General features: G+C 40.4%; 3 protein-coding genes across 8 annotated transcripts; all 3 read right to left on the reverse strand.

The window, feature by feature from the left end:
- Positions 1–20,030: 20,030 nt before the first annotated feature.
- Positions 20,031–28,068, reverse strand: LOC120799179 (neurturin). Of its 2 annotated transcripts, XM_040144129.1 has the most exons (4): positions 28,010–28,068; positions 27,402–27,844; positions 21,176–21,491; positions 20,031–20,655 (listed from the first exon to the last, which is right to left on the reverse strand). In XM_040144129.1, the coding sequence occupies exons 3-4, from the start codon at positions 21,462–21,464 to the stop codon at positions 20,210–20,212; spliced, it is 735 nt and encodes a 244-aa protein (XP_040000063.1). In that variant the 5' UTR covers positions 21,465–21,491; positions 27,402–27,844; positions 28,010–28,068; the 3' UTR covers positions 20,031–20,209. The 2 variants fall into 2 exon arrangements, with proteins under 2 accessions (XP_040000063.1, XP_040000064.1); XM_040144130.1 differs by lacking the exons at positions 27,402–27,844; positions 28,010–28,068 and adding an exon at positions 21,938–22,059.
- Positions 28,069–29,251: 1,183 nt separating this feature from the next.
- On the reverse strand, positions 29,252–32,107 carry larp6b (La ribonucleoprotein 6, translational regulator b). The gene is given in 5 exon segments (XM_040143774.1): positions 29,252–29,262; positions 30,648–30,678; positions 30,680–31,624; positions 31,765–31,951; positions 32,029–32,107. Coding segments are annotated over 5 exon segments (1,191 nt in total). The 5' UTR covers positions 32,046–32,107.
- Positions 32,108–35,004: 2,897 nt separating this feature from the next.
- LOC120798643 (receptor-type tyrosine-protein phosphatase F) lies at positions 35,005–200,173 on the reverse strand. 5 transcript variants are annotated; one of them, XM_040143073.1, is made up of 34 exons: positions 159,353–159,672; positions 144,105–144,279; positions 132,152–132,297; positions 131,043–131,184; positions 108,686–108,874; positions 104,463–104,573; positions 97,241–97,510; positions 95,743–96,324; positions 95,213–95,346; positions 94,457–94,601; positions 90,200–90,505; positions 89,453–89,646; positions 83,666–83,692; positions 80,424–80,541; positions 79,439–80,011; positions 78,553–78,653; positions 77,539–77,786; positions 75,608–75,686; positions 74,161–74,385; positions 65,064–65,218; positions 61,151–61,263; positions 58,344–58,376; positions 56,852–56,949; positions 53,025–53,148; positions 52,446–52,621; positions 47,558–47,677; positions 46,622–46,776; positions 46,176–46,461; positions 44,850–45,028; positions 41,664–41,790; positions 40,008–40,133; positions 38,680–38,834; positions 37,657–37,792; positions 35,005–36,849 (listed from the first exon to the last, which is right to left on the reverse strand). In XM_040143073.1, exons 2-34 carry the CDS (start codon positions 144,202–144,204, stop codon positions 36,781–36,783), a joined length of 5,742 nt encoding a protein of 1,913 aa, XP_039999007.1. In that variant the 5' UTR covers positions 144,205–144,279; positions 159,353–159,672; the 3' UTR covers positions 35,005–36,780. The 5 variants fall into 5 exon arrangements, with proteins under 5 accessions (XP_039999007.1, XP_039999006.1, XP_039999008.1 ...); XM_040143072.1 differs by lacking the exon at positions 159,353–159,672 and adding an exon at positions 199,859–200,173 and having other exon boundaries at positions 35,006–36,849; XM_040143074.1 differs by lacking the exons at positions 83,666–83,692; positions 159,353–159,672 and adding an exon at positions 199,859–200,173 and having other exon boundaries at positions 35,006–36,849.
- Positions 200,174–288,358: the final 88,185 nt, after the last annotated feature.

Consider the following 288,358-nt stretch of genomic DNA (forward strand, 5'->3'; position numbering starts at 1 on the left):
ATGCTAGGCGGCTAGGCTGGGAGTCTGGGACGGTTATAGATAACATCCATTAGCCAAGCACTAGCTAATGTTAAATGCACAATGTGTAATTTTCTGCCGCTAGGGGTTCTCTCAATCAAAACCATTAAAATAGACGGAGTTTGGAGACGTCGTGAAGTAGTGTGGGATCCAGTTGGGATTCCTTCAGTCCTTCGGGGTTTTTCACTGGCAGCCAAATTATACGCAGAGGTCGCCTCCTCTCTAAATCAAATTGACCAGGTGATTAAAACCAGTAAAAACACTGAAAAAAAGCAGTTTAACATAAAAAAAAAAAATCCCAGAGGGGCTGCAAGCCGAGCTGCCGCTAACATTTGCTCAGCTTGTTTCTCCGATAACTTGCGATCCAGGCTTTCAGGAGGTTTTTACTGGGAGCCGAATTATCCGCTGGGGTCTTCTACTCTCCAAAATAAACTGACCCGGTGATTAAATCAGGTAAAAACATGCAATAAAGTAGTTTCACATTAAAAGTCAGCGTTTCTCCAAAAAATGTACAGCGGACAAAGGACGTCTCGGAGGGGCTGTGAGCCGAGCTGCCACTAACGGTTGCTCAGCTTTTTTCTATGATAACTTACGATCCAGACTTCCAATGGCTAAAATCCCTTCATCCGATCAAGATTTATAGTTAAAAATGACCAAAGAACTGGAAAAAAAGTCACCATTGATAGGCGACCAAAATGGAGCGGACCGTTACTTTGATTAAAATTACAAAAATTTCTAGGTTTCAAAATTTGCTGGAAAATGTAAGTGCACAACTCAAATTTTCATTTTTAGACATTTTAATGAGGAAAAGTTACATATTACACCTTTAGAGCTCAAATTCACAACCATCGGGAAGTGCGCATGATAATGTTACTTGGTTTGGGCCTGTCGTTATTCGTCTGCTAAATTCGCTAACACTTGGGCCACACCGCCTTCCTCACCTGTGCTACCTTCGGCTACCTTGCTGAACTGCTGCGGCTTGCACGCCCGTGCGTGTCCACACCGCCAGCGTTGCTGCTGCTGCGGCGCCGCCGCTGCCCGCCCTATGTCTCTGCACTGAGTTTGCCTTTGACCATGGCCATCAACACTAATAATCATCCATTGTTGATGAGCGATCACCCTCGTTTAGAGCAAGAGAGAGAGAGCACACATATGATATCATGTAAATATGTAATTGATATATTTATATCAATCTTATTGTGTTTTGATGCTTTGGCAACACTGTTACAAAGCACCTCTGAATCAAAATTTGACAGAGAGAGAGAGACTAGAAAACTACTGCCCAGTCTCCGCATTCACCCAATGCTCTGTTAACTTTTTGACATAATATAAATATAGCCCACTTTGGATTTCTGCTATGACTATATAGTACACATCTAGCCCTCACTTTCTCCTTAAATAACATGCAATTGGTAAAATGTTTCATAGTAAATATTTATATTTTTTCATGTCTGTGACATGTTCAGATATAGCCTAGACATTGAAACTATGGTTAAAGGTGTCAGTTTATTGCTCTGTTGCTAGAATAATGTAAATATGACTATTGACAGATCTTTTCACTGTCTATTTTTGCCGAGAGCCACGTGCCTCACGGCCCGCGCATAGAAAGAGCGCTGCTTGCAGGTCCCTCACAGGTAATAACCAGATTTATTCCCCATCCCGTGCCTGGACGCTACAGTGACTGGCTATCGGAAAATTCAAGCAAGAAAAAACAAAAAAAAAAACGATATTCAACATATTTAATGTCCTTTACAATGTCTGTTCCATCTGCTTTCCAGAGAGAACCTTATAGAACCAAGTGGGAGAATGAGTTTGAAAATGGAACCTTTTTCTCTTTTCAAATTATCGGGCTGTTAATAGATTAAAATAAAAATAAACCCACAAAAAATGTTAATTACTTGTCAAAGAATAGGTTCATGTAAAAAAACTAATTTGACATAAAAAATGTCAGAGAAAACCTTATAATTCTAAGATCATGAATTGCAGTCTAGCCACTCTTGGTTTGCCTGCAGTCTGTTTATGTTTGATGGAATTTTTTGCTCTTTGCCAAGAGTATCATAATGAGATAATTTATTTATCCTGTGCCATAAGTTCACGTGGAATTTTGCCAAAGCATAATTCATCTTTATTACAAATCTTTTGATTATCTGTTAAGTGATCTCTTGCCAGTAGAGCTGCAATTAATAATTTCTTTTTTTGATTATCATTAAATCTGGAGATCATGTGTTCAAATAACCGTTTTGTCTATTAAATGTCAGATTTTTTTTTAAAGAATGCCCACTATAATTTCCCAGAATCGAAAATTAATTCGAGATGTCTTGTTATTTCTGACCAACTGTACAAAACCTCAAGATATTCAATTTACACTCATATAAAACAGAAAGAGGTAGAAAATACCAGTAAAGTTTTGGGATTTCTGCTTGAAAAGTCATTCAACTATTAAACTGTTTATGAAAATAGTTGCAGAAATTAAAGGTCAAGCCAAGATTTTTTTTTACCACACTGCCTCCAGTATTTGTTCTGTCCCTGGGATCTTAACTGTATACATTTCCACTTCAGCGTCACATTTGCATTCTTTTTATTATCTTAAAGGCTTCTAGATAAAACTCTGTCCTGAGGAGCAGCAAGTTAAGACTATATTTTGTATTGAAACCTGAGCAAATTGTGTTATAAGGTGTAGGTTAAAGTTTTTTTACCCAGTGTCTTTCCTCTGTTATACTGGGGTGAAACAGAGATTTTTCTCTGTTGCCTGTGGGAAAAAAAGTGAGAAAAAAAGGAGAGACTCCACTCCTCCTCTCTTTTGGTCTTTGTTGATTTTTGAGGCTTAGGGCCATTCTCTCTCTCAGAACGCTGTATGCAAGGAACTCAGCACCAAAATAAACAAACACAGGTCAACTGGAAGTAGAGTTGGCCTTACCTGTTCAGCAAAAGCGTGTTGCATAGTAACATAACTGTTTTTCTCAATCATGCCTTTCCTTTTGTTGAATGCTTTAGGCATCAGGGTCATATTGGGATAAATAATGATCATGGTAACAGTATATTCACCATGAGTTGTCAGAAATATTGAAGGATGAGCAGCGCTTTATGGTAAATCTTTATGATATATAATCTTTCTATATAAGGCTTTTCCTTCTTAAACCGCTTTTCACAAGATTTTTTCAAAAAACACAGAAAAATAAACATAATTTTGTGAAAAACAGATGTTTTTTGGACATACTAGTGGTGTGGCCCATGACTGGACGGATTATCATGACCACAGGCCCTGGACACAAACTCACAAAGATTGTTCTCACAACGGCACAGGGCCAAGAAACAGCATGTATTACTATGAAATTATGTTTGTTATTTTTAATATGTTACGTTAACGACATCTTAAGGTCTGTTCAGTGGCATAAATTATTCTTCATCTTTAAAACAAAACACTCACCTAAATAATGTTAATAAAACAACTTACAGCTAACCATGACAGAACACAGAAATGACAGTCAGATGAAGTGCGCAGCCACAGCTACCACCACACAACTAAACACAGGTCTAAAAGGCAGTGAAAAATATCCTACCTAAGTCAGCGGCTTTCTATAGGCCTACTCTGACCAGAGGTCATTGATCAACTCGCCAAAGTCAAACTTTCAGAGTTCAGATTCAAGGGCCACTAGTGATTGCATGTTCAGGTGTTTCTGTGTCACCCTCGTCCCTGGTGGGGACAAGGAGTGATGAAAAATATCTCACTGAACGGAGTTCCCCACAGCGCACGATCCGCTACCGATGTAACAACCAATATCATAACTGATCTCGGAACAGTGGAGGCTAAGTCCAGGACAGCTTGTCGAACAAACTTGTGGCTATAGCCAGTCACCCGTTAACCAGGATTAATCTCAATGCGCGTGCACACACTTTCAAAAAAATGCCTGACAAGCCCCAGCCTTATTCTGGTTTCGCCAGTTAAATGCTTTTAACGTGAGACTGTTGCAGTTGGAAACGGTCTGTTTGCATGAGAAGTAACTTAATACAATATTTTTTACAGGAATGTCACCACAGACGCCTCCGTTCGTAACACTGCAAATAGATAAATCTTGCAATACTTTCATCGGTGGGCCATAGGATCAATCACCATTGTGTTACCTCATTCGGCGGTAGAGATTGACTTAACCCACATTTATTTAAAAATGAAAATCTTCAAGATTGCCCCTTTAACAGAAAAATGTACTGTACTTAAAGTAACAAAAGTAAAAGTACTCATTATGCAGTACAGCCCCATTGATCACGTTATACTCTCCGAGCACTTTATTAGGGACACCTGTACACCTACTCATTCATGCAGTTATCATGCGACAGCAGTGCAGTGTATACAATCAGTTGTATTGTATTTTGGGAGGGGGTTGGGGTGGGGGTTAAAGGGAAAAGGGGGTTACCCCTCTCTTCTCCTTCTTTTCTCTCTCCTTTTCCCTCTTTTCTCTCTTCTTTGCTTCTTTCCTCTCTCTTTCTTCTCTTTTTCCTCTCTTTCCACTTTCTCCTTCTTCTCTCACTCCCTCTTCTCTTTCATTTCCTTCTTTAACCTTTTTTCCGTCTCCTTCTTGGCTTTCTTTTCCTCCTTTTTTTTAAATCTTTGCCTTGTCTTTATCAGATTTTAAGTTGAGTTCCTGAAAAGACAGAGACAGCATGTGTTTCAGTGTTTTTTCTTTCAAAAGCTAAATCTGAACAAAACTTACAATCCAACAAGTTATGATTCAAATCAAAATGATCATCTGATCAATGATCATCATTTCATTCTTGGAACTGGGGATCGCCCCATCCTTTTCCTGGACGATGTGCTTCACCCTCTCCTCGCAGTTCTCCTCCAGAGCTTTAAACTCAGTATATACCTCCTCCTGCCTGACAGTCCATCGGCTCTCCCACTCTGCATTGAACTCCCCGATAGTTATGTAGAAGGAAAGCTCCATCTCCTTGACCAGGCCGCACTGTTTTTTGACCCTCTCGATCTCAACCCGCTGTAAATGCAGACGTGCCATCAAGAAGTGGACATCCTCCTCCATTTTGCCATCTTTTTGTCCATCTCCTTGCCCTTGGTCTCAAACTGTCACCGTCTGGCTCTTGCGGACTCTAAAGCCTTCACCAGGCTGTCCAAGTCATGTCTGGCCATAGAGAGTGTTGACACCAGAGAGTCATTCTCATCGAACATCTTCTTTTTTTTCTTGCTCCCAGCTGACGTCCCTCCGGGCCGTTGGCTCCTTCAGAGCAGTGCTTTCTGCAGCCAGCTCCTTGTGTTCCCTCTTTGAGTCCAGCAGGGCTCGGCGGAGGGCATGCAACATTTTGCCAGGAGTATGTCCATGTTGTCGGGCAGCATCTTTAGGCTGCACTTGTCCAAAGTGACTGAAAGACACAAATATACACGAGAGGTAAAAATACAGTCCCATCCAAACTATGGATACACACAAAAAGACAGGAGGGCTTTCATCTGTTTACTTATTTGCACATCTGAATGAATTTTAGCCATTTGACGTGCATCTGCTTTTAAAGATCACTGTAAAACTACTTTTTCTTTGTATTCAGAAGCTTTAACAATTACAATTACATCATTTTCACGAAACCGGATGACTTTTCATCCATCAATACATTATCTCTCCCCATTAAAATTCTCAAAACGCTGAGTGTAATCATCACATGAAACAGTTCATCAGACCTGCAAAAGGCCATAGCTCACTCAAAAAAATTTAATGAATGTGTCAAAATGAAATGTTCATCCACCCGAGCATCACTATCAACAAAATGTAGTTTCCTCTCTATCACTGATTTAGTCAAAACAAGTACATTTAAACACTGTATTTCACTTAAATACAGCCCCCCATTTTAGTAAAGTGGAATATCCTCAACAGCCAGTTGCATAGTATTCAATATCCCACTGATTACAGGGATGCACTTATCCATTTGTCTATGTTTATTCTGTTTTTGTTTGCAAGCGTATGTACTGTGTGTGGATGTAGGCCTATACTTCGCTGTTTTATGCTGGTTTCTCTTGGTGTTTGTACGGCTGAATGTATGTTCCAGTGGCATGGAAAATTGAAAAACTAATTATGAAAACTAATTATCTTATTTGGGATCGATAATGTTTATATGAGTAATGCCTTATATTTTAACCTGAAAGGTTTTTATGTTTTTTTTTTAAATATATCCCACTGTGAAAAATCAGAGAAAGAAAAAAAATAAAATTCTGTTTCAGGGCACATTTTTCTGATGAAAACAGAAAAATGTGCCCTGAAATGTGGGTCTGTGTTGTTTGGACACTGGATATAAAAATTGGCTAACATTGATGTATAGAAAATATTTAAATATAAATGCACATTTCTTTGAATGTGTCCATTTCAAATGGAAATTATCACCTACACCATCTTCTCCTGTCCAATGTCTGTGAAATCAAGCTCGTCAACACAGATTTTAGTTTCCATTTACTAGCCCACACCCCAGATTAGCCCAAAGTTATTCATGAACTGCATCAGGAGAACCTTGCTGAGATTTTAAAACAGATTTTGATTCAGATTTGAACCCAGACAGTTACAGTATCTGGACAGCAGTGCATTCCTACTAATGATCTTATTGGAACTATATGAAGCCTTAAAAACATGAATGAATCTTCCATTTGCTCATTTTTCTTAATGCTGTCGTCATGTTATGGAGAGGGCTATGATACACAGTGAAGTCAGAATCAGAATCATCTTATTTGGTAGTAATACAGCAATTTGTTTTGGAGGTAGCCAAAATTATGTAATAACAATATTTCAAAATTGTGTCCTGAAATCTGATTATTTTCTTTTATTTTTAAGAAAAAATTAGAAAATACATAAATGAATAAAAACAACAAATTTTGCCTCCAGAACATCTTCCCGACCGAGGGATGAAAAGAGAATCAGAAATCAGCTTCACGAAGACAAACTTACATACAACTGTTGTGAATCACAAGTGAATCAAAAAAATCCGATAGAGCAGCTAAGTGAATTAAATGAGGCAAAAATAACAGAAACCTTTACACAATCTTCAAGTCTCCTTAATGATCCCCTCCAGACATGATTTATGACATATGAACACATCTTCGAAAAATAGTTTGTGTCTGATGTGTTTTTTTCACAGATGAAAATTCAAGAAACTACTTACCCACAAGGCTGGATTACCAACGTGGCAGAGCGGGAAACCACCTCTGAGCCCCCGAAAATAAAGCTTTACCTTCCCCTTTTCCAATCAACATAATTTGAATAATTTCATGTTTGTGAGATATTTGCAGCTCTGAAGTAGAAAATCAACTGTGACGGGTCTCCCAACCTCCATCTTGTGGCCTTGGTCTTGAGGAGGGGATCTGTTTCTAAATTACTTTTTAAGATTTCAGCGTTTTAGTCTATATTAAGCTCATTTTTTGTAAAGTTGTGTTTTATCAAATTGCTTTGTTTTTCAAGTAATTGACACACCAGAAAACCTCAGGCAAGGTAGTATTATTCAATGAAAGGAGAAGGTTGCAAACAACAATTTCTTTCATTATCTATAGGTATGAAAATTGTTTTAATATTCAGTTGATTGTTTAGTGTACATAATATCAGAAAATAATGAAATTTGTCTATCATTATTCCCTAAAGCCAATTTAACATATTCAAATTGCTTTGTTTTGTCTGACCAACGGTCAAAAACTCAAGTTCACTATCATAGAAAACAGGGAAACTGTGTCTTAATGACTTAAACTTACTCATATATCTAAATTGTTGCCATTAAATTTCTGTCAATCAACTCATCCTGTCAGCCATAGCATACTGGTTGGTTTCTGGGTGCCGGAGGAAATATTGAAACTGACATGTATAGTGGGGGTCAATAGCGGCCCAAAGACATAATTTTGGTGCCCCATAAGAGGTAAATCCTGCCATGCTGACTCAGTCTGAAAAGCACACCTTCTATTCTTCCTCAAAAATCCAGATTCTAGGAATATGCAAGTTATGTTTGCGACTGGACTACTTTCTTTAACTACTTTACCTGCATACATCCATGGTTTGTATGGGTAAAGCTCAAAGCAAAATGACACAGGAACAATATAACATGATATAATGTACATATCATATAAACTATATTTGTCCTACTATTGTTGCAGATGTAGGTATTACAGAAGAATATTGTAATATTCCTTTAATCAGATTCGTCAAAGCCACAGGAATAGCTTTGATAACTAAAGAATATTGTATATATGAGCAAACAAAATTGAATTTTATTTTTAAATCAGTGTGACTTAAATATCCATTAAATGTACTAAAGCCCAAACTAATTTCTCTATCCAATCTTTATAAAAAAAGATTTTATTTTATGTAACATGTACCTGTTATTCAAGATTGTAGCATTATGAGGAGTGAAATTATGCTTGTAGAGCATTTTCTAACATAGTAATAGTAGTAATAGTACTTGCATAATATAATCTGATAATTTAAAAGGCAATTTCAAGAAAAAAAAATCACACCTCAAAAGAAAATTTATCTGCTCAAATTAAATGTTCTGCTATGTCTCTGTGCAGAATTAATTTGTATCGTTTTGGATCAAATGAATATGAAATGAAATGTGTTTTTCTGTCCATTAAATGCAAATGACACGGCATGGAAATGCATTGGTTCAGACCAGGTGGAAGCTGTTGTAAAGTGATACCTCTCAGTTGCAGCGGCTCCTGAATTTCAGTAGACTTGGACAACTTTCAAGCCTATACATGTCATGATGTAAGAATGAGAAGCACCTAATATGCATTGTTAAATGTGTAAAAGCCCAGGAACTAATCTCTTATGTCATTACTCAAACAGCTTCTTTTAAGAGTTCCTTAGGCACAAAGAACAAATTACACCTGCTAACACTACACCCATTCCTCTTCATCACACGGTTGGCTCTTCTGTTATAACTCACCGAGAGTTAAAAGGGAGAGCAAAATTCAAACAACCACTTCAGATGCCACGTTTTTTAAGACTTGTTATCACCTGTGAGCTGAAGCATATTTACAAAAGGCCGATCCGCAAATGAGTCATGCAGTGTACACGACTTGGGAAGTTTTGGCAACGCTTTAAAGATAATCGTGTCAGAGTGGATTAAGTTCAGAGGGGGAAGTTCATAAAATATTTTGATGAAAATACTTAAAATGAGAATTTGTGGAATGCTTAGATGGGGAGAGGGGAGTGGATGGGGAGTATTGTTTTAATATCAGTGGAGAGAGGTAAATATATAGCAAAGTCATATTATATTCTTCCTTCTGAGCAGCTTTGGTAAACAGCAGGAGCCACTTAAAAAAAACCATCAAAACCGGAAAGACATGCATAGTATCTCTCATAAAGAACATCTGATGATTCTTTATTTGTGTCATTTATTTCCTTACAAGGAATCAAGGGATTCCTAAGAGGGCTGAGAAAATAATCACTGCGCATGATTTTGTCAACTATGAGGAATTTACGAGAAGCTTCCTCCTCCAGGATGGAAATGTTGTATAAACAAAGTAAGATTAGTAACCCAATTGAATGAGGAGCATGACGTGGATTTTAGTTAAAAGTCCAAACCTCACTTAATATATAAATAAATAAATGACTCAATAGACAGATGTGGTTCCACAGTATTATTTGAGTCTGTGGACTGTCCCGATGTTGACAGACATGCACCAGAAACAAAATATACGGCACAATAAAATACAGTATATATATATATATACACACACACACACACACGCACACACACACACATATATCTATATATATGTGTGTGTGTGTGTGTGTGTATATGTTTGTGAGTGTCTGTGTGTGTGTGTGTGTTTTTGTTTTATTTCACTCAGCAAAAGTTCCAGTCCTCCTCCCTCTACAGTTCCTCCTCTTTCTGCACACCTCCATCAGTACTCTGCCGTTCAACTACTGTTACTTTACTGCTTACCCATAACAGTACACTTTTCAATACATTTACCTTTGCACATTATGGTTAATTTGCTGTGAAATGACTTTTAATCTACTTTGCATTTTGCAACAAAGCAATTTCCGGGCAGGGAACAATAAAGTTTTTCTGATTCGGATTCGGATTCTAAAATTTATGGGAGCAACAGAGTGTCCGAAAACCCTGGATAGTCTTGAAATTTTTTTTGAAATCATGTTATGTATTGAGAAGATGACTCTTCTCATGACACAGTCCTAAGGTGTCCAGATGCCAAAAACATCAATTAATGGAGAAAGGAAGGTTCTGCAAACTTAGGTCAAGTGCAAGAATTTAATAATAAGGCAAAGCGTGCAAAGCCCCCTTTTCTTAATATCTGAAATGATGTTATCTGAAAATCAAGACTTAAGTGGTGTTAAATATAGTCAAATATTAGGATTTACTGTACATTTTAAATTCAGGTGTGCCAATTGCAAAAGGCTTCCTCTGAATTTTTTTTTCCATTTTTCATTTAACTTTCTGTTGTTACTTGCTTTAAAAATTCTAACATCTAAGTTGATGAAATGTGTGAGTATGCTGAATAATGCCATCCAAAATATCCAGTTAATGCTTTATTGTGGATTTGGCTTTGTCATCTGACCATAACTGACACACAAATAAACAGAAATACTTCTTAAATTATTCTTAAATAAACTGAGAAATGTGAGAGTTTCAGTTTTGTGTAAAACATTTTAAATAAAGAAATCAAGGTATTATATTTAACAAAATACATATTCAACATAATACAGTGTGTGTGTGTGTGTGTGTGGCGGAGAAAGGGGCAGGGGTTGCATGCTGAAGCGAGTGAGATGATCTGCAGGATCCACACTTTCTTCTGGCTTTCCATGCCCCACATCTCCCTCCCCTCCCTCTAACCACCAACTCCATCACAGACTGAAAGAAAGGTGTATCCTGAGGCAAAATAAATACATAAAAAAAACTACCAGGTTTTCCTACAAAGGTCTGGCATATGTGTGTAGCATTAATAACATTAATACTGATTGTTAAACAATGTACCCATCTGCCAAATTTCCAACAGATCTCCAGCAGCAGACTGTTTGCAGAGGCTCTAAAAGACACTGGATCTGACTAAATGACACCAAAACCAGAAAACAGTAGATCCTCTGTTCAACCACACTCATGCTAGCCTGCACACAGAATGGTCATCATTCTTTTCAATAGCAGAGATGATGCCATCCCAGATCTATTTAGAGACTACTCTGCTGAATTAAGCAGCTTTTGCACTTCTAGTTACACGGCTTCAAACTAAGACCAGCCAATCAGAGAGCTATGCTGCACCACCAGCAGCTCACCTGGACCCCGTCAGCTAAGAGACCTGATCGGCTTGCTTTGCTCCAGGCTATTAATTAACACTGTTTACATGTCGTAGATGACAGTCACCCATTATGAGTTGAATTGTCCATTGAATAGTTAAAGTCCTGGGTTGAAATTAGTGGCAACTTTGCATTTTAAGTACAAAAAAAGCTTTCATATGATCAAATAAAAAATACAGACATAAAATCTATGCTTACACAATTATTGGCAGGTTTTGATGAATTTAAATTAGTTTCTCAAACAAAATAAAAAACAAATAAGACTCACCTGTGCTTAATTTTCAGTGTTCACGTGACCTGGATTAACCAATGAGTGATGGTTTTAATGCATAAAAATGGGGCTGATTGTTTCCAGTTTCTTTTTCACAATGGCGAAGACAAGAGACCTGTCTGAGAGAACCAGAAATGGAATTAACAAAAACATAACAATTCCAAAGGCTACAAGGAAATCACCTTGAAATCCCTGTTTCGAAAGCTCGTAATGTTTTCAAGAAGTTTCACACTCATAAAAGTGTTAAGATGCTTCCTTGACATGGTGCTAAGAATAAACTCAATGAGAGAAGTCTGCGAAGGTTGGTGCGGATTGTGGAAAAAACACCACATGAGACATCTAAAGAGCTTCAGGCTGACTAAGAGGGGGCTGACTCAGAGCAATCTGGAGTGGTGGTTTCAGCCCGTACCATACGACAGATACTAAACCAAGTAGGGTCCAAGGAGGCCAAGGAGGACAACACTACTGAAAGAAAGGCTCAAAAAGTCAAGAGTAATGTTTGCAAAAACTTTCATAGTTAAGTCACAGTCCTTCTGGGATAATGTTCTATGGACAAAGGAAACCAAAGTAAAGCTCTTTGAGGATGCACTGCATCAGTTTGTTTATGGGCGACGAATGAAGCCCAAAAGGAAAAGAAGACCCTACCTACAGCAAAACATGGTGGAGGTTCTATCATGCTGTGGGGCTACTTTGCTGCCTGTGGTACTGGAGGCATTGAATGTATCAAAGGAATGATGAAATCAGAAGATTACCAAGGCATTTTAGAGCGAAATGTGTTACCCAGTGTCAGAAAATTAGGTGTGCGGTGAAGGTCTTGGGTCTTTCAGCAGGACAACGACCCAAGGCACACATCCAGCAGCACAAAAGAATGGTTGAAAAGGAAAAGATGAACTGTTTTAAACAGGCCTGCAATGAATACTGACCTAAATACCATTGAAAACCATTGGAGAGAACTGAAATTTGCCAGTGTAAAAAGGACTCCTGCAAACTTAAAGGAGCTTGAACGAATAGCAATGGAAGAGTGGCAGAAACTACCAGCAGACAGGTGCCAGAAGCTTTTAGATGGCTCCAAAAAATGTTTAGAGGCTGTGATTGCTGCCAAAGGTTCAGCAACCAAATATTAGTGAAGGCTGCCAATAATTGTGGCTGGCATACATTTTGTTTTTGTATTATTTCATTATTATGCAAGTTTTGTTTTTTTTAATTTTCTTTTGTTCATTAAACTTGGACATTTTATTAAAATATTCTGATTAAACAAAATTGGTTCATTTGCATTTATTTCTGAAGATATTCTAAATTCTGTACGTGAAATTCAGGGGTGCCAATAATTTCAACCAGGAACCTGCAAATAAATTCAGTCAATTATTATTCAATGATTATTTAGGTTTAAAGCTTTTAATTATTTATGGATGTGTACTGCAAAATGCACATGAATTATGAATGAGTATGAGAACAACAAGTCAACAAGTATATTTCTATGACTTCTATGACACATCTATCTCTCTTATTAAATGACGTATCTATGACCTATCATTTTCCCACCAAAACCAATCCTGTATAAATCTTATAATGTAATTAAAAATGTAACGCGTAATGTCTTAGGTAACCGTTTCATTATTTAAAAAAAACAAAACAAAAAAAAACCAGCCAAAATGGATTGTGTTAATTCATCTCTGGAGAGTTCAGAGTTGCTCAGGAAGAGGAGAAACACCTGTTCCCTGCAGTTGTTCAGGCTGTTTGGGTCCTCCAGAGTCACCGCTGCATCCTCCATCCCGCTATCTTCCTCTAAAGATATCTGAACTCACCAACATGCTGCAGCTGGACATGGGAGGGGGTTATAAAACTTTGGCATGTTTATTGTAGATCTTGTCAGCACTGTTACCAACAACAGATGTGTTGTATATACACTAACACTATTATCCTCTGACTGGCTAGAAAGTTAATATGGATATTGAGGGGGTTTCCTTTAATCTGAAAACACAAATAATCATACATTTTTGCTAAAAAGGTGCTTTTCTCAAACACCAACATGTAGGACGCTGACAGCTCAGGTTGCGAGCTAGAGGTAGTGGCAGATTATCCAAGAAACCTGCAGAAAAAAAACATAAAGGAGAGGATAATGGATGAGGTGAGTTAATTTGGTCTTGCTGAGCATCTTCTCTGTTCACTTTGAGCCCCTTGTCAGCAAAGAGTTTCACTTCTTTCAATTTGGACGTTGTTAACTCGCGCTGGTCATAGGTCTAACCTGCCACGAAAAATTCATCAGGGAAAACAAATAGCTGTAATGATTATTGCATTGAAAATGTCAAACCTCAGTCCAAAAGATTTACGAATACCTGTAAATTAATAATACTTTGTGATCAAATGGCTGCCATGTGTTATTACGCAGTCGGATTGTCTCACCAGTGCTGCTTTGATTAACTATGGTCTCTTCATTTCTGAAGGTCCTCCGGTTCTCCGCTGTGAGTTTGCAGACATTTTGGTTGAAGACCATTTCCTGCAGTGGCAAGTAGCGGAAATGTGTGTTTATATCAGAAGTAAAGTGGTTCCACTTTAATGTAGTTATAAACATTTTAAAGCAAATTTTGGGTGTTCTGAGAATGAAAAGAATATCAGGAAATGACGTAAAGAAAACGATATAAATACAACGTGCTGGGGGAATGCTATTCAAATTTTTCTCTTTCCTCTAATAAGTGGAGTGAAAGTTGTTATTTCAGGGAGAAATTCTTCCTTTGTTGGATTTTCATTGCATAAAATATAAAATTACTCAAAATACAAACTGTTGAAGTCATTTCTCCCCCCACAGCTGTAGTAAATACAGTAAGTCACAGTAAAATTGAAACATGTGTTCCATTTGGCCAAATAAAACCCAAAGGGAAAGGATTATTTTTTCACTCACAAATATACAACAGTTGCCCCAGACCATTAATCGGCCACATTTTTCTGTGTAACTTGCCTCCGATCGTCTCTAAACTCAGATAACTCAAGCTGACTTCTGTTTTACCTCCAAATGCCTGCAGTCATAGCATACACTCCAAGAGGTGGTGTTGCCTCATTGTGCAGGAAGTTGTGTAAGTTGTGTTGTCTGGTCTTTGCTGGGATTTGTGTCTCCCGGGGATAACAAGCACTACGTCTTCATGGATGTATAACTCAGGAGGAGGCTTTTCCTGCTCACTAAAAATGATACTCAGGAGGTGAAATATGGTGAGAACATATTAAATTCAAGATAATTTACATCCAAAGTGCAACCCCGTGTGCAGATTTTTAGCATGGGTGGGTCGAGGAGGGAGCAAACCCTTCATCAAACATTCAGCACGGTACAGTGGGCTTTCAGTTGATACTGTACATACTGTATTTGTCCGAGTCAGAACTGGCATCTGCAAGGGAGCATATACCTCAAACAAATAGTGTTCTTGAATTACCGCCACATGATTTATGTCCAAAACAATACGGTATATGCTGTATGTATCGCTGTTGTCACATGAAAACTCCGACTCTAGTCTGGTGTGTTTAATTTTCTGTTTAATTCAAAGGCAAATTCCTGCTCAGATGCTCGCACAGTGTTAAAATACTATCCAACTGTGATTTTCAGTGCATTCCTCGAGTAGTCATGGGTTGATTTTGTTAGCTTTTCTGATTAAACAACTTTCCTTAAGCCTGTCTCCTCTGCTTCCCCTTCAGTTAGTGATATACCAGAATGCATTACAGTAGTAACAGTCACAGCAACAGACATTTTTCACAGCAAACATTTGGACTTTTCCAGATGCAACTTATTAAATAAATGGTGGGTGTGTTCCATTTAGGTATCACGGTAAATCACGTCAGCCTAGCATGCACAATAACCTGGGCCCTGAACCTGACACACATGAATACAGGTATGCGGCTACAATTAATGATATCAATTACACTTGTGCTTTGCCTGCTATGATATGTTAAAACGTGTGCTGTGAAAAAGACCTATAGAGAGTTTTTCCATAGCAACAACCAAGAGTTATGCCACTTTTTCAAAATGCAAAAGATGTTTTGTGGATTTTGCATGTCGAACAATACATGTCTCTCTGTATAGGTTTAAATGTTAGCACTAAATGACAAATCCAAAGAGAAGTTTTCATTCTTTAGTGTCTGTTCCTCAGAATCAGTTGTAGCTGTTCTGAATATATCAATTTAAAAAAAAAAACATCTCACTTACCTCTAGTGTTATCTAGCCATGCAGGCTCAGAAATTCCTTCTTCTAATCCAATACAGCGGAGGTTAAATCGAATTTTGTTTGTGATGCTCACAGCAGCAAACACATTACATTCAAATAACTCAACAGCATAGTCTCTGCCCGGAATCGGTGTCCCTTTTACTCCGGATAACCCAAGCTAGAGGTGTTTAGTAAATGTACAAACAAATCTTGAACACAAAATCTTTAAATAGAACTGACCATACTGAAACACTGTTATCACATACAGAATCTTGCTAGCTAAGGTGTTAGCCTTATACACGGTTCCTGCATAGCCCTTGTTTTCCATTAAACTAAATGTAAAAGCTTAACCAGACAACAGACTGAATCTATCAGTGAAATGAAGAATCAGATCAATTACTGATCTATGTACAGAACTGATGGGAGCCGTGTCGCGATTGCTTATCTTAGGAAAAAAGTGAATGAACTACATCATGACAACAAATCTTTGGATGTAACTGAATGCAATGATTCGAATCAGCAAAGTGATTCGTAATTTCCACCTCTAACCCAAGTGTGGTTCCAGGCCTCTTATCTGCCGCCCACATACTTTTTTTTTTTCTTTTTTTTTTTTTCAGCTGTTCAAATTAATCTGCTTTTGTGCTCCCTGACGGTTGCTTCCGTGGTTGGAAAACCACAAATCTAATCAAAGCTTTGGAGGCAGGACAAAGAATAGGGACATCCAGCGTCTCCCGTGCCAAAGGCAGAACTGTGGCGACAGAAAAAAATACTGCAAAAATGGAGCCAAGTGTGAATGAGACTGTCAATGGTGCACAGGTTGTCGTAGGTCAATTTACAGAAAAAAAAAAAAAAAACAACAACTCTTAGATCTGTGCATTTTTTCAGTCATTGTCAAAAATGTTAAGTTATCAGATACTGTACTCGCGGGTGATTGGTTAAGGCAAGATAACAATCTCTGTCAAAGCAGAAAATAGCTAACACAGACAGTGAAAATAAAGTGAAAATAAAAACGATAGGGAATAATCCACTTTACTGTCACCAGTTTGACTGGACTGTCTTCTTGAGAAATAGTATGAAAACAGCTCACAAAATGTTTCCTGGATTAACCAGAGTAACCAGACAGCTGACAAATCACTGTTGCATTTTTCCAGTGTAATTTCTCTATACTGTGATGAGCACCAGCAAAATTCTCTTAACCTTCAGCGTTGTATTGGGATGGAAGAAAAAGTTCAAGTGGCAAACATCTAAACACCCGGCAAATCTAAACCAAAACTCTCTTCAAATCTACACCAGAGGAATTTAAGGCTCTTTTATGGGTTGAGAAAGTTCTTCAACTCATGAAGCTCTCATGAAACCTTTTTGCTGAACTCAAAACTGCACGGTGGTCAAGTTAAAATCAAGGGTATTTATATTCACCTTTGAAAAGTTTACTTATTCGAGGCACAACGTTCTGGTCTGGAATGTATTTTGTATTTTACAAAAAAACATTCCCTAAAAGTCTTCCTTTAATATCTTCACAGAGGGTTGACTCTGCAAGAATTTTGTAATTTCACTGAAAGGATGAAGTTGGTATTATTTGATCTTTTTCTTATTTTCAACAAATTCCATACCAAAATAAATTCTTAGTCTGTCATTTACTTTCTGCCTACCCTGTCTGCGGCACTCAGCCCCAAGCCCTTTGGTTCCTACTGAAGACTTAAATCCTTGAAAATGAGTCACATATTTATAGTATCATTCTTTAAAAAAAAGGCTCAGTAGTTTCTTTAAACAGCTGGGCACTGTAGTGTATAGCAAAAGTTTGTCAAAAGGAGTAAATAGGTCATTTGTTGGGGACTATTTTCAGCTGTGGATTAATGCACATCTGGGCTCTAGTGAGTATTTCTGTCAGCACTACAGTGTAGTGTTTGGGATTGACTCAAAATAAACTAAAGTTCCCATTTTCAATGCAATGGAGGAAAATGTCACTCAGTAGAATGGTGTGGCTGACTAATATCTTTTTAATAATTTTTGGACAAAAATAGAGTTCTGCAGTGCTGAGTAGTCAGATGCAACAGGCTTTGTCTAGCCAGGCACACTTGTTAGTTGGATCAGTTCATTGTTGATCTTGGTCTTTTCATGCGATTTATTGACAACCTTATCCGTTAATACTTAGAATAAGAATATGAAACTTACTTTGTTTAATTTCATTTCTGTTAATAATTTGTCACAGTCACGTCCCCCACTGGCGGCTCATTTTTCCCGCCTGTCGGCGGGATCTAACTGTCTGGACACAAGCCCTGCTGTATAAATTTATGTCACCACTGCTGTTTAGTACGGTTGCTGTTGAGCTGCTATGTACTAGATGATTTCAGAGAAAGAAGCCTCACTGAGTGAGCTAGCATCATCGAGAAATATTTATCTATTAGCATGACCAAGGGGCCGTGTTTGTAATCTACCATATGGTTCATTTAGTGTTATCAGATCGTTAGCATATCCTCCTGCTGCTGTAATCCTAAAATTTCCTCCGAGGGTTCGCCTTTTTAAACTTCTTTTTTTTTTTTCTATACACAGCATCTTGCATGACTACAGTTTTATTGTTATGTCTTTACTTATTTTAAATACAATCTGAGTACAGAATATCTGACACCCAAAGATTGATAGTTTGGGAGAAATTATGAACATCCATACCACTGAAATTATGTTTATTCAGCAGTCAATATAGAATGTTAGATAAAACATTTTTTGGCACACTTGCTTAATGATAATAAGCTGTCCCGTTTCTGTGTGGTAATCTAAATAAATATGCAAAACCATAATTTATTTCCCAAATAAATACAATATAAACTACAATGAAGATGCACCGCATCTGCGCCCTGCACTGCACCTCCTCAGAAAAAAAACATAATTTATTGTACTTCAGGCAAACAGTTGCAGTGGGTTCAGACCAAAAAAAGATGCTTCATAGTTCATTTCAACAGCTTATTTTTTCCCTAAAAGTCTACCAGGCAATACAACAAGGAGGCATTTGATGGGCCAATAGAAGACTACTATGGGCTTTGTATCATAGCAAGTTACAGGGTTTTTATAGATGGGTGCAAACGCATTTCCAGATCACGTCTCTACTTCATAGTTAGTCTTCTGTCAGCGGCAAAAAAAACATGCCACTGCTGATCATTAAAACCATTCTTCCCTTTCACACTTGAGCCTCAGATTAATTTAAAACTCTGTGTTCACAAATTACATCCAGAGACGATATTAAAGAGGTTATATCACCTGAAACTTGAGACGTGAGATGTTTATGAATCTAGGTTTGTGAATTTATCATGCGTGTTGAATTGAATTGGTGTGATTTGGCAATTCTTTGAGGCAAATCATTCCAGAGGATTATGGGTAATTGCAATACTGGGTTATTTGGGGAAATGTATTAAATAAAAGACTTAAAATCAGAATTTATTTGAGAGTGATGAGCTATTCTATGGCGAGCAAATGGGAGAAATTTTCATATTGCTCTATTGCTAAAGTGAGAGTGTATTAATGTGTTTTGAAGCAGGTCCTCATTGTCCTCATTAATCTACACAATATCATTATACAAAAAACACTTATTAAAGGTGGGTATCAAACCTGGAGCTATCGAAAAGGATTTTCTTTCTTTGTCAAGTTCTTGTCAATAACACTTGTTCTTTTACCTGTGTAATAACACTGCAATCAGTAACAGTAAAGCATACTAACAGGTCACATGCCCTGTGCTAACAACAATTCGACACATCTTTAAGTCCATGTACTCTCTGGAGACAGCTTTATCACAAGACTTTATGAAATAGGTCGATGGTCCAAACTGTCCTGCACAGGACTTAAAGTAAACATTGCTGTATTAAATGTATTTTTTGTTTGTTTCTTTTATTTATGGCTTCGGAATCGACTTTTCAGTACTCTTCTGCCTGAAAGGGGATTCACTGTCACCATTATAATCATGTAAACTACAAGATTCCGACCTATTTAACGCCCGTGGATATGAAGTGTAGTGACGGCAATAATCTATTCCACCGTGACTCGTCATCATCATGAATCTATCGCGTGTACTACCAGTCAAATGTAACGTCACAAACATAACGTTGCTAGATTGTTGTTACACCACAGTTTACAGTGTTACTACACAGATAGAAAAGATGATACAGTTTTTTTTGTTATGAACAGTCATTTTCTGTCTTTTTACACGGAATCCACACAGCACTTGCTGTCCATGTGATTCGGTCCGGAGCTGTGGTGACAGACTGAAAAGTCTGTCAAAAAAAAAAAAAAGCCAAAAATGGCCGCCATAGAGCAGCCATAAACAAATTCCCATCCTTTCCTCCTCTCCTTGAGTTTATATTCCATAGTTTTTCTTTGTTTGTCTTTTAACAGCATCCTCGTTCAACTCTTCAAACAGAGGCTGAGAGCAGCATGATGAAATAATAAGTCAGTTTTTCTGGGTCATACGCACCCGCAATTCTTTGCCGACACATTCTGTATTGTGTGATAGCGGCTCTTATTGTCCAGGAAGGAAAAGCCGCTTTCGAATGCGGTCGGCCGGCAGCAGGGCCCGTTGCTAACCTTGTCCTTGCGCCCCTTCTTCCTGAAGCCGGTCCGCAACATGTGCTCCATGGTGATGTCGTAGTTGTGCCGGTGAGCCGTGCATTTGCCACTGCAGTAGCGCAGCAGCACTGTCTCGTCGCTCTCGTAGCCCAGACCCAGTTCACTCACGGTGAGCTCCAGCTCCCTCAGAGAGCAGGGCTTTGGCCTCCGGGCTCTTTTAGTCCTTCGGGCCTGGTTCTCATCAAGGCGCTGGCTCTTCCTTCTCTTCCTCCTCTTCCTGTCGAGTAAGGTCCCAACCACATGCTGAAGCTCGCCCTCCGTAAAGCTCTGAAACATCATGGAAACTGACAGAGAGGAGATAAAACAACATTTATAGACAAGTGACAGAAGGATTACGTGATTTCTGTGTGATGTGGATAAGCTTCCCAATAACTAGATATGTAAAGAGCGCAGGTGGCTCACAGAGATAGCATACTGTTGTTGCAGGATGAAGAAAAGCCGAGAGCAATGAAAAGAAACAAGTTTATTTGACATCATGACAGCTACATAGTGGTGTTATCACCATCATCATCACAGAAAAAAAGCAAGAATCCCAGGCTGCCAGTTTTGTTGATGAACGCCGCTCAGTTGAGCCATGTGAAGCCAAAGGAAAGTGGATGTGTCTCCTGGAGGTTATAGTGGTTCTTTGGAGAGCCTCATGAACTATGAGGTGCTAACTGAATGCAGGTTATTGTGAAACATTAAAACCTGTTCTTTAAACAACCGAGTTAGGTACTAAGTGTTCTGTCTGAACCCCAGCAACCTTTTCACACGACACCTTATCTCAGACCAGACAAGGAAGTAAGAAAATAACATTTATCTTACACTCTGAGAGGAGAGAGTTCATGTCGTCTGCTGAGCGGATTTTCCGATGAGGACCACCCATCTGCTGGGACACCGCTGCTGATTCTGCTGAGGATGACGGTAATGATGAAGATGAGGTTCTGGATGTTGATTCTGATGATGAAGACGGACTTGATGATGATGTAGATGTGCATGGATATTTTGTCTTAGGTTTGAACTGTCCAATAGTGGCCATGTTTCTAATGAGGAGGATGGACAGGGCTGCAGCAAAGAGCATGAAGGCAAAAGTAGCACCTTTCCATAACTTCATCTTAGAACACGGAGGAGCATTGAAACTCTGTCGAGAGAGGCAAAACGCATAAACGTCAAACAGTGTTCCAACAGTACACATTCAGTCATGTAAACCATTTTCTAAACTTGTCACATTAAAGCAAGGAGAACAATGCCATAGTTGTCATCTTCTGTGCCATCGTGTGTCAGTGACCTTTGCATAAATCCACTTCTTTCAGCTGAGGTTTTCTCTAACAGGGCTTTCATTTTGCCGTTTCTGATTCTGCTGTCAGCTCATTTTCACTCTAAGTGGGTTCATGATCTGTGAGCTCGACATCACCTGCTGACACCTGAGTATGCAGTGTGTTTTTCAAGTTGTATCACAGTAGCCTGAGGGCCAAAAAAACATTGCTGCAAATTTTTTATTTAAACTGAAGGCACGCTGAATGAGTTGTGCAAGCCCCTTTCCCATGAAACCTCTTAAGTTTGCATATTATATCATATATTAAATACCTGATGTGAATGAGAATTTAAGCTTCTTTTCTTGATTTCTGACGAAAAAAACCCCTTTTCTGTAGAAGAAGTGTTCTTACAATATCCTTTTAAAGGGGGGAAAATCCATCGCTTCCTTTACAGGAATCTCTTAGCCACACCTGTTTCCAATGCTATGCATGATGAGGCCTCAGTGAACATGTGTGCTTGTACATCCCTTTATCTTCCCTTTATCAGCCCCTCCCTTTCAATCGAGACTGCAACACAGCAGTCACAAAACTTGAGTTGGAGGACTTATATCTTATGTTTCCTCTTTCCTTATTGTCATTCCACAGGTATTTGGGAAGTTTTACAAGATAATGTCTTTGCATTTTTCATATCATGTCACCAGTGAGCAAAACATTTCCCTAGAGTCGGAAATGGTAATACTGGCAGCGACTAACAGCAAATCCAGACCAGTGTTACAAAGCGTTTTGCCAGACTGGATTCTATAGCGTACACATACAGACTGCTTGGATTGTTTACAGTGGGACAAAATGTCACATATCTTTGTCCAGTTTATCATAGAAAAGGAAAATCTGAAATGGCTCATTTCTGGAAGTTTGCACTTTCAGCATGTGGGCTGCTCCTGGAGATCACATTAAACATATTAAACAGTTTGTGAGTCAAAAAAAAGTAACAAGTAGGAACATTTTGGTTTTCTTGTGGAATTTAACTTTTTGCAGTGAAGTAAGTAAAACAAAAAAGAAGAACTAAAGGCAAATTCAGACAATGCTCCGCTGCGTCTGAGTGTTTTTGGACACAGCAGAGGGAAAAATACAAAGAAGCTGCACACATCAGCTGCAGTGGTATAAACAGCGTATAAACAGGTATAACCAGTCCTATCAGTCAAAGCTTGACTCATCACTCATAATCCCATATGGGTTTGACATGGTAAGCAGCCTCTGCACAATGAAGGGGTAGAACGGTATTCATTTAAAAGTCAAACATTTCAGCTAACAAACTCATTTGACACAGTCTATGTAAATCAAACATGGAACCGCGGCTCCTAGAGACTGTTACTCAATGCCCGGCTATACGTCTAAAGTTTATTTCTCACTGTTTAATGGCAGGACATGATAGATAGAAGCCTTGATGGAAAGTTTCATTTAGTTTCTGCTGGTTCAACACCAACTCTTACCACCCAAATCTTACTGCTGCTGCTCTAACTGTGACTTCTCAATTTAAAAAGAGCCAGGTAGTTACGATGTATGGCAAAGGGTGAAATCATTGTTTTCTTGTGCTATTAATAGATCGGTTTGGGACAATTACTCATCCTTCTAGTTAGTTGTTTCACATGGCCGCGATACATCAATGTCCTCAGCCTGTTAGCTCTGTGGCTCATCTTGATAAAACAATTAGCTAAAAGAGATGAGTCCTCGGTGTCTCAGTCGCTGACACTGGACAAAGACTGGTCATTAAACACTGATCTCATGTCCCTGAAGACACTTTGATTGTCATAATTGCTCCACTCAGAAACACATTAGTTCCATCTGCAGTCGATTGGCACCAATAAAAATGCCAAGGAGTATTCTGCAGCTTGTTCAGATGGTCACGGATGATTAATCGGCACAGACATTTAATATCTACCACTGGGCCCTGCTGTCATGGACATAAATATACAGATATTGATAGGGGAAAGGAGCACTGGTGTTGTTTTTAGGAGAACGATGGAAAGACATGAATGACGAGTCTGCGTCCTGCAAGGACAAATGCTGCTGTTTTCCAGCAAACAGAGAAGAGCAACAACACAGATGATATAGTGGAACCCCAGAGGACTCTCCAGCAGAAGGAAAATCCATCCTCAGACAGAGACATAAAATTGCAGATGAGTCGCAAAGACAACTCAAACACCTCCCAGACAGCCGCAACATGTCTGGCCCTCACAAAGCATCGCCGCTGATGTGCCCATTCTTTCTCCTGTGCGCAGAGATAAGGCCGGTCAAACGTGTGAGGCCCAAAACAAACGGAGAAAGTCACCGATTCACGAGGAGAAAAGGCACTCAAGTTTCACGCATGGAAGTCCTCATTTGGGTGCTTTGTTTGTAGTGAGAGGGGGAGTGAATATGAGGTATGTAAGAAATAGCACACCTGATGTTTGCTGTATGCCATATGTCACCTGAAGCGCTAACAACAGAGTGAAAACAGTCTCAGAGGATCATTAGTGCGTGAGGCAAACCATGAAAGTGAACTGCTTAGCCAAGAATTCCGAAGTCTGACAAAGCCATTCTTGACACATTATGCATTCTCAAATGCATGGATCGTACAGTTGGAGCCCAATCCTCAACCCTCAACCGAGCTCTTGTCGTGACTCAAAGATCGCATTATTTCAAATGACACAATAAAATTGATGTTTTCCAAGGAATAATTGGGTCAGTGGCCATGGCACTGCTAAGCTGGTGCTAATGTAATTACAGTCGCATGGCACTCGTGTCCCCCCCTCCCTCCCATGCCAGAAGGAGACACTCAACAGAATGCCACAGCCTATGGAAGCTGAACTACAGATCTGTCAAAATGGGGATAAGGGGCGTCTGTGGTTAACCCTTTTGAATGAAGCCGACAGGCGGGGGGGGGGGGCTTCTTGCCAGCTAGCTTGGAACTCGACCAGTGTGACGTGATTACAGCGACACGATCACAGAAAGGCGTGAATGAAGAGCTTCTTTGTGCAGATACCAACTCTTATGTGCCACTACTAAAGTAGCATTTGTTCCTGTGCATTCCCTAAATACAGCCTGTTCTGTCTCACTCTCTCTTCCTCACTGTGACTCACACATACCATAAACACACACATGCAGCACTTGCGTGGCTTCACTTTTCCCAAAGGATATGATACGGGCTTGTGGAGAAATCGAGACAAAGTCCAGCCCTCCATTGTTGTCCAGACACCCACTTAACTTCCAGGGCGCATACACACACTCAGCAGCACCATCACATAACACTAGATAATCCATCTTACATAATACTGCTGCTTCTTGATATCTACAAATGTCCGTAGGTCTAACCATTGTTTATTTACCACTGCGCAACCTGAGGCCTCTACCTAAAGAACATGAATATCACACTGTGTGTTTCAGCTCAGCTCCACCCATGTGACCAGCCGTCTCTGTGCTACTCTGAACACACCCAATAAATACCTGCACTGAAAAGATAACAGGAGCATAACAAACAGTGGGAAAGGCACCTACTGCGTTGTTGCAAGGAAACAACATGCTTTAGGGAGTCCTAGAGAGGCCTTGTCTTGTCTTTTCCCTCTTAAGTGAGCACCAGGAGGCCTGGGGACAGCTAGAGAGTGCTTGGGTAGGTAATAGGGACATATTCCAAAGATCAGGGCGGGATTAGCACTAAAGCCTGCCGGCTTTATCTGCAGTCACGTGGGGTAACACCTGGCTGCAGTGTTGGTGGCAGAGCCCAGGCCTTGCCTTGCGCGGTGTGTGTGTGTGTGTGTGTGTGTGTGTGTGTGTGTGTGTGTGTGTGTGTGTGTATGTTTGTGTTAATCCATCAGACACCTCTAACTCAGGGGATAGCATGCAGGGACCACTGAGAGAACACCAGCAGGCACTTCTTTTTCTCCGTCTAAAACCTGTCCAGCGTTCAGTCAGAAGACTGAAGAAGACAAGTGACAAGCTCTGTGAGTAAGATCTGGTCTGTTGGCACCAGGGTGGGCCAAAAGGCTGTATAATAAAGTGGATGTTCTGAGCCAGGATTGGATGTTCTAAATCCAGCCTTGGTTCTAATGCAACTGAAAAAGGCTTAGGTTAGACTGTGCCGTAATTTTGCTGGGCAGCCACCTCAGTTGGCACTGGCTCTGTCAATCAGTAACCAGAGGACAATTAAAACAAGCCTGTTCCCTGTTTGCAAGAATGCTGCTGTTCATTATTGAGAGGAAAGAAGGGAAAAACATCTGCAATGCAATTCTGTAATGCCAGAAAAATAGCGATAATTTTTACAACCGTTCTACAAATTCCAAAATTCCTGCATTCTTTTACTGGACGTAGGTAAGTGGCTTAAGGAGCTTCAGTTTTATTTTGGAAGGCCTACTATCATTTCTCACAGATTGATACAGATTAATCCAGTGACCCAACAGCCTAGCAGGAAATCTTACAACTTCAACCTGTTGCTGTTAGGATGGCGTTAATGAGGTGCGAGGGGAAGATACGCTCATAGATGCACATTTGACACGTCTCCCAGTTTGTCTGCCCTTTGCTATTACGGGAGGAGTTGAGTTAAGACTTGACGGGGATACGTCACCTTCCCTCATCATTTTTGTGCAAGCTGGGAGTAAGATTGATGTTGTCTTGGCGGCTTTCTAAAGAAGAGTCTGTGAGCTGCTATTCTGGCTGCTAATCTGTCTATGCCGGATCCTCTTTTAACACAACAGCATCGGCTCTAAACCCATGTTAAACATGTCAATGTTGCTGTTACAAAAGGCTGACTTTGAATGACGCTGAATACCACTTTCAAGTATGACCCACGCGAGCAAGCACAAGCAAGTACTAACGTCTGAGATATGATGACATTTCACATCTTTAAAAGCACATGCTTTCTTCAGACTAAAAGAAATCTTCTTTTTTTTGTGTGCACCATGAATATTTGATCAAAAATCTAGCAGAAAAAAAACAAAAACAAAACTGCTGCTGAGACAAAGAGGAGTGGTACATTAGTTCAGATTCCCCTTCGGTTTCCTCCATTTATGACCAGCTTTGGCAGGTTATGAAAGTTGAACGGCTCACTTGACTCCAGGCTTAACCTCTATCCGGAGTCTCGGGGCTCCGCTAGATACAGTGTAATCTCTACATATGATATGGGCTTAGTGAGAAAGGGATCATCCCTTCAGTAGAATGCCCACGGTGAGTATCATCAAGTTTCTCTCAGAGTACCTCCATTATATTTTTAGATAACAAGTTTGGCTATTTTATCCCAATCTTGTTAATTATTTAAACTATTATAGGTGCAGCTCTGCGACAAAAAATAAATCGCTGAAATGATAAATAGGGAGAAATTGAATAGATAATTAGCGGAAATCACTATTTCTTATGATCTCTGAGTAGTGCTCTAACCGTTGGGGAAGGAAAGCCGGAGAGTAGTTGGAGAGCAATTACACATGTTAATGAGGCAAACCACCACATTGGATAAGTGACACGGAAGGAAAATAAATGTCTGTGTGGTGGAAGGTGAAAGGAAATTCTGCAAGAAAGTTATAATAATAATTTCCCAACATAGTAGCATGCCCCTTGTAATCAGTGGTAATCACTTTGCAGACATTTCGTGACAGGCTGCTGTGTGCTACTGACATGTGGTTCCTGCAAGGGCTGCTTGTTGATAGAGATAATCCAACGTGTGTTTTCTGCCACTCAAGCACTTGGTGAGGCATCCCTGTCAGTGGCACCCAACGCCGTCCCCATAAGCCGCTGGCTTAAACTAACAAAAGAAGATGTGGTGTCCTTACCGTTCGGCCGGCTAATCCAGACTTAGCTGCGTGGCGTCGTCTTCAGCTGACCTCCACGGGCAAGTGCTGGCTAGGTAAGTCCATCATCATCACAGGCGAGGCGCGAGGCAAGGAATTCTGCTTATTCCCCTGAAAAGCATCACAACCTCCTGTGCCTGCAAATAAGGGAGGTGTCCTGACTTGATTCAGGTCCAGGCTGTGTTATTTTTTTATCATATTTGCACGTCCATAGAACTCTTTTAGGTTGCATGGATCAATATCAACATTCCTCCGAATGTAAGCGTGGGCTTCATGGCTTCATGGCAGGTTGATCCATTCAAAAAAAGAGGAGCGATGGCTGTTTAGAGAAGCCCCTAACTTGGCAGCTGGTTCCCGTCAGAACACCCCTGTCATCATCCTTCTCCACACGGAGCTCTCGGTCCCCTTCTCGCACACACTTGAGCCTGAAACAGAGGAACAGGGCAAAACTGAGGTGCAGTGCCATGTCATGATCAGATCTTACAGATGGCTTAACTTTTATTCCATCTGTTATGTAACTCACTCTCCCTCAGAACATTTGATCTGCATACAAAAGCGGTGTCGGAAAGAGAATCCACATCTCTACTTACCCTGTTTGCAGCAGCGGGTTTCTCTTCAGCTCCAGAGAGGGGAACTCTGTGGGTCGAGAAGATGGGTTAGGGTGAGGAGGGAGAGCGTGGTTACCGTAAGTGGAGCAGAGAGCTTCTCTGATGCCTCTGCCTGCCTCCCCCCTCAACTTTTGCTCCTCCTCCTCCATAGTTGTGCTTGTGGGCCGAGTCGGATTACTCCTGACATGATAATCTCCCTGGCTCTCGCTCCAGGACCACTAAAGGATGCTTTGGCCTGAGCAACGGCTTACATTTACCTTCTGCCGCAACAGAGTCTGCCATCTTAAGCGGGAGATTGGTAATAGCCTCAATTGGGCAGATCGGTCTGCTAAAGTAAGTGTTTTCCAATCTTTTAGGGAGAATTAAGAAAGTTCACAATTGGTTTAAATGGTGCTAAAACAACATTAACCCCAGTTTAATAGAATTATCACAGCAGAGGTATTTCATGATGATTCAATCTACAGTTGGCTGGAGATAAAACCGCGGGTGTTGGTGTTTAGGATCCCACATTCACATCTCCTCCAATACAAACCAGTATTTTAGCCCTTGAGCCTCGAGCGCCAAATGAGGAGCAGATGGCTGTGCCTTTGGAAGGTATCAGGCACTCCAGACTGCAATCTAAACAAATACCCCATCCATGGAGGAAATGTGTCAGGTGTGTGGGGTCAGGCGGATATAAACAGAGGCCGACCAGTTTGGAGATCAGTGAAGTGATGCACGAGGGCGGAGAAATGAGGGAGCTACACGAAGCTGTACAGGTGCTGTTGTGGAAGCATAAACCAGTCAAATAAATTCACAGGTAATGCTGTTGATTCAAACAGAACTGATGGGTCAGAGGTGTGTCTGGAGCCAAACATGTTGAAATAAAGCAGCAATCTCTATGCTCGAGCAATGAAGTCCACGTTACAACCGGAAACAAATTATTTGCTAAAAAATATCTCATTCTAACACCATGAGTCATTCTGATATCCTTCTGCCAAATTATACACAAATCACGCTGTACAGAGCTTTAACAGTGAGGTGGGGCTGTGGCAAACTCTCTAGGAGTTAAAATTCCTTCAGTGTTGACTGAGAGAAAAAGGGAAAAAGCAACGGGATCTTTACCCAAGCTTGGTCTCGTACAAGCAATGTGTGGTGATGGATCTAAGAGAGTAAGTTATTATCTAAGTGACCTGAAGTGCAGATTTCACGTAAAGTCTGACGAAAAGCCGACACAAAATCGCCTCAGCGCTGACCTGAAGAAAAACACCGGGCCACAAATCAAGAGGAGACTTGTGCTCTTTTTTCAAGCTGAGAATATTTTGGTGACGGACAGCAGGTGCACAGTCATCTGGATCCCCTCCCTAAAAAACTGCTAAAAAGCAAAACAGAATTATTACAACTAACTTGTTTGACACAAACCTCAATTATTCACCAGAGGAGCCTGAGTAAATACATAATGACTTCCAGTTAGCAGGGGATATGGTGCTTTTCTAGCCTTGAAAAGGAACATTCCTACTCTATACATATTGTTCACAGATGTGTTTAGTTTTCATAGACCAACCTCTGCTGTGATAAAATCCCAACAGCTGTTAATTGCTAAATCAAAACAGAGACAATAGAGCGAAACATTTGATCCGTGTAGAATGCAAAGTCTCTCTCAACAGCTAAGATTACATTAGTCAGGCAGACAGTCTGACATTCAGCATATACAAGAGAAAAGAAAACAATAAAGTGTGTTTCCAGTTTGAATATGATAGCATCCCATACACATAGCATTGAATCTTTTCCAGTGGGCGTGGATGAGTGAAGAAACACATTTTGTTTAGTTTTGGGCAAGATTTTAAGGAAGCCCTCAATCAGTAACACTATAAACACTCCATTCCACTTGAGGTGTCATTAGAAAGGCTGGAAATAAGGCACAAATGCAGCTACTACGCTCGTCTTGCACAAGATGTGGTTTGATGATTGGACAAGTAGCCTTCAGCCAAATGTCATCTCAGCGAGTGGAAAACTGCTTTTTGGAGAACCAAAATCTAAACACGCATTTGTGAAAAAGATGCGGTGGGACAATGGGAGCTTTTCTCCGAGCGTTACATGTTGAAAGACAACACCTCTTTCTTTGAGAAAGTGGTAACAAGGTAAATCTATCCTGGCTGAAGAACAAATATACATTGCAATTTGCAGTTGTGAGCAGACGAGCTGAGGCCCCAGGGGGGGCAGAGGCCACTTGGGTTTCCAAAGACGCATATGTAGATTCAGAGAGACTTTTACTTCAGTCATTACAAGATGCAGCACCAACGCACAGTTTTTGTTACAATTTGTACCTTCAGCTAATATGTATTGTAGTCCATCAACATGCGTTGCAGCGCATTTACTTCCTACACGACTACGGCGTGACAAGTACAACAAACTGAGAGTGCAGAATATCACATTTGTGAACACAGCTAAATGCTGCCCCCATCTGCCAGTGGTTCACAACTACATGTCACCACAATAAACAACCTCTCACCGACAGAGACACCAAAACTTAAATAGCTTTTGTTATTTAATGCAATGAAAATTTTATTTTCTTCGTCAGGTTTTACTTTTTTGTAATATGTTGTTGCTCCATAAATCTGCCAATCAGCACAGGCTGTACTACTCCGCCCAGGTGAGAATTTGAACTCGTCTTTCTTCGATCCGCTGCAGCGACTTCCCTCCGCCCTGAAACCCTGTGGTGCCATCAGGGCCGAAGGGCTGACGCAGCACTCTTTGCATCAAGTAGAGCACATTCGGGTGTACAGGCGCTTCGGGGTTTAATGCAATAGCTTCAAATTTGCGCCTCATCACCCAGGGGCTCCGAGAACTCTCCTTATCAAAGTCTCCGGAGCACCAGGTCATTCTACTGTACCTCTCATTCAAACCAGAGAAGGACTGGCCCTTGCAGCTGGTGGAGATCTGCTCAAAGGTTTTTTGAACGGAGTTGTTCAAAGTATTTTGGGGCAGACGTGTGTCTGGAGTCTTGTCGGAGACCGTAGCTGGTGAAGAGGGTTCCTCCTGGACTGAATCTTCTGAGGTTTCACTCGGATTTTCCTGGGACAGCGCGTTCTCAGGTTGGTCCTTATTTTTTTCTTCTGAGGATTCGTCCTTGCCGACGCGATGCATTGACTGGAATCCCAAAGGCACCACACACATGCCCTTCCCATTGGACTTCTCCTCTTCTGCCTTCAGGACATTGTAGGCCTTACGAACTGCATCTAAACTATCGAACTTGACCACTGCACACAAATGTTGGCCAAGCGCTTTGTGACGTGTGGCGTAGCACCGCAGTTCCTTAGGCAGCTCTTTGCCAGGATGCAGGATCCAGACCGACGTGACAACACCGTGAGCGCTAAACCTTTGGAGGATTCTCTCTGAAAGTGAAGGTCGCTCCAGGCCTTGGGCTGCTCCGTCCTCTCTGGTTTGGTCCTCAGATATGTTCCAGGCAAGGAGGAGCTTGCTGGTGGGGGAACAGAGCAGCCACTTGGGAAGTGGTGCTATCCGCCTCACTTTCGTGCGCTCATCATTCACTTCCAGAAGGTCTGAGTACTCCGCTGCTGCTAGAGTCATGTACCAGTTTGTGGTCAGGGCCTTTATCTGTGAAAAACAGTGGCAAACTTAACTTTGTTTGCGTTTCACTGTATTGTTTTTATTCAAATGGTTGGAATGTAAACACCACAGAGAGCACTCACAATCTTGCAAAAACCAAATAATTTTTTTTTTTTTTTTTTTTTTACCTTTTTCAAACAAGTGAGGAGCTTGAGACTCACGTAGCCCTGCTTGTTCTTCTGCACGTGTTTCAGCAGGAAGCCGTCCTGTGCCAGCTGACGGTCGGAGAACAAATCTTCCAAATGGGCTTTAATGTTGAAGAAGAGCACCTCACGTTGACGCTCTTCCTCATCTTGGGCAGATTGTGAATCATCTCTACAAGAAGGCGTGACTCATCATCATGATATGCTGCAGTGTAGATTAGTCAACCATATGTTTTCTAATTTCCTTACCCAGTTGGATTGCTCATGGTGTCTCCTGAGGTTAGCAACAAGAGGTCACTAGCTGCAGTTTTGTTTGGGCTGTTTCTTAGTATAGTCAGGACAAGTATTAAGGAAAAAGAAGCAGGCTGGATACGAGCTGGCGGTAAACAATGCACCTGGACACAGTTCATACAACCACAGTGATGTCAGTTGGTTCTGTGGGATCCAAAACAAAATTGTAAGATGCTCCCACCAAAATTCCATAATACACAATGCTACGGCTACCACTAACAAAAACTTGCATTCAAAACAAAGTTACTCTTGTGTCATGTAAACAAACTATTACCTTCAATGAACAGAACACACTGCTAAAATTAAGGCCCACTCTGCACGACAGAAATAACCCCGGTGAGTCAGTATTATTATCATAACACAAAAGAACAACAATGTCATTATGGGTGTGAATTTCGGTGAACTGTAATATTGTTGGACTCCCAAATACACAAGTAATAGCAGCACTAAAGTATAAAACAGCACTAGTGGTTAAAGTTGGCTAAAATCATCTTTGGTTTTTCTACAGTCGTAGTCTAAGGCTCAAAAACTCAACAAATCTGCTTCATTTGATTTACAGTAGTGTCTCCATGGCAACATAAGCCAACAGCCCAACAACTGTCATAAAGGTTTTGTGCATGAAATCACCCCCTCGTTGACTCATTTCTATGAGTTTATGCTATAGTGAGCAGTAAATTGAGGATTCGGACGATTATGAATCATTACTATTTTGCGTCATCGCCGACAGATGCAGTGTTGCGAGACTGTCATTTTTTTTAATCCACAAAAGGAGATACATTGCATGGGTAGTTATTTTGGACACAGCTAATCTGTTCCATCAGGATTGTGTGGATGTGGCGTCTCCATGGCAACGCAAGGAGGCAACCCAACCGCAGTCGTCGGAGTCAGGTTCTGTCAGACTCATATTTCCACGATTGGTCCGTGGAAATATGTGACATCATCTTTCGCCAACAAAGCCCCGCCCACGTCAAACTGGACTTAAGCTCACGGACAGGAAAAAAAACAGCAGTGAGTTGTGATGACAACTATGCCATTGTCGTGACAGCTGTTGAAGACTGCGAGATGAGATGGTTGAAAGCCCCGGAAAAAGCATTTCCTGCAAATATAGTGTTCATGTCTGTCACTTACAGCATGCAGCTGGGCAACAGTGTCCCTATTAGCATTCATTAGCAGCACATAAATGTTTAATAAGTAATTTTAAACACACCATAAGGTAGTTGTAAGCAGACATAAGGACATTTTAAGTGCTTATTAATGTGCAGTATTTTTCAGCAATTATAACTCCTCAAATAAAGACTATTATTTATTATTCAATATTTAATATTGTTACAACGGTGCTTGACTCTGTTGTCATCCATCAAGTTTATACATTAGCCTCCACCCATTAGTACCCATAGGAGGATTTACAGTTGTTGACATATTAATAAACACTTACACTACCGGTCCAATTTTTTAGGACCCCCCCCATTTTTCCAGTTTTTATTGAAATTTCAGCAGCTCAAGTCCAGTGAAAAACCTTACACGGTGCAAAGGTAAGCAGTAAACTGTCCATGGTAAAAAACAAAACAAGAAAAAGTTTAGGTCATCAAAAACTGAAAAATCATGTAAATTTAATTGAAAACAAGAAAATGAAGACTTGAAAGTTAATGCAAACAATTCCTACAGGTGCCCCAACTTTTTACTGATGACTCACAAACCCTCTGTCTGTACAAAGGCCCTGCTGGAACAAACTCTGTTACTTCACCCTCTGATGCATTATTAGGACAATACTGCACAGCAGGAAGTAGTTCTGTATATTGCTATCAGAATGGTGAGAAAAAGACAAGTAACAAAGGAAAAAAGACTAGTCGGTCAGGGGTTCATCCTTCAGCAAGATAACGAACCAAAACTTTAGAAGAAAAGAACTAGACGGTGGCTTCACACGATGGAAGACCAGCACCGTCTCCAGACATAAACCCCACGGAGCAGGTTTGGGATGAACTGGACAGAAGTTGAAAGCAAAGCAACCTGCAAGTACATCACATATGTGGAAACCTCTGCAACTTTCTGAACAATTTCTCATTGTCCATTGCATAAGGAACGCCCCAAGTGTGTTCGGCTGCCAAATGAGTCAAAAGGGTTTAAGTTTCCATGAATCCTTAAAAAAACAAAACAAAACAAAACATTACATTACGTAAATCTCAGTGACGCTTTGAAAAATGGAGGTGTTCTAAAACTTCTGACTGGTTGTGTATATCTGCTTGCAACTACATTATAGTGCGTTAGAAACCATTTATTAAATGTTTATATACTGTGTACATGTTAAATTCGGGGAGTTAGAGTAAAGATTTACCCGAAGCAGATTACGAACACTGGTTTTGGGGACCTTTCATAAAATAGGAGGGGGTGGATATCTTTTAGAATTCGTAGCTACACCCCTGCAAACACACACATACTGAACCACACACACTTTCGAGTATCTGAACATTAGGTTGCATCGCTGGAACAAGAAGCTCTTAGAATGCCTTGAAACAAAGGAAAAATGATAAAGAACTAAGAGTATAGCGTTCATACATGAGGAAATATTTTTGGGCAGAATAACGGGCAACATTCCCGGTAATAGGAGATAAAGTGAGACAAAGTTTGCTGGTGTCCCCACGGGCGAAAGGCAAAAGAACAAACTTCAACTACAAAAGATGTATCAGTCAACAATTTAACTATTCGCATTTTGTAAAATACAGCGTCAAGAAAACTTCACAAGCCAGGATTTGTACAAAAACCCAATTATTTAACTTTATTAACATCAATGTTTTTTCTTTTTCATCAACAGTTTCTTTTTAAATTCCAGTTCTTTATCAACAAATAGAAAACAGACTGTGTGTACAACAGATCGAACCCCTACAGCACTAAGCATTCACAAGGTAAAAATGAACATTTTTGTTTTTCGCCAGCGTTTTCAAGTCCCCCCTCCCTCCCACCGCCGTCTCCACCACCACCACCACCACTACTATAACGTTTAGGCCTCTCGGATCAGACGCTCCGTCCTGCAGCTCATGTGGGAGAAGATGTGTGCTTGAGTAGTGTGAAGGCCTGTGCTGAGTGAGGAGTCATCTATTTTGATGGGTGGGGTGGGGGTTTGTGCTGTTTTTGCTCATTCAGATGGACAACCAGCTGTCGAAGTTACTATGGCATTACAGTAGATACAACGGTGTTTCCATTAATACACACTCTAGGACAGCAGGCTCTCTGCAGTGTCTCTAGGGTTGGTAGATCAGCAGAATTAATCCTTTTAACAATATACTTTTGAAGCTGTGTATATATCTATGTGTAATTGTACATATATATAATCAATCATAATTATATTTATATATCTATATATATATATATATATCTATATATAGATATATAGATATATATATCTATATATATGCTTATAGTTCTATTTCTGTATAAAATAATATCAGGTTTCAGTCCAAAGGGCTGAGTCTCTTTCCCTCTAGTAGGAAGGGTTGATTCTGTACAGGTGCCAGTGTTGATGGCTCTACTCCTCAGCCCATATGAACCACTTCTGCTCCTCTCAGTGTGTGTGGTTCAACTCCAGCAAACTGACCAGGCTAATGGGCAGCGAGGAGATGGGAGGGACTTGAAGAGCATTTATATTCAGAGATCAGGGAGTTTATTTTCTGTCAACTACCCTTTGGGTATAAAAGTCTGTTTTCCTCAGGTAATTTCTCCGCCGTGGAGTATGAAGGCCTCAATGCCATAGGCTTCTGATGAAAAACAAACAAACAAACAAAAACAACATAGAAATCATGTGCTTTCCATTTCTGTACACCTCTTATTTAGTCTCTTGTTAGCTAATTCACTTGTTTTTTAATTAGCTAACATGTTTACAGAAGGACAACTCTATCAAGTGTGTGTGCTCTGGAATCAATTTTCTCAAAGCTGAGTTGTTATTTGTTTTTGTTTTTTAAATCGGAAACTGCAAATGAAAAGGCAATTTTTTTGATGTATTGAACTGAAAAAGACCAAACACAATGTATATGACACATAAAATGAATAAAACAATAATGTCATGTGATAAAAGAAATCTGACAGCAGCTCAGAGAACAGTGGTCCTCCCGTATTAGTATCTAGGAACGTGTTAAAAATACATGTCCCTTGTGCTAAAGTACCCTAAGATAAAAATAAAAAAGTACCGATTATGAAAATAATGCATGCCCGAGGCTGGGCCGTTTAAGACAGAAGAAATGACTGATGTTAAAGTGATACTTAAAAACATCAAAAAAGTACCATATACTAAACAATAACATTTGACATAATGATTCATAATATTTGACGATTAAACTAACAAAAAAACAGAGAGAATGCTCTCTTAGTGCTACCAGTAGCCTTTGACAATCAGGGAGGTTTGGCTTCGACAGAGCAGAGAGGCGAGCTGCCAGTCTGCTCTGTCGCATCTGTACAAGAGTTGTCCTATTTTTCCATAGTCACTGTAATGTTTCCATTATTATTTTTAAAGCAAAAATATCATGTGGTTGGTAAAGTTGGCGTGGATCTCTGTGATTGGTTGAACCCGTCGCTGGGTCTGCAAGCACGTCCTACTCTCCTCCCCTCCGGTAGCTGCGAGGGGTTGGGTTTTAGGGGGTCAAGTGAGTGGATGGTGGCTGAGATGGGACACTTGGCACACTCCTGAGAGGTTTGACCGGGGAGGCTGCTCAGAGGGAGTGGTTACGTTGCATAGTGGTCAAAACTCCCCAAGTACTCCAATGCTGCCCTGTAGCACAACTGATACTGGTCCTGTAGAGAAGAAGGGGAAGAAAGTCTATATGCACGGTCTGGAACATTACATATCATACATGTGCTTATAGCTACATTTTTGATAGTAAACGCATTTTCATACTCTTGTTTCAAGCATTTCAGGTGACGCCGAGAGGTTTGCCCGATTTTGTTTTTCTATACTTTTGTCTCATCGGTGACACTTCGACTCCGTTAATCTCACTGCTGTTATTTATGTGAACTGATCACACAGGAGTAATGAGTTTACCAATCATTATCTTGATGTTCACAAATTAAGATGGAATACTTAACCGTTTGTTCATGTGAACCTAAGTAATAAAGTGACTCTTCTCTGTAACTTCAGCTGCAGTACTTTGCACTAGAGGCACTAATGAAAGGAGAGTTTTCTGTGTCACATTGATCTAAATTTGTGAAAATCTAACTTTTTTTTTTAATCTTCAAATGTTGAGGAACGCGTTTAAATTCACACCATGACTGCCTTCTTTAATGGGCTTTTTAAAAAGCTTTGCCTGCGTGTTATATAATGTATTTATCAATTCTTAATTCTTCAAATAAAAAAAACTGACACTGAACCTCTGTGACAGCACCAGATGAGTTTGCTATGGGGTTTCTGATGCAGCTCTAAAACCTCTATTAAAGAAGGATTTGTCAGTAAGTCTTGGTTTTAGTGGAGCACTCCACAAAAAGGACACTTTACATAACATCAAGTTTACACATTAAAAATATATAATATTGGCTTTGGAAAACCGCCCTGTCAGTGTGAGATTTTAAGACTAAAGAATATCCTTGTCACTACATCGCCCTTACCTCGGTCTGCACCATGGCAGGCCGCTGGGTGCGAAGCGTCTTCACTGTCTGGAAGAGGTCGACCACGCCCTCGTACCTCATCCTCTCGAGCACGATGCTGAGGGTGATGAAGACTCCAGTCCTGCCCACCCCGGCACTGAGGGGCACACACACAGGGATATTTATTACATCTCCTGTCTGAGGCTCCTAACTCTTTCTGACTTAAATGTTCAAAATCTAGGAATTATAGCTACTGACTATGAATTTAGTTTTATTAAAATAATTTGCTACGAGGAAAATCCACCTGAATTATAAGCATGTGACATACAGTATAATACTAATAATAATAACAATTTTTTTGGTTTGTTCTTCTAATGCACGGTATATGTACAGTACATCTTATTATACTGCATTCCTTTACGGCCAAACAGCATTTGCATATGAATACAAGTATTTTGTTAACCCTGATTATATCAGTGAGGGTAAACTAAATATTAGAAACACATCTCAGCATAAAACAATACAGTTCGACAGTACCACAGACTACAGCCAAAATGACCATCAAATTGATTCCACACATCTTTTAAACAACAGTTTAAACATTATAATCTTCATGACGGTAGGCTTTATTACAGGCCCAATACGTCAGACTTAATTAGTTTTAGCTAAGTAAACCTAATGAGCTGGCAAGTGAGTGTAATACTTAGAAATGGCTTTAAATTTTGAAATACCATTTAAATGGGATTTGCCACCCAGATCAGTCTTAAAGGTGTTTGAGGATCAAAGCGCAGACAGTCATAGCTTATCTGAAATTTGGTGTATATCTCCGTCATTATCTCACGATGCTCGTACTTTGTGCATGTTGACCACTTCAGATTATACTGTCTGCCATTCTGTCATTGTTAAGAACTCTGCCGCTACATAATGAAGATTCAAACCGTAACATTTGCGAGCATGTACAAAACTCTGAAGTAGCGAGCAACCATTATGTTTACAGATTTTGTTTTAATTTTATGATTACTCTGTGCCATCTTTCCTCCTTACCTGCAGTGTACAGTGATTGGTCCATCCTGTCCAAACTGTTCCTTGGTTTTGTGCACTTGTCCAATGAAATCAATGAAGCCTTCTCCAGTTTTTGGTACTCCCTGCTCAGGCCAGTCAGTGAACTGGAACTGGCGGATTGTTCTGGACTGGCCATCCTGCGGGGGCGGCAAATGAGGATTTTAAATACATTTAAGAGGCACTGAAAAGTGCAGAGAAAAATAGAAAAACTAGTATGATAGTATATTGTATGTTTAATTCAGCTGAGCTTCCATTATTATTTTAATTTTTCTATATGACCAAAAAACACTGCTGTATGTTGCAGCCTGCGCCTCACACACCTCTCTGCTGCCCTCCGCTCTTATGTGCACTCAACGAAAACAAATAAAACACCACAGCAGAGTCCCTCTGGTCGACGTCCACAAGCATCGTAACCCTGCTGGTTTTCATGGCAGCCATCTAATCATCTAATTTACACCTGGGATGTGATATGAAAAAGGTTGCCAACCTGGAAGCACAGAAATCCAGCAGGGCTGTGGCGTCCAAGGACCAGGACTGACAAACTCTGAACTGCAACACATTTGACAGCCCTGTGGTAGGAGCGTGTGGGACTTATATATATATTTTATAGATATATTTCTTTGTACTAATCAGGACTTTATTTCAAATTCTCTCTCCTTCAGTGCAAGTATACAGTATATACATATATGTGAAAGAACAAGTGGATGTGGGATTAGTGTGTTGCTATACTGTGACTCCTCTGATGACACTAAAGTGTATTTATAGCTCATTGAAACTACTGCATCACAGGGAGTTCCAGTGCTGGCCCTCAGGGATTGGAGGCTATGCTTTTCATGTATTTTCACAGTGATCTTGAAACACACACGCACATCCAAAAGCCCACAAACACACACGCATACACACACAGACACAATCCATAGAACAAGTATAGGCTACTGTTGATAAATCCCGGTAAACATGTTAGATGGCACATTCACTTGATTTCAACCTGTCAGGAGAAATAACACGGGATGCGTCTGATCATCTCTACCTTGAAATCGCAGTTGGTATAATTCTTAACACTTTATGCAACTGTCAGCTTTTGTATGAGAATCTAAATTTAAGATGAATTTGGGTTGGATGGTTGTTTTTGTGTGAAATGCCAATCAATTCTCATCCCCTCCCACCAAGAAAGACACACACACGCACGCACGCACGCACGCACGCACACACACACATACACACACACACACACACACACACACAGAGAGAGAGAGAGAGAAAAGGGCAAACCCACAGATATTCACACACAGAGAGTAAATCCAACATACTCTGGCATCTGTGACTTTAAACTCTCGGAGGATGTACTGGGGCATGTTGTACTCAGCCATTGGATCCACCACAAAGTACTGGTACCTGGCTGAACGCTCTGCTGGCCAGTACTGATGACACTTCTCCTATAAAAGAAAAGGGAGTAAAAAAAAAAATTCTGAGCCCTCATATTTGAAGAATCACACATTCAATCAACACATTCAGGCGAAAAAAAAAAGGCTTTTACCTAATGACTGCCTGGCAAACAATTGCAGGTTATTAACAGGTGACTGGATGTTATTAGTCATTTTGAGTCATGAGAAGGTCTCTGCTTATAAATGACAATTCAGATAGATTCATCTGTGGTTTCGAAATATTGTCTAATTCATCTTCGCTGGCAAAATATTTATATAATTTGTTTCTCTTTTAACTACAGTGATGATGTACATGCGCCCCCCCCCATAAATTCTTATTATGGATGAGAGGGTGATAAAAGCTATAAAATGCAGTTGAGTGCTTTCAGAATCAGAATCACAAAAAACACTCACTCTAAGATATTATGGATTTAATCAAAATGGCACCGGAATGAGTGCACTGATTTTTTTTTCCTTTAAAGGAAGATTTTGGAAGTTTTTGGAGATGCGTTTATATGCTTTCTTGCTGAGCGTTAGATGAGGTGATTGATACCACTCTCATGTCTGTCCCTTAAATATGAAGCTGGAACCAGCAGCTGTTCACTCATGAAACAGATGGACACAGCTATCCTGGCTCTGCCCAAAGGTAAAAACATCTGTTGACAAGCACCTCTTTTTTTGTTTTTGTTTTTTTGTTATCTTTGCCGTTATTGATAGTTGACAGTGTAGAGGCAGACAGGAAAGAACAGGAAAGCCAGAGAGAGGGGTATGACATCCAGCATAGGTCCCTGGCTGGAATCAAAGGCAAACTGGAAGAGAATCCATGGAGCCACTGCTGACATAGCCAGGCTAGCTGTTTCTCCCCGTTTCCAGTACTTGTGCTAAGGTGCGCTAACCGACGCCTGACTGTGGCTCAATATCTAACAGACAGATGTGCAATTTGTATTGATTTTCTGATCTTCCTCTCGGCAAGAAATGAATAAGTATATTCCCCAAAATGTCCAAACACTGTAGTTAAGATTCAATCCCTATTTTTGTTTTGTTGCCCAATTACACCCGCCTCCCTAAAATTTCTCCAAGGTCATTGTTGGTATTTTGAAACTCAAATTTAAACTTTGCCGAGTTCCCAAGTATCAAAAATAGTCTATCTACAGTATGAAAAGTCTGAGTGTATGTATTAAAAAAAAATTACACTTTAGCTTCATTGTTACCAAAACAGATCCGATTTTTTAATAAAGTGTAAAGCAGTCAAGCAATATGGCCATTATCAGTATGCTTGGAATGCAACCAATTATTGAGAAATCTGACGCAGTATGATGTTTCAACCCAGATGCATTCCTTTCACGGTGATAAGGAAGTTAACTTTCAACCAAAGTTACTGTTCAAGATTAGAATGAATTAATATTTGAGCAGTATGACGCAGTAGTTTAGCTGAACTGACCTCGCGTATAAAGATTGCTATCATCATTCACTAAAACGGTCAAGTGACCCTGCCAGTGCTGCATGCATTTATGAAAAGCACAACTTGTGCTTGTGTATTACCCGTCCCATCTCTCGTAGCTTGGTGAGCATGACGATGATGGTAGAATTGTGCTCCCACAGCATCCTCCAGAAGTCCTCGGTGGTCTCGGCCAGTGGGCCCTGTGTGGCCAAGTAGGCCTTCTGCTGTCTGTGGACAAAAATTCACACAGAAGAGGCAGAGATTAAACATTACACAAAATAAATCTAAACTTTATGGTGCTTTTTTTTAAACTGGTATTATAAAGCACACCACAAAGCAATAAGCAGAAAAGGATTTAATGATAAAGGAGTGCTGTTGTTGCAGACTGGATAGCAAAGGCTGTTATTCCAGCCCACACCCCAAAATTTAATAACAGACAGGATATAAGAAGTGCAGCGAAACTGATGTTTTATGAAGCAATCAAATACATTCAAGCACAAATCTATTCAAATAAAATTCAAAGGCTATGGAGCTTTCTGTGTTACTCCACTTTGTTCTGTGAAAGCAACACATAACATCTGGTAGACATTTACATATGAGGCACCTACAGCAGCTCGACTTGTGAGAAACTGATTTCTAAACCCATAAAGGCATGTTGTTTAAAAGCATTCAGCTGGAAACTGAAGATAATGTAAGGTTGTTCTTGTACCGTCTGTCAAAACGTCTTTGCAATAATGTCGATGACAAATTCCTGCACATCTAATTAACATAGCGAATAATCCTTGGCAGTTATCACCATCATTGAGCTATTTAAGCCTGTTTAGATCCTCTCCTTCTCCCCCTTCCTCTCTGTAACACAACACAGAATGAGAGAGAGCACTTGATATGCTCACAAAACTAGAGATGAGCTCATCCACTGAGGTGCCAGAGCTGTGCTTGTGTCCTACGTGACTTTGGTCCAGCTGAGCAGTTATATCGTCAAACAGCAGGTGGCAGCAGCATACTGATAAGCAGGGACAGAGCGACCTGAGTAATCAAAACACACCAACACACGCATGATCATGCATGCACACACTCACATGTTTGTAGCACATGTAAGCTTGCATCCAGGTGTATGCACTTATGCGTGCAGTAGTTTCAAATGTATATTCAGACACGCTACTACACACTCAGTCACACACTGAGCAACTAATGAAGGTGCTGCAGGGAAGGCACTAATGTAGAACGAGGAGATTAGAATATGCTCAGGGCCTCGCTCGCACAAATAAAGAAACAACAGATTGGTGGAGAGGAGAGGAGATGGCGTACGAAGAGAGGAAGGCAACAGAGTGAGGAATCAAATTAAAAAGATGAAAACGGGAGAAGGAGAAATGCAAAGCAAAAAGTGGAGATGTACAAAGCACACAGAGATGCAGGGAGGAAAATGTGAGGAGATGAAAAGAGTGAGCACTATCCTCTCCAGCTGGTCATCGGAGTGCAAAGTAGGACTGACTGCTGAGGAGGAGGAGAGGAGAAGGAAGGAGATGAGAATTTAGGAAAAGGGAATTTAAGAGCAGAGGAGGAAGGAAGGGAAGGGAATAAAAGCGAAGCTAAGCACGGGATGAAGCTAAATTTCAAATTGATAGGCTGGACCCCTCTAACCTCCCCATAAAACGGCCCCTAGCCAAAACAAAAACAATTCTAACCGTATCACACAATACTGACTTCTCTGCGCACAGTGTCCCAATGAGCGCGCTGCCACACAGCACAAAGCACTCACTGCATCATCCCACATGACTGCAGTGCTTGAGGACATAGCGTTTCATTTCAACCTCATTACAATGCTAAAACTCCAGCCTGCATCAGATCATATCCAGGGCTTGCGCCCCTGGTAGCATAGCTGGAATCAATGGTTCGCCTCTCATTAGCTTAGCATATTATTGGCTTTTCTTGAAGGCGCTGGGGTGAAGGGCACTAGAGGCCCCTGTTTAATTTTTATTTATGCCTGGGCTTTAAAAGCAGCTTAATTACACAGTGCCGCCGGTGCACACAACAGGTCCCCACCCGGATATGTCTGTCTCTGCCATGATGTTTGAATGGAAAATTAAGATGGTGGGGTGAGAGAAGTGGGTGGGAGGACAGAGAATGCGCAAAGCGGTGCGAAGGAGACGGATTAAGGAGGAGAATAGAGAGAGACAGAGATATAAAGGGGTTAAAATAAAGAAGGAAAGGGAAGGAAAGGGAAGGAAAAAGAAAAAATCAGAGAACATGGAGAGCAGAAGAAAAAGGGGAGGGAGGAGTTTGGAAAACACACTTCATTACAATCTCTCTTGCTTCAATTATGCTATTTACACAGCAACAATGGAGGGTCGGCCTCTGTGGACCACCTTCTCATTAACAACAGGACTGGAGAAGGGGGGGCTGAGGGGGCGAGTGGAGGTGTTGTCTCTGTCACGGCACAGTTCGAAGCACAAGCCCGTATGGACTGAATGGCATTTCACGCCTGCTAAATCCATCCCCTCGCTGTACACTTCAACCACAGAAGATTCAGCTCTGTCTGCCTCTGCCTGTACTTATATAGATATAAAACAGAGAGCTGCCTTTTCATCTTCCTCCCTCTAGAAAGCTATTTGGACTAACAGAGCACACAAGGACATGCAGTAGCTTCGATATGAAAGTGGTAGTGGCTAAGTGGATGAGAGCCACATCAACCGAGCAGGGAGTGATTCTTGCAACTGGATACTTCCCACTGCGGCCTCATCTTCAGTCCCCTCCCATACATTTTATCAAGTGCACTGTGAATACCTAGTGTATTTTTCACAACTGTAACAATCTCTTATATTTGAACAGTGATGGTTCAAATATAAGTGGCTCTGTACTCCAGGACATTAGATTTGAAATAAAATAATGTCCGAGGTTAAAGTGCTGAGTTTTGGGTTTAATTCAAGGATGTTTATATCAGCTTTAGAGGAACCACATATAAGCCCTCTATTTTACCAAAAATTTTCATTATATTTAATATTTGGTTGCTAGTCCTGCGCAGAAAATGTCTGCTTGAAGTCTATGACTCATTAACATCAGCAGACACTTGGTATTTCCCTGGTGATGCTCTGCCAGGCCTGTAAGGCAGCTCTCTTCATGTTTTGCTTAGTTTGGGGGCTTTTTGCCTTTAGTTTGGCCCAACCTAACCAGCTGGATTAACAGGTCTAGAATAACGCCACCCTTGTCCTTAAGTAGCCAAAGTCAGCACTTCAACTTCAGAGCCACTGTATTCAGCTCAAATCTTCAAGTTTAAGTCCTTTGCTGACCTGTAGCCATCGATGCTGCTGGCATTGATGTAGTCAGAGCCCTCAACACCACGTATGGGCTGCAGGCAGACGCGAGTGGACTCAAATGGCATGATGTTGACCAGGCGGTTCTTGAACTTGTTGCATGGTAAGTTGGCGCTGATGAAGCGTGATGTGTGGGCTTTGGAGTTGGCCAGTCTCTGTTTATTAAAAGGTGGGAAGAAACCAGACAGGAAGAGAGAAATGGAGAGAAAAAATTAGTGACCTGTGAACTGAAGTAAACAAACAAAGAAGCCTGAAAAGCTTCCCTGACAAGTATTTATTCCGACATGAGGTTTTCTGTCAACATAAAAAAAGAAATTCAACAGAAGAAAAGACATCATAGTAAACTAGAGAAGGCTGGCAGGTGCTTTAAATATCTACTGGTATAACTACTGTAAGTGAAGTGGACTTGTCTCCCATAGTGTTCCAGAGCTTCATTGGAGGACTGTAGGCGTGACAAACTCGGTGCTGGCAGTGGACTGAGCACAGATGGACAGAACAGGAGTGTGTGTGGACAATCATGGTACTTCGGGAGAATTTGTTCGTGTTTGTGGTGGCCAGACTGTATGGGCATGGGGTCTGTGGCCCCCACATACGCCGCCATCATTCTCTCACTCTTTCATTCTCTGTCGTTGGCCGAGGTGTAGATGCTATTATCACTTCAAACAAAATGGATCATGGTCATAAGAGGGCTAATGGCAGAGCCACGCTCAGAGGAAAGTGTGTAATAACATCACAGTTGATGGTTATTGACAGAAGGTGTGCATGTGATTGCGAGTCACCTTGGAAACCAGCTGAGCGTACGTGTGAGTGTCAGTCATTTTGTAATTCTCCACGTGTAGGTGTGTTGACGTGTTTGTGTTTCTGTGTTGATGTTAGTTTGTTCTGGTCTGTTTGTCCCTGAAACACGTGTTTCCGTTTGTACTGAGGCTACTGCACTAGCTGCAGTGACGTCCCAGCACCACTGTTACAAATGCAAATTTCTGTGCATTGGCTTAATTGGTAAATTAATTATTTCCAACAGGGGTGCTTAAACCTCTATGTGTTGATTTGGCACAATAGCGACACTCGGGACAGCTCAGCTTCTGCAGGCCATTGCACTTTGCCAACGCCCGACAATGAAAGAGTGAGTCCACCCTCATGCTTACAGATCAGGGGGGACTGAGAAACACATGTAGAATTGTAATATAATTTTTTTTAAATTTCTGTTAATTATTTAAAAAAACTTCCTGTAAAGTAATGAATAAATAAGTATTGTCCCCAAAATGTCAAAAGTAGTACTTGAGGTGTGTGTTTATCAGTCACCTTGAACTCCAGCTCCATGGCAGTAACCGTCTCACCGGGCGGGGGCTGGGTGAGTTTCTGGATGTGGGCGTACAGGTTGCGGGCTAGCACCTCGGTGTTGCCGCAGGTGGCAGCCTCCAGCAGGGCTTCGTGGATGAAGATGTACTGGTCCTCGGTCTGGACCATGTAGTTCCTCTGGGCACGCATGCATGTCACATGGCCATAGATGTCTACAGATTTCTCGTGCTTCATGCGCTCCAGCATGGCATCGATCACGATGAAGCAGCCAGTCCTGCCCACGCCCGCACTGATGAAGCGAGACAGAGAGAGAGAGACAGAGAGGAGGGGTAAATATGATGGACCATGTATAAAAATGGCTGTAAAAAACAAAACAAAACGTAACTTAAGCAATTACTGGTATACAATTTTTGTAAGAAAGAAAATGCACGCAAATTGTAGGCACCCACCTGCAGTGGACCACCATAGGCCCTGCATCTGGGGGATTGCAGGACTTTACCCGCCGTAGGAAGGCCAGGATGGGGGTGGGGTACTCTGGCACCCCATGATCTGGCCAGGCCATGAACTGGAACTGTCTCACTTCTCTCTTCTCACTGGACCCATTCTACAGGAGAGTGAGGAGTCAATAAAGAAGAAAGGTGTAAGCTTGAGCTAAGCGGGAGACTGCGACATAGTGAAAAGTAATTGGCTGCTTTTTAAAAAGAAATTTGTCCTGCTGAGAACAAATGTTTTGAACAGGTTAAGGTCACACTATTTGATGAAAGGGAGCCGAAATTTTTTCGGGTTAAAATTTGAAAAGAACAAGGGATTTAACTGTCAGAGATGCAGCTATTTTAAGCAAGGGTCTCAATTTGGTTCATAACTTTGATAGCAGCACATAATGAGCTCTACTTTCACGGCTGTGATCAATCTGCAAATGTAGGTGTAGATAACGTGTATCATTTCGGAACTGAACTTCAGCAGTTTCTCAGAGACAGTTTTTTTGGCATTGTCACCATTCCTGATTGACACCAGGTAACTGCTGCAGCTGGAGACTTGCGTTTAATTGGCAATCGTAATAAAGTTAGAAAATTATAAGTAAGTAATGGAAAAGGAGAAATAAAAGGGCAAAGCATCACTGACATCACCACAGCAATGAAGTATATGAATCGAAGTGAAAAATGGAAATCCTTCATTGCCTTTTAAAGAACAAGAGACAAATCTTGGATTTTAAAAACCAATTACAGCAGTGAAAAAATGATTCCAGTGGTAATAGTCTTTATCGGCCTCCAGAAAAATAAGAAATTACATTTTAAAATATGACCCCATTAATGATGAAATGAAATGACCTGCTGGGAACATGTCCTTCATGAGCATGCCTGCGGATGAAAAAGGCAGTACTGTACCTTGTAGAGGGCAAAGGTACGAACGCTGTAAGTGGCCAGCTCCACAGTGTCCAGCATGGTGACCTGGATCATCCCATAGGTCTCTGTTCCGCGCGACGGCCAGTACTGGTCACACTTCACCTGGCAGAGCAAGAGAGAGGGTACACTGTCAGGAGCGAACTGCCGCTTTTCATCCACCATGAGGCAGGTGAGAGGCTTATAGGATCAAACTGATTAACATGGAGGGAACATTAGAGAGGTCATATCAAAGGTTTTGTTCACTGTCTAATTAAAAACTGAAGACTCAGGGATAGTTCCTGTATCTAAAAAAAAAACAAAAAAAAAAACCAACAGAAAAACTGCACCCGTGTATCAGGTATATACATGTGCATCCATGTGTTTCTGCATTTGAAATGGGCTTCAAAAAGGGCATTAAAGGGCCTACTTTGTGTTTTTCCGGCCTGTGATCATTTTCAATTAGCTAATTGTCAGGTGGTTTCGCAACCCTTTGTCATGTATGCTTTTGGTGCATTTGTGATGACTGGGTGCTGCATTGTGGAGGTAGATGTATCTAAAAGCCTGTTCTGGCCTTCTGTGAAGGGACAGCAGTTTCAGCCACCTGGCACCATATGTGCAGAGAACAAACTTTACTGTGGATGAGGCTGAAGATCCTCCAAAACATTGGCACTGAGTCGCTTTGCTTCACTCTGATTATCTATGAAAATGACAGACTTGCCTTAGCCACAGTTTTCACTCTACTCCTTGTGGTATGCAAGGCTTAACTGGCATTAGATTGGAACAAAGAGGGACAGTCCTCTTCCTCACTCAGATATCTACATTAACCCTTTTTCACCAGATTGATGAACCACACTACTGGCTGTTATTGGTGTTTGGCTTTGGTTTTCAAACAGCAATAGTAAGGTGTCTGTTCTGGAAACATTGGGAAAAAATTTGTCCTAAACTACTTTTGAATAATTTAGAGTAAAAAATAGGCCATACAGTTACACAATTGTGCTTCATATGATTTTTACATCTAATTTAATTGTTGTTTACAAGGCCTGTAAGTCTGAGTCACATCATTATCTAAACACTCGGCATAGCAAGCTGAACTTTCTTGAAGATTCTGGGTTCAACAAATTCTCAGTGAATGTTTTCAAGACTAAAATGGAAACACCAGTGAAGCTTGTGACATGTAGTTTTGACTCTGTGAGGCAGGTTAAGTACCTAACAGCTGTCTCCCAAATACCATGTGTCTTCTTTCAGGCACTCTGAATAATAGCATAAGCCAAAAAATCCTAAACATTTTGAGTATGTGGATAAAATTAGTCATCTCACAGAAGCACAAAAACTATGCTATACTCTCATTAGAACAGTGCCTGCATTTGAAATTGAACAAATGCAGGCACTGTTCTAATTTCAGAATAACTGGGACTGGGACTTGCTGCTATTGCTTTGGATAACATGGGAGGAAAAGATGTGGTGCGGGTAAACTAATCATATTGGTACTGCAGCACTGAGCTGACATTTGGAAGCACCTTGGCTGTCTCAGCAAGCTGGTACAAATCGCCAGACAAAATGCGCTAAAATTCACCCCCTCGTATTTAACCCCCCTTGGTGACAGCTCCCATTCAGAGGCAGAGGTAGACCTTGCAGGAGAAACTCAATTGAGTGATAGGTAACCGCTTGCAGTACAAACATATGGATTAGCAGTCACCATTGTAATGAATATCTCTGTGCTGTCTGAGGTTGGGTGGCATATTCTCCCGCACAAACCCACACAAGGACTGCAGGTTTCACTATCATCTGCTTCTGCTTTGAACATTGCTTCTCACATGTTGTCATCTGGCCTTTTGCAGAGGACACAGACCCCTTATCTAGACACGCACGCACGCACACAGACACACACAGACACACAGAGACACACAGACACAGACAAACACACACACACACACACAGACACACACACACACACACACACACACACACACACACACACACACACACACACACACACACACACACACACACACACACACACACACACACACACAGGTGAGTAATACTTCTGGTCTCATTTCAAGTTCTGACCTTTTAGGGTTTTACTAACTGGTAATAATAGTTATAGAGGAAGCTGAAATTTGCCTGCTGCCCAGAACTCATCATATTTGTCAAGCTCCTGCTCTGTTTGGCATAAGACATCAGTCTGGCTGGGTGGTGGGAGGTTGACTCACGCACCATATGTGTATGGCTGTGTGTGTATGTGTGAGAGAAGGAGACAAATAGAGGATGTGTATTTATGTAAAGGGAGTGGACAAAATAAGAGAAATCCCTGAAAATGTATCAATACTATGTATCTCATCAGGAGTACAGCCGGCTATCTTTGATTTTTTGTAATTATCTTTTTAAATGTCTATTCATTATCAACTTTCAAACATTGTTTGTTTTGATGCAATTTGCAGTCTAGTAGGATTTTTCAGGACTGCTCCACTTAGGAAATAATGTAATTTTCGATGACAGAGGCAATTTAATCAATTCATTTCACTGTTTGCTGCCTCATATTGCATTTATACCACATACATAATGCTAATTGTCATTTAACTAAACATTTACTCTTCTGTATCAAGGAGGTAGTAATTGTGATTTATATTTGTGTTTAAAGGGTAATAAAATACACATATTGTATTAATACAAATACAAAAAACAGTTTTTTGTATCTGTTAACACATTCATTTACACTGCATGGAAAATTCTATCAATAGTATAAATGTCAGCAATGCAGCTAAAAACTGTTTGTGGGGATTATGACAGGAGTTAGTCACCCTCTCCTGGCTTGGAAATCAAGCTGCTACCCCAAAGCTCACTACACCCCGTTTAATGATGTCATACTGAAGGTTTCGAGGCAGTCTGATATAAGTGGGCAAAAATGTTTCCACCCCCAGCTGGTGTAGGGCGGGTAAGGTTCTTTGTGTCTCTCTCCAGTGTTGGCAAGCCAACTGATTTCCAAATGTGTGTAGGAGGTGCGGAGGGGCTGAGAGGCTGTTTCATTTCAAGTTCCTCATGGTGTGAGGTTTCATTATTTTGTCCGTGTGTATACATGTGCAGCTGTGACTCTGGGATTCCTTGCAGGAGAGCGTGGTCATCTGTCACAGAGCTGTGAACCTGCCACTAAGACAACCTAAATATACAGAAAGGTATTTGAAAGGATGCGTATATCCTCGCTGAGACTGAATGAATATGTAATAAAAGTCATCCTATCAAACATAAACACAGTGCAGGTATTCTCTGAGGTACAAATAAATTAGTTCTGCTCCAAAAAGACATAGTGTGCTCAAAATTTGCCTGAAGGATTGATAGCATTGATAGCTCAAAATTAAAACAGATCAGAGTGTTTGGAAGGATGGTAAGTGATTTAAGTCTTTACTTGACAAAAGGGTTACTTTTTTTACATACTCACTATAGACGAACTGAGCTTCAGGTAATGATTTTCTCCCTCCAGAAAAATCAATGTCTAGCATCTTGGAAATGAGCTCTTTCATTTACATTCCTTGTTACTTCCAATTCTTAGTCTGGAGACTCTTTTTCATTAAGGCACCGTATGCACACACTAATAATGCGCCACGTACTGGCAGGGCTCCATGCTGATTCATTTCCTCCAAGGAATTCATGAACATGATTTTGTGTTGGTAATTAAATAAACCCATCCCAATGTTGAATCTCAAGTTGCCCATGTGCTCCTTTTTTGCTTTTATTAGCTTGAATATATTTTTAGGAGCACACACTGTTGTTGGGTGACAAACCTCTTAACAACTTCAGAGTTTTCGTTATCTTGCTGTGGCTTTCGAGAGCCAAATTCACAAAGTGCATACACAAATGACACAATCTCTATAAAACCTTGCCATTAAAAATGCAGCAATCAAGTACCTGAGCGATTTCTAGCTAATGAATGAAAGAGAATTTGCATTATTACAAATCTCTAAATATAACTACACTGTACATATTCATAATTTAGCTGAAATATTTTCTTACTTTCAGTAGATGGTATGCACTTGTTGTCAAATATGCAAAGTTGCTGTGGTGACTCCACCACAAGTGGCAAACAAACAACAGGAGGAAAAATGGGAAATGGTAAAAAGCTATTGTGTAATTTTACTTCACAAACAGATTTAGAAGGAATTCAAGCAGAAGTTTTTGGAGATTGCTGAAGACTCAGGAGAAGAGAAGCATCATGAAGTGATACTGTCCACAGACAACCAAAATATCCTTTGAAGTCCTTGTGACTTTGATCACGCTGACAAATCCTGCTTTAAAGTAGGACTGGGGGTCTATATGCCTTCAGGCTTTGTTGGGTGTAATGTTACTTCCCTGCTGTCGAGCTACATAAATATACACATATACATGTCAGGGAACTCAATTTCTGGCAACATTTCAACTCTCCACATTTCAAATTTCAACAACATTGACTGTCTAATATGTCATAGTACTGTCGACTTCAATGGCCCTAAGTTTTGCAAGATAGGAATTCATTTTCCTCCTAGTAATGCAGCTCTCCCCATTCATATAGCAGCCTCCTGATAGTTGATTTAGTATCTAGGTAGTGGTAAAGGGTGTTTTTTTGTTTTGTTTTTTTTACCATAATCTGCTGCAAGCAAATGCATCCTGATGACATTTTACAACAGGGAAATGTATGTCTATTTTTTTTCTTTACTAGTTTATCACTAAAATATTATGAAGTGATAATTTTCCACTTATATGTTGTTTATTATTGATAAATTATGTAATTACATCTTTCAGTATGCACATGTCAATAAATCAATGTATCACAAGGAATTAACTGTTAAGGGATGAGGTCACTGACTGATTGCCTTGCTTGACTGTGTTTTATAGTAAATCACGCAGTGTCTCGCCTTACCCGTGACTTCTCCTCTAGTCTAGTCATCATGACGATGGTGTTGGATCTTTGCTCCCACACCATCCTCCAGAAATCGCTAAGGGTCTCTGGCAGAGGCCCCTGTGTTGCGATGTACGCATTCTGCTTCCTGTAGCCGTCGATGTAGTTGGCATTGATGTAGTCACTGCCTGGAACAGCTGTGACAAAGAGCGGGGAGCATATAACTCATATGTTACACAGCATGGTTATTTGATCTAATAATATTGCTCGGACAAAGAGATTTGATTAAGATCTGGATCATTTTAATCAGAATGAAAGATACATTTATGGATATATTTCTTGCTGCAATTGAGCACTTTGACACACATTGTAGAAAAACAATCTGCCTTGTCAATCATTTATGATGCATTGTACTTTCCAAAGAACATATTATCAACACTCTGTATTGAAAAAAAAGGGTATACGGGATAAAAACTGGAGATTTGTAAAGCAATAGCTGCAGGCGCACAAAATGTTCTTTGTACCCGTGAAGGAGGCCTCAATAAATGGCAGTTTCCGTCAACGGCTATCTGGAGGTTAAGTGGTTACATGAGCTCTTACCATCAACAGAGGTGAGCACCACTCTGGAGTGGTCATAGGCGATGACATTTGCATAGCGATTCTTTGGCTTGTTGACTTCCATGTTTGAGTTCTCCCAGGTAAACTGCTGGCCTGGATCAATGGACTGGGAGAGAGCGAACAAGGGAAAGATGGAGAGAAAACGATTATAAGAGAGTGGACAGAGAGACACATAGCGAAGAAAAGCAAAGATAGGAAAATAAAAGCACAAAGGGAGGCTCTTAAGTATAACATATATAACTGTCATCCATTCAACAGCAGTATCCTTCGGACAACAAGGCCTTTAAATGGAACATATGCCCACATAAAGTATCTTGAAAAGCCGGTGTAGAGTGCTACAGGTAAGTGGATTTATATTGTGTGGGACACTGTGCGGGTTGAGGCTATCAGTTAACAAAGCACCATATTGCTGGCTACACTGCAACTGCTGTTGGTGCATTAACAGGTGAATTATTTGCATGACATTTGATATCTTGAATGCTAATGAAGCAAAAATATAAGGGCATTTGTTTCACTCAAATCATCATCATGATCGACTGAGCCAAGATAACCAAATATTTCTCCAATTTCTAAAACCCAACATGATGGGAATGAATTGGTTTTAACTGGCAGTTGAATAAGTGTTTTGCTGTAACCATTGTCCCGATGATTCCTCTCATTCTCTGTCTTTCTTTCTTTTCTCATCTTCTGTTTCTGTTGACTTTTTTTGTTTCATCCTCTCCCTTTCAGCTTCTCTGTTTCTAACCCTTTTCATCTTACGTCATTTGTCTCTTGGGCTAAGACGACAGTAGACTGCATCCATATTGATCTGGGGAGATATGTGACAGCCTCCTATCCCTTGGCTCAATAATGTCACAGAGTCTCTTGTTATTCTGTATCGATCCCCCTCAGCTCACACCGGAACCACATCCACTAATTCCCCAGACCTTTTGCCTCGCAAATCCAGCAGGACTCAGAACAAGACCTTTCGAAATTCCTTCACTTACTTAATGTGGCTTTAGCACTAATTTAATAATTAGAGGTTATTTTATGTCAAAACTTGACAGTTCAAACATAATAATAATAATTATTGGATAAATGATAAAATAAAGGGTGCAAGGTGAAGCCTCGAGAGAATCTCAAAATAGTATAGTGTAATAGTGTTGTCCTGGCATTGTACTAAGCTACACATGAGGCCAGTGTGGTTTGCCCTACAATAACAATCAAAATATTGTCAGTTAATTTGTAAATCACAGGTTCAGCAAATTGGCTTTCAATACTCTCCTCATACAACAGTAACGTTTTAGCTCTCACTATATTGTCATACGGAGTGAAGTGACACCCACAGCCATATTTAATTAAAAATATGGCATAAAAGTTATAAACAAGCTATTTTAGATCAGACTATTTTGGTTTTCAGAGAACGCTATGTACATGCTATTTGACTTTGAACAAGATATTAAAAATGTGGAGTGCTCATATGCAAGAAACTTCTACTACAACTCCAAATTGTTCATTGTCAACAGTCCTGTGGGCATAGGCCTATTGCTGGTGATGAGCAGTTTCTCTGTCCATGCCTGCCAGTATGAAGAGAAAGATTTCATTTGCAGTCAAAACATGTCATATCCATTTGAGAGCTCGACTAACACCATGGGCACACTAGACTGATGACAACTAGCAAACAAGTAAGGTAGGGATGGTAGGAAGAGGTGAGGAGCAAGCGCCGAAGGTATTATCACCGACACACTGGAAATGCTTTCAAATGAACATAATGATAGTGCTATGACGACTGCAGCGTGATATTGCTTCCTGCGATAAAAAGACTGTCAGGGGGAGCTGCAGCATGTCTGATTGACAAATTCTGCTCATTACCCAGTGTGCTCATCGCTCACTGTGATGCGGATTGGCGTTGGTGGTAAAGAAAGTGTCAGGCGGCCTAAAACATCAGGGAGAGGAAGCGGTGAAGCCTCTACAAATCCTGTGCCTTGGGGTAAGGCACAACAGGAGCAGCCGGCGAACGTGACTGTGACAAACCGCCATCAGCTCTGCCACAGCGCCTCGGCTGGCACAAAGACGGGCGGCCATCTGCCGGGCATGGAGGGGGTCTTCCCTGGCTTGGAATGACTGGTGCATGGAGGGAATGGAGCCGGGCTGGTTGCCTACAGTCATACAAGCAACTTCTCTGGCTTGATTCGTTTACACTAACTCAACAGGCCGGGAGGGCAATGTGCTGGAGAGGCACTGAGCAACACAAGAAAGCACTTAATTGAGTGCATATTTTTACCAAGGCCTAATTATCTCCCCAGTTAGCTGTTAATTTCACAGTGAACCACATCAAAAATCTATTACAATTATATACTATATTGTAAAATGTGCAACTCTGCATACAAACATACAATGTATATTTTGTCATGCATTATAATGGCCCCTTCTTACGGATTTTATTAAAGACCATACTTTTTCTGTGTTTTATTCTATCCTCATTGTTATCGGTATAACACAATACAATCAAGAAACTACATCCTCCAAAATTACCATGAAGTTGAATAAAGATTTCAATAAAAAGTGAACAACATAACCTTCTTGAAGGTAGGATTTATGCATGGCTGTTGTATCAGAATGCATTAGATGGGAGTACTACAAATGGAATCTGAATGAATAAGGCCTCAATCATGTATGACAAAAATGCACAAACACAGTTTACTAAAAAATAAAGCACCATTTACAGTTCTAAATGTTTTTTTTTTTTCCTGTGGGCAACACTACAGGGTAGATGATAGAACAGTTATATAAGACTTTCAAATAGATGTTATTTTCACAGTAAACATTGGACAGGGCAGATAACAGAACAGTTATAAAATGTTGGCTAAAGTTTGGGCTTGTGGTGATGCTCGAGGAAAGGTCATGATGTCACCAAAATAAATTTGCTGTTTCTCTCGGGAGTGTGAAATTGCACTGCAAATTTCATGCTGTAGCAACATATGCTGGTCACAGACAGACAGAGGCAATCACATAACCTTTTCGGTTATGGTGAATGTAAAAAAGATCTACAATCACTCTGGGTTCTCAAGGTTTCTACCTGTTAAAGGGGAGTTTTTCCTTGCCACTGTCGCCAAGTGCTTGCTCATGGGGGAATGTTTGGTCTCTGTAATTAATATTATAAGGAGTACGGTCTAGATCTGCGCTATATGAGATAACTTCTGTTATGATTTGGTGCTATATAAATAAAATTGACTTGACTTGACGTAAAAAAGATCTGTAATCTCTCCAACCCCCTTGTTGGATCCATCAATGTGAGGAATAGAGCTGATTAGACAAGACAGACAGAACAATCAGAACAAATAAAAGACAGCTCTTGTTTTTCTGCATTCAAGGATACCTCTTCTCGTCATCTGGCCTTACTTAGTCCCCAAACCAACTATGTGCCACTTTAAATGCAAATTTGCTCCCTTTTTTGAGGAAGAACACTGACAAAAGATAATCTCTCATGGAGTTGCATTGGAGAGACCGCCTGCAAAATAACATTCTTCGGGGAACACATCAAGACACACACAGATTGCTTAAGCAACTCGCCACCTGCTAGTTTTGTGAAAAAGCATCTTGGAGCATTTAATGTAAGTGTTGGTGTCCTGGTGGGATTGGTAATAGAGCTGTAAAAATGACTGAAGAATGTCTTTGAGAGAAGTCTTCCATAATCCATTAGAATACATGCATATAAGATCAAAGAGACATAAACACAAAACTTCCTCCCAGACACGATAACAAAGAAACACATTTATATGCTTGAAAGACACAGAGACACCGATACACTATTAGTGCATGGCTCTTACCTCATACTCCTGGGAAAAGCGGAGGCCATCGTTGGCTTTCAGTCGTTCTATGTGGTCAGCCAGGTCAATGACAGGGATGGGCGGGTGCTCCCTCATTCCTGGGAGAGGAAGAGGAAGAAGAACAAGAGGGGCAAAGACAAAGAAAAGATTGAGACCTGGCTGTTCCTACATCAGACATGCACATTGACTTACAAAAACACTGGTTGGACCACAGGGTGAGTGAGGCTGCCAGTGGGACCATGAGGTGGCTGTGTGACAGTGAGGAGAGTGCACTTTGTTCAACAATGCATGAAGAGAGGAAGAATAGAGAGAATAGAGAGAGGAAGAGAGAGCGCACAAGTTGAAACAGGCTGGTGACATTTGGTGATATCGTCATGCTAAGTGAGGAGGACAGAGGTGGGGCTGGCTTGGCGATGCACATGAGTGACTGGGTGAGCATGCTCCTGGAAAGAAGCAGGAGGCAGACATCCCTCTGACTCCACAACACTCAATTGGTGGCAGAGGTGGGATCAGAGCAAGAACCCGCAAGTCTCTACAAATCAGTCACACTGTCACTTCCTAGAGAGAAAAAAAACTGACTGGTCACCAGGCAAAACTCATTTCTTTGAAAATCTCTTTCCCTACAATAGACTATCTTTCGGCCCAGCCTGGAGTGCTCGGGCTGGATTAATTTCAAACAACCCTCCTGCTACTCTCTAGATTTCTCATCGCTGGGTTATTGGATGATTTATTGCTAATCTACCGACACAAATTCCCCCTGTGCCTCTGAACTTGGCAAGGCTCTGTGCTTAAACGGATTGCTGGGAACTTGCCTTCTGTATTATAAAGTTAACTGTATGGCAAGCATGAAGATGGTCTAAAGTTACACTCGGAGCATCATTAACCTAACATATAGCCTTGAAGTCACAAAGAAATCAGAAAGACACTTCATAATGGTATTGAAATTCACATTAGTGCCTTTGGCTGAGTGCATTTGTAAGGTCGTGGGTCATGCTTTCAGATGAGCGACTGCTGCAAGCTCATTATTGCTGCAATGCTAATGGCTAATGCCTGGTAACTATGGCCACTGCACAAAATGAGACCTGACCAATTATACTAATTTAATACTATCAAACAGGGGCACCTATAACCACATTATCATCAGTGTCTATGTGTTTGTACATGTTCAGCCAGGTCTTTTATAGCCATGTTGTTGGTTAAATGGAGAGTGAAGTCATAGATAACAAGGCTAATGTTAAGCAAGCGCAACTTTCCGCACTGCTCAACTATCCATAAAACCATCTAGTCCTCCGCTTCCGCACCAAAAAGGTGTTGTGGGAAGTTCACGGCTTAGAGAGGACATTGCTGCATCCTTGGGGCGCCAGAGGCTTTAAGCTTGTGGGCTTGTGATGTCTGTCAGGATTGCAACAAGGGAATGGGATCAGGAGCGAGTGAGAGAGGGAGAGAGACTGCATGTGTGGGAAATACACAGTAGGTGAGAGAGCAGACTAACTTGGAGTGTTGGGGCAGCGATGAGAGCTGGGACCTGTGGAGAGAGGAGATTGAAGGAGGGAGGAAGAAGAACACTCAATCAATGCAGATGGCTCAGGATCAGACCAGGGCCAAACAGTATCTGCAAATAACCTTTCAAGCTAGTTGGAGTGTGCACCTGTTGGTGTTTGCCCTCTCAGGACAATTCAAGTAGTGTACTTTAGTCTGTTAAACAGAAGAGTATACAAAGCTTGACTTTAAAATACTCCTGTGACTGCTCAGTGTAAACTGCACTACTGCGTAAAGGGCACAAAATGCTTTTTCTTAAGTGTTAAAGGAAATTTTAATTTTATTGGGAGTTATATTAAGAGTTTTGGCCATCATTTTGATTACCGGTCATGATAACATTATAAAACCAAGGTTATTAATGAGATCTGGGAACATGAAATGTGAGTGGTCAAACGATCAGACAGGTCAACATTATTGCCAGATGATCTAAACCTCTTTTTTGGGAGGAAAAATAAAAGCGAGTCCACCTAAAACTTTGGTAATAGCCTCTTATTGCACACGAAAACCGTGCACATGCATAACAACAACAGTAATCATGGCTGGTCAATTGGAACTACATAGTCAGTCTATAAACTTTGATGGATGTTTATAACTGGCAGTTTGGGTGATAATTTTACTATTTGACTTTGTTTTCTTTTTCAAATAAATTTGACTAACCTGGGGGTTTGTTTAAAACCTGTACAACTGTCTCAATTCCTGTATTCTTAGCTCTATTGGACTTGTTGAGTACTCATTATCACCAAAAGAAATGATGCCCAAAACTACAACCCGGGATATATGAGACCAGAATATCCCTTTAAAATGCTCCCCTGTACTTCTTACTGCAAATTGCACTATGCTGTAAATGGCACTACATGTTTTGTCTGAATTGTTAAACAGCAACACAAGTGACCTCAGTTATGTATTTGCAAATAGTATCTGAACCAGGTCTGGCAAGGATAAACCAGGTCATTTACTCATAGAACCACACGCCTGCTGCTGGAGTCCCAATAGGTACAGTCGAGGTCTGTTTAACAAACCAACATGCTGGAGACATGAGCTACAATCTGCTGGACCACTTAACAACAATCAGAATCAGAGCAGGAATGTTTACCTGCTGTGGGTGAATCAAAGAGAGAAGGATCGAGAGACAGAGGAATGGGCTGTTCAGTATTCATTCAGCTCAGCCTTGGAGTCTCACACGTGATTTTTGATAATCACCACTCTTGAAGCAAAACAGTGAGGTGGAAAGGGAGAGAAAGAAAGAGATAGATGTTGACGTATGAAGGGGGGGGGTGAGAGAGAGAGAGAGAGATTACCCTTCAGGGGGAAATGGAAGACAAAAGAGGAAAGAGGTGGAGTGGGAGGATGGAAGAACATGGCTCTTTAGAGCAGCAGCACTGCCTAATTCCTCTGCAGGGGTTCAAAGGGGCTGTGTGTGTGTGTATGTGTGTACGGGCAAATGGGATCTTTAATAACACGTGAGAAAGGATACACACACACACACACACACACACACACACACGCACGCACGCACGCACGCACGCACGCACGCACGCACACACAGAATACACACAGAAATGCACAAACGCACGTGCACTGGGGTTGACATTTTTCCTCAGCTCCATTGTTTCCTCCGCCTGGCTCACCTTGACATCAGAGGCAGCAGGACTCATTACCAGCTGGGTGGAATGAAAGGAGCTCATGGAGGGAGGAGGAGTGAGGACCGGGGGAGGAGGGAGGAGATCAGGAGGAAAAAGGAAGAAGGCTGATGCTTAGGTGGTTACCCTGACATAGCCAGCCCCCCCCCCCCCCCACTTCACTATTGCGCGTGGATAGAATCTGAATTCACTTGGCCTTACTCCAACTGATACTGACCAGAGCTGGTTATGATGGCAAACATGATTTGTTTATTTTCACTTATCTACCTGTATTTCTTTTTTTGACAACTGGTCAGATTTTTAGCCTGAGGATAAACAACAAAATAAGCAGCACACATGAATTTCATACAGCAACATCTGTTACAAGGCACTAACACACAAGAGCTCCTTCCTCCCAAGAGGAAGACGGGTGTCCATTGTAGAAGTAGACTGATTCTGTAAAGGTTGTTTAGAGATTAAAAAAAAATAAAAATTCATTCCAAAATTCAATATCCACCATTTAAGAAAAAAAACGCTTGAAAATAAAATATATATTAAGGGACACTACTATAGGTATGAGTCACCTTTAGATATTTTCTCTCTGTGTTGAAGATGTGTTTTTAAATTGCGGACTGATGAATTTCATAGAGCATTTTCATTTTCAAATCCTAAGTCACAAAGGCAGAATATACTTTTTTCCCCCTTTTTTATGAAGGAAACATTGACTGAACCTGCACTCTTTTCCAGCAATGCTCTGATCAAAAAATTCAAAACCTTACTATAGACAGTCACAAAATTCAACAAACTTGGCCAATAGAACAAACCTTTCTGAAAACCAAACAAATATGGATCCCTAACATCAGCCAAAGTCTGTTGTTCAGTGTAGTTAAACTCAAATAATATGGATGTGGTGTTGCATTGTCAATGTAAAGTCAATCACATGACCAACTCCTTTATCATTCTACTTTCTTGATGACATGACCACAGTCATGAACACAGGAATCTCTCCCTTCTCCACCATCCATGCCATATGAAATGAACGCAGCATAAGTTCATTTCCCAGAGGCAGTTGCTGAGGGAAAGCAGAGCAAACTTTACCATATGTAGCTACATGTATGATCCTTAATGCGTTGTTTATTACCTGGGGTCTGGTAGTTGAGTCTTCTCATCTCCACAGGGTCGGACGAGTTGGCCAGCAGGGAGTCTTTCACCCCACCTGAGTGCTCATCTTTGGGTAGAGGAGATGCCCTTTTCCTGTGGTGTCAGAAACAGACAGTAAGGTGTTAATCACATCATGCTGAGACCACCTAATTGCTTAATACAAGAGCACTAACTTAGCCATTGATTCCTCAAGCTAACTCCAAGTGACAATGACAGTATGACTGAGAATTACATTAATGTTTCCTCTGTATGGTTAGAAAATAAGACATTAATCAGATGGATACATCTCCACTTTGTTGCACACTTGATGAGGTTAATGTCATCGTTAATGATTCTCAAAACTAGTCCTGAGGACCAGCAATTCAAGAGACAGTAGGTACCAGGGCAATACCCCCATTAGATTGCCAACTGGAGTTTAATGTGTTTGAAGAAATGTCATCATTTTCCTGGAGTGGGCTAAGTTGGGTTTGTTTGCTGCTGGATAGGTGACAGCTGCTGTGTGGGTATGTGTACATGAGTGTGTGTGTTTGTGTGTAGCAAAAATATAAATGTGTGATTTTCGCCGCTGTGTGTGTGTGCTAACAACACATTGTGTTTACTAGCTTTACAGATTGAGTGGAAAACAGGCGGATGCTGTAATTAGCTCATCAGCTGGGTGGCACAACACTGGGTAATTAGACCAGTTTTGCAGCACCTGTGCTGCCAGGCCTGGCCTAGCCGAGTCTAACATAGCACAGAACAGAGGAGCACAGCTCGGACTGGCTCAGCTCAGTCAACCGTAGGTTTGTCCATCAGGTGAAAAGAAGAATAGAAAATGCATCCTGCCTGTATTCTGATGTTCAGACAGCCAGCATCTGTTGACATACACACACAAACAGGCACACAGATGTACGCTTTCCCACCTCTCACATTTTCACAACTACACACTCACACAGATACAGCTGCAGACTCACAAGCCTTCTGACTGCAAATGGAAATGGGCGGAAGGAAGCATCAGGGCGCCCTGTGGAAATTTCACATCTCATTGCACTCCATTTGCAAGTGGCGAGCGTGGGTTTTAGGCAGGAGCATGGCCTTCTGTTGAAGCCCAGCGTGGTGAGAATACATAAAGCTAGTGGTGCACACATTGCCTTAACCCGGTCCACCTCAGCCGTTGGGGCTTTGGCCTCACCGCCACCTGTTATCTTATGCTGCAGAGGCTTAAGCTAATGCTAGCAGCGTGACGGCTAATCTTTGACAAGCATCTCTTCCTCTCCAGCCGAGAGCTGAGCCAGACCGTATCCGGTTTTCCCAGAGATCACTGCTGGTGCTGGGCTGGGCTGGGCTGGGGGGGGGGGGTGAAAGAGTTGGGCATCTGTGATCTGTTCTCCACACCCCTCATCTCTCCCTCTGATCCAATCAGATGCCAATCTACATGACATTTTAGTGCTGGGCTAAAGTAAACATGGCAGCAATCTCAATGGGGTAATTCATCTCAGGCTCAAAGTGAGGGTTAAGACGTGTGAGAATGTAAGTACACACAGACTTTTACACACACACACCCAGTGTGAGTATGAGTGTGTGCGCAGTACAGGGAGCACTTAATGAGGGTAGAACAGGGCCCTTTGTAGAGACTTCTGCCATGAGGAAGGAGCGAGAGGGGGAGAAAAGGGCTAAAAGTGGAAGAATGGGTCTCGGAGGAAAATGTCAGCTTAAAAGATGGGAACATTTCTTTTTCACCAGTTTCCCCGTCTGGCATTTACTTCACAATGGCCCATTCAGCAGCAGGTGATGCCTTGGCATATTCAGATAGGGCCAATTTTGAAGGGGTGCGCTGACTGGGTGGATAATGAAACACAGCACGGAGACAAACCAAGGCAGACAGGCGATCTGAAGAGGTACACTGGCACTAGATGTGGAACATGCACTGGTACACGGATATGACCTGGAGGTTCCTTTAACCCCAGTTATCAAGGGCTGCAGAGTCTGCTGCTTCTCATTTCTTGTAAGTCTTGTAAAACTGAACAAATCAGACTAGACACATCAATTTAAAGAATTTCCTTTTATTTCTATTTGAGTGATTTTTATGTGATACCAATTGGAGATGAGAGGTAACTGACTCTGCAACCCTGAAGAGCGGATGAATACCGCCAATTAACAACACAAATGAAGGGGACTTGGGTGTTGGGAAATGAAGTTGTGACTGATATAACATTTACAGTACCCACCTTTCCTGTTTGCTGCATTCACAGAGGGCAAAAAGAAGGGGGTGGGGGGGGGGGGTTAATAGGTAATTGTTACCCATATGGACCTATAACTTGTTTACTCTATATTCTTGTGACTATGTACTATTTTCAGAAAGTTAAATCTCGTTCCTCTGAAAATTTAAAGCACATATTGAGTGCACAGCATAAAAATTGATCCTAATACTTGCTGGAGACTTTTTGAGAATAACGTCATCATGACATTGCTGGAGTTGGTCTTGGCGAATATGCAGGTAGCAGTAACAATCCGAGCTAGGGTGTGATTATTTCTTTGGACATTTACTGCCAGTCCACAGTGAAAAGGGCAAACAGCTACCTCCCCACAGTTGCTCCTGTCATTCTGCGTCTGTGTGGAGAAAGGGCTTCCAAACAGAGGATGTGCTACTCTGCAGTGAGCTGTTTCAAGGCCTATTATTAACCAGTCCCTTTCTAAGTCTGCTGGAGATGGCAGCCATACAGCAGTCTGCAAGGCTGTGGATGGCAGGTTGGAGAGTAGATATGATAGGGAATGGCAAATTTGTAATGGAGCCATCAAGAAAGGATGGGGAGGTGGGACTTAATTAGGAAGATGCCAAGTGAGGTAAATAATGGCTCATAGGTAATAGATTCTCATTTTAAAATGGTACTTTACATCGTCCAAACCACATTATCCTTATCATTATTGTCTCTGTTGTCAACATACAAATAATTGTTTAATAATAACAAGCCTAAAGAATTGATGGTTGTATTTAGGGCTGCAACGAATGATTATTTTCAATGACAACTTATCTGTCAATTATTTGTTTGTGTAATCAATTAAGTATTTGGTCTATAAATTGATTTTGTTATTCAATTTATTGAGACATAAAACAGAGAAAAGAGGCAAACTTTACGTTTTAGATGCAAAAACCACCAAATGTTTCACATTTTTGCTTAATAAATTACTTGAAGCGATTATTCAATTATCAAAATAACAAACAAGTTCTTGATGAATTAATTATTTCAGCATTGGTTGTAATATGTATCTCCTCACCACCTTTTGGTCTGTGCGTTTTTTCTTGCTATGTGAAGCACTTTGGGCTGCATGTTTGTATGAAAGATGCTATATAAATAAAGTTGAGTTGAGTTGAGTTGAGTTGAGTTGAGTTGTGTATCCACAGTGTGCTGCAAAGGTGCAGCTTAGGTGCTTTTAAGAGATATTGACTGAGCTTTTAGTTAAGCCCTCTGTTGCAGCCTTCTGTATATTATTTGACATAACCAGTGGTGTTGGCCAAAACTAATTTCTTACTCCTAAGTACGAGTTTCTGACAGCCAAACTATGCTTTTCATTAGGGAGGTAATGTCAGCTGCCATTCCAACTGACACTTCGCATAGTATTGTTAAAAACAGCAAACTGGGCCAAAATCTTTTCGGGAGAAATGAGGATTTTCTGAAAGACAAATCAATCCGCCTTTGGTTCTATTCCAGTTACACTGTATATTATGGTAAAGAAATTGGATGTTACAGTTTGGTGTGTGAACAGTCCGATGCAAGTTGCAGAGGGGAGCATGTTTCATTACCATTCCTGATGCAACCAAAAGAAATTTACAATCAAAAGTGTCACTGCAGTTCAACCTCAAACAAGCACAGAGAAGAATGACTGAAGAATGACACAGAAGCACAGCCTCTTACTTCTTAAAGAGCAAGATGGCGATGACGATGATGATGATAAGGACCACGGCCAATACTGGGCCCATGACCCACAACATTTCAGGTTGCTCCATCCCCCGAGACACACTTGTTGGGACCTGGATTGGGTCTGAGTAGGGACTGGCTGAAAATGTCATCTGTAAGGGAAGAAAAGAAGGAAAGCGCACGTCCATGAGAGCCAAGTCACTTCAGAGCCATAACATGTATGCAAAATTTACCCTTCCTATCTAAATGTATAGTAGCCTTTCTTATCGAGTTTTTGGACTTCCTAAAAGACCAAATTTAAAAACAGTCAACTCATCATGGGTGAAAAGAACTGAAATCTGAGAGAAGCATAGTTAGGCTGTAAAAGTAAAATCAACATTCAATATATAGCTTTTAACTGTAGAGGAACTGGAGGAAGTCTGGGATGATAGAAGTTATATGAATAGTTTTCTTCACTTTTTTCCCAAATCATACACACTAGGGAAGAACTGCAGGTGTTCATTACTACAACAAAACCTCCAACACAAACTCAAGGTTACTAAAAATATACAGTATATAGTGTTAGCTAAGTCTACTTTAATAGGGAAAAGGAATCAAAATATTATATTTTTTGTTTACGGCACACTGAGAACCAAGTTATTTCAAGCCAGAAAACTATCGACCCAACTCAAAAGACACTTTCACAAAAACGAAAGCTACCTTAGCTAGTGAAGTAATTATTATGTTTCTATTAAAGCATTGCATCACATCTGATGAAACTGAAACCGCTGAAGATAGAGCAAGTCTGAGACAGGAGAGTAAGAGAGGAGGAGACAGAGTGGCAGGGATTAGTGTGCATGTCCCTTGGTCGCTGAGATAAATGAGGGCACAAGAGAGGACTCATCTCTTCTTCATTAGTGTTCACACCGTGACGGCAGAGAAGGAGAAAGAGGAGGAGGAGGAGGAGGAGGAAGAGGTGACTGTGAGGGTGCGCTTCCACCCTGGCTATAAATGAGACATCCCCCCGCTCCTTCGTCTTCAAATTACAGAGAGAAGAGAGGAGGTAGGGCTGTATGAGTGTGTATCTGAGGAGTGGGTGCACAAGGCAACGCAGTGTTCTGTTTAAAAAAATGTCTCATAGAAGAGGGAGTCCAACTGCGGGAGAGCAAGGTGACAGATGAGAAAAAGAAAGAGGGAGGTGCAAGGCATCTGTCGTTAGAGCTCAGCATGCCTCCTATTGAAAGATGATGGGAGATGCAGGTCGGAAAGAGGAGGAGGCGGTGCGGAGGGGCATGGGTGACAGATCGCAGCCCTCGAAGGGAATTGGGCTCACAGCATGCAGCGGGAGTGGTAGGGCGGCAGGCAGCAGTAATCCGGATCATTAGCCGCACAGCAGCCTGCTCTTCGGCACGCAGGCAGATATTAATTGGAAAGATAAGCTGAGATGAGCTCAAAGAGTCCTGCTCTCTGTCATATAGTTCTGTTATCTCTCATACTCTCGGGCAACTGCCGGAAAAATTTACAGTATGGGTATGTGAGTGTTAAACCATGTCTCAATCATGCTCTGATATTAGGCAAAATCCAAGATGATTCAAGTGGGAAAGTAAAAAGGTTCCCATTTGTATATTAAAGGAGTAGTTTACAGCAGCAATATTATTCGTTTGTCTTTGTCTTTCACACACAGAGATTCACACACCAGGCACATGAGACCAGTTCTTTCCTGATATGTGCGCCTTCGGGAAGAACCTATTATCTAAAAACAATGAGAAATGACAAAGCAGTGGGACGCTGCTGATGTGACGACACCACAGGGCTTCCTGTTCCTTTGGGAGGGCCCAAAAAGGCTGTAGGATGTGGCCCTGCAGGGAATCCTGGGAAAAAAGTTTTTTTTCCTGGTGTAACAAATGACTGCAGCTGTGCTTTCAGAGAAGGATAAGAGAAGAAGAGCGAGAGGATAGGAGAGGGCCCGACAAAAAGAGTGGGCTTTTTGTCTGTTGGTCACGGCGAAGTACTGGGATCATCCATTTGAACAGCCCTAATATCTGATAAAAGCTCAGTCACGCAGTTCCTAATGCTTCTGCCCTCGCAGAGTGGCATCACAATGGAGCGATGGTTCAGTGAAGGAATGTGTGAGGCCGAGAGTGAGTGAGTCAGAGACAGTGAGACATAAAAGTAACTATATGTGTATGTGTATCTCTTACCACTCTGAATTAGTGTGTATTTATGTGTACAGTACTACAACACTACTTCTTACACACACAACCCATGGGTGGGCTATGTGTGTAAGTATTGTTGCCAAGTATTGTTGGCTCCATGTTGATAAAATTCCTTGAATTCCGTAAGCTCAGAGGGCAACAAATATAAAATCTTTTAAAACTCCTAAATATTTTAATTAGCAAAGAACAATCTAAAATTAATATATAAATATATAAAAACTTGAGGCAGCAGGCTTTTCATTTTTAACCATCTTTGTCTGATTCTTTTGTCTATTAAAATGTCTCAACTCTAGCTAATAAACATTAATTGCTCAAGAAATTTGCATTAAAGCCAAAGTTAAGTTTTTTTTTCTTTTTTGTGTGTGGCTAAGCCAGTGTCTGTACGCAGCTGATAGGGAAAGAAAAGCCCCTCTTTAACACAATTCTATGATCAGTTGTGTATGATGTGTTTTGCAATTGAACAGTCTTGTCCTCTATCCACTAAACTCACTCTAACCTGCCTCATCCATGGCTAACTGACACCATGCAAAGCTGCCTACCGATCTCAGAGCTGCTGAGAGAAAATGGCGTAAATCCAGTGACCCCCACTGATCTCAAAGGTTATCAGTCGCTCCTATCTTCCTTCTCATCCAGCATCACTGCTGCCAAGCTGGTTTCTACGATAAGATCAGCACTGCCAGAGACGCTCAGAAATGATTTTCCACCTTCAAAACATTGCTCAATCCTCCATCACCTCCACCAGACACAAAACTCTCAGCTGATATCTTTGCCTCCTTCTTTACCAAAAACGTGGCAGCCATCAGTAGCCAACTCTCTGAACCACTCAGAGACAACCAGTCTCCCCCAGTTAAGGGCACATCACTCTCCATGGTCAGCCCTCTCACTGAGGGCAGCACACCAGCAAGCCAAACATGTAGGGACCCCTCTCTGCTCTCATTCCCCTCTCTGCCTCCTCTGGTCAATGGTGCACCATCTCCCTCACTCAGCCCTCTTGCTGAGTGCAAGGCACCAAAAAGCTTAACATGTAGCAGTCCTACTACTTGTCCTTCTCTGTTCCCCCACATCAATGGTGCATCACTGCTCTCATTCACCGGTCACTGAGAGCGAGGTATCAAGACTCCTGACTGGTAGCCGTCCTCCTACATGTGCACTGTAACCCATTCCCACAAACTTCCTCCAAGGCACATCTCACACCAATGTGCCAGCAATCACGTGATAAATGTTTCACTGGCTTTGGGAACATTTCCAACCGCATTCAAACAGGCTAAGGCAACGCCTCTGCTCAAAAAGCCTTTACTCTACCCGAGTCAAGTTGAGAATTCTCAACCGGATTTGTTACTTCAATTCGTATCTAAGGCTAAAGGGTTGTTTTCAAACAGGTCTCAGAATTCCTCTGACAAGACGCCCTCCTTGATCCAAATCACCTGGGCATTAAAAGCAGCCACTCCACTGAAACAGCTCTGTTGTCCATGACAGAAGCCTTATCTTGCTGGACCTATCAGTAGCCTTTTACACAGGGAACCATCGCATCCTGTTATCTGTATTCTCCGATATGGGCATCTTGGGCAAAGCGCATTCTTGGTGTGAATCTTATCTCGCTGGAGGTTGCTTGAATGTGTCATGGCAAGGACATATGTCCTTATCCCATCCCCTCCCCATAGGAGTGCCCCAAGGCTTGATGCTGGGGCCCCTTCACTTTGCAATATACACCAACTTCTTGGGTCCAATTATTCGCTCACCTGGCTTCTCATATCATTGCTACATAGATGACACCCAACTATGCTTGTCATTCTCACCAGATGACCCCACGGCCTCGGTGCAGATCTTGGCTTGTCTCTCAGACATATCTGGATGAAGGAACACCACCTTCAACTTAACCTCTCTAAGACAGAACTCTTCGTCATCCCATCCAATCAATCTCTCAATCACAGTATCAATATCAAGATCGCCTCTACATCTCATTGAAGGTCGTAAGAAACCTTGGTGTCATGTTTGATGACCAGGTATCCTTCTTTGACCATGTTGCATCTGTCTCCTGGTCGTGTCACTTTGCACTGTGTAACGTAAGAAAAATCTGTCCTTACCTGACTCAGTACACCACCCAGCTCTTGGTACAAGCCTTGGTTATCATTCACCTCGACTACTGCAATGCCCTTGCTTCACACACAGTGAAACCCTTACCAATGGTCCAGAATGCACTGGCAAGTCTGTTTTTCGATCAGCCTAAAAGGGCACATGTCACTCTGCTGCTCATTGACCTCCACTGGCTACACATGGCCGCCCGAGTCAAATTCGAGTCAATAATGCCTGCCCACAGAGTGACTTCTGGGTCTGCGCCCATCTACTTGAACTCAATTGTACAGGCTCAGGCTCGTTCTCGGCCACTGCGTTTTTCCATGGAACATGGCCTGCCAATGCCATCCCTGCACATAAGGCAATCACACTCCAAACTGTTCTTGTTTGTGGTTCCCCGATGGTGGAACAAGTTAAAAAATCTTGTCAGAGCAGGGGCGTCCCTCTCTATCTTCAAGAATCTCTTGAAGACTCATCAGTTCTGAAAGTATCTCCTCTCCTAACACCTCTAACACCACTAACACCCTAACCTGCCTCTCTAGCACTTTGTGCACTTTCAGTGCACTTCTTTACCTGATCTCCTTGCACTTTGTCTTATTGAACAGATTTAGTACTTACTTCAAGGTCTCCTATTGAAGCTTTAGTATTGTCCCTCTCTTGTAAGTTGCATCAGATAAAAACATCTACCAAATGAGTAAATGTAAACTTAAGCCACTCCAAACTGAAGTGCCTTCTCAGTCAGCAAAAAGCAATTACAGATCTCTACCAAATCTTTGGTTTTTAGTTATTTATTAACTTAAACCGCCTAAAAATGTTGAAATTTCATAAGGGAATTGAAGTCAGGAAGGGGGCACTGAATTCAAAATTTGATAAAATATACTGAACAGTCCAATCCCTAGTGAGAAGAGGAGAAGAGAGAAATAAGTACATGACTATGGAAGATTGTTGGCACTGCATATGAGCACTATTACTGTATTGTAAATAGTGTATATGCAAGCATTATGAGTGAATGAATGCAAAAAGTATTTGCCTGTCTTGGTATGGCAGTGTACATCTCTCAGTTAGAGAAAGAGAAAGTGTGTGATTTGTGTGTAAAGACTCTAAACAAATATGCGTAAGAGTGTGTGTGAGCATACGTGGAACATCAGTTTTTCTGAGCCTTTTCTCAAGCTCCTCTGAGCCTCCACAAGTGTGTGTATTTGTCCAGGTCACAGCCACTGACAGCTTCTGTGTGTGTATGATTTTAAGTGTTTGACTGAGACAGTGAGAGAATGAGGGAGATAGTGGGCGATGAGAAATGGTAAAGAGTGATGAGACAGAGAGAGAGACTGAGGCACAGGTGTTATGGTATTAGCTGTATATCAAGTCTGCTATCTGGCCAGTGGGCTACACAACTTCCCCAGTCAGATGCTGCTCTGCAATCCCCTGAGCACTGAATCCACTACGCACAGCACATGCACATTTGTTTCAACTTGCCATTGACCACTGGCTCCTCGTTTTTCCAAAAGCAGCTTTAATAAGCTGCAGGGGTGTGCGCCAGACAAACAAACAAACATGCTATGATGGCCATTATGTATCCGCCGCTCTCTGTGCCTCCCCTAGGGGGCTCATTCTCCTCATCATTGAGACTGAAGGCCAGAGAAAACAATATAGAGACCCCCCCCCCCCAAAAAAACCAAACCAAACCAAAACAAAACAAAAAGTCACAAATACTGAAAGGGAATGATGGTAGTATGTTTGCGAGTATGTTTTTATCTATGAAGAACAGAAATGTGGCTGCAGAGTCTAGCCTACCCTTCGTACTGTACTTCTCCCTTCATACCTTTTTTTTCTCTACTCCATTTTTTCCCCTCACAGACCCGATTTCCCAGAAACTGAACCAGAAACTCCACTATTTCCCCTCTCTCGCTGTCTGAATACAGAACATCCAGATATCTGGAAGCATCACTAGAGGGAGAAACCTCTAGGACGAAGTAACATAGCAAAGTTGAAGTGAGAATAACATCCATGTTGCCTATATTTCTACCACCCTTGGTGAAAGGCTTGGCTTAAACATGCTTATACTCTCCGCTAGGAAAAAAGAACAATTTTTTTCATAATTCTCTCTTGATATTTGTTTGTCAAAGACTTTTAAAGTTTGAACGAAGCCATTCTTCAATGTTAAGGGTGTTTTGAGCCCAGAGCACCAACAGAATTAGTGCTACAAAGCCAATTCTTGTTGAGAGAAAGTAGAATATAAATGCCTGAATAGCAATCCAAACATAAAACTGTGGTAAACACATTTAAACACTTTCTGTTTTGGTTTCTCTCTGTGCCACAAGCTCACCTCTCCCTTATCAAAAGAAAAGCACACATTAGCACAATCTACTCCTCTTCCACCAGTTCACTTTCTCTCATCTGAGCTTCACATGCTGGATAGGACACAAGACAAAAATTGTGCTTTCTTCTTTTCCTCTCTCCAAAACCACCCCTCCTCTCTGTCTCACATCACACAATATTTCATGCTAACTCCCTCCCTCACTCTCTTCTCGCATTAAATGATACTGTTTATACACACCCAGCATCTATCATCCCATTTCACACTTCCCCCGGCTTGTTTATCTGCCTTGGGTGCTGGGGAGACATGAAGGCAAATTCTCTCCTTCTTTCTCTCTCTCATCCCCTTTTGCCTTCCTTCCTTCTCTCCTTCCCTCCAACCACTGCTGGCTGCTTGTGGCCATTGATATACGAGGACTTATTAAACCCTGGCGGTCTTCTTTGATCTACGCTGGGGGAGTTTGGGTGGTGGGGAGGAAGTGTAGTAAAGACACAAGTCATTTACTCCTGTACTTGTTGTCTTATTCTCCTGGGTCTGGTGAAGATCCTGCTTGAGGCAGCTTCTGCCAACTGCTCGATCTCCCTGCATGCTTTACCTTCTCTACCCGCTTGTGTTTGGTAATAAATGTTTGCAAGTGCAGCGTCGGGGGTGACAAAAACAAACACTGCTGTGGTATCTGAGTTTCCTAAAGAGTGCGGTTAGGGGATTTTTGCAGCAATCAATGACAGCCTGCTTGTAGTTGCCACCTCAGAATTCAGTATGTTTACATGTACACAAGAAGCCAGGTTATAGGGTGAAAAGAGAAAATCAGGGTGTTTAAATGCACTGCAACAATCTTTTTTACTGTAAATCCTGTAATTATTATTACATTATTATTATTATTACATTATTGGATTTCTTTCCTATCCCCTACCGTATTTTTGAACCAAGGATTGTATATTTTAAGTGAATACTGCAGATATTGAGTTTTTTTTTTTTCTTCCTGAGCATTTGGACTGACTGTTCATTGGGAAGACAGGCACTGTAGTAAAAAACTGACAGTTTTCCTTTCTGTGTGCACATGTCACACAAAAGTTTACAGTTAGCTGTAGAAGTCAACTTATTTACACTATTATTTTTACTTTCAGTTTTAGACAGACTTGGATACAATTCTTTTGGGTATAAGGATGCATTGCTGCGTGTAATGATCTTTCTTTGCATCCTAGTCAAAGCGCCACCTTCTCTATCTAAACTCTGGTTTGACCAGCAATGTAGCCTTATTAAATAATTTTGTGTTATTCCCGAAACCAGGTGGCTTATTTGCACGAAGTTTATGAAACTGGGTTACTGCAGAAAGCTGTCAATAACCAGGTTACTGAAGTGAAGGTAAGCACACTGATTGACTCACCCCGTGAGTGAAGCCTGATTAATCCAAGCGATTAAGTTTAAAGGTGGGAGGGTGGTACACAGTTTAAGGAGGGGGAGTACACAGAAAAAGACAAATCTTGAGCGCCACTGATCCAACATGGTGTGTCTGGCAGGTGTAGTGAGAGTGTTATGCAGCGATGGGGTTTAAGCATCTTCTTTGAAGTCAAGTGTATCATGGCTGCCCACTATATCCTCCTTCACACCTCCCTCCCGTTCTCAGAGCGAAGGAGTGGGGGATTATGGGGGGTGGGGGGGCTTTAGGGACATTTAAAGCAGCATTTCAAGGGAATCAGGCCTGCTTTACAGACTCCCTAGGCCCTGTGACCAGGCCCTCGCCTCCCTCTTAACTCCAGCCGCACTAATCAATCTCCTCTGCTCTCTTCACGGTAGAGAAAGATGGGGGGGAGAGTGAGACACAGGGAAGCAGAGAGTGAGCGTAAGAAAAAGTGCAGAGAGGGGAGAGAAAGAAGAGAAAGAAATAGGTGAAGAGTCTGCGATTTGATTTCAGACATGGAGCACACGCTCTCTCTCCCTCTGTGGTTGCCAAGGCCCAGCTACTGAATATGCATGTCCCAGGTAGTTGAGGAGCCTACAGCAATTGCAGGCTCTCATTCTTCCTGCAGTTAAGTTTACTCCTGACCATTCAATGGAGAGCCGGGCCTCCGTGTTTGACGAGCGTATAGGGCCTCCACTTAGAAAGCAAAGAGTCTTGTATAGGCATTAGAGAGCTGCAAGGGGCCCTGCTGGCTGGCTTAGCAAAGCAGGATCTCTGATGTCACTGTTGACTGATAAGGGAATTATCAGGACAAGCTGCAATACTATTATAGGTGGCTGTATTAAAGGTAAAATGGCAGTAAAAACAAGACCAATTTTGCTTGCCACTGCCATTTTGGAAATGCTTGAGGGGGAGCGTGGTTACAGCCTGACGACGGATGATAAATAGTTTGTTCGAAAAAAGAAAAAGGTGACGTACAAATACATAGAACAGGCTCACGGGAATTCAGTTTTAATATGACAAATCCAGGAGGGGATCTTTACTAAGAAATTGAAAAAAAAAAAATATATGTATAAGTTTTACTTAATGTGTGTGTGTGTGTCTTACATAATTAGCAGTGCTGTCTGTCCCTTCGTTTCTGAGTACAGCCAGGACAAAGCAGAGGTACTCCTGTGGACTGGTCAGGGGCTTGTTGTAGAAGCCATTGTACGTCTTCTCATCGCCCAGGGTAAAAGTGGTCGGAAGTGAAGCCAACTTGGCAGCAATGTAAGGCTTGGATGAATCCAGGTGTCGTCGGCGCCTCAGGACAGGGCCTTCACTTGACTTGAGCAGCTGTGGAAATCGTAAGGGGCAGAGCTTAAGGTCAAGTTTGGTAGAGACTAAGACTAAATTAACTTCATCATATGGTGACATGGATGTCAGTGGCTATAGCCTCACAGCGATCAGTTTTTGGCAAAAAAAATCTTTGAGGTTCATGTGTGAAAAAAAAAAAAATCCTTACTAATTTATGTTAAAAAAAGCAACAGAATGCCCTAACTTTCTTCAACCTGTAAAATCTCAAAAAAACCCCCAAACAAATCATTTGTATTGGCACTATACTTTATTGTCCAGGTCTGGTTCTTCCCATGCCTCCAAATATGAGATAATGACTCCACACAGCTAAAATGCCCTGATGAAATGATATAACTTTGCAAACAATGCAGCCAAGCTATGAAGTGAGCAATTAGCAGTTGCTCCAGCACACAATCTCAGCATGACTGCCAGCCTGGTTAATAAATGAGCAGGAGCATACAGCACTGCAGCATTCTGTTTTCAGCAGCATTTTGTTTTCTGTCAGTGATGTCTCATGTGCTGCTCCAGATGTAGCTTTATTAAATCATTATGTCGGAGGGAGGAGACAATGGCCTGCTCAGTGTTTAATGACTCAGGGAGTCCCATCTCTTTCTCTCCCTTGGTCTCTTCTGTTATGTCTGCACAGAGCTTGAACAATAGTGATCCACACCAGCGAGCCTTGCAGTTTACTTAAAAATGATGCTATTAATGTTTAGGCATGTCATTTAGCTTAAATTCCCTCATGGACAAGGAACACCTTTATTCAATAGAATAATACAGCAGTCATAAATGTTTATCCTCGTTTGAATGCCTTCTGTAATACTTTGTGTGGAGTTGGCAAATCCTGCCTATAAAGAAAAACATGGCTGTAGAGCAGTAATTTGCAATTACTGTTTCGAAAAGTTCTATATAAATTAGGTTAATGTGCTTAACATCTACATAAATAGTTATACAAGATTAAAATTATTCTCTGTGCAGTCAAACTGTTGGACTCAGCAGATGGGTACTGTCTGCAGACCTGGCGTCCAATGAGGACACTCCCAAACAGCCCAAGTGAGTCATTGTTTAAAATGTCTCTGCCCTGCCACCCCCCCCTCCCTGAGCCCAGGAGGGTAGAGCTAATTAGCTGCAACCAGTGACTTCCTACCCAGTTGGAACAGGAGATGCTATCGGTAACCCCTGACCTGGCACATTAGCCAATCAGCCACCGGCTGGCACTCACCTCATCCAGGTCCATCTCGTCTGGATTCTTCCATCGCCGGGGTGACTGGGATACCGGCACCACCACAATGTAGTACCACCTGCCAAGAAAAATAAAGCCTGTGTTAAGACAGCCTGACTGAAGCACACATTCATACAGGCTGAGATCAAAGTGGGCCAAGCACATTAATAAAACAGTCAAAACATTCAGAGAGACATACTTTCACTGTGATGCTTGCTGGGCAGAATTCAAAACTTAAGTGCTACACAAGCAGGTCCAACCAAGATCGAACACCAGCAGAGTGGCAGTGAATTCTCCAATTAATGGCTAATCACTTAGAACATCTGCCATGCAGACTGGAACAAACACTATCCCAGTGAGAGGAGCCTTTAGTTAATAGAGATCCCCATAGGATTCCCTAGGTTAATAGGACCAGCTATGTGACTACTCGCGTGTGTGTTCTTTTACTACTATCATTATAAAGACAAAAAATAGAAGGAAAAGAAAGACATTAGAAAGTCATTTAGGAGTTTAGCGTAGAACTAAGGAGTTAGATAACGAATGGAGGAGCATACTTGTACATACAGAAAGTACAAACATCTGTGTCTGTGTTTATTTATGTGCTGGGTCTCTCTTGCTGTCTCCCTCCTGTTCTCCCCCAGTCTATCTTCTCTCAGCTCAAAGTTTTTCCCCCACTGTGGCATTCAGCCACTTGTAAATCAACTGCTGCTGACAGTGAAAGCAGCTGCTTTTCTCCTCTTCTCTACAGGCCTCCACTCTGTCAGTCAGTCAAGTCTGGGAGTGGGAGAAGACATGTATAACAAGACCCCCCCGAAACCAAACCCACACACACACACACACACACACACACACACACACACACACACACACACACACACACACACACACACACACACACACACACACACACACACACACACACACACACACACAGACAGAGACCTCCACTCTCATCCCATCCCCAATCACCTGTGCTCTTTGGCTGTCAGTCTGTGCTGGAGCTTGGCCAGCCCTGACAGCCCTGTAATCTTTTTACCAATCAACCCTGTTCACTCCCCCTACTCAGATTTGTCTGTGTGTACTTGTCTGTGTGTGTGTGTGTGTGTGTGTGTGTGTGTGTGTCTGACGGAAAGGCTTTACACATCAGGGTCAGGCACAATTCTGCTCCTAACAATTTGAGTCAAATGATAATATAGCTCGACCTGATGTTAAAAGCCTCGATTATCATCTGCTGCTGTGTCATAAAGTTGGCTGAGACCAAAAGTTGCAGCTTTAAGTTTCAAAATACATTTAGTATTGATCAGATACGAATGTGTCACTTGTGCCCTTTTTGCTCTTAGAAAGGGTGTTCAGTGTTGTAGGTAAATTAGCTCCCCAGATTTATGTTTTTTTTGACATCAACTAAGTGGTTGTTTAGGGAGTCCAGGGCCATAACAAGGCCCCGAATGCACATATTTCAAGCACAAATTCCTTTGTTAATTTCTTGTCTTAATTTAGTTAAAATACTGATTTAATCTGATGTTTTTGTAGTGATTATACCTTTGTACTTTCCATAATGTGAAACTGTCAGTGATTAAATAATTCATTCTTGATTAACAGCTGGTTGATTGTTGTTCAGCATATTTGCACAAATGTATGTAAAAAGAGTGTTGTCTAATTTAAATGTTCCCATCGTCTTAGTGCCACAATGTGGGTTTTACGAAGACACTTTCGATGCTATGTGTTGATAATATATTAGCTCCGTCTTAAGATATAGAGGTAGCCTTGGTCATTGCAGCAGCCAAGAATCAAATACAAATGAAGCTGCATTATCCCTTATGCCAATTTAAAAAGACGAAGTCTACCTTCTAACAAAAGTCATGATCTGTTGGTGGATCTATGCCCAGAATTAGAGCTAGTGTGTGTGCGGTCCAGTGTGTCTCAGTACTGACCTGACACGTGTGGTGGTCTGAACATTGGGCAGGTTGATGGTCATCTTGCCACCCGGAGCCTGATGTGTGCTGGGCTTAGTCTTGATCAGGTCAGGGGCAGTGCGGATGGACACCTGCTGCTGCAGACCCCCCGCAATGTTGCCCCTGCTTGTCAGCACAAAAGAGTAGTCTGTGTCTGGCTGGAGCTGCGTGATCAGCTTCCTCTTCAGGTTTCCCTGCACTTCCACGCTTTGCTGGTTGTACAGGATCTGTGAGGATGAAAGGGAACTTGGAGTTATGGTTTAGGGTAGCATACATACAATACGTAGCATGTACAGCATATCATCTAGATAATACTCTCACTCACTCAAATGCACACAGACACACACATACACATATACAAAAGCAGTATAGTCCTAAGGGAGGTGCCCATCTAATCTGACACCTCATCTGATATGCTTCAGTATCACACTTGCCCATTGGTTCATATCCAATACTTTTTTTTTTTACACTTTAAATTGTCTTTGCTCCATTATCATAGGGTGGGAATGGATAAAATATCATTTTGACAGATTCTTACACCTCATAAGTGAGCATGAATCTGGTTTTTCATACTTTTCAGTGCAAATAAGCAAAGTCACTGCATCGCACCCTGGTAAAAGTGTTAACAGCTAATAGTGTTGTGCTGTGATACAATTATACTACGTTATGTACAAAGATATGTACACTACATTTTATACATTGTTCTGAAGTAACAATGAAAGTAATAGCTTTCCAATGAAAAAAAAGAAGAAAAAAAACTGTATTGTATTTATTTTCGGGGGTTGAAGACTTGAGATTTTACAATGGCTTATTGCAATCAGTATTGTTCAAGTGTAATAATTACTAGTATTACAACGTATAATAGTTTATAAAGCCACTGAAACGAGATCATGAAAATAAGGTTTCTGTATATACAAATTGTGTTCCAGGTGAAATTTTTTGTATCTCTACTTGAGTAAGTGTATAGGGACTTCCTACATGGCTGGCACTCACCTTAAAAGGCACTTGGGATTTGTAGTTCGGTGGCAAATCCCAGGTGAGGAGAACAGATGTTTTCATGACAGCTTTGACACCAAAGTTTAGGGTGGGAAAATCTAGGGTGTGAAAATCGTCGGCTTAATAACTCAAGTAAGACATCTTCTACTCCACAAAATGCATTCTCAATGTGTAATTCAATTTCCCACTACTGTACAGCCAGTAAACCCCTCAGTAAACAATGTGAACATATTCCTCGGTGATACCTTATGACCAAACTTGACAAGCCACGGGGGGGTTTCAGAGAACATCAACAATCTCATTCACGCTTGATTACAGATCATGTAAAAATAGCCTTCATATCCCTAAGCCTGTTCCATTTATTACACCACGTTCACAACAAGAGAAATGCAACAGGCCTAGATAGCTGTGATTACCAAGAAATGTATATAGCAATGGGAGTGGCAACATGTGTCTTAAAAAAGGCATCACGCACAACTGGTTATAAATAAAAAATCTTATATTTATAAGATTATAAAATGCATGAGGATGTACATGCTGCGTATGCTTTAAATTTGTGTGAAATGGGAGAGAGGATGAGGAGGCATGGTAATGTGACTGTAGCGTGTAATGAGATTATTACTCTATAAATCAATAAACACAGTGCAGTACAGTACTGAGTGGTAGATGAGAGAGACGTGACACTGATGAAGACAGAATAAGAGCCAGTTATAGAGTGCTCAAAACATAAGCAGGTAATACAGCATTCATGTATATGCTTAGGTATGTTGTGCGGAAGGTTGTGTAAGCCTAAAGGTGAGTGCCTGATTTTATGTTTTCAAATCAAATACCTTTGGTATGTTTATATATAAATGTCGGCCATGTTTTCTAGCAGTTGTCCTACCATTTGACATGGTCCTGCTCTGAATACTGGGGCTGAGGGGTCCCCCGCCCTTGCTGGTATACGCCTGCACCCGGATGTCATAGGTAGTGTCAGGATTAAGGCCCTGGATAGTCATGTGCGTGTCGGCCGTGCGGTTGGTGGTGTTCTGCTGACTGTTGATGTCCCTATACACCACCACGTAGAAGATGATTTTGCCGTTCCTTTCTGCCAGCAGCGGGGGATCCCAGGTAAGCTGGGTGCTGGACTGGGTCAGTCCTGTTACTTGTAGGTTGAATGGGAAGCCTGAAGGCACATCTTCCGCGGTGCTGATCTCCTTTATGTAGGCCTCGCCAATACCTGCACGATTACGAGCGCCGAGGCGGAAGACATAGGTGGCGCCTTTGTGCAGCCCAGTGACAGTGTAATGGTCATCAGTCTTCCTTAGTTCGCGTGAGGTATAGGTTTCCTCATCAGTGCGCTTGTACTGCAGCTGGTAGCCCATCAGCTCACCCACCATCTCCTTAGGTGGCTGCCACTGGATCAGCGCTGTGTTGCCCATGGTGGTGCTTATCATCATTGTGGGCTTGCCTGGCACTGAAAAAAAGATTAAAGTAGAGAGAAAAACAATAAGTTGTGTTGTAAGTCTTTTAAATATCCAGGATATCCAGCCCTTGAACTTATGAAGATTGCACTAAAAACTGCCCAATTTAACAACTACTGAACAGCAGGCAGCGTAAATGGAGCACATGCCTTGCTCATACTACGTTAACTGCAGTTAATGATATCCCTTTTAGGCTTTGAAGCTAACATACATGTGGCAACCCACTGAAACTAACATGAAATTAAAATCAAGCAGAGTCTGTAATCATAAAACTCTCTTGAATGAGGAAGACAGAGGTTATCAGTTTCAAGCCTTAAGGAAAATACCATAATAACAGTAAGTAAATAACTGTAAACAGATAGCATATGACCTATGTTTTCAATGATAACCCCAAGCGACTCTGACCTGCTCCAGTCGTGGTGATGACTTTAGCTTTGCTACGAGCTCCATCTCCCTTGGTGGTGTATGCTGCTACAGTGACAGAGTATGTTGTTTCAGACTGCAGTCCGCCAATGATGGCCTCCTGCAAAGTGGCAAAATCACGAGGTCAGAGGTCAAAGGAATCGGTGAGCTGGGTGAGACCGCCTCAGTGGCAAAAAAGAAAAAGAAAAAAACAAAAAATAACCCAAAAAAACTAAAACACAAACCCCTAGCCCCTGAAAAAACACACAGCACCAAAAGAAACCATAAGATTAAATCCCCCTTCTCCATCCACTTGTAGTTTCTTGATCAATTTGCCTATAACAGGAAACAAAACATTTTAAGCATTTAACAGATAAAAGATTTGAAAGCACATAAACAGGACCAGGAACTTTTCTTAATCAAGAAAAACTCCTGCACCATCTGTAAGGCACACGCTGAGCCCATTAACCAACAAACCAACCAAATGAACCAGAACATCACCAGTGTGTCAGTGTTCATGTCTGCTGCATGGATAAGCATGAGATTATACCCAGAGGATTTTAGGATTGTCACTACACTGCAGTAAGAGTAAAAGCCAACAAAACAGTCCACTTCTGACTTTGGGACATGTTGTTAAAAGTCTTAAAAAATAAATTAACATCAGACATATTACACATTACATTTTTTAAATAATGAAGTTCGATTCTTGGTATTTATTGTCTTCTGGATTCCCATGTAAATTGGGTTGAATGTTCAGTCTTTACACAAAAACACAGACACACTAAGGTGGTTGAACACATCAGTAACTCAACAGTCAGGAACAAACAAACAGAAAAACAGCAAACAACTGAGGTAACACACTGTTATTGGTAACCTGCTGCAGTGCTGGCACTCACTTCACCAGACTGCATCAGTCTGAATAAAAACACACCCACACACACTGGAATTAAAACGCTCTCTGAGGTTGAACAAAGCACATATGTAAACATACACACACACACACACACACACACACACACACGAGAATGTACATACTCATCCATGTATATGTATACTGTATAAAAACACACACTGAAGAATGCATGCATGCACAGACACACCATTAACGTACACATGTGCACACACATACACACAATGATACACGCAGAAATGAGCACACACTCGATACGAAGAACAAATTAATGCCTGCGGCTTGAGCACACATACTGGATCCGTCTGTTTCTGACTAGGGCCACTGAGAGGACAAATACGCCATTGCCTACAAGCCTTCCTGTCGGAACTCCCTGCAAACATCTCATACTCATGGAATGTTATACGGCTTTGCCCTAATGCTGTTTCTCCAACTAATGAAGTTTTAATTTCCTCACAATAGAAGAGCATTTAACTGTCTATATAAGCCAGCTCTGTTTGACAATGCTTTTTACTGCCCCTCTCTTTAAGGGACATTTGGTGCTCCCATACTAGCCTTTAAGAGAGACAGGGAGGAAAATGCTAAATTACTGTATCATAAAACCATTTTAACTTTATGGAGGAATTCTCATTACTTTAATCATACAAAATGGCTTTAGCAGTCTCAGCAGTGGCAGCCGCAGAGATCTTTTCCCCCTATTCTGGCAAGGTCGAACTGGGTCTAGCAACACTTTTGAAACTCAGCAGAAAATAGAAAAAGCAAGGCTTCAAAGTTTCCTTCAGAGCAAATGCTTAGAGCAGCACCAAAGGGCATTACAGAGATTATCAAGTCGACTAGTTATAGAAATGTATTCTTCTCTAAAAGACTCTCTATACCGCTATCCTCACTAGGGTAGAAAATGCCAGGGGAAAAATGGGCGGCATTGTGATAACAAATATATTTGCTTCAGATAATTTTTTTCTTAAGCACAAGATTTGATGTTTTCTGTGTTGTTTGCATTAAAAATGCCATAATTATCTGAAAAATTACAAATTGCTTTCTACTCTCGGAGAACAGGCCATGGGTCAACAAGACATGCAAATGTTTTTTTCTGTTGACATCTGTCTGTAGCAAGTCACACTACAGTAGTTACCTGGCACACAGACTGTTATTGCCTAAACATGGTTGCTTAAGAAATAATAAAGACGTGTGAACAGATGTCCACCTCTGACAGCGTCTAGCTCCGTGTCTGTCAGGTGTTAATCAACACATTAAGAGGACAGGGAGAGGAGGCAAGCCTGACTCATGCCATGTGGGTGTAGCTAGGGGAATCTGGCCACGGGTACCATGCAACCAGATTTCTTTTTAACTGAGTGTTATCAAATAAATAAAATGATTTAAGCATATCCCGCTGGCTCATTTATAAAGCAATAAAAAAAACATCCAGTGTTGACATAAAGACAGATACACAAAAAAAGTAAGCCTCCGTCAACCTTTCCTGGTGGTCACTGGCTTTCTATGTTGTCTATCTGAGACGAAACAAGTGCCCAAAATTGCTTATCTTTTTTAAACAATTCCTTCACCCTTGTTTGAATGGTTTCAAACAGCGTTTGTTATTCTGACAGGTTTCTATTGAATTTCTGACTAAGACCAGTAAGTGACTCTGCATTAATGCTAGAGCGATATGACATCTAGGAGGTAATAAGCCGTAACAAAGGGCTATGTGACAGCCATGGAACAGTGAGCTGCCATCCAGGAAAATGAAAAGAACATGAAAGGCTGGTGGCAATCTTGGAGATGTGCAGAGCTGATAAAACACACAGCTCCACCCCTCAGATAGACATGTCATCTGGAACAGTAGGGGAGACAGCAGGTTAGGCGAGCCTGATTAATGTCAGCACCACACTGGGATAGTGACACACAGCCTTTGACTGCACTGTACGCTCAGTGATGGGGGAAAGCACTGCATGCTCGCTGCAATAAGTGTCTCAGATCTGAGTGAATGCCCAGCTGCTACTACGAGTGTGTCTTATCGCAAAATGTTGAAATATTAGACTTGTACGCAATCATCAGTGGAAAAATCCTCATGCTCTGTTGTTATAGTAGCTCTTAGAAATCATTACACACACATAAATATAAAAACCAGGAATCATTAGGACACAATTCTCTTGCTGTGGTTATGAAGGGGTTATGATCTGTCATGAGGACTCACACCGAGTGGATTACAGGCACAGAAATAGATACACACACACAACTCATAATCCAAACACACAAGCACACACAGCACCCTTAAATTGCAGAGGGGAGAAGGTCTGCCCTGCAAGACAACCCAGCAGCACACATGAGGGTTACTCACATGCTCGGTGGACTCCTCAATATTCCACTGATGGGAGAGAAGACACAGGACACAGGGCGGGGAGAGAAATGAGTCAGAGACAACACAACAGGCAAGGAAAAAAAGCACTTGTCTTTTTTTCACTCAAAGAGAGATGAATGTAGGTGTCAACAGAGTCATGCAGTAAAAAAAAAAAAAAAAAAAAAAAGCAGAGGAAGAGAGTGTGATGGAGGAGGAGTAAAAAAAAAAAAAAAAAGACAAGCTGAGTGGCATGAGACAAACTGTGTAACTGAGTTGAGCAATGGTTGTGAAATTCATTTTTATGAATTATTTTTTATGATGCACTGCCTTGTTTGTCATTTGCTTATGAATCCAATAAAACCCTCTCTCTTCCTTAATCACAGAACACCTCTATTCAGTAGGATAACTATCTCACCATGGACATAAACCAAATGCAGAATCTCTTAAGTATTTCTCACTTTCCTTACAGAAGTGAAGGGAGGGCCTTTTATTCATTATATTTCAATATGTTTTCAAAATGTCCTCCTTGCTCGCTGTGCTTGGCCGAGTGATTCCTGCGGGAAGTGAAAGCCCATTTTTTTTGCCACGGGGCTCCGATGGTGCCGAGCGTGAAATCCTATTACCAGTGCCGCTATGCTAGCCCTGTGACATCAAACCCCAATCGATGCAGAACGCAACTGCTGCCGTTTACCAGCAACTCGTTCCACAGTTGAGCTACTGCAGAGTTCACTGATGGGTGGCCTGGGCTGACAAGGGGCAGGAGAGATGACACTGGTGACACTGATGAGGGACAAAGATGAGAAAGAGGAGGGATGGATGGTTGGAGAGGCCAAAGAAGAACGGTGGGTGAGGATCATGATGACAAACATTTTTATTTGATCATTAGGGTGCATAGCTATTATGGATTGATTGATGGTGGACCAAATACCACTAGAGAGAAGAGATAGAAGGGACTTGCTAAACTCAAAAAAAAGGTTAAAGGGTTGGTTCACCCAAATTACAAAACAACATATTTTTCACTGACCTCTAGTGGTAGCTCTAGGCATGACAGTTTTGGTTTCGCCTGAGTTTAGAGATCTCTGAGCTATCTGTTGCCACTCCAATACGATGGAGGTGAATGAAATTTTGTTGCTTTTGCTCACAGCATGAAAAAATTCAGCACCAACATGTTTTTTCACTTTGTGAAGCTAAATTTAGTTCGCGCAAATAAAGTGCAGACCTGACAACTCAGGAGAAACATTAGGAGTCATTAGTCCAATGTCAAAACATTGTCATATTTTACTTACAACCTGTTATTAAGACATTTAATGTTAGGCTTATTTTTGAAAATTACTGAGAAATGAGCGCAAGACTTATTTAATTATTTATTTGCACATATGTATTAAAAGACAAGGTTTAAACATTGTGCATGAAGATTGTGTCATCCGTCAAAGTTTCAAAAACAGAGCAATGATACAAAATCAATAGAAATGTACAATTTACAAGAAGTTTATGTTTACAAGTTAAGATGCATTACAATGAAAATCAATGAGAATCCTGGGAGAACTTCAGTAACAAATGACTATCAATTTATGTAATTTTCCTTTTTGTATATATAACCTTGGTATTATAGTATAATTGGTACAAACTTATCATGTCTATATTCTGATGATCATAAATACTGGCATTAAATTTAATTTAGGAATTGAAATCCCGATCGAAATATTGGTCAGAAAAATCACATTTACATGTTTTTCTCAAATCATCCAGATTTATAGTAGATATCTCATGACTTGAGCAAATACTTTAAATCCAAAGCTATAGTATAAGCATGGCTAGATACCACTAGAGGTAAGTGAGAAAACATTAATTTTTTTTGTGATTTGGGTGAACCAGAACCTGAACATGAATTTGTAAAGCAAACATGTAACTTTTAAGATAAAACATTATGCCAGGGATCCCTATTTTCCTGCTCATCCATCTTTCCCTTCTTGCTGCCTTCTTCAGACTTTCACAAACATAGGGAATGAGCCTCACACACTGTTGATCCATTGCGCATTGGAGTGCTCGTCATCTTCCGTTGACTGTTGACATATCGAAAGACAAAAGACCCAACTTCCCTGCCCCACTCCCTGCAGATGGGTCTTTATCACCGAGCGGCTAACTGAAGCATAAACTAGGCCTCTGTATGGTCCCAGTTGCGACTAGTTGAGACACATGGCGCATCAAAAACTGCTGCCTCATGCTCCCTTGACGTAGCGGGCCACTAAAGAGCACCATTTAAGAACAGCTGCTACTTAACTCCATGAATAACAGTTTGCGACGTGCCTAATTGCTTAATTTGTTTACCGTTGACTCCACTCAGTATGTCAACAGAGCAGTGAGGTTCGCAAGAGTTCCTATCTCATCTTGGGCTTAATCCCTTTCTATCGCAACTTCTTTTGCTTTCTGCTTAAATCCATGGCAGAATTATAAATTATCCCCCATTTATATTTCGAATGCCAACGCAAGCTGAAAACACATCATTGCTGATAAGCGTCGTTTGTGGAAACGGAGCGGTATAATTTGCAGGCGGGTGAATGCAAATGTGATGACATGGGCTGAGATGTGGTGGCTATAAAAATGGGAACGAGGGGGGAACGAGTGATGTGGAAGAGAAGGAGCTGTCATGATTGATGGAGTGAAGCGGGCTGAGGTGCTTCTTTTCTCTTTTTTTTCAATTCCCATTCAACTCCAATCTGAGGCAGAGGAGGCCGCAGAGGCAGTGAAGCACTGCCTCGCTTGCGTGCGCGCACACACACACACACACACACACACACACACACACACACACACACACACACACACACACACACACACACACACACACACACACACACACACACACACACACACACACACACACAGCCCACAAAAACGCCTGAGTGGTCAAACAAAATGAACCTGGAAAAAAAGGGCTGAATAAAGGCAAACTAGTGCAGGAAGGCAAACGTGTGCATAAAGTGTACAGAAGCAAAGACAGTGGCTAATGACTTCAAACTCAGTCATGCCATTTTCTACCATGTTGTATAGATGCTTATATGACAAACATGAGCCTAGAGGTTGCTATGAGTACATAGTGATCGGGCAGGCTATGTGGTGTGGAGATGCCCACTCAGGTTCAGGCCTCTTTCCCAACAGAAATACGGCTGTAAAGGGGTCGATAACATCCCAGTGTTATCGTGGCCTCTAGTTTAAATATAGCAGGGAAATGAGGGCGCTGTGTGGGCTTCTGCTTGAAAAGAAAAGAGGCGCTTAAACCACCCACGCACAGGCAAGCTCTCCTAGCTCTCCTCCCGGTGTTTCAGCTAACCCTGAGAGAGGGTGAAGAGGAGAGAAGGAGCCAGAAACAGAGAGACAAAGAGAAGGGGAGAGGTGATAGCAATTTTGACAAAATCTGCAATCAGCTTAGATTTGTGATTGAAGTGTAAGGGGGGAGTTGTGGTATGTTGTGAGTGCTGAAAAATCTGGATTTTTCTTTACCTCCTGGCAGGCTTACTGTGCATCCAGTGCAGGTGAAAGGGGGGATATGGAACTGATTTCACAACACATTTGGCAAATTCTTGAGAGAAACACTATGGGTTGTGCCAAGATAGAAGAAAGTTGCTTTTCTTTTTTCTTTTATTCAACATCAATTACAGGTGTGCGTTTGAGGGATTTGCATGAGTCTAGGATGAGTCATGAGCTCTTCTCAACCACCTGGAACGCCTACTACAAGGTTGATCTAAACATTGAGCATGTTTGCTCATGTTATCTGCGTTGTTTTTTCCACTTGCTCTTGAGGTATGTGAATGGAAAAATTTGTGAGAAAAGAAGGGATTGTTCTAAAACCATTTGAGCAAATGTGGACGAGGGAGTGTCAGCTGACTGTGTGGTCTTTAATGACATCTGGGCAGGTCCGAACACGTTGGCTACTCTGTGCTGTCTCAAGAAAACAATTTGTTGAGATGACTCTATCAACGGTAACAAATCTGCACGCAAGCCTCTGGTAATTACTCAACTGGCTTCTCAGGCAGGAAAAGTGCAAAAGGCGGCCATGGGAGAGAGGGAAGGGAGTTGGAGGGAGGGAGAAAAGGAAAAACATAGGAAGAGGGGGGAGAAATTCAGGTTTCTGTCAGGGAGGGGACGGCGAGTTTGAGAGGTGTCCAGACACTAAACTGGAACATGAGAGCTATCCTGAGCGCCAATTTGCAGTGTGTCTTTGTGTTTGTTGTGTGAACCTGGCACAAATGAGACATGGCGGGGAGTATTGTTTGCACAACAAGTAGGGTCATGTTCAGTTCAGTTTTCATAACGCAAAGCAAAGTTATGCTGAACATGTCGACATGAAGAAAACACTTCCAGGAAGACAAGCAGCCACCATGTTTTTCTCCTCCTCCGGGCCAAACGATATTGCGCTGGTTGTCAAGCACTCTAATACACAGTCAGATAACAATGAATTGTCAGCAACAGCTGCCAGAAATTACTGATGTAAAACAAAGGTGTTGGACTGTGTTTCAGAATTGAAGGCAGACTCTTTGGCCAGGTGTAGAGACAAAGTCAACTTATACTGTATCAGCCAGAGCCTCTGTTACAGTTACTCAGGGCTGTCAGGCCAAATTAACTTAATGTTAATTTTATGCTTAGAAATTGCTATAGAGTCCCATGTGAGATGGGCCACTTGGGTGGTTTGACAACCACAAAAAAGTATTTCATTATGTATTTATCACTGAATACCCTGTTACACAACTGGGATCCACAAGCTCTTACTTAGCATCACTTGGAATGTACCACATTTTACACATCATATCAAGGTGACTTTGAAAGTGCTTCCTCTTCTGTAATAACAACACTTAAGACGAAGGGGTATTTGCCAAAGCAAATGAGGGTTAATAGCTCCACTCAAGGACACAACAGTGTGCACTACCTGGGAACTGAACCAGCAACCGTGCTGGTCTCCCTAAATGCTGGTGCTAAGCATTTATCAGCAAACACTGCTCAGGGACACATGCAAGGCTGCTCGGATTTTTTTATGGTGTTCCTGCGGCCAGGGAGCGCTTACTTGTTCAAATGAGATGTTTTTGTTGGAGGCCATCAAGGGTGCGAATGAATGCGTGTTCGCGCAAATGTTACTCCTGGCAAACAATCAGAAGGAGGCTCTTAAGCCGGTCTCCCCTCTCCCAAAGAGCAGGAAAAAGTGAGAGTGGGGTTTTTGGTTTTAAGATATTCATGAATCTCTGAATCCCTCTTAAGGATTACAATCTCTCATCCATCTCACGGTGTCGCACAGCTTTGGGCGATTCGGAGCAGCCTGCATTAATGTGTAAAGGGCGGCGTCAAGAAAATAACTCTAATTTATAAACATGGTAACAAGGCAGTGCATATGTATTACTGCTAAAACCGAAAAGAGAGGTGCATTGATTCCACTAAGCCCCATCCTGATGTAACACATATAAAATATTTAATAGCTATTACTGTAGAATTAGAATGGATCTTGTTACGACTGCTAATCCAAAGCTGTGGGAGCAGGGTACCAATTTAGAGTTGAATGTCACATGTGGAGTAAGATGAAAAAGAAGAGCATGGTGGTGGGGGGGGAAACTGCAGTCGACAGAAAAAAAATTCCATGTGTGTCACCCGATACGGGGGAAAGGAAGTGTGAAATCAGAGATTGGAAGAGAACAGGGGAGCGGTGGAAAATGAAAATAAAGGGATATGATCATAAGACAGCTATAGACAGTAAAAGTTAGACAGAGAAAGACTGGACTAAAGTAAGACATCATGTAGTACCTGTGCCTCTGGCAAAGCAACATCCATGATGTTAGGCTGTCCTCGAGGTTCGCCGTTTTCAAGCCGTGAGAAGATGACTTGGTATCCTCGGATTTGGCCGTGCTGCTTCCCCGGCAGGGGCGGCTTCCAGGTGACCCGGATGGCTGTGGAGTTTATGGCCTCAACCTCCAGCTTCCTGGGGGGTGCTCCTGGCACTGGAGACCAGAAAAAAAGGGAGAGAGAGGGAGGGAAGGCAAAATTCAAGAATAAGACAGACAGTGAGAGAGGGAGGAGAGAGTAAAAATATGCTGAGCTAGTGTTTTCCCTCAGTTTACTGTGTTTTGTGATGAGGAGCCAAAAACTATCAAAATAATGACTCTTAAGTTTTTTTATAGACTTGGATGCTCTGTAGAAGGAAGTGATAATAGAATTGGAAGTGAATCAAAGTCAACTCTTCTCAATTCTGAACTTCTGTGACAACTGAGTCCCCAAAACACCCTATGCGGGACAGCATGTGGTCTAGCAATGTGTGTAATGCCCTTAATTCCTGTATGAAATTAGCTGTGTTGCAGCGAACTTCAAACACATTAATTATAGACGACTCTCTCTGAGGAGCAGCTGTTCTCTATCACACTGCAAACAAAACGAGGAACGGGTGCAGTAGTAGTTGAAGAGGGTGAAGAAAAATAGTGACAAGCAGCCCCAAGCACCAGCACCAGCACGCAAAGAGTCTGAGAGCACTCTGCTTCAGGGGAGGTGTCAACCTACCATCCTCTTTGGTTCTCATCCTCACTGGGGCACTCTCAGGGCCCGGGCCCACATCGGTGTGTGCCCTCACCCACACCTGATATTCAGTCCACTTCTCCAGGCCCTCCAGCACATAATTTGTGGCATCTGCGCCGATGCCCGTCACCTCATGCCGCTCCGTGTCCTCTCCAGCCAAGGCCTGGTAGCTGACTGTGTAGCGCACAATGGCGCCGTGGCGGCTAGCAGCGGGCGGTGCCACCCAACTCACCTTGAGGCTGGTGGAGCTCAGGCTGACCAGATGTACCTCTTGTGGGGGAGCAGATGGGGCTGTAAGGGAGGGGGGCAAAACCACACGAAGGAGGGGCACGGATCAAGCAAACAGAAAACAAACCAAAACACAGGCAAACATAAGGCAAAACTGTCGAAACTTTTTGTACATTACTCAATTATGAAAAACAAAATGTAATATTCAAAATGTCAATGCTATGTTTATGAGTTTACCACCTAAAATATGTACACAAAATTAGGCTACATATGAAGAAAGAAACTGTAAAATTTTCCTGCTCAACTGACACATTTCACTATGGAGCGGATTTCCGTATGTTGTATTTTCTCTTCCACTGCGTAGGTATTTTTTTTCAATGCCCTGGGACAGACATTACAAAGTAAGCTTGGAAAGGGGAATCAGTCTTTTCAGTGCCAATGAAATGTTTTATCCTAATCTTTTATGTTATATGTGTGTGTCTATATCGCGCGCGAGCACACACACACGCACACACACACACACACACACACACACACTACACACACACACACACACACACACACACACACACACACACACACACACACACACACACACACACACACACACACACACACACACACACACACACACACACACACACACACACACACACACACACACACACACACACACACAGAGCTGGGTTTAACATACATGTACATGGGTGTACTGGACAAAGCCTTACTTACCTAAATGTAAAAAAAGATATTGATGCTATCTGAAGTACATGACATCAAGGTCCAGCCAATCAATTTCGATGTTTTAGATATGTCCTCTACTTTACACTGAAAGTCTATTTTTGAGTCACTTTGTGAGCTGGTGAGATTAACAAATCATTTGCACGCATACTGTAGGTGGTAAATTTAATAATGTAAGATTGCAAGTTTGAATATGACATTTAATTTTTATGCTGAATACAAAAAGCTTCCATACTAAACAGGATGCTGCCTCCGGACAGAGAGAATGGCTGCAAAGACACATTACCAGGCTACTGCTGAAGCTGTGTTTGGCACTACATTTATGTAAGAGGCCATGAAACTACAGGGTGAGGTGAACAAAATATAAAATGTGCCAAAACTTTACAAGGCGATGTATTTTATAAAGACATAATTTGTCCCTAATTGCCCTCTCTGCTGCCTCTCGCAGTATGCAGAAGGAGCAATAAAATGGCCATAGATGTGCCAGTATGTGAACAAGTGCTTGACAGTGTTAACTGGTGTTCGCACATTGATGCAGAAGCTCTGGGAATCATAACAGTGGTTGTCAGACCCTGGTCAGAGATGCAGCTGAGATAAACTGGGCTATCACCGAAGTTATACGGTGTAAGTACAAAAAGATAGAATTTCATAATCAGTAACAGCTATGAGAATTCAGTTATAGTCTTTCCACCTCACCCTGTTACGTTTTATAATCATCAAAACTCTTCTCGCATGTCCTAGTATGTGTAGAAACACAGATAGTATTATTCTAGACACCTCCGGTGTGGAATAATAAAATTACTGCAATAAATGAGATTAAATTATTTAAAAAGCTGCAGCATGAAATATATGTCAACTCTCAAGTCCAGAGGTAAAAACAAAAAACAATAAACAATTTTAAAATGGAGAACAAGAACAACACTAAAAACAAACTCAACAGCATTCATAAATTTCATGCATCTAACTCAATCACGATCTTATTTAACTCTACAGAAAAGGGCTCTTCAGAAGAGAATAAAATGAGAAACCAAGGGAAGAAAAATAAAGGCAAGGGGTTCTGACAAAGCATGCCCATGAAATTTCTTTTTTAATAAGCAGAGCAATGAACAGTGAGCTCAAATGTGAATTCAATAAACTAATGCCAGAACATGAAACTCCACCTTTTCAAAACATTAGGGCTGAACAAAAGAGAAGTGAGTCTCATCAGGTGGTCCCTGATCCACAAGAGAGTGGACAGAAAACTACAAAGACCCGACAACACCATGTGTGTTAAAAAAATGTGACAAACTGAATCAAAACAATGCTTATGATTTGCCGAATAGATTGTGAAATTGAGGTCCTGATGAAAAATCTGCTAGATCAAAGTCAAATTGGATGAGGGCAGGAAAACACTAGAGGAAATTCATACTCCTCAGAGGCAAAAATGAGCGAGACAAACAGTGGGTTTAAAATAGAGATAAAATTATCTACGAAGAAGATAAAGTACCTCTATCTGCCTCTCCGTCTTCCTAATCTAAAAGTTCAATACATAATTATTTGATCATATACTGTACATTTAAAGTATGTTCACACACATATCTGGAGTGTTTGAGTTATAGATGGAAAACTGGCATTTTTTTGTTTTTCTCAAGCTATCATAATTCAAATATAGAACTGTTTTACTGCTTTCTTTAACATTAATTGTGTACACAAGATACTAACGGCATTGATGTACCATTACTTTTGTATGGTTGTTCAATGTTTCCTCATGTGTTCTTCATGTATGTATTACTGTAAAAGATCTGCCAATCACTTTGGTGTGATAGGTTTCCATCCTGTATACTGATTTTTGGCATTGGAGATAACCTTTTTTTAAAAAAAAAAAAAAATCTGATAATTAATTGTTACCATTGTTACTTCTGTCATTTTCCATTCAGGTTTGGGTGAAGTATTATGAAACTTTTCCACTTTTGTTACTTTTACTGTCATGTCCTTTATTGAGTGGTAGAGTTTTAGTGTTTGACCATATATATATCATTCAATAAACGAATATGAAAAGAGCTCAGTTATGTTCATTGCTCTTGAACCTTAATAAAATTATACTAAACACTGAAATGCACCACTAGAAAATGTCACTCTTTCCCACTGTGTTAGAACCTTCATGAGGCTGCTTCTTAATTCATGCACACCATCCTACCGTCGCATGAAATCCAAATTCTGATTTCCAAAGTCTGTGTCCTTGTGTCTAATGCTGACAGGAGGCACAAGGACACAGACTCATCGCCACTTGTTATGTTGATTGACAGTTATGTAACTCAGGGGTTGTCAGAGGTGTTAGCTTTTCAATGATTTTGTCTATCCCAATGGAAAAAAATTTCAAAGAGAGATATAAATACCCTCTTTCCAGTCTTTTCTATTCTAATGGTTCAGCCACAGTGATCAAGTTACTGACTGAACAGAAATTTTAATGTTGAGAATTACTGTTCATCCGATGTTATTTTCGAATTTCTTTGACACATTTGATTAGTTGCCCATTTACAGTAAAATGTACCAATATAATTTCAGTATGTTAAAAAACACAGGCTTAGGGTTTAAAGTTTCCACTGTTAAGTAAAACACAATGTGTACCAACACCATTACGTGCACTGTGAAGTACTTCATTCTACACCCACAAAAACTCAGTATCACAGAGTTTACGAAACCATATGTTACAAAAGATACAATTATTCCTTTTATTTTAAAAAAAATGTAGTTCTGAACAGAATTTGTGCAAGGCAAAAATATACTGCACATACTGAACACCCCCTGGGTGAGTTGGTACAAGCATGGTGCCACCACATAAATAAAAATCAGCTGGCAGAGAGTGACATTTTTAGTGCTGGCGCTGTAAAAGCATATAATGATATGAGGCAAATAACACAGCACAGCTCACAAATGTGTGAACAAAACACATTAAACGTACCTTTGACACTGAACACTGGGCTTGCCCTCAGATAGATGGACAGGAGGGTTAGTGTTGGTGACAGAGGGGAGTTGGTGGAAGTGTGAGGCTGGCAGGGATGGCTGCACTGTCAGCATTTTATGCTGTGCTGAAATTGACTTGACATTCAAGTGGCCCACGCTCTCGTTTTAAGCTCTATGAAAGTCAGCTTTGTCCTGCTCTGAAAATAATGCCCTAAACCTGCGTCAGCTGGCTGTGGGTGACTGTTACCCTAGTAAATCACTGGTTAGTGGACAAAGAAGAGATAAGACAGACAAGAGAGACAATGCAAGAGAAGAAAATGGTAGACTTACTGGACTGGGCGGTACGGGCCTCAATGGGTTGTGTGTAAACGCCTAAACCCATCTCAGAACGGGCTGCCAGTGAGAAACGGTACAAGGTATCGGGCTTTAAACCGTCCACAGCATAGGAGCCCGCTGGGTTGAAAGTCACATGTATCTGGAGGGGCAGAATTAGTCAGAAACATGCCACTGAATTAAAAATCAAAGACAGTAATGTCAAATCTAATCACATCTTAAGCTATAGGGATAGTATTTGTTGTATTACTTTAACACAGAGCAATTACTATTCAACTGAAATCCTAAAGCCTAAAGTGCCATCTATCTTTCCTACACGCATACTGGGTAAAGAATACAGCCAAATTTGAGAGAAATGTGTTCCAAAAAGCAATTTGTCCTCTGGTTTAGAGTTGGTGCAGTTGTCCAGCAGAGTTGAATGAAGGGCAACAACACTGAGAGACAGAAATGAACAACTGTGCTGTCTGTTACTACAGTAAATCTTCCTCATCAGCTTGGGAGCTGACTGCAGTACTACAATAACATTGCTTCAGCCGAGGCTTCGCATTCAGAGAAATTGCATCATAAAGACCAAGATTCATTCGTCTGCAATCCCAAAGTAGAATATGAGACAAATGCAAATTAGATAGACAGACAGATAGACAGATAGATAGATACATAGATAGACAGATAGATAGATAGATAGATGGCGTGTTTTTAGACAAAACCTGGTCATGAAATAGTTATAACTTCTTATAATGTTGCTATTCTAACCTTGTTGTCTGAGCCGGCCTCCCAATACTGCAGCTCATACTTTGTGATGGGGCCCTGCACGGGCCACAGCCATGTTAGCATGATGCGGGTGTCCAACTCGGCTTCTGCCTCAAAGCTGGATGGCTGGGCAGGGACTGGGTACAGAGGTGCGAGAGGACAGATGTGAAGAATTAAAAAAAAAAAAACCCCAAAAAGAGTACATTAATAAAGCTAAGTGTTCTCCAGAGTTTTAGCAGTAATAACCACCTCGCAAAAACTGATTGTATATTAAGGCTTTGCATGGCAAAGACAAACTAATACACAAAAAGCCTTCTCAACCCTTTCATGCATACTGCAGGTACATAAAATATATACAACTGATGTAATACAGAATCTGTAGTTAAGTATAAATGCCTAATCTAACGTTTTACCTTGTCTAAAGCTATCTGTAAGCACATTAAGATATATGGCCAGAAAGTACAATTTTTCCATCTATACATTATGACATATTAATGAACACACAGAGCCACACATAGTGGTTGGCTGCTCACCTCCCTGCTGGGTTTTCACTTGCAGGATGTCAGAAGGTGGCCCGTCACCTACAGAGGTGAAGCCCAGCACCCTGAGGCTGTACGTGATATCAGGAGTCAGGCCTGAGATGGTAGTCAGACTGCTGTCATCTGTGTTGTGTTTCTGCCAGGCGCTGAGTGGAGCCGTCAGATCCGAGCTGTAGTAGACCCGGTAGCCCCGGATTTGCCCGTTGGGTTCCTCGGGCTGTTCCCACTGGACGAGCATTGTGCTGGCACTCAGCATGCGTGCTTGGACGTGCAGAGGTGGTGAGGAGGGGGCCTGTTCGCCGGTGCGTGTTTCCACGGGGTCGCTGGGCGGCCCACGGCCAATGTTGTTGACAGCCATGACACGAAACTCATATTCAGAGTAAGGGCTAAGTCCACCAATGCTGTAACGGGTGGTTGCCACACCTTCCACTTCCTGGAAGCCGTTGTCTGAGGACTTGGCTCTGTATTGGATCATGTAGTAGGACACAGGTTCGGGGTTCCCAGAGTCCCAGGTGAGAGTCACACTGGTGGCTGTGGTCTCAGTCACAATGAGGGAGGTTGGGGGCTTTGGCAAGGCTGAGGAGTGAGAAGCAGGGTATTTGATATCAGGAATGGACTTGTAGGATTTGTGGGTAATTGGGCAAAAATTGGACGTCTAACACATTTGACACCATAATTCTCAAAATGTAGACACATTACAGCTAAACCCCGCTCTTGTGGAGAAAAAACATGACTCCATAATTCTCCATTCTGTAACTCATAGCACTGAAATGATTGTTTCATAAGCTAATCCTTATAGTACTGTCAGCAGCCATTATCCCCAAATGAATAGAAAAGCTAGACTGAAATCCCAATTTTGTGTTTTATAACCGGCCCAGCCATTACTGACGATATGAGAAAATTGCAGTGGGTCCTGTTGTGACTGAATGAGAAATACAAACAAAACAGAGGGTCTTCATTATAGCTTCCTTGAAGAAGGGGGTCTGTATTGGTGTGGTCCTTCTAAATGACTGTGACATTCTGTTTATCGATCAGTTGAGTGGAAAGTGGGATCAATACATACGACAACTGATGTGAGAGGCTGCAATGGGTAGAAAAACCACAGTCACATACACAGAAGTGTGTAGAGCCACATTCACACTGACGCTTGGATATAGAAAAAAAGGACAACAGACATGCAGACATACATACATACAAGCCCGGACATCAATGCTCAATGACATAGACACTGCTAACAGCAACAGACTTTTAACTTTTACCTATCAGTATCAACAAAAACCACAGTCCACAGCACAGGGGCTGCGATGATTAGGTACAAGAAGTTTCAGAGGCCATTTGAAAGTGGTTTAGTCTGTTTTATAACAGACTAATTATCTGGATTTGAATCTGTGGGTTACTCAAATCAACAGCAGGGTTAGCAATGTACAGCAACAACCTCACAGATAGGGTGAAAAAACAACAAGTCTTAACTGGTCTGAACGACAGTTCTCACCTTTGACAGTAACCTGAGCTGTGGCTTCAATCATGCCCAAAGAAGAGATGGCCACGCAGGTGTAGTTGGCCGACTCACGGATGTTGGTTACCTCCAGCACATTGCGTCCCATTGGCATCTCTTCCTCCTTGGTCAGCTCCACCAGGCCGATCATCCATTTGACATAGGGCATTGGAGACCCCACTGCCACGCATGTCAGGTTGATGCTGCCGCCTGGCATCACCTCTTGGTTGGTGGGTGGAATGGAAAATCTGGGTGGGACTCTTCGCACTAACGAGATGAAGAGGAGAAAAAAAGAAGTTAATAGGTAGGATATGTAAGGTGAATTATGTTTTTTTTTGTGATTTCATGTCTGGTCTCGCCCCATACAACACCACAGGGCTAAAAGCCAACTAAGAAAAGCTGAAAGAACGGAGGGCTGATTGCTTTTGTCCGAATGTGCAGGCAAGCACAATGGGAATTATAGGACTGTCAAAAAAACGGCTCTGGAAACTCACAAGAAAACTTTGAGGGGGTGTTTTATCCTCTTGCCTACAAAAGGGAGTATAATCGAAAAATAGCCCAGTTTTGCTGGAGACTATGTCTGGCCCTCTTTTGTCAGAGTGTCAAATGGTGGTGAGAGTTGCATCATTGAGGGACCCTGTGGAGATGGCATTGTTTGATTTCTCCTCCTGCCCTCTCTTTCTGACTCCTTCTGCTCAGCCCGTCTTTCTTTCCCTCTCTCCCTCCCTCTCTTTGTGCTGTTCTGATATGCAGATAAGCTGACATTAAAAAGGGGTTCCCATGGAGACAAGAAGGGCCCGTTGACGTCGCCAGGGACAAGGCAAACACCGATGCAGAGGCTCCATGCAATACTGAAAAGCTGACCCAGAATAAACAGGCAACCAGCATTTACATATGACTTGTTTTCTATCCAAATAAAGATACACAAGAAATACTTGCCGTATTTACACACTTTAGATCTTTTTCTGGTAACTTTTGGTAACCACAACAAACTTATCTGCTTGACATGGTAAAGAAAACCTTACTTGACACTGCTATGTGATCATCCATCAGTGTCAGACCTGTTAAATTTATGACATGCTGAACATTACCATAGTATGCGTCGAATGTATGAAGGAGCAGCTCTGACTTCTTTAAGGAGAAAGTGAAGCCAAGCCAAACATTAAGTTCCCAAGTGAGCACCCATTATTGCTATCCCACTACTGCTGGTTGTATGTATTCAAAACATTACTGCATGAAAGCATCCCTGCAGAATTTATGCTGCTTGTTTCCCCTAATGCACAACAACATCTCTGTGTCTCTCTGGAAAAAACAGCCCTTGACTGTAATTGCTCTTTTGCACCGGGCTCCATGAAAATGGATTTTCAAATGTGAGTCTCCCTCCACCTTCCCTTTCCCCCACCTTCACCCCTCCCTCCACGATGTAATTTGAACCGGAACGTCATTACAGCCATGCTTGTTATTCCCCTCATTATGTGGTGAAATGGAAAAACACAAGAGTACCTTGAGATTCCAGTCAGGAAAAGGCTGGTTCTCTGGACCGCACTTTAATAAGGGGGACCTGGTTCACACTCATCTGAATTTTGCCAAAAATAATTGAGTCGCTGTATATAGACCTACTGCTGGTTTTTAATTGATACAATCATGTGGGCTTAAACTACTTAGCTCAATATCTCATAAAAATATTAATATCCCAGGTCTGAGCCACAAAACAGACTAAATGATAGATGTTTTTTCAATTAGGTCTTTGAGTTTGTTTTACTGAATTTCCAAGCTAAACCAGAACTTTTTTTTTTTTTTTTTTTTTTTTAAAGGGACTAACCTTTTCATTGGGTTTGTGGCAAACAAAAAATCAATTTAACACTGGTAAAAGTAAACAGGTCAGCAAAAGTTTAGGACAGAGTAACAATGACGTCTAATATTAATACTGATTAGAAAGTAAAGTTTATAAAATGACTCAGTGAACAGGAAGGTATAACTTTATTAAGTTACTACATTATGATGAGGGTTTCATGCGGGAAAGAAGTAACAAACATTAACAGTAAGAATAAGATTAGCAGCCATGACTTCTGCTTTCTGAAGTTCACAGGCATAAACATGCAAAAACTGAACGACTAGTGTTACCAGCCTGGGAACAAGACAGGGACAACATTCTCAGGCAAAGCATGCACAGGAGCCGAGGAAAGATATGGGATGGGATCATAAGCCCGAGTACGCTGGGGGAAGGAAATAAAGGGTCCAATTTTCTCATATAAATGAACGAACATCTGATTTCTAGTGTGACTAATGCACGACAGATGAGTTAGTAAAAAAACGTTAGTATTTCACTTATGTTGTTAGCCACATGTGTCTTCTCACACAACTGCAACATCTCCAAGTGCAGCTATTTTTCACAAAATATGATGTAAAAGTGAAACCTGAGAGAAGCGCGCCTAATGCAAGACCATTAGGCTCAAATTATCTGTTATTCTTTCATGATTCCATAGACTAAACAGTGCTAAGAGCAGTCAGTCAATGGGGCCTGTGTATATTGAACACTTAATGTCGTGAATAATTCATGGTGTGCGGTTAAGTTTGGAGAGGTGCTGTGGAACAAAATGACTAGAGGGCAGGTAATTGTTATCGATTCCCTGAAGCCTCTCTCCCGTTGAGAGCAGCTTGGAGAAACGGGCTCCAGGACTCTATCAAAACCACAAAATAAGCCCCATCTCCACTCTGCCTGCCTGCTTGCTGGATACCTATAAATTTAACTGCCTTGACAAAGTGCCCAAGGATAGCAGAACCTGTTCAGTGAATCAATATCTGAGCAAACTGGCACAGAGTCAGCATGCTCCCAGGCTTCCTGGCAGCAGCACTGGGCTACCATGATGGCTGATCATCCCCTTGTCAGCACACTGTCAGCTCATTCTTAAATATTCTATAGGTCAGCTCTTTGCGTGGCAGTGCTTTGCAGATGGTACAAGTGAAGAAGATAAGATAATTTCCAAAACATTACCTCTCGTGGACAATGTCACTTTCATTAGTCATTAAGTCTAAAACAGCGACTCAGTCTGTATGTTTGTGGATCAAGGACCAAAAGTCATAAAATCAATTACCTGTATAAATTTTTTAATGACTAGTTATTATACAGTAACTTCAATAAAATTAGATGTGATCAGTTTTTATTATGTGTTTACATTTCTTTAAAAGTCTTTCAGCACCCCATTATAAACTTTTCTGCTGCAGGACCCAACCTGCAAGGATGTCTTCTCATTAGGCTAACATGTGCCTATTACATCCTTCAGTCTCTGGGTGGAGAATGCCCATGGCAGTAAAACAGACATACAGCAATCCCCTGAGAACGGCTTTGTCAGTTCTGATACCCGTGTCCCTCAGTGGGAGAGCATGGGTGTTGCTGCCTAAATACCTGAAAAATCCGGTTGCCACCTGAATACCGGAGTAATCCATAACACACCTCTCTGCAAAGGTGGATGGAAAGTTTGAGCGTGAAAGGAGCTATAGTTATTGGTGGATGTGGTTGACAGTGACACTATGGGTGCGGTTGGGAGAAACACAAAGCAACAAATCACAACAGAGGTCTGATAATGACTTAAGCAAACTGCAGAGGGACTCCTTGTTTGTTTTGGCAAGGCTAAACATGGTTTGAGGGAGTGGCATTGTAAAGCATGCAAGAACTATTTGGGGATTCATGCAAACAAGTAGACAAAACGACACATTTACATCACGGAGGATTTGGGAGAGTCATTATAGATATTTTTGTTTTTAAAGGTAGGGATATCAGTGTCTCCATCAGAGGGGCTGGGCTCACCTAAAATCTGCATCAAATTGAAGGGAAGGGATTAAAAGAGAAAATGACCAACCTTCGCGCTGATCTGTTTGTGGATGAAGTGATTTGATGGAGGTGACCGATGGAATGAATAGATACAATGGGGAGAGGAAGACAACACAGTGAAACACAACAGTGTTTTTAATCAATCCAGTGGAGTTTAGTGACATGGTACAGATAAGCGAACTAAGGCATACATACAGTATCAGGGAGGGAATCTCACTTTTTACAATGATTCACAATTATTCTTTAGCTTTTTCATTTGAATATTCATTATTTTGTATTTTCATTTGTCTGAATTCTTTTTTTCCTCTTTAAAATCCTTTTTCTCCCCTTCAAGAGCACATGTTGATGTAGGGGAAACTAGATGGGCCCCTGTACCTAATGGTTTTCTTAATAAAACTGACCTAAATTCACGTTGTAAGTTTCCCTCCTTGACAGCCAGACACACACACATAAAACAGCATGAAGATATTTTAGTAAAAGAAAAGCCCAGCTGCAGCACTTTATCCTTTGTGACATATTGACATGTCTCATGGATATATGAGGGAGTGCCAGCAGACAGAAACTGACATCCCTCCTCTGTTGTGGGATAAGCACTTGACAAATGAGCGCTCATGCACAATCACAGGACGCTTGTGATTCTGCCCACGTTGATGGAGTCCTCCTTTAGAGGAGGGTCACCGAAAGCGACCCACAGCAAACAGAGCGCGCACGCACCTGCACACCTACAAACACGCACACTCTCCTAATGGATGAGAAGTGGAACGACATAAATAGATACGCAGACAGGAAGGGGAAAACTACCCCCCCCCCACCTCCTCCTTCAGTCTCAACGTCCCCTCCCACACAGAAATATGAGGACATCACTCTCTGGTGGCTCTAAAATGTCAAGACAAGGGTGGTGATGGTGGTGCTGGCAGCATGTTTGTGTACCTGCAGACAAGAATTGGATCAGGTAGCGAGAATGAGCGGTAAAAAACAGAAATACATTCACAGGCACAAAACACCGACCCGTAACAAGCACATCTAATGCAAGTCTTCAGGGGTGCATGTGCGTGTGTGTGTATTTGTGTGTGTGAGCGGGTGTTACAAGGGTGTTCATAGAGAATAATACCACAATTCTTTCCCCCATGGTAATCTTTTCCTATGTCACCCTCAAGCAGTGGTCACTTTATTGGCATTTCAAGGCTACCAATTATTGTTCAAACCAGGGAAGATGAATTTTTTAGAAGGTACTACATTTAATCAAGTTATAGATTCTTATAGCCTACTCAAAAGTGAGAACAGAATATTGAAACACAGTTAACCTCTGCATTAAATTGCAATATTTTGTATCTCATAGGGTATTAAGAATTGTAACATTATTGTATTCATTTGTTCATAGCCCAAGCATCATTTTCATTTTGTACGGGAAGTTTGGAATCAACCAAATTTTTACAGCCTGCTGCTACACATCAACACTAAAATTTAACAGTTGTCCAATGACCTGTTTGCTTCCAAAGCTTGTTATGTTTATAGATTTAAGCAGACGTTGTAAGCCCCTAAATCTTCCCTCTGGTGTCTTGGAATAAAAGAAAAACATATAACAACAGGAAGGGAAGAGAGGCACGTCAAAGACCACTTGTATTGAGTCCCTCATGTTTTAAACCCAATCAAGCAGCCCAGTGATAACACAGCCCCAGGTCTCGTCTCCTCATTCTTGCAGCAGTAACAAAGACAGAGTGAAAACATGGCTTGTGCCTTTGTTCTCCATTCCAGGCAAGTACACTTTTAAAAGGTTATGGTTGGTTTGATTTCTATCTCTCCACTGGTGTGGTGAGGCTGGCGGAAAAGTTGGTGTTGGGGCCATCGGGTTGACAGCTACCTGGGTGGTGTTACACACTAGCTGGGCCTGGGGGCCCTGCTGGCGCCATGCCACACAACTACTGTAATTACCTCTGAGGGGGGAAAAAAGGCTGCGTCTGCACCTGTGACAGACATGCCCTGATTAATAGACGAGACTTACATCCTTTCCTTGCCTTTGCTGTTTGGCTGACTACCTCCCCCTGTCAAGATTTAAGATCTAAACCTTCTGAAGCCCACGGTGTTTAATCTGTAAATTTGATGCTGTTATGGTCCTTGAAGATGATTTTACCTCTGGTGCCTCTGATCCAGGGGGTGGCTCTGTGTGTTGCAAAAACATTTTTCTTGGATACTTTCCTATAAGGAAAAAAATGATGCTAAATACTAATAGAGGACATCCTAGTGAGAGGGAATTTTGTTTACAAAAATAGTATTCTCGATTCGAAAGTATCTTTATGGATGGAAAAAGACAACGGAATCGCTGATCCATAAAATATCCTGTATAATGCACTATTTTATATGCTTTTAACAAAATTATGAAGTGATAACCAACATGTCTTTTTTTTACCCTGACACTTTCACTCCCTCCTCCTCCTCCACCCACACTAACAACTGGAGCAGCTATTCTGTTTCATGTACATCAGACATGGTGGTGTTATCCAACAAGGGCTGACCTAGACTACTCTCCCCCCTATCCCAGCTTTTTCCAGGATGGGTACAATGATGCCTTTGCCCTGCATTAGTCCGCTCTCAGAGACACCACAATGAAAACAAACCCTGAAACTCCAAGCTCCTCCATGCCTTTAGGAGCTCTGGGGTGTGCGGGGGGGAATAATGGAGCCTTTCGATACAGTCAAAATAAAAAAGAAAAGGGGCCTGGCTGGGCTTTCAATGCCAGCAGAGGAAACGGTTTCAATGCAGCTGTTTTCACAGAGGCCGCACCTGGTCGAGTTCACAGCCAAACAGGAGGTTGAGGTTAGTTCATTGGTAAGGGAAGAATGGCATAGCAAGGATAATGCTGAGAGAATTGGTTGAAGGAGAGACAAAGAGAGAGAAATAGCGGTATGAATGTGGTCATCAAATGAGGAAATTACAAAACAATTAAAGGCCCTGCAAGTGTTTTCACTTATCATGGCTGATTGGCTCTGCTCAGGTTGAACGTGGGCAGAGCTGTGCTGGGAATTACTCCATGGACCACAGGAATTACAAAAGTGTAATTTGTCCCACCCTGGCAGGTGCAACAATGCTAACAGGAGAGTTACGACGATGTCAATCATAAAGTCTTCACACTCCTACGCACTCCAGAGAAGAGCTTTAATCACACAAAATAACTTAAAAAAAAAATCACCTGAGTGGGTGTACTATTGGGGGTACAGGGTTTTTAAAGGACGAGCAGATCGAAAAATGCATGGTCACTGGTGAGTGAAAAACATTTAGAATCAAACAGAAAAGAAATTTCAAAGGGTTGCATGGTTGTTTGTGGTTTGCAAATGTTTGACATAACATAATGACATTAATTCAAGAACTGAGAGAGATGTTTGACTTTACCTCGTACGTAGAGATTGGCAGGAGCAGAGTAACGGGTCCCAGCACTGTTCATGGCAACACATTCATATTTCCCCTGGTCGGACTCCTCGCTGTTCTCAATTTGTAGAGCTCCTGTGTAGAGGATTAAGAAATGTAGCTGTCTTGACAGTTGTGGAATATGAGATAACTTGGCATGAAACCACAATAGATATCTGTACAGTGACTTGCTAGAGAGCCTGTAGTCAACTAGTCTAACCCAGTTCATGCGTAATTAAGTGTCTCAGACACAGACGCAGTTTTGTCAAGAAAATGCTTACGGCAATACAAGCATTTAGCTGATTTGGCAAATTTAAGGACACTGTTAACAGAATATAAGCCTAGTCGTGTGAAGGAGAAAAAAGATCATGACTGAGGGTCAATTAATCAGCTGAATAACATGTCACAACCATCACAGTCTGATGTGGCTTCCTGCTTATGGAAATAATTGGCAAAAGAAGAAATCAAACTGGTGCGGCTTAATATTAACAACTGTGCAAACTGTGTTTTACACAGTTTTACCAAGGGACATTATTAAGACCTTATTTTTGAGGGTTTGGGGTTGAGAATAATGTTTTCAGAGATTCTTAGTGATGACATAAAATGGAAATGTGACCATATTTAAGCACAAGGCAAATGCTAATGTATCTTAAGACTTAAAACAGTTCTTTTCAGTCATTATTTTGCTTGCTGAGATAATGGTCCACATCACTGCCTGTGCAGGCCATTACTGGGTTCTTTCACCACCAACTATCTGACCATGTCTCACCAAATCCCTCAGGGGAGCTGCTCCTCTGCCAGATGGCTTAGATTAGTATTCACAATCCCAAGTAGCTGTAGTCATCAGACAGAAGGCTAACATGTTGTTTCTAACAAAGCATGAAAGCCCGGGAGACCCTGGTCATTTTGACACTCCATGTCCATAACCATCACCCAATCATTGCTACTGAATTGCAAATGGACAACAGATGAGGCAAGTTATAATTTGACAAATTGAAAAGAGACCAACAACAGTAACTTACCTGCATCCCATGAATTAAAAAATACATGTTTAAAACAACATTATTTCTCTCAGCACTAAATATACATGTCATAAGTGAGTGATAACAGTTATCACGTCTCCGAAACAGCATGGTACTAGCACAAAAGGTGGCCAGCCACCATGCAGTTTGAAAATGACAAAAAATACTCAGCATACGATGATGTCAGGATATATTTTTCACATCATGCAGTATGAGATGAATGCAACAAACAGGTTCACCACCAACCATAGGGGACTGGAATCAAGACGAGACCAAAAAGGGGGAGCAAAACAGGGTGGGGCAGCGACATGTGATAATACCACCTCAGATCTCATGACAACACAACCCTACAAGGTGTTTGGCTCTGCTTGTTGAGCTCATCGCTGTCTGATTCAGCACTGACATGTACCTGCATAATAATGTCGGTGTCACCAATCTGTCTATCTGCCCGCTCTCTCATGGGAGAAAACAGTGTGAGTACTACAGGATGTAGTGTAGTAGAAGGTTAGTGTAATGACAGTTGTCAGAGCTGCAACACTAAACTCCTTTAATTACTTCCAACTACTCGAACACTGGTGGATCTTCTACAAGGTCATTTCACTGTTTTACAGAGCAGAAGGGACACATAGGCTGCCATAAGGCTACCTTAACTCCTAAAGAGTTACACATCTAATTGACTATGGGCTGTATTAGGCGCCAAGGACGCACAGACACTGAGACAGACAGCTGGTAGTTCCAAATGTATTCAGCTTGCCCCAGACATCCACTATTTACTTCACTGTTGTTGAACGGAAATCATGCTTTTCCTTGGGGGAAAAGCATATGATTTCCATAAAAAGGGATTGAAGCTTCCACCTTAACAATCTTGACCAGGCATCCTGTTCCCATGCTTGGGGGGCAATACTGCATAGGCTATATGCAAATGCAGCCATTTCAATTTACATTGAGGCTGCATAGAGGAGGCAGGTGGATCCTCTTGTGGCGATGGTGGACTTTAGTTTAAAATGCAACTCCTTTCCCCTTTTTGCTGAAAAGCCAGTGGAGATTGTGAAGCTAAAAGATGTTTCTGTGTAAATGTATGTGTGTGTTTGCTCATAAAAGTGGTTCATTTCTGATGGTACAGGAGGAGCCTTGAAAAAGCTTATTTACAAGATAATACCTTGGACTTGCTTTTGCATTTTCATTTTCCTGACATCAGGGTTGGTGATCATTTGTTTGTAAAGGAGCAGACAGCAGACAGAACATGATCAGACAGAACATGTTGGGAAGAGACGAAGGGGGACGTGGAAGAGGGTGAGTTGGCGCTAACAGCATGAATGAACCTGTTGATTTGGCGTTGCGGGAAATGCAGGGGTCTGATATGGATATGAGGGAATGGTGTGGACGTGATATTTTCTGACACACTTTATTTATCATCCTTACCTCTAATTGGTGTACCACCTAGGTGGGAGTAATTTCGATGCAAACAGGGTTGAGAAATTAGTTAGTAATCCACTTACAACAGTGGGAGAGAAAAACATGGCGTCTGACAGGCCACAGATACATTAAAAAAAAAAAAAAACAATACAGTGTAGGATCCACTTAAATGCAATGTGACAATGTGACTTAATCAGTACTATGAAGCAAGTATAAATTTTGGACATTTTAAAATATAATGCTGCTACTTTTGTATTTTTAGAAAACGGCTACAGGCACATTTGTCCTTACTTCACAGCAGCATTAGAATAGTATGCAATTTAAGCAGTTTTCAAATTTAAGATGACCCCCAGTCTGTGTACAGACTACATTTATGTAGATAGCAGTTAGTGAAATGGGCAAGAGAAATGAATGGAAGTCATACACGGTAAATAGAGTGTGATGCACAGCAAAAAGTATTCAGGTCAGAGGTATTGAACTGAAAAGAAGTTAGTATCTCTACAGAGTGAATGATTTGGATGGTGTGAAAAGATAGATCAAATGTGTCTCTGTGCTCACAAAAAATCCGGCAAGTGTGATGTAATAAGAGGAACTGGGTCTGGCTTTTTTGTTAAACAGCGGCTGCAAATTAATGCACTTTTTCCTGCCATCGCCAAATTGGCCTAATATCAGGTCATGCAGTAATGCAAATCCTGGTATGGCAGCAGATGTCAAGAGGAGTGTGGTGGATAAAAAGAATTCTTAGTCTAAGGGTATTACATATCAGCACGTTTTCAGGCACTCTCACTATATGTGAGAAAGAAAACTGAATAAGTTTGTTGCTAGAAGTAAAATTAAATATTAAAAAATAAATGCACAATTTTATCCTTGCTATAAAAGCCCTATCCAACAATTAAGTAGCTGTATTAGTACGTAATTTATGATAAATAAATCTGGGTTGTGCTTATAGTAGAGCCGCAATTTAATACTGCATTAACATGGAGAGTCCGAGTGAACATGCTCCAGTGACCTGTATTCAGCTTCCACTGGGCAGCTTTAGTGCCAGGCTTTTTCTGGAGAAGCTCTCATCTTAAATCTTTAGGGCCTCAGACCTGCAGCCTGGCCTGGCATTCTCTAAGTGAGGTACATCTAGTAAGGAGTGACAAGACTGAACCTGGTCAAAAGTCACTAATCTTTCCATCTTGCATCTTTTCCATCTGATCCAGGTCAAGCAAGCACTATTTATTTATGAAGTGGACTGATACTGCGAACCAAGAATACCTCATTGATTTTTTATTTGAATCCAAGCTAATGCATCATTGGTTGGACTCATTGTGACCCAGCTGTATGTTTAAAAGGGGATTAAGGATTATTTAATATGGTGAAAAACTCTCTTTCTGTACTTTGGAAGGTTACAATCTCATGTATCACTGTCAAAGATTGCAGGAATGCAGTAACAACTTCATTCCAACTTCTGTGTTATTTTATAAGTGGCTGCAGCTGTTGTGAGGAATAAAATCCTGTAAGAACTCAGCCAACTAATCAAGGTGACAATGACAAGCTGAATAAAACTTTCATGTCCTTTGTGATGAAAGAGAATACACAAAGTCATTCACGACAACAAAGGGCTTTTGTGTTTTCACATCACCCTCATTTCTAACATGACTCATATCTGTTGGCATTTAATGTCATCTTTTACCCTGCAACTTGCCTTTGCTATAATTTACATGTTCCATATGTCATGTAGAGGATTATCTTAAAGAAATGAAATCAGATCAAATCAAACCGTACCTGAGCGAAGCTGTTTGATACGCCCGTTGCTGCTGCTGATGTCCACAGGAAGCATGTCCTTGAACCAGGAGATCTCTGGGTCTGGGTTTCCACTGGCAGCACACAGCATGGTGGCAGTTCTGGTCCTTTCAACCACCTTCAGTTGGGGACCCATATCGATGGTGGGGAAGCCATGGGGGATCTGGTTCTCTGAAAATTTGCAAAAGGTAAATTTTAGTATAGCCACGGACATAGAGCAAGAAAAAAAATAAAATAGAAGGGGAACACTATGTTTACAAAAAGATTCTGACAGAATCTGGCTCTCAATTGCTTTGAGAGGTGTTGAGTGCATCAAAGCTGTTGAGCTGGCAAGGACAGAGCAAAGAGGATGAAAGAGAACAAATACATTTCAGGTGCTACAGGCCAAACAGTAATCACACACACACAAAAAAAATAAAATATTGTAAGAGCAGCAGATAATACTGTGGAAAGATAGATATGATGTTGATTTGGATTTCAAATTTGGTTGAAAAAAAATCCTGTCTCTGATTGATTATCATAGTGGGCTTATTACCCAGCACAGGGAGTCTCAGGTTTAGACAGAGGAAGGATAGTTGCAATCTGCCTTTGGGCATCCATGCATAAATGAGCCGCCTTAGGCTTAGCAAGATAAACAAACCTATTTGAATAATCCAACTCATCATAATCAGTGTAACAGCATATCCATGACAACACAAAGTATAATCCTTAAAGTAGAATTTGGGATCCTAAGGTGAAAGGTTGTGTTTCCCGCAAATATATACTGATATCATAAGATTATCAAACTAGAGACATTCTTGCGATGGGATCGCACCAGCCGCAACGCCCCTCAACATGTTGATGTTCTGACCCATGAGTACTCAGTAGCCATTACTGCATTATTACATAAGTACGGAGTTGTCATTACTACATTATCACTGCTGGTGTGATCCCATTACAAAATAGTCTGTAGTTTTACCTATGGTAAATGGAATGGTAAATGGACTGCATTTATGTAGCGCTTTCTAGTCATATCAACCCTTCAAAGCGCTTTACACTACATGCCACTTTCACACATTCACACACACATTCATACAATGCACTTATACACATACTGATGGCACAGCCATCAGATTCAACGTGGAGTTCAGTATCTTGCCGAAGGATACTTTGACATGCGAACTGAAGGAGCCGGGGAATGATTCACTGAGCTTTCGGTTAGTGGACAACCCGTTCTACCTCCTGAGCCACAGTCGCTCCTAAAAGGGGCCCTTGGCCGCCCCAATTTAAACCACTGGGAATTAATGAAAACTGATAGAAACTGGGATACTGTAATCTGCAACTTAAAAGAAATGTGATCAAGGGGGTGTAAAGTGGGGGGACCAATGGCCCCTTCCTCACTTCTAACCCCCCTACTTCCGGTGCCCTTGCTTGGACCACACCCATCCTTGAACTTGGCCTTTATTTTGATCTTAACTACAAACAAATTTCGTGTCTGTATCTTGCACGGTTGTAACAATTTGTGGTGACACAATCTGTCCAAAGACAGAGAGAAGTACTCAAAACACACACACACACACACACACACCCTTGTTTTACTATATTCGTAGGGACCCATTATTGACATGATGCATTTCCTGGCCCCTTACTGTAACCTTAACCATCACAACTGAATGCCTAACCCTAACTTAAACCTAATTCTAACCCTGTCCCTAAAACCAGGTCTTAACCCTCAAACAGCCATTTAAACTTGTGGGGTCCTGCATTTTGGTGTCCACAAAGGTATCGGACCCCACAACTCCAGTTGGCTCCCAGTTTTCGGACCTCACGAATATAGTAAATCAAGCCCACAAACAGACTCAAAAGGTGAAAACAGCAGCCACGCCGTCACGGCTGGTAAATATGGACAATATATAATCCTAGACTATCTTAAGGATCCGCCTTGACATATGGGATTTCAAAAGTCATCAGGAAGAAGTAGATCCCAACAGCCTGTACTGACCATTGACATTAAACGCTTACAATATGTTTTTTTCTATTTTGTAAAAGTCATGAAAGTAAAAAGCTACTTGGCTATATTTTTTCTAGCTTTAAACTGACTGTTACCCCTCAATGCCTATCTCATTCTGTAATGGCAAGTTGTGTCATTGTGAAATATTAGTCAGATGTTTTCAACAAAGGTGAGCAAACTAGGAACACTTAGGATATTGTTTAACTCAACTTTTTCTGATATTCAGATTAAACAACATAATATCTCAGTGTGTTGAGTTTTGAGGTTGTGACAGACCATTAACTATCATCTTTTAAATAAAAGACGAATTATTTATGTTCCTTATAATGGTTTTGCGATCTATATTTAGTCTCTTAAATAAAATCTAAAGTTGCATTTATTACAAAAACTGTCACTGACATGGCCTAACTGTGCTGCAAAACCATAATCAGAGCCCTCGAATTTACCCTCATAATAAATCCTAATTTAACCTCTGGACAACCTTAATAAAGAGGAAACACAATGGCCCTTGCAAGGTCTAATTTTCAGATTACTCTCAAACATGTAATCTCTTTTATCTTTCTCCTCATATGTAGATGTGTCGTTGGTGTGATAATGAAAGTATTAACGACTCTAAATCCTGCTGTTTTGTTCAGTATGAAAAGACTTCTATATCTCCAAAGTGCAGGTTAACAATGAGCAAATGTTAGTTTACCTGCAAGGATGAACAACATTAATACAAGACAGAGATTTGGTTATTTAGGAAAGTTGACAAAATAGTGTCTATAATGGGATAACAGAACGGTCCACTAAAAATTAACTAGTGATTATTTAAAAATCAAAATGTATTCGAGACGATTTATGTCAAGATAGGTGAGGAGAACAATAAGAAAGAAACTTTCACCAAGTTGTCCTGGAGCAAGGTTTCTAATCTCCATCTACCCCAACATTGTGGTCATCTATCTGCATGTGATTGTTAATGTATGCATTTTGAATGAGAAGGAGAGCAGGGCTAAATGAACAGCCAGCATTCTCTGCAAACTCCCCCAATTAACTGAGATATAAAAGTTGGTCACTTTACATTCATCTGAGAAAAAACAAACACCTTCTTTCAAGATTGTCTATTGTGAGCACTGCCAAAAGTACCAGAGGGCTGTCTTGTTTTAGTCATTAGCTATGAGGTGAACTACATACACTGCTCTCTTGCTAGTAGGATTGCCTAAAATCTAAGCTTTTGTTTATAAGAAAACCAACAAACACTACTTAGAAAAAATCTACTACTAACTCATTCATAACTGACTACATTGGCTACACCTGAAGTATTACTGATCCGCTTTTTCTACTTTCTTAAGCAGACATCTATATCATAGGCCTATGTTTTGATTGAATTCTGATTGGCTGTAAGATCCCATCTGCAATGACGCGGTCTAACTCAAGATGGAGTCTCAGGGATCACTTATCTTGTCCGAGTCAAAAATCAGGTATGTAAACATTGAGCACGAATCAAGTATCGGCGTTGTTCTTTGTTCCAATCTCCAGCAAAGCAGTTGTTCTTCCTTTCACCCTTGTGTTTGGCCTGCAGCCCTGTTCATCTCATATTCAAATGCAGTTGACAGACCTCTGTGTGGCTTTTTTATTTTTGTGGCAAGGCTTACTTCCTGTCTAATGATACGGGATTAATTTTTCAGACATCCCAACCGAAAATCGAGATATCTCTATAAAAGAGTAGACAACTACAGCACAATGTACTGTACTGTAGTACTGTAAAACTTGTCATTATAGGAATAATGGTAACAGTAGCGCCCTGTTTTCCACATTGGTTTGCTTTCTCTAACCTTCAAAGAGAAAGAGAAGGAAAAGGTAGAGACAGATGGAGATGGAGAAACGAGAAGAATGAAAGTGAAAAATACCCCTCAGATAAATGCCATACATAATGTTGAACCTGCAGCAATTTTCCAAATGAGGGTTTAATTTGTTTGGTGGCCAAAGATGGGCAAAATAATAGATTCCTCTGCTATTATCCTCCTATTAAGGTGAAATGTGGGGAAAACCAATGAATTGAATCGTACAGTATCTTCCCTCTATCATCATGGGTAACATGAGATCGCTGGACGAGCTTGCTTCCCTAGTGAGGAATCGGAGGACTTGTGACGTCACCCACTCTGCTACCACGAGACTCCTAACTCTGCACCCTAGTGCTTTTTTCATGATCTCTGGGAACTTCAACTAGACAAGACTCTCCCAACTTTCACTCAATTAGTGGACTACACTACCAGAGGAGACAGGACCCTGGACCTACTATATGCTAATGTTATAGAGGCCTGGAGATTCTACTTCTCACATTATTTTTTGTACATTTACATTTGTACGTTTTTTTCTATTCACTTTCTGTGTATTTATTATGATTACTACTTCAAAGTATTTTTTACTTTTTTACTTATTTACTTCCTCTTTCGTAACTGCATGGTGTGCAGTTGTAACAAAGCAATTTCCCTGTGGGGATCAATAAAGTTTTTCTGATTCTGATTCTGATTTTACCTAACCTAGAGGGAGCTGAACTCCAGTCTCACCTACTTATAATTAACTTAGAATGTGTTCATAATGGCCAAAGATCACCAGGACAGGAGGTCCTTTTGTGGCTGCTGACATGGACCCAATTGTATGCACTATTAACTATAGTTGTATTGTGTGCATGTATGCACTCACAGGGGTGGGAGGCATAGTTTGTGTGGGTTCACATGTTTGTGTTCACAGACAGTAGCCTGTGTTTGGGGACCTCGCTGCAGAGCTAAATTAGATGCTATGCATGTCTGCAATTATGCTGCAACACCATTCTATACTGAATTATTATCTGGATTTTGGCAAAAAATGTTGCCAAAAAATGCCTGTCATAGATTTTTTTTGTATTCATACCATATATTTAATCAATTTCTATTGGTAAAATTGTCAGTTTTATTACCGAGGAGTAATCTCTATACAACATTAAAATGTTTAACAGCCTTATCTCTGCTCAATATTTGTCAGTCTATGTCATTCAAATGGTGAAATTGATAAACAAGGACAAAAACCTGTAAATATAGAGGTGTATGCAGGAGTACATCAATTGATTAAAAATGAATACATTAATTAACACTGATAAAACTTCTATAGATCTGATAAACTGTAGTCTTGAGCTGGTCTTCAATCAACCGTGGATATGAAAAAATTCTGTACATTTCATTCTATCCCCACTGATTCCCAATGTTCATGCATCATGTCGTGCATGCTGTTTGTACATGTAAGACATGCTTGGGCCTCTAAAATCACTCAATCTCTCAGACAGAAGATGGTGCAGCTCTAGGTCTAGTACTGTATTTAGTAACAATATGGTGGAAACCAATTGATTGAATGAGGCATGATGCTGTCCTGTGTATCACATCTAGCCAGTTACGTCAAGAATTGTAAAGAAGAGGACTGAGAAGTCTGTCATAGCATATTTTAAGGTGAATTTCTGAAGATTTGATCTATTTCCTACACCAACTTTATGGTTTGTAACATACAGTTAGCCACAGAAAAGAATGTCTTGCCATACTGGGGGGAAAAGCTATTTATGCAGTAGTGTTATGTGGAACTATGCCTTTCACTGAAGAAACTGAAATATCAGCATAGGACATTTCCCCCGAAACCCTCTTGCGATGGTGCCTATGGAATATTTATGACAAAAAATTATTGGCAAATGTTCCTGGGCTGTGAAAAATGCAAACCGTTGGTAAAACAGGGTGAAAGACCCCAAAGGAGTTATTACACGATTCAGCGGCTCTGTCATATCAGGAAGCACAAACAGGGAATAATTTAAAAGGCAAACAGCAGCTGCATAGCCTATACATGAATCTATCTCCTTTCTGCCTAATGTTTGCATTGCAGGTGAACTGTTATTACAACTGGTGGACATTTCTTTCACAGTATGTCTGATTAGTGGAAAGTGCACTGTGGCTTCATTTGGCATGTCAATTCTAACATGGGAAATTGTTCAATGGAAGACTGGCCAGGCTGCATGTACAGTAAATATTATACATATATAGGAGGCAGAGCTTTGCCTGTATTCAATGTTATTTCAACAGTTTGTACAGTTAGGGGGGCAGCAAATATCCAAGGTTTGTTACTCTTGGGATAGAGTAACCAGGAAGAATACAGAAAATCATTTCTATTTCTTCAGCAAACAAAATGGATTTCATTGGTATGGACATGAAAAAACACAACTTAAATCGTATTATTGAAACAAAACAAATTTATAACGGAGGACAACAAAACCTCACACAGCATGTTCAAAAAATTACATTAAAAGTAGAGGTAATAAATGTCTGTAATGTTAAGATTTGATAAGACCTAAAAGGTTTTTATTCTTTAAGTTATGCCCCTTTGGAGGGGAAAGGGTAAAACTTGTAGTCTCAAGGGCCAGGCCAAAGACTGATGATGATGAAGTCTTTGTTGGCCCCTCACATTTCACCCATTCTTTGTACTCATACAATCTCAAATTGTATGATTTTTTAAAAAATGCCATGAAAGCCTGTTTAATAAATAGTTAAACTGATTAACCTTGTTCTTTCTAGCACCCATAAAGAAGTCAATAATTTTTGCAAATCTCTAGCTAAAGGTTTAATAGTTAATTATTAAATATTTTATAATTTGGTTAGATTGTTAACATATTGGTCAGTATAAGGAGGGGACATTTCTCTAATTGTTGCGAAACCATGCATCCCTCATCTAACACAGATTTCTAAAGTTGTTCTTGGCTTTTGGTAAAAATAAATAAATAAATAAATAATTGAAAGTTCTTTCTATGCACTTATCAAAGATCTTGTCAGGCTATTGTGTAAGATTTGAGCCCTGTCTGTCTATTCCTACTACTCCAACTCCTGCGGCTGGCCTTGTCTGCCAACTTGTCATGCCTGGAAGACAAAGACATGCTTTTGTTCAGTCCTCTTTAATTTGAAGGGAAAAGAAAATGGACGGGAGAATTTGGAGTGAATCCAACGAAATAGTGCAGGCAATGCAGGTTGATATTTGTCAAGATAGAGGACATTTTTAATAAAAAGGGCCTCTTGTGCTGGAGTGTAATTCATCAAAAAAAAAAAAAAAGCTCTACTCTGCTGTCTCGTCTAGGCAGGGAAGTACGAATAAGGTGGAAATCCTGCGATAATGTCACATAGGCACTCCATTACTAAGATGAAATGTGCTGCAGGGGGGAAAAAAAACAGAAACAATATCATGTGCGACATGTAAGGAGATTATCGTGTTCTACTTCTCAATCTAACAATCAAACTGGTGATTTATTTTGTATGTAAGTAGAATAAACAATTTGAAATGATGCATTCAGCATGCAAACCATTTTAAGTGTACTGATCTAATATAGTGTGTTAGATGTCTCATACTGAGGAATCCAAACTGTCTTAAACCAATTGTATTTTATGGGACTTTGTTTTGTTTGTTAGGTCCTTCTGTGATACAGTTGTTACAACAAAAAGTGGGTGAAATGTCCTGGATTTGCAAATGATTAAGGCCAGAGGCAGTGCCAGAAATGCGTCAGAGGTAAAGATAGGTACTCATGAATTGGTCCTCCATGATCTGAAAAGTAAATAGGACCATTGTTCTCTCAACAACCGTTTATCACGCACAGTCATACTGCAATATGAGCAGCTCAGTAGATGAACTTGTTTACAGAGGTTATAGTGGTACAGTAGAAAAGAAAGGGCAGATAGGGATGGCTTAAATTGGTTTTCTTATTGTACTACTCAATTAGGATAGCAGTGGGGACCTTACCTATACACACAAGGCTTGGGGAAACATTGGCAACATCATTAAAGTAAAGAGAAGAGTAATATGTATTTAGGTAATATGGTCATTAGTGAAATTAAGAAAAAATGATACAGTAATCAAACTATTGTGTCAAGGATGTGTGCTTCTGCTGTAACAGCCACAGGCAGATGAGGTAAGATTTAGATGAGAAAAGAGAGAAAAAGAAGTAAAAAGGAGAGGGGAAGGGAGGAACGGAGGAGGGGGCATGGGAGGGGTGCATACCAACCTCCTGCCAGCTCCAATTACCAGTGTGAGTGGAGCGTGGCAGCTAGGGCGATGGGTCTAATCAGAGCCCTGCTGAAAGAGACCCATCCCTGTCCTCCAGTCCCACTGGGAGGCTGCTGGAGCTCAATCCCACTAGCGTCAACCAGCGTTTTTCCCTCAACCCAAACATACTCAGCTCAATGGGGGAAAACACTCCAGACACCCCATCCCCTTCATAACAGGGGAGCCCTGACATAGTGCCACAAGATGCAACACTTCTGCATTAAAAAAAATGCTTGCCTCATTTCCACTTCAGTGTGCCCTGGTATCTCCTTCCTTCTTAAACTCTCAAGCTCACTACTCAAAGTGGTGATTGACATGTTCTGCCATGAATGTTTTAACTGAGGGTTTCACCAGAGAAAGGCCCCCTTCGGTGAGAACATACAGTCATGAAAAATACAGGGGAAGCATATGTTGCGGAATATTCATGAGAAAACATTGCTACAATATCAACAGGAGTTGTATGTATACTTGTAAGCTGCCCACAGCATCTTTCTTCATTCTGTATCAATAGTTAATCTAATTCAGCATCAACGTGTGCCATCAAAAATTAACGTGATACAGTGAACCTCTCTTAAGTTATTTAGCTTTTACATCTGAACTGAGCTCATATCAAGCAAGAAATAAAAGGCCTCATGATCTCCATGTGTGCCTGTTGCCAAGTGATGGATGACAACAATTAAAGGTGATGTCTCCTTTGATAGCGTGAACCAAAGGACCACAGTGGCAGCAACACAGCCACTTCCCTTATGAAATATTACTGCTCTAAAATCTACTCTTTTAAACATACATCAGTGCAAATTCTTTATAGGTAAAAAAAACAAAGGTGCATGCAGTTTTAGGGAATAAGATTACAGGCTCAGTGTTTGCTATGTTCAAGTGATAAACCCTTTTAATTATTCACATTTCTGCTACTCCAACCTGTGAGGAAAACTAAATATAGAGCAATAAGTGTTGTCTATGTCTCAACTGGTCTTCAGTCAATCTGGCACTGAAAAGCAGACAAGCATTCTGCAGAAACAAAGCGCATGGCCTGTGGCTGTTTCTAGCCAAGAACATCGTTGAGCCAGACATTTGCATCTGCCTGAGACACGGAAGTGTGTGAGAAGTGTCAGCGGCAGCAAGAGGTGCAAACAGAAAGCCAAAGCTAACATGAGTTCAACTGAAAGAGCTCTATGAATAGTTGGATTGCTGATGGTGTGTAAAACATTCAGCAAGTTCACTTGGAAAATGTGTAACTGCAAACAATCTATGAGGAGCACAAAGGTAATGGTGGTGTTTCACTCTGTTGGTCATTGGTATTGGTTATCCATTAATAAATCTGGACATAACAGCGTTTTCATTTAGAGGAACAATACTTCCTTATTATGGTTCGGTATGTGTATGTGTTTGATTAGTATGGTAGTACTTGCAAGTGTTTCTTTCTGAAATCCTGTGACATTCAGGCAGCAACTAATGGGCCCCACAGAAGGGCAGAAAAACCCGACTTGCATTCATGTAACTGCCTCAATGCTTTTGACTTGCAAAACATTGGTGGCCAAGGAGTTTTCTCACATGTTCTGCCATGAAGGGCATGTGAGCAGGACCCTCCTGCTCTTCAGAGAAATACTAGTTGGCAGAACTCCCACTGCAGAGGTCTCCTCAGCAGGGACGACACGGCAAACCCCAACATCAAAGACCCGGCAAGGAGGCCATTGATGTAATACTGTTGTAATGACATGAAAATGGTGAAAATCTCCATGGAAAAGGATGAGGAGGAGAATGAAAAACAAAGACAACAAGATGCAAAATTCCAAAAAAATTCTTCTCACAGACCTGAGTCGGTGCGAACAGTCACGTAGTTGATGATTAAACAACAGCTTTTATCAGGCAGATAAGTCTATTTACTACAGTTAGGATTAGGCAGTAGGGAAATGAATGCAAATGTACAATGTGCTTTGAAACATGCATTGAATTGCGTCTGCACATCCTGTCAAGCCTGTTGTCTCTGGCACGCTATCTTTTAGACCAGGTGTTATGGCAGTTGCTATGGAGATAGTGGTGCATCAAACAAACAGTCCTCGGGACATATGAACTGCATGCACAGACACACCTGCACGCAATGGACCGTCACAAAAACACAGTCAAAAAAAAACACTGCTAATGTGGCTGTTAATACACTCAGTCCTACACGCTGGCAGTCGTGTCAGTGTGCTGTTATTCTGCTGTTTATCCAAGTGTACTTGGAGTAAAAGACTGTAACACATGCCATGACCTTTGAAATAATACACTTTTTTGTCTGGGTGAGCAGAACATTTGGCCTTACTTCCTCGCTTACAGGCATATAATCAATAACAGTCATCTAATCCCCCCCCCCCCCCATTCCTTCCTTTCCTTCCTCTCTTTTTATCATCTCCCTCTCTCCTCTTTCCTATTTATCTCTACTTCTCCCTCTTTCTCATATCTGATATCATACTTCCACTGTCGTCAGTATGATCTACTGCCCTGCCAGATGCCCTGTGCCTTTTATTTATGCTGCGGCGCATCGGTTAGTACATAACTGTGGCCTCCAACCCATTACTGCAACCCAAAGGTGTTCTTTGGAATTCACATGGTTATGCTGACCGAGTCACCTTGTGGGACAAGCACTGCTGCACAGAATCACATCCTCCATTAACTACGCTATATGAGTAGCACAGCTGTAGGCTTTCATTTTGAGATTATAGCTCTACTTCTTGCCTTGTGGTCCTACTAACAGGAGCTTGATTGAAGACCCTTGAGATTGTGGCATTACGGAGTACACGGTTTGTGGTTTACTACTCATTTTAAAGTAACTACCTCTAAGATGGAAAAACCTCAGGGTTCATGGTAAATTTCTGTGGTAATGTGATGCGGCTAATAAGACATGTTATTCCTCCAGGTGTCTTGGAAAAAAGAGCAAGGACAGGACCTAAAATTGGGTAGCGTGACGATTAATGAAATGGGTCTACAAAAGGAAGCAGAGTGGCAGTTTGTAAATAAATGAATTAATTGTTCATCTACACAACTCAAATTAATCATCGACAGAGCTTTATTGTGACATGTTTAGTGTAATTATGGCAGATAGGGATGGCTTTTATGAGTTTTGAGAAAGGCAGTGGATGTAGTGGAATGTGGCAGGTTCTGTTAATTAAATCCTCACTGACTGGGCTCCTGTGACAGCCTTTAGTTATTCTCTCAGTCAGAGATAATGAATAATACACAGAGTCTGTGAGTCAATGTCGACAGTCTCGACTTTGATTGTGTAGGGACTTGCAGAAGTGATCAAAATTAAAAATTATCACATTGTGTCAACTTCTAACTCCTCACCTTGAAAGAGGCAAGACGAGATTATTTTGTTAACGCTGGTCAGCAGCAGCAAAGAGGAAGCAAGAGAAACATGACCTTCGACCAAAAATTGTTTTATAGTTATAATTCTGTGGTTATAGTGAGATCTACACGTTATCATGCTTACATTAATAATAAGTCTGATTCTACCCCCTATAACAAAGCCTAACATACCACTCACCGTTTTGTGATATATTTCCGTAGTTTGTTCGATCGCCACCTGGTTCTAACCTGGTTCATCAGGAAAGGACAGAGACCTGCTTCACGGTCAATAAATGGGTGACCACAAAAGTTTAAAAGGTACTGTTTTTCAATCTTACAAATAATAAAAGCACAAGTAAGTGCTCCCAGCTACTGAACATGCCCTGTGAGTATTAAACAGGGCAGTCCTGAGTCTGAGCATGCTTGCTCAGTCAACCTTCCCTTTGCAAAACAGGTTAAAAATATTGATGCAGATTTAATGATTGCAAAATCAACAGTGCCTTTGACAGCTGTAAGCAGACTGATCAACTACAACCTTGAAAAACACAGTTTAGTAGCTTAGACAAAATGGGACTATGCCTCTTAAACATGAGAAAAATGTCAAGCTTAAGGCCAAGCTATAAGGCTGATACGTCCCTACATTCTATAGCCCAGTGGGTAAGCCAAGAGGGCTTGGTGTGTAAATGTGTGTGGAAAAGGGGTCAGGGTGAAAGGACTCCCATTAGCCAGCTCATTGAGTGTCGGTATTAGAACCCCCCCTAACATGCAGCGGGCCCATCCATCCATAGCGAGTCAGGGCCCAGGGAGCCGTTGACTCATTGGCCTGCAGAGCTATAAGGTGGACCTTGCTCTTTACCTGCGGGGGTACAGGCCCAGGGTGTCATTATTAACGTGTTATGCGCTTTTGCCTGTGTGTTGTCTAGACTTTTTTATTCTTATACAGAAATAGAAACTTCACCACAATGTACTGCAAATGCATTATAATAGAAGGAGTAACCCCTTGAAAACAAGATGATGAATCTCAAGGGATTTATTCTCTAATTAAATTTTAGTAAATTTATACAAGTCTAGCATAAATAGTTATAATGTCACATTTTTGATGAGACTGTATGAGTGATGTGTTACCTTGGTCATTTTTGAGTTGGTGTGTTGTACTAAATATATGAGGGTGGGCAAAAGATTAGAAACACTATTAAAAATGAATGCGCTTCAAATCAACAACTCTGGCTAAAAATGGCAAATAGAGGTGAATCAATTTGCAAAGCTTTTATATTAGATTGTTAATTGTTTTCCATTGTACAGGGATTTCTATTTTTTCTGGTGTGAACGTTGTCTACTCTTTGTTATGTATGACTCAGAAAAACAGACAGACACAAGCAGCTTTTGCTGTTACCAGCAAACATTTGCATGAAATCATCTATACTAAACCATACAATACAATGTGCAATTATGAACCAGGAATAATAATATAAAGCAAATCTTATATATGTCTGAAATCAAAAGTAATTTTACTCTTAGGTCTACACAATGGGCTACATGTGGATTATGGACAAAGTCAAAAGTATAGCCTGTAGTGCAACGTGAGATTTAAAATTTCAAATATAGCTTCCACTTTTATCAACTGTTCATAAAATTCTATTAGTGATTCCAGCGCAATTCTGATTCACAATTTATATTGTTGCGATTTTCCTGTGCCATGGAGAGGAAATTAAATATAACAAGCGTCTTTATTAACAACTGTTGAATTTGAAAATGCAGAAGGGCACCAAGAACACATTTGAGAGTGACAGTTTCCATCACCCTCTGTGTTTACATTCCACTTTCTGGAAAAATGTTATTGGATCTTCACATTCAGATGCCTGGCTTCCTCTCCCTTACGGCCCCTTGTCTGGTTTAGGGAGAAACATGATACTCCAATAAAAACTTTATAAAAGCATTATCAGTTCAGTTTCCTCAGGAGCAAGGGTGTATAAATGTAGGGACTAACAAAAATTTGCAAAAAAAATGACCTGTTACGTCATTTACCATTCTAAGGGAGGAAGGGGTTCATCAGTCTGAATGCATGCATGGTCAAACATTATCGATAATCACATCGGACACGCTCTCACAAACAATTCTTCAGTAAAATCTGTATCTGAATAATAAAAGCTTGTTGCAGCTGTTTGTGGCAGATACATAAGAACAGATGTCAATTCACGGATATCACTTTCTGTCCCTGATAATGCACAGATATTGCAAGATGTGCATGTCCTGAAACCCAGAGACAACATGAGAAGTTCAGTATATCCTGACAATGAACTGTGGCCATAGCTTCAAATTTAAAACAGTTACAGGTCACAGCTCTGCTCCAAATAGATATATGACAGCAGCCAGAAAAAAAACATTTTACTGTACAAGCTATGTAGTACGGAGTGTGGACATATTAACAGGAAAACCTATGCAATACTGCGCAATCTAGTACAATATCTCCACAATAAGTACTACCAGTGGGGAGCCAATAATGTTAAAGAAAAGATGCTATTTTTTTCATGGCTATAGTTTGTGGAGTTATATTGGATACATAAACATGACATATCTTAAAATGTTGCTGTTTTTCCCCACTGTGATCTTCAAACAAAAGTAGTATTCAGTGCAAGGCCTTTCCTTTACAGGTGTTATGAGGTAGGCAGGTGCACACAAGAGACAACAAAGATAACTTTAATTAGAAATGAATGGTTTAAGTCTATGAAAGGGAATGGTTTTGATGCATTCCTCAAAAGACAGGGGTTGATATTAGCATCATTAATGAGTCAGATGAAACTAACGGGATTCATCTTTTTTTTTTTCCATTTTCTTGCTCCAGGTTTCTGTATTTAAGAGTCTGAGCAAATGTGTTCCTTAGAAAGAAAGTGGAGAGCTCTGGTGAGTTACAGCACTCTTAAAAAGTACTAGCCCACTTAAAATAGGATACATATGTCCCTGGATTAGCCTTTCCTTAACAAGTCAGGTTGTAAAATTTTTTTTTTTTTTTGCAAATGTGGCTGAAGTTATGGGATATTTTAGAGAAATGTATATCCACTGTTGAGTCATTAGGGCAGTCTGCAGATTTGTTTTGTGGTTTTAATAAACATTCAATTCAATCAACAATTTTCAACAGTTTAGAAAGTAGTGGGAAGCAACAAAAAGCTGTAATGATCAAGTGACTTTTAAAGAACTGAATTCATCAGTTGTGCTTGAAAAAAAGTATTTCCGATACAACTGATACATCTGACTATCTTGGTTCTCCTATGTTCTATTAACCACTTTTCTTTTTCTGTTTTTTATTCATTGACCTCTCTCTCTCCCTCTCTCTCGCTCTCTCTCTCTCCCCTGAGGCCATAGACATGATCGGCACTGACGGCGCAGACATACCAGACACTGCAGTCTTTAAAGATACAGCTTGCCAAAAGCATGGAGCAACTGATGGACAAGTACAGATGATAAAATGTTGCCTCAAAGGGAAAATGACTCCATCCACATGTCTTACATACAGTACAACATGAAATATTTAGTGCGTTGTCAAATCTCATGTGACAGATCAAGTAACCAGGGTCAGTTTGTCTGATAAGCGGAAATTTGAAGTTAGTTAGGGATTATAGCACATCCATCCTAAATTATTTACCTGAAAACTGAAGATAATAACCTTAAGAGGCCTATTCAATTTTTGGAAATCTGCCTCCTGGTTGATTTTTGTTTTTTATGATAATTTATCAATCACAGAGAGACTAGAGCAAAAAGTCAGATGCACATCAAGCTGACAGGGATTCTTGGAACTTTAATGTGTTGCTCATGGACATTTCAGCAGGGTGGCTGTTGGCGCTTACAGCCACATAAAACCATGTAACAGCAATGCCACTTGTGAAAATGCTTGTGCAAAGATGCAGAGACGGGGTTTCTGGGTCACCACAGCATGCAGATACTTGTACGGGTTGTGACTTAACTGTTTATCTGTGTTACTGTGCATTGAACAAATGATTGGCTGAGATGGGAGAATGTCCGATAGCAGCGGTTCGGTAAAAACACAAAGAATGGAACCTATTTATTTATTATATCAACTTTTTTTATATTAATATACATTTTATTATCATTATTACTATTTATATCAAAATTATTTTCTGGCTCACTTTTATTATGTTTTGTTATGTTTTCCAGGAAAACAGGTTTATGTTTGTGTTTCTTCTTAATTTCCTGTGCAGTCTGTCAAAAAGGAAGTGAAATAAACATGCTGTAACCCTGACCAAACCTAAAAAGCTATTTGTCCTCCTTTTCATGCCCAAGTCCTTGGAAGTAAGGATGTGAGGATGCAGATTGGGTGGCCAGCAGAGTGATTTCACCCTGCCATATTGTGTGAGTCCTTGAGAGAAGCATGCAAAGACAGATGCAGTTTGTATCTGTCAGCCCGGATATGATCTACGATGCTGGGCCTCCAGCCAGCAGATGGTGGGAGAAATTAAATCTGCGACACAGACCGTCACAATGGAGCTCAGAAATACAGCAGGGGCGGGTACACCTGTAGATTGGTGTGTGAGTGTGTGTGTGTGAGGAAGCATGTCCCTGAATGGTTCTGTGTGTGTGTGTGTGTGTGTGTGTGTGTGTGCAAGTTTGTTCCTCTGTATTCCTTTTGCATGTTTTGACAAATAACAGCCCCGGCTAAAGTGGAAGTCAAACCTGTTCTACCAAGACTAAACCCAAAACGTTCACACCCTTCACCGTTTTTCCATCAACAACCTACAGTATTTAATGTTAAACATGAACTGACCACTTACCTTCTTTAACAGCATCGGGGAACAGCTATTTAAATGGCAGCATGAAGATTACAGAAACCGACCGAGTGAAAAAGTAACGTGGGGGAATAAGCGTTACATGGACCTTATTTTGGTCATTGTGGATGATCTGAATAGAGCAAAAGAAAGGGGAGGATTAAGTTGTCGGAGGAGCAAGCCTCGGTATTAAATCATTCCAATATAGCTTCTGTATGTATTTATCTTGCCTGGAAAGAGGAGCAATGAGATTTCTGTGCTGTTTATCCAGTCAGGTTTGTTGTCCGCACTTGCCTGGCTCCTGAGATATTTATTACTGGCATTGTGTCGCAGTCATTTTCTGCCTCTGCACCCGGGACTATAATGCATGCCAAGCAAATAAAGGCCTTTTCTAACCAGTGAGGCAGTAATTTGTTTACTGCCACCAAACACTGGGCCACTACTGTAAATACAGTCAACACAGTAAAGCTGAGACACTGTATTAAATTCCATTTAGACATTTTTCAAACTGTGTTCAAAAACTGATAAGTTTTCAACACAGCTGTATAATTATGGCCTCAATTCACATCTTAAAATTAGAGAGGCATATGGACTCATATGGCATATCTCTATTAATATTACAAGGAGCTATATTACTCCAGAGTTTGATGTGTGACATGTTTTCACCAAGCAAAGGACTATTTTTTTTTTTTTTTTTTTAACTGGAGGAGCTTTGAATTCTTGCATATTTTCCGCTTGACCTTTCCAAAAATTACATTTTTTCCTCAACATTACATGTTCAGAAAAGAGTTGCCAGGAAACTTCAGAAAAGGTGCGCAGCTGGTCTGAAGGAGAACCTTTCTAATTCACACTCTGACAGCAAAAGATTTCAGTAATGATGGGGCTTTTGATCTGGCACCATTAGATAACATTCCTCCTTTCTAGAGACAGGTACGCTGTCTCCCAGAGGACAAGAGAATGTTCTCCAGCACAGCAGAAAAGTCACAGAGTATACGTAGTTTCTGCTCATATTTGAGGAATCTTCTTGAGTCACAGGGAGCTCCTCTGCTATCAGTTTGACATTTTTATGCTCGTTTTAGCTTTATTTTGGAGGAATTTTACTGAAACTATTGCGGGAGAAACTTCGGTACAGTGGGTGGGTATAAGTAGTTAAGGGTTAACATTTTCACTTTACCCGGGTTTAATAAGATATTTGATTATTTAAAATGACTAGTCACTTTGGCTGCAGTTAAGATTTCTGACTTTAGACACTTGTATTCTTCCTTTGAAAATACAGGAGTAATGCAGACCAAACAGATGAGCCGTTTCATTCTCATGCCATAAAAGGAAATAAAAGCAGCATTTGTGTTTGTACAGTGTTTTCTCTCTGTGATATGTTACCTCAAATTAAATATTTGTGTTGAATCTTCTCAGTAAGAATCTTGCCGATTTCTTTTTACTTGGCAAATATGACTTATTATTTCTAAGTAACAAGTCAGTCTCTGTAGACCTTTTTCAGGACTTAAATGTTGCAATTCCCTGGTTGCTGACAGACAACAATTAAAACCATGTACTTTTAAGGATTTTGCTTGAAGCAATTTCATTAGATTTTAGCGGTGGTTTGGAGAAAACCTGTCAGCTTCCATTTGTGAAAACAATCACTCTATCCCTTGAAACACAGAACCTCATGGGTTTTATCATCTCAATATAGTGTCTTGACATGGTTTTGACACCAACTTGGTCATTTCTTGGTCTGAGTCATTGCATTTTACATTTTACATGCTCATCAAATGTTAACAGCGATGAAAATATGAAATATTACCTAGACATGGCATCACGCTGCTTTTAAGACTGATGTTGTGAGCTGAGATGTCTTCTCTGGCCAGCAGTAGTTTATTTCATACATCACCGAGACAAGCATCATTTACCTGGACATTTACTGAGGCAGTTCAATTCAAGAGGGGCGCCCAAGGTCAGAACATCGGCATCGTTACCCAAGTAATGACTCATTGTTCCCTCTGGTTATCTCTATACTACCCTACTACGTCATACCATGACCACACAGTCCACTGTTTAAGACAGAGGGAAACACAGAGATAGAACAGAGTGAGGGGTAGCTATAGAGAAATAAAAGTTAGAGAGACAAGAAGGCAGAAATGGAAGTGAAAGAAAGGGGAAGGGAAACTGGCATGAAAGGCTGACGGCAGCAATATTTCTCCATCACACCTCCCCCTCTGGTTTCAGCATCATCTGCATCATTATTTAACCATACAGGTCAGACCTGCACACAGCTGACTGACTCTCTCTCTCTTATACACACAGTCTAGGCAGGATTGTACATTTGATGATTAAATTTGCATGTAGACCATTATTCAAAACATAACAGTGAAGAAAAGATTATTATAGCCATGTTGATGTTGACTTGTGACAGTGTGAAACAATAAAGAAACCCAACTATACTTTTCATACGACCTTTCTGTGTGTTTGCATGTGTGTGTGTGTGTGTCTCCCTCCCACACACACACGCACGCAATGAGGAATGGCTGAGCTGAGTTTGGGGCTGTATGTCTCAGTGGAGTGACCTCTCGGGCGGGGGCGTGAGAACTGCCACGAACAAAGAGCGGGGTTGTTACAGCGTGACAGAATTACAGAGTGACTCAAGACTCATGACTGCAAAAGTGCTAAAGCCGACTTAGCTGGTGCGAAAATATGTCTTAGGAGCTATGCACAGGTGAGTGGCAGGCTAAACTATACAGTGCCCTGCCTCCAATCATCTGTTCAGGTTAAGGAAAAAAGGCGAAGGACCATTTGTCACCAACAGACATAATATCTTCTGTGGACATAAATCCAAGAACAGGTCCAGTATTACAAGCATACTAAACTTATATAAAACCGGAATTTTCTGTAGTTGTTGGATAACGTTCAAATTAGTCATTATTTGACAGCCATCCGTCAAAGGTGTTTCTTGAGGTGTTGTTACACAAGAAGTTGGCAATACTGAATCAAAATGGATGTAGATGCATTGAATTAGGCTAAAAATCACAAGCAAGTGATCGAGACACCCTAATACACTTCCGAAACTTGGCATTTTCCTTTATACACTGCAGCCTTCCTTTGAGCACAATGAAAGCATGTGCAAAGCTGCACCAGTATGACTGTCATAATCCGTAATTTGCAGGATTGGCATAACAAAATAAAGAGCCTGTATAAGAAATAATCATAATTAATGCTCGACCTTCCTTTGCTCGGCTAAAACCTATAATCCAGATCGACTTAGTGGTATAATGACTTCACCATTCTTACTGCTTCTCTGGGTGGGGGTGCTCAATGTATTATGACAACTTCAATGTGGATGCAAAGTCACATGTACCTTAAGCCATGGGGGGCTTTTCTTATGGAATGAAAAACAGGACGTTTTTGCTCATGAAGTAATTTTTTCAACTTTTATTCATTTAGGCAAGGCCCACTGAGACATGGCATGTTTTTGAGCAATCCTCACATTCAAATCTGTAGAGCTACCTGGGGTTTCTTGGTGACTTTCTCCTGCTTTTATCATTTGGTCTAAGATTTGAAACAGCATCATTCTGAAGTGACACCGACTTCTCAAACCTTCAGGCTACCACTGGCCCACTGAGGAGGAGGGTCATTAGTCTCAGTCTGTTTGGTGCTGCCCCAGCGTTTTCTTGTGTAGTGCAACTGATATGAACTTGATGTATCGCTAGGCTACAAACAATAGTCTAAAAATAGAACCTAACTGATGACAATGCTCAGTGAGGGTGTGTGTGTGTGTGCATTTGTACTGAGTGTGTTTGTGTCCGTGAATATGCATGAATGTGTGTATGGTTGTACGTTTGTGTGCAGGCACACAGGTATCAACACGCTTTAAGTTGTCCAGGACATCCTCAGGGTTCTAGATGAGCAGATTCAAGGAGTTATTTTGATTAAATATGATGTGTGGTTCTGTTCTTTACCAGTCTCTGTAGTTGCATTAACAAAAAGTCCTCCTCTAATAAAAAGAAATAACACACGGACAGACTAACTGAGTGTTTATCACAAATTTTACAAAAAGAATATCTTTCTTAACTTTTGCAGTGGGATGTGTGCTAATGAACAATGAGCTACACGCTATGACCGTCAACTAAACTGCATCATATATACTGTAAACTGTGAGTCTAACTAATGAATATAATTATAAAAATTCCAATTATTTACATTTACAGTTAAATCTGTATGAAGATTTTTTTGAACTGATGGGAAGAAAAGACAGAAAAATAATACCACAGCAACAAGCTATTATACTATATCAGCTCTTAAGGTTATCATTATCAGTTTTGGCAGATTGCCTACTTCTAACACTTACAAAAAAACTTGGCATCATCTTGTTGGTTTTCTGGTTCGGAAATAAATAACTGTCTCTCTGCCTTGCCAAAGGTTCAACAAAGACTTCAACTTCACCAGCCACTTGTTTACTTTGGCTGTCTGCCATTTCAGTCTGAGCAGGTAGCATAGAACTGGCTTGCTTAGGCTTGTAGGCTGAGAGCAGCTGTCCACAGTTTTTTTTATGAACCTACATTGTTTTGGTTTGTCAGACCAAAACAATGAGCTTACTCTCTCTGTGTGTAGAGGTGCAGACTCAGGTGATGATTATCACAGAGAATACTGCTTAATGCAGGTTTAAATAGGTGTATAGTGTGAAAAAGAAATAGTAACCATTTTGGAAATGTGACATTTCATTGTGAATTTAAAGACTGTATATTAACTGTACTTGCACATGTGGTTCAAGCCAAAACATAGACAGGTTTAAGGTCTGGCCACAGTTTAAGGTCTGTTTCCCATCCCATGCTGAAAATGTATGCAGTGAATGTGTAGTAGTAAAGCCCTGTAAATAAAAGCGACCATCATATAGCATGTGTCTGTATGATACTTGACACTTGGGTTAACAGCTACTACACTGAGCAAAGGATCACAGAGAGAAGACGACTTCAAGCACATCTGCCGGTGAGAACAGCTGCTCGCTGTTTGGTAAGACTGTTGTCTATCTTTCTATTCCCACTTACTGAGAGAATCCGGACTTCGCGTCCTTTTTTCGCCCCCCAACACTAACACTGTGATTAATCTCATCTCATTCATGTGCGCTACATGTCATATTAGTGCTGTTTGTGCAGGCAACAGCATTTCTCACGATACATCGCAAAGGACGGGTAGAAAGGAAACCTTTCTTAGCGCAGGAGAAAAGTCCCTTCGGGAAGATTACGCAAGCCCAGCCGATGATATCATCAAATCAGCGTGGACAGAGAAAAAAAGGAAGGGTGGGTGTAAGAAAGATGGGATTCAAACAGGGGATGGAAAGGCTGTATTTGAAAGAGAAGGGATCTGCTTTAATGCCAGTGTAATGGCTATGGACAGCCTTAATCCTCCCGCTGGCTAGCTCTGGAGCTTTTTTCTTTAAAGTTTCTAATGAAATCAACTCCTGCGGTGACTAGCACCCACATGACAAAATTACAATCAATTAAAGAAGAAATTCAGCTCAGTGATATGGAAGGCTGAGCAGGGAGAGGAGCAGAACCTCTGTCCATATAAATCACATACATTAACTCTATGGGTGAGAGGAGGATGAAGGTCCACGGATGTCAACCTGCATGCATGGAGGATAGAATTATGTGGAAATCACTGACTTGCAAACGTTTATTTAAGTCATATATTTTAGCCATTAGTTATTTATCACTATTATTTTGATGAAATAATTGATTACATTTTTAATTGATTATTGCATCGATTTGTTGTGGTAGAGGATTCAGACAGGGCTAAGGGTATCATTGAGGGAGGGAGTAGGATTATAGCCAATAAACGGCAAATATTTCTTATAATATAAATACATTCCAGGTCGTACATTTGCTGAATTGCTGAACTGTATACTACCTTATTTAAAAATGCATTTCTTGCATTTTTTCTTTGTTTACATTAAGATATGTCTGCTCCTCCATGACACTGCCAATAGCAGGAATCCTCAGAGTTAGCAAATGTTTATCTATATGTTATTAAGGCAAACACAGAAAAACACAAAATATTGGCATGAAAGCTTCAAAAATCAGCAGCAGCAGGAAATCAAGAAGGGGTTAAAGGAAAGACTGAGACTGAAAGTAAGATGGAGAGGGAAACCGAGCGAAAAAGAAAAGACTTATCTTACCTTCAAGCACTGTAAGCTTGGCACTGGTGTTGATATCGCCAGCACTGTTGGTGGCTGTGCACTCGTAAATGGCTTCATCTCTGTGTGTGCGCAGTGGCTGGATACGCAGTACGGAGCCCGAGCCGTCATCAAACTCAATCACCTTGGAGAACCAGGGCAAAGCAAAAGGGCAGGAATGTTATTTTTAGGGGCCTCTTTTTCTTTTCCAAAGATATCACTTTATTGCAACATAAAAATAACATCAATTTCCACTCTCAGATTGAAGTTTTCTTGATTTGTGTTTCTGATCTGACAGAGGAAAAAAATCGAACATTTGCCAATTTTGTGGCTTTACCAGTTTCTCAAAAGCTTATTTTCATGTCCTGCTGCAATATTAAATTTTTCAGAAGTGATTGAAGAAATTATTTTTCCAACATTTTGTCCTAAATACAAGTGAGAATCAATCATGATGTTTGGAGTGAATTATACTATGAAATCAAATCCAAATACACTGATGCACAGCTGAACCACAACAAGGATCATATATAGGAATACAAGCCAGAAGCATAAACCAAAAGTCCCCCAGCTGCCAAGACTACATTATGTTACACAGGAAACACTGGTCAGGAACGGTGCAAGTTTCCACCTAAGGCTCTTCCTTCTGTTCATATAGGTTCAAAAAAGGGGGGGGAAATAAGTTAAGTAATACATCAAGGGGATGTATGGCCAGAGATGGCGGAGTTGAAGAACAGAAGGGGAGGGCTGAGGGTGTGAAAAGATTGAAAGAGATGAAGCAGACTGTATAAATCAAGATGGAAGGAGATTAAAGAGAAGGGAAGCCTGTCTGGTCTTGCTTGGAGAAGAGAAGAGTCGGTGTGATGCTAAACAACAGGGCGATTGATTATGTGTGCTGTGAGAGAGAATACTTTGTTTAAATGCTGAGAGTGTGTACGCATGTGTAGATGAATGTGCGCATCACTACTTAATGAGAGAAGGTTACAGAGGCAGTCCGAAGCCAAAGCCTGTAAAGTTTTGTCACAAGTTGTATTTGTGCCTGCCTGTATTTATGTATGTACTTTGGGTGTGTATAAGAGTGTTTAGAGATCTGAAAGTCACGCATGAGTGCTCACCTCAAAGCGCTGGGAGCTGACTTTCTTGCCTTTCTTCATCCAGGTGATCCTGGGTTTGGGCTCCCCGGTGGCCTGGCAGACAAACGATGCAACTCCGCCCGAGATACCTGTCTGGTCCTCTGGGGATTTGACGAAACTTGGCAAGCCTGAGGAAGATGGAGCGAAGGGGGCAGAGTGACACGGAGAGTGATAAGAAGAGGGAGGGAAAGAAGTCATGATAGGGAAAGAGGGAGAGAGGCAAGGGAGAAGGAGAGCAGAAGAGAGGGGAAGAGGTGGAGGTGATGTTAGTGCCTGTGCAAGTCACGTCGGCATGTATAACTTGGTTATCTATGGGTATTGCTTTCTCCACACAAAGGCAACAATGAGAAAACCCACACAGGTTTTGTTGTTTCACACGGGAGAAATATCCCGTCTTTGTTTGCCTGCCTGTCACTGTATCATGCTGAATTTCTTACCTTTGCCTTGACAAACCATTTGAAAAAAGGTTAAATTTGTCACCAACAGACCATGAAGATGCAGTTACATCTACTGAACAAGAAGGATTTACATTAAACCCAACAGTAAAAGGGAGATAATCAAATAAACTCTCACTCTTCCCCAAAATGTTTGCATGATGAAAAATTACGGAGAACGGTAAGATATTTGTAAATTATACGTTATGAGAGTTAGTCAGGTTATTTTGCATTCTGAGGGCAAAGTTTTGGCTTATGGGGCATTAAAACTGGTTTGTCCTAAAATCCAAAAAGGCTCTTACTGTGTTTTGATAAAAGAATAAAAACTAAAAAACAGAATGGCCTACCTTGGAGAACACTGCTAACCGTGGTTCCCATGTTTGCCTTCAGGGTGTTTTCACCAAGCACCACACTCAACAATGGAGTGCAAATTTCAGTGACAGCCTGTCTAAGTTGACATGATATTATAATGAGCGCACCTTTGCACCATGCTATGGCTGCCATGCTTTATGCTTTAATTACAGCCTCAGATGTGCGTAATACAAGTCTGGCTTCAACTATATAACTCGCTGTCCTTATTACCAGCTCTGTCAGCTTGTGTTTCATCTCCACAGTCATTAAACAGAGAGGTGGGGAACACCTAAACCAAAGTGCTGATGAACAGACCGCCCCTTGGAGACATGCACAAACAGGTGAATCAGAGGAGATGCCAGACTTCCTCCACTGAGCACACACGGGGGAGAATCCAGCCATGGCTGCCACCATTCTTCTCTTTTTTATGTGTTCTCATATAACATTGCTGGGAGGAGGTGGGGTCTGGGGGTCAATATCTAGTTAGCATAACACTGTACCAGGTTCTGAAATGGAAAAAAGACCTTCAGTGAGCACAATCTCCAGGTCTACCAGTTATATCATCACCCTCTGCCCTCACTTGGCTATAGAAAGAGAGGCTGGCTGTCCTTGTTCTAGGACATCTCTGCAGAGTGGCTTTCTTCAAGCAAAATAACAGCATACGATAAGAGGGGCACTTCAAGGATGCAGGGAGTGAGGTGTGTGTGCATACATAGCACCTCGGAGTGAGATGCTTATACGCATTCACATGCAACTGGTTGGACAGACAGAGGTACTAACAGAGATATTAAATGGTTTTTGTGGCCCCTGAAGAAAATCTTACTGTGCAAGAAAAAGAATCCATGGAATAATAAAAATTTCTTAAGACATGTTTCCAAATTTGTACACTAAAATAAATACTAAAAACATTTATTAATTTGCACCATTTTACTTAACGGTGATGAGTTGAAGTGTATTGTACTGCAGTGTAGTGTGTGAGTAGGCAGATATGTGTGCTTGGCAGTGTACAATAATCCAACACATCCAACCATCCATCTGGGGCCTTGTGACCCCTTCGTAGTACCTAATCCCACATGATATATGAATGATATTTTCCTCCTGGTTCTCCCAAGGACAAGATTTAGACTGCAAAAGCAGACTAATAAATCCTCTCTACAGCATCAGAATGTGACTGTGACACACATGCAGGTAGCAGCAGTGCTAACGATTCAAACCTGATAAACTCTTAAGAGTGTGGGCCTGAGCATGGTGGTGAGTTGGAATCCTCAACATCTGATTATCACCATTCTGACTTCCAAGAGTTCCTGCTAACATCTGTCCATAGCAGTTGCATTTAAGTTGATTTGAGGGCTTTTCACTGTGACGGGAGGATCAGGCAGCATTAAACAGTTCTCGGCACATGCTTCAAATTAAACGATGTAAGCTCATGTACTGCCACAAACATTCAAGTGAGGAACCACTGGATGTTAGAAATCATAAGGATTTTAGGGATAAGTGGAGGAAAAGGGTAAACTGGCCCTTGCTGAGCTTTTCCCATATTAATCCTCTTAAACAAGCTTCTCCTGAATTTGGGTTGTTGACCTATGACTCAAAAGTGAAACTATGGCATATTCTGAGCTGTCCATTGTTAATCTAGAGCTCGCCAAGCATTCAGTCACAAAATCTCAAAAGGTCTGTGGTGACCCCAAAACCCCTGCCTTACGGACAGGGTTAATAGTGGTCTTAACACACTCCAACGAAAGGGAAGAGGCATTTATTTTTGGACTGAGACTCTGCAGACTTCCTCCATCACTGTTCCACCACTGGTGGATGAGGATATTGAACTGTTCCGTTTGTCAGTTCTTTTCTTAGAGAGACAAAATCCAGACTCGACCCTTTTTTCTCTGCCCGTGTCCCATTTTCCTGGCTGTCAGGCAGTTGTCACATGAAAACAATGGCAGGGACGAGGTGAAAAAAACATAAGCCTACCTATGCAAATCCTTCTCTCTGCCAGTGACTGCAAGCTTTGAGCTGCACTCTTTCTAAGCTTTGATACATCACATTCAAAACTCCTGTCTTGACACACAAAGCTTTAACGCAAGCTCTCTTCTGGCGCACAATGTGCAGAAAGTGCTGCCGTAACTGTCAGGCCCAGTTTTGGTTGCAAGGTACCAGGATTTCAGGGTTTATGTTATCGACTCAAGAATACCTCATATTTACCATATTAATTTATTCACATTAACCAGATCAAGGCATTAATCTAATTACAGCAACTAGCATGTAAACACCTAAACTGGGTTATCTTAGTCAAAATCAAAGCAGATAAACATATTTGGATCACAAATCAGTCATTCACCTTATTGACTTTAAATGCCAAATTAATGCACCACAAAGATCAAAAAGTGATCCACATGCCAAACAGTGTTGTTGTTCACAGACAACGGCATGGATAGTGGAAGAGAAAAAAAATAAACATTTTTTGTTACTAGAGCAAAAAGGCTTTCATGTTGCAAATAATGAATGGAGCAAATGAATTAATCAAAGCAAAAAACAATACACACAAGTGAAAACCCTAAATTTTCTTCTCTTATTTTGTACGACTAATAAGGTTTCTTGTATGCCATGCATCCTGACAGAACTTGATTAGCAAACAAACCATAGGGTTATTAGGGAAATTAATGCCCCTTTAACAGCTAATGTTTAAAAACTTAATACAAAGTGCTAGGTTAATCTAGCAGTAATTATTAGTAGTAATTCATAGTATTTAGCATTTATGCTGTAGTGCGTACATGAAGTAGGTGTATTCTAAATATGTCAATGTGTGCCCTGTTGACTTGAAATTTAAATTTGACCCAGAGGGCGGGCTATTGACAAATCTGCATCGATTCTGGTTTAGACATCACTGAGAGAGCCTAGAGGCTGCAGATTGCTCTGTGTGTTGGGGATTAAACAGCTTCTCTCAGTTAACCTAATGCCTTCAGCAGTAACTGTGGGGTTTGGGGTCATTAGAGAGATGAAAGGTATGGGGGTTTCCAAACTCCAGTGTTGCTACAGGTGTTTTATTCTTCACTAGACAGATCTCAAGGAAGAAGTGATCAGGAACAAGTGTCAGTGTAAAGTAAACATTAAACGACTTTGTCAAGGACAACACAAGAAAATGGGCTGAAGAATAAAATAAATATGGGTCATATTTTAGGACAAGAACAGAGGTGTTCTTTTAATAGACTGTGTATATATACATTGTATATGTATATAAAAATATATATCTCCCTCTCACCCCCCATGGGGGGTGGTGGTGTGTCTTCCTCAAGCTCAGGTCCTCTATACATATACATATATATACATATACATATATATATACACATATATACATACATATATATACACATATACATACACACACACACACACACACATATAGATACATATACATATATATATATACACACACACACATATAGATACATATACATATATATATATACAGACACACACATATATATATACACACACACACACACAAACATACATATATATATATATATATATACATATACATATATATACACACACATATATATATATATATATATATATATATATATATATATATATATACATACACACACACACACACACACACACACACACACACACACACACACACACACACACACACACACACACACACTTTTCCTAAGCACCAATAAAGTTTTTCTTTTGTCCTTGTCGGGGGCTTGTAATAAATGCAGAGACAGCAGGGAGAGTCATGCAAATGGCTCTTGCGTTGCTAACAATTAGTGTATTCCTGAGCCTGCCAGAGTGCCCAATGAGATCTACTCTGTAGTGTAGAGTAACAGGGATCGATACACACACAGCAGAGAGAAAACCATTAATTCTTATTAATAATGGATTAGCAAGTTATCATTTTCATGAGGCAACACTTAGTGGGAATTTGTCTGATGGCATCAGCACTGGTTGTTTTAATGGAACACTTCCATTAAAGCCTTTTCAGGCCATTAGCAGGCAACTTGTTCGCAATTAATTCCATATAAAGCTGCTTCCCCTGCAAGTTATTTACCCCGGTAAAGTCAACTGCACTTCAGGCTGTTTGTTTAAACCAATAAACATCATGTTTGCTATCTGCTCATCGGTTTTAAAGCTGAACACCAAGGAGCATTTGTGTTGTTTGTTTTCTGAATGACACAAGTACTATACATTGCATGTTACAATGAATGTGGAGGGGCCTTGGGACTGAATAATATGAAGGAGGGTTCCCCATAATCATCTCCCCTTGGTCGATGTATTTCAGGTCAAGATGCTTTGTTTTTATTATCCATTTTTTAATATCTCAAATCTGTCAAATTGAGATCATATTATAAAGAGTTATAAAGAGCAATGTAATTGTCATTGCACCATTCTCAGTGCAGTAGTCAGCTCCTCAACTTGTTCTTGCTTTGTCAATTGCGCCATATAATTCCCTTCACTGTGAACAAGCTAAGCCTATACATTGTAAGGTGAATGAGACACAGTATGAAAGTTTTTATGGCCTAAATATCTTTTGTCTCAATTTTGTATGACAAAGGCTAAGTGTCTTATATTGACGCCTCACACCAAGAACATCCTGGTTTCAAATCCAACTAGGACCTGTATTTCTCCCCATGTTTGTATAAGTTTTTGCTGGATGGTCTGGTTTCCTTGCACTATCCTTTCCTACTCATAACCCTGAAATCACTTTTGATGACACAGAAACCAAAGAAAATTTTTTGAGGATTTAGGGTAGTGGCCAAAGATTGATGGAGCTTTATAAGCTTTATCAGAACTTCAGTGAAATCACAAGAGCATTACGATTAATCATCACTGAGATACTGCACTTAAGACAAAATATCTAAACCTATAGAAGAGAGAAGAAAAAAGAAAAACATCAAACTTTCAATACCCTGTAGACCACAAAGACGGGCTTTCTATCAGGCCTTCCAGCCTTCTGTGAATTATTCAAGACAGTGTAGGAGAACAAGAACTCTAAGTGCAATTACCCTTCACTCTCCTCTTCCCAGTGTGAGCAACATTAATGTAATGGCTTTCATCTTCTCAAGCCGATTATGAAAGAGGGAGGCATCTCTCCAGTCTGCACTGTCTCTCTCTTCTTGTCTGTCAGTCAATATATGACATTGGGGGGGCACCACAATGTGCTTTGGTGACCAATGCCTGGAGTGGGCATTTAAAACAACTGTTAAAAAAACAAGCAAGGATAAACTCTTAACTGTGTACTTTGTGATGGTGATGATGTGGGTGTTCCGGCTATCACACGATTAGGAGTCAGAGGTTTTATATTACCTGTGGTATTTAAACTGGCGCCCAACCTAGATCTAGTCAAAGATGACTCACTACCTGTGGCTTATTTCAACCCACCTCATTCCTTAAGGGAAAGTTTTAACAGACATCAGATAAAAGCAGGCACCGCACAATGTCCTCATTGTTATAGTCTCTTAAAAGAAAACTACTTTTGTTGTACTTTTGTTGTACTGTGTAAGGAAAAATATACAACTTCATGCTCTTTTAAAATTATGGTTATAAAATGAGGGCAAACTACAGTATACGTTTTACAGTTTCTATTTCTGAATGGTAAGACCCATAATTGCTTGCTGGTTGGAGACTCATATATCATTTACTTAAAACAACTTATGTATTTTTCTGAAACACAATGTGGACAATGCAAATGTGAAATGCAAAACCACTCCTTTGTCTCCAATGAACAAGCTCTTTATGAAGTATGCAGCCTTAACCTACAAGACAAGCCTGCTAATGTGTCAGTTGAACTGTACAACTCATCTGCATAACCCCCAGCTACATCACCTCTGATGTTCATTTACTTCCCTTGATGAAATGTTCTCATTTGCACTGTCATGAAACTAAGTGTTTTTCCATTTTGAAACTGTGAAGGACGATAGACTGCTTCATTTGAAAACATGTATGGGTGGCTAAGAGCTTGTCAACCTGGGGATGCTCACATGAAAATCAAAATACGAAGAGGGAAAAATAGATTTTGAATGTAGCTTGAAAATGTAATAAAGCATATAATGTGACACCTTTATAATAGAAATCCAAACTAGTCTGTAAAGTTGCTTTGGGAGTATGAAATAAGATTCATGCAAGTGGGTTTTGTTAATGGTGCTGAGTAAAGTCCAATGGTCACCTTAGCTCGGACTCTAACATTAACAGAGCAGTGAGGGGAAAATGTTAAGTGTGTTGAGTGATCCCGCGAGGGGATGGGTTAGGGGCTAAGCTGCTGAGATGGCTCCCAGCTTCTTCAGAGATCCCATTTTGGGGTTAGCTCATCATACATCACCACGCACCCCCTTGTGACCCCACTAACCTCATTAATTTGCCTCCCCTAGATTAGCCCTCCCTGAGAGACCACAAAGAACCCCCACCATTGTTCTCATCTTCTCATCCCCAAGGCCCAGAGGTCTTAAGTAATTCAACTTCCGCTAGCCGAAACTGAGGGGAAATTAAATTATGTTACTGTAGGGACATGAAACAACAAAGAAATTCTGGCTTTCCGGGCACCAACAGGCTCTTTGTTGCTTCCCTTATGATTTAGCATATTTGAAAAGTTAAGGTGACCAACTACCCATGAAATAGATCTCACTTTAGATGCGACTGTGTTTTATTCTTCTCCATGTCCACAGGCTGCTTGGGTTGAGTTAAATGCCTTAAAATGTACCTTAGAGGATACTCCAAACGTAAACAATACATGGATGTGTGGTGGTTACTCAATTATGTCCTATTGAATGGCAGCTACCTAGAATTTCTCCAATCTCAGCAGAGTCTGATCAATGATCAGGATGTGATCACTATACTCACTCACTATACAATACTTTAGCTGAATGGGCCTTTTTTAATGCCTCCAATACTTCACACATAGTATCTGTCAACACCACTTAAATCCACACAATTCTTCCAAATCTGTTTTAAAACTGAAATATTCCAATTCATATAACCTAAGATTAAGTGAGACTGTAATAAGTAATAAATTATAAAGGACAGGAATTTAAGTGTCTTTTGTCAATAAAGCCATCACTATGAACACAGAATTAAATGTATTTCTCCGTCTTCCCTTTTCTGGAAAGACACTGGCGGTTCTTGTTGTCCTGTGGCATTGCCGAATCCGGGACACAGCAGAGGGTGTGGGTGGCTGCCTTTGGCCCTGCTACTGAGCTCCCTAATTAAACTATTAATCTCACATCATTAGCCTCCGATGACCCTCTCCTTCCTCCATTCTGACATTGCTGCACTGGTTTATGAATACAACTTCCCATCGAATCTCTCCAGCCTCTAAACTGTTTTCCTCCAACACTTTATCTTGCAGATGTTTTTCTCACATATATTGCTTTCTCCCACTGCTTTCACAGAACACATTTTCTATTGTTTAGCCTTCTCTCCACTTCAGCCTCTATCTCAGTGTGCTTGCCTGTATGATGTGTGTGGACCACAGCTGCGTGTTAACTGCATTACTCTCCAAGTGGCTCTCTAAGGTGGATATGGTTACTTTTGATTAAAAAAGAATCAATTTCTATCCCTGTCAGTTTTTCAACTGGGTGACCATATGGACACTTAAAAATACAATCCAATTTCCAGCCACCCAGCCCCCCATCTGGCGACCTGTTTCTGAACCACTTTGGCATTTCCATCACATCAGTCCAGTGTAGTAGCTTTAGAAATTGCCAAAACAATTTACGGACCTTGTCTTATAACTTCATGTAGTACATGGCAGTTTAGGTGGATTTAAGAGGTTTTTCAAGCATTTTTTGTTCAGAATTCTGGTGAGATATGCTATATTACCAGCTATATGGGGATATTTCTGTCCAAAGTCATGTATATTCAGCTGAGAAGCCCCATGGGATATCTCTTAGTGGTCTAACGATTAGACAAGAAAGAAACAAAATGGCTAAGAAATTGTTTATAGAACTAACAAATTGCAGTTAATCTATTGGTGGTCCATAGGGGAACACAAATAAGACACTACAAGGTTGTAGCATGAGAGAGTGGTTTGATATAAAAAGTCACTTTAAACTTAAGGAGGCCTCAGTGGTCTTGCCACACTTCACATGAATAGCCACCCAAGATTATACCATGAGAGGCACGAGAGGAGGCACATACATCAAAAGCTTATTAAAGCCAATGAAATAAGTCACAATGACAGCACTACAAAAGATAACCATTACATTTAAGTGCTGGGTATGTGCGACTTTGAGGCTGACCTTGTGGGCCAGTGCCCTATTGTGTACAAGAAGTCTGTATAGAGAGCTGGTTGATTAGGCTGAGCTCCCTGGGGATCAATGGGACGTCTGCGATCAGCACTCAGAGTAATCACACTGTATTGTGTGCCTACTCAATGACAATATAAGATGAATGATGTCACAGTGCTATAACACTGATAACGCTGTTGGTGTACTTACTTACTGTATTTGTGCGGCTAAATCTTGATGAATTGTACCATCTTGAGTATTACACCAAATAAATAGTATGACAACAAACTTTGAAATCTAGCCATCCTAAATCAGCAAATAATGCATTGTAAATAGAACAAACTATAGTTTTTATGCAAGGACATGACCTAACTCTGCTCACACATTTTCCACCAGTGGTTGCTTGCCTGCTCAACTTTTTCAGTGGGGAGACAAAGACACCAGACTGAACCCATGTAATCAGAAACTTGCCAGGCTCCCCGCCAATAATATCTGTCTGGTGTCTGCCCTGTAATTCAGGAAATCCAAACCAAAACTATCAAGTTCTCATAACTAAGTTGCATACAAATTACAGGCACCAAATTCACACAACCCTGCCATTAGTGGTAGGTGTTATTTTTGCCCCCCAACTGTCTTATTTTAATTCTATGTCTGTTTGCTTTACAGACATAAACTGCTTTTGGTAATAGCAGGTCTAGGACTTTTCCCATATGTGCTTTCATTAAGCTACAACCATAGTTTAACCTCGGACCAAAGCCAGGCATTTCTCAAAGTTATTATTTGTTTTATCTTCCTTTTAAGATGAAATTAAATCTTTTCATCTTCTGTAAAAATGCTTGTGCCAGCTTGTCACATCAGAGTATCTTTTTCTGTTAATTAAAATGCTTGGTTCTGTGTTTTTATGCATAAATGATATGATTACTAAAATTAGAGACCAAGGCAGTCTTGCTCTCATGGAGACAGAAAGGCAGAGAGTAAAAAGACCAGATTCATAAAAACTAAAGATACTGTAAAACACATGTCCACATGAACCCATTGTTCATAGACTGAACACAGTCAAATGCAATTAATTTTTGTCCAGTAGTCTATGCCTAGCTGTGTGTGCATCCTTAAATCTGGCAAATGGAGTGTATATACAACATGTCCTGAAGACATAAAATAGTGTAGATACGGCCATGACAAAAAAAATCTTTTATAAAAGTTTAAATAACTTCAGCAATCATGCATATTTGCTTAATATCTGCTTTTGCATCTGGGTATATGCACAATATACTGTAGATTAAAAATAGCACAATAGCAGCAAAGCTTAATAATTAAGTTCAAATCCAAACTGTGCACTGAGCATCTGACAGACTTAGCACATTTAAATAATATCTTGCCACTTTCAATGCACCTGACATTACCTTTTTTTTCTTGATGATCTCTAAAAAGCATATGCAATTGAATCAGTTTTGTTCATACTCATACATGGTGGCAATTAAAATTAAGGGATAGAAGAGCATGGGTACACAACACAATATAAAAATAAACATGGTGCATAACCAATAAATCAATTACTCACAATGTTTTGTCAAGATAAGTACTATGCCAATTATTCATAGACCAAAAAATGTCAATTTCTTCATCAGTTAGTGATTGCTAGTATTCAGAGTTTATTATTTCAAAATCATTGGAGGGACTAAACATATCGCAATGTACACCAATCAGCCCAAACATTAAAACCAGTTACCGGTTTTAATTTTCTGGCTGAATGGTGTATATATAAAGTACTAAATTAAAACTGGTAACTGGTTTTAATTTCTGGCTGATCAGTGTACTGCAATAGTTTCGAGTACACAGGAAACGCATCATCGATGGACTTGAGTCAAATACATGACACTGTTTAAAGTCTGGGATGAATTCAGTGCATTGGAGCATTCGGGAGCATCTTTTAGTCTTACTTGACCATATTGCTCCAGTCACGGTCCAATCACATTATAAGCAGAGCCAAAACAGTCTTGCCAGACCACAAGAAAAATACAAAATTGCAAAATATTTCTGCAAGGTCAAGTTCACACTTATACTGTGCAAAACTCTAGAAACACCGGAAGAGACAAAGATGATAACACAAGGCTGGGTGAGAGAAGGCAAAGGGTACAGAAAAAACAAATCCTATTGGACCCATGTATGAAAGGACAGGGCAGTTGGCGTGGTCGGGTGGGGGAATGGGAGGGGTTGAGGTATAATTGAATTACAGTGACCCTATGACCGCACTATAGGTGAGGTCATGTGTTGAATTAATTCTGTCCCTGACCCCGTCTGTGGCAGGGCAGTACCTATTGACTGCCCGAGACCCAAAGGCGTAGCAATGGTGACACATCTTTCTGAGCGCCTTTTTCCAACCAAAAGCGTCATTCAGAATGACAGCCAGGCACAGAGGCCGATTGAGCTTCACTGTATGCACTCTACACTTATTTTTAGTGCCTATGCTAAAACTCTATACTCGGGGATATGCATTAGATGAGGTGCTATTTCTGTTTGCTGGATTCCACCAAAGACACCTAACGTAAATAGAATCTACATTCTATTTTAAATGAAGTTCTGCGCTGCACAGCATGAAAGCTTGTTCTCCGTGAATATCCAAACAATGGATTAATGTGAATCAATGTAGTTGGTTTAAATTCAACTTTCGATAATAATGTCAGTCCCTAGAGTGGAGGGAGTGCAAAGTGTAAAAAGAGCCTGCATTTGCTTAGCTGATCACTAGATAAGGCAATACACCTGAAATTACTCTCAAAGAAGTTGCTTTTTAACCTCCCATTTTGTGTAATTTTCTCTATATGTGAATGAGGGGCTAAAATGCTCTTACTGTCAAAATACTTAAGCAGCTTAATGTGAGGAAAGCAGGGCAGGACTTTACGAGTGAATGAGGTTACTTACTGTCTGCCACAGAGGAAAACACCATGCAGCTGAGTAGAAGCAGGAACAGCAACACCCCTCTGGGCAGGAGGGGCACTGCCAGGTGAATATTAGGCACCATGTTCCAAGTTGGCACCGCTCCCTCCTCAGTCCCCTGCTAGACGCGTCCCACTCTGACAGGATCAAAGACTAACACCTGGGAGAGCAAACACATGCAGAACAGGATTTCAGAAACATTAGTATTCAAACTCACCATATATTTGCATATATTTGAATGAGCATAATAACACAGTAAAGCAAAAATATCAAAAGCAAGTCACAGAGCAGAACCAAAGGAAACTGAAATTTTGTATATTTGTAACAAAACAACAGCACACAACACTGGGGATCTTTGGCCCCGATCAACAAAATTCTGCTTGGGGCAGAGAAAAATACAAGTGAAGCAAATGTAACACGCAAACTACATCAGCAGAAGAGTTAGGAAACAAACGCAGTACAGTGCTACAGAGAGAAATGATGGGAAGAAATAACAAGAACAAAGGGGAGGTCAGGATGCAGGTTTAAGCTCCTCAGCCATTCTTTCTCAGTGAGGATCAGTTTAAAACCCAGCGGACCTCCTAAACAGTGCTCCCTAAGGATCACTGCCCACTTAATGTTCCCCATTAAGAAATTGAAACTGTGTCTTCCAGATGGGTTCAAATCAACAAAGTGCCATGATCTCATAGAATGACAACATTTTAGCATACATACACATTTAACATACAACACAGCCCAGGGGGGACATGATTGGTCAACAAAGGAGCAGCAAGTGTACTACAAATTAACCACAATTGACCAAGCTATAAAACAAAGCATTGCTCCATCATTTTTAGTAGGTGGAAACACAATAACAAAGGATGTCCTTCAAAATAAACTGTACATGCACTGATTCGTAGTCTTTTTAGTAATTAGATTTAGTGTAGGAAATGACTAAGCCAACTGATAAGATTTAGATTATATGACCTTAAGTTTGTTATAGCCTGCAGTTTCAATGTCTAACACTATTATAAACAAAGTAACTGTGTATCCCCATAAACTGAGCTAACTAAATTTCTTATCCCTACTCTCTTGCCCATGGCCATCTGTGATGAGTAATCATAACGCTGTAAAGCACACCACAATATGGTAAGGATAGATATCTCTCTTTTGATGGAATTAAAGCAGTATCTCCAGAGGACTTCGGAAAAAAAGAACTAAAATGAGAAAAGTTTGTAAAGTTTTAAAGTAAACCTACTTTTCTCTTCAAGGGCTCCCTGACAACGATTCTGTACAAGGCTTTTACAAGAGGCCTATTGGATTGGAACTGAAAACTTTCTCAGTTCGTCTGTTCAGTGGTGGCTGAACAATACTGATTGCTGATATTTGTGAAGAGAAAGAGAGACGCTTACAATGTGGAATATCTTGAGGCTTGCTGGGTGGCCAGTCAGCCTATTCAGTTCAACTAAATAAGTTAGAGTGTCAGCAACACAATGCCTCCAGTATCTTGCGGAAAAAAAGACTTTCCATTCTTAAGCCTGTGGAGGTGTTGAGCAGCCCATTACTCATGTGGCTTTTTCAATGCGTTTGGAAAAAGTGAAAACACACACACACACACAACCACACAGGGCATCTCTTCGACCACCATCTTTGTGAAACAAGACCAAACAAAAACACTCTAATTTTAAGAGATTCCTTTTCTTCATCTCAGCTCTGCTTTAACCTCTTCTGACAAGTCACTTGGCAAAGGAAGTGACGGGCATGGCTGAGTGAAATGGTGACGATTGCCTCACCTGGGCACAGTTGCAGACATGTATCATTGACGGCTAACTCTTCATCGCTGTTTGTCACTTACAGGAATGTGCCTCTAGGCTTTCAAGTCTTCTAAACCAATTTCAAATGCAATGCACCTTGCGATCAAGGAATTTGCAAACATTGTGGGCAACCATCTTCATCTTTTGTCAGTGAAAGTATAAGCTGTGATTGTATCAGTGTGTATTATACTCTTACCTGCATGTAGAGTTTTGAGAAACACCCACAAGTGCAGCTAAAATGATTTAAAACCTCTGGAAAAAAGTTTCACTCTGTGTCTTCCACTTCACTGGTAATAAGAATGCAGCTCATTGTTGGTGTGTTAAGCTGTAGCAGTCTGTAGAAGAAAAATACACTACTCAGGGTGCCAAAGAACTGGATCACACCCCCGCTCTGCAACCAGAATTAAAGACATTTAGGCCCCATTTTTATTTAATACCCAGAGTTAGCTTTGCAAAATGAGCATAACTCATATCAAGTTTGTTGGCTGACGAATTTTGATGTATGCCAGCGTTGCGTTAGTTCATGTCGGCGGGTAGAGAGAGTGAGTGAGGCTGATAGAGTTGGTTACTCACCGTGCTCCAAACCCTTGGTGGTAGAGGGATATCTTTCACAGCAGATGCCAGAGAGAGGCAGATGCTTTTCATCTTCAATGAGACAAATTCCTAGAGCGAGGTTCATTCTTTATTTATTTAGCTATTTATTCATCCCAGTGCAGCTTGGTGCCTCCCAGCTGCACACAAATACTATGGGACAACTCTTGTCACTATGTGCATTTGTGTGGTGGTGGTGCTGGTTGGAGAAGGACAGGGCATCAACGTGGAAATGGTGCAGTTTGATCAAAAATCTGAGCAAGTGGCTCAGAACACAGGAAGACATTGTTTACCACTACGTGGGAGAGTGAGAGGAAAACAGTAAGAACATGTAGGGGATGGATGTCTGCCCTTGTGAGATTGTATGTGAATCCTGAGTCTTGGTAATGATTTAATTCTGAAGCCTGGTTTGTATGTGTGATTAAGAAAGGAAAGTGTGTGCGAAAGAGGAAGAGTTAGCACTACACAATTATGGCTAAAATGATCATCAAGTTTATTTCACCCAAACCTGAGATCCTAATCAATAATCACAATAATCACTCAGGATGAATTCATCAGCTAAACTATTTTACAGCTACAATGAATGATCTAAATTAATATAGTTAAAACTGCAGTTAAAACTAAACTAATATTTCTTCCAGCTTCCTAGGCTGGTTACCTACTGTTAAGGAACAGCCATTCACAACAGCCCAATTGAATTCGTTACTTTGAATTAATCCACAAAATTTAAGATGTAGGTGGTGATTCAGAAGTCTGCAGCCAAGCTAAAAACAATTTATGGTGCAGCACTGAGTCTTCTGTCCAATTTGTCTAGATGCAAAGATGATGTATCCTACATATAGATAGAGAATTCTGTGCTCGCAACATTTTATCTAACATCAAAAAAGAGAAGAGAAGGTTATTGAGTTGATACAGAAATAAAAAATAGCCCTAAATGGCCAGCCACTCATGCGGGCATACACTCTCTAAGTCCTTTAGGAAGAAGCTTGGGAGTCTTGCGTGTCTGGGGAGTTCTCTGTATTGCAGAGCATGACATATACAGTATATACGCACTATATATTAGGCAGAAGACTAAGAGGTTTAGTGAAGTAATTATCAAGGGAACAATTGAATGTGAACATCTCAAATTATAAAGTGTGGAGGACAAAAGAGCTTTTGTGTGAGTTCAGTGGGGAGGGGAATATAATGAAAAATACACACCTATCTTGTTTGCTTGTTTGCCACCCACATCAGGTGCCTGCCATTCAAGTTATTACCCCCTGTGTGTGTGTATGTGCATGTGTGTGGCAAGGGAGTGGCCACCCATGTAGAAGTGGTAGTTTACAGACAGACTTTGCAAGACACAGCTATGCAGAGGACGTGCAGATGCTCAGCAAACACTACTATTACACAAACTACAGGTAGCATCTCTGCTCTTTATCGTTTCTATTCCTCCTACTCATGTTCTCTCTCTTTCTCTATCTCTGTTTAATGGGTCATCCCGTGGGGAGGTGGGACAGCTGAGATATATGGCTAGCAGTGTGGGGAGCTAATCATGGCCATCTCTGGAGGTGATAAACCCAGACCAGAGAGGTTTGTGTTGGCCCAGTCTGCAACGGCTCCATAAACACAGTTACAAGCTGCATTTCGACAGCAGTGTTTTGGCCTTTGATTAGTTTTCCATGGCCTAGAAGGATCACCCTCACAAGTTTGTGCTCCTTTTTTACCTCAGCGTTGAACACACACCACAAGACCCCAGGAGAATTATTGCAAGCCAGTGAGCCACAGATTGTAAAAAAGTGTAAAGTAACCAGATTAAGTTTACACTCCAACTCTGAAAGCCTTGCTGTATCCACAGACTTGATGGTGCATGTCTTTTTAACTTGGCTACACTGAAATTCCCCTAACAAAGGGTAATGTCTTATGACCTATTGAGTTCTACAGCAATTCTGTTTACAAGCCGATTCCACAAAGTTAATTGTTAACGCTTCACTGCCAAGAAAAAGATTGAGAGACTGAAAGACACCTATAACAGACGATTGCACTTCCTTAAGTTGAGCAATAGAAAGTATGGAGCACTGATAATGGTGACCTAGCACGTAGGTAGTAAATCACATGAGTAAAGTGTCTGCCTGTGTGGATCACTCAAAGAAATCTATCAGGTAGTTTATTTAGTTCAATAATTGAGTATAATCATACAACAACCACATGAAATGTATGCAGCCATTTACAACATATGACACAGAGTCACCATGATGCATTGATGTAATCTGTGACGCATGAGGGTTGGACTTATTGCACCATGCTCCTGATAATGTGCTGACACAGACAATAACTCACGTCTGAACAGAATGCAAAGACCACTGCATATCGGCTTCACCCATATGATTCAATGTCGATTGGCATTTAGTCTGGTTGAGTGAACATTTAACAAAACTCAAGCACCTCCATAAATTGCCACTGAATTGAGGATTTACAATCACCTCTGGGGGGCTACCAATCTTTTCTCAGCTGCAAATCAATCTGGGAATGAAAGGTGATATGTGTTACACTGAAATGTATTACACAGAGTTGAAGAGACATACCAGAGTGCCACTTCCATTTGAATTTATTGGAAAGTGATTATTGGCGTTGGCGAGCTGCAGAGCAAGGAGAAAATGGCTTGCACTACAAAGTGCTGGGCAAAGGGCTTGCAATGAATCAAAAAGCAGGCTCAATGTAAAACAGACATTCATCAAATAAAAGCAATACCTGGACAAATCGACTGTATGACAGAGCTTTCTGCAAAGCGTTACCAATCTTGGGAGCAATATCAACAGAATATAAACCAGTTCAGTTTAAGAATACTTTAATTCTAAGGTCTTTTGTATGGAAAAACTCATACTTCTTGTAATTTTCTCCCCATTTGTTGACAACCCAACAGGATTACTTGGACACTTCTACTTATTATCATAGGTATGAACATTATTGTGATTATTATTTGCTTATAAGTCCTCACTGTTTACTTCTCTTACTTAATGTCCTTTGCTTTTTATCTCTGTTAACTGTGAGGGATCTTCGTTTTGAAAAGTGTTACATAAATAAAAATCTTTTTGTTATTATTTAGGCCAATCTGTAATTCTTCAAAGCTTTATTTAGGGCCTAAATAAAACTAAAGGAGGATGACAAAATAACAAAGATTTGCATTCAGTTCAGGATCTCTAAAAGCCAATAGCCTTGCCCTAGTTCAAAGACTGAAAAAAGTTTTAATATTTGTGTTTGTTTACATTTTAGAGAGTTCTACAAATGAATTACTGCATAATTAAGAATGATTCTGGGCTATGGCCAAACATTAAATTAGCAATACAAACTGAGACACATTCTCAACAGCAGATGTGCATATATATCAAAAGGAAATTCAGACTGTCAGGCAAGAAAGATGGGCTAAGACGTCACCACTTGACAGTTTGCTTGTGGACAGATGGTGCCATAAAATGACTAGGCAGGCAGCACAGAAGGCATGGACTCCCCCCTCACGCCACGCAAAGGACTTCAATCCCCCCACTACCCTCACTACCTCCTCGGCAGAAAGCCTAGTCTCCGCCAGTAAAAGACAAACAGAGTGAAGGCATGTGAGGAGAAAGACTGGCAAACACAGGGATCCATAGATCAATAGCCAAACACAGGCAGTTGTTCGGGTTCAGTTCAATCCACGGATCTATCATAGGTGAATTTTTAGCAACCAGAAAGAGCTGAAATACTAGAAAAATTAAGCATTGGAGCATGGGAAAATATGGAATACAGTACAAACTGAAAACACAAGTATGTTTTGTTGATTGTGTTGACTAACTTGGACAGAAACCTCCCCTTTATCTTTGGGTTTAATTGTATTTATTTTCCACAGGTGGTACAGAGCTGAGAACAATGAGCCTAAATTTGTATAAAAGGGTAGGAGGGGCTTTAGAGGGCTTCATAGTCTTCAGCAGGTGTCTACGCTATTCTAAATCAATTACTTCTAGTCAGTCAGTGCTTAGGCTAAGGGGGTATTGTAAATCAGCTTGGTGTCAGGCCAGATTAGTGACTGTAACGGCTTGGGAGTGAAGTTCTTTGGCCAGCAGGGGCCCTCCAGAGGCCGACGTGAAAGAAACTGTGGCCTCAGTGCTCAGTGACAGAGCAGCAACTCTGGTAATTGTTTGCCACAATACTTTCTACCAAGGTTGGGCTATTTCAGGATGTATATTGTTAGACTAGTAGACATTTCCCTATACCCTTTCCATTCCTTTACTATGTAAAGTCATTACAGAAAATGATGCAAATCAATGAGCAGACTGACCAGCGGCAATATTGGATTTGCAGGATTTCCTCATCAGTGCGGGCAAATACCATGATTTGTCAGACATTTAATTCATAGGATTAGCCAAACGCACCTCAACATGTGAGCTTTTCCATATTCCCTCTACTGTGCACAAATTGCTAGATTTCTACAGAAATTATGATTTGCCTACACTGGCAAAATTCTAAATGGCTGTGAATGGATTAGCCAGAATGCTACCACTGACTAGTAGTCCAAAATAAGAAAAAGAATACAAAAAAGGTGAGGACATGTAACTGTAGCCTACATTCACTTTATGACACATAATGAATTTTTCCTATTATACTGGATGGTTTTGGGCTTGTTTGTCTTCAGTCAGAGCTGAAATACGCAGATGAAAATGTATATTAACACAATGGTTTATTTATTTCACCTTACAACATAGAATGTAACAGATACAGGGAAAACAATCCTCTGTGGTTGAAGGTACAGAGGAACAGTCCCGGTGTTGACAAAGGGAAGGGTTAGACTACTCATGGAGGGCTGGGAAAAGCACCTCCTATATAATCAAGCATTTGAGGTGGAAAACAGAAACATTGTGCCTGGTGGTGGCTGAGGCAAAGCATAAGGTTCTATTTAGAAAAAGGAGGACCCCTTGATGAGAAATGCGTTTAGAGGAATTAAAAAGGTACACAAACACATTATTTTGAGACCTACCTTGATACAAAAAAACTGCGTGTTACAAAAAGAAAAGCCCAGACTTTACCTGAAACAGTTAAGTCCTAACAGATTTAACATTGGTTACTTGCCATTGCAAATGTGGGAAAAGAGGATCCCCAAAGGCCTAATCCAACCCCTTCCCTGCCTTCAACTCCATGCAGCTATCCTCTCAGTCCCTGTCTTACTAGTGAAAAAAGGCAGATTCTAATAAGCTGTTCTGTCTTTGTGTCAGTCTGTGTTTCTCTCCATCCCCCTGTTTCATCCTCTCTCTCTACCTGACCATCTCTCCTTCTCTGTCTCTTTCTGTGAGCCATGAGCCAGTCTGTTGGAGCAGATGGAACCATATATCCCCATCTCTCTCTCCGGAGACCTGAGGATTTAAAATGTAAAAGAGTTGAGTGTGGAATAGGCAGGGGCCAGTGGATAAAGGGCAAGAGAAGCAGGGGCTCTCAGCTTAGACCATGTTCATCTCACAAGTACAGAGCGCCTAAAAACTATGGCTGTGCTATAGAGCAATAAACTACAAGATGTAGACTTTAAACTCGACACTAACCTGGCATATCTGTCCTCATTGAGTGCCTAATCCAACATTTTGTCCTACATGATATGAGTAGAGCAGGAAACTGTATTTCTATTTGTAGCAGAGGCAGATGGACCAAAATTCTCTTGTGCTGTTGATTGAAAATTATTCAACAACAAATTTGTTCATCAATTAATATTTGTAGGTCCTTTATCAAGAAAAAAATTATTCATATTTACTGGTTCAAATTCATCAATAATTAACATAAATAGTTAGTTTCAGCCCTAAAAAAAGTCATGAGTCACTATTTAATAAACCAACAGAATGTAGATAGTTAACAGCCATATGGAAAAATAAACAGAAATTATTTAGGATGCTACTCCTGAGGCATTTTCTTCAGGTTACATTGGCTGGAAATGTGGAGTCAGACCTGCCCTCTTCCAGACTTCACCTCAGGCCACCTTTCAGGTAATGAGAAAGTATCTGGACACCATATCTGTCGCCTGGGAGAAGATTCTGCTTCGTCCTCCATCTCTGGGTGGCAGGTTGACAGACAGCAAGAGTGAAGAACAACAGGCGGGCGAGGTTGTGAGCAGTACAATCGATTGCCAGCTGACTAGCAAAGTCTATTATACTGACAGGCCGGAGCCACAACACCACGACCTGCCCTCCACCAACGCCCTCATTACTACCTATGAATCTCTCACCGGGCCCAATCTCTCTCCATCGAGCTCTCCCCCATCTTGCTCTCTCGCTTTCTCTCTACAGTACATCTACCTGGCAAAGCATGGGACTGAATTTCACTCTGTCAATCTGATGGAAGTGTTTCAAAAGAGGCAAAAGCCACATCTAAGCCTCTGTGCTTTGCTTTGTGCACCAGGCAAGCAATGGAGAGCCATAGACCAAAGACGACTTGGGGTAACACACTGTTCTTTAGTGTAATGTTCTTGAGAAAAATGCTGCCTAAATGTACATTTAAGCCTTTGCTATCTCGAAGATATTATAACTGTCTGTGAGAGAAAACCTCTCTCCTATGTCATATTAAACAATTCTGCCACTATCCCCTGTCTTTCAGCTATGCTATCTACTCTTCTGCCCCCGCCCCAATCCCTCTAGTTACTATAAAATCCTTAGTCCTTGGAAGACTTATTTATACTCTGTACCCTACCCCCTCTCTACCTATACAACCCCTCTCTCTCACCTCCCTCACAGTACAGCTGCAGATAGGATTTACCTGCAGCTGAGACAGCCACCAGACTATCAATTACCACCAGTGTAGAGTCACTGTTTTGTAGCTTGGCTAATAAGACAAACACAAACAACACATACACTCCACTGAGTGCACACGTGTGCGTACGCAGGCACGCACACACACGCACACACACACATCTCTTGGACACATCCAGTTAGAGAAATTCTGGGTTGACTGTGAGTCATAGGACTTTACTGACTAATCAACTCAATTACTTCATAAAAAAATCTAGAAAAGAGCTTCTCTAGTGATTCAGTGCCAGTGCAAATACATCCAATAAAGCAAAAAGATATTTAGATCAAGTCTTCATGAAACAGGAACAGAAATTATAAGCGAAGATGCCAGAGATTTAATATCCTGAAAATAAACTAGTGCCATTTATGGAAAAAACAGTAAAACTTAAAAATTAGGTCACTTCAGGCATTACAATCACATGTTGAAAAATGAATTAAGAACCTGAAGTAATAGCAGAACTAGTGCTATGACTAAACTCACCAATATACGTATATGTTGATCAAGGACATGAGGCAAAAGAGTAGTGCTTGCATTTGTAAACATGATTACAAAGTCAAAAAAAAAAGCACAAATGTGCAAAACTTGGAGCCCTAATTGCAGTTCATTTATATAGTTGTGATGTTTGACTGTCATGCAATGTGCTGAAACAGAGATCTCACCAAATACTTCCTGACATATCACCTCACTCTCAGACAATGATTAGACTCAACACTAGGCCGTTACACACATACAGAAAGACATGCTGGGACAGGACCCGTCACTCACCCAACCAGATCCACCCTGACGCCTAAAGTGCCTCTGTCAGGTCAACAAATGAGAAGCCATCACACCCGATGTTGCAGTCATCAAGCTGAAGTTATTCCAAAGATTGGTTAAATGCTATCTTGCCAGGTGCTGTTAAACTGGATTGAGCATGTTTGGGCTCATGGCGTCAGCTTTGATTTTTTGTTTTGTTGATGTCCCATCACAGGAGGTGAACAACAATCCAGAAAAAAAGAAATCACATAAGGGGCATAGGCTAACATTTCTCGATAAAACTCTTATGAGGACTATAGCCTGCAATCTAGCAATGCTTGGTCATTTAATCTTTCCATACAGCCCAGTGTAAGCCTGTGAAGAAAGATCCAAGGAAGTGAATTCCTTTTAAGTGAGCCATCGTGTCTAGCCGTGGCAGTAGCCTCAGTGATCATTAGGATAACATATTCGGGTCAAACAGATAATAAATGTGCATTAACAATGGACTGTATGGAAACTCTCTATAAAGCAGATCACTTTGAAACATTCGCAGCCACTATCAAACCATTAAAACCACGAGCCTAATGAGACACTGAGTAAAGGGGATTTTCCTCATGTTTCGACCAAGGTGCAAAAATGTATTACATTATTTTCCTCATACATTAAATTAGATCCACATACAAACAGGTTTACAGCACGGAGAGAAAGGGTTTTCTTGTTAACTATAAAGAGGGAACTGGTTATTCCTCTACTTCTCCTTTCCTCAACCAGTTCTCTTGTCTGACTGTCAGCCAAGGCAGCCAAGCCTCCCATGTTTACTAATGTAGAAGCAACCCCTTTATCAGGGAAGAGATTTGTAGGGAAGAGGCAGGGGATTAGCCATCAAATTACCAGGCAGACAGCATCCCTGCTCCAGGGTTGTGAAGCAGTAATCTCTGAAGGGGGAGATCCAGATAAAGGTTTGGGATTGGTCCTATAGAACTCCAAACTGCAAACTTCACATAAGTAAAATATGAAAGTGTGTTACAGGGGAACAATTTTTCCTAATCAAGTTCCCCCTTCCCATTTTTGTGGTAACCACATTTATAGTAAAAAATCACTTTATATAGTTTCTCCCATGCTGTTGGGCTATGTGGTATCATTACATAGTCCAACACCCCCACAGTGCAAGACTTTTGGTAGGGGAAAGCTCTCAAACAGGAATGCTGTAGCTAGGCAGGGCTGGTGGAATTAGATTTCAGTGGCCTTGCCCGTGGTTCTTACATTGTCACCCCACTGCCCTCCCTTAAACAAGCAGTGCTCTCCTCAGAGAATACCCCCTGGACACAGGAATGTTTCATCAACGCCTCAGCCCCCAGCATCCTTACAGGGCCACAGTGGGCCAACAGGCGCTGCACAGTCAGGCTATAAATAAGTCAGGCACTATAATGAAACCAAATTAATCTCCATCCATCTTCCCAAAACAAGCTAGTGACCTCAGATTTCTGCAGGAGGAAGAGTCATTGCTTGTGTTTTAGGATGAACCGCATAATGAACAAATGTTGTGCTGATGCTGAACACATCTCACTGTAAAAAAAGCAACACGTGCTGTATGCTCAGATACTTGTATGACTACATCCATGTCTGTGTATGGCTAGCCAAGACTGTGAAGACTTATTATTCCATTTTATGGCATCTTGTGGATAGTGAGAGGCTAGTCGTACTTACTGCTATGTGAGATCAGCTGCAGTGAACTGTTAAAAAAGACTTCATACCTTAGGAGAAAAGTGACAGGAAAGCTGATAAAGTAATCAAGTTGAATGTCAAGTTTAAGCCAAGCATTTGAAGATATTGGGAGGCTGAGTAAACAAGGGTGCTGATCAAGGCAGAGGGATAAATCAACCACATGACTATACTCTCAGAACCAAGCACCAAATAAATCAAGGCTACAGTCAATTTAATTTGCTTTACTGCAATTTAGTATCACAGTTATCCCCTCATACTAAAGAGCAAGGTAAAACTGTGACCTTTAATTCCCTTTAATGGCAGCCCAGAGGCAACCAATCTGACCTTGTCTTTCTGCAGAAAAAAACAATTTAAGGTATATGATATTACCTCAGTATCATATAGTAATTCAATTGTATAACTAAGGAAATTAATGGTATCATGCAAAAGAGCAACAAGAGTGACCCCTAGTCTTCTCAGCAGAATTTATATTTGTATGTCTGAAACTTGCATCACTGCACATCTCACATACACAAGCATAAGCTTTGGCCTTGTCATATATACAGAGTACAAAAAACTGCAGCTGCCCCTGAAAATGGAGGCTGTTTCAATCAATGTTGAGGCGTAATGGGATGATGTGGAATTGAAATGAGTTTTGTGCAAGGAGGGAAATGTCCTCTCTGACAAAGCGGATTTGTGTTCCTACTGAGAAACCCATGGCTGCAATGCATAGAGCTAAGGTTTAAATGGAAGGTGCAAAGCTATAAGCACAAAACAGAACTCTGATGGCTAGCTATAACTGGGCAACAAATTTAGATAGATACATTTAAAATGCAAAATAGAATATATAATGTCAAAAAAGAGTACAGAAAAGGGCTGAGGGAAAGAAAAGAGCAGAACATGATCTAAGTCTGACCACTATGATCCACTTTTCGAATCACTTTAAACAGAGTGAGCTAAATCTGCACTGCTACAGATGTAGTGGGTTTTTACAATGCAATTTCCATTCATCTGTAATAGGCAACAAAAATAACATCACCTTACTTAATATAAACCTGCCTGCATATTTGGATATGATCTCATGTCAAAACCTTAATGTGTGTTTAGGAAGCCTGTGTAGATGTCAAAGTATAGGCATATACATAGTTCAATCAAATGAGCACTCTGCGTGGGGCAGCTGGGGGAAAATGTTCTTGTCAAAACACTGGTGATTTTAGCGTTAAAGAAGCCCTTTTTTCTAAACCTTCTGCTTAGCACCTGTCACAATGAATGAGCAACTGTCTGCAAGAAATAAGTGTCACAACTGAGAGCAGAAAGTGACTATCAGCAAAGCTAAGACATCACACAGGCAGTGGCCGCTGACTGACATCGCACATTACGCAGGATGCATCTGGCTCACTCATCCCTTGCTGCATAAACATGTTATTTAACACAGAACAGAGGATTAACAATTAGGCCTTGTCATCATAAAACAACTACTCATGACCTTGTCACCATCAGGCAACAATTCCCAACACAAGAACAAATGAAAAAAAAAAAAAAATCCAGTTCCTGGTGGAATTTTGAAGTCTGAATTCTTGTCACAAACAAGTCTATGCAGCCTCCACAAGAAGGCGTGAACATTAATAACCAGACAAAAGCTAGCAGGTTTTCTGTCTACTTACAGTACGTGTCATAGATAAATGTCTGGTTCCACTGACACAAGCGCCTTCACAGACATTGATCTGTGATTGTCTGCAACCTCTTTAATGCCCCAACTGGGATGACAGTGATTAAGCAGATCCATCATGCGATAACAGACCATTACAATTCACCGATGATGAGAAATCAAGTTCTATGGAAAAATCCATATGCTCAGCCCATAATCACTTTTGAGGAATCCGATGGGCAGAGAGATTGAGTGATTGACTTTTCCACGCAGGGTAATTTATTCAAAGGGAAAGACTTCAGCCAGGACAGTCATTTAAGTGAGGGCTATTTTGTATGTTTGGTCATGGAATCTAATAAAGAGCTGTGGTACACAAATGACCGTAGTTATTTCCTTAGGTCACATCCTGGCCATCACTTAATGTTTCTCTGGAACATTGGTGGTGACAAAGTGACTGAGGCATAGTCGTAAAAGTGGAATGAAGGGTCAGTGGCCTGCATGGTGGAGGTGAATGAGGATATCCCTACAGGTTCCCCAATGTGGACAGGAATTGGCTTTGTTTCAAAAAATGACCACAGTTTTTTGTCTAGCTTGTTCATGCCACTGAACAGCTGAGCAGACATTTTAACAGTTGTTTCCATACCGAGTTTTGCCTCAAGGTCATTTTTTTAATCAAGGGATGACTGGCACAGTTAAGGTTTTACTCCTGAATCATTAACTAAAAATAAAAAATATAAATAAAAAAAAAAATAAGCAAGCACAGCTTTGGTACAGCTAAGAGAAAAAACATACAGTTCTCATTGCAGTAAGACAGACCCTTGGGGAAGTCTTGTCATTTCAACAGCCAAACAAAATGAGACAGACATGTTGTCTACACCATGCTCTTTGAAAACTTAAGACAGCTTTGATGGAAAAGAGCAAGCTGGAAAAAGGATATTTTTCCCACTGACACCAGCTCCTTGTATTGAGCAACAAACTTATTGTGCAACAACTGCCAAATTAATTGTGTACAAGAGCAAGATGAACTCATTCCAAAAGTTGCTCATAGCATATAAAAGTTTTATGTTGTAATTAAAAAAGATACAAAAGATTTAAGACATACCATAATTACAGCAGAAGGGAACATTTAGAGCTGATTAATGTTTGTTTAAATGAAGGCGCAAAAAGTTTTCATGTGTCTTCAGTCAAGTCTTCTTAAAAAATGTCTTCCAACTATGATATAGCTGATAATCGCTTTAAAAGAAAAAAAAAAACCAAACAAACTTTAAACCTTTAAATCACAGTGAGAAAATGTCTCATGTCATATTTTGATAAAAATCGAGCTCTAAACATTTTCAGAAAAATCATAATTTGTGACTTCCAAAAGTTCTCTACAATTATCCGGGATTTCAGTGTCTCCTTCTAACTAGAATTCTTGTCACTGAAACCTTACCCTCCAGATTGCCCAGGGAGATAAAGACAACTGGAAAAACAGGTTGTTTGGCCTCAGTGTAGGCCTAACGCAGTAGAACGGCAGGGTGTCTCACCTTAGCAGCGGTAGCTAGGGGACATTCTATGGCCCTTCTATTCAAAGTCCTCTGAATACGTAGGGGAGGGCTCACACCAGACAGGGCAATTTGCCAGAGAGCCAGCCAATAGAGCTAAGCCAAGACGAGGTTAAACTATTGTTTTGGCTTAACAAGCAAGAGTGAGCAAGGACAAAAGCTAAGTGGACAAAAGAATAGTAAGAAAATACCTGACCATTGAAGTGTAACACATCAACTTACTTTGTTTCTTTTATTGTAAGAGGGATGTCGTAAAAGGTATATCCCAAGATGAAAAATAACACATACTGCTACCAGGAGATATAGACAGATAAGGTTCTGAGGACAGCTCAGTCAGTTTCAAAAAATGCACCTGCGCCTCATTTGTTTTTTTAAGAAGTAATAACTTGTTCTCTTCACTGATACGTTACAATATTTCTGTGGTGCAAAATTCACACTTACCTATGCATCTCAATTAGGTCCACTTATAAATAAATCCCTTCTATTCCTTTTTATTGTGAGGAACTTATTCCAGAGAGAGAGAGAAAGAGAGAGAGAGAGAATCCAAATCCCAGAAAGGAAATCCACCAGTATCGACGAAAGATTATCCCTGAACGATGTCTTGTGAAAAAGTGTGCAAGAGAAAGTAGTCTCCAGTTCCTGTCCAGTTATTCCATTCACAGCTTTTCATTTAACCACAGGAACTGTCTTTTGGCACCCCAGCAATACGTTTCCAGCTGTGGCTATAGAGCAATGTGGCTTGGGGAGAGATCCTTCAGAGGCAGAGCTTGTTCACATAATGAGAGGGTGTCCAGGGACTGCCTGGGAGAAGCCAAACCCACCATGTGATGTCACTGGTGTCAAATTTCATTGTGAAGAGGGAGGAGGCAGCACGGCCTTACCTTTTGAACCTTGACCAACGAAAGACAATTTTGTTGTGCACCTGCATGTTAAAAAAAAAAAAAAAAAAAAAACGGTCTGAAGTACGAGTACACGTGATGTTATGTACTCCTACAGCTTAGAGACTCCATTATCGCTTATATGTTGACCACGTTCCAGGGAGAGATGTGACCTAATGCAAGCTCATAGGACGTCTTATCATAAACCCGATGGCAGTCTATCCAAGATGTCCAACATCTCCAATTCTACTTTTAAATGGAACTCCAGCAGTGTATTTTTGAAACCAATTTGCCATGTCATTATCGATGAAACAAAGGGGTTAACAAAGTGTGACCTTGAAACATGCAAGCATTCCGAGGGGAACTTTGCCAATTAAACACTTCCATGTCTTTTGTGGAAAATGAAACTGTTTCAAAAATAATTTGGCCCTCCCTCTCTTTCTAAAAAAGGGGCAAGAAAATAAGTATGTAAATTCCTTATTCTTAAATCAGCAAGGCGTTGAGTAGACACACACACACACACACACACACACACACACACACACACACAACTTCCAAACACACTGCTTCTCACTCCCTTCGGTCAAACTCCGCTAGCCATGGAGCTAATCATCCACAACAGATGTTCAGAAATGTTCAGTCGGATTTATGAAGGCGCTCAGAGGAACAGCCAAGTCAGCCTCTGGTGCTGTTTTTCTCTTCCGTTCTACAAGGACAAGAGATTGCACTGAGAGAGGATGTCAGCACAACCATTCTCTTCCCCAAAAAATTCCCTCAGTCTCTGAGATTCACCATCCGAGACGACAGCGCCTTAATAGATCACAGAGCCTCGGGACCTTGGGGAGAGGTTTGCTCATTTATCCCAATAATACTGTGTGGACTGTAACTTGACTCATCCAGCAATGCTTCAACAATGTCTCGCCCTCAACATAGCAATGTTTTTTTTTTTTCAAATATCTGTAGCATTGCTGACGTTGCAAACCATGACCTGGACCGAAACCAATGTTTTTAGACGAGGCCATACATAGTAAAATGTTGCATTAGTAATTTAATTATACATGACAACTATATCATATTATGTTAATACTTTCTGAAAGGGAAAATTTTAAGCATTGCCATATTGTTGGCTGCTGTAATTCCTATTAATCTAAACCTTGCAGTATTGCTGATACAGTACAGTACCTTAAAGAAGCTAACATAATAAAAGATATTCAGATTGAGGTTCCAAAAAGCACTTATGAGTGTTTCCTCTAAGAGCAACAAAGTTGAATGTCTTCTAGGCTTAAATTCTGCTGAAGGAAAAGGCGAACTGCAATGTGTTCTACATTTCTCTTTGTTGCTAACAATGGGAGACAGTCTGATTTTACTGGAGGCTGCAGATCTGTGCACACAACAGACTTTTCAGCAAGAAAAAAAACTATTTTCATTCTAGTTTTGAACAAATGGGATTTGGGTCATCTGATTAAAAAGTAATTCAATTTGAACAGCCTAAAATATAAATATATTCCAGCTGTATGTGCTGCAAAAATCTTACTAATAATAAATGTGATCTAAGCATGTTCCATGAACAAAAGCTTCCAAAAATTTAAATCACAACTATCTGCAGATAGGAGAAGAACCAATCTGGACATTCTGGAAACCTCTCATTCTTTACAAACTAATTATTACACCAACACACCCTTGAGGAGAGGAGAAAAAGTATTTTTGTGGGTGTAAATAGTCTGTGCCAGCTCAAATGTCACATTCATCTGAAATCAAATCGCTGAACAAATGGCAAAGTGGTAAAAGGCAGAAGTAAAGATGATTGGCTGGTAGTCTTAATATCAGAGTGGGAGAGAAAAATTAATTGTAAGTACAGTGATGTAGTGTAGTATGCCAGTTGCACAACATGAGCCATTTCATCTCTAGTGTAATCTCATTTTAGTGCCATGTAAAACTCAAAACACAGATGGAGTTGAGCAGTAACTCCCTATGCAAGATTAAAAATGTTGCCTCAAGCGAGTTTTTGTAACCCAGGCAGTTGTAGGACTTATCTTTTTCCCCGCCCCCCACAAGCTTGAAAAGAGTTGGAAACACCCCCTACCCAGTCTGAGAATTTACAACACTGTGACAACCACCCATCCCCCGCTCATTTCATTAGACTTAAAAAAGATTGACAACCTCTTCGATCTAAAGGAGCCAGCCTCTCCCGGACTGAAGCCAGTCTGCTAACAATACCCAGTTCATAGATTCTAGTGAAAGCTTGATTTTGTGAGATCAATGTTTTTCTCGGTTTTCAGGTTTTATTTTGTGAGTTATTGCATGTACAAACTCATTTCTGCACGTCCAGGGTTATCTGCAGTGGAAGAACACCTGAATGAAGCCAGACACCTCAGCTCCACTGTGGGAGCTGCAGACATCATCTGATGGCAAACTGCGCCGGCTGCTCTAGATGAATCACATTGACCCTGGGCTTTATCAGTATAACTGAACCATCTAACAAGTTTGCCAAAGCATTTTAGGAAGCTTAAAGGTAAGAAACCAAGTTTCTTGGTATAGGGTCAGAAGAGCACACATTGACTGAATGAATGATATACTGTATATCTTTTCAAGAATATGCTGTTTTTGCTGCAGTTGGAAACATTGCAGTCTGTGGTCGTCTAAACCACATCTAAGCATACTGTAAAGTATTATCAAAATATTATTAAATTAGAAAAAACATCCTTCAAATGGCATCTGAATAGATGTGCTTTATTTCCCCATTCAGAGGGGTCACTGATAACCACAATCCTGGCTGCATGCCAGTGAAAAAATGCTGACCTGTGTCATAAACACTGAGCTGTGAAAGTCAGTGTGCTGCTGCTGATGGGCTCTTAAGACTTGCACTATGTCATCATGTCCAAAAGCACAGCTGGGCAACACCTGTTAGCTTAGAATTCACAATTTACTGAGGCTCGGCTACTGCTGTTGTCTGTTTGTTAACTAATTTACCTCCAGACTGTAATCATGCTGTTATTTATTTCACATGCATGGATTGTGTCATAACTTACAAACATGGGTTAGGGGTGACCGCAAATCATCAATGTAACATTTAACCTCCGCCTGTGATCTGGGACAAGACAAGTTACAGGGATAGCTTAAACTCTGCAGGAAGTATGTGGAAGCATACATCTAATTGTATCTTACTGTATGTCATTTCACTGACACAAGCCACCAAACTATTATTCAATTAAGAGAATAAAAGAAACAGCACTTGCACACAGTGTCTGGTTAGGCACAAGATGGTTATCTTTAACATGCAAAGTTATGTATCCCTGTGCCACACAAAATAAATGAAAATGTCAAACATTGTGTGTGCATCATATTTCTGCTCCAAATTCCAAACACTAAGGGAACACCTTTGGCCCCGAAATTTTCTCAGGACTGTCTGCAGATAACACTGGCTCCAGCGCTGAGAGGGAAGGTGATGGCACATGGCGACAGGAGGTGTGAAAAAGACAAGGACAGCGAGAACCCCAGCAAATAAAAACGGATAAGATTGGCTTCACAGTGCTGACCTTGAGTGTGTGCTGGCATTTGTACGTGCCTGTACAGATATTTGTCTGTGTATGTAGAGCGCGTGAATTTGTGCATGTGTGGTCTGCCTCTGTCTCTGTATATGTGTCCATATAGGTGGGTGCGCCTGCAAGCCTAAATTGACTTGTTAGTTACAGACAGATTGTGAGTAGAGAAAAAAGAAAATGACTAAGACAAGAGCTGTAGAACCGTTACAGGAAGGCAACTAGATTCCTGCTACTCATTGAAAACCAAAAACAACGAGCGCTCTCCATTACACTCTGCTGCTGACAACTGTCAGGGCACGCTCTCTGAGGGGAACAGCAGAGGATGCCGCAGAATGCATGAGACAAATCATTTTTATCTGGGACCCCGGTGGGTATTGACAAACCGGGGATGCATTTAGATAGCCCAATTAAAATGGGGAAATGAAGCGACATTGAGGCGCTTTACAGCACTGTGCCCCCTCTCTACCCTCTGGCCCCCTGCGCTCCCTGAACCTCTCCAGAGACTGACTTTCTTGCATACTGCACTCAGTGAGGGGTACGGGGGTGGCAATGAAAGCAAAGAAGCGGGTGGCTCAGAGAAGTCCCTTTGAGGTGAAATATGCAATACGGGTAGTGGTAATGTTTGTAAGATGGAAGCACTAGGGATGTAGCGTCATTTTGATTGTTTCATCTTGCATGCCTAATTTTTGCACAGTCCTACTGGGGAATAACAGTCACTGCTCCATCACTAAGAAGATCCCCGATGAGTGGCGAGGCATATAGCTGGGTCAAGATGAGCTTGCAAGACATGGGACTCTATGCAATTTCGGTGCAACTTCAAAGGGTAAGTTGGCAATCAATGATATGGATGTTGGCTCAAAACATGTCTTAGCAGGTGACCTTCAATGTCATCCACTCCCGACTCTCCAACCTGCATAGTTCAATTCACTTCATTTCTCACTTGAATCTGTCACCCTCTGGTCTGATTTTCAGATCTCTATTTGTTTTTCTTGATGAATAATCATTCCATGTTGAATACTGTCCGGAGTATTTTTTGGAACAGCCACCTCAGCACTGACAAACAACAAAAATCTCATTCATCTGCTTCCTGCAAGTTTACTAAAATGTTGCGAGAACAGGATAATGTAAGACGTCTCACCTTCTTTGAAAGTGAAGAGAGTGGTAGAAAAAGCAGCCTAGTTAGTTTTCACTGTGGAGAAAGAACAATTCTGTGGTGTACTGCGACCAGCTGTACAGCAGTGTTACATTTCACAGGCTACTGTCAACAGACCTGCAAAGATGCAAGCTAACCTCTTTTGTGAGGCTATTTTGAGTGAAAAAAATTGATATCTCTGCCTCTTTTAGAATGTTTTTTTTCCTGATTGTTTGTAAACCTTGACCTCATCTCATGTTTGAAATTGTCTGGTACAAACTACTGTCATTTTCGCAGAGCAGTTGTTAATATGAAGTCTATAATTTACTTAAGAAATCTTAAGAACAACCAAAATGAAACGTGTAGAGAGATTAACAACACAATGCCAAATTAAGTTTTTAAAAGTGTTTTAGGGTGGATTTTGCTATAACGCAGATATCGTCATTGAGAGGAAAAATTAAGGGAGATATGGCTTAAATACCAGCAGCAAAAAAAAAAAATACGAAACCAACATACAAACACACAATGTACAAAAATAAGGCAAGAATACAATCCTTACAGAGGCCACTACTCTCTACTGTACCTTATATGGAGTAAGCATGCTGTATACTGGGGAGACTTTGAAGAATCTGAAAAACTTTCAGAGAAGTTCCTAATAAAAGCCCAGCAGAACAGTCTCTTCTAACCTGAGGACGCTTCACTTTGTCTCTGACAAAGCCTTCCAGATGCTTTCCCTCGGTAAATTTCTGCCTCACACAGAGGATAGGGTGCTAGCACTCAAGTAGATAACTATCCTGACTGGCTACGGTAAAACGTGTCAAGTGATTTTCAAATACACTCTAGGCTTCGTGGATGTTCAATGTCAATAAGTACTAGACTTCAGCCACACAAAAACAACAACATACTATGAGCCTGTGTAGTGCTTCTCACAATTCCAAGGAACTATTTATCCACAGAACAAACCGGTGGTGTTCTATTAAAGCATTTTATTATTATTTATTATTATTATAATTTCCCATTGGCATATAGGAAAAACAACTCAGACACTAATCAACTTCAGCATTGTTAACAGCTCTCATTAGGAAATCTCCCCAAGCTTTGCACCAGAGTGCATCACTTTGCTGGAATCAAAAGGCGGGGGACATGAAATTATTCCCTCTGTTGGAGAAGGCTGCTTCCACCCCTAAAAGGAAATAAACCACAAATTATATGCTAGCCTCCTGCATGAATAACTGATAATGTGTGTGGCTGTGTGCTCATGGCTTAGGCTATGCAAATAAATAGTTTAAAAGCTTGAAAAATATCTAAATAGTTACATTATTATACTATCATATTGTTCATCAAAAATAGTAAAATAAAACTTCAGATGTAGGCGAGACTGCTATTCATAATAACATTTAGACTTACTTCAATGTGTAGTCTGTGTCGGATCTTTTTCTTCCCCAGTATAGTAACTAATTGTTTTAAAATTGAAATCCGACCAATAGAAACTGAGGTTTTTGGAATTCTGAGTTGAACTTCAGTTAAATTGTTTTTTGAATGCTTCACGTTCACAAATAAGGTATTTTTTTGAAACATCAGCTTCTTCCAAACGAGTAGGAAAAATCTAAAAATACACTGCATTTAAAATTCTCCCAAACAAACATGAATATACATGCGTGAGTATGTGCACACGCACGCACACACACACACACACACACACACACACACACACACACACACACACACACACACACACACACACACACACACACACACACACACACCATTTCAACAAATGAAAAGCCTGCCAAATAAAAGAGTAATCCATCACTTGTGCCATTTTGCATTTGCAGGGTCCCTCTCTTTAACAATGGCTTGACTGACAGGGAAATATAAGGGTCCTCTGTTGACCAAAACAGTGAACACATGGGGAAACAATGGCCAAGTCACCATTCTACATCATAAAGAAACTAAAATTATATGATGTTTTGTATGGAAATTAATATTTAGTATCCTACTAGTTGCAGAAAACAACTAATCAAAACAAAGAATGTTGATTTTCTTATTGCTATCCTTAATGTCTAAATAGAATTAATGCTACTTAATGGTAAGACTGCATCTTTTATATTTCAGATATTAAATGATAAGCATTAGGTGATGTTCCTTTCAAAAATGGAAATCCTACTGTTTATAAATACACTCAATAAATAACTAAATAACTGACAAAAGATAAGCAGTAATCTGAGCCTACCACAGGTTTACGGGAAATTTCAGTGCTTTTCTCTTCATTAACCATTCATAGTGGGGAGTAATACAGGGACTTCAACTGCCTGACTAGAAAGTTAGCCCAAAATAATTAAGGAAATTAAATATTCAACATAAAACTTCTTATTATAGCATCAGTGCCTCATAAATTTATAGAGAAGAAATGAGTGGATTCATTTGAGTGCTAATGGAGAAGAAAGCCAGCCATTTCCCTTTCCTCCCATTCAACTTCATTTAGCCTTTTAAGAGTTAGACCTTCTATTACTTATCTCTGAGATTTCTGGTGCATGGCAGATCAGGCAAACTCGGTTCAAGGCATTGGTCTCTATCGTTATAAAAGAGGAATCTGTGGCTAGAAAACCAAGCTAATAATGACAAAGATTTGAGCTTAAGTGCTCCTGAGTGAAAGTACATTTTTTCAAATATTCCAGAGCCCTCTGTGCCGTTTTTACCTCTTGATGGGGAAGTTTTGCGAAATGTAAAGTGCTAAAGTGCAGTGCTCTTTGAGGCGCGAAAAAAAAAAAAAACATTGTACCTCTGAGACAGTACTGCCTGTGGAAACCTAGTCTGAGAAAAATACCTGCACATCCCAACCTTACTTTACAGAGCAATAAAAATTCTAACCACCAAGCTCCATACCATTAAAGATTTAGGCATATCCATCTAGTAATACTTGATTGCTTTTAAATAATTTCATTGGCAAATTTACAAGTGTATCAAAAACCTTCCCCCTGAAAGTCTTCCCTATATGTTTGCCTTCTCTTGCTTTCAGCACAATGTCTCAGTTTACTAAAACCTCTGGGACTTCGACAGTCAAATCAGGCCAAAGTTGTCAGCTCACTCTAAAACATCAGTGGATCATGTGAGGGAAAAAACTAAGCAGTGACTCAAGGGATATGATCAGCAACACAAAACAGAAATGAAAAGGATGGCAAAATTCATCTTGTGTTTAACAACAGTAAAAGACTCAAAACCACATTATATTCTTAAGATTACTGAATCGCTTATATTTAACCCTTTTGTTTCCCTTTCAAAATCCCTAATTTTGAGTATGAGGTTAATATCAGTAAAACAGTCAATGCAAGTAGATTCAACACCATTTAATTCCACTTAGAAGTAGGTATACTGAATACTGAACCTTGAAGACTGAAATACCATCAAACTTCCAAACAAATTCAACATTTTTAATGATATTAAGAACAAATTATGAAATGAAACCTTTAACTAAAATTAAATACTTTTGTTCTTACCATGGGTTATGTATTGCTGAGTGTTTGCACTGGGCGTGGCCAAAGGATCAGCGTTCTTAAAGTTACCAAATTCCATTAAGGCTCCCTACTGTCTGACCCACCAGCATGGCATTAACGGGGCCACCAATTTGGTAACACTGAAACACCCTAGTACAATCCCCCCTTCCCACAGTAATCAAAAATTTCAGGCTGAGGTCAAAGCCATACTGTAGGTCACGCTTTGGCTGTTGCTACCCAGTAAACACAGCATGCCATCATGATCACAGATCAGCCTTTAGAAGGCGCTGTGTGGTTTAAAGTTAGGCTGTCGAAAAAGGTACGACCCCTGCTTGTTCCACAAGTCGATCTCTCTGCTCTGCAGCTGATCCCATCGGACAGCCCCAAACTAAAATGGGAGGTGAACTGTGATGTAATTTCCCTCAGCATCTCCTGATGCGTTTCGCCTGGTGTTCGCCTATGAAGAGGCTTCCCGCTAGGAAAATGTTCAGATCACTTCTGATCTTTCTAATGAGTTTTGCCACTCCGGTTATATCTCTGACAATATTAAGAACAGCACTGCTGAGGACAAATGCCACCTCTCTGTCACTGTTTTTACAATGGACAGGGTTACACTTTTCTTTTCAGTGTGACCTTTGTGTTTGGATGTTGCAAAGCTGAAAATACATCTGATCGTACTCATGCTTTGACACTTAAATGAGAAATCTGTATAAAGATATATGATAAGATCTGTCCTTTTAAATACAAATACTTGCCACACCTAGACGGTTGTCAAAATTATGTTCACACATTAATGAGACTTGATAGGAATGCAAGCCAGGCCACAGACAAATGTTAAATTTAAACCTGGATCTCACATTTTTAGGTGTATACAACTGACAGTTTATGTAAATTTATATGATAGTCTATATTGAAAATACAAGTGTAACCACAACAAATGAGTTCTGTTTTTAACATTACCTGTACAGTTAGTAAGTATTTTCTTTTTTTCCCAAACCCAATTTTAAGACCTACTTTTAAAGATTTTAGAGTAAAAGGTCAACTGGCTAACAAGGTTACAACCACCAGAACAAAGATAATATAAATAAATATTCTTATTATGGTCTAATTTGTAATTGTCTAATTGTCTAATTTGACAGCATGATTTTTGCTATTAAATAATAATATGCGTATGTACATCTATGCTAGGTTCATGCTTGAGGGCTCAGTTGGTAATATATCACTAGGCTAAAGGAGGGGTAGAACATTTTATAAGTTTCTAAAGGTCTTCCGAAGTATATAATAGTATAATGCATTCTAGTACAACATCCCTGCAATAACTGCTACCATTGTGCCATATTGTCCTTCTACCATAAAGAGGGATAAAATAACATGGACATCCTTCAAACCGCTGACATACAGTACACCCTTGAAAATCGCAGTTAAATTGGAACACTATAACAGACAGTATTTATTTCAGGTCTATTGTGTCAGATTCAATTACACCATATAGGTGTTTATGTTATTGTGTCCACCCCCCTGTACAATACTGTGGTGATAAAAATTTATTCTTGGGGAAAATAACTCTTCTGGAAACCCTATGCCTAATTTTCCTGGGGAGAGGTTTTGAAATTGTGTCAACAGATGGCCAATACTTGTGGGCGGACAAGCCACCATGGCAGAAAAATATGTTCACTGCTGAATTAAACTAACCCTGTGTCCCTAAATTGACTATGCAAATTAGTCTACATGTCAAATACCCTAAACTAAATTGGCAATTTAAATCAAGTAGCTAAACTGTAACTAAATAATACAAGCGGGGGAATGAGAATAGTCTCTGGGGCAAAATACGACTCAAATTTTAAGTAGCAGGTTGGTCGGCCACATCAAATCTTAAATTAAAACTGACAGGGGTGTCATTTTATCTTAATACTTTTATTTAAAGGGTAAACTATTAGCTTACACCATTCAACCTGCTATTTGATTGCATATCATCAATTGTTCATCACATTGAGTCAGGGTTGCTTATAGTCCAGATTTATCGGTTTTCTTTTGTGTACAATTTTTCATTTCATATAGCCTAGTGAAAAATCAAAAAATCCACATTCTCCTTTCGTAATATGCTGACAGACACAGAATCCTGAAGCTTTTCCTGGATAAAACAACACACAGGCTTCCATTTGCAAGTGCAATCAGGCCAATGAAATTCAATCAGTACACATTATTGGCTCAGTGAGGGCCAGGATTTGTAAGAAAACAAAAATCCAGTCTAAGGGGAAATCCTCTGAACTCTTTAACTTGAAATCTGAAATATACAATTTCTGTTAATGCTACACCTTTTATTTCATAATTTCTGTCAAAGGGAGACCACACTACAATTTCCAAATGTAAAAGCTAAATGACATCAGCTTTTCAAATGCACAGGACCCCAGTTAAAATGAAAATAATCAGAGCAGACAAGAAATTACAAAAACATGCTGTGACCTTTCAAGTCGAGGGGGAAAGGCTGTGTATACATTTACAAAATGTGAGGGGAAAGTAAAAAAAATTCCCATCCCAGAAATTGGAGTGTGACTAATGGATAAAGAAAGAGCTGGTCTGTAACCTGAACTCTAAAATAATCTTGCCCAAGTCGCCATGGCCACTTTGGGGGAGCAATGGGGGGTTTGACAAGGGGAATGGGGGAGCACCTGCACACCCAGTGAAGCCAGCTCTGTACTGGCACCAACATTTGTTACGCTCTGGATTCCCATTACTTCAGGGCTAGGTTGGCTGGGAAATCCATCTCCTGGTGTCAGGTTTATCAAACTTCTATGCAAACTGAAAAGATGGAAGGGGGGGGGGGGATCACAGCCATGCAGGGACCCAATGGACGATAGCTATGTTTTCATTTAAGATGCAGGAAATCCAGTGTATCAAAGTATGCAATCTCACCTAGCTCTGATCTCACGCTTTGAAATATTAAATAATATAAAATAATTGTAGGACAATGTGAAGCCTAAGATAAAACCCCCCACATTAAAATTATAAGTAGCAGCATTATATGCATGCAAACCAGTGTCTGCAAGCTTAGTGTCAACCCTAAATTTAATAGGCAATGAAACACACACTGAAAGCTGCTAACATGCTGTATATTAGAGGGCAGCATTAGCCAAGCCTTGTTTGAATGCCAGCTGGGAAAGTCTGCACCAAGGAGAAAGTCTTTAACCTCATTCATTTCATTTGAACTGATCACTGGTGAACAGTGAAAAACTACATTTCCAGGTACTGATGCACTAATCTGACATTACGGATCGGCACAGATACCAACCTAATTAAGGTAATCATCTTCACTTATAGTTAAGTAGTGAATGAGTAGTTACAGCGTCATGTCAAAAGAATAATCCCAACCAATTCCAAAATGTTAGCTAGACATGTCTGAAAGACGAAAAGAAAAAACGAGCACTGGTGTTAGATTAGCATTTGGAATCAGATTTTAGGTGTCATAATTAGCATTAGGACCCCTACTTCCAAGTTTAAATGTTTGTACAACTTAATAAAAGCGGGGAATTGTTGAAAAAGTGCATATACACCTGGTCAGTCTTTGTTGGTTCTGAAAGGTCAGAAAAATAGGGGCAAGAGAGGTTTTCCTACTTACAGAGACAGACATCCTTGAGGCCTATCCTTTCTACATGGTTCTCTGCATCAATAATACAGACTGACATGCACAAGATACTCTCAAGGAGAGCCAGTCAGTTTGCGTCGCCAGAGTGCCTGCCATGAAATAAACAAATGAGAACTGACAATCCTTGTGATAGTCCATGCATCCTCATGAACAGGATACATCATTGTCTACTCTGTCCAACCCTATAGATTTTACACAGAATCCAGGGGGCTTTGTTTTCCACAACAAAAGACATTACCGAGACAAGAAGGAGCACCACCCCAAAGATATAAAAATAGTTAGAGTTAATTGAAGGTTCTTTGCAAAAGCTGAAAAAGGAACATAAAGTGACAGTGAGTGTGCTGTGTAAACAGCTATGAAATACAGATTAGATGTACTGAGCATCTGGGAGCAGCAGCACTGAGAACGTGAACTAATAAAATCAGGAGTTGAAACAGACCTTGAAGAGCGTAGAAATTGTATTAGTTGCAACAATGTATGGCTCCCAGTGGGATTTTATGACAGAAGTGTGGGAAAGAACAAGGATGTGCTACAAATGCATTTAACTACCAATAATCTAATTTGAATGAAAATTTTTACCAACAAAGTTTATAAGTGCTGCAAAATACTATGAAAAATCCTGACATTTACAAAAATCTCCACAACAAGAACACACTGTTGACATCATTACATCCAGTTGCTTATTAAGTAAATTTAAGAAGCCAGCCCAGCAAATTTTGTCTCAAAAGCTGAAGAATCACTGTAAAAGGGTTCTGCTTTATTTAGGGCAATCCATGTGATGTTAATTTGAAAAAACTTAACCTTAAAATGAAAATTACTTTAAAAGTCTTTTGGATTAGTGACAAGTTCTTCTGAGGGAGGTGCCAGGGTAAAATGCATTAAAAATGTAAATGTGTGCAGTTAAAGGAGCAGATAATTTTAAAGTATGCAAAATTCAATAATAGCAGAAATCTGGGCAAACTGTGGATTCCAGCAAGCAAATGTGGGATATTGGTTCCTGTGACTACAAACACATGAATTCGAGATTTGTCTTCGCCAGGTAATATTCCAACATTTTTCCTTGTAAATCGCAGCAACATTTCAGATGAAAGTTTTCTATTCTAGTCCATTCTACACAGCCGTATACCATTCTGGAAACAGAGTTGTAAACAGCAACATTCTTGTTAAATTTTGGTTGATCCAAATAAAGTATGTGGCTTCTTTGCTTTTTACATCTACATGCACATGTAACTAACATCATGTATTGAGTTTTGTATTTCCCAGACATAAAGTTCAGAGACATTTTCAAGGGGTGAAAATACATTTTGGTCAACTATGCGACTCCAATTAAAGATGTTTCCTATATAAAATAAAAATCATACGCAAAGCTTTAGAACTGTAGTTCAATTAGGATGCAACAATTCAAAAATTGAAGGCTTAACATAAATCAGCTGTCAGTCACTCTGACCTCTAATTGCCTTGCTTTTTCAGTGAAAAAGTCACCAATGAAAAGCCTAAATACAAGACTGTTACAGTAGGTCTGGACAAAAAGGAAAAGAAGAAAGAAAAATGTAGTCATATGATGCATTTCTACAGCTTTGCTCTAAAGCTCCTAATTAGTTGAGACATTTTGCTTAGTGGCTTGGCATTTTAGCCACAGGGGGGGCTGATACAGTAGATTGTATTGGACATGCTAGCAGAAAGACACAACCTAAAAGGCTGATTCAGGAGTCTAAGTCCTTTGCCCTACTAAAATTGTGTACAACATTGCCAAACAACCAACAGCTGAGAACACAGTATTAGAATTGTACTCTAAATGTGATGGGAGTAATTTGCTATCCTTCATGCAAATTCATAGTATTTTAGTCAAGGTGCAGAAAATGAGCTTCAAACTTGACAATAGGACACTAGCAAATTGCAGAAACAAGCCATTAGCCTTTTAAAATTTCACACGTGTATCCTACATAAACTTGTTATCACAGGAGTTATTCAACAGCAGCAAGCCCTAGATAGAGATGTACATTACCCTATTGCTGAGACAAACACATTTGATGGATTAAACAGTCAAATATAACAAGATGCTTGAACTGCTGTCCTGGTTGTTAAGGGAGATCAAAGTAGGGCCTGAGGGTCTGGTAAGTACGGGGAGCAGGATTGGTTCAGCAGAGCTCCAAAAGAACAAGTGCTGGACCAAGGAGATACGACATCAGACGTGTGCACTGCATTCCCTTAGGCTTGTTCTTTCAGAACTGTCAGCCTGCGCTGCACCAAATGAGCTGCAAAGGAGGAAGACGCAAATATACTTTCAGAAAGCACTTCTAATCTAACAATAAGCATAAGCCTTATTTGGTAATCTGCCATCTTAGTGAAGCTGGTTGAATATGGAAAAATCTATTCATTTTTTCTCAGATGCCACCTCCTGTAAATTCTCATCCAACTGTGAAAAATGTTCGTGTTTTCAGAGAAAAGAGAAGCAATTAGCAATTATGGTCCCATGTATCATAATTTGTATGCTTAGGTTTTATTCCCGTGAAACATTTCAAAAATTTGAGAAAAGGAAAACAGATAAAGGAAAAATGCATGCAAAAATTGCAAAATGCTTAGTAGCATACAGAGCTTTCACAAAATGACATGTTATGCTTGGGAGGAGACCCAGGGTTTTGAATTGCAAGCCACAGAGACCTGACATCACATGTGGACATTAAAAATATGGATGTGTGTGGCACTCACTCGGCTGTTGGAGTACTTTTCTCAGTGACACATACTAAATTTGTTAGCTGATGGATTGCCTGTCTGCCTGTACTAGTGCACATAGAGTAAGGAGGCGAAGTGCTGATAAAATGTTTTTTGCTTAGCTTTCAGGCACATCATAACATACAGGCCTTGGCTGTCACTTTCCACAAAATCTCAGAAGCTCAATATTATCAATTTAGTTTTTTTTTCTAATGCTGAACTTTCGAAATGAAGTAGGCCTGGATGTGTTTCACTTTTCTTCTTGTCTGTTAAAAAGGCCAGAATATTATCAACATGAGGTGTTGTTCTGACCGTCTGAAAGCTGTAGACAGGATTTTCTATGGGCGGAATTGCTGAAACAATTCGTTGATTAACTGATTCACAAACCAACAGAAAATCTACAAACAATGATTTTGTTACGATCAATGAAAAGTCACTTATGAAGGAAAGCTGCCAAATATTTGTCGGTTTTAGCTTCATAAATGTGAAGATTTGCTGCTTTTTTCTGATCTATAAAATTATACTTTAAATGGAATATCTCTGGGTTTTGTTTGAACAAAACAACCCATGTGAAAATGTTTTTTTAGGCTACGGGAACTGGTAGTATTTGGCATATTTCAGCGTTTCTTGACATTTTATTGAACAAACCATTAATCAGTTAATACATTTATTTTAAAAATTACCAATAGATTAATTGAGAATTAAAATAATCATTAGTTGCAACCCAACACCCTCTGCTCCCAGTCTGTAACCATCCTTCGCTGTTACGGACAGCTTCTCACTACATCTTTAAGTGCAGTCATTCTAAAAAAGTATAACCATCTGCCTTCCCAACATGGTGGATGATGCAACATACAGCTTGTTCTTTTCAAGTTCTTTCCCAGCCTTAGAATTAGTCATCCTCTCAGTTAGCAGTTTTACTTTCAGTAATACTTAAAACAAAATTGAAGGGGAGTCATGCAGCAAAGAAGTGTAAAGGATGTGGTGAGAACATCAGCTGAGGAGCTGTCATTGGTGTATTGACTTAGCATGCCAAATAAATCTCTTAATGTGTCTAAATCCACATAGGAATGCATGAAGATATGTCAGAGAATAATGGCATCCAGTACTGCATTGTTGCCATAGGAGGACATATTACCACCGTCCTTGTGCGAAGTGTGACCAATCAATTTTACTTCCTCCTGAAAAACAACACGGCAAGTGGGGAAAATCTGCATCTGCTGTGTCCCACCCTCTCTTATATCTGCGATTCCATTCAAAGACATATGATATCATACAATGCTTAGTTTTTTGAGACACATAAGCAAGGGAGCAAGAAAAGGAAGGAAACTGTGAGAAAGGGAAGGAGAGGGAGGCTTTTGTCTCCACATTTCTCACGGTGGGTATCGGAAACGGCACGATGCTGTCCATCACAAGTGAAGGCCAGAGAATAGGCTGCCCTGTTTATCTAATGAAGAGGTCAAGGGGTGGGGGGGTGGGAGGTAAGTGGGACATAGCCAAAACTGTCACAATGCCATAGCCAAAGAACTCATTCCAAGGGAGCCAGATTACCCAAAGCATGGCACATAATAGATAAGTATAATACATATACATGGTCCAATAGTTAGTCTGAGGTTCATGAAGGGTGGGAAATCTATGTGACACAGAGCAAATAAGCTCTCTCCCCAACCAGCCACTTAGGCAGACAACCCTTAATCTAGGGCTACAATGATAAATTGATTGACCCTTAGTCAATGGACAAAAAAAAAATAAAAAAAAATCAAGTGATCTCTATTTTATCAACTAAAAGTCACATGGGGCTAGTGTTTGTTTAATTTAAGGGCTTGCTACTTTATTAACTTTAACCAATGTAAACTGAATGCCTCTGTTGTAGGGGGTATAACGCTACACAAACTTCACGGTTCATACAGCAGTTTTGGGGTCACGGTTCAATACCGTTTTTTACTGCAGTGAAAACAAAAGAATCATAAAATCTAAAATATTTTCCTTATTTATTTTGAAAAAAATATTGATTAAATGATGGCTCATCGGCCATAAAATTGGTCAAAAATTATGACAAGTGTAGAATATTTATAGGTAACTTAAAATACATCCAGGAATGCAATTTAGGATTCAACTGTTTATGCTATACTCTGGCAAGACTCACTTTAATTTAATGTTTTACATAGTTATGTAGCCCTGGATGCATTGTGCATCAATCTCTTGGGAGAACCAATTCCAGGGCAGTGGATAATTCCTGAACAGTTTGTACTTGTTTATACTGTATAGTGCAGGCACAACAGTACAATGTGAAGGAACATTATAGCATTGCTCAAACCCTGGTATAGATACTTTTTGGGCCGTCACAAATGGTTTAGCATTTTGATTCTTAGTATTTTCTGTCATGTATACAACCTCCTTTGAACAATGTTGATGCACAGTTTCAGTCCATCTTTCTTTGTCCAATGTTGCTGTAACTTACCAGGAAACTATAACGCTTAAAGTGATACTGGAGGCTCTTCCAGCTCTGGTTTCTCTTTGGCATTCATCACACCAATGACGTTCACTTTATAAGCTATGATACATCTAGAGTTTGACCCAACTAGCAATTAGCAAGTAGCATGGTTTAGATATAGGATATCTGTCCCACTGCCAAAGTTTTCCGGGTGGATCTTTAACTTTTAAATTTATGTTCCACAAGATGTAGACATAATAAGAATGTGTTAGACTAATTTGACAGTGCTTATAATTGGTTTGTGCATGTCAAAATTTAAAAAATGAAAATAAATTAAATTTAAAAAAATAATTTAAAAAAACATTGCACATTAAACCAAACATCCTGTACCAAATGGTTTGGGACAGATACATATACTGTTACTTGGTTTTTGGTGGAAGTGTTGTTCTACATTTAGTTTGTTTGTTTTGTTTTGTTTGGTGAGATTTGATTGGGCATAGGTAACTTGCAACCAGCATTTATCATTACTTCTAACATTTTATAAACTAAACAATGCATTCACTGATTGACAAAAATCTTCAATTACAGTTCTAAAGTCATTTATTTTTCTTTACTTGAAAATCTAAATAGTTGCTTAAATTTATGTTTATTTGGAAAATTGGAGGTAACCCTTTAGGATATTTATCGGAAAGACTGGTTACAATACCACTGCTGTGTGAATGAAAGACTCGTGCCATGGTGGAGCACAATGTAAGTTGATTAGTTATTGAAAAGGGATAAAATTGCTCAAGAACTCCTCTGAACACAAACTTCCCATGACCATACTGGATGGTGGAATTACAATAACATTTCACAGAGGCTCTCTTTTTAACAAGGTGGAGAAGTGGGGTAGTAGCTGTAAACAGCCTGTTAGACTTACACTCTTACCTCGTCAAGCTGGAGGCTACAACTCTGAATTAAAACATCTTGAACAACCTCTTTTAAAGCAGAAACACTCAAGCAGACCTTTGTCATGTCTGTTTTCACCAGAGGGGTCAATACTACACAGTACTTAAACGTGGGCACCCACAGCTCATCTGCAAAACCCATTAGCCTGCCCAAAGGACAGATACACGATGTCTTGCATTAGCATGTTCTGCAGCTTCAAGGCCAAAACAGGCAACTTGGGTTTAAGTGGAAAAATGTAAGTACAAAACTATCAAACAACCTGAGTGGAGCGAAAAGAAGGATTCAAGAGTTTAGGCAGCTCTGATTGTAATAACTTGGGCCCTTCTACACAAAAACAGATGATTGAATTTCTGCTGATTGCTCTGCAGGCCATGCAAATTTTCATAAAACGAGGCTCAAGCATGGAGTTAAAATAGCATCCATAGATGCTCATAAAGGCTGACTTCCTCAAGTGCAGGAAGTTGTATGAGGTACTTGTGCTACCTCACTAGGTGTGACATACATTTGATTAAAACATCTGCATAATGACTAATTCTGTTACCATAGTAACACATGTGATTGATGGCTCTGTTAAGAGGAATAGTTACACACCATTAAACTGGTGTAATAGTGCATGGCAGTCTTCTCAATAACCAGGGACCACGAAATTACTAAGTCATTAAAAAAAGGAATAGACTAATACAACATGGTACACACAAGTATGAGTGACATGCCTTGAGATCAGCCTATTTGAATGTTTGTCTTTCATAAACATGTTGCAAACATGCATGGATTTAGTTTAGATAAATTCTGATTATCTCTGCATACAAACATTTGCACTGAAATCATTCTTTGTTTCATAAATGTGAAACAAAGTTTGCCTCCTATTTCACATCTCGTATGCTACCTCATCTTATACTACACATGCTCTAATAATGTAAGCGTGAATGCTCATTTCCACTGGGATTACATTCAGCTGTGTCTTGATAATAATTTTATGGCTAAGTCAAGAATACTTGTTCACAGGAATACCATCCGGCTCTGCAGCCCAGAAGCCAGGAACAGAACACAGCACTACTGGCAATGATTGAGAGAACTCAAAATTCAAATGAGAGAGGAGATGGAGTGAAACAGATGTGCCGTTGTTCAGCGAAAGCAGCATGAATACAGGGTAAGCACGCACAACCAAGCACCACCACACACAAAGCTATATACACGTGCATAGACAGCAGCGCCACTCAATCATTCTGGTCGAGGGCCAATCCATCAATGCTGGTTGACTAGGATCCAATCACCATTCCCAACAGGGCCAGAATGAACAAATGGCAGACAGCCTTTGAAGAAGCCCACTCTCTCATAGTAGATTGATGGGACAAATCTTGGGGCGGTTCATGAGGCATCCCATATTGAGACGAACATACCATAAAAAAATTCTCTGATGTCATTCGGCACTTTAAAAATAGCCCTTTAACCTTACTCTGTGTTTAAAGTGTGTATCTTGTCATTTTCGTTGCCAAACTGCGTACTTACTAAGAAGGTATTTTCACTATTAAACCTTAAGAAGCCCATTAGGATGCGTCATGAGTTTCAGTTTTATTTGTCCCCAGCGGATAACATTCATTTTCTTGTGTTTAATGCTGCAAAACATTCTAATTTCCTCATAGCAATGCAGAAATAACTTGAAATGAGTGCAAAATACAGCAACAGCAGACAAAAAAAAAAGCTTTAAAAGTTAAAAAAAAAAAAAAAAAAAAGTACAAAAACTTTTCTGAATGTCAAGTGGGGGATTAAATGGTGTGTTTTCAGTGTGTTAGCTGGCTATCGGGTCAGCTAGGAAAGATAATTACATCTAACTGGTTGACAGAATAGGCGAGCGTGAGAATGCTAGGCCTAAAAGGAACACAAGAAATGAAAGAAAATAAATTTGAGAGTAGCAAAAACATAAAACTAGGAAAAACATTTGTGTGACAGTTATAAGATGGAAAGCTCTTAGGATGGACAAAGGACTTTAAATTTAAGCTTTAGTTTTTTGTTTTGGGTCGGACAGGCAACAAACTGAATTAATCATTTTTGAATAACCAGATTAATCTTTCCATTAATTAGTATGCTGTGTTACTTTGGCAGTTTTACAGGGCAAGGCAGAGCCTTAAGTGAAAATCCTTGGGAAAATCCCTTAGTGTTCCTTTAACTGACTCTGAATAATTTAAAATGTATTATTTTTAACAACTCCATAATATTAATTGGCCCTTGCTGCACATTTTGTATTCATGAGGAAGCCCTCTTACCTAATAAAAAGGAGCCTTTCTGTAAATGTAATCAGCACTAACATTGAAAATCAAAGAGAATAGCTATTCATGAGGCTAGTCAGTCTCCACATCCGTTTTTCCAGTACAGTAACGGGACCCGATGTGGGGGTGTTATAAACCTTCAATGCCGAACTACAGCCTAGGTACTGCTGGCTCTTGTTACAGTATGGCCATTTAGTCTGTGTTTGTAGTAATTTTCCTAAAAAGTCACCCATATACATCTGCTGCACACATTAAACGCCTACACATGGTATGGTATTCATCCAAGAGTAAAAGTAAGGTGTTCAACCTCACTCTTGGTTACACAATGAAACAAACACACACTATTTCTTTGTCTGTCAAAGTTAAATGTTTAAATATTTAATATTTAAATAATAATTCATATTTATTTCAAATATTTAAATTGTAGTCTCATCTGAAAACACATACCAAATTAAACCAGCTCATGAATTCATTACAACTCTTTTGTTTCTTACATGCACACCCGGCTCCTAATTCTCTTGCAATCAGTCTGTTCCTACAAGTAATAATATACTTATACTTTTACCCCTTTGTGAAAGGTAAAGTTAAACATAATATAAACTCAAACTCTTCATGAAAATAAACACCAGAAGGCCAAGGGTACAGACTCAACCCTATTTATAACATGTTAAACATTCATTGTGTCTTCCTTTAATGCATCACTAGATAAGGGGCACAAAGTCCAAAGCAGCTTGCATGCGTTTCATCCACAAAATGAAAAACATTATAAATTTCTTTTCACGCAAGCTATTGAGTTTGTGCCTCTCTCATTTCAGTGACAAAATAAGCATGTGAACCTTTTTGATCATGCAACAAATCAGCAGTGCTCATTTAGTACATGGAATTGCATATTCTACCATTTAGAAAAGTAATTATTTATTAAACTTAAGGAATAATTAAGCTTCTGTAGCTATATATCTTACTTTAAAGTAGGTTGGTGTAAGAAAGTTTTGATTGCAGAACCCACAACAGAACTATGATTAAAATGTAGTCAGTAACAACTATGCATAATTGACACCAAAAGGAAGATGGAAATTGTTATTATTGAGGGTGACCATGGACAGATAAGATCAATCATTGCTAGCGTCACTTAATTTTCAAATATGTAAGAAACGCACAGGGTTAGAACCGACATCTGCATCTGCAGCAGCCCTTTTTTTTTTTAATTTAAAAATTTTATATAGATTTCAATATAGAGCCCCTGTAATAAGTCCCTAACTTTTTGAATGTTCATCTTTCATGTTTTTCTCTTCCTATCCCTTCCCTGAAATCATAGACATTTTTTTTCTTTATAAATGGATAGCTTCTTATTGCACCCCTAAACTATACAAATAATTATCCAAACAGCACCTGATACAACCTTTGAGTATCTATGGGTAGTTCGAACACAAGCTACCTGTCTCTTTGAACTTACACCAATGAGCGACAACGTCAAAACCACTGACAGGTGAAGGGAATAACATTGATTATCTCGTTACAATGGGGTGGGATATATTAGGTGGCAAGTGAACAGTCAGCTCTTGAAGTTGATGTGTTGGAAGCAGATGAAATTGGCAAGCGTAAGGATCTGAGCGACTCTGATAAAGGCTAAACCATGATGGCTAGATGACTGGGTCAGAGAATCTTCAAAAAGGGAGGTCTTGTGGGGCGTTTCCAGTATGCAGTAGCTAGAAACTACCAATGGTGGTCCGATGAAGGACAACTGGTGAACCAGCTATAGGGTCACGGGTATCCATGGCTTATTGATGCATGTGGGGAGCAAAGGCTGGCCCTTGTGGTCCAATCCCATAGAAGAGCTACTGCAGCACAAATTGCTGAAAACCTTAATACTCGCTATGACAGAAAACTGTCAGAACACACAGTGCATTGCAGCTTGCTGCATATGGGGTTGCGTATCCACAGGTCAGAGTGCCCATGCTGAACCCTGTCCACCGCCAAAAGCGCCTACAATTGGCGGATGATTGTCAGAACTGGAACATGGAGCAATGAAAGACGGTGGCCTGGTCTGATGGATCACGTTTTCTTTTACCTTGGGAAGAGATGGCAGCAGGATGCACTATGGGAAAAAGGCAAACTGGTGGAGGCAGTGTGATGCTCTGGCCAATGTTCTGCTAGGAAACCTTGGGTCCTGGCATTCATTTGGAAGTTACTTTGACACGCAACATCCTTTTAAACATTGTTGCAGACCAAGTACACCCCTACATGAGGATAATATTAGTGAGGTGGTTTTACTGTTGTGGCTGATCGGTGTATGTTGCTAGCTAGAAGAAATCTGAGGTGAGGGACATGAGAAGATTTGCAGTAGTTACGATAAGGGGCCAAGTCATGTCTCTCTTTTGACTTAGGTAGGTAATACGGCACAGCATATATTATGCTAAAACCATTTAATTTGGTAATAGACTTATTTCAGCTAAAAAAATAAGCTTACACTATCATCCAAAAACACAAACCACAAATATTATTTTGTGTATAAAATTTAGTGTTGTTCCTGCGTGAGCAAAATCAAGATGTTATGGAATTTGTGAGACATAAATTATTTTCATGAGTACATAAGGCACTCATGCACTTAAAAAACTTAATACATTTCAGCTGATTCATAGTCAAATTACATTTTTAAGACAATAGATCACAGATTAATCTAGTGTGCAATCTCACTGTTTATAAATAGGACAAGACAAGTGAGTGGGATCATGGAAGAGCAGAGAGGCAAACATAACAGAATTAGATGACGGGACAAATATTAAGACCAAAAACTAAGAGAAACTGGCCCCGAGCTACAGACAATTCTTACTGTCACACCCTGCTGGTGGGTCTAATCCCTATTATGAAGATTAATAACATACACATCAGCCAAAATTTACTGCATTATTTGGAGCTGTCCTTAGGCAAAACTGCTATTGACTTTTTCCGACTTTCTAGATTGACAGGAGCAATATAATACTCAACTTTCCTGGCTGTTTATTGACATTTGCTACAGGATTCGGGTCTTGTTCACTACTCCTCCTGTGTCAGCATCACACACAAACATTGTGTTGGTCCGTTAAACAGCTCAGTCAAATGGCAGCTGCAGTGTTGCTCTTGCTGATGTGAAGAAGCACATGCTCACATTAGAGCAGTGCACCAGAGGGGAGAAGAGCCTCAGGACAGACACCTACTGAGCTCTGGTCTGTGGCTGCCGCAGTGCTCTTTAATATCCAGCATGAACCCTGAAGTGTCAGTCTCTCCTGTCGTTTAATGATGGAGATAACCTTGAAATGTATCACACAGACGAGGAACTGTTTAATTTCACAGCGTTTCCTCTCTAATTTGCATATGGGCAATTTGTCTGGTACTCAACAGGCTTCAGACGATTTGTCTTCAGTTCATATTTGGATATATTCAGATTAATTGCAGCCTACACTAGACAAAAAGCTGGGTATTATGATTTATGAATTACACCTCACATTGATAGAAACATTATACTGTATAGTCTCATTTGGTAAACAGCTTATTGATGACTTTACTTTATGAATGTAGGAATATACATTATAAGTGGTGTATTGCTGAAAAATTTAAGTCTATATCCAATTTTACTACTTTGATTTTGCACAGAAAACACAGTATAATTGAGAACTAAACGCTGTGGGTTGAGGCTTCTGAAAGTCAAACCTTGCTGATACAAATCAACTATTTGCATTTTGACACTACCTGAAGCCATAATCCACACTTCATGAGTAATGAGACTGTAAGTTTGTAAAGATGGATTGTTGTATAACATACTCAACTCAGACTGACATAAAAAATTACCATAAGAAAAAATGTTTTTTTGTGACTGTCCTCTTAATATTTGTCTTTCATCCTTTAACTGCATTTAACAGAGAGCTAACGCCTAGAAAGCACAAAAGCACAAAGACATGCAGTAGGCTAACCAATATCAACTGCTTCACTTGATGATGTGAATTTGGTTGCTTTCAGCAGCATCAAAAGTTTTCTGAAAGTGTCAGGTGTTGGAGTTTCTCAAGAGTGTATGAATGCACCACATGCCATACCAATTCTCAGCCCCCACACAGACTGCTGAATCAAAGTGAAAAATCGCACAGCATGAACACATATTTGAATGGGTTTAAACATGCAAAAATACCAGTGTGATCTTTGAACATCATTATAAATGATGCAACAGTGAAGAAGAAGCAACAATGAATTCATCATTCTGTAGCCTAGGGTGCTCAGCAAAACCATAGAGGGATGCACTCATCCAAAATGTTAAGTACCATATTCACTTCTGCTCATCCCTATGAAAAATACAATAAAAAATTTCTCAAGTCACAGAAATTGCTCAACATATCTAGAAAAAACAAAATATCATACTGAACAATCCAATATAATCTAATATTGTTTGTAATTACCTGTTGAAATCCTATTACTGGAAAAATAATAGGCTGGTAATTACATTTTCCAGTTTATCGGTGGATAATTTATTGTTCTTGTGCTCCGTTACAAAAAACATATGGATGTCCAACCTATCTCTAACATATCAGTTCTTCTCTGCACTTGTTGCTGTTATTTAGGTTGTCACACAGCAACACATGTCAGAGCAACACATGCCTTATATTTATCAACCCAAACAGACTGACATATTATTGACAAACATTTACTTGCACTTAACATCTGCGACAAAGATTCCTGCAGATGAAAGCCTGAGGGAGCCAGATAATTGGCAAGACACAAATCAGAAGTTGAAAGGCCTGCCTTTCATTAAAACTTCACTGGTAAAATAAATACATTGATCTGACAAACCCAATTAAGTTATTAATACATATTAAGTGACGAATACAAAATAAGCCATAACACTTCTGTTGTATTAATTTAGTTTTCACAAGGTCAGTCACTGACGTGGTTCTCTTTGAAGCATTAGAACTAAGTGACTGCTCATTTGCTACCACCACAGGTCAGGCTGTCTCTAATCAATAGGCTCATCTCTTCCTTCAAAGACTAAACTCATTGGAATGCTCCAGAGGCTCAGGGGTGGAAGTATACACAGTCCTTGACCATACAGTATGCTGGTTAAAATGTAAATGAGCCTCTGAATAATGGGACAAGTCAGCAATTAATATGCAGATGCCCACAACTTATTTTTGCTTATCTTATAAATCTATTTTTTTGTTTGTTTGCATTTTGGAGGACTCCAGATTGTTGATTCTCAACCAAAACCCCTTTAATTCACCTAACCCCAATGTATGAAACGTCCCTGCGTCTACGACCTTGTTCCCATTCTTGACTTAAAATTTCCCTTGGGTGATAAAATCATATGTGGGTTTAGGTTCAGACCACTCCAGCCGAGTTCTGATGCAATCAGAATTTCCTGTGTGGTTAGATGACTGTCCTGAGCTGGCATCAGGGCCAATCCAGCCATTTTTCGATGGATCAATATCAGCTATATAAAACACTACGCATTGCCAATCCTTTGTTTGTTTCTAGCACACTAGCTATCAAGAATGTCCAAATGCTCTCCATTAAATTATAGTGACCATTACCCAATGCACAAAGATAAAATCCTGTCCAAAACTGCCACAGTAGTTAGACTAACACTCCTCGTTAATCAAAATTTTTACAAAACCATATGCTTAACAAAACATAATATAAAACTATCAGTGCAAAGTATTAATCAGCTATGCAGTAGTCAAAGATATTTAAAATGCTTTAGTGAAATTATACCCACTTTAAGTTATGTGTGCACTGAAGAGCTGTATTATATAGGAGATACTATATATGGGAATCGATTCAAGGACTAGTGGAAAGGTACTAGGTCTGAGCATAGCCTAATAGCTTCTGCCATCAAAACTGCCAACCTTACTCATGGACTACTTTTCTGCTGATGTATAAAGGACCTTTACAATTTTTCTTGATGAAAATAGCAGCATTAAAGTTTTTATTCATTTGGTTTTACCTATTGCAAACCAACACACCTGTAACCAGACACTAAGAAAAGAAAAAAATCCTATTAAAAAGTCCCCTAAATACCAATGTAACTTTTAGTGTGACTGTTTAGTGTCTTACCGTGTTCCTTACTTTCTCTCAGATATCATCCAAAGGTTTACCTCAGAAAGAGTCAATTAGAACTCCAATTAATTTTTCAATTAAAGTAATCTTATTTCCCAGCTAGCTGGACTTTACTTTGATGTTTATTTGTTTGGTTTTGTTGCTTCCTTTGGCAGATAAAGTATGCCTGTATATTACTTCCAGATCAGATCAATGTGCCTCAGCTTTGTGCAGGTATTAAAGATAGATAAGACTTGTAGCTAGCAAAAGTGAGAAATACTTTTTTTTTGGCAACACAGCTGCACATTAGTGTATGTCTTGTTATTAAACAATTGTATTTTGTTTTGCCTTATTTTTTTTTATCAGTATTTAGAACAAAGAGCTGAATATAAAACAAAGCATAATGTCATGTCAGTCACTACACATTGATAAGACAATTATAAAATGCCTGAAAAGAGTTGTAAAGGATGTTGAAGTATTACATTGGGCTGTTTTTAAATCAAAGATTGATGATCTTTTTCAACCTCCAAGAGCGAGAGACAACAAAAACTTAAACATCTTTCTTTATTTGCCTTCGGTCAGGCTCTCAGCAGGTCTCTTGCTTTATACTTAAAACCCCATCTTGTAAGCTTTGTATGGGTCGGCAAGTCTTGAGTTTTCCCTCTGTCACTTAACAGTTTCATATATGAGAAGCAATTGTGAATACCACTATCAATGCACCTCTACATCTAATTTGAAAATGTTCACTGAAAACAAAATGTTGCACGGGGATTAATTTGCCGTTATTTAACTTTGATGTGATATTCTTGCAAAATTTTAATTCCTGAATATTTCTGAATAGATGCACTTTTTCTGCCAAATATTCCCATGCTTTGCCTTATCTCCAAAGCACTGTACCCAAGGGTGAAGTTATCAACAATGTTTTTGCCAAGCCACAGTAAGATCAAAATGTTAAAAGTGATCAAAAGCCTTATTTGAGTCAAATGGAAGATAGCCTGAGCAGTTAAATGAAAATGTGACAATATTAAATAAATGTAAATAGGACAGAAAAATTATTCTACTTCTGTCTAGTTTCCATTGAGCAAGATTTTTTCAATTCACGCCCCACCCTCACTTTACCACCCATTAACCACATGAGAAAAAACACCCAACATGCCCAGCAGACATGTTTTAAAGAAAAGGTTTAAGGAATCCTCTGCAAAAACATGTATACGAAGATTTAAAATATGGCTGATCACACTGTTGATACAAAATGGAAAAGACCATCCTATTCTCTATTTTGTGCACTAAACATATGTCTAGTTGTTACTCTATTCCGTTCACTTCCATACAAGACCGAAAAGGATTAACCATTCCCTGGGATTTCTCTAACTTGGCCCAAATCACATGAGGTGAGTTAGCACAGAAGACTACACAGCAAAGCAAGGAAAGAGGAGAAAAACAAGCTAATCAAGATAAAGAGACGGGGAACCAAGTGAGTCCAAGCCACGCTGCCAAGCCACCAGATAAAGATCTGTCTGACACATAGCCTTTAAATAATCCACTTTTAAGTACACCATTTAGAAACATTAACTTCCAGCTTTGAAAAGGTGATTTTCTGATGAAGGCGCAGGAGGTTTAGAAGATGGATGATAGCATGGTAAGACACCATGTGGAGACCTATGAGACATACAGACTTAGATGTCACTCATTAAAACCCAAAGCAATTGCTGCTGATCCCCTAGAGAGTTCCAGCGACTCCTTGGAGAGACAAGATGTGAGTTCCCTCTCTGCCTTTATGTAGATCTTACATAACAATGGTGAGACAGAACTGGGAATTTTCTAAAGGGGTGGACTGCAACACTAGAAGCAGGTGATGTTGGCTAAAACATTCTGTCAGTTTGCATTTTAAACGCTTCACAAAGTAAGTCAAAACCGGTTTGTGCAACCCTTGTTTGCAGTCTGACTATCCCGCCCCCAGTTCTGCCAGACCCTGCAATTCTGATGAGAACAAGCTAAACACAATAACAGGAAAGAACATGCTTGATGTGAAAACATACAGGTAATTCAGTCATGACTATAATCTGTCCATTAGTAATTCTTGTTGACTTAATAATGAGACTGACGAATGCTTGCATGTAAAGCATAAGACCATCTATGTGTAATACGCAGGAATCAGCGTGGGAATCAGACAGGAGTTTGTCTGACTTAAAAAGAACTAGAAAATTATTTTCCCTTCTGAGGGGCTCAGTTAAATTGTTTGCCATGTTAATTGCTTTGTGACAATTGAAGGCTTTAAATAAATCTGCACCATTTCAAGTGACTCAAGCTTTTTCAAACATTTTTAGTTTACTCTGTCAATTAATTATCTCACACATTGTCGGCCATATTACCTGGCTTAAAGTAGAAATTCAGAACTGCTGGGAGGCCCCAAAACACAGAAATGGATATAAAGCTAATTAGTGACGAAGACACATACAAAGCAATCAGCACTCTTTCTTGAGATTTAAGTATCCAGAAGGGCTTAACCACACTATTTCACACTACTTCAGAGAGGAGAGTTTTCTCTTAGATTCAAGATTAAAAGGAACAATTTTCAGGAGGCAATTCCTATTTTTCTGACAATGGTTCCTACTTCAAGTAAAGGATAAGGTTCATATCTATATATAAGCCTTGACAACGAAAGATAAAGGTGGAAAAACTGCTTATCCTTGTGCTTGACATATTAAGAACAATAGGCTACTTCTTTCATTCTGCAACTCTGGTGTCATAAATTTAGTTCTCTTTCTTTTTCTTCTAAATAAATGGCCAGAGTAAACTTAAACTGATGATACACAGATTGTGAGCAGTGAAGTGGGGAAGTGTGTGTATACATGTGAGTTTGTGTGCGTGTTCAGGCATGTGGCGGTGGTGGGGGCTCACACCTATGCTGGAAAAGAGAGCCTAGCTGTTCAGTGCATCTTGAGTTATAAATCAGTGCCTTGGTCAACCTGGCCGAGAGCATTTTTAAACCCATTTGAAGAAGATAATGCCAGCTATTCCTCCCAGCCCCAGGGACAGGAGAACCAGCCTCATGAATCATTGCCCTTTTAGAGGAGCAAGAGCATGGATCTCACCTTGCTGTGTCCATAGGGTCCTCTTGACTCTTCCTGATAGGTAGAAACAAAGGGTGGCAATGAAGGAAAATGTTTGAACTATGACCAAGGAGTTCCAAACATCAAGTTACAAAGTGCTGACAATAACCAGGTTCTGGTTCTGGCAGTGCCACTTCTATAGTAAACTACTGTTACTCAGCTAGGTAGGAATACAATATTGCCAAATACATAAAGGGTAAGTACTTTATTTCAAAGCTAAGATAACTTGCATCTATAATAAGTAAGGATTTTGCATCAGTTCACTAGATAACAAATCTAAACTGCATATGTCTTTGTATTAGTGCCAGGGAATCAGGCAATTTTACTGAGTGAGTACAATGAGATATCTCCTTGACTTGATGGATGAATGGCATTACCATATCATACTTTTCAGACAAAAAATATAATTCACTCGTGTTATACAGAGACAGGACAAAGCTTTAGAGATAGTATAAATAAAAGGAAAAATCTACATTTGGTGTAATGCTTCCTTGTTATCACACCAATATGACTGTTCGCCACAGATGTCTAATAATTATACTGTTTGTAACATTATTGCAGGCAGAAAATTAAATTATAAGGCCTGTTCCGTAATAGTTAGACTTGATTGACTATGTTGAAGGGAAGATAAATTGGCCAGGCCAATACATCAGACGGTATCTTCTTACTGAATATATATCGGTATCCGAGTAAATTTTTTTTGCCAATAACTAACAAGAAACTGTAGAACAAAGATGCCAAAGATAAGTCTTAGTTAACTTAGAAACCATGTCACTGTTAGATAGTTACAGCAAAAATGTTATGCTCAGTCTTTAAAAGGTTTTTAAAAGATTCTTATTAAAAAATGCTTGTTTATGTTGGGTGTTATGTATGCTTATTAGAATTTTCAACTCTAAAAAAAACTATATTATTTAATATATATTGACTATAAGACTGTGAGAGTATTTTGCCAAAAAAGCAGTATATAGTGTATTTGGATGCTATATAACCATGTAATAACAATTTTGGTTTGGGAGTTGGTAATATTTCACTAATGCCAAAGTCTAAAGAAATTATATATGTTAAGTTTTACTGCTATCATTAGATTTAAAAATACAGACCTGCAGACTATAATGTCCTACATGACAAGGATTTTCTAAGGTGTTTAGCTACACAGTTAAACATTTCAGCATTTCTGGCTGACTTGGTTGAGCATTTGACTCAGTTGAGCTACAGGGAATTGTGAAATGTCCTTTCATAAAACCTCCTTTCGACAGGCATCTTTTTCCCTTCAGGGGTTCAATACATGGAACTCCTTTTCTGCATAACTTGCAGTGGATCAAAACTGAGATCATATTAATTCCAAGTTTCTGAATCTGATCAGGGATGTAATTATGCATGATCTGGTGTCAACACTTAGAATTTGATGAACACATTCATTTTTATGTGTATTTTATATTCATGTTTGTTTCTGTAATGGTATATGTATTTTGTCAGGCACTGTATATGTATTTTTATTTAATAAAACTGCATCAGTGGTACACATAGCAAATTAGCTCAGGCTGTAAATAATATGATATTTAGCATTAGCTTTTTTATCAAAATAGGCAAAAAATTAAATTATATATACATACACACACACACACATATTTGCATACATACACACACACACACACACACACGTATACACACACACACACACACACACACACACACACGTATATACATTTATTTATTTTTTTATTTGGAGGATCTACCACATTCATTCATGTGGTGCAATGGAAAATAACCTGTCGACCTCGTTGAAATGGAAAACAGTCTTTAACAAACAACAAATATACAATAAATCCCATTCATTACAGTTAAAGCCAAATGAGTTTCCCTCCCTCCACCACTAAAGCCACTCTATAACCTCATGCTGTGTTATTCCATTACTTTGTGTCTACAGTTAGGAAAACTTGACATGATTTCAGCTGTGCACTACAGTGTTTAACCTTGAAACGTACTTATTCTGAGTCTGATGAATGCTGGTAATGTGCAACTACATATTGGGTCATTTATATTATCACAGCCCATATTTATATATAAATAGGATACAGGAAACAACTTATCATTTCGGTCACTGCACGGACATTCCATTAAAGCAAGTTCAAAAGTTCCAGCGCTTCCTTATTCTCTGTAACGTCATTTACTTGCACAGAGATATGAGAGTGGAACAGTGAAACCATGCCCCTGATGGAAAGTATTATGAATTTCAGCCTTATCTGTTGGCAGTTTTCTTACTTTAAATAGTATGTGATTAATTTAAGTAAGTTTTTTAACAATTACTGCAGTATGGTTAATATATCTTTTGTTGAGAAAGGCATTCTATGAAATCTAAGCATGAAAGGGGTTATATTGATGGGCTAAACGGACAAAAATTATTCGTAGTAACGACTGCACTATTATTTTAAATTCAGTATTAACTATAGTATTCAAAATCTCATGACAAAATGTCTACATGCACATCCCTTTGGGTGGAATTTTTTACTATTTTACTTTAATAAAATGTTCTACATGTATATATTATAGAGTAGAAGAGAATTAAAATCACATGCATGTTTGTGGCAAATGTGTCCGTGTTAATTGTCATAACTTTTCAGTGTCAAACTGTGTCATACTTGATAACAGCACAGATGTTAAAGATATACTGTATGATGCGTTTCTTTACAGTCTGGCCATATGAAGCATTCTTCATACAATTCAGCATTTGTCAGGCACAAGCTAGAGCCCAGAGACTAAATTATTTACACTGAAGTCTTTAAATTTTTTGTGCCATTTAAGACCAGCTGTGAGAACAGCACTCTTTTTAGCATTGCTCAGCCCTTAATTCAGTCCCTGAATTATTGCATTACTTGGCTTTATTAGAGTCACTCATCTTCACTTACATCATATGTTTGGGTTTAATCAAATCACGCCATCTTGAAAAACGTCTCGGACATTAGCTTTGAAGGCTTTCTAGACAGTCTATGCTCTAAGCAAAGGCCACAGGCCAAGGACAGCATTTGGACAGCAAGAGAATTATTGCCAATGAAGCATCATCTTTACAGCTTATATGTAAAAGTGCGGTAGACAAGAGGAAAGAAATATTCAGACTGACATTAGCAAAATCCTGTTTATTTCCAAGTATGCCATCTTTATTTACTGTTCTTACTTATTCATTGCTTGTCCATGAGCTCTAGTGTGACATAATGACATGCTGTCGACACTAATGGTCTCTGATGGAATCAAGGCTCTGTCAGGAGGACACAGTAAGTGCTCAGAGCCAAGGCCCTTGGTAGCCCTCCACGGACGAAGAGCTGTCATTTCTGTCCCTCACTGCCAAAAAGCCCCGCCTCCACTCCCTAAAATCCTATCCATCTGCCCTACCAGCGGGACTGACAGAGTGCAAGCAATGCACTTTTCTGCCATTCACCGTTGTGCTTTAGCACACCCAGCTAGTGGCAATGAGGGTTCCTGTGTCAGAGTCTTCGCTTGCCACAATGAACTCGTGGTCAGTTAGTAATTTTTTTTGCTTCTGTATGCATATAATTACTTTTAGGTTATCTTGACACAGTAACCATAAAGTCAGCCTCATATAACTGTCTTGACTGCCAGTCATGAACTACCTTTACCGCTTCCATAAGCTAAAAGCCACCTGGTGGAGTGTTCAGTTCCTTTTCAGTCAGTATGATTTTTGCACCTGAAAGTGCACACAAAATCTCTGTCCATGTGCTTGTATAACCGTATTCTTGCCAAAACTGGTAATGGCTTGGACAGAGATTCCCTTGAGGAAAGGAGCTTTTTAGAGAAAAAAAACACATGGAAAAGCTATGTTGTGCTGACATCCTTCCAATGAAAGAAAGCATGCAAGCTAAAACACGCAGTCATGATCCCTTCTCCACAAACATGAATAAAATGCTGTTAAAGCATGTTCACAACAATAGTGAACAATAAAGTAAATGCAAGACTAATAGAACTAGTTTTCTATCTCTCAAAGGATATTTTTGCTAGCATGTGCTGCTAATATAAATTGCTGTTGATAACCATTAAGAATTCAGGCCAAACTCAGTATGAAAACTGGCTCATTGTTCTTTGTAGTCAACATTTAATCTACATAACCTACGTGAATTTGTCATTTCTCTTCCATTTTGAAGCATGGAGTGTGTGACATTTAAGTCTAGCCTGATAAGACGGCTGACTGTTTGACCTTCATGTAATGGTCTGCATCAATTCTGGTACAACCTGTGTGTGTGTGTGTGTGTGTGTGTGTGTGTGTGTGTGTGTGTGTGTGTGTGTGTGTGTGTGTGTGTGTTCTAATTAGATAAGAACCTGAAAAGAATAGGTTGACAATGACAAGCAAAATGAATGACACCAGCCGGCGAGCAATTGCTCCATTTGTCCCCATCCAGTGTTGTCTGAAATGAAAGAGTGCGTCATCTGTGCACTTCTCCTGACTGGGCAAATGCACGGTAAAGGTATTGAGGTCTTACAGGCATGTCGCATGTTCCTGTCAACTCCCTGGTATAATTTAACAATACACAAAGATCTGATATAATGGCCTACTGTGCCATAACCCAGGAGGAGTAACTATAAACAATCTATGTTAGGATTTCAAACGAAAGATTTCATAACCCACAAGAGACAACTGTAGAGGACATGAAGTTTTTTGGGCTCTAATGATTCATACAATTCACAGTTCGATTTAATGCATTACAGTGGCATCACAATTGTATATATTTTCAGCATTGCAAAAACTGCCTGAAATGAGTCTCACATTTCCTTTTTTCAGTTTTCTATAACACTCAGCTTTATGAAAGTAGAAAAGTATAATATTTAAGATCAGAAAATGAAACAGTGGAGTTTTGCGCCATTTCAAGTGGTTTCTCAGTAGGATGACACAAAAATAAAGCAGCACTTCATAATACAACAAAGGCAACCACATGTGGTGTCAAAACAGGACACTTGAGCAGAACAATCCCACCACTGTATTGTTTAAAAGATACTGAGTAAATTGCATGGTCAATTGTTTGATTCATCTGATGTACCAGATCAAGTACAAAGCACTTAGTGATACTAAATCGTTATACTCCAAGAACGCATTTTATCATCAGTCTACACAGTCTATCAATACCATTTATTAATGTTCTCATGCAACTTAAGGTCAGACAAATTTTATAATACTGCCAATATATGAGGCCAATACTGGCCATTGTTTAACTCTTACAAGTTCTGAAAGCCCAGGGTGAAGTCTTCAAATTGCAGTTCTGTCCAAATAACAGCCTGAAACTTTCAGTTAATTAATTAACCAGTTTTTTCAGCTCTACAATTCATTTAATTTTAGTTGCAGATAGTCGACACATGTAATACTGTATTACCTTGATGAAAACGGTTTTTTCCTACACTACAAGCAGACTTGTCAGTAGTGAGTAAGCACCTGACTCATCAAGCACACACAAACCTATAATTACTATGTTTGGACAAAAACAATCATTTTTTTTCCCATGGTTGAGCTAGCAATGCCGCTGATTTTAATACCAGTTTTCTAAACACACTTATTTATATTTAACTATTTAAGCATCATTAATAATGACTGAAAAAAAAAAAAAATCACAAAAAAGATATTACAAGCACTTACATCTGCCACTAGCATTCTACTTAGAATGAAATGCTTCACATTAATACTTTTTAAATGTCATTGGAGAGAAGTAAAAAGGTAAACAAGGATAAATAATAATAATTTAAAAAAAACTACAACACCCAAAAACAACCCACTTTTATGTTTTGGTTTTTAAAAGTTTAAATTGGATGACCTGTGTGATGAGAACGCAAAGCCATCTGGACCATCTGAGATCACAGGGATGGCAACAGTTGCTATATATCTCACTACAGACTTCGTCATGAATGCCAATGGGCGGCTAACTTACATTATGTGTATGATATTCCACAGTTGTCTCAAAGTTCCATTTCTCACATCAAAAAATCTCTCAACAGCAAAAAGAGCAGTGATATGTTTGAGCTGTTGGAAAGAAATAAACTGAGGACTTGAAACCTTGACCTACTTCTTATCTATGATTTCTACATTGTGAATGTGCATGAAGAATCCAATTTAATTAATCAAACATTAATTCCTTCTAATGTCAGCTGTGGTTATGTTGACAATGGTATCTACACTTTACCACTTTTAAAATGGTCATCGGTTCACAAAAACAAAAAGTGAAAATATTCAAATTCAGACTTAAACCATCCTTACCAACCCAACCTGATTCAAAACCTAATAAAATGAAAGAATGGTGCCACTATTTACTGTAACTTAATACATTCTTTAGTTGTTTCACAATAAAGCCATTGTCAATTATTTTTGCCAAAAGCATTTTACTGTGACCTGCTAATGTTGAGTTTTAGTCATTAACAGTGGCATTACCAGAATAGTGACATCCTAAAGGTTCAGCCATCAAATTCCAACATCCTTCACTTGTCAGCCTTCACACTTTTTCCTTCTAAAGAAGTCTGATAATCTTGCTCTTAAGCAGCACTTCTGACACTGCAATGAGGCTTAGCTGGTAAAAAATATAATTAAGGCTACTTGGTCCATTTATCTAATGGCTACCTACTAACAAATGTTGATAAGAAAAAGCACAAAAATGTTTCAAGGTCTCGACACAACTATTTGCCTAAGCTAATTTTCACAGAATTGGGACTACAGCTCTGATTTACACATAATGGCTGGAGAAAAAAGCTCTACCATTTACAGAAAAGGCTGTATAATTCAAAGCAGAAGGACCCCTATATCTAGGAGGTCCTTCCACGTAAATGAAAAACAGACAGAACTGATTAACCTAACATTTGACCTTTCAATTTCATTCATATTCACTGCATCACTCAGCAGCACTGACATACTTTGAAGTAAAAACAAATCACACATGGAATGGATAAAAATAGGCCTCGTGGTAGCGTAGGCCATTTTTAGGCTGTGTGTCTGTTTCCACTTTCCCCATTGCAGGGGTGTTCTGTAAAACATTGGTGTAAATGGTTTATAATGCCACCAGTGGACTCTGAAATGGGAGACCTGGTTTCAATCAGCAGTCAAATTGCTCCTACATTACCCTCGCAGACAGAGTAGTAAATCACTCTTTGCCTCTATGCTGCGGACGTTAAGGAACAAGCATTGTTAAAAATCCACCAAGCGTGCTACTAAGAGCACCCTGTCTCTATGTGGGGATGGGATGCTAAACAGGACAATAGCATTTGCTCAAGGCCCGATAGAAGAAAGAGTAAAACATCCTGATGTCTAAGCAGAAATTCAGCACATTTTTTATCTGTAGCAGAGTCTGAATCTTGAAACCTACAGTAACTGACCTGGATTTGCAGCCTTGTATGTATACTTTAGCTTACAGGCTAGCTCCTTTAACCCCCATGCCAAAGAGTTCCATCACAACCAGTTTGAACCAGTTTGTCTGGTTAAAAAGAGTCCTAGTTTCTCTGTGCCAACGCCCTGACAGTGGGCCAGTGAGGCATCTCAGAGCAGTTATAATTCCCTATAAACTGGAGAAACGCTGATCCCACCCACCACAGACCAACACACTATGGGCAAAACCTCTCATTAGAACTCCAGGCCCTGAAATTACCAAGATTTTACCCATATGGAAAGCATGAGAAAGCTTCAGCTGGGAGAGGGTTGTGCCGAGGTGTTTTTCAGCGTGTGGCCACAGAGGAGCTGGGGATCTTTAACAGTGCCATTCAGTACGGCCCCTGCCAGGGGCACCAGTAAATGAGGAAGCTGAGGCAGATGCTCTGGCTTCTAGCCCCAGACCAGGCCTGTTAGGAAATTCCCTACACAACTACATACAAATGCTCACACAGGTCAGGGATGTAGCCAGGTCAAAAAACAGAACATATGCAGCAAAAAAATGTGATTAAATCTTTTTGGTTGGTTAATGGTGTCAGTCAATTGACAGGTCTTTCCATAAAAGGAATAATAACCATCAACAACTGTATCCATGATGTTTTCTGATTCTTTTTAAGGTTTATTAACATCAGTAAAGGTTAGAGAAAAGTATAGATAACAGGCCTATATTTTGAATCATAATCAGTAGAGAAACAAACAAAATGTTGATTATCCTCTAGGTCAGTCTCTTCAGTTATATGTGTTATATATGTATAATTTATATGGTGAAAAAAATCCAGGCCTTAAATTAAACTTCAGTTTCTATATTTGTTAAGTGAAACTACAGTTCAAACATTGCAGTTGAGGAGGCTACAATGTCGGTTAGCTGATGTTTGGTTATTGTTTCTATGTAACCTAGCTTTTACTAGTATTTAGCAGATGACGTCACCAGCTATGGGCCCAGGCACTTTTTCAAAAACCCCCAACAGAAACACCAAATGAACTGTTTACTCATCTGGAACGAGAAAAGAAATAAACAAAAGAAGAAAGATGTAGTGATCCATTGTGGGCCACCCTGTAATCCCTCAGGAGTCATGGGGATTAGGTCAAGTAAATCAAATGTATTCTCTTGAATCATCTTCGTTTTGAAGTGGTTTGATTATAAGTAGGCCTAATAGCCAATAATCAGCAAATAAACACTGGTGCCTACTAGTGCTTAAAACATGCTGAAAAACATTAACATGTATACATTTAACATAAAATATTAACATATTTTATAGAAAAAGATAATATAGTCAAAGATTGATTCTGTAATGGCTTTCAAGGGACACAAAAGGAAAGAAGAAAAAACCAGAATAAACACAGTAAGAAAACCCTGCAGCTTCCCTACAATATCTAGCCAATATGATTGAAGAAAACCTTAATGCTTCAGAAGCATAGCTTCTAACAGGCCTGTCAACACAGATTTTAGTGATAAAATATCCATCCAACCACAGGTAACTGTGCTTCAAATCTTGATTCAAACGGCACCAGAAAGAGTCACCTGCTTTACGAAAGAAATTACAGTGGGTCTCCACTAATCGGCATGTATTCTCCCGTGTCAATGAAATAACTTACATGTAAAAGCCATAATGTCGTACATTAGGTTGACCCTCTGAGGCTTCATACAGTTGTACTGTACAGTACATTTGTACTGTATGAAGCTACAGCCTACAGGGAAGTTTAATATCAAATTACCCAAAATCTAGAATAGAATTACACCATGTCACTTTCTTTTCAACTGGCAGGAACTGAAGGTTAGAAACCCAAACATGCAATGGGGCCTAGGATTCATTTGCAGAAAGCCTCTGATGCAATTCCAAGAAACTAACCCCCCCCCCTGTATCATCCTGTTACAGTTTGGCTCATAGTTAATTCTCTTCATTGTGTCTGTGACAGCTATAATCGGACTTATGTATTGATAAAGGATGGCCATGAGGCTACTTCAGCATGTCACTCACCCTGTAAAATTGCTTCCCATCTTTTCTTTAAATAAACCCAACAAGGGCTGCAGGCTTGATGCAGTGCTGAGAATCTGTCTGTACATCCACCCAGTGAAACACACCCCCACCCCCTAAACCCATTCTGGATCTGTTCAGTATCTAAAGAGGGCTTTAGGCTATTCAATGACACACGTGCAAAAGCTGACACAAAAATTGTTTTAAAAGTGAATTCTCTAGTGGATAATTATTGAAATGTATGTTTTTGCCACAGCTGCAAGGAGAAAATTCATGACATCAAACCTGTCTCCGCAGCCTGTGCTGCAGCAATAGTGATTTTTGAGGGCAGCTGAATGACACATACATGACAGGAGCTTTTGCAGCTGATGGGCATCCAGGAACTCGAATACCGGTCTCTGGTAATGATAAATAAAGAAAGAGCAAAAGATTTCACATGCCGGGGGCGCTCAGGTGCTCGCTGACATGCTCTTGCATTCATGCACATGAAGTGAAAAGCCAGGTTTGGAGGGAGCCATGGCACCTTATGGCCAGTTGTTTTCGATTTTTCTGGGATCAAATTACTACATTGCAATTAGATTTTTTTTAAACAAAAAAACAAAAAACAAAAAAAAAACACAAAAAAAAAACAAGTGACGACAGGCTCACGTCCCACAGACCACCACTGCTCCTACTTATTATTTCAGCAGAGATCCCATCCTCGACAGATTTTCTGCTTGATTGAAGCATTCATCCCTGCAGACTACAGCTACGTCAATTTGCTCGCTGGAAAGTGCCTGCGCTCAGTTCATCGCCAACTCTGCACAGACCCCTATATCGCAAAATCACTTGTGAAATAAGTGACTGAGCCGAATACTCTCGCCCCCTTCTTTCTCCACTCACCTCGGACTCTGTGGATATATTTTTTGTTTTGTTAAAATGGCTGAAAAAATAACATCGGCGAGATGCTTTCAAGCATGCTCTCAATGCGACCCGCTCCCGCTCGGCAGTGAAATGAAAGTTGTTAACGGCGGTGCACATTCAGAGTTAGCACAAACGAAAACAGCAACAAACTGTGTGCGTGGCTGTCTGGGGTTAGCCGGAGCCCGACTCTGCCAGACGGAGCCGACTTACAATATCCAACCGTTCCCGTCGCACCTTTTTTTTTTTTTTTTTTTTCAAAAGCGTTTTCAAAGTATTTCCAGTTCGTAAAGCACTCTAAACAACAATTAATGAATCCACGCAGTTAGCTAACTTTCTGAAATTGAGGTAAAGGCAACGCAAAGAAAAGAAAAGAAAAAGCTGCGTCTCAAGTTCAATGGGGGGGGGGGACATTCAAAAAAAAAAAAAGATAACGGTGCACTTACTGAATCTCCTCTTTGTCACCGCCGTTGGCATTTCTCTCCTGCTCCGAACCACGACGTTTAGTCCCGTCTTCGGTTGGTAGCAAGCACAAAAACCCACTTCATGTAATTCACGGCCACGAGACAGAAGACTCAGAAACCAACCCCGGGAAGTAAAACAGAAGAGGAGGAAAAAAAAGATACGAGTCCACTGCCAGAGGAACACGAGGTCCTATCCTGGTCGGCCGACCGGGGTCGTGGATACTGGATCTATTCGTGGCAGCTCCCGTGTCTCGCTGCTAACGGGTTAACGTCAGCCTCGCTCGAGTGTTCAGTGTCGCCGCATGCACGCGAGAAGGCGACACAAAAAAATAAATAAATAAATAAAAATAAAATAAAATAAAATAAAATAAAATACTGTTGCTTCTCTCCTTGCGAGAAAGATGTATTTTCTTGCAAGTTGATTCGCAAGCACAAGTCTAAATAGTCCCCGCAGACGGAGCTGTGGACGGTAGGGGAGTTGTTACGTCGCTCCCCGCACGGTCACGCTTCTTTCTGCCTCTGTGGAGAAAACAAATACAGGTCGATCAGCAGGGTTTTCGGATTCACTCGGCTAGACTCGCTGCCGTGTCCATTCATTCCTGCCCCACAAGCCCCGCAGCCCGCGAGAAAATGCGCCAGGCACAGAGGGAACTCAAACCTGTCATCTTTTTTTTTTTTTTCTGTTTACATTAAGCACCTGCTAAAAACAGGCGAAGAACCCATGTCTGCAACGATTTTGCTAAAGGAAACTCTGCCTAAGCGGATTTTGTAAGTATGTTATTATTTCGGAGCTATGACAGGAAGTAGGAAGGACGACCCAGGGAAAATACAGACTTCTAAATACACACTCGTTATACCAGTGGAATTAAACTGTTCCTCATTTTCCTGGGGAGCCCCTCCAGCTACTCCAGGTGGTCCCCAGGCCCCACTCTGGGAGCCTCTGCAATAAGAAACGACATGAATCATCACTGAGATTAGAGCATTTATAAATATTGCCTTATTGTCCCAATTTTTTTTTTTTTTTTTAGAGCAAATAAAATGTATCTACAGCCCCGCTCCTCATCCTCATCCTTGCTCTCACCTTGTGAAGGCTCGGGACAAGACTGTAATTCATAATTTATAAGTGTGGGCCAACTTTTTTTTGGCTCTTTCACCAGCACTTTAATTTGTTTTTTAAGAGAGCCTTGTAAGAAGGTTGCAGGATATACTGTTTTCCCCACTGTTCAGTGACACACAGACACGTTAACAAGCTGTCTTTGACAGGGAATGCCGTAGATTCTGCAACTTGTTCACGTCACATATTAAGAAAGATATGAAGAAAGACCCTAGGCTGCACAGTCCTTTGCAATTTTCATATCTGAAGAAGGTATCAAGAATACTTGAAAATCAACATTTGGCATTTCAATCTGAATCACAACCCACTGGCAATCCAGGGCAGATTTCAGGAACTGCAGCATTCACAGGCGAAGCAATGTAACGGGGACAGAGAGAGGGCTCTGCTTACAGTGTAGCTCGGCTGTTAGTGCATGATCACTCAAGCGACTCGGCTGAACGTGCAGGGCACGGACACTGTGACCCCCAGTAATGAGGACCCGAATATCTTTAGGATTCTGACAACCCATCTATTCCACCTTCTAACCTTACCGTGATCAATCGTTAGCTTGGCAGAGCCCCCATTGAACTGCAGCCTGACTATCCACCACGCCTTCCATAATAACTGGTACAAATGACGTTTACACAAGGTTTTACCTTGCCATAAATGTCTTTTGCAGATGGGCAGCCAGTTAGGTCCTGCATTCAACACACACACAGAGACAAATGGACACACACAAACAGGCACACAAACAAATTCACCTTTACTTCATGTAACAAAATGAGTTGCTATGCGACCTCACGGTGACTGAAAGGGAATTCTGTTCCTCTTAGCTTACAAATGATAACCTTGGTCAGTGCGCAATGTTCCAGGAATAGGATCCTGTCACACAAATAAGAGGCCCAGCTAGCACTATTATACTCAGAGGGAAGCCATTGTTTTGATACAACGACCATCAATATGTAGGTGCCAGACGGAGAAATTGGTGCATGTGCCAAGTAATGCTGTTGCATATCTCTGGTGGCCAACACCAAGCCTGTTTTTCAGTCTCAAACATGTCATGTGGACGGTGGAGGAGAACTATAAACAACCTTTGCTTGTTAGGTCAAAGAGATGTCTGGTGGGGGTTTTTTTCGCAATGGCACTAAGGAGTCCTATGAGAGCGACCACGCTTTGTCTTTGCCAGACATTGAATAAAAGCATCCACCAAATAACATATTTTCTACCCTGAGCACCAAGTGTTCGCAGAACAACACATTTTTTTATATTGTGGTCCTTTAACTTCTTGGCTTTTGGTATTGAATAATTAAAAATAAACATACTTCCGTCCAGTCAGGTTTCACACAATTTTATTGAATATAACAGCAGCTTTTTGCACAGGAATGTTACATTACTTAAGGAATGACATATAGAATCATAAACCATTTTTTCAGTCAATTAAATAACTTATATTCATCAAAGTATTGGAACAAAACTTCCACTCTAAACTTCTTCCTGCTCCTAATTATTGCTATGATTGGGAATAAATGGTTGGCTAAATTACTGCAAATCAAAACGGGTCTGCGGTACCAAATCATCCTCTAACCATAACACTCCTGGAATGAAGCTTCATACATGGGTCCCTTTATCAGCTGTTCCTCCTTATTAATTTTTTTATTGAACTCTATGGGGAAATTAGTCAAAAGAAATTACTTGTAAAGAGATTCATTTCTATCTAGAAGCCCCTCAGTTGGTACTTGATGGGTTGAAGGCTGATTTAATACTGGCGCAGTTACTTTTTCTGTCCATGTTCCATGTTCCAGAGACATTAAAAATAGAATATAAACTATGAGTAAACCAAACAGTGAAAAAGATACTTGTCAGAGAAATGACATCAACTGTCCATTTTAGTGACTGAGCAGTTTTTCGTCATTTGATGTATGTTGCCGGATTTCACTTCGCCTGGCAGGTTGTAATTAAAAAACAAAAACCAATCACTAACCTATACCACACTCTGAGCAAAAATATAAATTCCAGTAACACCGAAACATATAAACAGCCAGCAGAAGTCTGTGCTAATTCCATGTTTGATTATCATTTACATTTCAAATTTTCAAGCTGAGGAAGTATTACCTCTGGTATTTAGTGTGGTGACAATATCGTGTTACCTTATTATCCAAAAGATATATTACATATACACAGGTACTGTATACTCCCATACGTAATTTAAGAGTTTGGATTTTTTTTTTAGCACTAATGATATAAACAAATGTTCCACAGCATCAGAAAAGATTATTAACCTCAATTTAGTAATTTTCTAAAGTACTCAATGTTTTAAAAGCGCTGTCAGTCAGGCATTTGGGAGTCATAGATTTCAACCTTGTGTTTTTACTTACAGCAGCGGGGCAATTTTTTTTTTGATTACATGTGAGGCATGAATTGTATGATGATCATTTCAATATTTATCATTTAATCCTAAATTGTTTCAAAGTAGGGACGAAAAGAAAAGTATCATGGAATGCATGGATATCTGCACCTGTGGAGAACTCAGCTGCTCTAGATAGTTTGTCACTTTTTGGGTTTAAAACTAGACTGGAGTGTGAGATGATATTTACGACCAGATCTCGTCAATTTATGGCCACTGAGAATTAAGTGTTTCTGTTTTTGTCAGAGTACAAACATCCCGGTTTTGCTGATCGTCAGCTTAAAGCATGACTGACTGAGCCACTGTGCGATCTTATCCATAGCTTTGAAGTGCCTCTGCAGTGTTAGAAAGTATGCAACAGTGTCGTCGGCATATATTTTAATTACACCACAGAACAGTGTTGTGGGAGATCATTTATGTACAGGCTAAATATGAGGTCTTCCAGTATTGATCTTTGCAGTCTCCAATGAATAGACTATGTCGTAAACAGTATACCATACATGTCATGCTGCTTAAGATTATCAGATATAATACAGTACGCTCTAGGTAGATTTTAAATTTAATTTTTAAAACAGAACACTGTGATTAAATGAAATAAATGATTTCCATTGTAGCAACATTGTAGTGATCTTTTGCGGCACAGCATACCAAGTGGCCATTGCAGTGGTTTGTTCTGAAGCCAAATTGCATAGTATATAGAGGAAAATTACTAGCATTAAAATGTTTGTCACTTGTTCAATGACATTTCATCACAATGAAAAGTTATTGGCTTTGAAATATTTATCTATAGCCTAAATACTGGCTCTAGCCTGATCTCCACATTTAATAACAAGAATGAAGACTACTAGTTTCCATGTAATAGGAAATGAATCAATGGTTTTGAGACTCTTAAGGAAAGTATTTTGTTCCCATGTTCTTCATCAGTTAGAAAAAAAACAGACTGATATTAGTATATGATGGTATTTTTTAGATCATCTGCTGTGACCTTTTCCTGCACAAAGCCCAGAAAGAAAAGGGAGAGGCTGTAATAACTGTCTGCAGTTATTCTCCCTTTTCCCCAGGATTTCACCTTTGCAGCGAAATGGTTGATAGATTTTCAGAATAGCTTACTATTCCCCTTTGCCTCATTCATATTTTTGTTTTAAGAGGAATTTAGCTAATTTCAGCTCAGAGATAACTTTGTTTCTCAGCCATCTGTTTCAATTCTTCATTTTTATTCTGTTAGTGGTGCATCTCTAGTTTAAACCAGTGCTATTAAACCAACTTAAATCCTGCTTACTCCATGACTTCCTCTTGGAGTTTTACCAAAAAAATGTATGCTCAAGAGACTGTATGCTGTTGTTATCGGGTTACAGTCCATCATCAGAATACATTAGATCTCCCATTTTAATCTACTAAATTAGTCCTCAGACTCAGCATGCATACACTTATGAGTACATCAGTCAGTTTAACTTCCCTGTTGTAAAGTTCTCAACCTTATTTTGTCCCCCCTTGCCATTAGAATAAAATGTATTTTTATATGATAAAATGTGGCTAATAATTGATTTGAAATTCATATAGAAGAAGTTTTATCAATAAGTAACTATGACAGGTTACTATCAAACTCTTTTACAAGACACAATGTGTAGTATGGATCACTGTGATATTTTATTCCTTATCATACTACATTTATTATTAATTGTATTACACATCAAAGGTGTTTTCCCCAAAAGGTCAACTGCAAAAATCAAAAATAGAGTTGATACATAATGATCAGGGGACCTTACACAGACTCCAGAGCAGGATGCTTTCATCTTATAACTGTTGCACAATTAATGCAGGATTCAATGAGGCAGGAAAACAGTTAATGGAACTTAATGATGAGAACACACAGAGCTCTTTGTATCATTAACCAACATGCAGTCAGACATGGTAATGATTACGGTTACTATCTCAGCGTTTGGACAGAATGAAGACCCGATTTTAAGTCGTAGCTCGAGGTACTGCCGTACCTTGCTGCTTTTCCTAAGACAAAATGGTTGGATGAATAAAGTCACACTCTTACTCTGTTGTAAATTGCATCGAGCAGCCTGATCACTGGTCATGATAATGTGGTTCCAGGCTCAATGTCAGGGATAAAATGCATGAGTGAGATGCAGCAGCAACGCATCATAAATCAGCAGAAGGAGTTCCTACAGGGGTTACTGAGATGAACATTAAAACATAGAACGTAGGATATTCCTGGCATATCTCTGTGATATAAATGCTGTTAAAGTGTTATGTGGCCTAACAGATTAAAAGGTTTGAATTCAGTCTACGTTGTCACTCATTTCCTTTATCTTTGATTAGTTCAGGCTACAAATACTATGTAAGAATAGAGACTGTTGATGAAATTCTGGAGCCTCCTCAGCGCCAGTAACCCAATGATAGTGTTATTTGTGCATTTTTATTCTTCAGAGGCATTGCCAATAATCTAGAAAATAATGTCTATAATGAGACCTTTGTGATTATGATTATACAATCACTTGTCAAAGATATGTTTTTATTATCAGAGGAGATCCGATGTCTCTTTATCTCACAGATTTCACAGTTCTTCTCTAACAAGCGACTCATGTCTGATAGCTATAATACTGATTTATCAGCTGAAAATTTAAGAAAATATGAATTCCCTTTTAAGAATCCCACTGATGCTAATATGATGTGATCAACTGTACATTTTTTTACCGCGTCACACGTGCACATCTTAAGCCCCGAGAGAGGGACATGAATGATCTACAATACTCCCTTCAAAGACTGGAGTAACAAGAAACATAGAGCATTTTCACAGAAGCTATATTTAAAATGGGGAACGCAGAAAAACAAGGAGGAAGAAACAGCAGCAGCGAGAGAGAGAGAGAGAGAGAGAAAGAGAGTGGTGGGTTGGAAATGGATGAAGGAGACATAAGCTTGCATTGAGGTGGCAACAGTGAAAAGAGCCCTTGGTTATTGAAAAAAGAAGAAATCAAAGGCGGAAAGATTCCTGCAGAGGGATGGGGGCAGAGAAACAAGCCTGTCCTCCTCTTCTTTGTTTTTTTTTCCCACTATGGTTAGCCACTCAGCAATAGAAGAGAGATGCATGGTAGCCAGCAGGTTGGCTAGGCCCTTGAGTAGAAAGATCTGAGAAGGAATAGGAGGCGACACAGCACAAACTGTTTTATATTCTGCAATGTGGAGGATTGTGCTGAGTGTTCAATACGGCTTTTGCATGAAAGAAAACACTGACACTACACACAGTAGTTCCCTTCGCAGTGCTGCACTTCCTAATGCAACAAACATGCCATATTGTGGGATGATTCACTAATTAGTCATGAAATGTTAAATATATATATATACACTACAGGACATGACAGAACATGCAATATGTTGCATGAGGTGTGTCATGTCATGGGTGGAGATATTGCACATGTAAGGACACTAACAGCAAGGTCATGATGTAGTGTTGCACAGGATACAGCACAGAGTAATGTGTGCTACATGACAGCTCAGGAATAGACACTAGTTTTATGGAGGAGGTCATCTCTCGGTAGCCAACTGTTACAGACGTGAGTCAGTCGTGATGGATGTGATGGACAGGCATTATCCCTCTTTTTCTTCCTGCCATCTTTGTCAGCATTTTCCCTCCAGCAGATTGGGTTCCACAAGTCATCCCTCACAGACCATCGCTGGGGGAATCTGCTGTTTCAACCGCGCAGACCATCCCATCAGACAAATGGATATTAGCTGGTTAATTTTTAATTCCTGAGATGCAAGGGAGCCGCGCTCTTTCATGGCTGGAAGAAGAGCTAATGGGCCCGGATTAGGTATCACGGGCGGATATCTGGGAACGGCCCCTTGGGAATGCAGTGTGGGTCTCTCCATTGAACACCATTAAGAGTCTCGGAGTAAGGCAGAAAGCCTCTCAAAGAAACACTGTCCAGCTATTGACCTTTCAGAGGCACAATGTAGGTCCTCACTGAGGAGATATTGAGTGGATGCTGAGAGTGGTTCATTAAGCCATGGTGGGAGTAAAAACATGCTTGTTGATAAGGTCTGTACCCAATCCAACACAGCCAGACGTAGATTTCAGTTTCCCACCAAACAACTGCCCAAGCCCACCAAGAGAGATCAAAATGCAGGGTCTGCATGCTCAAACAATGCCTGGTTCATTGCGAGGCCGTGGTTGCCTTTGTATTGATGGAGAAAACCCTGCTGCGATCATCAGTGTATTCACAGAAGATAAATACACAAGATTGAGACTGTAATGGGCTGTCTGACTAAGTGCACATCAAGCCCTTCTCTGGACAGATAGATTCAAACACCTCAGCCATGTTTTTCTTGACCACCTAAAATAATTTCCTTGCTTTCAGTAAGATGGGCAGTGATGATTGTTTTTATTGACTCAGATGTTCCATTAGCCGAGGAGCTGCTTGGGGTAAATGGCTCTTGACAGCCACACAGAGCCGGCTGATGATGCCCCGTCACTAGACCTCACACCAGGGTTATTAACTGGCTGCTGCTGATGCAGAGCGCCAGCGCTCCCCCTGACAGTGACATGTACATGGATAAAATATAACACCGTCCTCCGGTCCATCTCATCTTCTAACAGGGCATGGGTGAGAGCGGAGGACCGATGATGGGGATGACAGCATTTTAGATTCAAAGGAAGTTTAAAGAAGGAAATTAACTGAGATCCGAGGGAAAAAAAGGACAGATGCCCATGTGTTTAGGTCCCTCTTCTTGTAATGTCTACAAACACAAAGATCAGATGGCATATTTACACCGAAGAGCATATGTTGGTTTGCATGGTATTACTCCTCTTTTGTTGTTATCCACTGTGTGTGTGTGTTTTTTTTTTAAAGGGCGCTCCAAGTGCTACATCATTTTATTTAGTGCAATGGCTTGAAAACATCTAATTAGGTTCACATTTTACCCGAGGAAATAACATTTTAGTTTTACAATGCTCCCTTTTATGATGATGGAAAGAGAGTGGAAACAGCATCAAAATGAAATATTATTGGTCTGCAATTAACAATTATTTTTATCTTAGATTCATGTGCTGATTATTTTTTTTAATGAATCAAATAATTAGTAAATGCTTATTCTATAAAATGTAAGATAACATTGTGAGAAAAGCCCATCCCAGAGCCCAAGGTGAAATGGCTTGTCTTTTCTGCACAAAGATATTCAATTTACAGTGATTCAAAACAGCAAATTCCTCACATTTGAAAGGATTGAACCACAGAAAGTTAGTAATTTTTGCGTAAATAACTTTGAGGAAAATAACAGTATGTTTGAGAGTTTGGGTTCCTTGGCAAATCATGTACACCATGGGTTTCAATTCTTTTTTGTATGTTAATCAGTTAGTAAACTGTTGAAAGTAATGACTGGTTTGAGAAGTTTGGACTACATTACCTCGTAATGATTACGGAACTCTGACAAAAATTATCGCAGACTTGATGTTCAGTCAATGGCTAAATGATGCTGATGCTAATTCATATTATTGTTTTATTAGCGAAATGAATGGAAGTCAATAGAAGCTAAGAATGGAAAAAATACATTAGAATTTCAAAAACACAGCAGTATGGTTTGCAAAAAGCTTCAATGCTAATTGTATGCGACGTAGTAAGCGGTCTAAAATATGAAAATTCACAGGTAAGGTACTTGAAGCAATTACTCAGTTCTATTAATTCATCATTGACAACGGTCAATGGACTAGTTAATTCAGCTCTACTGTATCATCCTTATTTGCTTACTGCTGCACAGATATTGTTGTGATGTCTGGCCAAACAAGGTGAAATCAGAAACACAGCATAGAAAAAATGTGAGCTGCACGGAAACTGCAAAAGGGTGATTCACTTCAGTCTCATCCAGGAAACTTGGGAAAAAAAAAACACACACACACACACACACACACACACACACACACACACACACACACTTTAGTGACAACTACAGTGGAGAGCCATGGTTATGTCCACTGCTGTTTCACATCAGGGTGTGAGCTATAAATCAAATTGCTGAAATAATGTCTTTACCAGGATGTCACCTCATCCCGTCAGCTGAACTCCACTTGAGAAAACAGACATGCAGGTGTGATACAGTGAGTGACAAGCTGCACGGTTGTTTCAAATTGGGTAACACATATGTATGCATACACACTCTCACTCACACACTCACACTCACACACACACACACACACACACACGTCTCGTTAGCATTTATTAATTCACACACATACACACAACTCAGAATTGCTGTCACTCCATGAATACGCCACCTGTGTGTGGCAGTCGGTGGTACCAGATAGAGCCATGCTGTCATGCAGGAGTGATTAGCGCATCCTTTTATAATCTCTCTCCTTTGTCCTTTCTCCACACATCATTACAGTGATACAGCAGGCTCTATTAACCCTCAGCACCCTGTCAGTGCCCCATCGCCACCGCCTCCCTCCAGCCTCTGAGCCGGCCTCAAAGTGGCGATGATGATGGTGGGTTTAGGCAGGGCCCAGGGCCCCAGCAGGATGGCAGCTTTAATTTCACGCTTTGTTAATGTCCCCATTGCAAGTGCTCGTTCTGCCCAATGCCCTCCGCAGCCCCAACCAGGGTCGCATCCGTGCTGGCTGCCCTCTGGTTGGCTCAAGGACTGCGCCCAGGAGGAAAGACGGGAACTCTCCTTTCCCTTTTTCTTTCTCTTTACAACTGTCGCCCATTTGTTGGAAATCACTCCCTCATAGCCTCCGCCCCCTGCTTACCTTTATCTTATTCTCTACCCGTTATGCACTCTGTCACTGTCTGTTTCACTCTCGACCATCCCCTCTCTTATTCCCTCTCACCCACGTCGATTATCTATCTCTCTTCTATTGCAGTCTCTTTCTCATTCACTGCCTTCCTCTCTCTGGTAAACAGCTCCTTCTCTCAGCTCAGCCCACTCTCTGCCCATTCACTGTATCTTCCCCGTGTCCTCTCACTCCACCTCGATTGAAGCTCTTCATCTCTTTCCCTCTTTCTGTCCCATTATCTTCCCCCTTAATTCCGACACACTCCGTTTTCATTCGGCTCTGCTCGCTGTCTCAATTTGGATGAACACGTCTCATTGCATGTCTCCCCCTCTTTTTTCCTCTGTGTTGTCATCCTTAAGCCTCCATTTACAAGCAATACCATCTGTATTTGCTAAGCACTGTGAGGCTGAGAATCATCATTCTGTCAACCTGCTCCTTCTGCATGAGTCGGCAGCCACTTTCAAACGTCCCTAAAAATCCCACCGTAAGCACAAACTTGCAGAACTATAGTTTTTACAGTCAGCTTGAATACCTCACTGAAGGGGTGAAACAAAGGCCTGTAACCTGCTACTACATTATTTCTTTAAAACAACATCCCTAACTGTCCTGCTCTTCACACTGTTATTATTATTTTTGGCTGGACTGCAACAGCAGGGCCAGCCCTATAAACTCAAATGTCCATGACTGATTGACTGACTGACAAAGTTACAGCAAGAGTAGCTGGCTGACTCCGTCTGGTCAAACTGGCTGGGAAGCTGTAAGAGATCATTTCAAGGCCGGCATATAAATTCACGCAGGTACTAAAAATGTGACGTTACTTTTAAAAGATAATTCCATTTTATTACTACCTGTATTTTATTTTTTTTCATAGTTTTGGCCTTCCTTCCGCATCATATCAGTGTTAATAACATTATATTGACCGAGTTGATTGCTGAGATCTGGGAAGGCAGTGACACAGCAACAGCAACAGGACAAGAAACTTGAGCAGTTTGATGATCAGACTGATTTAAATAAACCCATGTGTAAGCCCGACTTATTTTGATGAAAAAAGAAAGCCGAAAGACGACATTACAACCCACATGTCAGTTGTAAACACCTGACCAAAATGATGGCAAAACCAAAGTTTTAATATGCCATGATCATCCTTTAATGTTCCATGGAACTGTGAAGATGTTCATTTTTCTCTATTTCACAGTGTCTTCATTATGGAAAAAGCCAAATATTTCCACAGCTAACATTATTAAAGGCTAATATCCAGTAGGCTTATACAGAAGACTTTGTTACAATCATTATATAAAACTGTATTTATTGTTACTGGATGGACTGTGGTCTTGGACCATATAAGGATATATGGTTAATTACTGTGTCAGTGCTGCTGTTGAGCTGTTTTCATGGCTCAAACAATTCCCACCACCGCCCCCGACTGCAGCAATTTTGATGGAGCATCACATTTGTGAAGCTATTTCATCCCTTTGCTGATGGTATGCAGAGAAAATGTCATCAACCAACGAGGCAATGTTAATTCAAATGAGTCACTTATTGAAGTGATAATATTAGAAACTCTACTGAACTAGTGCAACTTGGCAAACCTGATCATTTTTTTTCCCATTGCATAGGGTATAGGGATCGGAGCAGCCCCAACCAGCATAAAAAAGGGCACCATAACTACATGTTCATTAAAATATTACACATTCCAGCTTTAAATTTGGGTTTTCCCACAATAACAACAGACAGTTTGGTTGGGAATCAGTTAGCGGGAGACAAGTGCACCTTTCATCGGCTATTATTTTCTGTGTTTTTGTTTTGTTTGTTTTTTTCTACTGTATCCATGTACATATTAGTAGGGCCTTCCAAAAGATAATCGGGTAACACAAAAGACTGTATAATGAAATGGAGGCTCCCCTAAAGGAAAATGGTTGAAAAAAAAAAAAAACGGGCTCTTTGTTTTTAAGAGGGTCTTGTTTCTTAGTCAAGGGGGAGAAGGTAACAGAATCTCTTTGTGAGTGAAGTCATAGGGTCTCCTGTGGGAGGCCATTGATCGGAAGCGAAACACTGTGGAAAACTGGAGTGCCTATCAGATTCTACACACACGTACACAAACCCAAGTTTACTCATAAAAATCTGTTTACACGCGCACTCTTATTGGCACTCAAGTCCACAAACTTTTCCTCCTACTTCACACTGCACTCACATACAGAGCAAAAGAGCTAGACACCAATATTCATCTGTGTTACACTAATCAGACAAAATATCTATTCATTAGATACACACTCTAATACTGATATTTTTTGCCACAGGCTACAAACACACCTAACACCACAAATGGAAGACGATTTGTAAGAAGTTTTGATTATTGTCTATCTGGAAATGGTCCCACAAAACAATAACTCACAGTTTTAGCTTCCAATAATGGTTTGGCAGAAACAGCCGAGCCATTAGGACCACCATGATTGTTTGTCTGTGAATTTGACTTGCCTCCCTGTTCTTAATCATAAAAAATGATATGACACATGTCCACAGAACACGGGCCATAGCTATTGTTTGAGTTTGCTCTAAGCTGCTTGTTGCTGGGTAACCAGCATTTATCAACCCCCCTTTTATTGTACTTTTAACTTTTATTGCATGTCTTAAGTTGCTGCATCCTAAAGTTGATAAAGAGACCAGTTCCACATTTGGAATAATGTCTTCTGTAGTTACTGAAACGCACACCAGATACAGTTTCATACTTCGGGCTATGGTGCTGTGACGCATCAATACTTAATCTCACATTATACTTGTCTTCGATGATAGTCTGCATGACTGCTCTCATGTCTGTCTGTATGACTGGCTCCACGCATATGTGTGTATGTGGTGTAGACAGAGTCCAATCTCTAATGTGAAACAGAGAGCAGGCAGTTTTTAATCTCTGCAACGCTGTAGAAAATATTATCGTTTTTGCAGAACACTGCAAGGATCTGCACCGAGTTTATCAGTTTTCTTCTATTTTTATTGATACACCCCGAGATGCTCTGGCAGGTAAGATATACAGTATGGCAGCATGAAGTATGGCTTTGTCCACAGCGAGGGGGTACTGAATGCTATTTTGTGATGAGATGGAGACCCGGCCAAGGTGACCCTTCAGTAATATATGGGCTGCAGCTGCCAAGGCCTCCCAGGAAGGTATTTGTCATCAGTGTCCCGCAAGTGTAAGGTTACCAGCAAATCAGGTTATCAGTCCAGTGTTTTTGGCAGGAATGGCACAAAAACACAGATTATCTTTTCAACATAGCCCAGCACTGCAGAAACAGACAAATGCACATACACAAAAATAAACACACAAATACATGCATACACACATCCACTTGTGTAAGGTTACTCTATTTTAGTATATTCATTCCTTAACCCCAACCTCAACATTACATGCCTAACCTTAACCTGTACCTTAACCCCTAAACTAATTCTACTTTAAACTCTAACACTATACAGAATATAATCTTCGTGGTGGCAGTTGAACTGATTGTATTTAAGGCTATTACATTTAAAAAGTCTTATGCCTTTAATATTCTGGTTTAATGTGCTGTCTACAGTAACATTTAAAAAAAAAAAAAGCAAAACGAAGGTCAAACTGGCCAAATCAATGTCAGTGGAAACAAATTAATTGCAGCTCAGTCTAAAATTGATTTACAGTTGCTTGAAACTTTGAGACTTTTGAAGAACTGACAGAACCCCCTTCTATTAAATCCCACTTAATATACCATTATTGCCCTCCCTGGGAGCCATTGATCATCGGTATGCTGAGTTTCTCTCTCTCCTGATATCCTGGAGCGCACAGCCACAAAGGATAATCACACCAAGACAGAATGGTGCTTTCATAACTGGGAACATGTAAAATGTTTATTGAATAATGAATATGTCCAACAGTCAGCGTGTCCACCCCGTACCACCTTGCTGCTATAAAAGTGAGGCTGCCACTCCAAAGAGCGTGAACTCTCCAGTGCATCAGCGCCCAGAGTGTAGGCGGGAGCGGGGGTGACAAATGTGCAGCATTATGTGAGAGGAGGCAGGAGGCTGCACAACATATCAGGATACAGATGCTTGCACCTCCCTCATATCGCCTCTAGTCATGTATTTCAACCCACAGCTTTAATTGTGTTTGCCTTGAAAATATCAATCTCTATGCTCGCCTCACTGCCGGCAGAGCAGGGGTTAATGCAGGGGTCAGACGCCTCTACAGTAAGTGCTGTATGGAGCTACTCAGGGTTGTGCAACTATTAAGTTACATATATGCTGTGTATATAGGTATCCCATGTGTCCATCCTGTGTAATTACTGTGTGCCACACTATTATCTTTGTATACCATAGAGTAGGGCAGAGTAGTTTTAAGATAAGACTGCTTTATCATTCCTATCAAATATAGTTTGAACTCTAAAAAAATTTAGATTAAATTTCTTGCCAAGAATTAGATGAGAAGTTCGATACCACGGTCATATCTGTGTGTTAAGTACGGAGCTAGACCCAGGAGGCAATTAGCTTAGCTTAGCTTACCGTAAAGATTGGAAGCATGGGACATAGCTAGTGTACAATGTAAACAAAAAGAGATGGAATGTGTTAATGAATGAACATTTGAGTTGGTAGGTGTATTTTTAAACTTTGTACGGGGCCAGGCTAGCTGTTTTCTCTTGCTTAGCTAAGCTAATCACCTCTAAGCTCCAGCTCCATACTTAACACACAAACATGAGACTGGTATCAATATCAAACTCTCATCAACAAAGAGAACAATCTTATTTCCAACAATGTCAAGCCATATCTATATAACCTCTCTAAAAATCTCTTTTAGGCATCAGGGTGGTATTGAACTAGATCACAACTCCTGCTGGTGCATTCTGAGGCCTTTACATGGCTTTGTAATATCCACTCTGGCCTTGTGTAAGGCTTTGAGAAAAAAAAAAAGAAAAAGAACAAAAACAAAAAAAAAAGCACAATGCCTATTTATGTCTAGATTTAACCACAGCCAAACCTTGATCTTTGTCTCACCACCACAACCACCAACAAAGCAGCCAAAGCTTGCAGACACAGCAGGCAGTCTGGTGAGTGATGAAGACAGAAAGTCTACAATGGCTATTGTCTCTCCAGGGATGTGAGCCGTGGCAGCCTAAGTGAGGAAATAAGCCCTTTTGCAAGGCAGAGCTGACCCACAGCCAGCTAGGTGACAGAACTAAATAAAGACAAAAGCTGTGAAGAGGCTTTGTGATGAGCAGCTGACCATACAATCGACAGACGGTATGGTGCAGCAGGCTGTCTGAGCAGGTCATGAGCTGGGCAGGCATGTGTGTTTTTGTGTATGTTTGTGTGTCTCTTTAGGTCGTGCCCTGTGAATGGCATGTCTGTCTTTTGTTGTTGTGTGTGTTTGGCAGCCAGGTACAGTCTCTCACACTGCTTGTATTTTAAAATGAAGGATGAGAAGCAGGTCAGCACGCACGAGTGGGAGGTGTTTGCCTTGAAAAGTATTAGACCTTTAATAAATCTCTATCTAAAACATCAAGCGGTTACTGAATAAATCCTTTTTTAAAATAGGTGTATATTCTGTACACGCCTGACCCCTCTGCTTTTAATAAAAAATATCACAGTCAAATATTCCAACATACTTATTAAAATCATTATCTAAAGGTAATAAAAACTGCAGTGCCATTAGAGCTAATAAGAGGTACACAGACAGTTTACCGCCACCGACTAGCTGGTTCACAACATAGCAACAAACCAGACAGCCAAAGATACAAGGGGCAATAATATCTAAAAAAGTGGGACACAGCTATGGAGTCATGGAATATGTCTAAGAGGCTTGGGGAAATCCTATTAAACACGGCTTCGTGACACCTGCTCCTCTCGGCTCTAACCAGGAAACTACTGGCTCTGCTGACCTGTATCTTCATCACACAAGCCTGAGTCATTCCTTTCCGTGTTGTTGTCCCACGGATGAAGGGCAGCTTGAGTAACACACTGGACGAGTACAGCAGAGCTAAAGCCAGTGTTTCATCAGGGGCGCTAGTCGGCACTTTTGTGAACCTACATCAGAGCCTGTCTGTCTCCGCCTCTGTATGATGAAATTGAAAAAATGTAATGAGGTAATGTAAAGCCCTTTTGTAATGGATCTTTATGGAACTGGGCTGAAATGACTCTACACTGAAAAAAGGAAAAGCAAAAGAAAAAAAAAAAGCATTGAAATGCATGAAATCATCCAAAAAGCAGCAATCAAAAGTCAGAATAGCCTTTATCGTCCTTTATTGTGATAGAACTGTATTTTCTAAAGAAGTCTTCTTCCTTAGAAAATACAGTTCTATCAATACCAACTTTCCTGACTAAAAAACTGAAGGACCCTCCTTTTTTGTGTGTGCTTTTGAAATTGCTTGCATAAAATAACAACTTTCCAGGCTCCGAATTAGCATTACATCAAGGTGTCTGTAGAAGCATTTGCTGGTCTGAGGAAACATGAACTGGCCCGATTTAGAAGATTTATTAACATTAGCTAAAACCTCCTCTATCCAACTGCAGCAGTATTTTTTTTTTTTTTTTTTTTAACATTTGCTTAGTTATTTCCTGCACAATTGCAGCTTTTCTGTTTGATATGTTGGTATTCCTTTTGCCACACTTTAATCTCTATTAGCCAACCACTCTCCCGTGGGGCATGTGCATGGGCTTCGCACACACAATCATAACAAGCTCTGTTTACTCCACAAACACTGTTATGAAAATTGTCTTGCAGGAGGCAAAACCCAAGATGGTCGGAGATGCAGAAGGCTGAGTTGGTATATGAATGGTTTACCATGGGGTTAAGGGTGGGATGAAGTGACTCGGAACAAATAGGATGGCAGGCTCAATGTCATCAATGTCTGCCTTAATTGAGCAAATGACATATTGATCTTTAAGTTAATGAAGACAAAGCACACAAGCGATAGGGTGTTTAAATCCACCATGGTTAATTCCTTGGAATCCTAGCATGAATCTTAATACTTTCGCTGTGCATAGGATGAGTGAGTATTATAAAAGAGACATTTTTGTCTGTGGGGGGCAACTGCAAATGAGAGCTGGCTGGCACATATTGATCATGCTTTCTACCCAATACTCTTTTTGAAGTAGGATTAAACTGCTAAAACTTCGGTCTTAATGTCATAGTTTTGTCCTTTTTTTCTAGGAGTTATAACAACACACAATACTTTTGACCATTATAACTGCTGAGCTGTGGGAACAATGGGACAGTCAGAGGGGTTGTAAATAAGCCAGTCCAAACAGTTTGGCCAGATTTTCTAAACCACTGTATTTGGAGATGAAACCTGAAACGAGTGCACCTGAAAAGTTGGTGACAATCACTCACTGCATAGGTAAACTGCGTGAACACAAATACACAAAATAGGCTTGGTCAAAGTTGAACCACCACATTGGCCTTAAAACTGGGAGAGATTTTTTGCAATTGACAGCTTGGGTGATACAGTAATTTTACTTCTCTCCTTTGTTTTTTCTTCCAAACAGGTTTGGCTATCCGGTGACTTTAGGTGGTGGACCTTCTTGTAGTAATGTCACAGTATTCCCAGATATCAGCAATTATAAGATGAGGCTAGCACTATTTCAAATTGTTATTATTGTCAACAAATCTCAAGAAAAAAGACCAAAACCAAAAATGTCCGTCTCACAATACTTACATGTATATGTCTCTCCAGGTCTTTGTGGCACTTAGCATTAAGATTTATGTCTTTAGAAGGCACCCACCGGTGCCTTCTAAAGACATAAATCTTTAAAAATAGGTCAAAAGTGCATAACTTCATTTTTAAAAGAAAAGGCTCAGTAATTTCATAAAACCGCTGCCTAGTGAGTGTATGTTCTTAGCATATACCAGTTTTGGACAATAATGGCGCTATGGCACAGAAAAGATAAGGCTATGGCCACACAGACAATACTTGTTGATAAGATCAGTATATTGTTGGTTTTTGTATATTCATACGATTGGTTGACAATAAGGAAAATATCAAATATCACAGTATTTTACTCATTTGTGCCTTTAAGTACAATCGATTACATGCTATTATTATCAGTGGGAACAATGATGAAAACTACGAAAATAAAACCCAAGATGTCATAAACAGGGATGGTGAAACAATGCTTTTATGCTTCCCCTTTACTATAAAAACACTTGTCTGAGTTGTGCAGAGGAAGACAGAGTGGTTCCATTTCTACCACACTTGCCTGAATTTTAGCACATGGCTCCTGTCACTGGCTGAGAGCCGGCTAGTGAAGAAAGTGTCACAGAGAGCAGCCGTCCATGGAAGCTCCCAGCAGCAGGAGCGATGAGACAGAGATGAATCACGACAATGTCCATTCCTGCAGCTTTCAGCAGGGATCAGCCCACGACTTATTCCCCTCCTTGTGTGACTTCAGCAGGAGCACGACCTTCAAAGATCACAAATCTTGCAAGTGTCACCGGTCATTAACCAAAGCAATATGTCCGGAGTCCTCTCTCTGTGGCCAAGTCCACAGCAGTTCACAGACAGAGCCTTGATAGCCACTGTCGGGCTGCGTCCATCTTTTCCAAGTCGTGTGGGGGCAATATAATGGTATGTAAACTATGACCTCTAGCCCTTCATCACCATATTGAAATACAGACTAGAAAAGTATTTGTCTAAGCTGTATGACTTGCATCCATGTGATTATTTTCCCTCACTTTATGCATCTTATAAAGATTTACATCAGCCTGAATTGGTTAGTTCTGCAACTACTGGAGTCGATATTCTCTACATCCTTCAGTAAAATTTAAGAGACACATTTAAATTTGCCTCATGATTATTTGTCAAACCACTCCTTGAGCTTTATGACCCTTCAAATATGAACAATCTTCTAAATACGTATCATTAATAATTCATGCAGGCATTCGTAATCGGTTCATCACGTATTGCAGAGCAGAAGTCTAGCAGATGTAAGCCAGTGCATGCAGCACATGTATTAGAATAATAAGCAGGATTTCACCGATGTCAGTAGCCCTTGGTTTAGTTGAAAAAAATTGCTGCCTTCCTCTTTTGTACTTTTTAATGAACCGTTTTGGGAAAAGAGTAAAAGATAACAGAGAGCTAGGGAGAGGAAGAAAAGTGTTATGTAACTCTTTCGTCAATATTTGTCTCCTGGAAAGATGCTAACATGGAAAGTGGAGCTGGCCTATGTGTTCTCGAGTTGTGACTGTATTTTGAGGAAAAGAAATTTCAAAACAAATAGCACTTGACCCCCACACACACACACACACACACACACACAACTCACTGGAGCCCTTATTTCTGAAATCCAGAGACTTTTTTTGTGAGACTATTGATTTGCCTCCTCCCACTTTGTGAAAGCAAAGACACATATGTTGAGAGCCATGTCTAATCAGGGGAACGTTCGCTGAGGGTTGGATTAAGAGGGAGAGGGGAGTGAGGTCGACATGTTGGATGCACTTCACTGAGCTGAGCTGTGGGTAGACTCACTTAGCCACAGATAAAGAGCCTGCAGACACTTCGGAATAAGACTGATTAAAACAGTAGCAGATGGAAAGAGGTGTTCATATCACGACAGGCATTCTTTAATGCTTAAATTGCTTCCTACTGCTGTGATAAAGTCAGAAAATACAGGAACCTGAAGCTAATCAGCACGCTGTACTTGCTGAATAAAGCTCTCTAGAAACCAAATTTCGGCCACTGCTTTAATTATGCCTTTATCACATTTACCATGGCATGTGTTTATGCTCAAGTCTGCATCGTATACAGTTCAAACAACCCTGTCTGCATTATTTCAAAACTCAGTAGTCTTTGAGAAGCGAACAAAACGTTCAAGAATATAAGCTGTCGTGTACAAATCCTAGCACTGAACTTTTGGTCAGAATCCTAAACTGAGTTCAGTTTGAATGCAAATTTTTGCCTTGCTTTATTGCCATGATTTTAACCACTGATCTGTTTGTGGCAAATAAACATGGCTTGCACGAACTGATGTTTCCCTGACTTGAAAGACGTTAGCTACCACTTCCAGGTAACGTTGCCTTCAGATTACACATTAATAACTTAGTCGCCACAGTGACTTCCCATGGGGTCAGGCAATTTCAGCAAAGTGAAAGATTTATTTGTCCGTCATAACCTTTTTCCCTTCTTTCTTATGACTGGGAACTTTCTGAGCCATGTTAGCAAAGTCATTTCTTGAACATTCCGGCAAAGTAGGATAGAAAAACAATTCTCTCCTTAGGCAGCTGTATTTCAACCGGCCAGTGTCATCAAACTGGTATGTGCTGAGCCTTTATAGAAGACAAACTATAGGAGGAAAAAAAAAGAGAGATGTATGATGAGAGATAGACATAAACAGAGCAGGAAAAAGGAGGCTGAGAGACAAAGAGACCAAAAGAAACTGTTACGTGCATGTGTCTAACAAAGATAGCAAGAGCTCATACACAGTTTAAAGGCAACTTGGTTGTCACAAATCACACTGTTGTACTGATGTGAGATCAGTCAGGTCACCAGCTTGTTCCTCTCTGACAGAGCTGGATTTCATGTGACAGGCCAGTAGTGACAGTGGCATGACAGGTCTGTTTCCATGGGAACACATTTGTCACATCTGTGGAGCGCAGCCAAAGTGTTGGAGGGGAATCACCAATGAGGATTGTAGGACTGGAGGGAAAATTAATCACTCTAATGATGATTCAAAGCGTGAGCCACGGCAGAATGTGAAAATCACTTCTGCTCCTCTAGTTACTCTCTGTTTCCTCTGAAACTGAATTCTGGCCATTTGCAACAGGATTTGCTTTGGGTGGCTTTCCGCAGACATAATATTCCAAATAATTTGATGTGAATGCTGGAAGTAAAATAAAACACACGAGAGGGAATGCCATTGCAGCCGAGATATGGGAGGGTATTGTGGCGGAGGCTTGGCATTGACTTAGAGAGGAGAACCAGTGAGTAGAAAGATGTTAAGATGTTAAATCCCTGGCATGGACTGATGCGTGTTTTCCAGCTGCAAGTCGGTAGGGAACACTGCTGTGCTGTGGCAAACCCTGTTTTCGGTTGTGGGAGTGGACGCAGCATGTGTTGAGTGTTTTGTACAAGTACATCTGTGAAAAGGGGTAGTTATTTTCAGTTTTTAATTTTCAAACACAGATCCAGGATTTTTTGGAGCTAGTGTAAACCTGTAAAACAAATGTAAATGAATTATCTATAATCGGTAAATAAATTCTAATTGTCAAAACATCAACTGCACAAAAAGCCTGATGTAAATTTGATTTTGCAAAGACAATTTGTAACACAGCCAATCTCAGTTTTACCATTGCTTTTGTTTTTTTGTTTAAAACTTACTTTGAGGGAACATGCTAATTGGTCCAGAACTAACCCTTCATTAAGCCCAAAGCCTTACGTTACTGTGGCTACAAATGTCAAGCTTTTCAAAGTAGCACTGCACATATGCAGTTTACAGTACTAATGGTGGCACGAAATGTGTGTTAATTTTTGAAATTATGGGTCCTTCACTTTAGGCAGAAACAGGCTTCTCATTTTCAGTAATGAACTAGCCAGCTTATTAACATTAAATCTCAGCTGAAGTTGTATAATTTCTGTATTTAGTATTTTTGTATTTGTAAAGGTGATTTAAAAAAAAGACATTAACTACCATAATCTTTAGTTACCAAGTATTGGTCTTAGTAGAGCCGCATGCACGCCCCTTCCACATGTGGAGAAAACCAAAGCTTGACAGTCCTGTCGTGACTAGTTACAGCTGTTATGCTTTGAGTGACCAATTGCTGTGTGGAGAGGGGATGATTACAAATGGTCAACTAGCAGCTCATACGCATTTTCTTCCTTGCATTTTTATCTTCACATTCACTTACCGGAAGATTTCTTGAGTTGTCTTGCCTTGTTTACTGTCAAAAGCACTGGACAGCAATTTCTACCTGCAGCACAAAAAAGTTTGGGTGCCTGGGGACTTAAAACCTGGGTAAATATTAGTTTTAACCAATCTGCTCCCTTTGAAAAACTTTTTACTGCAAATCTCTAAAAACCCCCAAAACGTCAAGCCAATGAAAAATACATATAGAAAGACAAACTGCAATAACCTGCTGTACATGAGAGGTACCCCTGAGGCCTAAACCTGGCAGCTTCTTGGTTTTAAATTTATCACGACCAGCCTTGCAATATCAGAGTCCTTCAAGGCCATTTCATCTTAATGTGCGTCTGTCTGAAAAGTGGTCCTTCCAACATCATTTTGATAGCACTCCAACCTGCCTAGTGCAATCAGCCTGGAAAACTGCACTGCCTTTGTCCGCTGTATCATATTACCCCTCAAATGCACTTCACTGCTTGGAGAGCCTATGCACATTCATTATGTATTTGTGTGTAATTGATGCTAACTCCCCCTATTGATGTAATGTAATTGTCATAGAAACAAGTCTGCATAAGAATACTGATTCTTCAGGTTTGATCCATGAATACTAAGCAAAAATAAAGTTTTATTCTTCGGACGTCATACATTGAAAGAAGTTGAGAAATAATTTATTGAAAGCTGCTGAGCTGACCATCTGGACGGTGTCTATCCTCAGCAGCAGTGCTCTCACTGAATCATTTCCGTCGTCTTACCATTTTTATCATCTCCCTCTCTATGTTCTTAAGCTGGCTTCTCTCAGTTTGGTTTGGCACTCCACACTTTGGCGCTTTTGGTTTTGGTTTTGCTGGTGAAGAAAATCCTGGCATTACTTCCAGGGACTGCAATTCCTCCACCTCATTCTGAGTCCTCGCCTCCTATTTTTCCAGACATGTTCCCAGAAGCCCTTTCTTTCATGGCAAGGCCCAACTCTCCAGATTCCTCCATTTGGTCTTGGTGAGAACTGACCTGGAGCTGTGCTGGGAGGGTGGTGCCGTGGCCCCTCTCCAGTTGCCGGGCCTGCCAGGATCCACAAATCTTTCCAGTGAGTGCGCTGGTGCCAGGGCGGATGGGGGTAGCAGAAAAGGGGGAGGCAGGAAGAGAGGATGGAAAGCAGGCAGTTGGATTCAGGGATCACTTCGCTGTGACCCATATCCCTCCGTTCTGCTCTGAATGCCTCAATATGAAAACAACCCAATTACTGTTGACCCCTGCACCGCCTCCAAAACACAGCAGCAGTGACTAATTAAAACTGAAAGAGTTCCCATTCCCTCCTTTGTTTTTGCTCAGTCTGTGAGTTTGAGTGTGTGTCAGTGTGTGTATACACTTGTATTTAACTGAAGCATCAATTTGTGTGAGTATCTGCATATTAGTGAGGAACAGGCAAGATCGCAGGCAAGTGTTTGTGCTGAATAAAAATATGGTTGTCCGTGTGTAGTTAAAACCAGCTTGCTCTGAACAGGGAAGTTTTAGAGCAAAAGCACAGAGCTATCCAAACAGGCTGTTTCTTTCTCACCAGCCAGACCCTGGGGGCCTGGGGCGACGAGTCATCAACCTGCCGATGTGTCTGGCAGTGACAGGAGCTTCCAATCCAATCTCTATTTCATTCAATTATCATCCCCTCCAACAGGCCTCGGCGATGTTTGCCCTCAAGAGGAACTTGTGTCGCACCCACAGTAGCTAGCGTGTTTTGTCCGCGCTGCTCTCTTGCTGTACCTTGACTAAAATCCATTTCTGTTCAACCGCACATGCCCCTGTGATTCAGATAAACAAACTGTAATCAAAGCAAAGTCTCTGTGGCACTGTGTCATTTAAAAATGAGCCTTCAAATAGATTCTTGTTTATTAAAAATGTACAAGGACAGAATAATAATAAAAAAAAGAGCATATACTGTATATTAGTTGTATGATGTGGGAGTTTAAATTTTAATTGCTAAAACGAACAAATGTCTTCTAAATCAAGAGTCTGGGCAACTGTGATCTTTGACAGAATCTGGAATTATTCCACTGACAATTAGTTAGTGCCTTCACTTTGTTGGCTTCCAGAACGCTTGTCTGAGCTTTTACACCCAAATGATTTCACCGTGGTGCTAACAGTTATTAACAGGAAAAAGTGCCCTTGTCCCCTAATAGCTACCCCGGGTGGCATCATTGCAACTGCGAAGTCACCTCCGTAGTCACTGTCAGATGTCCAAGATGTTCTCTTGTTGGCACATGATGAACAGAATCTTTTTGTGTCAGGGAGGAACTCCCTAATGTGGACTCATTGTCCAAGGCCAATAAAAAAAAAAAAAAAAAGCGAAGAAAGAAAAAAAAATTAATTATTTTAGGAGTGGATGTCATAAGCAGATCGGTTCTTCCTTTCCAGCCGGATTGCATTTCTGGGATTCATGTATAATTCAAGATCCAGGTGAATATGTACTTGCAAAATGATTCGTGTTGGTTTTTTTTTCACCTGGTTGGAGTGGCTGACAGGTGGGATTTGCCATGTAGGGAGAACCAAGATGGAGACACACAGTATTTTAAATTGTTTTCAAATAATTTTACTGTGACTGTCTCAACAAGCTGCCACTTTTTAATCAGGCATAGAGATTTTAGAATATACAGTTCAACTGAGATCTGCTGGTTTTAAATTCAACTACTGCAATTTTTTTCAAGTATGGTGCTGCCTTTATCTCACTACTATATTGAAATCTATTATCAGGTTATTTTTAATGAACATTATGTAGCTGAATCGCTCTAAGAGCAGTCTGGGTGACCTCTTGTGTTCACCGCTGAATTTTAGTTCCAACAAATCGCATATTAATTCTTGGGTTGAGGAAGGGCTACATCTAAAGTTTTAAGTCTTATCAAATATCTAACTTTTACATGTCAAACTGTCATTAATCTCACATTGCATTTGCCCTTCGTTCTTGTCATTCTGTTTGTTTTCCCTTTCCCCTTCACCCTCAGCAGCACCTCTGTCTGTCCTCGGGGGGATGTCAGCGTCTCTCGCACCCAGCAGATGGTCAAGGTTGAGCACTTAACCGGACTCCGCTGCACATCAACTGTGTCGTCGTCTTGAAAATAAAGACACTATGAAGAGTATCACAGTCTCTCTCTAATTAATATAATTTCTAGGAGTATAGGTAAATAAATTCAACTGAATTCCTCTTTGTGTATTCAGCGTTTTTGTCATCGTTTTCTTAAATTTAGTATGTGTGATTTCATTTTGAGACAAGTATACTTACCGAAAGCAAAGGAAACTGTTGGACTGGAAGATTCTTCCAGCCTCTATACTGTATTTTACTTCATGTGCCACTGGGTCGGTGCTGTTTATCCAGCACAAACAGAGATAAAGATTTCAAGATTTTACAACAACAGGTGACAGAATGAGAGAGAAGCAAAGTCAAGGAAAATGGAGGGAAAAACAAAAACATTTCTGACATGCTTATCTTTTACACTAGTGACAAAAACAAAGATTTTACTTGAAGAAGCTGCAACATTATTCGTGTGAAAATGAGGCCTTACTTTTGGAAAACATCCCCGCTAACAACACCACTGCAGTAAGGACGCAGATATTGATCATCTGGACCATACTCTTATTTAATGTTAAAAAAAATGCAACATGGAGCAGCATTAATCATTCAACCAGGGAAATGGAATTGCAATGGTTGCATGAGCCAACCAGTTAACCTGTTGCTTGTTACATGTCTCCTGTTTCTTCAGAAACAGAGCAAGGGAGAGATTGCCTGTGTGTGTGTGTGTGTGTGTGTTTGTCAGATCTGGTCCAGGCCCCGAGGAGCAGAGGGCTTACAGAGCACAGTGAGGACAGCCACATCAGGGCGGCCCACAGACAGCTGGCTCCCTCAGATGATGCATTGGCCTTGGCATCCTAATTGGCCCCAGTGCCTCAGCCAGGGGGTCTGAACTGTATGTGTGCACCCATGTGTGTGTTTCTGCATGTGTCTGTCTTTGTCTTTTTGTGGTGTACGCAGCTCTGTGTTGATATTTGCTTTCAGTGCGCATCTGTCTGTGTGGGGTACACATCTACATTCTGGAGTTGCCTTTTGAATGTGTGAAAAATGTTTGTGTTCAGGTGTGTGTGTGTGTGTGTGTGTGTGTGTGTGTGTGTGTGTGTGTGTGTGTGTGTGTGTCTTTCTCTTGCTCTCCTGTCTTTTTGAATGTACACCACATAGAGCGCTTTGGGCTGGGATGTACTTCCACTGACCTTTCATCTGCTGCAGAATCCGCACTGAGCCTACACACACACACAGACACCCACAGAGGAAACAGTGTTTTTTAATTGTTTGTGCATGCATGTAAATGCGTAGCTTTACTGTACATGTGCATGTGCTGGCATGTGCTGGTAAATATGAGTATTTATTGTATCTAGTCTTTCCCACAGAGTGAGAAGTTAATTGTGGTGGTGGGTGGCGCAGCGTGTGACCAATGTGCATGCAGAGGCTCGTGCAGTTTAGAGGTGGAGAGTGTAAACCAGATTATTTTATCTAGCTACAATTTATGTTTCCTAAACGCCTCACATGCAGGTTATTGTTAGACACCGGCTAGGCGGCTGTGCAGAGAAAAATCCCTAGTCACTGCTCAGTTACCGCAGTGCACACAACTCAGGTGTGTGGCCAAAAAGTAGTTAGTTTGTAAAGAGTTTTCTAATGTAAGATTTTCCTGTGTTGAAAACGAGTGATTTTATCTACCTGGGCGGGCCAGCAAGGTAGAGCCTATCTATGGGAAATACTGTATTTATTATCTCCCTTTGCTGTCACTCTGTTCACTACACGTATAAGCTGTAGTAACATATTTTTGAAAAAAATGTCACACCAATAAAGCTTCATTGAAATCAAATTAAAAATAGAGTGTATGCATGTGTGCATAATTTCACCGCGCGTGTATATGGTATTAAGCATTCAAGTGTGTGGCTGTGGTATTAGGGAGTGTGTGTGTGTGCGCACACGCTTGCTGCCATAACTAATATCACTCAAGTTAAGGATTCTAAACAGGAACGACGTGGGACATTTACATTATCCTGGACTCTGTAATAAATGGAGTTAATTATTGTTGTCATCCTGTCTGCTACAGAACTGTCCGGTCACTTTAAGCAGCGGCTTCGGCCTGGTGGGGAGAAAAACGTTGTGAATGAAAAGGTCACAGGTCCCCAATCCCAACAACAGTTTATGTGTGCATCACTGCAGAGGAGGACGTTTAAGCCATACTTGCCGCAGGGGTTGAGACGCATTACGCATATACATCCGTCTCAGAGAAATAAGCAAAGAAAAAAACAAATACTCCTCCTTACTTGACTGTACTGCACTGTGTGCAGTGATTCACTGCTGTCAAAAGGTTTTCATGTGCCAAAACAGACTGCTTCAGTCCTACATGCATCAGTCTCTCACAGCTGATCACTGATGGTACAGTATTTCGCTCCTTCCCCCTTCTTGTTCAATCTCAGGACCCCATAGTGAAGCTACAGGCTATAATAGCAATTTTAACACAGACCAATGTCGACCGACTGGAAAAATAGGCTGCGACTTGCTCAGAATTGGGAGTATATAGTGGACCAATTACCCCTGTGGTGATGGCAATATACTAGTGTAGCTATAGGCTGGAGCTGCTGTGGGTGTAATTGATGTTGCTTGGTGGCTGCCAGAGAGGCTGGAGGCATGTAGACCACAGAGACATTTCCTCTAACAGGGCCTGCCAGGGGTCATGGCACACACTACATACCAAAGCACTTAAGACCTGACCAGCTCTCCACTGTCCCCTCCAATACTCACTGTTTCACATGTGTGGAGCAGGGTTGTAGTTGTTGTTATTGTTGTCATTGTCGTTGTTGTGGGGCCGTAAACCCCCATCAAATCTCTTGGCCCACCTTTATATGTAGAACAAAGTTTGCTCACCTCTTCCGGATAATAATCCTGCATGAGCTCAGATTTATTACAGTGTGAGGTTTGCCCTAACCCTAACCTTCTCATGTCTGTGAGTTAAGTACAGAGATGGAGTCGTTACGCTACATACTGCATTTAGCCCAGCTTAGCATAACGACTGGAAGCAGGGTGAAACAGCTAGCCATACTCTGTGCAACATGGGAAAAGAAAAAAGAAAAAAAAAAAGGCTCAAAACTGCCTACCAGCATCTCAAAAACTCATTTGTTTTTCAAATCCGTACACACAAAGTAATGTAAAAATGATAATATGTGGGAATAGGGGGAGTTTGTGCTTTTACTGTTTCTGGAACCTGCATCAAGTGATTATTTTTGGTAACTCTGGGGCAGCATACCAAGCAATTTTATCGTCTTCTAAAGTTGATATAGTGAATGTGTTAGCTAACAGCCGACTACACATCTAACAGACGTTGAGCAAGATTAGCATTCATTTGGAGTCGACTTTCTGGCCACCGCACGAAAGTCCAATATTTTCTTTCCATTTAGCTCTGCTTTAGAGTCCACCTGCCCTTGAGCAAAATACAGTATCACTATGCTCACCAGCTTGTTGCTAGTTTTTCGCTCGAAACAGCTGCCTGTCGTGGCCAAAAAACAATGCTATGAGATCGGTGAGAATGAACAAGGATAGCAAAGTTGAAGGGCCGGAAAACTTGAACAATGAGCTGAACGATGCTAAGACGCTCCACTGAGCTGAGGGGAAGTGCAGGGTTTGGTGATAATTCCCTGGTGGTTCATCAATATGAGCGACCCCTTTCACATTACATGCAGCCATTTGATCCATTGTTAATACCAAATCATTTATTCCAACAGCTTTAAGAAAGATTAAATACACTGAACATACAGTATATGTAGAAATATAGGCTTTATGGGATAAACATCAAAGCACTTGAATTTGCAGAAAATTTTTAAACATTAATTCAGTTTACCAACATAGAGGGGCTCTAATTAAACAGTTGTTTACATAAATAAATTAATTCAAATAATTTATCATTCAGCTGTGCATCATGACGTTGTATAACTTTCCATCAGAGACAAGTGGTTAATAATTGAATTTGTTCTACTAAAAATGACAAAAATGAATAAACATGTAAATATGAAATGACTGCTGAGCTGTGTTTTTGACAAATGTTTTCTTTTTTGACAACGGTACTTATCAAGATATACAGTGAGATGGCCTCAGACTCAGCTTTATGTAATTTAGGGTTATACTATCATTTGTGCTACAAAGTATAGAACACTGTCCTGCAAAGATAACGATGCTCTGCCCATTTTATGAGGACATGAATCATCTAAATATGAGTCTATGATGGACTGTGCTTATGTGGAACCTAATGAGCCACAGATGATAGATATCACGTTCGTTAAGAGCAAGTACATTTGAATAACTCGTTTTTGGAAAATGATTGATTTCACTCAGAAAACCTCCACCTCAGGGTTTTTACAATTAACATACTATATACTGTACCTTGGAGAACATTTTACAGTTATTGGTTGAGTACCCTGGGGAGGTCTACTGCTATAAGCAAACTTGTAAACCGTAGTAGCAGTGTGAGCACTTGACTGGACTCTAATACTAATGCATCAGAAGCATGTCGTGGGATTATTTTCTCTCCACAGACCTCTTTAATTTGTTTTGTGGGATGGATTCACACATTGTTTTTCCAGGTAGAGTGTCCAACCCAATGACCTGTAAGTTAATGTTGCATATGGTGGAAGGCTTTTACAGTAATTTGAAGTTCAGCTGCTATGTGAAATACATGGTTACCCAGTGGAGGTAAAAAGGCTACAGAGACATGCAGCAATTGATTTTCCTTTAACACTATCATGATAACTAAAACTATAAGCCTAGGCAGCCATTATTCCCAGGAGATTCTGGGTTTTTTTTTCCGGCTGTGTATAGATGTCAGATGTCGGGAGGAGTAACTTGTGCTGCATTCCATGACTTTGACTTTGGGAACTATGTGTCGCTTCCCAGGCAATCACGAGTCAGGGGAGTGACCAATCTACAAGGGTACGATTGCCTCATCCTGATTAGTATAATACTGAGGGAAGAACGAGTCCTGATTTAATTTGAGGGAAATATATCAGGTCATTTGAATCTCCATGAAGTGATAATTAAAAGTTTTATAATTGATAAAGACTAGAATGTCCGCCTTGTGGTTGCGTGCCGTCGCCAACCAGACAAGTTGCAGGAAATATGGCCACAATCTCCCCCTTCTGTTCTTGGGTTGTGGCATTGAATAATGGCCAGACAAGTGTTTTTGCAGAACATTATGATGTCACAGGGATTTTGGTCTTTTGGATGTAAAATGTCATCACCTGATCATTTTATCCTATTAGACATCGGTGTGAATCAGATGAATACTTGCGTCATGGCCAAAAAAAATGTTTTTTCTGAGGTCACAGTGACCTTGACCTTTAACTATTAAAGTCTAATCAGTTCACCCTTGAGTCCAAGTGAACGTCTGTGCCAAAGTTTGAAGAAATTCCGTGAAGGGGTTCCTGTGATATCATGCCTACAAGAATAGGACGGACGGATTACGGCGAAGGCTGTTGCAGGTGCGACGGCATAAAAAGTTTAGAATTGTCTAAGAAGAAGCCTAATTTTTCATTCATTCATGCATTCATTAAACATATTTATTATCTAAAGAACAGTATTGTACACAAATCCCAGAACAGTTACGGAATGTGTAAGGAACAACTTCATCAGATGTAGTCAACCATTTTTACTATTTCTCCCCTTATGATGACCCCGTGAGGTCCAAAATCAGCCGGCGCTTCAATCAATATCCCTGACTAAATAAAGACTTTTAATACAACATCTCTCACTGCTCTCCTTCCTCTGCCCTAAGAGTGCCCGAGGAACTTGTGGTAGCTATTTTGGTGGTCTACTTCTTTTGAGTAGACACGCAAATGCATGTAATGCAAGGGCAAAGTAACTATAAATTAATAATGTATTCCTTGTAACTATTCACTATAATGGCTAACTGTATATGAAGTGAAAAAAAAAATACACCATACAGTTTATGTGCTGCAATAAGAATGTAATGTTAAGTTACTGGTTAGGTGAAATTTAAGAAAGCAGTCAGTGATAGATCCATAGATATATCTAGGCACCTTGTTGTATACTATATTGTCCTTGAATCAGTGTTTTTCAGAAACAGGCTGCTACTGGTCGTTTTTTTTCTTTCATTGGTCTTTCAAGTATAAATTCTCCTAACCCACTCTGTTGACCACCTACAGTATGCGCCTAATTTGTGTTATAGCCCCAGTAAAGGCTGAAACCTTCCGTCACAACCTACCAACTGATGCACATCCTTTTCCTCATCCCTAATTCGGATTGGTCTCAAATGTCCTTTTCATCTCGTTCCTCTGTTCTCTTTAAGTTGGTCTGCTCACATGAACATTATTTATGTTCAGGAAAACACTGTCCTTCTTGTGTATTTCTATGATCCGTGGTTATTCTACCAATGTGTTCATTTTAATTCCTTATGACAGATCTACTGAGGCAGCTGCAATTACAAGTGATATCCTCACAGAGGTGGCAACACTCAGTAGCAATACCTTAATGAACACTGAAAAGTCCAACCCCTGGATTCCAGCTGGCTGGGGCTATGACATCGCGTCTGCAACGCGTTTTTGTTCCGTCCTCTGCATGGCTTCATACCCCACCGGGAGAGTTTCAGAAGCTGAGCGTTTTGTCTGCCCGATTTTGTTTACGTGACGATTAGGCCATTTTTCCTTGATTTCCTTCATTTCTCCTAACCTACATAGTTAAATGGTTTCTTTCTTTTTTGTCTGTTTTAATTCCTTTGTTGTTGTTATGTCCTACTTTGTTGTGCTGTAGCCTACAGACAAGTAAGTGAAGTCCGGTTGCGAACAACTTTGACCAAAGACTTGTGGCTATGTTTTACTTGTTACAAATACATACATTTTTATAATTATTTCATTTCTTTATTTCACATACATTTACAGTGCCTGTTAGCAGGAGGAGAACACTTGCATTTCTTCTCCTGATATAAGATCGGGAGTCTGCACAGAGTGTCTTATTTTGAAAATTGACCGAATGCTCTATGCCGTTCTTGTGTGTGACTTCCTGCACAGTTCTATCTACTCTGTGTAGCTTGACATGGCTTCTGTGAAAAATAGACTTGGCGCATATTTTTTGAGCGGAGCAGCGAGCCGCTTCTGGGACGCTTCTGAAACATCCTGCTGCGCATGCGGGGGAATCACAAGCATTGTCTAGAATGGCCGCAATTAGCTCCGGCAGCCCCAGGTGGAATCCAGGTGTAACTTTATCCTTAAATTCTGCACACTGAGGTGATAAGCCTCTGGGACCTCTTTTTAAGGACAAAATCTGCAGAGTGGATGCGTGAAACTGAGTTGTGTACCACCTCCACAAACTGCTGATAGCCACAGAAGCTCCAGAAAGGTCGTGCTGTTTCCGCAACGTGTCTCTGTCAAGTGCTGATCAAACGACTTGCAATGACACTTCCTTACCTACTGCAGTGTGAGCTTGATAAGAGGTGACATTTCAGTGACTTTGTCCTTCAGAAAACACAACCTTCACATGAAAAGTTTACATCATATAGCCTTACCAGGTGCAATTTCATAGAAAGCCTATGTGCACCAAAAATGTCTCAAGTCTAAGTCTCATTTCCGGGAAAGGCTTTCCTACCTGCCTGCTCTTTTACAACATTTCTGTTACACATACGGATGCTCCAGGTACACAAGAATATCTGTTTACATCTTTTGTTGAAGCATGGTGGCTTTGACCTTTGCCCTCCCCTCTATTATCTGCTGTGTCGCTAATCTGAAATTTAAGACTTTTCTATCACAGCTTGAAGCAAGCTACTCCAGATCAGAGTGAAAGTTTAAATGCTAAAAAATAAATGTTTATATTTGTTGACTCATGAACCTTATTATGAAAGTGGCTCCTTAAGGAAAACAATTTCAGACTGCAACCGCATTGGCATATGTTTTGATAATGTTTGTTTTCAGCGGCTGTGGCAAGGAGAGTATGCCTCAATTACTGTGGCGTGTTGTATTCAAGTCCGGATCTTTCAAGCCCTCCTGCATTCTGAGCCAGTGTATTGTTCCTCATTAACATTTTACTGTGGTGGGTGACCCTGCCATTCATTAACAGACAACTGCATCCTGACAATGCTTTTTTCCCCCTTCCTCTCAACGGAGAGCAGCCCATTCTCTGCAGAATGTTAATGCCTTGTAAATCCAGAAGTGAGGCTCAGCTGAGAGGGAGCAAGGTACCTTCTTTTCTCTTGGTGAGCGTTATTATAAAAAAATTAAATTAGGGTGCTGAACCGTGGACCAAAAAACATAGCCTTCAGTGTTGGTGTGATTTTTTTTTCTTCCTCGTGTCTCTGAAAGGGAGACGTTTCCCAGGTTGGTACATGGCAGAAGATCTAGGCAACACAAAAAGGGATCGATTCTTAGTCACCTGCAGGGTGAATTCAGAATCAATGTCTGTTCTGGGGCAGCAGCAACAATGGAAAAGGCGCACACATCAATAAAGATGACTGATGGTGAATCCCCGTGGATCCAGCCATCATCAAATATTTTTGGGTTTTCGTCATGTGCGCAAAATGACCTGAAATCAATCGTTGTGATTGCACAAACACAGAACACAGTTTTCCCAATTTCCATAAAGACACTGCCAAAAATGTGTACGTGCAGCCAGTGGTGGATGGAACTCAGTAATTCAAGTACAATCTTAAGGTACTTGTACTGCACTGAAGTATTCCCATTGAATGCTACTTTATACCTCTACTACACTACATTTCAGAGGGAAATACTGTACTTTTTGCTCCGTTACATTTATCTGACACCTTTAGTTACTAGTTACTTTGCAGGATGATTTTACATACAAAACATACTGGATATAAAAATTAAAAAAAATGCAGTGCTATAGGTTAAACTGCCAAACAGTATATAAGCAGCAGTAGCAGTAAAAATTTGCTAACACACTAATGCATCAGTAATAACAGTCCAATAGTATTATATACAGTATATTCACTTAACACTGACAGGAGCCATTCTGCTCCAAATGAGCACTTTCACCAGCTGAACGCTCTTGATGTTTAGCAGCACGACTAGGAAATGTTCGGTTTGCATTAGCTGTAATTTTATACAGCTCTGACATGGTGTTAGGAAAAGTTAACAGTAAACACGGAGGCTCTTATCAGTGAGACAAAATTAAAAACAGTAATGCTGGATTACATACAAGCATCGTCCCTTGTGGGTGTGAAAGCAATTTGAATCAAGCACAGGAATGGCGGACTCTGCCGCTAACGATGAAAACTGCTATTAACTCAGGTAATTACAGAACGTCAACTACATGAAATGGTTATTACTGAAAAAAAATGTCAACCATTGATAGTATGACTCAATGCTCATAATGCTTCTGTAATTTAACTTAAAAATTTAATACGGTGCTTTTACTTGCGGTGGAGTATTTTCCATACAAGTGTGGTACTGCTACTTTTAATTAATTAAATTTTCTCAACCGTTTGTCTTCCGCCATCGCACGCAGTTTCCTCTCGGGACAACATGATAAAAGTCCGCCTTTGCTGACTCTCATAGCCATCGCACCTCTTGCTTCCGTCTTCTGCTCAGACACCCATGATGAGCACGGTCCCGACAAGTTCAGTGAATCGATCACACGTTGCGCCTCTTCCATACAACAGATCAATGTTGAGCAGTGGCACGTCGTTTACAGATATGCAGTAGGTCCACGGTGAGCAGACGTCCCTCCGGACTGCATTTTGTTTTCACTTTCGTTTTGTGGTGCGACGCATTACCCTCAAGCAGGTGATGCGCTCATGCTGCCAAAACTACCTCGGGAGCGGCAAAACTCTCTCGTAACAACCCAAAATTCCTACAGAAAGAATATTCAGCTGTGGAATGTTTAGGGCACTACTGAAGGCCACGGACAGCCTCTTGCCAAGCTGCCTTTGCTATATATTTTTCTCCTGTTAAGTACAGGGCGAGTTGTTTTTTTTTTTCCCCTGCCATGCGTTTTCTTTTGCTAATGCAGCCGCCGACCGGGAGGCGTCCTGCGGCCCCTCTATTAGATAAGGTTGGTGCAGGTTGGCTCATACAGCCATACTTGATAAAACATAGCATCTCTCTCCTTTTCTCTCCGTCTCTTGCCATAGGCCAGCCTCCTCCTGTTTCTCCCGCTTCCTAAACCAAGTCTCCCTCCTGGGAGACATCGTCAGTCGGCCTGTTGCTGGGTAACCAAAGAGGATTGTGGGTCAGAGAAATTATCAGTTGAATACCAACAACTCCTCCTCAACCCTCAGAGCGGATAATGACATCAAGACGAAGTCTTGGTAAAATATGGTTTCACCTGATGGAGCTGTTTTTGCAGAGCAGAGATATGTTAATAGTGAGAGTTTCCCCGTGTTCCTGCTCAGTTGTGAGTTCTTAAAACCTGTTTAAAGTTTTATTTCCCAACCGTTGGTCCCAGCCATCAGCTCACTGTCAAATAACTGTAATGCACACTGACATTACTGGTCGGTAATAGGTTTAATACATCAATACATGGCCAAAGTCAACACACCATTTGCGAACAAATAACTTGCCACAAAATATTACACGAAACTAACAAAAATAAAAAGAATCTGTGATTAGGGGATGGGATTTATCACAAATTAGAGTGAAACAAAATTGTATTTTTGAGTATTTCTGGTCTTTTAAATATCTCCAGAATTAATGTGCCGTTATTAGGTTTATAAACAGCAGCAAAACAGCAGTGAACCAATTTCCTATCAGCTCTATCCAACTGAGATATGAAGCAACTTTGGCAGTCATCCATCTGCGAGCTGTTTAACACATGTCGAGCTATTTCAGATGTGAGATAAAAAATTAATTGCCTTAAATAAATTTGGGTAAAACATACGATTGTGCTGGATATTATATTAATTCCAGTTATGTCTGAAGGCATCAATTATTGACGATGCATGCCTAGTGGTCGGGTCAGTATCAGCTGAATAATTCTGGCCTTCACAATGTACATCTACAATTATAGGGCTGAATTTGAAAAGTGACAAAACGTGAGTGCATATTCTCCCCTCACAAAATACATTTCACAGCTCCAAGCTATGACAGAGAAAATTCCTGTAACTTCTCCCAGTTCAATGGACTATGTAATCAAGTTTAGGTGGTCTACCTTTATTCAAGTTATGCTCTGCAAAATTTTTTGTGTGAATAAATGCACATTCTACTTTTTCTCTAATGCTGATGGATATAATATTCTAGTGACATTACAATAGCGACTCAACGGTGTAGGTACCTAAGACAGGGCATCCAGTGGGGTACAGAAAATTATGTGTTTTAGGTTTCAAAGCACCTCAAACTTTCACAACTTTGAACTCGCCCAACCTAATGGAGACTGCTAGGTCTAACTTACTTCCCCTTTATCGAACATTTACTGAGGGTTTACTGAATGTTTACTCCGAGTCAGCTCCGAACTAACTGACGCCATGTCAAAGAAGTCGTCGGTATGAGAGTAAGCTTTGCAAACAACCGTTTGCGTATCACAGCTCAACAACCAACATGGCATATCGTCTAAAAACGGTAGGCTAACTTGTCTGCATTAGGATGCTCAATAAACTTTTGTGTTTAACGTTTGAGGCTTTGAGGGTAGATTCCTCAATAGTTATTGTGCTGGGATCACCAGTTGATATAGTTCTGGTTTCGGAAATCACAGGAATATGGCCAGGGTCAGCTGGTCAGCTGAGTCGGGTCTTATCATTTCAATATAAAATAATTGGGTTAAAATGATTTAACATTAATTGTTGTTATTAATATTAATATTTTTTGGTTTTATTTATATTTCATGTAGGCTAATAAGGCTGCCAGGTAGAGTGTGCTCAGTGCACTGCGGCCGATTTATTTAATCTAGAAATAACTCGCAGATTTTTTTTTTCCCCCCGCGACCAATGGATTGGGTGAAAAGTAAGTGCAATTTCAGTCGACCAAGATTTTCTTTGGTTGACTAAAGCCCTGGACTGCATGTATATGGTGCAAGCGCAGTTTTCCCATATGAATTTTACGTTGCTAATAAAGTAGGTGCAAGTGATGTTCAGTGTGCAGGATTATTTTGTTATTTCACAAATAGATTCTTTAAAGTAAATGCAACACAAGCTTATAAACCCAGTGCAATTACCTAAACTCTAACTCTGACTCTACTTTCCTTATAATTACTGCCAGATTTCAATGTGTTTTTCCTGAAACTTCCTAGGAAATTACACAGGTAAAATGAAGCGTTGCCATTTTGGTTTCCAACATAAATGTCTACATGCTGCTTTGTAACCCTCCCCATGCCAAGTGGAAAAATACGAGGTAAAAAAATACAAGAATCAGACTAAAAATGAATGTAATCTCCCCCCATGTTGCTAAAACACCCAAAGTCCCAGAAAAAAAATGTACATTACTTCCCTGTCTTCAGTGGTAGCCCTGAGTCAGAGGTAAAAAGTGGATTCAGTGCATCTCTTCCAGTAAGCATGAGCGATCAATGCCTCATGTAGGGACAGAAAAAAATCCGATGTCACGGCTTGTTTGCCAAGTGACACCGGGAAGTGCGGTGCAGAAACACCAGAGCAATGATGGCTTTGCACCGAATGTGTCACCATAATGAAAATGAACAAGTTTTTGTAGATTACAACGTCAATAGTGTACACACAAGCTCTTGTCAAGACAATATATACAATAAGTTAATGCATTGAGCTCAGTGTGTTGCCCAGTGCTGAAAGTCATTCTGACACGCAAAGCCTGATGCTGAAGCCAAGGGAAGGTGAATCATCCTCTGATCCACTCCAGCATTCTAATCAGGGGCCTTAAATTGGTGATCCCATCCAGGGTGCCGGGCTCAGCCAAGCGCAAACAGCCTGAAACATGTGACTCCAGTCATTTGAATAGAAATGGCCCCAGCTCGGCAGCATGCCACTGCACCCAAAGTCCATGTGTTTGAAACGATTGTGCTATTTACCCAACCAGATCCACTTTGCTTTCTTTCTAATGGTGCTTTAGTTGGACATATTTGGGTCAACCGTTTAAACACTTTCACCTCAATGAATGAGTGTATCAACAAAGCGCTTCTGTTTCTTCCAGCACCCAAATCGATGAAGAGGTTGATAAAACCTCTTCAGATCAAGGCAATTTTTTATACTGGGACACAATCATAATACAATGATGACAATGTTGAGTTCTCTAGAGGGTATTTGATAGTTTGTGCTTTGAATGCGGTGGTTTTGTACAGCATTGCAGATGAAAAATTAAGGATGGTTGTTTAACTTCCCCTGTGCAGATACCAAGATTAATGAGGCTAACTGGAGGTTTTTCTTTTAATCTTTTAATTTTTTTTTTTTTTAATTGCGACAAGACCACAAACCACCAGGACTCTGAACTCCTACACACTAATTACTTTGTGTGCATGTGTACACATGCATCTCTGTGAATGTGCATTCCTGAGCAGGCGTACGTGTGTGTGCATGCTTTTATGTCCACTAGGCTACATAGCCAAGTGTGTGGAAACAGGAGAGGAGAGTGAGCAATAGAGAGAATATGATAATATTTGTCTGACTCAATGAGTTACTCACCAGAGTTACAAAAAGCCTAACAGCTAAAGTATGGGAGGCTCTACTTGTGTGTGTTTGGTATGTACAGTATGTACAGATGGGGATATGGATGTGGTATGTGTATTATGTGTATTAGTGTGTGTTTGTATTAGTGGGGGCGTGAAGGAGGGGGCACTGTTTGGTGAAGCTGAAAGAGGGGAGATGACATGCTGTCAGTCTGAGTTGACGGTCACCGCTCAATGCTTTAGCGCCTCCTGACAATTTCTATTCAGACCAGAGAGACAGCAGAGCGCCTCTGGCATGCCGAAGGATCCCGCCTTTTAATTGAGCCTTTACCCAAGATTCATTTCACTCTGCACCTTGGGCCTCACTGGGAGCAGACAAAGCCATGACAGCGACAAAATCCGAGGTCTCGCATTGTTCGGGCTTAGAGGCTGGTGAAACCTAGACCTACATAAAAAAAAGTTAACCTTTAGAAACATTATCCCAGTTCCACGGGAGCTGAAGCCTCACTTATCTGTACCTCTAGCATATGAAAGTCATTTTATAATCAGAAGACCCCATTTTTATGTAGTAGGACCTCCATTAGCCAATATAACTTTGTAGTTAGTTAGATCCCTTGAGTCTGAAAATATTCTTGATAAAAGACAAATATATTGGATGAGATGACCTTGTGCAAGATGCCCGAACAATGTGTTCTGATGTAAAATACTGAATATATTTCTCATTTTCTGTTCTGTTGAGGTGTTGAGACGATTTGTTGATTGAGAGAAAATTAATCCAAAACATTTTTGATAACTGAATAATCATTTTTTTTAAAAGTACCACACGTTTGCTGACTCCAGCTTCTTAAATGTTGAGCAAAACGAGCAATTTGAAGATGTCACCCTGGGCCCAGGAGGAAATTTGTGATCTTTTTTTTTTTCTCCCCAATTTTCTAACATTTTTTTACACTGAGCGATCACTTGAAAATAGAAATAATAACTGGCTGTTTCCCTGGTTTTCTTTTATGAAAACATACCCTAATTTCAATTATTACTTTTGTTGTACTATTGTACGTTCCATAAAGGCGATGCCACATTAAGCTCCATTTCAGTCCACTGGTCAATTTCAGACAAGCAATCACATGGAAATCAATACAGACCGTAAGGAGGAATGGGTTAAGGATGTGTGGTTTGGCCCTCGTATTATTATGTAACTTCACTTTAAGAAAAGAGAACAGGAGCTCTATCTGACTTAATCTCTAAAGCCTGTTCTGACAGTGGAAACGAAAAACCACCAGAGAGTCCTAGCAGGCTTCATTAGCACCAGCTGGAGGAGAAGGGCCTCACCTGCTCTGACAGATCTTCTCGGACTTCTCGGTGCAAACGATGTGCTTCATTATTCTCCACCCATGATGCCATTCCAGCGTGGTGACTGACATACAATGCTAAATGAACTTCGTCCTATTGAGTCGTTCAATCTAATGTTGAGGATCCAGATAAATACTGCAAGTGGAGAGTTTGAACACCGTGCTGAGACACAAAAAATTCACTAATTAATTCTAAAATATCAGTACATCAACTTGTTTCATTTTTTTTAAATTGACATTAACCTGCCACTAGAATAATCTAATTTATTTGAAGACACTTAAAATTAAGAAGGGAGGAAATTAATCAGCATGTCAGAAAGCACTGAAAACGGACTAAGTGATCCTGTTTTAATGGCAGACTGAATTAAGAAAAGTTAAATTAAAAATACAATACAAAGTAAACAAGGAAAAAGTCATCATATAATTCTGTAAATCTGCAGTTCTGTAGATGCTGTGTTACACAAAATAACAGGAATAAATAAGCATTTGTGTGATGAGTCAGTCCATTGAATCAAAATCGGATTAGCTGCACCTGTACGGTATGATGGACAGATGGACAAAAGAAGAAAGTATGGAATGAACAGACGAATTAACAGCTCCCCTCTCGCCCTCTGCTCAGGTGGTCACACTCGTTGAGCCATGATTTTAGGACTGATGAAATAAATAAACCAATCGTTGAGATGGATGTTTTTTTGCAGTGTATGGACAGGAGCAATTTCCTTGACAGAGAGCTCAATAGTGATCCCTGTCTCTGTGTCTCAGTGTGTGTTCTGACTCGCTGCCTGTTAATAAACAAACCTCCCAAAAGGCACAGCTGGCTTCTCTGTTTGCCTAGTTACCATTGACTGTACTGTCAATACTTAATGTAATAGAGCGGCCAGGATGCACTACACCCACACAGGGCTTTTGAATGTATATGTATACTGTATGTATAGTGTACATTGGGTACGCAGAAAATATACAGCTTAATGCAATCCACACAAAGGCCCTGCAAAGGATAACTTATTGGTTCCAAAGGAGCAACATCTCAGTTAGGCCTGGCTACAGGCTTTGCAGCAGTGCCTCGAGCTAATTGCTAATGTTAGCATGCAAACACGACAAAAACGACTATGTGAATGCCTGTACAAGATTTAATGGCAGTCCATCTGATTTTTATTGCGATATTTAAGTCCAGACCAAAAGTGACTGACTTTTTGATCAGCCGACATTGGCATCCCTAGAGCCGTGCCGCCAGCATGGCCAAAAAGTAGTCATCTTCTATTCAAGGACTAGATATCTTCCTATGCACGACAGCCAGCTCGTGTTCAAAAGAGCGACCCTGTTACTTGGAGAAGGACGCATTATGGGGTTTTTGTGTAGCCTTAACTTCCTACCCGTCTGTCTAAACTGTGTCTTTTGGTCTGCTAGTTATAGTCAGCCTCACAAGTGTCCAGTAAGGCCAGTTTAAGCGTCTTCAGATTTCTTCTTGATCTTATTAAAATCCCTGACAAACATCTCCTGATTTCTTTACTGCAGAAATGGAGTTGTCATTCCAGTGGCCAAGAGAAACGCTGTCACAGCATATCATGCAAGAAGACGGCAAGCCCAAAAAGATGGTCTTAACAGAAATCACTTGCAAAAATCAGCAGTTGCTCGACTTAAAAGTCGACAAGCAGCTAAAGTCTGGTTGAGATGGTAAAATGGAAGGAGCAGCGGGCTAAAGTTTGTCACAGGACTGTTGGGTTGCATGGTAATGTACCATGTTTATATATCTGCATGCCAGACTTACATTTACTCACATAATTAAGATCTACGGTGTGTTAAAAAGAATGTAAGTCTAATATCATTAACAGTTATGTAATTCACCAGCAGGCGTAAAATGTGAATAAGATAACTAAAGAGTTTAATCCTAGAAAATTGCGCGCATTCATGTTCAGACTTTCCTAAAACTGATGGTGACAAATGATCCCATTCTAACAAATGTTTTCTCTCAGCCAAAGTTTGTGAAATGGCTAATTACTTCATTACAATCCATAGTAAGTTTGACTTTTATTTCAATTATCATTTTGTTAAAGTGAGTCACTGTTCCATGTGGTATTTCACTCTGCAATGAAACTTTTCTATTTTCAATACTACAGACTTTCTTGTGTGAAGATTTTTCATTATGATGAGTCATGAGGATGAGCTGTAAATGGTTGCTTCTGGCAGCCTGAGGTGCCGAGACAATTCATGGGGAAATGGGAATGCTTTTTCTGCTAACAGAAACAGCAGGCGTAGCAAAATTCCTTTTCCTTCATTTTAACAGATTTTTCAAAAAAGTGCTCCCCCTCCCTCCCACCTCTGCACTATTGTGATCCTTAGACAAACACAAAGTGAGATACAAATGGAAAGAAGCAGAAAAAGATGTAGAGCTGCGTGTATACAGTCAAACATATCCACGAGAAGTAGCCGTTTGCATTCATATGTTGTATTACTATACTTACAAAGCTTAATTGGTTAGATTCACTCCTTGACCTCCTAACCACCTCTTAAACGCAGTTTAATCCTTCTTCTGAAGTTAACCTTAAACCTAAATCCTTAGCATAAACTAATCCCTCAAAGAATCCCTGAGAGGACACTTGAAGCTGACGAGAAGAAAAATAAAAGCGCAGGCGCGCGCGCGCACGCACACTCGCTCTCACACACACACACACACACACACACACACACACACACACACACGGACACACACGCGCGCGCGCACACACTCTCTCACTCTTTCTCTCTCTCTGCTGTAAATGTTTACAATGCAGCATGGAGGTGAGGATGATCTTTGTTGAGTGTCCCTGCCACTGCAGTGATCTAGTGTCCCCAGCTGACAGCAGTGAGAAGCTGCCAGGCTGCCCGGCTATCCTTGAGACGCTGCCCGTCTCTATGGAACTCATGCCAGTGGACATTAGTCTCGGCCCCATCCCTCTGTTTGGGATTTATACCCATTAATAATTCATCCACTGCTGCAGACTTGGGAGGGTCCCCTTTTTCTTACTGAACCACACTGGCCCATTTACACGCTCCAAAATGACGCACAGTGGAGTAATGTGCAGGGCCGCTTTAGCGGCCATAGCATTTAAGCTGAAAGAAAGAAAGGAAAAAGAAGAGATAGGAAGCTCCCTATTGCTTTCTGTCTCCAACTCCATTCTCACACACAAACACCCATGGTTGCTAGGCTACACCAAAACTAATCGCTGGGAAAATTATCTTCGTTCAAAACCATATCTCTAACTTGTGTGAGGACATACAGTATTTACCCCGCAGTTCAGATGGAAGATATGAAAAAAATAGAATTGTAAAGCAAGCAGGAGGGTTGTGTTTATGAATATACTTGTGTCCAGTGGTTAAGGATGATTTAGTTGACAATACGCCTAAATAAATCACCAATTCGGTGCTTATCAGTGTTCTCAAATTGAAGTTTAATATCCTCTGCTCCCAGCAATTTCCTACATCCTTGAGCCACTGCCAGCCAGACACCAAGGACCTGGATGGAAATCTTTCCCATCACCGTTCACCACCTCTGAGGGAGAAGATTATGAAGATTAGATTTGCCTTAAATAGATTTTTTATGGCAGCCAGAAACAATGCTATCTCGGAGTCACTCTATATGCAATTCACTCTGCAGAATGCCTGACAAAAAGCACTCGCCTTTCATTGTGCGTGAAGCATGGCTTTGTGTGCTGGTGATTGAATCTAGCAGGGGAAGTAATGGCAAATGTTATGACCACTGACGTAAGGGGATGGAGACGAATACTGTTCCCTGCCTTCCTCAGCAAACCACAAGTCTACGCAATCTGTCTGCAGGTCATAAAAACGCTATACCTGCAATGAGCTACTGTAAGGGCTGCACCACATGGCTGTGTGTGGGTATGTGTAGGTCAGTGTGTGTGGGGCTGTATAAATGATGCAATGATGCACGCAGATGCGATGCAGGCTTCTTCAGTGCATTCAGTGCTGTCAGTTGTTTCATGGGCAGCGGTGTTTTTCTCCCGGTGTTTTTTGTTTCAGAGCATCTATAATCAGCGCTCAACATGGGCAGTAACTTAATGTTATCCTTTATCAGGTTTTGGTGGAATTGTAATCATATCAGAGTATGATTGATGATCACATAATCATTTTTCAAAATGATGTTGTCCGAACTTATAATTTCAAGCAAACTGCCATCTTAAAAAGGAACTGAGTAGACACCGGAAGCCCTGCACACTCTGGCTTGCTTGTCCCCAGTTTATTTGTATTTGTGGTTTGTAGTCTTTGTTAGTAGATTTTGGGTCAATTTGGTGGTTTATAGTTGTGTGAAGGCATATCAGAGTCATGTTTGATCGTTCACTACTCACTCCCTCAATCCGGCCAGATAATATAAATACTATAAAAAGCATCATGACTGCTTTCTATAGTAGTGTTTAGGCACTCACAGAGAAAGGTCATGGTCGTGGTGGTCATGGTTTTTTTTAATATGTGACCAAAAACCACAAGCTTTTCCTAACCTTAACCAGAGTAGTTCAGGTTTCTGCTGCCTTAACCTAACCACGTGCACGATTCGGGATCGAAAAAGCGCCAACGTACTGCGCCTATAAACTGACTGCGCCAATTTTATCAGCTGATATTATCACAGAGGTATCGGCATCAGTGTGTATGGTGGCGAGTAAGTAACAAAATATTGTCATACGGAAATGCCAAATATACGTGTATGTTTAAGGAAAGTAGATAAACTCTCACACTTACAGAGTTTGTCAGAAACCATGTCTTTACGTTTAAAAAAAAAAAGAAAAGGATATATTGCTATTTGATACGGGATTCAAAAATCCAATCACTAAGACTCAAAGCTGTGTAACAACTCCTTCAAAATTTAAAAATCAAGAAAATTAGTTACTAAAGTTGTTGTTTTACACACCTGATACAATGCTAAACAGCTTTACATTGGCCTCATCATGATACCTGTTATGCTGACATCAGAAAAGCATCTGAATTGATATCATGATATTGATACCCACATCCTCCAGCCTTAATGGGTGTATATATTTTAGCATGCGGGGAAATTGAACCCATAAAACTGGCAGTGTTAGCTCAAGTATTGATTTGTCTAAAACAACATGACTATATATTAAACTCATTCATGGCCACGTGTAAATATCCTGTTGGCTGCTTTATTAATCAGAGTTTATTTCCGATTAGTCGGCTTTGTTTCTGCTTTCATGCTTATCCTATTTAAATGTTCTTTGTTGCGTGTTGCCTGATGACCCTGATGAAACAAGCTCAAACCTGCCAGTTTCATTACGCTACAGCGTTGCCGGAGCTCCGATACTTCACTGTTCAGTCGGCGGCTCTGCCCACTGAGCTAAAAAGGCCAATACAGATGCTGTTGTACATTAAAATTTATACGCCATAGTTAGCCTTGTGACATATTGGCACTGTTTATGGTCATATCATCGGAAGTAATGACCGCAAAGTGTAAGTCCCATGATGGTAGTAAGTTTAATAACCATTATTCATATGTTGCGGTGGTGAGGGAGCTTTTAATTCTGTCCCTCCGGAAACCAGCTATGTGAGTAACAGAGGTGACTGGCACAACACCTATTTTCTATCCGGTTGCTTCTCTGCTGGATGGTTCACTGGAGGGAGCAGGGTTTGTTAGTTCCCAGCGGAGGCAGACACAGGTAGACAGGAGCCGGCAAGAAGTAATGACCCCCACCATCAATGACTAAGCCCCACCAGCACCTCTGCATGCCTGAGAGAGTAAAAGTGATATTAATGACAGCAGAGCTACAATAACTGCCACCACCTCACTCTCTTCTCTGCCGCTGAAAGTGTCAGGTGGACAGGCTCCCGGCGTGAGCGCCGAGTGTGTGTGTGTGTGTGTGTGTGTGTGTGTGTGTGTGTGTTTGTGTGTGGGGACGTGCCTCCGCACCCACACACACAGATTTGCACTATGTATGCTCGGAGTGTTCATTATTTTTATCTCTATTTGTTGGAATGGGAAAAAAAAGTGTTTTTATTTTTTATTTATTTGTATTCAGATAGAAACAGATTTTTATTTGAATAAGAACAATCTCACTCACTGACACTCCTGATGCATCTTCCATCACCTAGTATGACAGATCAAAAAACAACAAAAACAGCTGTTGACTGCAGGGCTGTCACACTGACATTATCTCTTGTTTTTCTCATATGAGTTTGCATTTTGAAATGCATTATCATCCACCACTAAGAGTAAAAACAAGATGCGGTATATGCAAATGGACCGCCTCGTTAAGGGGGCAAACCTCTGCAAAGTCACGGATTAAAGGAATGATTGGACAGTTTTGGGAGGATGCTTATTCTCTTTCTTGTTCAGAGTTAGAGGTGATGATTGACACCACTCTTATGTCTGTACAACACGTATGGAGCTGGAGCCAGAAGGCAATTAGCTTAGGATAAAGACTGAAGCTGGCAAAACTGATTCCTTGGCTCTGTTCAAAGTTAAAAAAAAAAAAAAAAAGAATAAAAATACACATACCAAGACTTCTGATGCTCACTAATTAACACACGTTATATCTAATTTAGTCTTACACATGCACAAACAGACAGAAAGTCAATTTGTGGTTTTAGTGGGAGTCTGCCCATGCCCAGCACTTCTGTGCAGTGTCTCCGCTGGTTGTCTCGCAAACTCACGGGGACAACAACACGCCGGCAAGTCACTGCACCAGGCTTTTCCAAAAAGGTCAAATTATTCCTTTGACTCTTACAGGTTAATTAGTGGAAACCTTTAATATTTTAGGGAAAGCATGATGAAAGCACTTTTCAGTGGACTATAGTTACGTTTTCCTCACAGGTTTCCAAGTACAGAAAAAATACCAAACATATTCTGAGAAATATATTGGCAACATCGGTAATGTATGTATGCTAAAAAATGAATTTTGAATCTTATTTCAGCCCGGTCTGAGTAGAATACAAGATAATAAATGCGAGAAAAGAGAAAAAGTCGAAAGGTCCACAGTCAGTTCTTTTCATTTTCATCAGTGATACATAGTGATCATTTTTAATGTTTGCATTGACCTCCATATCCCTGTCTTTGATTGTTGGGTAGATGAGGTTAGTACTTACAGACTTTCCAAAAAATTTGAACATGAGATAGTCAGTCCTGAATCCCCCCCTTGAACGGCCAATGTCTGCCTGAAAAAAAATATGTCTCGTTGTAATGAGTGAAGTTGCAACTAAAAGTTGTCAAAAAAAGTTCAAGAACAGATCAACATCTTACATCCCCATATAGCTCACTGTCTTCTAGATAAATTGACTAAAGCCCAGAAGCCCATGATTACCCTAAACCCAGTGAGTTCATTACTTCAAAGTAGAACCTCATTAGTTTAGATCTGCCTTTCAAGTTCACTTTCTCTCAGGATCCTGACTTTAACTGTTAATTACTGTTCAATTAATTAAAAAACTTGTACCTCAGAGGCAGGTGTTGATACCACATATAACTGATCAAGTTCAGCTTATTTCCATAATTTTGAGTAATATCACTACTGGGAATACTGGAAAAAAAAATAATAGAGAGTATAGCCTATCGTCGAACTGATAGAGCACAGCATGAGCAAATATTCATACAGCAGTCCCGCTGTTTGATGTAAATTTTGATTAAACATCACAGTTATTAATTTCAAGGCAGACCCTGAGTGGATAGTTAATTACACAAGCTCTGTTTCAACAAGACTTATGTTCTCTCACAATTAATCAAAGCAGTCATAAACCAGGACATATACAAGAATGCGAGCCCGCCCTCTCTCACACAGTCCAAGAACGGACCCGTTTCAGTGGCTGGATTTAATTCTGCGGGTCAAACCACAGATAGGGCAGGGTGGGAACGGCAGACCTCAGCTAAAACCCACTGAGTTATTATGTTACACGTGTAACTGAATTCAAATGAGCTTTAGTTGCCAGTTGGGAAAGTACGATTTTGCTCTCATCTCAGCCACTTTCATCTCCCCTGTCACCTCAGGGCGGAGCTTGTAGATAAAGCCCGTTGGAGGGACGCATGTGTTGGGTTGAAAGAAAGACGTAAGTTGCACTGAGAAAGAGATGAATGCATCCGCCTGCAAGCTTGCTGGGGTGTACAGTGCTTTCAGGCACACAAGTGAGCTGCAAGCTGTCATGACAATTTTACCTACTCATTTTTCATGTACAGTACTGTTGCATGTGCCGTTTCTCGGGGGGGGGAGAGTGATTACGTGCAAAGATTGGACAGAGGTAGAGGGAGATATAAACTCCAAGGAAAACCTATCATTTCCCCAAATCTCTGCATCATCAGGTGCATCACAAGCAGGACTGTGCATCAAAACCTCCTGGCTATGTAACGTCTCGCTCTCCTTCATCCTTGCATTGTGACTTTATGTCAAACCCACAGAGTGCAGCTGGCAAGGCACACAGTTCCATGTATCTCTGTGGGGAGGCTCAATCACATCCACTCATCTGTTTGTCAACCACAAGGTCTGCAGATTTCCGGAGATGGGCTCAGTTCGTTTGAAGGAAAAAGGTACACTGCAAACTTTATACTTTTATTTTTGTTGTGCTACACCGATCTCTGCTACAATCATTTCAATTCACTGATAATCTTGGTGACACGTCTCAGATTTGAGACTCCAGAGGTGAACAAGTGGTGAACTCACACAGGTGCAGAAAACTGTTCGCCGTGTTTTTCTTGTCCGTTGAATTTTGGAGTCTCGATAGTTTCCACACTCGCACTCTGAGGCTGCAAGACTGACAAACACAGACAAAGACAGACAAAGATAGACAAAGTGGCGTAATACCTGCTGCTGTACCACTCATAGGGTACCGGAATCCCTTCATGTTACCATGCTACCATCCAAGGAAGAAATTAAAATGCAGCGTGGCTTTCTGTGCTCACTGTGACAGTCATGTTGATGAACGACTGCAGCAGAAAGCTGCGAAAATTCCAGGGAGGTCTTGTACGGCGACTGTTCGGTTTAGCTAGCTATCCGAGGCTCACGCTAACGCCAAACTACCATCTTGTGGCAGTTGCTCGGTTAACGCAGCCCGGGAGCTGAGTGTCAAACAGCAGAGAGAGAAATACAAACAATCCATAATGAATTCCATGCTAGATGACTTCTTTTGCAGGAGGAAATGGACATGGTTAAATAAGCCACTTCAGAATCGAAACAAGCCTGTTGTGAATGATGTTCCTTGATTTTTAAGATGATGTTTTAAGATTATGTCATCTGAGTGTTTACACTCAGGTTTTACGATATACAGTATGTTTTTGCAAAACCTGATGGATTTCAGTGGTTAATTAATCCGACACAATGTTAGGTGTGATAAGGATGATACAGAGAAAACCCATGTAGCTCATTATTTTTAATTAGCTCCACCTTCTCAGTCCATTACACCAGGCTTTACCAATAATGCTACTGTCGGTCAACAAACATTTGTGCCTGTCGATAATGTTTAGCAAAACACCATCACATTAAGGGCCCCAGTGCCCTGTCTTTGATCTGCACTGATGATGTTGTGCGTTTCGCCTGTTGGATTAACAAATGAGGGAAAACAAAAAACAAAAAAACTTGGAGAATAAGACCTGCAATGAAATAATGTACTACAGTAACTTAGTGTAGACCCATACAATACTGTAGGAATCAGAGAGGTCTGTGCATTTATGAGAATTTTAGCCACGTGGTATCTCGGTAGCTCAACTCTCTAAGGCCTGTATCGTGAAAAAAAAAAAACTCTTGCAGGGTCAAGTCCAATTGGAGACTTTTGTCACATGTCATATCCCTGTCTCTCTCTTTCCGTTTCTTTTCCAATGAAAGCAAAACGCTTAAAAAGATCTTTAAAAAGACTTTTACCTAACCTAAGATAAATCATCAAATGTGCTCTCTCAGTCAAAATCCTCATTACCTTCAGCTTTGTGAATGCATCCAATGGCTTCTCTGGTTTAGCCGATGTGGCAGGTGACAGGCTGCAGTGTATTAATTAGGTAGATGCTCAGACACACATTTCTTCGAGTTGCCCAGAGGCAATTACGGGACAAAGGTATGTCACAAAATCTTTCACAGAGAGTTTAAGATGAAGCAGTATTTACTAATTGCCATCTACAGAGCTGCTGGTTTAATTGTTATAGTCTGATTAAATGCATTAGTCTGTCAGGCAGTCAGTGTTTACAATGTATTATTTTCGAGATAATTTGAGCTGCTATTAATAATTAAATCTTTTATGTCCATTGCTGCTTCAATCGAGCTAAAGCTTATCATTGTTCTTTTGATTCAGGTGTTAGGCAGAAAGTGATACAGGACTGCAGTGGCAAAGCGCGCTTAGTTTACATGTTTCACTAGTTACACTAATGACTATAATCATCTCCCTCTGCTTTTAAAGGATTTAGCTGGTGATTTTATCTAAACCAACTTGCAGGGAATGCAGCCATGCCAATAAACATGACTACTATGTAGCCGTAACAGTGTAAAGGGCAGGACTACAGTACTTTGACAATATTCCAGTGGCCATGAAGTGATCAGTCCTCAATCTACTGCACATTTTGAATTTACAGTATTTTTACTTTTGCCAGATCTTTATGAATTCAGATTGCATATGCGACCCCGACCCCTTGACCGCTTTCTGTGTGGACTACGCAGTCCGTAGTGCTGGCCACCTTGAGCCAATGACCTCATCAACGTACAACACAAAGGAACAGGAATGACAGGCTTTTCATTATTGCCCAGCCATTGTGCCAGAGGGGGAAATCAATTATAAAAACACGACTAACAGCAAAGATAACAGCAGTGTCCTCTATTGTGTTGGAACGAGCTAACTTTTTTTTTCCTCAAGGGTCTCTTGACCAGTCCGGCATCACCTTGGTGCAATTTGCTCCCCATCTCAAATCCCATTGCCTTTTGGAATTGGATTTACCTGACTCATTCACACAGTGAATGGACTCTCCTTCCAGTTAAAAAAAAAAAAAAAAAAAAGAAAGATTCTGTGTGAAATTGCCTGAGGAGTCAGGAGGTTTTGGATTTGTCAGGTTCCTCTCTCTGTCTGCCATTAACCTTCCAACAGGAAGAATGTCCTCATTACAGGGAAGGGCTGGTTGCTTCTGGGTGGGGGTTGGAGGAGGAGGCGAGAGCACCAGCTGGACACTGAAACAAGGAAGGGGGATGCAAACAAGTATGGGAATGATAGTAAAAGAGAAGTAATGCATACCGTGGTTTTGGGGAAGAGGCTCATGATTCATCTAGCTTCATATTTCTTTGTTATTACAAAGTCCTTAACTGCAAGTCACGTTCATACTGACACTATTACCAGAATATAACATCAGCTGGTCTCCATCTCCAGTCTATGTGTCAATCTGTCTAATATCATTGTGGATCCAAATGAACTTATCACATGGTGCATCATGATCATTGCAGGAGCAAAGGGGTTTTTTTTGGGAGGACAGACAGTGAACTCTGAAGTGCAGGAAAAATTACAAGCACTGCTGGTTTTCGATCGCGGCTGCACTTTAATTGCTAGTGCATCATGCTGCTGCCAGAGTTAGTGTTCTCCTGCTCTTTAAATCTGTTTTTGTCAACGGCATTTTTGACTGTATCCAATTATCCTGAGAGATATTTAAAACCAGTTCTGACTGCCCTTAGCTCCCTTCAGGATCTGATCTCTTTTTTGGACTATAACTTCATGCGTTTCATGTTCATGTAGGTTTACCATTGGTCTGTTTTGGATCTGGACATGATCGGAAGGTCTCCAGGCAGAACCTGTTCAAAGGAGTAATTGTTAGTAGCTAAATACTGTGTATTATTACTGTTGAAGCAAGAAATAGATATACGAAATTAATCGGAGTCAGCATTATTACCATGTCTCGTAACTTGGTTGCGTGTGATCAGTGTGCTTTGGCTGTAGAGAGAGAAATAGAGCTGATGGGCCACCCACACCAGGGACACCTCTGAGAATTTATGTAGACGAGGACTCTCATTATAACGTTCTGCAGGCCCGACAGAAATAGCTCATGACTAGCTGGCATGCACAAGTTACAAACAATGACCCTGTCCATTTTGGAAACCTTGTATTTGTATTTGTTGTAACCCATTTCACCAGCTCTCTCCACTCCCCCACCCTCCAACCTCCACCTGCAAACCTACCACCTCCTCTCTCCCCACAAGTTCGATCTCTCTGACCCATATTAATCAACTGGTCTACATGTTTCCTTGAGAATTGTTGTAGCTGCTCTCATGCCACGAGGTCTGCTTGTTTTGTTTCTTGCTCATACTAGCGTATTATCAGGCTCTTTGCCAGCAACACATGCAACCTGGTTTGAATAAAAGATGATTTTCTGGCAGGTTCTCTGCATTACCTCATCCACAGGGAAAGCTAATTGCCGGTTGAAAACAGATAATTCTGTAATCTTCTGGGAGGTAGCTTGCTGTTATCCCACTGGGAAAGTCCTGTCAGATTAATCAAAATGTTACCCGTCAGTAGTGACTATATGGGAGGCAAGCAGCCTAAAAACAATAGCTGTTTACCGTTAGCATTTGAGTTAGATCTGGATTGAAACCCATCATTAAGTGTAAGGCTAATTCGGGCTGACAGCATGTGACAGCATAAACAAAGAAGTTCAATACCACTTTACGAAGTGGAAACCAATCCAGAGTCATTTGTTAAAGCTTCAGTCATTGTTATCTTTTAAAGGAAAATTTAACACAACAGTAAGAGGGTTTCTTCCCTCACAAAATGGAATTTTGGTGCTGAACAATCTGGCACAGCTGAATAAATCAATGTGATTTCCAATGTATTCTGTTGTATTTTGGATACCAAGTGAGGCAATATGTTGTGTTTCTTAGGGTCTTTCAGTTCAATTTGCGCCGCTTCCAAAAGAATCGCTGGAGTAGAAAAGCTGCTGTGTGTTTCGATTGCTAGGTCAAAACACAAACTTTTCACTCAGGTAACATCATATATCAGTTTTTCACTTCACAGCCTGTGTGTTTTTGTCATTCAACAAATGACAAAAGGAGCAGACAGATTTATCAGAAAGGTGACATCTAAGAAGACTAAGACCTTTTTATTTGGTTTTACACAGTCACTAATATCACAAGTTTGAAAGGCAAAAATATCACAGTAATACCAAAATATTTACTTCTATTTTAGTGTTGAACACTATAAAACCAAGGCATTCTGTAGATCTACCATTTTGTTTTGCAAAGCTCTTCAAATGCATTTTTAATGTCATCAAACAGAAGTCAGTAATTACTGTAATTAATGTTATCTTGGCTTCATTTTGGTGAGAACATGACAGGCAAATTAGTTTTATCGTATATGTTCATACGGCACTGCTGGTCTCAGTGTTATCCGATCAAACACTTACACAGACATGCAGGCCCACACACACACACACACAGACCCACAGCCACAGGCCCGGCACAAAACAAAACAGATGTAGGTCTAATGAGAGTAAATGACAGTTGAAATAGGTTTAACGCAATCTGGAATCAGATAAATGGATCTAATCTCGTTCTGGTCGAGACCCTGGCCGGGAAATGGCTCCTGACACCTGAGACCCTGCTACACGTCAAGGCTCAATCGAGGCTGGCGGCACAAGCCCATACATCTCCATTTTAGATGACAAGACACAAATCTGAATCCTCAAGCAGAAGAAGGCCTGGGAGGGTCAGTTTTGGTTTATTGTGAAATTAAAGGGGAAGAAAAAGAGGAGGCGGCTGTGGTCAACAAAGATATAGTGTGTTCGTTTTACTAGATAAAGGTGACAAGAGAAATGGCCCTGGTTTAGGCCTCATTAAGCCTGGCTAAAGGCTGGGCTGACTAAAATCCAGTTTAATTTCTGAGAGTGGTGCTTCTTTATTCCCCCCGCCAAAGTTTACTAATCTGAGGTTTTAAACCAGTTTAATTTCTCCAAACTTCCATCAGTGAGGGACAAAACACGAAAGCAAGCATTAACCCAATCTCTGCAGGGAGACAAAATTAATTATAGCCATTTAATCCAACTTCTCTGTGTTACTCTAGAACATTCGGTTGTTCAGAGATACAAACCACAGATGTCCATGTATAGTTTATCTGCAAATATTGTGTATTCATTGTTCTATAATCACGTCACTCCAACTTATCAAGTTGATGAGCACATAAGAGGTGCTACTGGCTGTCTTCTTGAGAAATGTATAGTAATAATCTTTAATTGACTATTCATTTCAGCACAAATCAATTTGTCGGTCAAATGGAAAATTAATCAGCAAATATCTTGTTAAGTCATTTATTAGGCAAAAGCACCTAAAAAACCTTCAATGGTTCCATCATTTCAAATGTGAGGATTTGTTGCTATTTTAATTTTTTTTCAACATTTAATAGGCTAAATGATTAATTAATTAATTCATAAATAATCACAACTGAAAATCCTTTTCAGAAAAAAGCCCTCGGAGCCCTCCCTCAGGGTCTGCCAAGAGTAATGGAGAGCAATGGAGGACACGCCACCTGTACTGGCAACACTGAAATGTGGTGCCTGTGATGTCAGATGACAGAGAAAAACCAGTCTGTAATATTCACCCCATCACCTTCAAGAACTGCCGCAGACACTCCTCATAAGATGAGAGCCAGATAGTGATGAAAGTGATGAAAGTGGGAAATTGCTGGCAGATGACATGTAGGCAAGCCAAGAAAAAGGGCGTACAAGTCCTGGTGGAAAATGAGACTAGATGGCGGACTGTTGGTCCATTCAGCTCACGTGTCACAGAGAGGTCACATCTGGGACATTCAGTGGTGACACTTTCAATTCTCTTAATAGTCTACAACCTGCAGGTGATACAGAATGAAAGGAGCACATTTGGGTTAGAGTTAAAAATAAGGTCAAATTATGGTTGATGTTAGGTTTAATAATGAGGTGATTGGGGGGGGGGTAAAGATTAAGGGTTTCACAGTCTAAAGTGAAAAATCAAACACATTTTTATTTCTAATTTTTCTGTATCAATAAACTCTGCCTTAGCTCAGGCAGAAAACTGAAGTCACACTCACATTGGCTGTTTGCCCTCGGCTGTGTCAGCAATGCTCTGTATCACCGGCTCACTCTATTGACGCGTCATCTGTTGAGCTACCAGCTGACTAGTAACCTACAACCACATTAATACAAGTGTACTTCATACAGTCTCAGTTCTCACTAATACTCTACTGCCACAGCGCTTTAAGCTTTGGTGTTGTCGTCTTGGTTGCTCTACTGTTCATGCTTGCTTACAGCTATCTTGATCCTGTATCATTATGTGTTTGGGTTTTCATTTCTCCAAGCATAATCCTTGTTGCTGCTCGAATTCTCAGCAGGTTTCCTGAAAGAGTAGAGCCTTTTTATGGAACATATCATCAATTCCTTGACACAAATGTCTCCAACTAAGCTACCTGATCATCCAAATTAAGTGTTGGAAATTACCTGGTTTTTCAGTCAGTAATCATCAGCCTGTAATTAACTTCTTTTGTCGCCTTAAAAATTCAAGAATTCTGCAAAAGTTGTTTAAACACTCAAAGTACTTTGAGATTGTAATTGTCATAAAGAGCGGTGGGGCGTTTTATTTATTTATTTATTTTTTAAATATGGCATTTTGGGCTCTATTTGACAGTCAGTGGAGAGAGGGAGGAAAGGAGGGGGACTGGGCTGGATTCTAACCCAGATCACTGCAGTAGGTACTCAGCCTTATTGGTATGCGCCCAACCAGGGAAGCTATCAGTGCACCTCCAAGTATGTAGTCTAGTATGTGGATACAACTTGAGCATTATGTAAACTTAAACAACACGGAAATACAAACCGCTTTAATTAAGTATATAGGTATTTATATGAAATAGATTTAGACTGGATGATGCAAAAGCAATCACCTCATTGACCGTGAAGTTACCAAATGTCTTAATCTCTTCTCTGATTGTAGAAATGTTAGTGTTAAGGATAGACATGTGCATGTAGAGTTGTGGTATCATACTTACTCATTCATACTTATATTTTAGAAAACTTCAAAAAAGGAGAAAGAAAAAGAAAGAAAAAACGTTTTCTGTTGAAAACGCATCTATTCCTTCACATCTTTCTATAGCCAGTCTGTATTATAGAACTAGTGATCCTATTCAAGATGCACCTGAAAGTATTAACTGTTGCAAAGAAATTGGATCATGTCATTTCCATAATCCTATCTCTTCGCTGGTCACCTGTGAGTTTTAGGGCAGATTTTTAAGAGTTTACTGATTTTTTACTGACTGACTTTAAAAGAGAACAACTGGCTGTCTTCCCAGTCTGTATGACTGAACGTTGACCTCGATATGATCCGAACCAAAGCTCTTTACACACAGATCCTCAGCCGGGGCCGCAGTGGTCATTTAAACATCTAGGTTTGAAGAATAAAGGTGACCCTGCTTTTGCTACCAGAGCAGCAAGACCTTGGAGCAACCTACCAGGGGAGATCAGAGGAGAAACACTGACAGGGAGAAAGGATTTTCGTATGTGAAATTCTATGGTGGTTCTGTTGCATTTCTATTTTGGTGTTTTATTTATGTCCCGCTCACTCTATCTACTGTGAAACACTTCTCAAACTTTGCTGAGAAAGTGCGCAATGAATAAAGCTTATTTTTGGCAGTGCCCATAACCATCCGAGCTTACTGCGGAGTCTTGGTGGTGAGAGAGACAATAGCATGGCAATTTTTCACATCATTTTCAATTTCCACATCACAGGGCATAACCATGCTACAGATAAACTATCATTTAATTAGAGCATACATAATACGGTGAGTATACTCTCCGGTTATGGCCATTTATCACCTACAGCATGGCACTGTCAGTAAATATTAAGGTATGAACTGAATTTAAATAAAAAGAGAAACATCTTTTTACTTGGCTGCAGGTCATGAAAATGTTACACAACAGCTTGATGTGATTATTTGTTCTTGAACTTGAATGAAGACTGATCAAGAATCATTTAAATGCATATCTGCACCTGGAAGATAACCCTACAGGCTTTAACAAGGTTGGAAAAATACAAGGCTCACAGATTAAACCAGCTAAAAATCGAGTGTACAACCACAGCTCTTATCAGATGTAGATGCAGCGAAGTTCATTACTCCTGCAGAGTGCTTCACCCATAATGCATCAGGGGTGAGGACCTCTGAAACAGTCTGTTTGTTTATGATAAAGTAAAAGGACCTATTATCTGTACAAACATGATAAAGATTTTAACCATTTTCATTCCTTTTGTGGTTACCTATCTTCAGCGATTTTTATTAAAAGGCCATGACACCTCAGAGATATATTTGGACAGCTAGTGTGTGTTGGAAGATACAGATCAAATTTGTCTTATTCAACAAGGGAATGGGGGTTGATACACTTTCATTAGCTTTGTTGGCCTTGCGATTTGTTACACAGGAGGGCGGATTCAAGTGGTAAGAGCCAGTTTGACACTTGGGGGGTATATGATTTATTCTTTTAATTAAGATGTTAAACCTGACAGATTTGTCATGGCAATTACATGCTGAATTCAACATATTGTATGTACAGACGCCAGATTAATCTATAGATGCATGTTCCTGTATGCAGTGTGTGGCATTATTAAGCACTGAAAACTGCAATATTTTTTAAAAGCAAACTAAACATTTCCTACTGTGATATAAGCTGCACGTAGTCACTCTCAACAAAGATATAAAGCTGAGAGGTTGCTGTTTGCAAGTCAACTCTAAGTGACCAATTAGCTTATGTTTATGAATAGAGGGAAATGCTATCCTCCCCCATTTTCTTTCAGCTTTACTGTACACCGTTCTATCTTATGGAGTGCCTAATGTACAGTAAAGTATCAAATTCCATTGCAAACAACCAGATATTTTCCAGTTACTCATTAGATGCTAAACAATACTGGAATGATGACTCAAGACTAATATCACTCTCTGAACTAATTGCAGTGGAACATTCAGCCATCTGGAGGAAATGGGCGACATGTAAAATGACATCTCAAACCTCCTCTTACAGAATGAGACGTGAAATTATGAGTTCAGGGCCAGACATGTGGCGATCATAATAATTCGAAACCGCTACCCCCAATTTCACGGGCATGAGTCTTGCATAAAGTTTGAGGTGACAGTGTATACACACTGACATCAATGTCACTTTTTCCCCCACTTCATTATAATTAATCGCATATCTCTAGGGCACAGAGAGAGAGCAAGAGAAGCAAGTTGAAGCCAGGATGGCTGTAATCTGACATTGATGTACAGCAAAAATGGAAGTCCTCGTTCACCTTCCCTTTGTTCTGGGGAAAGGGAAGTGGTGTGTGAAAGGGTGTAATTAATGAACCTACAAATAGCTCCAGTTTCGTTTAATGACAATCTATGTGTTAAGAGGCAGTACCCTTTGTTACTGTGGGTGTGGGAGTGCAGGCAACACTGGCTCCCAATAGAGCTCTGACAGGTAATACTGCATTTTGAAATGGTAATGGAGCAGAATGCATCACTAGATTACACCTAAGGGACTAACGTGTTGAGCGCCCTTCAGGGTGTAAAAATGTAACACTTTTGATCATCAACAAGGCCACTGGCTACTGAGCATCAGCGGGTGCGAAGGTCAAGAACTGTATCTCTGTGACTTACCCCAGGGCTTCGCCAATGCAGCCAATTTCTAATTGCCGCTTTAGACAGGGCAAATGAAGCTGGCATGACAAATTGCGTCACAACAAGTCTGTAGGTTGGTGCACAGTTAATTTGTGACACACAGAGATGTATTTGGTGCCAGGAAGAGCTCAAGCGTAATGAATATCATTTCCCAGGTAGCAGCTTGCAGATGATGTATTTTACTGCATACTGTGCACAGTGCAAGACAGACAGACTGCTCCTTGTCTCATTTAAACTGAACCTGGACACTGCAGTGTCTATAACGCTACTGCATATGAGTGCTATAAAGAAGAAAAGCTACTATGACACTATGATTTTGATGTCGTTATCAGAATGTTAGCTTAAATTAGATGTTTCCTTCTTCAGAGGGATTTTACACATTCAGTGTTTAATTAATATTTCTCATCACACAAATTCTAAGACCAAATCTTTGTCTTTAATCTGTCAGTCCAAAAAAAAAAGTTTCTGGCACCATCTCTGCTCATCTATTTTCACAATATGCTTATCTAAGTCCCTGAAAGACTCTCATTGTTCTTACGCTAATCCTCCGAATCTGCAGCATGACTCAGAAGTTAACCACACTCCCTTGTGCCAATACAATTCCAGTTTGTATTATTCTCCAACAGGAGCCACACATCATTTTTCCCTCTGAAACAATGCGTCCAAAATGACTCCTTGTCTGCCAAACAGATGATAAAATGCCCATCTGTGAGTTTTAATAATGCTTCCTGGCAAACACAAGTCAAAGGAGCAGTGAAAGATATAACGCCGCACTTTGTTATAATGAAGCTCATTGTCTTACACAACAGTGGCTGACTGGATACAGAAATGGTCTGGTTTGCATAGTAAGTATACTCGTAGTATCTACCTCTGTTGTGTAATTAGGATAATAAATAATACCTCCAGTACTTTTCTTGAACAGTGAAAAAAAAAAAAAAGAACGGGTCTATCTACAGTATGCACTTCTCCTGGATAATTGGGATGAAAGGGAATGTTGTATATCTATATATACATAAAAAGAAATCTAAAAAGAGTCAAGTTACTAAAAATGCATGTTGCTCACAGCTACCAGGCATGTTATTCTTGATCCCTGACTAGACCTAGTCACTGAAAACCTTCAAAGCCAATGGAGATGAACCCATAGGAATGTAATGTATTTTAGGGAGGATCTGGCTAGTGGGAGTTGCCTTCACAGTCACAGGAATTTAGTCATTATGGAAAGGGATGCTGGCTGCCTTAATGCAGAAACATGGCAAGCTGTGACATTCCTGCACAAGTGTGGGTGCCTTTCAGTTTGGCCCTTAATCTCTAAGGTCTATTTTCAACATCACATTGGTCCCCAAGGCCCGCTTACCCCGTGTCTCTCTATCTCCATCTGACCAACTGCAAACTGTCATATAATACACTGTCTGCCTTTAATTACTGTCTGGAAGTATCAGGGTTAAGGGTCAAACATTCCATTGGGAGCCTTTGTGTGCATGTGTGCGCTGTATGTGTGTGCACGTGACTGTCTCAACTCAATGTGAAGCATGTCCTTTGTATGACGGCCGGAATATTGAGGGAAGTGCCGAATTCCACAGCACTTTTTCCCCTCGCTCATCACGCATCGCACACCCTTGACCTGCAACTACATCAGCCCCCTGGACCTGTTTTAGGAGTGCAAATGGTTTTGCTGGGAGCAACCGGGAAGCACAGAGAATGTGTCGGAGCTGTGATTACAAGTGTCTAATTTAAGTATGAGACAAAATTCTGAAATGGTATTCGACACAATTTAATCCGCTGTGATATGCAACCCAAACCTAAAAGAGGTTTGTTGCCCTTGAGGTTAAAGCCCTGCTATCCTTGGGGCTCAACTTCTACTCTCCCTGACAAGAGACAAGATTAGGCAGCTGTGGTAGGGACCGAACTGTTCTCGGCAAAAGCAGCTAATTTGAGCTCTTATCTAAAAGTGAAAAAGGTAAAAATATTTTCACACGGAGGTAAAAGCCCGTAGCCCTTGGCTTTAACACGAAAACATCTTTATAAGTGCATCCTAGACCCCAACTAGACCCTATGATGCGAGGGTAACACTGTATATAAACATGAGGGTAGAAACAAAAGTCTGGGCAGAGATATGAATAAACTCCCACACCCCACCCTGTAATTTGACTAAAAATATTATTGCATAAATCAGCTGGTGGCATTTCATGCTCTACTGTCATCAGCAAGCCATCAGTCCAGCCAGGCTATAAATTAAAGCAAACAAACTTAGGTATTGGGCTACAATAATTGGGTTTGCTGTCTGTTGTTATTTTTCTATCTGGTGACTTTTTTTTAATGCATAATCATAAAATTCAGTGACTAAACATAATAGTGTTTTCACGATAGGAAGACAGGCAAGCACAGGGTGGATTAGAATACACTTAGCTTAGATTTAGCAGCTCTGCCTTTGGCACTGTGACCAGCATCATTTTTTATCATGCTTTTATTAAATGTTCAGAGTCGCCAGTGTAATTCCACACAGGCAGAAATAACATTGTTGAATGCTGATGCACTGGTCTCTGAAAACAATCTAGTGACTGGGCAGAAGTAGGCTGTTTATCATGGGATCTGTTGACTAAACTGTTTCAGACCATTAAGCAGATCCCTGGGATACTGATTACTAAGTGGGACCAAAACATAAAATGCAAAATGCTTGCAATGACTGAGGTGCGAGGCCATGATGAACATTCCACTCAATCGGGGGAAACAATGATCTAACACTTGACGATGGAGCAAAAAAAACTTCACACTCATAGTGAGGAGTTGGACAGTTTCATTACAAGGAGGTGGACAACAGGACATCAATCCCACTCATTGGTTATTCAATACAATATGCATATATAAAGCTACTGAATAAAAAATGATGCACTTAAAGTGAAAGCATGAGGGCATCTATTGATCAGACCTCTTACATCTGTCATATGACCCATAGATTATCACATGATCTGCACAGATTGCCTTACTCTCAGCGCTCCACTGGTGACACAACTGAGCACAGGGGCATGTGTTGCACTGAAAAACTGTGTTGATCAATTGATGAGGTAATCCTTACTGTTTATCAAGTTCCCTTGACCTTGACCGTGTACAGGACAATATGCCTCTGGTATAGAATAATACAGAATAAGAGGCTAGAAGAAGCATCTGATTCAAGAAAAGTAAATGCACTGTCATAATGTATTTCTTTGAGCGGCCCACTGCACATACAGTAAACGCATGAGGGTGCTTAAGTTAGCTAATGCAAAGAGAGCTTGTGCTGTGCCTTGTCAACAGATCAAACTATAAATGAGGGCTGCAGGCTAAGGATTATTTTCATCATCAAAGCTTCTTCATAAATGACTGAAACAATAGAGTGCCACCCTTATGGTTAACGTTTGGTCAAGTTAAGGCAACTAAACCTATCTGGTTTACGACGAATGGCAATTGTAGTCCTGGTTAAAAGAAACAAATGTGTGCTGCTGATAGGAGATGGGATGCCAACCATGGTTACTGGTGTTAAAGTCCAAGGGGTTTTGAGGTCAGCGTTGCGCTAGTTTTCCATTTAGTCCAGACAGAAAACGGTCATTATTCCCACAACGACAAGTCCCCGGGAACCGGAAAACTTAGACAAGGTTACTTCCTACCTTTCATGAGACAATCATGACAACATTCATAGTGTACTAATAATGATACAGTCTTCCAAGCCAATTGAAAAATGCTTTAGCATGCAAAATGATAAAATGTTGTTGTCAACACTCCTCTCTGATCTTGTTTACAAGGATTACTTATTACACAACAAACCCAAAAACAATAAAAGAAATTGCAGTGCTTATCACCCAGTCATCTCTGATTTGGTAATGAACAAGAACGTAAGAGGAGAAACTTTGAATGGAGAAAGATTCTGTTGATTAATCTGTAATTAGCCAGTTACTTCATTTAAATTCTGTCAAATGTGTTGGCCCTCTTTTTTTCACTGAATGATTATGAAACGTCAAGAACCTGTCACAATATCAACATGAAGTGGCGGTGACACCTGGAGTAACACGTGATGATGACAAAAAAACTATTTCCTGTAAAAAACTATTTCCTGTAAAGTCCCATCTAGCAGATAAGTTGCACTGTAAAGCTGCCACTTTTTTTCTTATCTAACCAAGGCTTACGTGCCTTCTCTCCCACCGAGTTGCCTTATCCTCCTCAAGCATCTGTTTTTGAAGCCAGGCAGCTTAAGCACAGATTAATAGAGAGTCCTAGAGTTCTTGCCGTGAGGGCACAAAACAGAAGTCTTGGCTTGAATTTTGGCGTCAGAACCTGCGTGTAGTGAGTCGCCATTATCGGCAACATATCTTCCAGGCTGCTGAGACAGCAAGTCTGGTAACATTGCTGCTTTGACTTATCTCAGCATTGTACTTTTCAGTTCTTCGGGCAGGCACGCCTTAAATTGAGTACCAATGAGTGTTCACTGTATGGTAACTCCAACTTCCATTTGGGCTGTTTGCTGACTTCTTTTGTTTTACTGGTGTGCGATTAATTGGTGTAAATGTGCCGTAATAAGATAGTTGTCTTGTACTTTCATTACCGCTTTCATTATCTTCAAGAAATGCTGAAACAGCTTCTGTTGTAAATGGTGCTGTAGTATAGGACTACTGGCATTTATTACCCAATCAATACGCACCTTAATCTAATTTAGTGGGAAGTAGTGAACTCTTTTACTTTATCCCTCCCCCTCTCATTGAGCCAGGCTCTGGTAAAAAGGCCTCTCATTCTCTCATTCTATTGCCAGGCTTTTCATCCTACAGACAGATACAATGTTCCTGAAGCCCTGCAGTGACTGTTCTCACGCTTTCTTCCTCACAGCTTTGAAAAAAGGGGAAAAAAAAGCGGGTCTTTTCCCGAGCCCTTTCTCTTTCTTTCCCTCAGAGGTTGGGGAGGGTGGTGATGGGGGGGGGGCAATCCAGCCACCACCCCTCCCTCAAGTGAAGCTGCAACCCTCTAGGCCATGCCTGCTCCCCAATCTACCCATTTTCTGCAAAATGTGCCGAATGAAACGGTCTTCTTTAAATGAGCCAAAGTGAGCAGAGTATGAAACGTTAGCTCTGACACAGTGAACGTGCCTGGACTACCAGCCATGATGTTTAATCAGAGATTAAACACACACTGCATTACATTCCCCAGCCTGGCACAATGACAGCTCCCTCGTCATTCTCCACTATTTCCAGGTGATGAAGACTGCAGAGAAGCCCCCCTGAGGTCAGGTCTAACTATGTTTATATCTGTTTATTATCTTTTTTCTGTTGCTCTTGGTGATTTTTTACCTCCTCTTTACTAATTTCAAGTTTCCTTTAATTTATAATTCTTACTCTCTACATTGCACCAGCAGTCATGAGGCTATCACTGGACCACATGCTGTGTGAGTACCAAATCAAACTGGTAATTCCTATGCAAATCTTCCATTATAAGTAAAGCCATTAGGCTTAATGCATTGGAAACGTTCAAACATCAAATACTAATATCTCATCTCTTGTAATCTTATTGACTGGTTGACTTGTTGACAATTGGCTATCAAAGATGATGCATGGTTATTAGTCTGTAACCTTAGACTTTTAATGCTTTCAACTTTTAGGGGTGGGTGGGCCCACTGCCATCAGTTCATGTTTGCTGTGTGATATTTCCCTACGTGTCTATCAGTGAGTGTGTGCACAGCAGGGAGCCAAACTCAAGAGTAATGGAAGCCAGCCTGAACACCATCTAAATGCCCATAATGCCTAATTTCGCTTTCAGTTTCCCTCCGTGTCTTCCAATGTGGCAATTTGCATTCAAGACGGAAGCATGCAAAAGTCTGATTTGGTCTGATTTTTTCACTGATTTGTTCCCAACTGCAGCACTTAGTGGATGCTGATTGCAGTTCCAATTACCACTACACACTATCATCGCAAAAACTAGTTACCATTCACAGTAATTTTTTAAAAATTAATGGAATGACATTATAGTGCATACCCCATTTACGTTTTCAAGCAATCAAGCTCAGCCTCTGGTGACAGATTGCCCTTGTGGTTGGTATGTCTGTGAAGTGAGATTTATGGCCTAGTGAAGCTGTTGAATGAACAAATCAATAGATTCGTGTCTGATATAGTGTGTTGCATTCAGAAACACCTCAATGGACCATTGTTCTGTGTCTACCTCTAAGACAGACAATTCCTCTTTGTCATTTTGTGAGACATGACATTCACAGCACACCTCATACAATAGGCTTTTGTGCCTTTTGTAAATGTCTGAAAATACTTTGAGGCGGCTGATTTTGATATAAATATAAATGGTCATTCCTCTGCCGACTTCTAGAGTTATTATTAACCAGTGCTGGAAAGACCAGTCAAATCCTTTACTTAAGCAATCATATCACTGCAACAATAGAATTATACTCTATTAAAAGTAGAAGTATTCATATTAAAATGTACTAAAGCAACAAATGAAATATTACTGTTGACAATTTCTTTTAAATCCACATAGGGCTTGTGCTGATTGACAATCATATTGACTATTATTTATGTATTGGGTCGTCAAACAAAATGTATTTATTTAAAAAAAAGTAATTCTAACCAGACTGCTGTGGTAATCTACTAGTAACGTCCTAAATGTCTGGTATATATTTAGTAGTAGAATATAACAAAACAGCTGAGGCTTTGCTCCTTCGAGTGTATTTTCCTTTTGACATTGCCTAGCACTGTTTGGTCACTACTGCTGTGAAGTCACGGTTTGGGAGGGGGGACGGCTAACTGGCCTTGAATAAGATAAACATGATGTTCATCAGTGTGAGCAACTCTGCTTGATGCTGAATTAGTTTAAGGAATCCAACCTATAGATCCGCTGGCATTCAACACGTACCGTAAAAGAGTAAAGTTACTAAAAAGGGAAGAGGCATGGCGGGATTTCTTTCAAGCGTGCACTTTTATTTTAAAACCCATCATTAGGAGCAGGCAGAGGTAGAGAGGAAGTTGTTTGCATACTGTTAGCAATATTTGTTCTTTTGAGTTGTTGCTGTTGGGTCTCACAGACAGTGTACGCTTGTGACATCAGCAGGCCTAATTGATCTAACTGCAAAATCTAACTGGTGATGATGAAATATTAAATTCACTATAGATGAACCAACATTGACCTGTTAATGATGTTGCACTGTGCACTAAATCTTAAGACAAAGCCAGTCGCAGGGCTGACATGTACGCTGGTCACAACTCTTTTTTTTTTTTTTTAATTAAATTAGATTTCTTATTGAATTAATCCAACTGAGACCGCAGCGTCATCTGTAAACTGCATTAGCGTCAGTTTCCATTGCTGTTTCTGCAACTTGCACATTTGTGTGCTCGTATATAATGTACATGCATAACGCCGCACGACTGCGGCTCCGCCAGGTCATATCAGGTATGGTGAACAAACACAATGACGATAGGACGATCAGAAAACGTAGATGATCACCCAAACCTTGTCTACACTAGGCCTTTTCTTGGTTGCTGTGTATATTTTAAACTGTCACACTGCTAAGCTTATAGTTTGTTTTTTATAGAAAACCTCAATCGGCAATATCTGGTTAAGATCTATACCGACTGCAGTGTTGATTTTATATATATATATATATATATATATATATATATATGTCTTACATATATATGTACATCTGGCACGTAAAGGTATCGAAATCAAAATGCTCCCAAGATGAAACAAGAGCACATCCATCTGTGGCGTATACTGTACACTGTGTACAGGAGCAGCTGTAATGCCTCCCTGTACCAGATACCCTCCATATCCCATTTATTAATATGCAAACATCTGCCTCCTCTCTTTACGACGTGTGAATTTTAAGTTTCCTCAACAGCATCTGCAAGCCATCGGTTCTCAGTTGTGGTTTGGCCTGCTAAACATTTACCAGCTGTTGACCCTACGGATGATGGCTTTGCGTCACAGAGCACCGTAAGAGATGACAACAGTTACCACGCTGGTCCTCTGTGTCCACTTACACACGAACCTCTTTATCTGTTTCACTGTCTTAAGCGGACAGACTGCTCAATGAGAGCAGTTTCTCTAATCCACAGATGCTGTCTAAGACACTTTAAAAGCTTTGTTGCCAGATTCTAACTCAACAGTTTTAAAAAAGTTAAGTCGTATTTAGATGCCCTGTCACTTGAACGGTTTTGTCGAGGCCACGTATTGCTCCTGATATAATCATGTTGTACTCTATTCTTTCCAAGTTGATGAGCAATTGTGCTATTGACAAAAGCCAAGAGGCCGAAGAAGAAAAAAGCTTTGTGGTATCTTCATTGCCAGAGCAAGCATATAGAATGCAATACAAAGGGGCTCTATTCATCGGCCACAGTGACAAGCTCCTGTTCTTTAGAATCCAAAGGAAAAATCAATACTGTGCGAATGTAGCACTGTGTCCCTCCACCCATCCACACCTCTATTCTGTCATTTCTATCTTAGCTTGGGAGTTTTGTTTGCACTCAGACCAGCTCCACTTCTATAACCCCCCCACAAACACACACACGCACACACAAACAAACAAGCAGCAAAGGTCTGCGTTGCTCTGCCCCAACCGTCACCCACAAATTGAACTCAACATTCAAGTGCAGTCCATGTACTTCATCTTCTGGGAGCGCACCAGGCTCTCTTTGTGGATCATCGAGATGTGATGAGCATGCAAAGCATATTAGAAGGTCTGTTAACTGTCTGATTGGAGAGAAATTCTTCTGTTTGTTGCTAAGTACGTCCTGTTTGTTTTTCCTGCTGATCAGACACCTAAATTCATGACTCTCAAATTTTGATGATGATGAATACGATGCACCACCAGCAGTTCAAGCTGGATATCTGTATGCTAATTACGCATTTGAGATGAAGTAATTTGGCCTAATGCACTGGAAAAATTCAAGTTCAAGACTAACGCAAATCCACTGATTGAATGAGGCAGACAGGGGAAAAGAAAAGACCTGTGCAATGATAATAAAAGAGAGAAAAAATGAAGTTGGGTAATTAAATTTAAATGTATGCAAAACATTTCTGATTAACTACCCTTTGCAATTAAGATGTGGAAGATAAAGGCAGAATCAATTGTGAAACAAGTTTTAGACCTACACTGTGTGATTCCTAGTCTAGACAGGTTACTCTGTTGGTCCACATTTCTTTGTAACAAAATTCTTGTTTTTACTAAAGAAGAAATAAAGGCCTGCATCTAATAATACACTGACTCAATTAAAGCCCTGGTCATGACCTGAGGTACGGTTCATAAAGGCACTGACTATTTGAGAATTCACAGTATCTAAGGATAACGAAAACTGCCTCCATCCTATCAAGTGAAAGGTTTGATCCCTTTAAACTGAATTAATTACTGGCTCTGTGGGTTCAAAGAAATGTTGTCTGAGACATTTCTGAGTTTGTTTGCATGTAGGACTTCCAGCTGTGAGTCACAAAATGGGCCCATGTCCCAGTAAAATGACTTGGGTGCTGTCTGTGGTCTGGGAGTTGGTCCATAATTCAAGGATGCGGGTCCCTGATTTGTCCCTAGACGTATTCAAATTCAAAAATTAAAACAGCTGTACAATAATGAGAAATATGTTATTTACATTTTAGGGTGAATATCTTCTTTACATTTACAATCCATTATTGCAGTATGAAAATGTCTGTCACCTTCCTTTGTTGGTGTCTTTACAACATGATTGCACCTGAATGAAGATATTACTTTTCCCCTAAGATACATGATCTGCTCTTTTTTTAACGTTCTTACGTTACATCTCTTACTTTCTAAAACAGATTTTATATTGTCATACAAGTCCCTAAACAAATTTTAATCAGTCTGACAAAATAATCTGAACTCAAGCAATGCTTACTAGCTTTTTCTAGAGCTCTCAACTGGATCACACACTCTTCTTCAGCAGATGGAGTTAACCAGATGGATCTACTGCATTGAAATGCAAGGTGAACCACTTATGATTATATCTATAAACTATTAGGGCATCTTATCTATGTTGGCTCATAAACTGAGAATAAAAGTTCATTCTTAAATCCAAGAATCTGTACTTTGACAAAACAACCCCCACTTAAGGTGTATTTACTTGCTTTGGGGTTTTTTTTTCAGCTTTTTTCTGTGTGAAGCAAAAACAAAAACAAAAAAGCTAATACATGGACTTAGTTAGGATTGTTTTGCCAAACTACTGTTTCCAAGGTTTAAGAATTAACATTCATGCTTATATTCCTTTAGGAGAATGGGTCCAATCTTTCAGGAAAAAAACCCCAAAGGGCAGAAATCTGCTTTAAATAAAAGTGTAGCTATATTCAGGTCTTGTTAATGTGGACTAGAAGGCACTTGACGTCATTCTGGTGTTTATCAACCTACCTCTGAATTCATTTTACTGTGTGTACTGAGGCGTTACCTTCTTGGAATGCATGAATGTCAGAGAGCAGTTTTTGCACCATAGGGTGCTTTAGTTAAATGGCATCGTATTCCTTGGCTGTTATATGACCGTGCAGAACAATCATCACACCTAATGTTTCCCATGACTGTTTATATCAGATCCACCACCATGTTTAACAGCTGGTGACAGACTTTGTGAGCTGCTGATATCCTTTGGCTTTTTCGTGTCCACATGTGGAAAATAGTAAAAACTCATCTTTAGACCAAGTAATGTTTTTCCGTTATACAGGAGTTCATGTTTTATGCTTCTTGGACAAGTTTACTGTATGTCTTTGGGAGTCTTGAATATAGTTAGTATTCAAATGACAACTCTGCCAGATGTTCCAGGCTGCTCAAGCTCACAAAGCAGTTATAGGTGAGATTTTGATTCAGTTCGGTGTTTTTTTCTTTTTTGGGGTGGCTGTATTTTTGTGTTGTTTAGAAACTGCTCTGTTTGAGTGCTGTACGTGTTGTGTGTGTTGTGTGTGTATGCTTCTACTGGCGACCAATGTTCCTCTCTGCTGACACAGTTTGTCAGTGTTTGGCAGATGACTCTGAAACCTGTGTTCTTTGTCACATTTTGCAGATTTCTAACAAATGTTCTCTTAATTCCAGCATTGATTAGCCTCTTTGGGACTCTTGTTTGTTGCCATTTATCTTTGAAAACTTTTGAAAGTCTGGTATGAATTGGCGATGTCTGACTTTTTAAAGCCGGCAGAGACAGCTTGCTGGCCGACTCGTTGTTTATTGTTTATTCTCCCTCTGTTTCAGAGTCTTCGGTGATGAGAATGATTCATGTTTCAGATATTACAGTCACTTTCGTCCTCTCTTTGACCTGCTGCATGTCTGCCTTGTAATTGTGGTGCTGGATTTTTTTAAGAGCTTCATTCCAAATCTCAGAGGAGGCAAAGAACCACCAAGGGAGTTTCCTCCTCAAAACACCACTGATCAGAAACCACATCAGAACTCACTGAAATTCACTGAAACACAGCAAAACAGAGGGCCTAGAATTACTCTTTGAAACGTTAACAATCTGGAGACTGAAATAACCTTTCAGGAGTTCCTATTTTTGCCTTAAGCTCTGGTTTAGATCTTACCAGAAGAGCTGTGTTTAGTGCTAAAATTTGTGCTTGTTTATCTGGCCATGTTTTCTAACCTCACAAAATGTCCCTTCTCAGTTTTAGTAAATAGGTTTAAACAGCAAATTCTCCCAAAAACAGATTCCACATGTATTATATTATTTCATGTCCCTTTCATTGGGATATTATAATATGTTCTTAACTCCTATATTCATTAACATGCAAGCAGTTCCAGGTTTATGTTGTCTTTTCTATTTTTTGTTTAAAAAATAACAAGAACAACAAAAAAAAGTCAAACCTCAAAAAAACTTACATTTCCCCTTTTTGATATGGGAGACTGCCAAGAGTACTAACTTGCTGAGACATTCTCAACTTGACTACATTAAACAGCTTTCTGGCAACTTGTTGCATGCCTGGGATGTGGTAGATGCAATAGCCTCACAGCAAATGAAAACAAACAAGTCGTCCTTTATCCAGTTTCACAGTGATCTAATTGCGCTGCTGAATAAAACGGCAAAACAATTTCATGTGTATTCCAGGTGAACGTGTTGCCTGGTCGGTCCAAATTTCCCTGCCGCATTATATGATATTACAAAATATTAAACACTCACCACAGAAGACACTTTGGAAAGCATAACCCCATTGCAGAAACCTAAAGATTCTGCAACATCAACAAATTCACCTGAAGAAATCAAAACAACTTGATAAGTCAAATTTATAAGGAGACCATGTACTACTCATTTCCATCTGAAAGATGAAGAAAATGGCCAAAGAAGGAGTGAGACGGGCAGAAAGGATGAAAAAGGTTCAGCCGGAGTCAGCTATGTAGAGACAAAACTTTGTCTACAATTACCGGATGTGTGTGGTCTGAACATTACGTTTCTATTTTTTTTATGGACACATTTTTTTTTAATTGAGGCAACTTGCCTTTTGATCACAAAAATTAATTAGCTGACCTAGCTGCCTCAGTCAGTCTACAAAACGTGGTGTTGATGTTTAGGAGCTTCCTTAATTCAAAGATGTTGAAGCCGCTCACTGATAATGTGGGTTTCATTATTTAATTATTAGGGATGAGAACACTGACATGATTAAATGTGTTACTACTGGTGATACCATGATTGTGTACGAGAAAAATCTAGCAGAGTCTGATTGACTTTGAGTAAAGAGAAAGTACAGATTAATCAGTCTCTGAACTCTGCTGGAGAGATGAAACACCATTCTTCCTAAACATAATTCTTTTTTTGGTGTTTTGATAACAGCGGTGGAGTGTAATCTAATGTACTAGTCCAAAATCTCCCTTGTTCAGCCAAGATGAGATCTGGGGACTTCAAAGACCAAAACATATGATCCACATCATTGTCATGTTCATTAAACCCTTCAGTGACCTTTGTGCCCTGTGGATGACACTGCCATCTTGAAAGAGCCAAGAAGAATGTTTCATATTGAAAATGCTTCATCACAGGATAATGGTGATCACTCAATTAAGTATGGTCTGCGATGATTCTTCCCTCAAAAGCTGGAATTACAGGTCTCCAAAGATAAATGCAAACATTACCCCAGGTCTACGCAGAGGAGGCTGTTATGTTTACCCGTAGCTTGCAAAGGCCTGCAGAAGAAAAGGAACGTGTACCTGTGCATTAAGCATGATCTGTTGATCAAACTCCTGTCGGGCAGTCGGTTTGAAATGCATGTTCACCTACGCGCAACCCCCCAGAGAAGTATGAAGAAGAGGATGCAAATCATGTCAGGAAGATAGTCCCTTCCAACATGAAAACATCTGCATTTGTGATGCTTCTCTATTAATTTATTCATTATTCATTCACTAATATGTCACCCATCTGTATGTTTTTTTGGAAGTGTGTGTAAATAGAGTCCAGCACCATTTTTCAAGAGAAAGGAGCGGCATGGTTAAAAAAATTTTTATAATGAACAACACTCCCCACAGGCCTTGCCTGGAGTCCTGTTGAACTCGGCTCACTATTCTTTAATTTACTTATGATGTATGGATAATCAATTTTGAATAATGATATCACTGGGTCTAGAAACAACAGCCTGAAGTTAAACAGCGTCATCTTGTTCTCTGATTGGCAGCTTTCTCCTGCAAATAGCATAAACACAAGAATGTCAGACCCATTTGAAAGACATATAGCACCCTGATAATGTTCAATTTTCCAGTAGCCATACTGAGTCAAATGAGCATTTTCCTACTTATGCCCTCATGTTTTCTGATTTGAGTGGATATTTGAAGTATTCTCTTGCAGAGGTAATGGGTTCTGTCAGCGCATTCTCTCTCCAGCTACTTATTACCCTCCACACACCTGCCCATCAATATCAAAGCCTGCACTGGCGAAAATAAATACACCAGTAAACACTCTCAAATGTCCCTCAAACAGCGTCAATCAAAAAAAGCCAATCTACATTACATTCCAGCTCCCAGGGAAAGATTGACGCTGTCCACGGACACACAACCTTTTTTCCAGTCAGCACATACAGGTGGAACATGGTATGTCATGGAGATCTGTTGATTGCACAGTAGAAGAGGTCAGTGAGGGAACATGGTAAGTTTGCAAAGCAGGCAACTTCAAGCTCAATTCATCAAATCTCTGACAGAAACCGATTTGAAAATATCTCAAACAAAGATAATGAGTGAGTGAGGAAAGGGGAGAAAAGGCATATTTGTTTGCCTGTAGACCTCTTCGCATTAAGGAGAAAACAGCATCAGGATGGCAGTAGTGATTTCCTTTGTTGCCCTGTGTTTGAGGTTGAGGCACTTCTCATTAGGTCTTATTTCATGTGTGAGCACACAGCAAATTGATTCATTGACATGACCTGGTGCCCCACCAGTGGTGTTTGGGTCACTTCTACAACTGTGATTAATCAGATGCTTCACATGGCTTGACAGACATCAAACCGACCCATAGAACAGGAAAAGGAATTGTATTCACGAGCAACAACCTAATTTTTACAAGACTAAAAGAATGTTACTGCAGGTATGTGTAAGCGTTCAAGAAGTCCTCCTTAGTTCTTAAGTTTATAGTTATGCTTCAATGACAATGTCAAAGGTAATTCATAAGAAGTCATTAATTCTGCATAACTGTCTGCTTTGAATTGTCATACACTCTTTGAATGTCTCTGATAAGACCATACGCTTGCTCAAAGAATAAATGTTAACGTTAACATAATCTTCAACAGAGCAGTTAGAGCGGTGGATGAAAAAGGGTCATTGGAGAGAGGCCATCATATCAGAAATTTTTCTGTCGGCAAAGCATGTGGGACGCTCACCTATAGTAGCATAAAAGTTTCTTTTGTGGAGCCCCCAATTCACTCGGTACGCTTACGTGGAGCCTAATATTCCGATTATAATCGGTTTAAAAGCCCAAACAGAATAAAAATGCTCCACAGAACAAGTCCGTCAGAATAAACAGGCCCAAACCGACGGAAATTTCAATCGGTTGCAGAGCAGTAGTTTAAACCTTTTCATTCACTGATCAAAAGAAAAATTGTACCATGTAAACATTTAAACTGATTACTTTCTGGCTGCGTTCTTTCTATGCATGCCCTCCATCTTGATATAAATGTGTGGGGACATATGCTTCTCTACTTCCCAAAAATGGCAGCTTCCAAGCTGAACTGTACTTCTAAGGAGATGTTGTTTTAACAAAACTTTTAAACAAAAAATTTGATGCCCAGACGGCAGGAAAATAATAACCTGTTCAAATAAGTCCACGAAAAAAAGCCTTCTTGTGCTCGCATTCTCTCCACTTCATTGCTTCCGGTAGGAATAAGCATGTGTTTATTAGAGCAACACCAGTATGACAACTACTGCGCTGAACAGACAATAGAAATCCATCTTCAGAAGTTGATCAAACACATGCCAAAGAGGTAAGATAGCTGTTGAGGAAGACAAATGCATGACGTATTCATCACTTTTGAGCATGTCACACAGCTGCTCCATTTAAATGCGTCGGTGCATGTAAACACAAGACCGTATCAAATCACATCCCACATAAACAGTTGACCGGAAATCTTAAATTGGATTGATTTCAATCAGAATGAAAATACGTGTGCATGTAACCACAGCTATTGTATCAGCCTGCCAGAGCTAAACTAGGGAAATCACAGTGAACACCGGAAACAGAAAGGAAAGCGAGGTCAGAGCACCAAGCATTTTCCAGGAAACAACATGTGCTCTTTATAAAAGATGACAATCAGAGCTCAACTGAGACGTGGCTATTTTCCTAAGATTAGTCTTTAGAGGTACAACTTGGAATTTATCCAACAATTTTGGGAGTAACTGTATAGACTAAAGTGTTTATAACTGTTACTGGTAAACGGTTACATTTGAAGGCGGGGTGAAAAGCTTGCCGTCTTGAGGAAGGGCAAGACGTGAATGCCCATATTGTTCAAATACGGGCCTTCATAGTGTTGCACTCATTTAGAGAAGTGATAGAAGTTACTGTGTAAAAAGTTTTTTTTTAAAAAGTGCTGGAGAGAGAAGTTCAAACCTTGCACACATTTTCACCTCCTTATACCTGACCGATCGCTGTCTGAAGTTGGCGATTTTGTCTGATTGGTAGTTTCTGAAATTGTCAGGCGCAGCCCCTCTGATTCCAACGTCAAAAAGGCACAGGGAGAGAGGGTTTCAGATACTATTTGAGCATCTGCACTTTTGCAGAAGAAAACTGATGTCCACACTCCACACTAGATTTTGGATGGAGCAACTATGGCTGCACTGGCATCTGTGGGCTGAAAAGTATAAATTTGTCATAATGCCCAAAAAACAGCAGTTGACATCTGACCATGCTGGGTGGTCAAACTGTTTACAGCTGTTCCGAAAAGCCACACTTGAAGGTAGAGCAAAAAGCCAGCTATCACAGAGAGGGGCTAGCATGATGTTTGTTCACACAGGGATAAAAGTGCACGCTTTGTGACTATCTTCACTGGAAGGCAGTCATAATGTTGCACTCTGTTGTGCAGACAAAAACTGGCAGAAGTAAAACGTAAATGTACAAAGAACACATGGTTTTCAGATTGTCAGTTTTATAACAAGCAATGCTCCCCACATGCCTTGCCTGCAGTCCTGCTGAACTTGGCTCATTAGTCTGAAATTATCAGATGCAGGCCATCCGATTGCAACGCTGAAAAGGTGTGGAAGTACAATGTTTCAGATGCTATTCGCCAACAAGCACTTTGGCTGAAGCATACTGACACCAAATGAGATCACAGCTTGGTGTGGTCTGTTGTATTTGTGACCACATCCAGAAGCGGTACATCTAAATTTGTGTGTATCTGTAACGCTCTGTTAGTCCTTGGATTAAAGCTCATACCATAAATTTCACGCTCCATGCACCACAACAGCATCTGCAGAGTGATATTGTTTTAAAAGGGGATAAGAGGAATCTTAAATCACCAACTGGGCTTGTGTAAACATGCCAAATTCATCTTTTCAGCAAATGTGCTCTTCATTTTGTCAGCCACTGACCCTCAGTGAAGTCCTAGACTAAAAGATTTATACACAAGATGACTGAATAACACTCCTTTTAACGGATTTCTGACACATGCTGCCAGAGCCATCAAATATAGTAGTATGTTTTTTCTGAAATGTAATTAAAGAACTTTAATCCAGAATTCTCATTCTTGTGTAGTGTCAGAATTCAGTCGATGGCACAGCCACATTAGTCAGCTGAGAGTGATAAGTACCAAAACAAACTGAATCTTGTCCAACATGACCCCCATTACAATTCCAATTTATTTTCCCACCCACAGTCTGAATCAAATAGAACCTATTGACCAGCCAGATAGAAGAGGACTGGTAAACAGAACAATATGTTTTGCACTTCCCCCTCATTAAATACAGAGAGTCCATTGAAAATCAACAACTTATTGACGGGAACATGCTACTTGTTGCCAAACAGAAAGCTTAAAGGAATTAAACTTGAATCGCTTGCCATTGTTGAATGCATCTTTAAGTCGGGAGACTGTTTATGGAAACAGTCATCCTTTTCACTGTGGATCATAACGAAATTATGAATCCTGCAGCCTATAATGTCACTGTAACCAAGTACATGGTAGTTCCAGATAGTCTAATGTAGGAGGAAATCCCATGTTGCTGGTATTCCTCTCTGTCCTTATTATTTGAATATAAAACCCATCAGCTTAACTCGGCATGCAAGACACTGTTCTTTGTTGTGGGCGATTGCCGCCATGCTCGGGACTGATACGGTTGTGTGCTTTTATTTTACTCGACACTCCAGTGGGTCCGTTGTGATTCAACAGTCATTATCAATGCCCAACACATGTCGGCCTGCCTCTAACTGTCCTAGTAGCACACTGACCACAACAGGGAACCAAACACACTAATCCATTGCGGTCTCAAAATGGATCCTGTACAATTGCATGGCATTTGCAGCGCTCACATGGGGTTGCTGAAAGTATGTCTTATTCTGTGCTAGGACATAACAGTGCCGACTGTGAATTTATCCTGATCTGAATGCAGAGTGGATTAATTGGATAATCCTCTTCAATATTTCAACAGGAACCATGCTCCAGTGCACAGGAAAATTAAACATACATGTAACATTAGTCAGGACACATACGTGGACTCACTGTCACATACGCAATACCAATGGGACTTCCATTTATAAGACTATATATTAATGCATCTGACACTACAGACAGTGGATAGAGCTGCCCTTCACAATCCATTTGCCCTGTTCTTCTCTTCCCGTTTACACATTAGGGAGGGTGTCAAAACTGAGCCGATTATTACACGAGGAAATCAAGCCATCTGACGTGCCGATCAATGGCTCGCTTGACTGATGGGTCTCCTATCTAGATGAACGACTCCCTTGAGGGATGCTTGCTCTGCCTCACTGCTGTTACAGAGACGGGGGGGATACAACAGCACTGATTGTCAAGGTCACCTCTGGGCCACAATGATGACGCGATGAAGCAAACTGACCCAAAGGAAATCATACAGCAAGATCTGACCACAGATTGAAGGTTATGCAAAGTAAGAAAGACAAACACCCTCCTTCCTTTTTACGAATGTTGATATTCCATGTGTGTAGAACCATGTGTGGCTACACTACAACACATGATGACTGTGGTTCATTAATAAAGACCCACGAGAGATCAGGCAAATGCCCTTGTGACTTCTTGAAGACCCACTCAATGCCTGCGGGGACAGACTGCTCATCGTGATTCCCTCTAGCAGCAGCAGCAGCCGCAGCAACAGCAGCAGCCAGCTGTCCCTCAATCTGGGGGAGGCAGTAGATATGTGGAAAGACTTTGACATTGAATACAGCCTTAGGATGTTTGGATGGCGGAAAGATAATGCTGGTCATCTGTTGATCCACAGCTGAGAGGTCACATGGAGCTACTCTCGACCAAACAAAGTCAGTACATGGTATATCGCGTACTGATAAGTGTAAAAATACATGTATGTACAGAGGGGAATTCAGGAAGAAAAATAGACAGCAGAGAATCTCCAAGCAAGAAATATCTAAACATTTGAACTGTTTTATTCAAAATGTGGTTGTTAGGGATCATATTTGGTCATGCTAGCAGCAGCTGACAACGTCAGCCAGTGTAGTGGTCAGTCACTCGACCACTCTGGTGTAGACTTAAATATCTAAACAACTATTACATGCATTGCAAGGAAATCTTGTACTGACATTCATGGTGCTGAGAGGATGAATCCTAAAGACTTCCATGAGCCCCTGATCTTTCATCTAGCACCACCAGCTATTCATTGTAAACATCTCTACTTCTTCAAGATTTAGTAGCGCAAAATTTGGTACAGATATTCATGGTTCCCTGACGATTAATTCTTCTGCCTTTGGTGATCCACTGACTTTTCCTGTAGTGCCACTATGAGGTTCACATTTCTGGTTTTAATTGACATGTTCTGACAATTAATGGATGGCTTGCCATGTAGGTTTGTAGGTTTCATAGTCTTGTTTAAAAAAAAAAGTATACATCTTTCTAGTTGCCAACCCCTCTCTGAATTCACAAACAAATCTTCCAAACCAGGACAGAAACCTTCAAAAATGATGACTCTTACTGCCTTGATCTAACTGCATGACTGACAAGAGGAGTGTTAACAGGGTGGAGAAGTGAGCGCACACTGAAGAGTGATGGTTTGGGACTCCCTCTGTTCAGCTCAGTACATCTGCTGCTTAGTATTTAACACGACATGAATTATACCTTATAGGATTCCAACAAATACATAGCAGCCATCTTGGTAGGAAACAGGCCCCGTTACAAATGCACACTGACAGTACAAATATCTGCTCTCCTACTCCTCGGTATTTAATGTGAGTGGCTCTTCGCTCTCTTACAGGTGCATGTCCTGGTCTACGGCGCTGTCGACCATGTTCTTTGTTTCCCTTTTCCCTTTCATTCTCCATCGAGAATAAATACAATTATCTTATAATGGGATCCCCTTTGATAAAAAGCAGTCTTCTGTCATTCTGTTGGAGGTGCCAGAATGTTGAATGGTGAGAAACTCCAGGTTAAGTACTTTCTTTTATCACTGCTCCTTTTTATATGCAAATCACCCTGCCCGCCCATCTATTTATTGTTGCAGGTATTCAGACAGGGCCTCAAACCGTGCCAGCCACAGACCACAGCCTGCCATCCAGCGCCAGCATGGGACTTGAAATAGATTTGATTAGGATTCAAAAATACGCCTTTGATCTCACGTTTGTTAGGCAAATGCAGCCACATGACAATATCTTTGAGAGGATGGAATGATTCTGTTGGCGTTTACAAAATAATGGACAATCTAATTGTACTGTAATGCAGGGTGTGCACAGTTATTAATTTGTGAAGTGCAGTGAGCCAGAAACTGGGTCCATTTGCATCCGGTTCTGACAGGTTGAGAGAGAGGCAGTGGTTTGGTTTCAAATAAGTATGCTGTTGCCTATAGATAATCAGCACACTGTTGCTGCGTGGCACAATCTCCCTACCTGCTGTCAGGATGAATAGACTGTCATTTTGTCAGTAAATATGAAATTGGGGCAGGGGTTTTCAATAATTAGATTTACCATTACATAGTAAGATGCTCATTACTGACTACATTTATGTAAATTCCCAGCACTGGAACTGATTTGGTCTTTTGTACTAAGAAAAAGAATTGGCTTTCAGCTGCAGTAATCAAAACTGAGGCAAGGATGCTGTCAAGACGAACATACCAAAGTGTATCCATTCCAGCAATCTCACTACATCCATTACTTCATCTTAAAAGGTAACACTTTTGCTTTTTGTCCAGTCACTTTCGAAAGTGCACACCAGACATACCAGAAATCAGCCGTTGTCATTTTAAATGTTGAGTCATACACCCAAAAGACCTCAGTGACCCAGATCAAGATCAAGCCCAATATGCATAATTTAAATCATGTGGAATGTGTGTGATTTTAGTTAACCCTCTTCTAAAAATACCACCAGGACAAGGACTGTAATCCAACAGAAAACATACAGCATTTATAGCAGCAGATTTTGTTTTCAAGGATGATTATATGTTTGCACTGTACTGAGCTCTTTTATCTTTCATTAGACCAAGGCCAGACACAGTGATTGGACCAAATGACCCACTCCACATTCATTATTAACTACATTACACACTATTCTCTGATGAGCTGTAATTCTACTTGCATGGGCACAGCTGGAGGGCCTGCACAAAGGTTTTAACTTGGCCAACTGCATGCTAGTTGGAATTTGCAGTGAGAGTCTATTAAAAGAAGTCTTGTACATTGGTTCACACGGTGAGATTAGTAGCAGCTGGCCAGCTCACGTAATTAAATTGTTGTCGTAGCACAATGACAGTCAATGTTCTTTTTCTATTCTCAGTCACGGATAAACAAGAGCCTATTTTCACTCTTTTGGGCGTGGGCTCAGACTGACTCGAAAAGGTCCCCCCTACTTTAGGCTTTTTCAGGCTGTAATTGACAACACTTGATGCTCAGGCTTTGGAAAAGACCGTGGATTTCCCTGGATTAGAATGTGAGGTCCAAGGCTATTCCAGCCTCTGCAACTGGATTAAATCACTTGATTGCTAAGAAAGCTAAAGAGACGGCTGTGGCGGAGTGCCAAGATATAACGTGCTTGCTCTGCATCTAAGGTGAAAAGTTATCCATCCTGTCCAGAAGGGCTTCAAAACTGTTTGGCCTTGACCATGCAGGTCAGAGAATGGCAGTCATAAATCACTCGCCAATGAACTACGATCAAAGAGCAGCATCGGACCACTTCACATCCCATTTTCACTGACGGGTGAAAAAGCATCTTCTATCTGTATTTTTCTGAATGTAATATTTCTAACAGAGACAAAGATGGGCACATAGACATGCCTTCCCACACACATATACAGTACACATGCTCAAATGCTCCAATATGCCAAAGCCTCTCATTTCTTAGCGGCTCTCGCTAAGCAGTCACACAACCTTGACTTGTTTCTTCCACATCAGTTCATAGTGTCATATGCCCTCTTTCTCTGTATCATTCTCTGCATCACAGCTTCCTTAAGGCTTGAGGCTTTGAATCACTTGGGTGCGAAAGGGGAGTCTGCTTCAAATCTCATTTCGTTAGTAATAATGCAGTGGGTCTTTTAAAGTTCTAATCAGTGATTGGTTTACAGCACCTTTTCCAACCAATTGTCCAATTTACAATATCTGCCTCATGCAAAAGAGTCCACACAGTGTGTTCACAGCACACTCTACAATTAAAATGTGAACGATGTGAAGTATGGGCAAGATCAGCACTGGACACCAATCGTGGATTGAGGCTTAAAAACCTTGATCCGCCAAGGAGGTTATGTTGTCAGAGTGTGTGCTTGTTAGAAGAATATCTGAAAACCTGCCAACAGATTACGGATGTTTGTGGTGCAGATCTAGGGAGAAGAGTGAATCTATTAACATTTCGTTTGAGATTTTTGCACATTTTAGCTATTTTCTCATGTAGTACTGTACTTCAATGAATGAAAAAAATACATCAATCAATCAATTTTATTTGAAGTGCAGAATCCCCATGCAGCACGGTACCAACACATTACACCTTACAAAGAGAACACATGGGTAAAAACATATAGCAAGCAAATAAATAAAAATGAAAAATAAAAAAACAACATTAAAAACATCAATGTTAAAAGAATGTTTTAATATAATCAGAATTCAAATAAATCGACCACATATAACAAATGTATCACATGATCAAAGTATTCTGACCCAGATCTACAATTTCTTAAGATTTTCTGCGATTAAAATAACAAAAAGATTTGTTTGCAGAGGTTGTAGTTGAGGAAAATTGTTTATAAAATATCACGGAGCTTTTTTTGCTGGTGAACCAACAAGTTTTGCTTTCGAAAATGTTCAGAATGATGCTGCTGTCTGTCCGCCTCACACACTGCATGAACAATTACAATTTTATGCCTCAAATGAAGCAATCGCTTCTACCACAACTGACCTTCTGTCTTTGCTACAATATTGTTCATCTGTCACGACTTAAGAAGACACACAGTAGCAGAAACGCCAGAGCAAACCTGACAGCAAACTCCCACGGCGCCTCTGAGAGCCATTTTAATGTCCAAAGCTACAGCAAAAGGAAGCGATCACACGGCCTTGTTCTGGCAGTTCTTATGCAGTCATTGTCTTGGGGGTGATATACGGCCTCCATCACAGCCACAGCCAACCACAGCCCAAACTAATTACCGGACTGGCAGGTCCTGTAATCATTGTGGGCCCTGCAACCGCACATGCCCAGTTTTCTATCTGCTCCTCATTCATGAAATGGCCATTACCTCAGAGCCCTCAGTCAGATGAAAGAGGAATGATGTAGTATGATGTTTTCTCTGTAACAGTGGAAACAAGTCATAAATTCCTGCCATGTTGATTGTAGTCGATTTCTTTTTCCCCCATGTTGTTAGCACCTGAGGGAGAGTTAGATATCATACGAAAGTCCAACCTGAAAGCCTTCATTGCCTGTTTACGCCTCACAGAACCAATATTAGGTGAAAATCTTCAAAGGGATTCACTATGCCGCCACTTAGATAATATGTTCCACTATAAAAGGGTCTTTCATTGACATTTAAATACGATTCAATCTTCATCATTCAGCACGAGGCAGAGAAAATGCGTTTCTCTGATATCACCTCTTCTGTTGCTTCCAGTTTTCAACCGTACCAAAATATTAAACTCCATACTCATGGAGTATATTAACCGCTCTTTTTCCTCCTCATTTCTTGTCGAGTCAGAGGCACTGGAAGAAAGTCACATTTAACTTTATCTTCCATGGTCAATCTATTTAACACTGTAAGCAGACTGAAATGGTTGGAGTGAAAATGTCTAGGGAAATATCAGGAGCTGGGAAGACGTCCAATGATGCTGTGATTTATGGTTTCATTACTGCATCTACTAGGAAAGATCCCTGCGTGAACCTCTGCTCTGAACATCTCTGTGCATCATGTCACTGATTAACATCACTCACACTGAAGAACACTTGTAAATTGTAGGCCAGAGAGAAATATATGCCACCCGTATTTGAGCTACTTAATCTTGGTAGTTTATAAAACTCCACAGACCTAGTCCACTTATTAAAAAATATTATGAAATTATGCATGCAAATAGTGATGTAAAGATGACATTAAAATAGCAAGCAATGTCTGCTGAGCCCAGTTAGCCTTTCAAGGTTCCACTTCATCATGCGGTGCCTCAAAGTCATAGGAGAGTAAGAGGAATATACCAGATCCACTGGAGAAAGCCAATTCTGACAGATTGCATTTTTCCACCCATAAAACATTTATGCCATGAATCACTTAAGCTATCGAAATACCTGAGAGCTGGCTGTGTGCAAAGAATAGAATTCTATTTAATTCCTCCGAAAACATACTGTCATATAACTTACTTTTGGAAATGAAAGGAGTGAAGAAGAATACATAATGCATCTGAAACGGGGTGAACAGTGCGGATACATATCACCGGTATTCATGCAGAGCTATTAGTTTCTCATTGAACAATGTATCAAAGTGCTTCCTTCAAAAGGCCAACAGATAGGGCTATCACTTTGATATACTGACCTATAATATGGACATCTTGTCTAGACTATGTCCTGGAGTAACCAAAAGTTTCCAAATGCCACAGAAAATATTAGACATGGGAATTATACTTGGATTCATTGTGTGCATTGTGTTAAATTATAACGCCTTTATAACTCATGCATAGTTGCTTGGTTGTCTTATAAACCTTTATAATGCATTATTACATCTCATAACAACAGTAATAAGGTATGGCACACATGGTTTCATATGTTTATATTTGTTAAAAGGCACAAATACTTCTAGTTACCTGACCTTTTACAGTGTGGTTACGGTTTGCTCATTGTCGGCTGTTGGTAAACGAAGGGCATAATTATTTTCCAGCGGGTCTTCTGTGAATGTCTGACAGAGGCAGGACATCACAGTTTGTCACCGCAGGCACTTTGTTGATCCTGACAATGGAGTCCAGGTTCAAAGCCCCGAGAGATCATGAGACACACAAAGTGAAAATATATCTTGTACAGAGGAAACGGAACCGCATCTCTTATTAATTGAGTGGATGTGGTGTCTGTGGGTTGGCAGGACCAGTAGACTCCATATACACATACAAGCATGAGTATCAGTGAATTACAGACCTGTTTATGCCGGGATTTGTGTCTAGCTGTCTCCTTCACTGATTACACAGTTTATAAATTCATGAAGACATTTTATGTCAATGAGTTACATTACACTGACTGTTACTGTGTGAAAGTCACCCACATTTGAAAATGCTCAGAGCCCAACACACAATCTCTGAAGTGTACCTGCATAAATGAAGAGTAAAAATCTGCTCTGGTTGGGTTATGCACTTATACCACAAATGACATATGACCCCTTATGCGGCTTGTGCAGACAACTGTATTGATTAAAATAATGTGTGTTGTTTTCTGTGAGATGGGCAACTGAAAACTGGGCTGAAACGCCTCCTGTTTAGTCATGGATTTATCCATTAGGCTATCAGGGCTCCACCACACCGAAACATAAGGCAGAGTAGTCATTCAACTATTGACCAAGTTTTTATTATACAGATTTACCTTGTGGGAAAAAACAGATGATTAATTAGTCAGTTGAAAGAATAGCTGACAAAGTCGAAAATGTTCAAGTCATTTATCAAGCAAAAATGCAAATTCCAGCTTCTGAGCAGTGACGTTTTGCTTCTTTTTTCAGGTTTATATGATTCAAAATGGAAGATCTTTGAGTTTAGGGTTTTAAACATGACAAGGAGCTGTCATAAAAGCATTATGGAAGGCCATGTGGAAAAAATTATGTAAATTAAATGTACATGTAAATTATAATAGGACTGAGCATTAACCACATATTATTTAATGACTCAGGGAAATTGTATTGTGGCAATATGATCGTATCGTACTATCATCTCACATTATTGTCTTCAACTTCAGTGTGCCGCCCTAGTTCATAACACCTTAGAGCCTCTCATCCAAAATTGATAGAGCTACAGTATAAGCAAGTACCATGCCTGTCTTTATAGTGATAAAAATCAAGTGTAATGCCTTACAACTATTGGTAGGTATGCAGGTATTGGATTGCAGATATGCCGTTCAAAGAACGTGATACTGCTGAAACTTATTTTTCCATACCACAGTGATCAACTTGTCTGGCTTGGGAGGCTAGTACTGTACAGCCCATTTTAACTGCTAGAGAGATCTTCCACCAGTAAGGACTGAAACTTTACTAGGGCTGTATGCATAAGCATCTCCACATTTGTCTAAAACTCCTCAAGGACCCTGTTTTGTGCAATAAATCATCATTCTTTCAATTTGAGCAAATCTTGGCACAAGGTTATGTTGGTTTTCCTTCCCCCAATTTAGCCCAAAGCATTGGATCCCACAGATACTGAGGACATGTGTAGGCATGCCTCACTGTGACAGCTCCATCTGGACTCACCACACGGACCTTCTAATGATCACAGAGCAGGGACTCTCAAGGCCCAAGTGTTTCTTTATTGAACGCTGACCAGCGTCTACTTTGCTATGCCTTTAATCATGATTTTTTCGTCTTTGATACGCAATTTTATCGTCTTCAACCGTGAGGGTGAGTGATGTTTCACCTACATGTCTGGGGAGTCTCCGTCGTGGTGAAATGTACACGACAGGATTATGTTTTCCCCAGTCTGTCTGTGTGCGGGTGGTGGCTCTGTGGTTTGATTGAGATATGTGACAGTAGCACTGGTTACGATGGACTCTTAGATGAGTGTCCTTGGGCTCCCAGCCTCCTCATCACTCTTGGGCGGCTGGCTGTCCCTGGGCAGTGTGAGCAGCGCAGGTATTTGCCTGGTTCCATTATTTATGACTGTCAATCTGACAAGTCGCTCCACCTGTGCTATTCAGCGCACTACACTAAATGTCAATAGAATGTGCAGCAAAAGATAACAGTTGTTGACAGAAAAACACTGGGTTGCCTCACTTTCCTTTGACGTCCAGGACTGGAGAGACCCAACTAATGGCTAAAACTGCACAATCTTGCCAGTCAAAGAAAATTTGGAGGCTAAATTGAACAATTCCTACAAATGTAAGGATGCTCTAATAACACGAAGCATCCAGTTGGTTTTTACTTGACTCCAGGAAGCCGTATGTGGGCTAAAATGCTGACTCAAACAGGCTAGAACCAAGAGGGTGATGTGACTAATGGATAGTGATCTGACAGTCCTGAGGCCTTTGGCAGGCGCAGGACTCGGTTTGAGTGATTGTTCTGACCTACCCATCCATCAGTCAGGATGTGACAAGGCAGGAGATCTCTCCACAGAGAGACAGCGCTGACCTGGAAGGAGGGAGATACTGTATCACCTCCACCACCGCCCTCATAAGACATTCACATCTCAATAGCACTGGGGAGAGAAGACGGTCCTTCTGAGCAAAGACACTAGGTGTTCCTGTTGGATTCTAATTTGAGATTTTGAAAAAGCTGTGGATGAAGGATTCTCTCACAACTGAGAGCACATCTTGTATAAAGGATGACGCAGACAGGTAATTTGACAAGCACAGTGCATACAAAAGTGAAAGGTAAGTTCAGTAAATATATTCATGTTATTAATGTCTTCTGTAAAAACAACTTTGTAATGCTGATGCATTTATTTACATGATGAATCATGCCAACATCAGCTCCGAGGGCTCAGTAAAATTACATCTGCACACGTCAAGACGCAGCATGCTGCATGCAAATGAAGCAAGGAGTATTAATCAATAATCTATTTCTCCTCACTAAGTGAAGCGTTAACTATTGCACTATTTCAGGAGCAAAGCATTTGAATAAATATTTGATTATACTGGAACAGAATACATGCATGTTTGACATAAAATCCATCACAATTTTTGGATAGTGCAAATGGCATTTACTCTGCTATTAATGAGGGAGGCATTGCTGTCTGCGGCGCCAGCAGAACAACGTACAACTGAGAATCACATCAGCACGTTGTGTTTGATATGTCTGTGTGACACGCCTTTTGACATGGAAATGTGAGAAGAACAACAGGGAATTTAAAGAGTGTGGTGAAAAAAAACAAAAAAACATTAAAAACAAGGACTACAATGAAATCCAAGTACATCGGACTGTGGACGTCCAAACTCCATTTTTGTGTGCCTGCCATGTTGCTATGGTGACCTTAACATGTTGATCTGCCTCGCTGTCAATACCCTGTGAATTAATAATTTGGTAATTATTTGTAAAGAGTGACTGAAGGAGAATGGTTAAATATTAAATGAGTTGGCTGTAGTCTGTAAGTACCCAGATGGCTCGTATGTATTTATAGGGGATCAACTGAGAAAAAGCGTCAAGGGCCCTATTTTTGAAATAATGAATGTCACATTAAGTATTTACGGTTTCAAGCCGATAACGATGTATATTCATTCGGCACAGACAGATTTTTTCCAACCACCTTTTGGTTATTCACTGTTAATTTTACCCTATCAAAACATGTCTCTATTCTATGATTCAATTTTTAAATATGTTAAGTCAGTCCAAATAGTTAAACAGTGTAACACAGCACAAAATGTAACACAGGTTGCAAGGCACAAATTACCATCTGTTGATATGTAAATAACCCCCATAGGACAAAACCCTGTAAAGAGAAGTAAAAGGGAGGGGATCTTGCATTGAAATAAATTATGAACTAAATTAAATACCTGAAATCATGCAAATGTCTTCACAAACTCGTGGAGTCGGTTTAATCCATGATAAAGTGGAAAAAGTCATGCTTAAATGCCTGTCAGACATTTTTTATTTATGTTATGATTCATTCATAATGTATGAGGTGATGAAAATGAAAATGTCAGACTGAGACACAAGCTTCTAAGGCAATACAGCTCTTAGTGAAACAAACAGTCATTGGTACGAATGTAACCATGTGTATGGGTGTGTGCACATGTCACAACGCTGATACAAATCTTTATCTTTGTGGAAACTTTACAGTACTTATATACAATTCCTGTCGTGTAAAACATGTTAGTCAATAAATGGGTCTTAAAATGAGTGTAGCCATGTACTGATAATGTAATTTCAAAGCACAGTGTAGTGCTGGGGGTGAACGCACCGTCACTCTTTTACACGTACACGTCTGTGAGTCTGCACACAGAATACACACCAGTGGATTAGGAACATTATTACATGTGTAATACAAAATAGAAACTGGGTCTGATGTAATTCAGAGGGACTATTTGAAGTCAGGCGTTTAGGTTTACTGCTCAAAGCTTTTTTAAGCTGTTGGAGAAAATTAAAATTTAGGCAATTAGGTGGAGCTGAAGTGGACGGGCTTTATGAGTAGCCGTCATGACTGAGTGGCGAAACCTGAGAGACCTGTCAGTAAAAGCAAACACACCTGGGAACATGGACCTTTTAAAGCTTGAAAATCCATACAATAAATTCAGAATATAAATTTTTTATCAGAACTTTCATCAAGACGAAACAAAACATTTACGAGAATTGAAATTAGATATTGATTAACATTTTATACCTATATACCTGGGCAGTTATTGTGGGTCTGTCACACTACAAGATACATTTGATGACACACTTGAAGTATTTTATTATGTTGGTAATTATGTCTGTGTTGGATTGAGCAACTAGTGTCCAGTAGAAACCGGCACAAACCAAAATTAGAAGTAGCCTTGTGACCTTTGCCATGCAGATATCAAGTTAGTCCATGAAATACTGATAACGGCCTGGAGTATTTAAGGAGAGAGTTACAATTCAATGTTCTCAGAAACACTGAAGTTCCTGCATTTCCAAGCTACAGAGGGACA

Source organism: Xiphias gladius, chromosome 14 (genome assembly GCF_016859285.1).
Source record: "Xiphias gladius isolate SHS-SW01 ecotype Sanya breed wild chromosome 14, ASM1685928v1, whole genome shotgun sequence".
Lineage (NCBI taxonomy): Eukaryota > Metazoa > Chordata > Actinopteri > Istiophoriformes > Xiphiidae > Xiphias > Xiphias gladius.

Bases quoted from the DNA above. Each gene is read 5' to 3' on its own strand.
- LOC120799179 (XM_040144129.1), bottom strand. From the start codon at position 21,464: ATGAAGTTATGGAAAGGTGCTACTTTTGCCTTCATGCTCTTTGCTGCA. The intron at 20,656-21,175 runs GTAAGATAAATG...CCTCTCTGTCAG, and splicing joins GAACTCTCTCCTCTCAGAGT to TTTCCATGATGTTTCAGAGC.
- LOC120798643 (XM_040143073.1), bottom strand. From the start codon at position 144,204: ATGGTGCCTAATATTCACCTGGCAGTGCCCCTCCTGCCCAGAGGGGTG. The intron at 80,012-80,423 runs GTCAGAGTCGCT...TCTTTTTTTCAG, and splicing joins CATCACCACGACTGGAGCAG to TGCCAGGCAAGCCCACAATG. The intron at 74,386-75,607 runs GTGAGTGCCAGC...CGATTTCCACAG, and splicing joins ACGAGATGGACCTGGATGAG to CTGCTCAAGTCAAGTGAAGG.